Here is a 288358-nt window from a genome sequence, read left to right on the forward strand (position 1 = left end):
CGCTGCAAAAGTGAATGTATGACTATTCAAATGTCTATAATCCAAGACGATATGATAAGAGCTGTCTGGTTTCAAAACTAGAAAAAGTGGAAAATTCATAGAAGCGACACAGGGCTCAAGAACATCCTGGAAATCCAGCTGATTAAGAATGTCTTTAACGGACACCTTCGCGTCACGTTCAATTGGATATTGAGGCAGCAGTTGAGGGATGGAACGCATCAGAATAACATGTTGCAGTTTGTTCTGATCCCAACCAACCTGGTTGTGGTATAGGGTAGGAGCCTGGAACGAGATGTGAAAAGGAAAGGAGGATTATATCTTCCCCACAAGGACAAGCAAGAACAAAGGCAGGTGGCCAATTGACCTCCACCAATAAAATGTCTAGGACACTGCTTCACCTTTAACATTAGAAAGAATCATTTCGGAGACTAGAGGAAAATTGCCCACTAGCTCCATCCTCAATTCTAGGGCAGGACCTGCCCCATGTTCATTTGGTACATGTTTGAGAATGTAAGAAAGAAAGCACATCATGGTGCCATAACAAAGTGTATACACTGTAGCAAACACTGTCCCCTGGGTGTTGCAGTTGGCCAAGTTGGGGACCAAACCAGTAGGCAACCACATAGTAAGGATCCTATGCTTCTCTACAGGACCCGTGGGGGAAAACAGCTTAAAGCTGATCAATTTTTTGAGTAATCCAAAACATAATATCTTCTTGATTAAGAAGTCATTTGACCATAACAGAGTTTATAATAACGGGACCAATTACAAGCCCTCCACCTTCTGGGGCCTGCACAGGAGGTGCAGCCCCAGGTGGAGCTGGCAAAAAGGCATGGTCAACAAACTGAATCAAACGTCTATATAAATGGACTACTTGAGCGTACAACAAACATAAATCCGCCCCATTAGTCATGGCATTAAGTGGATACAGAGTAAAACCTACCAAAACAGGCCATGCGGCCTGTCAAAACTTAAGGGGCCAATGCAAACAGAAGCAAAAGAATGGGGAAGGGCACCATTAAACCAAATCTGTTGCACCCAGGCCATATTAGGAAGCTCAATAATTGCATAGGGGTGATAAACCACAGGATTATTAGCTACTGTATAAGAATCAAAAGTATTATCATTTGCATTAACAGCAGGGAACGTAACCCAGGAGTAAAAACCTGTGAAGCGGTATGCAAGATCCACTTTGACCACAAAAGCAACGGAAGGCCCCATAGGGGACTCCATGCATTAACAAGCGAGTAACCGCCGTGCAGCAATGAACAAGAATCACAACCTGTTGAGCCATATGGAAATCGAAGGGATTCAAACAGCAGCAGAAAAATAGATTTTTACCTTTTAAAATCCAAGCTTGTAGGATCTACAGCAATAGGAAGTAAAGACAAACTGAGGAGGTAAAGCCCCTGCACCACAGATGTCTTGGTGTGATGGTGTGAGGGTATTCTGGATAAGCTCGGGCACTACTCAGGGGTCCCACAAATAAGTACCAGACCAAAAGTTGACAGCAACATTTTGAAGGGATTCTGCAAAATCACAGAAGTATGCTTAAGACCCTAGAACCTTAGAGGGCAGGGACTGAGTTTTCCAACCACCTTAGTACTCCTGAACCTAGGACCGACTAGCTATAGTGTGTCAATGGCCCTCCCACTCATTCACACAGGAGCAAGTTGCTGTAAATTGACCAAGATCACTGTTAGCATGAGCTGAAGCCATATTGTTTCTGGCAGCCATCTTGACTGACCACGTGCTCGCCATGTGCTCCTTCCGTCTTCGCTGTTGCCTATCCTTGTACTTTGCTAAAGAACGAGCTATACTTAGCCCCTGTTACACTGCACATGCTCAGAAGTCTGTAGCTGCCCATGCACCTGCCCTAGTCTGTTATTGTGAGGCTGTTTTAACTGATGTCAGCAACTCATTACCCCTCCTACTTTGTTGACTGAGCATTTTCTGCATGTCTATATATGTAGAAAGCTTTTCCTATATGTACATGTACCGCCTCTTTTGAACCCCCGGTGTGGGTATAAAAGACCCATGGTTCTTCTACTCCTTGTGCTACTACATAGACTGCCGAAGGGAGGTTTAATAAATTGTTCTCTTGATATTTCAGCTTCCGTGACAACTTCTATTTATTGGTCTGAGGACTTGTGTGCAAAGAAGGGTGAACCCCTAGCACCGGTAGGCCTTGGTGAGGTCTTCTTCTAAAAAATGATTAGACACCCCAGAACACAACACTCACTACCCTCTCAGGAATCACAGTGACAGAACATACCCTTTTGCTCGCACACTCGTATTTGTACACAATAAGATCTGAAAGAAACAACGATAAAAGTTTAAAATAGTTATTTTAACTATTATGCTCTAGTATGCAGTATATGTGCCACAATAAGTAAGAAGATGCCTAACACAAATACGGACAGCACAGTAAATAAACCATAAATCATGAAAGGGGCTGTCATTGTATAAGACCATGTAAACTAACCCCCTATCCTTCTACAAAAGCAAAGTGATTACATATCAAGAGATCTCTGGGTGTTTGCTGCAGACCCCATACCTTAGCATTCACAGATGAAGGTTCTACATCTCAGGTGTAGTCCCAATATTGTCTGTGTATTTGCCTCTCTGTGCATACCTGCATATCTGCGTGCCAGTTTAGGAACAGCCTGCCTCACCCTCAAAGCCCTTCACACAGGCAAACCTGAATACCTGGCCTCCAAACTCAAAAAAGCCGGTCAAACCAGAACCCTCCAGAGCTCAAAAACTGTACTACTCATCCCGCTGAAAGCATGCAAACAAAAAACCTCAGCCCGGTCCTTTGCCGGAAACGCGCCCAAAATCCGGAACGCTATCCCCCCCACATCAGACCTATCCCCTCCTTCGCAAAATTCAAAGGACAGCTCAAAAATCTATTCCTAGATCGGTCCCTAGCGAAGGGACATGAGACGCAGAAGAGCCGATGACATTACTACCTGGATGGGTGTGTGACCCTAGACTATGACACCCGGCAAAGGCACTGCTAGTCCTCATTGACCCTGGTTACTTAACCCACTGAAACTCACTGTTCATGCCTGATACAGTCTCGCTATTTTTGACACTTGTATTGATACCTTCACTGTATTTACTGTTCGTGTATGTTTGGTCTCTGCAATTTGACTGTTGTAAAGCGCTCCGATACCCCCGGGTCTGGCCAGCACTATATAAAACTTCATAATAATAATAAAATAATTATAATAATAACCTATATGACAAAGAGCACGTGTTCCCAAACAACAGCTGCATGCGTGTGTTTTGTCTATGTGCTAGAGCATGACCATAACAGAATAACAAGGGGTATTGTTGTTTGACCTTGTCTATGGTGTTCAGACTAAATCCAAGGAAAATACCGAACACAAAAATAACAGTAGGTTCTGTGTAAAAGTACAGAGTGGCACAAAGCAAAATATGTATGTGTAGTAACTTGTGCAAAGCAAAGAAAGACTGCAGAGTGCTCATGCTGACATTGGGAAAACGGCAATGGGCCTGCTCAGTACATATGACAAGCTGTTAGAATTCCAAGCAGATTCAATTGATTTGATTCTGTCTTTAAAGCACACAAAGTCCTCCACTGCTTAACAGTGGAAAAGTGAGTACTTTTGAAGATTGTAAATGTGGCTCATGAGCCTTTTACAAAGAAGGACCCGAGATCCTTCTATCCAAATTCTAAAAATGCACCCGATGCAGATTCACTCACAGCAGAGATCTAAATTGCTGGTGGTCCAAAAAGAAAAAAAATTGGGGAAGACTTAATTGGGTACGATTTCATTCCTCACATCAGCCAATCTCAGAATTAGGATTGAGTGTGCAGATATGCAAGCATTCTAAATGACCATCAATGTACTTAACAATGCAAAGAAAACCATGTATTATTGAGTGTATAGAAAACTGTCAGTCACTACGAATGGATTGATATCTAATGCTACTGTAAGGCCCTATATTTGTTTACCATTTTAATTATTTTACAATGCAAAAAGTCAAAAACAAAACACCAGATAATGAGGTCAACTGTTTCATCATGAAGTTAGAACAGACATATGAAATTTAGCATGGATGGTAACAACTGTATACAAAGGCATGTAAAAACGAAAAGTGAAGGGGAGAAAAACTAATTGAAGATGGATAAAAAGTATATGCCAACACAGATTCTGACAGTAAATGGTAAAGAGTGAAGAGTAACTCCTCTTCCGAACCCTCTCCCAGTCCATTACACTCTTGTAAGTAGTACACAAGTACGCAAGTATAATAGGGCACTCCACTAAACAGCAGGTCTTCCCCAGGTCACGCAAACAACAAAAGAAGAGACTACCGGTCAAAACATACAAAGACAGCAGAGTAAGGGTAGAAGATCTTGAGCTAAGAGCAATACAACTCCAACCTCACTGGATTGAGATAAGTCCCATCAGCCCACCATTCTGGCGAAGCCTCGTCATCTGGGAATAACAGTAAGTATGGGTGCAAAATCCGCTCCGCTCGCGAAATTTCGAATTTTCCGCGAACTCGCGAGCGGGCGGATTTTTTATTTTGTCCCCAGGAAGCACAGTTAAGGCAGGTGCTCGAGTTGCAGCTAACTTTGTAACCATTTGAGAAGGGCGCCGGCAAGCTGCCAGAGTGCTTGCTGGCGCCATTCTAAAATGGTTACAAAGTTATCTTCAAATCGGGCACCTGCCTTAACTCTGTAAGTGCTTCCTTTGGGCCAAAAATTAAACCTCAACAGGAAGCACTTCCTGATATACATAACGCAGTTGCCCGAGTTGAAGTTTAAATTCAGTAACGTTTTAATCAGCCCAAAATATTAGTGACTATGGTCGAGGCAGGGCAAGTGTGCTTTAACCCCATATCTGCATTCGAAAATTATCTGTAATACCCGAGGGAGGTCTTTGCATCCCTGAGTTTCTCTAGCGCAATCCCCGTTCCTGTGACCAGGAGGCTGCTTTCTCCTTACCTGCTGCCCTGCTCGCTCTCTGACCCTTTATACACAAGGCATGTTGACACGCATAGAAGCCCTGCACCACACACTAGCGGTATCAAACGTCTTCCCGCCCTTTCCCAACTATGATGGACAGCTCACTTAAGGGACCTCGGCGCCTTTTGGCGCTGTGGCAAAGTTACAGGCACACATGGTCAGTGGGGACAAATCTTCTGGCCCTACACAGCTGCAGTGTAGGAAAAGCATTATAATTTACCCAACGAGGTAGCCCTTACTGGATCAGCCAGTAGTACTCCAGTTGAGTAGAGGTATTGCACAAAACGGTGGCATCTTCCTGGATAACTATGCAGGGCAGGATTCATTCTGGCACGAGGCTCCTGTCACAAAAATGTATACTCAACAGGAAGCACTTACAGATATAAATAAAGCAGGTGCCCGAGTTGAAGCTCAAATTAAGTAATGTTTTAATCAGCCCAAAAGCATTAGTGAGCACGGTCGAGGCTGGGCAAGTGTGCTTTAACTCCATATCTGCCGTCGAAAATTAGCTGTATTACCAGAGGGAGGTCTTTGCATCCCTGAGTTTCTCAAGCGCAATCCCCGTTCCTGTGACCAGGAGGCTGCTTTCTCCTCACCTGCTGCCCTGCTCGCTCTTTGACCCTTTGTACACAAGAGGCATGTGAACACGCATAGAAGCCCCGCACCCTAGCGGTATCAAACGTCTTCCCTCCCTTTCCCAACTATGATGGACAGCTCACTCAATGGACCTCGGCGCCTTTTGGCGCTGTGGCAAAGTTACAGGCACACATGGTCAGTGGAGACAAGTCTTCTGGGTCTACGCAGCTGCAGTGTAGGAAAAGCACTATCATTTACCCAATGAGGTAGCACTTACTGGAGTAGCCAGTAGTACTCCAGTTGATTAGAGGTATTGCACAAAACCGTGGCATCTTCGTGGATAACTATGCAGGGCAGGATTCATTCTGGCACGAGGCTCCTGTCACAAAAATTAAACCTCAACAGGAAGCACTTACAGATATAAATAAAGCAGGTGCCCGAGTTGAAGCTCAAATTAAGTAACGTTTTAATCAGCCCAAAAGCATTAGTGAGTACGGTCGAGGCTGGGCAAGTGTGCTTTAACTCCATATCTGCCGTCGAAAATTAGCTGTAATACCAGAGGGAGGTCTTTGCATCCCTGAGTTTCTCAAGCGCAATCCCCGTTCCTGTGACCAGGAGGCTGCTTTCTCCTCACCTCCTGCCCTGCTTGCTCTCTGACCCTTTATACACAAGAGGCATGTGAACACGCATAGAAGCCCCGCACCCTAGCGGTATCAAACGTCTTCCCTCCCTTTCCCAACTATGATGAACAGCTCACTCAAGGGACCTCGGCGCCTTTTGGCGCTGTGGCAAAGTAACAGGCACACATGGTCAGTGGAGACAAGTCTTCTGGGTCTACGCAGCTGCAGTGTAGGAAAAGCACTATCATTTACCCAATGAGGTAGCACTTACTGGATTTATTTATTTATTTATTATTTAATATATTTATAGAGCGCTGACCTGTCACCCAAAGGGCATCCTGGCGCTTTAATCCGGACCCATGCACCTTAGCCACTATAACCGCTCAAGCATTTTTTGGGAATAAGTGAGTTTTTAAAGCCTTCCTAAACGGAAAATAGTCCTTGTGACTCCTCAAAGAGAGTGGGAGGGAGTTCCAGAATTTGGCTGCTGCCACGCTAAAAGAGCGGCCACCCATCCTCACTCTTTGAAACCTTGGAACCACCAAAAGGTGAGCGGATGAAGACCGCAGAAGCCGTGGAGCCGCGTACCACGCAAACATGTTTTACAGAGGGACGGGGCCCAAAAGGTGTACAGCCTTAAACACCAAACATGCCGCTTTAAACTGTACCCGCAGACCTACCGGGAGCCAGTGCAAATCTCGTAGAGTGAGAGTGGAAGAACTGGACCTAGGACGAGAGAGGGCCAGCTTAGCGGCCATGTTCTGCACCCGCTGTAACTTCCCTATCAAATTTTTGGGAGCCTCCAGAAGAAGTCCGTTGCAATAGTCAAGACGACTTAGTATGGTCCCACGGACTACTTCTGGTCTGGCTTGGGCGGGAAGAAGAGGCAGAACTTTGCGTAGCATGCGTAACAGCATCATACACGTTGCAGTAGTTTTATTGACGTGTATATCAAGTTGTAAACTAGGGCCAAACATAACCCCCAAGTTACGGGCTGAGTCCGATGCCAGCACTGGTTCGAGGAAAGTGCTGGGCCAAAAGTTCTCAGGAAGTGCCCGCGGAATCTGGTCAGTGGAACAGTGGAGCACCTCCGTCTTCGAGCTATTGAATTGCAGGGAGTTAGCTCGTAGCCAGTCCGCTGTGACTGCCATGCAGCGATGGAAAGTATCCAGCGAGACCGCCTTATGCCCTTCCAGTGAAAATACCAGCTGGGTGTCATCGGCATAATTAAATGCCGAGACGCCAAAAGATTTTATTAGCTGGACTAAAGGGCAGAGGTATAAGTTGAACAATATAGGGCTGATGGCCGAGCCCTGTGGAACCCCCTGTCCTATACTCCTTGGCTCAGAGCTTAATGGCGGAAGTGAGACCAGCTGCTGCCTGCCACCAAGGTAGGATATCAGCCAATCTCTAGCTCCCTCAGTGACCCCGCATTCCTCCAGCCTCCTTACCAGGGTCCGATGGCAGACCGTGTCGAACGCGGCCGACATGTCGAGCAGCACTAAGAAGGCTGCCCGACCACTGTCGACACGCGAACGAAGATTATCCAACACGGTCACCAGCGCGGACTCCGTCCCATGTCCAGGGCGGAAGCCAAACTGGGCCTCATCGAACCACCCGATGTTCTCCAGGAAGCCAGAGAGAGAGCGGGTCACCCACTTTTCCAAGATCTTAATCGGAAAAGGGAGCAAGGAGATCGGCCTATAATTGGAGAGACAGGTCGGATCCAAGGTTGACTTTTTTAGCAGAGGTGACACTGCTGCTAACTTCCAGCAGTCTGGCACCGCCGCCAATTCCAAAGATTGGAGGCAAATCGAGAACAAAGGCCGAAAAAGTTCTGCATGAAAGGCCTTCCAAAACTTGGGGGGCAGCAGATCAAGCGGAGACCCTGAGGACACCGAATGAGCAACCTTACAAAATTCCTCAAAGGAAGGGGAAGGGAAAGAACTTAGCCAGGGCCGACTGGGTGTACTTGTCGGAGCTCCCGGACCAAGGGCGACGATACCCGTCTGGGGTCGGCTGGACAGATCCGCCGGAGCTCCCATACCAATCGGCTGGGGTCGACTGGGTGAGCTGCCCGGAGCTCCCAGATCAAGGACCACACTGCCCGTCTGGGGTCGACTGGGCCGCTCCACCTGAGCTCCCACGCCGGTCGGCTGGGGTCGACTAGGCGATCTACCCGGAGCTCCCAGACCCGGGTCAGCCATAGTTGTCCGAGGTCGACTGATCAAGTCAGCCGGTTCTCCCGGACTAGAAGCCACAGGTAAGGGGTGTGTTAAGCCCTCCAGGATCCTAGCGGTCTTCTCCTCAAAGGCAAGTGCCAACGAGTCGCAGAGATCCTGTGACGCACGAACCGAGTTAGCCGCGCAAGCCGGATGTGACAGGTCCTTGACGATTTTGAACAAGGCTTGGGATTTATTAGGCGCCTGCATCAGGGAAGTTTCTAAAAAGGTCGCCTTGGCCCGCTTGATCTGATCCTTATAACCTCTCAATGCGAATCTAAACAAGGCTTTAGCCGAGGAGGAATACTCCCTTCTCCACACTCTCTCCGCCCGTTTACAGCTCAACTTCAGATGTCGTAGCTCCTCCGTATACCAAGGGAAAGCCCGGTTCACCCTCACTCTTGCCCTACGAAGGGGCACGGTCTTGTCAAGCGAGTCGGTGATGGACTGACACAAGGAGGAGTAACTTTCTTCCACTGAATTCCTCAGGCAGAAGTTGGCAGATATTAAGGAGGGCAAAGGAGATAAGCTGAGCAATCGGGACCAAGGTCGGCCCAGTTTCGAGAGTCCCACCCCGGCGGCCTCAGAGGAGTGGTCTCCTAAACATAAGGAGAAGACCACGAGCGCGTGGTCAGTCCAGCATTGGGCCAAGATGTCATTAATCACTGCCGAATGAGCTCCAGCGAAAATCAAGTCCAAGACATGACCGCCCCTATGAGTCGCAGAACGAACCAGTTGCTGCAGTTGGATGTCAGCAAGGGCTTGACAGAGTGAAGTAAAGGCACAGTCTAAACGACCCCCCTCCCATAGATTAAAGTCACCCAAGACTAACAAATTCGAGTGGGTGTTTGAAAGATCATATACTAAATCCAGGAACTCTGGCAGAGAGGAGGCCGAGCCCGGCGGCCGGTAGCACAGTACCCCCGAAATCAGTGTTCTCTCCAGGTTTCTGAAGGAAAAACCCATTAGTTCGAAGCCCGAGACCTCGCTGATTTTAAGCTGGAAGACATCCAACTGTTCGTGGTAGATGATACCAATACCACCGCCCCGATTCGTCGGCCGAGGGGTGAGGATGATTTTGAAACCCGGGGGACAGGCCAAACCTAGTTCCACTAGCCAATCCTCTCGAGTCCACGTTTCTGTTAAAAACAACACGTCCAGCCCAGATGAGTCAACCAAAAAGGCAATCTCCGTGTGGTGCTTACAAAGCGACCGCACATTAAGCAGACCACACGACAGAGAGTGAGGCCGAAATGGGTCAGAGAGTCTCTTTGTCGGGGGAACATAGGGCGGAGCATGGGAAGGTCTCAAAGCCAGCAATTGCGTCCGAGAATAGAGCAGGCGGGGAGAGTGGGGGTGGCCAGAGGTGGCGGCCCTATGCGCGTCCGTTGCGCGAACGGGCGCAAACGGGCTTACCTCTGGCGCACCTCCGGCGCCCCTACGGCGCACCCGCTGCGCACCGTTGCTGCGCACCTGTCTAGCGGCCATCTTAAATGGCCTGCAGGGATGTCACGTGGGTCCTGGCAGGGCGAGTGTCTCTCCCTCACCTAAGATGGCGCTCAGTGTGGAAGGACCTTCTCCCCACTCCTGGATTAGCCAGTAGTACTCCAGTTAAGTAGAGGTATTGCACAAAACCGTGGCATCTTCATGGATAACTATGCAGGGCAGGATTCATTCTGGCACGAGGCTCCTGTCACAAAAATTAAACCTCAACAGGAAGCACTTACAGATATAAATAAAGCAGGTGCCCAAGTTGAAGCTCAAATTCACTAATGTTTTAATCAGCCCAAAAGCATTAGTGAGCACGGTTGAGGCTGGGTAAGTGTGCTTTAACCCCATATCTGCCGTCAAAAATTAGCTGTAATACCCAAGGGAGGTCTTTGAATCCCTGAGTTTCTCCAGCGCAATCCCCGTTCCTGTGACCAGGAGTCTGCTTTCTCCTCACCTGCTGCCGTGCTCGCTCTCTGACCTTTCATACACAAGAGGCATGTTGACACGCATAGAAGCCCCGCACCACACACTAGCGGTATCAAACGTCTTCCCGCCCTTTCCCAACTATGATGGACAGCTCACTCAAGGTACCTCGGTGCCTTTTGGTGCGGTGGCAAAGTTACAGGCACACATGGTCAGTGGAGACAAATCTTCTGGCCCTTTACGCAGCTGCAGTGTAGGAAAAGCACTATACATTTACCCAACGAGGTAGCACTTACTGTCCTTTTATGTTGCTGTCATAAATATATGCAAAACAGTGGTGAAAACTCAAAAAAGGGCTGCACATATCTTGTGTTACTCAAAGAATCATGAATTTTTGGAGTACATTTTAAAATACATTTTAGAAAATAATTTTAGAAAAGTACTCACCCAACTTTATGTGGGAGAAAGCCTCACCTCACCCAGCAACTGCTCGGTAAATGAGGCCCCGCTCTGTAAATGGGTACAAGAGAACACGCAAGATATAGATCTGTAAGTGTCTCTCTCCCTGCAACATTAACTAAAAACCTTGTTGTTGAAAATACTGAAAACAGACCATGAACCTGTACTGCAGACTCAACCTTCACCTAATTTTGAATAGACATTGCTCTTAGAGATACAGTAAGTGACAATTTCCAGTATTTAGGAATTGTGGGCTGTCTTTATCTCCATCTATGAACGACTCTACATGGTTTTCACCTTTCTTTGAGTCCTCCAATAGTAAGGTTGAGACATGTGCAGCCATTTTTTGAGTTTTCACCACTGTTTTGCATATATTTATGACAGCAACATAACAAGACACAGTTTTGGATAGTTGTAGTGTACCAGAGCATTGCACTAATATATTTTTTGTATAAATATTTGATATTTCAGGAAAGAAATTGCACCCCCACAGAATGGAAACCTTTGCACATTCGTGCTAACCAGGTCCTGATAGGGTGCCGTTGCACTATGATCCTTTATATTTTCGTTCTTCACATTTTTCCATTTTTGCAGTAGCGCATATCAATCTTGATCCTGACGAAAGCCGAGTTATTGTTACCTAGACGGCTGAAACATGTCGACCTTTGTTCCTATTGCTATAAGATACTTATTTTGTCAAACTATCAGCTCATGTTTTTTAATCTTGACACTAGGATAGCCCTTATTAAAGTATGTTTGTGTGTCCTCGTAGTCATTTTTAATCTTCACTTTTCTTTTGCACTGCAAACTATCAGCACCACTGATTGAGATCCTATTTTGGTCGGACCACCTACCAGTTATGAACCAAATGCAGTCGGGTTCCCTCTGGTAAGGGGTGGATTGCACTAAATTCTGGGTTATTATTCCCAGATGACGAGGCTCCGCCAGAATGGTGGGCTGATGGGATTTATCTCAATCCAGTGAGGTTGGAGTTGTATTGCTCTTAGCTCACGATCTTCTACCCTTACTCTGCTGTCTTTGTATGTTTTGACCGGTAGTCTCTTCTTTTGTTGTTTGCATGATAATTGGGGATTGGGGACTACAGGGTCGGTAAAAATTATTTCCCTAGGACCCTCGTTCGTAAGTTTGTGTTTGGCTTCCCCAGGTCACTTCAGTAATCCCAGTGTGAGAAAAGGACCTCTTTAGCAATAGAATAAGTCAGACATTTCCGGTATCTATTGATTATATTGTCAATCCTGACACATTTCCCGCGCTTCCTGTTATATTTTTCCATTCATGGTCGTCCGTAATTCATGGAGACGGCCGTCAGCCCCAAACCTCCCCCCTTCGTTAAGTCCCGGCCTTATGAATAGGGTGTAATGACACACAAAGTTGACTGACGTGGTAAGCACACAAACATCCTCTATCACTAAAAGGACAGAGACAAGGGTCGTTGAGCCTTATGAACGGGTTCCACATGTCCTCAAAATCGGTGAGTGAGTGTGTCCTGAATTTTGTATATGTGCCTCTCGTAGGTGGCTAATCGGCAGACCAATCGACCATTCTTGGCGTGTCGAGAGGGTCTGCTGGCGCCGGTGTCCTTTACGTCCATCAAGCCCGTCGATATTCACCTCCTCCGACGGGCTGATCTGTCATCCACCTGCAAAGCCCTATGTTTAGATTAATTTAATGATTTCTCATTGATCTCTGTCAATAGGCCTTAGAACCATGTTTAGATTCTGTGTCTCAGTGTCGTCAGTTTTTGGCTGGAAGACGACTCCTTTCATTTGCTGTCCATTTTGTGAAAACACGATTTATGTTACCGCTAAACATCCCGTTTGCCCTTTATCTTGCGACTATACAACATCTCTGCTGTTTTATGTACCGCTAATGTATAGGCCTTCACAAACATGTAAAAGCATCACCTTTGATTGATGCTCCTATTTTTATGTGTTTATTAATTAAGGATAATTTATCTGAATGCCAGTTAAATCAGCAATGAAAGTCAAAACTTCCGCTGGCTGAACAGCTGGGAAGCTTGCAACTGAGTGCACGCGCACAGAATGTTCAATTGATCCATCGCCTTCCCCGTACAGTGGATCCATACTCATCCTCCACCCACGCTCACACGTACATCAGGGCTGTTTTTATCTCTAATGAGCCCACCTGCTGCAGAGATATTACATCTGTTTGCAAAACGCAGCCATACCCACATTGTCAGGGTAGGGCATCGATCCTCGCTGTTTCAACAACTAAAAATATAAAAAAAAATCAAAAGCAATTACTCACTGCATTGGTCAATTTAATGAAATAGGAGCTATGACAGCAGTGAAAACAACTCTGCTGTAGATGGGGAATAGAATTAGGGGAAACAAGGATATTCAGTAGAGCTGTGAAGGGACGGGTGTGCAAAGAGAGAGTACAGGGTATGTCATATTCATAAATAGTGAAAGAGTGAATTTAAGAATGAAATAGTTTTTGCCTTCCTGAGTCTTAATCGTTGCAAACATTAAAAGCTGCATTGCAACAACTATCTGTGTTTTGGAAATGCCATAATTCAATGGTTTTAATTAGTGATACTGATAAAGTGCACATTTAGCTAGCGAACAATTGAAGCGTTGAACTGTGGGTGAGATCCATGGTGCGCGATTAACAATCGTTCACAATGAGTCAGGTAAGGAGGCCTCCTATTGAGTGAGGAAAAGGTACCTTTGAAGACATGAATCTTTAGTTTCTGTCTGAACTTTAGAAGGGTCAGAGTGATTCGGGTGTTGCTAGAGATGCTCCTCATGATACTAGATGCACACATGGAGCAGATCTGCATTCTAGTCTGTTCCTTACTGTACCTCTTTGTTTCCAATTTGACAGAACTATGATGTGGATAAAATATTCATAACAACTTGAATTTCATACACCATTTCATACCACAGTTGTTGTTATTCCTAAACACATATAATTAAAGGGCCTAAATTACATAAAGTGCCCTCGTGGTGCAACAGACGTGGACACCCACTTTCTGTGTCCCCACAGAACTTTGGTATTACAGAATGTGCCACAGTCGTGTGTGGCCCCTTCTGTAATACAGATAGCACCGACAAACACATAAGGGCATATTACCAAGAACCTCGTTAAAATTATCGCTGTTTTAGCGGCAGGAAACTGCAGCAAAAATGGCGATAATTTTAACGAAGTTCATGCTAATATGCCCCATAGTGCCTGCACTATCCTAAAATGGCATACAATAATTTCCATATGGGGTAGACTCATGCAAATGAGGGAATCATGCTGCCTGTGCAGTATTATGGACGTACCCCGGGAAGGCACACTAACACTGTCCCACAAAGTTGCGGCGCAGAGTCAGTGCAGCCCCAACGGCCTGCAATGAGTTCATAGTTACCACCACTACAGTATTTGGGCATGCGTGTGTTTGCATGCTTTATGACGTAATAGCCATACCTACTTGTGCGCTGAGTTGTCGAATCATGAATAAATACTCTGAGCAATGCTTTAAATCATCAAAACCTTTTCAGCTGATTCACTACAAATAAAATAGTATTATCTGTAGCTAGCTATGTGGAACAAATAATGTGTTTATAAGATCCAAAGACTTCAAATGTATTTTTTCTGAAATCATATTTACATATTACATATTGCCAAAATATCACGGATTGCATCTTTTAAGCTCCGCACTCCTGAAGAGCTTCCTGAGTTTAGATGGCCTTTCAAAAGAACCACATACAAGGGCAACCTCCCTCAATAAACCATTGTTGATTCTGTTAGCCAAGAAAAAGTCAAACCCTCAACAAGATAAGCAATGCATCACCTTTGCATCACTTAGGAGTGCTTTGTGTGGCAGGAAGTTTATAAACAAACAACACATTTGCAGGGAAAAATGATACATTGGAACACATTACCTTGCTGGATCAATAACAATACATGTAAATGCAGGCTTACAACACCAGCTCCAGCAAAGACGACCTGACCGCAGCCCAGGCGAAGAGGGAGATGAAGACCAAAATCAGTGAGGAGGAGAACCCAGAAGAACTGCAGGGTAAGTGAAAACAAGGGACAATTTAGTTAAAAATGTCATGCAGTGCTGCACAGCAACACACTTGGCTGTGCTGCACTGTGCTGTGTGCAAAGGAAAGGGCAGGAATGTCTCACATGTAAGCTCATCCATCACATAAACGTAAATATTTTTGGCAGTGACTATTCATTCAGACCAATCCAGCCCTGCCAAGTGTCTTAGGTCAATGTGTGATGTGCTGTCCCAGTTTAGGTTGCTCTTTTAATACTAGTACTTGAAGTGGAATTAACAACAGGATTGACCAGGAATACAAGGCCCACACTACCAAGTAAAAAATCTGGCCTGTAGCTGCACCTCATGTATGGATCTTGAAAATTTTACACATCTGTTAGTGACAATGAAGGCCCCCTTGCTCTGTGAAGTAAGTGTGCTTGTGTTGGGTCTAAGCAGCCAAAAGTGGAGTGTAAAGTCATCGAAAGAATTGAGGTTGTCAGAGGATCACCTTTTCACCTGAGAGGATATCCTGGTATTGTGTATATAAAACCTCTCCAAGTTGGTTCATGTGAAGAGCCAGGTGTTCAGTCACTAGCACAAAACCATATTGCATGCAGTTGCCCTGATGTGATGTGCGAGGTTTTAACAGGTGTTGTCGGCCATGTTAGAGACCATCCAACATTCTGTCTTGCTCAAATGAGTATTCGGGTGGGGAACAAATGCAAGTGATACATACCAGAGGTCTGAGAGTGTTTGTTGGAAGCACAGGTGGTGTGTGAGCAAGATTGGTTACTGGTAGTGTAGTGCCTTGTTGGTGTAGGTGTGGCTGAGCACATTGAACTGGCAGTATGTCTACATGGGGAGCCATTGGATTTGGATTTGGATTTGGATTTGGTTTTGTAAAGCGCGTAGTTACCCGAGGGCGTCCCAGCGCTATAGTGTCAGCTAGAAATTAACCTGGGACGGAGTTATCGGGGGAAGAGCCAGGTCTTCAGAAGCCTGCGGAAGGGCAGCAGGTTGGTTTCTTTACGGATGCTGATGGGGAGACTGTTCCAGAGCTTTGGGGCGTTGTAGGCGAAACGGCGCCCACCCGTACGTGCTCTTTTTATTCTGGGTATGCTGGCCAGTGAGAGGGAGTCCGATCTTAGCTGTCTGGTAGAGGTGTGGGGTTTGATAAGGGGTTTGAGAATAGGGGGTCCTTTACCCTGGAGGATTTTATGAGAGATACACAGGGTTTTAAAGGTGATGCAGTCCTGAATGGGGAGCCAGTGCAGAGCTTTTAGAGAAGGTTTGGCAGAACATCTGTATTTCGCCCCCGTGAGGAGTCTTGCTGCCGCATTCTGCACGTGCTGGAGTTTGTTGATCACAGTTGCTGGGGCGCCCAGGTATAGGATGTTCCCGTAATCAAGCCTGGATATAATAAGGCCTTGAATGAGAATTTTTCTGGACTGGGGGGGAATCAGGGGGAGGATATTTTGGGGTGATCGTAGGAGGCCAAAGCATGTACCGGCTGTCTTTCTCGCTTGGGTTTTAAAGCTGAGGTCTTGGTCAAGCCATATGCCTAGGCTCTTGATTTCGTTTTTTGGTGTAGGGGTAATGCCCATGCTGGGCGGCCAAGCGAGTGACTTGGGGAGTTTATCGCGGTTGCCTAGGAGCATAATCTCCGGCTTCTCGCCGTTGAGTTTAAGGCGGAGTCTACCATCCATTTGGAAACGCTCTGCTGGCAGGAGCCCAGATTCTCCATGGACTGGTCAGCCTGATTGATGGAGACGACTAGTTGGGTGTCGTCAGCGTACATGACCACTTTTATGCCAAATGGTGAGACTATGTCATCAAGAGGGGCCATGTATATATTAAAAAGGGTGGGGCTCAGGGAGGATCCCTGTGGAACCCCACACTGAAGGGGAAGGGCGTTGGAGCGACCGTGGGTATCGGTCACTTCGAAGGTCCTGTGCTCTAGGAACGATTTTAGCCAAGCTAGAGCGGTCTCAGTGATTCCGCTATTGTGCAGACGTTGGAGGAGGATGGTGTGGTCCACCGTGTCAAAGGCGGCGCTCAGGTCCAGAAGGATCACTGCCACTGATCCCCCTGCGTCCAAGATGGATCTCGTCTCTTCTGTCACGGCCAGGAGGGCGGTGTCAGTCCCTTGTCCAGGCCTAAACCCTGTCTGGGATTGTCGGAGGAGGTTGTGGGTTTCTAGGAAGGTGGATAGTTGTTCATTCACTATTTTTTCATCCGTTTTACTGAAGCCTGGGAGAAGGGAGATTGGTCTAGAATTGGAGGGATCCGTAGGGTCCAGATGTTTTTTTTTGAGGAGGGCGCGTACCATCGCATTTTTCCAGTTGGTAGGAACTATCCCTTGAGAGAGGGAGGCGTTGATCAGCTTAGTGAGGACAGGGGATATAATGTGAGCGACTAGTTTCAATTTGCTCATGGGTGCTGGGTCTGCTGGTGACCCGCTCTTCACTTGGGTCAGGGTGGCGGTCATCCTCTCAATGGAGATGGGGAGAAAGCGTCCAGGCAGGGGACGTCTGGGACAGTTGACTGGGCTAGTGAATCTAGTAGGGGGGGTAAGGGGGGAAGTTTTTAGTATTTTTAGGATTTTGGAGAAGAAGAACTCCGCGAGTTTGGTGCATCTCGTGCCGGTGGGGTCTGAAATGGGCTGAGGTTCGGGGATTTTCATGAGTGACCGTACGATGCGATAGGTCTCTTTAGAGGAGTTGGCAGCTGCAAGGATTTTGTTTTCGGTGTAAGTGGCTTGTGTGTTTTTAATACAGGTTTTGTACTGTTTCATGGTTGATTTATATTTTTCTCTGCTGCTGGGGGCCCAGTCTTTCCTCCAGAGGCGTTCTTGTTTTTTGCATTGTTTTCGTAGTTTGCGCAGTTCTGGGGTGAACCAGGGTGATTTGAAAGATCCCCTTTTGCTAGGTAGGTATTTGTGTGGGAGGATTGAGTCTAGGGATGTTTCTAACCATGAACGAATTTGGATGTCCAGAGAGGGGTCCGGGTCCAGCATAGGAGTGGAAGCTGTCAGCAGGTTGCTCCAGACAGCCGTGTCTAGCTTGTGCCACGGGCGCGAGGGGGCCTGAGGCGGGGGGCTGTGTGTGGGTTTGGTGATAAACGGATAGTTTAGACGAATCAGGTGGTGATCAGACCAGGGAATGGGTAGGGGAGTCGTTGTGGAGAAGTGTGGCTCAGGCGTTAGAGGCAGCAGACCTGGAAGCTGAGATCGGTCCTGGACCAGGGTTCAATTCCCCACCTCGGCGGGGTCTTGGGCTAAAAATTCCACGGACTCGATAATTCTCGCCCCGGCGCCTCCTCGACTCATGGGTTCACACTCTTCGACTCTGGGCAATAGCTTGCTTAATCTCCACAACGGCCCCTCGCTGTGGGATGCCTGACTTTCACCTTGTGGATACCCTGCTATCTCACAGGGGAATACCAGGAAGGGTTCCCTAAGCAAGCGCCGGGAAACCCACTGCGGGTAGCTGTGCGCTATATAAGCTCAACTACATTTACATTTACATATGTGGAGAGTTCCAGGATATTGGAGAAGATTGGGTCCAGGAGATGGCCCTTGTTATGGGTGGGGTGATGATTTGTCAGGGAGAGACTGAGTGCGGCTAGGTCTTCTCTAAGATCTACCGCTGCCATTGTATCTCAAGGAGGTGGGGTGTGATGTGGGTGCCACAGGGTAGGTAAGTGATAGTCAGGCACTGCTGTGTTTGATAGTTTCCCACTAGTGTAGCAGCTATGAAGCCCCTTGGTGTACTACATTTTACATGGGATGTGGGCCTGGGTGATGGTGTAGCAGTTGTCAGGAGGGACCCATAAGAAGAAACCTCTGACTATGCTACATATCAGAAAGCAGGTAGGAGTTCTGACGAAGGGCAGCCTTTTGGGATGGTTGGAGGGTGAGGTGTTTAGGTTCAGTTGTGGGGGCAACCAGGGTAGGTCCATGTTGCATAATATGGTCACTACTATCTTGTGAGGTTCAGCATCAGCTGCAGCTGTCACATACAGGTAGGTATGTTGGTTAATTACATCATTAATCAAATGTTGGTATTGTTGGAGTATCATGAGAGTTAATGTATGATCTGGGTGTCATTAGAGTGTGAGATGAAATAGAGTACCTGGGTCTGAATGATGATTGCCAGAAGAGTCATGTAAAGCGACAAGAGAGTGGGGCTGAGTGAAGTGGTTTGTGCTACTGTGCAATTGAGCTTCTTGGGAAATGAGGAAATGGAGTGAGAATGATTGGCTGCATATTTCCAAATGTGATGGTGTTTAACGTCTACCCCATCAGAGATGGGTCTCATTTTCTACTGTTCTGGACTCTGGAGATGTCTGTGTGTGCAAGGAAACTACTGGAATCCACACGTATAAGTAAAGTATGGTAAACACATGCCCTTGCCCCTTCCTGCTGTATAGCAAGGTAGCTTACTATGGTTTTGTGATGTATGTCACTTATGACCATTCGCCCACATGATTGTACAAATTGTTTGCAAGACAGCACAGCAAGGCAGATTGTTGTGGTATATAAGCATGGGCGGATTTTGCGAATTGGCAATCCGCGAACTTGCGTATTTACGGATTCGCAATCCGCAAAATCTGTGAACTCTCGCGAATTTGCGGATTTTTAATTTTTTTTTTGTGTTCGCAAGGATTTCTGCCAGTTCGCGAGGGTTCTGTACCAGTTCGCAATTGCGAACTTACTTGTCGGCTCGCAACGGCCGCGACTATGTTGTTTCTACATCTGGTTCATCATCACAGGTTCACAGCACCCTCTTTTTCACAACTGCCACCCTCTGGTACACCCATGCCACCCTCTGGTACATCACTGCCACCCTCTGGTTGGTTTATCACTGTAGATTATGGGGGTGAACAAAAGCAAGCACACCTGCCCTGCTTCAACTGACATGAATTAATTTGGGGTTGATTAATGAGTCACTGAATTTAAACTTCCAGTCTGGCTGGCACCTGCTTCCTTATCTGTAATTTGCTTTCTGTTGCAGTGCACTTTTTTTTCACAGGACCTTTGTGGCCTATAGTTTCAAGTAGGCAACTGAATTCTGAAGGGGCCCCTCAGGAAGCACTACAGGGAATGGTTACTAATGATAAGATTGAACTTTTGCACCTGCTGAGTGCTTTCAGTTTTGTCTGTAATTGCTTTCTGTTGCAGTGTAATTTTTTAACAGGACCTTTGTTGTATACTTGTAGCTATTCTCTGAGCCTGCTGTGAGGGTCAGAGCAGGGTCATAGAATAGTTGCAAGTAGGCAAATGAACTCTGGAGGGGCCCCTCAGGAAGCACTACAGGGAATGGTTACTAATGATAAGATTGAACTTTTGCACCTCCTGAGTGCTTTCAGTTTTGCAAAAATCCAAATATCCAGCAGCATCCACAAAAAGTAATCCTTCCAGGTCAAGATCCAAATCAAAGTGACCAGCACATGAAGAAAGCACTGGGAGGAGCCTGGTGGACAGGAACAGGAAGTTGGAAACTGTGGGGCACTTCCTTCCTCCCACCCCCACCCCCCAAAATGGACTCCTTGCAAAGAAAAAGTGCAGGCAAATGTCAACCTGAGGAGTTATTCTGATAAAAATCATAATTTTCAAGGTTTATGCTGCCTGCTGGTGGATTTCTTGTGCGAAATTGCACATTTTGCAATCTCGCAATTGCGAGATTGTCGCTGCCCGCCGCATCTACGTGTTCGCAAGTGTTTACTCCCGCGAAATTGTATAGTATTCTAGTTGGCAAGTGCGACCAAGCAAAAAATCCGCTTCGCACGGATTTTACGAATTTTCGGCAAGTTCGCGAGAGTTCGCGGATTGCGAATTTACCGAAAATCCGCAAAATCCGCGAGCGGAAAGGATTTTACGCCCATGCTTAGTGGTATACTGTTTGAAAGGCAGAGTGCTGGATATAAAGTCAGAGATGAGAACATCACATTACTATGTCAGTGCTGTGGGCTTAATGATGACCAGAGGGAAGGCTGACATCCTGGTGATACGGGTCAATGTTCTCAGCAGTGCTGTCAAAATGTGAGTGTTTAAATCAATTTTGACATACAATTTTAAAGATAATCAATATGTTCAATGCTACCTTTACCTGCACTCACTCTTTCAGGCAGGCCAGCAAGTTGACTAGCTGCAGTACAACATGTGGTATCCAGGAAGTAGGCCCCCTTGTCACACAGTGGTTGTGTAAAAAACTTAAAGATATTGACATACAAAAGGCAACAACAGTGTAACATGGCCTCAGGGACTTGACGGAAGATGTGTTCTAAACATCTATGTGTAATATAAAGTGTATAAAAGCAAAGTCTGAATGTTCCCAAATTGCCTATCAACATATATCATAGATCATCATTGACATATTTTGATTCAATTGAAGAGGTACAAACAATACTTCCTGTATAGCAGCCTGTCCTTGGGGACCAATCTGTTGGTGATGCCTACCTGCCACCCATGGACGATGACACATTCCAGCAACTTCTAGAGTCCCTTAAATCTTCTCCTCCAGTCCTAGCAAGCCATGACAGCATTGCAGGGTCTCCAGAGAAATACCACCCTCAGGACATGCCCCATCTGCCATTTAAACCCCAGCTGTGGACTCCAGAGAGTGGTAGGAGTCCAGCCACAAATGGCTGATAAATGGTTGGGTGGGCCCAAAGACTTTAGTGGGCACCTTGTGAGGGACTTTGTCGGTATCTCAATCCTAATAAGCATATGACTCAGGAAACTAGAGACACCTACTCTTGGCTCCATAGTATGGATAAGTCCCCAGCTGACATTGCTGGTGTCATGAAGGAGCAGCAAGAACAAAAGCCCTCTCAATCTAACACCAGTGAGGTTACCACCCAGTTGTGGGCCATCTGTACCATCCTAGAATCTCTGGAGTGCAAGTTGGACTCCTTCATAACAACAATCGGTACCCTCCATTGTAAGTTTATTTCCTTTTGAGAAGCCATCATACCCTTCTCAGCAACTTTCTGCCTTCCTTACTGGCACAGACAAATGCTGTTGGGGGGCAGGGAGCGACATCTTCTGTCCCTGATTTGTGTGTGCCTCAGACGCCTCCCATACAAATGCCACAAACTGCAGGGGAGGCACAACACCCATCAGAGAAGGAAGACGTGGACTTCCCCAGTTTCTATAGGTGAAATGTCAGGTAGCATTTGTCTGTGCTTCCTGGCCAGTTCTCTATTTATTCTGTGTTATCATGCTACCTCTTTTGTCAATTAGTACTGTACCTTTTTGTTTGTGCACCTGTTGATCTAATCCACTTGTGGACTTTTGAAGCAGCCTATCTTCCCTACTGGCAATTTCTCCCTATTTTCTGAAAGTCTCCTCACTTCTACATGTTGCATGACATGTCTGCCAAATGGACTCTGTCTGGTCATCCTTTGTTCACAATCTGTGTTGGTTTTGTTGGCCCAACCACTGCCAAAATGCTTGTGTTGACCAACCTACATTTTAAATAAATTCATGCATGCAAACGAAAGTGCTGTATGTTTGTAGCGGAAAAGACTACATATACAATAGTGAAAGTGTGCTTACATATCCCAATCCTTACCAGCACAAGAAAAGAGAGCTAAAGTCACTAGCACCTGCAGCGTTTGGAAATGTAGTAACAACAAGTACATCTACTGCATTGACATAATGAGGAATGTGTTGTCTCCCAATTTTCATGTAGTTCCCACAAATCATTACGAGATCTGCATGCTTAGACAACATAAACAGAGAGATTGGTGTTACAACAGATTCCAGACACCCCCAAAGGATATGTTAGTCTGTAGACCAGCTAGCTCAAAGTGCCATTATAAGCCCCACAACCTTACTAAGAAGCGAATAGTGTCTGGCAACTATCGAACATGACAACCCCGACCCCTCACGGATCGTGGATACAGTGCACTACTTTTTGCTCTGTCACTCATGCTCACTCGTTCTCAGAGAGATATACAGAATAAACAGAGGGAACGTTTTCAATAAGCATTTATTATAAAGTATAAAATACATGTGCTGCAACAACCATTAGACAGAAACTGATGTATACGGTTATAAGCACCAGCAGAGTAAATAAAAGGTAGAATTCTACCATGGTGCTAAAACAGTGAATATATGCAGGCATATAGATACATGGCAATAATCACGAGTTCTCCTAAGATGCAAACCCTAATGAAATGTACCTAGCATGTATGTAGGTGCATAGCCAAGAATTCCCCTAAGAAAAAGCCAACCTCATTACCTTATGGGGGAGAACGAAGGACCCCGTCTTGGTCTTGAGTTGGATAGCCCGCGAGTGATGTTAGACCACTGCGTGCTGGAGTGTCTACGTGCAGGGACTTCAGACGTCTTGTGTCAGCATGGAAGCTTCTCCTCCGGTTTGACCACCGATGTTGTGTTACTTATGTACCCGAAAGGTACCCTCAGGGGTTCTACCTAGATGTGTCATGGTACTGTTGGCCTGTCGGCAAAAATGACGATAGTGGTGACTTTTTTACAGAGTTATTATGCAGAAAATGGTAATCCTGCTGTGATACTAAGAATCATCATGCATAATAAATGAGGCTAGTTTTCAAAGAAAAGCACATGACATTTATTCGGCACCTAACTAGGTAAAAGGTCAACACCAGCGCAGTTATGTAGAGCAAGGTAGGACAAATGTAGGTCAAAGGTCATGCATCTACCTAGGCCTATATTGGGGTACATTGGGGTTCATAACACAATGGACCATCAGAGTGTGATAATAAGCTATTCCTCTCATCCACACAGTGAACATTACAATGTGAATATCCTAATATGATAGCCTCAATGCTCACATTGAAGACATTCAACAGTACATAAATTATCATTGTAACCCCAGCAATAGGCAGATATGTATGCCCATACGTATTCGGATTTAGCCTCATACCTGTACCATACAAGGATGCACAAGGTTAATTTAATACCTTGGATGTCAGTATACAAGAAATGCATTGGCTTACTGTTGGGGCCCAGTGTCGACGGGTGAATAGTGAATAATGCTACATTGGGATAAGTAGGATAAATGTGTCCCTCTGCCCCTGAAAGACTTCATGTTTTGAGTGCGAATGTAACCACGCATTACATCAATGGTACATTGTACAAATATATCATTGAATGGGAGACTGAGCACACGAGCAGGCACAAAGCAAAACCTCCCCACGGAAAGATAACATGGAAGACTTCTGGGCATGAATCATTGAAAGTAGTCACCTAAAGTGAGCTGCATGTAGGGCAACACTTACCAAGTGGTCAATGGCAATGATGATGGTGGTGTGGATATATTCATGCTTTGCAACCAGACAATAGCAATGACTCTCTTGCATAGTGGTGCAATGGTGTGTGCCATACAGGCACTAGTGTATACTACTGCAGGCTGTAATCTGTATTCGGGTGTGCCAAAACTATACTTACTAGACTTGCTCTATCACTTTCACACAGAGTGCAGCAGTAGTGTGTTGTCTGTTTTGTGCTGCAAGTAACATTTCCAAAGGAGGCACACTTACAGCTGCTAAAGTTTGAAAAGGCTCAATGCTTGACTCAAATGTCAGGTAGACTATTAATTTTCCATAAGCCTCTGACAAAGCAACATTTACCTACAAAGACTTCAGGTCAATATTTACATGTAAATGTAAATGTAAATGTATAGTATTTATATAGCGCACTTCTACCCGGAGGCCTCGTAGCGCTGTATTCATACCGCTGTGGAACCCATCCTGGCTTTCCTGTGAAATGTCCACTCCTGGGCACCCCCAAGGTGAAGCCAGGCATCCAAGCTGTTGTGGAAATTAAGCAAGCTATTGCCCAGAGTCACAGAGTGGGACCCATGATTAGACTAGGAACTGAGGCGTGAATTATGAGGTCTGGGGAATTTGAGTCCAAGAGCCACCGAGGCAGGAATTGAACCCTGGTCCCGGGCCAGACCTCTGCATCAGGGTCTGCCACTCTAACCATTGATGCAAAAACCACAGTCTAACCATTGAGCCACGCTTCTCCATCATGTACTTAACTCAACATTCTCCATTCTAGCAACTTATAAATATAAAATAATGATGAAGTAGTGAGAGTAGAAATATTTTAATCTATAAAAACGATCTTATCTGCCTACACCTATCTAGCTTGAATTAACTAACTTGAACACTACCTTACTCTATCCTAACTTATCTTAAATGCCTACACCTACTTAGCTTATCCTAACTATCTTTAACTCTAGCCTACACTATCTTACCTACTAATCACAAATGACAAGTTAAAATCTACCGCTTCCTGTTGATACACATAGATCAGCACAATACAGAAAACAATTACATCCTAAACATACACTACCTATACATATAAATATATATTTATTTGTGTTTTTAATTAGACCCTGGCATAGCTCATAGTGTTTCACTCTGCGGAATTCTGTGGAGTTGCCAAAAAACGAGATTCCACGGAATAGGTTCCACATGCTGGGCAGAGTGAGCCAAGTTGGGTCCAGTCATGTCACGATTGATTACTTGCCAATGGACATGAGGCAAGTAGGGTGATTTACTTTTATCTCTGCTGCCACAATAATAGGACCAATAATGCAGAACAAAGGCATGAAGGAAGAAGGCCACTCGCAGCTCAGTGATACTTACACAGTAGCGTGGTGATGAAAACAAACTGCAATGCCTTGCTAACCTGTGTCACTCCATTGAGCATTCCTCGGGTACACTTGTTTCTGACAGAAAGTTAATTACTCCAAGCTCTGCATGGATGCACATCTGAATTTTGCAGGAGAAATGGGGGGATGCGTTATTGCCCCTGCTCTGAATAGTCTGCACTTCCTGTAGTGCTTCTTCATTGGGCAGCAATGACCCCACTGCATCCACATTCCCGGGATGCCCCGGCTCCCCTCTTACCTGCACGTGCCTGGCGTCTATCCAAAGCGGTCCCATACTAGCAGCTTCTTTTTGCCTGAACTGCAGATGACTACCGGAGACCAGAAGAAATGCTTCCTGGGCTATGAACAGAAACTCTAGTGCCGTGGGCTGATATGTGTGAGCCACAAGTGAATAGTGGTAATGTAGACAGTCTAGTCATGGGGGCGCCCAACAGCTGGAAAAGGGGGGCCTTCTGCATCCCCAACAGCTTGCCGGACCCCTGTGTCTGGGTAGTCATGCCAGGCCGGATGTGGGGATACTCTAGAGCTGCATGATATCAAAGAGGACAGGGGCGCACTGCACTCTTGATCACCAGCTGCACAACTGTAGCTAGCTCGTACTTCTTTCCCAGCGAGTAGCTCAGTGAACAGTCCCAGAGGGGAAACATCCTTTACAACGCAACTTTTACCACGCAGTGCTTTTACATCGCAACTTTTACAACGCAAACCATTACAACGCATTGCGCTGGGGGGCGCTCTAGGATAGGGAATAGATTTAATTTACTATCTAACACATTCCCTACTATCCACGGGGACTGGAGTTGGAATAGTAAATTAAACTATTCACTATCCAGCACCCCAAAGCGCTATGCATTGTAATGGAATGCGTTGTAAAAACTGCGATGTGAAAGCATGCATGGTAAAAGCATGCGTTGTAATGTCATACATCCGTCCCAGAGCACGTCAGTCACAGCAGGGCGAGTGTCCTGGTTGAAGATGATGTTAAAGTGTGAGAGTGCCAACATTGCCAGTTTGTAGGCCCGGAGCAGCAGGCCTCTGTGCTACAGGTAGCGGGTTACTGTGAAGAGGGGGAGTGGCCTATGCTGGCTCTAGAGTCCAGGGTGATCTGGTAAGCTGCCTCAAAAGCAGAGTGGTTCTTCTCCCACAGTGTGAACACTGACAGCAAGCCATTCTGGGGGGCTCTCTTGTCGGACTGTAGGGCCACGGTGTGGGCGCAACTGAACAGCTCCATTTGCTGACTGTAGTCCAGCCTCAGCCCGGTTACCACTGCCCTCCTGACTAGTATGCTGAGATTGCCAAGCCAACCCTGCTCTCACATACACGATGATACCATGTCCAGCAGTCCGGAACATGTCATCTTCCCATGTCTGCTTCCTTTTTAACCACAATTAAAGAGCTTAGGGTGCCAGTAAACTCCGCTACGTGGTAGTTGGTGGACTTTTGCCTAAATCCGCATTTGAAGTGGAGCACGGAGTGGCAAAAACTCTGCAAACTTGGAGCGGAGTTTACTGCCTAGCTCTAATTTTTAACTTGCATTTTTTTTAATAACACACTTTAAACATCAACCACCCACCCACTTAAAAGCCTACCAGTCTAAAAACACACGTTAAAAGAAGCATAAACAGGTATGTGAAATCAGGTAACGTTTACATATACAAGAATGTAAAAATATAAAAATTACCCACAACACCTTGAATAGTCCCCTGAAGCAGGCAATAGCAAATTTAGAGATTTACACTAGATTTTTGTAACCACCACATTAAATGATCTGCCCCTTATAGGTTTAGATTTGTTCAAAATGTGACAGTCACACAAAGACATGCAGATGGTACATTCATACCTACCCACGGGGCTGCCAATCTCCAATTCAAGTAGGTGTAACAGATCTGCCTCTGTGGACACCACATCAACCCATCAAACACCTTAAACATGTGCCATCGTACCCTCTACTAGCACTCCTCCCGTTCCTTTGTGGGGTATCCCGGGCTGTCCCTATCCCTGATGCCATCATGTTAGGAACATAATGGGCTAGAAAGCTCTTGCTCAGTAAAGTGTTTCGCCAACCCTTTTCCGACATGGCCAAACCCACTAAACCCCCAACAAACACCCCTTACCTTACCTCTACCACAAAAATATCAACTTCCTAAATGGAAAATAATATTCCAGCAAAACAATGACCATACAGATACAATTTACAACAACAATACACCAAAACACACAATTTGCACAAGAAAGGGACACAGCAGAACCCAACAGGACCAAATTTCACAGCAATACATCAGCCACTCTCCAAAACAACGACAGCATCCACAAACTAACAGAGTGTCAGAGAAAGTGAAACAAACTAACTTTCACACATCCTAGTATACATCAATTGCGTGATTTCTTGAGTGCATCCTGCCCGTTACCAACATTTGAGTCATATTTTTATGAAGCATCGCTACTCAAACAGCCAATGTGTAATCCTGGCACTGTGCAGCGGCACTTCTGTAGTTAGTTCCATGCATTGGCTTAGTTGCCCAGCTTCTGAACGGTGCAAGTGGGGCAGTGCACCACGCAACATGGACGATGCATGGGTTTTGACACACACAATTGGCCTAATATTTAGGTGCAACTGTGAGGTCTGTGTAAAGCTGGATCACACACTTTGGGTCCACTTACTTTGGCCAAGGACTGGGGTGGCACTACCTGACAGAGGGAAGTGTCCAGGTGGTGTATCTGGGTGGTTGGAAGCCTTTCATGTGCCTGCAACTTCATAACAGATAGGCTGGCAGATTACCTGTGGAGACAGTCTGGGTCCAATATACGCATGTGCAGGCCTTATCACCCAGCCAGGGGAACAGAAGGTAGCATGACAGCACAGCAAGGCAGGAATAATGAGCTGTATGATCACACATCAGTTATCACACCTGGATGTCCCCACATTCATATGTGCTTGTAACCATAGTTCCTGGGGCATATGGCCCACTCTTCAGTATTAGCTATTCTGCCCAGGCTCTCTATTTGTGCAATGTGTGAGGATTCCTTCCTTGTGATGTGTCATGGATGCAACACACAGACTTAAGGAGGGACAGATACACTCTGGCTCACCCATTCTCAAATGTATGTTCCACCCAGCTTTAAGCATGGGCGTAAAATCCGTTCCGCTCGCGGAATTTGCGAATTTTTGACAAATTCGCGTTCCGCGAATCGCGCAAATTTGTCAAAAAATTCGCAATTCGCCAGCTTGCGGATTTTTTTGCTTGGTCAGGAGACTTTTTGTCTGTGAGCACGCAAAAACAGACGCGAACACGCAATTGCACAACACGAGCATGCAACTAGCCCATGTATGACCGCATGGTTAACGTCGCGGTAGCGCGCTGAAAAAATCCTGCGAACACACAAAAAGCCCAGCGAACACGCAAAAAACACCGCGAACACGCAAAAAAATCGCAAATTCGTGGATTTCGCGGACCGCGAATTCACTTTCGCGCGGATTCGCAAATTTCGCCCATACTTACCCAGCTTGTACATTTACTGAACTTTTAAAACCCATTTGATGTAAGTCCAAATATTAACATGTTTTTGTCAGAAAGCTATGTCTTATGCTCAAAACTAGGCAAGGTCCGCCATGTAATGTAGTAGCGCAGACACTTCTGCACTCAGTGGTATATGTATGACCTAAGTTGTGTGGCTCCTGCTGAACGCAACATGGTGCATGTGCTATGCAAGTCACTGCAGTGGTTTACTCTGCATAAGAGAGAGGTTCCATGACCATTGCATGGGTGTAACCATGTAACACCCATGGTTTTAGGCTAATTTCCATACTTATCTAACCAGGCAATCCTGGGAATGAGTGAGAGGGTACACCCTTCCCAAGAGTGGCATTACAAGGAGCTATACCTTTACTTCACCTTGCTCCTTCTTTTATCAGTGTGTGCTGCATTCTACATTACACATAGATGGGGGAATATGTTTCACAGGATATTTTGTTTTGCAGGAAGGCACAACATGGTGTAAGGGTGCCTGCATTGTCTCTAGGCAGCCAAAATGTCACTGGTGCAGGTGAAAATGCAGTAATGCTTTCTATTCTATTAGATACAACGCATTCCCACCCTTTGGCTTTCACGCATACCAGTGCAGTAGGGATGACTTTCTGTGCTGCACTGTGCGGCCATGCTCAAATTATGCCCCTCTGTTTACAGTCACAGGACATTGAGGGAGCAATAGTGTGACCAAATGTACAAGGCTACCACCAGCATTACGACATGCTGCACAGACACTCAGTCACCACACACTGTGTGGTTCTACACTCCCTTTGGACTGTACTAGAGTGTGTGGAGTTGAACACACACTACCAGAACTCACACATTTAACATGTGCTCACAGTTCTATATTTGAGCCTAAGTGTTGTGTATGTCTTTTCACAGGCATATGCATTCTTTACATGCATCATGCATACTTTTTATGATGAGCATGATGTTGGGCAGAGGTGAGGGTAACTCACAGCTCCAGGCCTTTTGAGTAGGTCTGTGTTCCAGTAGGCCTCAGTGCAATGACCTAGGGTTAAATGCTAATTTCCACTGCTACTGTTCACTACACAACATGCTGTAAACCAAGCATTAGCTCTGTCTTAATCCTGGTAAAGGAGTAGCTTACATCTGTTATGAAGGCAGGTCTGTTTGTGACCATCCTGGCCCAATCTAACTACAATCCCCAAAACAGGCCTAGGTAATGTCACACATCCATATACCCAGTTCCCCTTTGGGCATGTACCAGAGTTGGTGGAACAGACAACTATGCATTTCTAACCTCAGGGCAGGTAGGGGCGACGTCAACTCCCCATTTTAGCAGCTACAGCATGGTTGTATGTTTGATGGGCCTTGTATTTTTGGAACTGGTAAAATAAAGAGTCATTATTAACATGAAAGATTGTGTGAGTGAGTGAGTGAGTGAGTGAGTGAGTGAGTGAAAGGATGGAGAGATGGATGAGTGAAAGGGTGAATGGATAGATGGATGGATAGATAGATAGATAGATAGATAGATAGATAGATAGATAGATAGATAGATAGATAGATAGATAGATAGATAGATAGATAGATAGATAGATAGATAGATAGATAGATAGATAGATAGATAGATAGATAGATAGATAGATAGATAGATAGATAGATAGATAGATAGATAGATTAGTTTGGATAAGGATGCATAGGTTCGAGTATGGAAGTGTGGATGGATGGAATGTTGAAATATTCAATGATTAATGACAGTATGAATGAATGACATAATATTGGGAGAAAACAGGTGCGAGGCTTTCACTGATGCTCTCCCTCATCCCGAAGGGAAGGGCCTTGAGGACCTTTGCTGAGTTGAGGAGGTCATGCCCACAAGAGGTGTGACATCCTCAGACCAGGCAGCCAGGAGTCTGTGAATTCCTGGCTGCCTGACATGAAAATAAAGACATACACTCTTTATGTTTGAAAAGTGTGACTGGTCGCTGCTGACACAAATGCTACAGAGCTCTATCTGAAATTTCCACAAGCAAGAGCTTCAAGGGCAAGGACAACCATTACTGGATGTAAAGACTCTGCCTTCAAACTGAACCCAACATTATTTGAATTGATCCTCAATGCCAACAGCACCAAGCAAGCACAATCCCAGAACTAGCTTATATGAAGTTGGATAGATTCACATTACAATTCACCACAAACCTAAAATACTTGGATTTATTATTGAGCTCACATTGTCTCTCGGAACCATTACAAAATATCAAATAGCCATATTTCAACCACTGCCTTTTAAAAGTACACTTGTCTTTCCTTAATCAGACGTTAGAGCCACTGGGCAATCCTTGGGGAGTTCCCACATGGGTGGAAGCATAATCCAACTCATTAATGTGACATAGATGTAGGAGCTACCCTGACTGACCTGCACTGGTAGCCCCTGCAAGCCTTCATAATCTTTACAATTTGAGGCAACAGACACAAGGCAGTGCCAATAAAAACACCATCTTATCTGGCAGAAAAACTTTGGAGGACAACTCAAATATTGCTGATTTGAAACAATGGACTGTACCAAAGGAAAGATAAGTGAGTATGCATTTTCAATCTAAGCATTGTGATCTGGAACAACATCCCATCTCAGATCATAACCATGAGTGCAATCGCCTATGTCCATGAGATTCACAACCAAAATGTTTTTAACCATTCCCATCTCTGCACTGATGAATAACCAATCATGCGCTCGGATTACGGAGCTCAGAATGATGTACTAAAATATTGTAAAATAAATTACAGTTAATTTAATAATTGGATTATTAGTTGAGGGGTGTGAGAAACCACCAAAAATAAAAAGCACTATCCTTGCCAGAGTGAATTAACAAATTCTCTAAATAAACCTGTGCTCTACTTGTGGGAGAGGTGTGGCGCCGCGGCCAGGGCGACTGACGCTGGAATCTGGGGACCACAGTTCGATCCCCGGCTCCGGCGGCAGGTTAGCCCAGCACCATGTGACTCTGGGCAATAGCTCGCTTAATCTTCCCGACGGCCCCCAGCGCCTAGAGACCCTTACAGGTGATTGTGCGCTTTACAAATGTGGACTTTTTTTACTTTTTCTACCTCCTGGTAGCTACTGCATGGTGTAGCCAGGCTCAACTTAGAGGCGCTGTGTAAAATATTTTTGAAGTACTCAAAGAGTAATAAAGTGAAAACACCTCACAAGAAAAATTCCAAATACATTTAGAAAAATAAAGAATTATTTAATAAATAACACAAAAACAACAAAAATCCAATTAGTTGAACTACAGTTATGAGCTTTTATAGTTTTTATAAAATAGCATCAAAAAGTACTAAGTGGCAATCGCAGGCAACCGGTTGCGCTGGACTGGTACAAGGGTGAAATTTAAGGCCAACATTGATGGAGTGTCAGATACAAGGACCAGGTTTGACCCTCTCACAAAGTTACCTTGTCACTTAGAAATGGCTAGGGAGGATGAAAGTCTTTGGCGGTACCAGGTAGCCAACTAGATCTGAGGAAGGGCTCAACGACGATGGGGATCCACTGCTCAAGATCTTGGAGTCGATCTGAAGTAGCTCTGCTTTCGGGCCAGCTCAAGACGGCAACAAAGGTTGTTAGCATTGCTTGGATTCTGTTGTGCATCAAGTGCTCTGAAGTTCTAGATTGGGTGATACTCAGTGTCAAACCCAGGAAAGCTGTTGATAGAGGTTATCAGTGATGATGCTTGGAGCTGAGTTTGGTGAAGCCTTTAGTAAAATAGGGAGGAGCACACTGCCTAGTGTCAAGGACCTTGGGGTCAGGTCTTACTCCCACAGAGACCACCAGAGAGGACCAGGTCAGGTCAGCTAGAAAACAGGAAAAGACCTCTGGAAGTTTATTGTGGCTCAAACAGGTAGTCAACCAACTGACCCTGAGTCGCATCTTGGGTCCTAGGTTCAGGGCAAGCCGGTACAGTCTTCTTTCAGATGCTTCAAACAGCAGGGCAGTCTTGCATCTGATTATTTTCAGCCCGAGGAGTGTTCTGAGGAAGGTGGGATGTCACATGTATGCTGGGAGCCAGCCTGTGGGTGGGTAATACTACTGGTCACTCACTAACCAAAGAGGTACAACCTCCCCAACCTACCTTTTCCCAACTTCACTTGCATTTTACTGTAAGCTATTCCACAGCGGTCCTATCTACCTAAATCCATGATGGAAGGACCTTTCCCATTAGTCAGAGCTCCATAGGCACTGCAAGAGGTGAGGCTATGTGCAAACCTTCCTTTGTGGTCTCTTGAGACCAGTTTGGGGGTAACACCCTCTCCCAATGGGATTGGAGACAAGCTGAATTGAGGGACAAAGAAAGGGTCATGCCCAGTGTCAGGTTTATCTGCTTGTGACAGATTTGGCCTCATTGATGTATAACTAGTACTTGGGCACAGTCCCAGGCTAACGCCTCACCACATTCAAGCCCTGTGTCCTCCATCTGGAAGCAATCCAAATCTCACCACAATGAAGCCATCAGCAGTCAGTTGACATTTGAATGCTGACAGAAAGGCCTCCAGATGTTTAGGCAATGAAAGGTACCTTTCCTAAAAGCACGCTTTCCAACCTAGTTAGACAAATTCGATTTAATCACTACATTGGTTCGTGAATGAGTATTAACATTAGGCCTCAAAATATAATTTTAGCTGCTTCCAAACCAGAATTATTTGTATAGTGTATTTTAAGGTAATCATGGAGGACGATCTGCAAAAATTTCACGAAGTACAGAGCAGTAAAGCAACCTGCTGCACTGTGTTGCATGAAAGGGAGGCAGCAGAAATGCACCATATTTAAAAAGATATAGCTCATTTCTGCTGCCTCCTAGCACCGGTGCCTAGGGCCAATGTACACAGGCAGGATTGTTTTGTGCAGGAAGGGCTACTTTCTTGCACAAAAACAATTCTTAAAGGCATTTTCCTCTTCCTATATCTGCTGCAGAATGAACCATGCCCAGAAAGAGGAAGTAACCAGGAGAAATAAAGGGCATATGTATCATTAAGTAACGCTGCGTGACAGGGAAAGGACAGAAATGTGCCATATTTAACAAAATATGGAGCATTCCTGTCTTTTCCCAGAGCTGGGGCACAATGTGCTGTCTGGTGCCAACATAGGTATTATTGCACTATGCAGCAGTGGCGCCTGCATTGTAAGCAGGAAGGCACAACGTCCTGCACAAAAACAATCCCCAGAGGCATTTTTCTCTCTCTCTCTCTGTGCTGCAGATTGCCTCCATGGTGCAGAGTAACACAATGCAGCAATTTGTGCTGCTTTACTACAGATTCGTCAAGTCACTGAAGGCCATGCACTTAAGGATTGTGTCACTTTAGCATCCCATTGCTTGGCGCAAAAGCGATGCAACCCTATGATAAATATGCCCCTAAATATATTTTTCCTCATTACACCTGAGTCAGTAAGGCTGAGCATGTTGGCACAATCCCAAGTTTACTAATCTTAGTAGATCTGGTACTGCATCAGAATGTATGGATGGATGCATGGGAGCACCCATGCTCCATCCATCAAACACCTACCCCAACGAAATGTTCTGAAAAACAGCACAAGCTACTGCTTTGCCTTACATCTCATGACAAAGCCATGCAAATCAACCCCTGTGTTGCTTTGTAAATCCCAGCTAAGGACTTGAAATGACTTGTGACATACAATGACTACACAAATCCTTAGTAAATCTGGTCCCCAATGTTTTCCTTAGGGGCAGCAAACCTTGCCACAGTGAAAAGGGCTGTTGGGTACTTTAAACTGTCAGGACAAAAGCAATAATAATTTCTAAATGCCCTTTTCACACCATACACTCTGACATACATATTTAAAAGGAAGTTTTAGGACTGTCAAACGGTTGATTTGACAGCACGCCTAGAGACGTGATTCATAGTGCTGCTGTAGAGGGTGGCTAAATGGGTGCTGCAGCCAATGAGGTGCTTGCTAATGTTCAAATTTTTAGGGAGAGCACAGCACGTTACTCCTGTTTAGCGGGAGTGAATTTTGCAGAGCCCTAAAGCAAACAAATACAGTTCAGATACAAATCTGAAGCAATACTACACAATAGATGACCATTTCAAACATTCAGGAACACATTACCTCTGAATATTGTGGAAACCATTCCAAACATTGATTTACAGTCTGTAGTCAATGTCCTTTGGAGTCTTCATCTTTGACAGCAATCACCAAGTTCATATTCTAAATTTGGCAACACTGCCAAGATGGGATCAATAGCATAATATCAGTGTAAACAATATTGAAATACAAAAGTATTAGAAATAAACATTCTGTGCAAAAAAATTTGCTATCCTACACTTAATTAACAATACAAATATCAGTGATCACAATATAGCCATTATAGCCATAAATACCATAAACAAAAATATTGTTACCCAAAAATAAAAATATTAAATTTTAAAAATATTCAAATACAAAATCGAGTACACTAATATTGAAAAAAAAAGCAAAATATTTGCAAACAATGCAACTACTTTTTTAAATAAAATTAAATGAAACTCTACATAAATCAATAGTTTACCTAGACTATTAAACAATAAAAAAGATGCAAAAACATAAAAAATATTTAAAATTAATTTCAAAACATTAAATAATCAACAATAAAAAATACTATCACCAATTCACGTAGTATAAAAAATAACATGAATTTAAACATAATACTTGTAAAATAACACAAAACCAGAAATATATACTTCAGATTAAAACAGAAGCACTAATTAGCATCCTTCATTACAGGTAAAAAAGTAATAACTGGGAAAAAAACTAAATGAACATTGAGCAAACTAACCAATATAAAAGGAAGCCAATTAAACATACAATATAAAACTAAAAGAAGTTGTATACACTTGCCACACCAAAAGGAAAAAAAACTCATACAATCAAAATGACAGTCACAGAAATCCAAAGTCCATATATTGATCCAATATGCCAGATCCTCGTGTTCCAAAACAGGTTTTATTTCTCCAAGTTTACATCCCAAAAAATGCAGCCTTTGTTACCCAAGTTCATATCCATATACAGCAGCCAACACGTGTTTCGTCGTGCTGTGTAAGCACATTGACTTCGTCAGGGTTGTTCTCTAAATTCTCAACAAGTCCACTGTTCCTCCACCGGATATTTCAATACAAATAACCGTATAAATCAAGTAGAACGCCGGCTACCGTGGGGAACTGTCGATACACACGACCCAATGTATACATGGATCGCAAATCGGAGTGAATTTTGACCGATTGCTGGAACGGAGGGAGATTTGGACTCTTTCTACTTGAAGATATGGGGAGTTACCGGTATTAGTGGATACAGGAATATTGACTTTGTGATATTAAGAGTTCGTCGTTGGACTTGATTTATACAGTTATTTGTATTGAAATATCCGGTGGAGGAACAGTGGACTTGTTGTTTAGAATTTAGAGAACTGGAGAAAAAACCTGTGTTGGAACACGAGGATCTGGCATATTGGATCAATATGTGGACTGTGGATTTCTATGACTTTGTCATTTTGATTGTATAATTTTTACAGATATATAAATGAGTGCTCGGGGAGAACTGTGTATGCTTTAGGATTCACTTAGGGTGGATCGAGGTGGGTGTTGTTTGGTAAATACACATTCCCCCCTAGTAGCACCTGAACTATTGAGGTATCTTGACTTTCCCCTATACTTTGCTGAGCGCCCGTTTGCCTGTTGGTTACCAATCAACATTACTTAGAATACACATCCTTGCCAACTTAGTCATTCATGAGTATACTTCGCAGTTCCACTGTTCCCGCAATGCACAATACAGTCTGTTATTCTTATAATTGTATGCAGAAGAATATTACAGAAATCAACATTATACATTAATTGTTACATCTTTAAAGTCAGAGGCAACAAGCCTAATCTGCAGGAGTGCTGTGCCCAGTGCAGCAACCATAGCCTACATGGAACAGACTAGGCAGCCGTTTTGTTAGAATCTGGTGTGGCTATCCCTCCTGTGGGAATTTGTTTCAGGTGGGATACAAAAGCATCCCAGATGTCTTTGGGCCTCGTCTTAGGGCAGGTCCCAATATATTGAGACTTGTTCCTGAAGGTATGTTGAGTCTACCACAGAGGCTGGTTTAGTCGGTGCTGGTCGCCGTCCCCTGTGCATCGCCACCTGTCGTTTTGCCAGCACTAGAAGCAACGCCGCTGGACAGAGATATTTCTTTGGGACAGTCTCCACATAGCCCAATAAGCAGACAACAGGATGTGGCAGGATTGGTGCCCTTATATTATCCCCCAGTGTGACGCATACCTCAGACTAGAAATTTGCTACTTTAAGACAGGTCCGAGCTAGATGTAGGAAAGTGGTGTCTGTGCTGTGGCACTACGCATAATGCGGGTTTTCCGACAACCCGATTTTATGTAGCTATGTTGGTGTTCTATATGTCCTATGTAAATAGTTGAAATGTGTCAGACGTAATCTGTGTTTGGGTAACAGCTGGTCAATTTAGGCTCAACAGTAACTGCATTGTGATTCCATTATCTCAGAGTGCAAGTCCTCCACCTAAGCCATCCTAGCCTTCGTGGTGTCAGTGGTAGAGACGGCCTGTGTTAGCCTGTAGAGACGCGTTGTAAGTTACACGCTGAGGCAGTTGTGTATGTGTATTCTAGTGTCCTAAAAGTGGGGGGAGGGGCTAAGAAGGACTCATGTATTGTGTGGCACTTGGAGCGAATTTGATAATATAATAATATGTCAGAGGGTGACTGCGTTTCTGAGTCGGAACTTTGCAGGCTGGGGATAATTTCGCCATCAGAATAAAAATCGGAGAATACTTTGGCATACACACATCTGGCTACTCCTTTATCTTGCAGGGGAGGGAATATAGGGTTATCTACTAAAGGAGCAGTAGGCGTATATGCCTTGCAAGGCCCGCTACTCTGCCCAGGCAATTCCATGCCCAACGCACACATTCCACTGTGCTAATTTCCGTTTTGGGGAGAGTATACTTCTGGAACACAGCATTTTTTTGTGGCCACGATGCCAACTGATCATGCTCAATCGCCAGATGTGGCTGAAAAGGGGCTGGATGCAGCCAGTGGTGCATAAATTGTGCCTGAGCACACAGCACATACAGTTGCATATCCGGAGCACCCAGATCCCACGCGTGGGTGGTAGTGCGAGCTTTTCATTTGTCCCTCCCATGTGAGTGTGACCAAGTTTGACCTCAAACGTTGAATGAATTGTGTAGTGAGCGGGTTCGTAATATTCACAAAGAGGTCCAAGAACTTTGGAAGCACCACCATTTTTGCAATGGCTGTGCAGCAAGTGAGTGAGAGCGGCAGTTTCATCCAAAGTGGGATCCGGTCTCCAACCACTTTATTGCACGCCCATAATTTACTATCCGTAGTTCGTCTGGGTCGTTACTCAGCCATATGCCTAGATATTTGATCGGCCCATTTCAGCTGGTTTTCGCCTGTATAGGGTGCAGTGGAGTCCGTCAGTGGGAATAAAAATGACCTGGATCAATTTATCTGAATCCCAGAGAGTCTGCAGTATTGGATCACCTCTCATATTACTGGTTCTAAATTTGTGTACAGGTTTTTAATGTAAAGTGGCACATCATCGGCATACATGAAAACAATTAGGCTGTGAGTCGTAAAGCCAAAACCTTGATCTGCATGGTGCTGTCTAAGTCTAGCCGCAAGCTGCTCCATCACTATTGCGAATAGAATTGGTAAGAGGGGGCAGCCCTATCGAGTGCCATGGGTAATGCTTAGGGGTTCTGAGATGCTTCCATTTAGCCTGATGAGCGCCATTGTCAGAGTGTACAGGAGTTGAATTTTCAAGATGAAATGTGGCTCAGATCCAGCCATCGTAGCAGGGGAAAGATAAAATGCCATTCTAATGTGTCACAAGCTTTAGTGGCATCCAGTAGGGCAGCCACCACCGGGAGATCTGGGTGTATGTGGTGCAAGACCAGGATAATAGTACAGATATTGTGAGCAGTCACTTGACCAGGGACGAAGCCTGATTTATCCTGCCGTACAATCAATGGCAGGAGGGGCAGCAAGCGGTTTGCCAAGACTTTCGCCTAGATTTTAATATTTACGTTTATTAAGGAAAGTGGGCAAAATGAGTCGCAAAGGTCTGTGGGTTTGTCTGATTTAAGATTGGTCACTATTACTGGTAAACAGTCATAATATCGATTCCAAAATATAGAATGGACATAATATCGAAGTAAAAATATAGAATGGACAAAATATCGAATGGACACAATATAGTGGTTACAAATATCGAATTTAAGGTAAGTAATATCGATTTTCAAAATATAGAAGTCAAAATATCGAAGTATACAATATAGGCATTAAATATATCGATTTTTTAATAATATAATTTTTTTAAAGTGTTTTGTATGTTAGTATATGTGTGAAAAGTGTATATTAATTTTTGTAATGTATGTTTAATGTATTTTAAGTAATGAATGTTATGTTATTTAATTTTTGCGTAATTTAATTCTGTAGCGGGTTGTGGGTTTATAGGGGAATAGGGTGGGAAGTAATTTAATTGTAATTAATTAAATATTTTTATTTATTAATTGGTATTCATTTTGAATTTATTGTTATTTTTTAATTGGTAATTAATTTTTATTAATTGCCAATTAATTTGTATTAATTGATTAATTGTTAATTATGTTAATTTTCTACATTTATTTTCTGTAGCGGGTTGTGGGTTTATAGGGGAATAGGGTGGGAAGTAATTGTAATTAAGTAAATATTTTTTTTCATTTATTGGTATTGATTTTAAATTTATTGTTAATTACTTTTTAATTGGTAATTAATTTCTATTAATTGGCAATTAATTTTTATCAATTGGTAATTATTTTGTATTCATTAAATATTTGATAATTATGAAGTTGTATTAATGTATTTTCTGTAGTGGAATGTGGGTTTATAGGGGAATAGGGTGGGAAGTAATGTAATTGTAATTAATTACATATTAAAAATACTTTTGTGTATTGATAATTAATTTACTGTTAATTTTTAATTGGTATTATTTTTATTATGAATTAGTTTTTGTTATTGAAAATTAATTAGTTATTAAATAATTATGAATAGGTTATTAATTTTTAATAACTAATATGTAGTTGTATATCTAATTAATTGTTACATAATCTTAAATTGGATATTTATTTCAATTAATGTTTTATTGGTATTGATATTTAATTTATTTTTAATAATATATTAAATCATTACTTTCCCTACTGTTAAACTCACTGGTGTGGGAATAGTAATTTTAACCCTCCCGCTATCCAACGCTTTCCCTACTGTTGCACTCTCTGGAGTGGGAAAAGTATTTTTTACCCCTACGCTATCCAACGCTTTCCCTACTGTTGCACTCTCTGGAGTGGGAATAGTAATTTTTACCCCTACGCTATCCAAAGCTTTCCCTACTGTTGCACTATCTGGAGTGGGAATAGTAATTTTCACACTCCAGCTATACAACGCTTTCCCTACTGTTGCAGTCTCTGGAGTGGGATTAGTATTTTTTACCCCTACGCTATCCAACGCTTTCCCTACTGTTGCACTCTCTGGAGTGGGAATAGTAATTTTTACCCCTACGCTATCCAATGCTTTACCTACTGTTGTACTCTCTGGAGTGGAAATAGTAATTTTTACGCTTCCAATATCCAACGCTTTCCCTACTGTTGCACTCTCTGGAGTGGGAATAGTAATTTTTACCCCTACGCTATCCAACGCTTTCCCTACTGTTGCACGCTCTGGAGTTGGAATAGTAATTTTTACCCTCCCGCTATCCAACACTTTCCCTACTGTTGCACTCTCTGGAGTGGGAATAGTAATTTTTACCCTTATGCTATCCAACGCTTTCCCTACTGTTGCACTCACTGGAGTGGGAATAGTATTTTTTACCCCTACGCTATCCAACGCTTTCCCTACTGTTGCACTCTCTGGAGTGGGAATAGTAATTTTTACCCCTACGCTATCCAACGCTTTCCCTACTGTTGCACTCTCTGGAGTGGGAATAGTATTTTTTACCCCTACGCTATCCAACGCTTTCCCTACTGTTGCACTCACTGGAGTGGGAATAGTATTTTTTACCCCTACGCTATCCAACGCTTTCCCTACTGTTGCACTCACTGGAGTGGGAATAGTATTTTTTACCCCTACGCTATCCACCGCTTTCCCTACTGTTGCACTCACTGGAGTGGTAATATTAAATGTTACCCCTACGCTATCCAACGCTTTCCCTACTGTTGCACTCTCTGGAGTGGGAATAGTATTTTTTACCCCTACGCTATCCAACGCTTTCCCTACTGTTGCACTCACTGGAGTGGGAATAGTATTTTTTACCCCTACGCTATCCACCGCTTTCCCTACTGTTGCACTCACTGGAGTGGTAATATTAAATGTTACCCTCCTGCTATCATACGGTAAATAACTTAAATTAATTATATCTTAATTTTAAGGTTATTTGAGTATTTTTAAGTATGTTTTAGTTAATTATATTTATTATTTCATTAATTTTAAATTACTTTTAAGACATTTAAAAAAATTCGATATTTTGACTGACTATCTTTTTTACAGACTATATTTTGGATTCGATATTTTTATACTTACCTGTTTGTAGATAGGAATTCGATATTTTGGCATTCTATATTTTGGTGACTATATTTTGGTAAGTCTATATTTTGTCATTCTATATTATGTCAGTGATCCCTATTACTGCCTATCATAGCAAGGGGAGGAGTTTCCCCAATGTTAATGATTCATGATACATTTCAATGAGATGTGGGATTAGTATAGGGGCATATTCTTTGTAAAAGGCCGGTGTTAGCCCGTCAAGGTTAGGGGCTTTGTCAGCAAGCATGCTAGTAATTACCTGCGGAATCTCTCCCGGTGTGATCAGCGAATCCAAATACAATTTGTGACTTTGGTCGAGCCATAGGAGCTGACTGGTGCCAAACAGTCACACACTGTCTCTGGTTCTCTATCTAGGCCAGCAGTGTATAACCTGGCACAGAAGGGTGACATTACTTCAGATAGCTGTGATGGCAAAAAGATTAGTTGGGTATCCATATCTATTAATTCTGACACATAAGTGGCGGCATGGGGCTTGCATAGTAAGCCGGCAAATGTTTTACCTGGGCGATCTCACTTCCCATATTTACGCGCCCATGCCTCTTTACCGATTTAGTGAGTTTCTCGCTCTGCTTCTTCTTTAAAGGATACAAGTTTCTCTGTGATGGCCATTCGTATGGTGGGGTCAGGGGCCCTGGAATAGACTCCCTCTAATACAAACAATTCCTCTTCAAATTTACTTATTATGCCAGACGTCTCTGGGGAAATGTGAGAAGAGTCTCTGAGAATAGCACAACTGAACTAATCATATTTGACCGTTAAATAAGTATCCAACCAACTTTGGAGATCAGGACTTCCCTGCCGGCACACTTATGGGAGATGCTGAGGTACATGCATGCAGATACTCTAGTGGGGATACTACTTGCGGGGTGTCCAATGCAGCTGTCGTGTAGTTCCAATAAAACCTATATAGGATCCGCACGTTTAAACAACATATACTGTAAGATTGGTGTCAGACTGATTTCAGACACCCCCAATGGCTATGTTGGCCTGTGTACCAGCTAGCTCACAGCGCCAGAAACCCCTCTTACCAAGGTATCGAACATGACAACCCTGATCCCTCAGGACCGTGGAAACAGTGTACTACTTGTCGCTCAGTCACTCGTGCTCACTTGGTCTCAGAGAGATACACAGAATAAACGGCATGGAAGTTTTTCAATGAATATTTATTGAATAGTCGTTATTCTAGTGTAAAATAGGTGTGCTAAAACAACCATTGGACAGTAACAGATGTTAAGGATTAGAAGCACTAAGAAAGTAAAAGGATGGTAGATTTCTACCATTTTGCTATAATCATGAATGCAAGCAAGTACATAAAATACATGAAAATAAAATGCGTACTCCTATGAGGCTACCCTAACTAGATGTACCTAAATGTACCTAGCATTTATGTAGGTATTAAGCCAAGAATCCCTCTAGGATGAAGTCAACCCCACTACCTGAAATGAGAGACTGTGGGACCCAGTCTTGGTCTCGAGTTGGACACATTGCAAGGGATGTTAGACCACTGCAAGCTGGAGTATCTGCATGCAGGAACCTCATCCTCTTGCTTCAGTGTGTCGACATGGAAGTCCTGATCTTCTCCTTCTGTCTCAGCACAATGTGATGTTTATATATCCAAAGGTCTCCTCAGGGTTTCTACCTTGCCGTGCCTCTTGTCGGACTTAGGATGACGTCGGGAATGAACTCTATAAATAGTTATTATACAGGAGATGGTAGTCCTGCTGAGTTTCCAAGATTCCTCATGCATAATGTATGAGGCGTTTACCAGGGAAAATCCTGTGTTCTGTGTGCCGTGTTGTATCTAGATAAATGATCAGTCCCTAAGAAATGTTATGTGTGTAATGTAGCAAAGAATATAGGTGAAGGGTTAGGATGTTACCTGTGCCTATATTGCAGTACCTATATGGAATATAACACCCACACCTCATCCTACTGGACAACATAATTACATTCTAATATACTACTAGGCTGACTAGGCACTGGTACGCAAACAACTACAGTAAGACAATAGTTTTGTTAAAAAAAAATTCTAAAATATGTTAAAAGGAAAAAAAAAATGTCACTCAAGCAATAGCTCTAAAGCGTCCGTATATATAGTTCGAACTACTACAAGCATCAGAAAGCCATGCCGGTCATAAAAAGTGTCAATTTGTTTTGAGGCTCCAATTTGAGTTTGTTTTTAAAAAGCCACATTTTTCCCAGCACACGACTAGCCACATTTTTATGTGTCCTGGCTTGGAGACGCAACATTGCTGTTGAATGCCTTCAGAAATGACGATCCCTGTAACACCTTGCATATTACGTCAATTGAGCACAGATGATCTTCTGTGCTGCCAGCAGCCATTACTGGCCAGCCTGTGTGACATCCAATGCTTGAGTGTCAGTTGAGGAGCCGGTATCCATTCCAACAGGAGCAGAGACTTCTTGTGATGGCCCTAAGAATGCCGCCATCAACCTAGGAATACGCTGGGGACACTGCAGAACATGGGCTGTTACCGGGTGCCATCATGCATCAACGTCAGGTTGCGCAACTGATGGAAGTGTCAGACATCAAGTAACTCCGATTTGAAGGTAGCCTGAATACTGGATTAATCAAGGCTGCCGGGGTACACTCAAGTGACAGGAAAGGTTCGCAACTGAACCATTGGAGGCACAGTGTGGCATAATATCCTGGCATGAGAGATCCACTTAAAACATTCTCACAGTTTGTACTGATTAGATGCACTTCTAGATCCCCACTCCTGCATCAAAATCTGTACGGTAATTACCAAGATTCCTTGATGAATTGCCTACCCATTTCTTCATATCTGCCTGCCCGTTATTGTTGTGGTCAGTATTGAAACTGGAAAGTTGTGACCGGTAATGTTATATGACCATGGATCAACCACTGTCTGGATGGTGATTCTGTCACAGTAAAAGGTAATCTGTCCAGTTTTTCAATACGCCGTTTGTCAATTTTGCCCCCCTCTGTGCCATTTTCTTCTGTTCTTCTGTTACATTGTATGCAGAAAACAGGGACGTCCTGTTGATAAAACGCCAAGGCACATAACCTGCACGCAACAATTGCAGCATCCAGCTCAATAACATAATAGAACGCAATAGTGATTGCCCGTGCTGTAGTATGGACAAATCTTGTTCTAGCACATCAAAAGCAGAAGATGCAATATTGACGAGTGAATAAATCCTGGAAGTTAACGCAGTCATTGTCAACTATGGATAACGCCTTTTCTAAGGTAATCCTATCTATTTCTCTTAGTCTCTCTGCTGCTTCTTGTTGGGAGATTTTCCAAATTTCATTATAGACAGCATAATGGAAATGTTTTTGATGTTGTTTTCTGGAACCTAATACAAAATCATGTAGGTCCACATCCTCTGTAAGTAAGGATAAGTGTTGTTTCACCTGTGTTACTGTTGAGGTCTTTCGCCAATCAAGGCATAACTTCCCAACACTGTGTGATGTGACCATCCCTGGATGTTCTCTTTGTACATAGCGTGGGTATGGACTATGGATACTAAACCCTTCGGTTGTACACCATAATCTCTCCTGACATCTATTAGTGTCAGTGGGCCAAACAACCTCCCTTCCAATTGGGGTATGACCTATTGCATTGTAAAATGTCATCTAATGAAGCTCCTTTTGGTGATGTAAAATTACCCTCGGCCTGTGATGGTGTTGGATTACGAGGTGTGTTCAACTCCTTGTTCTTGGCTATTCCAAGGCAGGAATTCTGTTGCACAGAATCATTCAGAAATATAATCTGCTGGGGAATGAGGTGTGCTCGAAATAGCCCTTCTGTTCCCTGGACTTGCCAGTCTCTAGAACCCCAGACTGTTTTTAAGTCTATATAGTCTTTCCATAAGTCAAAACCCTGTTCATACAGTTGGGTAATGAAGGAAGCAGAGGAAATCTGTTTGGTGTTAGTCAGCATATTTTTCTGTGCAGATGTCAGTGCAACCTTATAATATTATGAGGTCGGGTCTGAAACATTATACCCTGAAAAATATCAAAATTGTTGTGCAAACGTTTTCAAACTACTTTTCGGTGGTGTAGGGCAATATTCCCATTGGAGATATGTGAACACATTCCTAGTGGTACTGGATTTGTGTAGAAAATGATGACCATAATTTTGATAACAATACATTGTGTTAAAGTCTGATGTGTCTTCTAATATTTCATTTATAGAAAATGCGGCAGATTGTTTTAAATCAGACAAAATATTTTTTACAGTATCAAAATCCCAATCATCGGAAAATGTACTGGAGGTGATATCACTTAAGGACATTTTGAACAAATGTGGTATTTTTAAAAGTTCTGTCAGACCAAATATGTCATAATCAGTGTTGTAACACGGGTATTGATAGGGCAGATGCACAGCTGATTTCAACAGTCTATATTACTGTTTCTCAAATTTGTAGGTGCTCCACAAGTGACGTCGATTGTCCCACGGCGTCTACCTCATATAGTAGTCTTTCATTTATAATGATGAATGAAAGACTACTATATGATGCATATGGAATACTTTTGGAAATCAATTGAAGAATAAAAACAGCAAATACTAACATACAAAACGTTTATTGGATCCTCTTTTCCTAAGGAGGAATGATTGTGTGCACATAAGGATGGAACCAGTGGTTCACTGGCTTCACATTTGAATCATAATCAGTTGTGTCCCTTACTATACCATCAGGTATAGGAACTGCTGTAATGTTCACTGATGACAAGTCTCTTTGTTCATGATGTGATGAAACATCAGGTTTCGGGATCAAGTTCACCTTTGATGCTGCAGAGCTTTGGTGAAGGTAAGTTCCATTAATAAGTAAGCAAAAGACAGTTACTAAGCCTATCCAGAAAAGAAAGAAAAGTATCCTGGTGATTATCCAAAGTTCTAGCCAAGGTGACACCAGGTAAGACTTTTTAAGAAAAATAAAGAAATCTTTGACTTGTTGTTGATGAGATATTTGGGCTGGCATTGTTTCAGGTTCACTAAGAACCAAGGAAAAGGTATCGAATTGAAATTTGTCTCTCATTTTGGTTTGGAATTTCTGTTTCGAGGGCAATGAGTTCCATTGCATTGTTGCATAGCCCATCATTCTGTATAAGTGACTCTTGAAACATGATGAGTCTTTCCGTCTGAACTTCTTGTATGGTAGCTCTTAGAAATGGGGGTCTCTAGTTGGCAGAAGCAGGTACATTCATCCAAATACGGACCCTTGCATCTAGTCAAGGTAAGGGGGATACAAACCTAAAATAACACCTGCTCCCCCCTGGGTAGCTTGGCACGAGCAGACAGGCTTATCCCAGAGGCAATGTGTAAAGCATTTGTGAACACATACAGTAATACAGTGAAAAAACTGCAAATGGACACCAAACCAGTTGAGAAAAATAAGTAATCTTTTTCTAAACCAAAACAAGACCAAACAACAAAAATCCACAATACAGTATTAAAAATATGGCTTTCAAATGGTAGAAATAGTTCCGCTCAATGCAAGTTGTAAATGCAACACTTTTCTCAATCCGTCATGTAAAACAAACAAAATGGCCGCAGGGAAGGTGATGCATTGGTTCCTTACACTCAGGGAAGGTGATGTGTCGATTCCATGCTCCAGGGGAGGTGATGTGTTGGTTCCTTACTGCAGTGCAGGGGAGTTGATGCATCAGTTCCTTACCGGAGAGGAGGTGATGTGTTGTTTTCTTACTACGTGGGGAGTTGATGCGCTTGTTTCTTACAGCGGTCCCCAACAATTTGACAGTCTTGGCGCCTTAACGTGTTGCGTCGATCTGGTACAGTGCATGGTGTCATGCAGCCGCACAGCAGACTTGCGTCAGGATCGGTGCGGTGATCTAGGACTTCGTAGATTATTGCACCCAATGCGTCGTGCAGCAATTTCCTAAGCTGTGGCAGGCGCTGCGATAGTTTCTTCGGTGATGCATCAGAAACTGGTGCGGATGTGACACGCTTTTTCAATGTTACGTCGAATTTCCAGCTCCCAGTGATAAACAGTCTCTAAAGGTCCAAACAGCAGCAGGCACCTCCATGCAGGTTGCAATTCCCAGCAAGTAAAATCAGGGGAGCTGGTGGTGAAGTCTTTGTGTCCCTGAGACTTCAGGACAGGAGCAAAGCTCAGTTTTAAGCCCTTGGAGATCTTTTCTTCAAGCAGGTGACAAAGCAAACAACGAAGTCCTTTTTCTCCTTTCCTTGGCAGCAAGCAGCCACTGTAGGCCAACGCCAGCCAGCAAACAGCACAGGGCCAGTATTCCTCCTCAGCTTATCTGGCTCTTCTCCTTGGCAAAGGTTCCTCTTTGATTTCCTAGAAGAGATCTAAAAGTCTGGGGTCTGGGCCCCTCTTTTTGTATACAAAAACCCTTTGTTCTCCGAAGGCTGAGAGTGTCCGTACCCTGCCATAACCAGTTCTGTGGGGCACTTTGCAATTGCACAACAATCTCCATTTTCAGTGTGAGCCCTGTATCCAGACACACCACAGGTGGGCAGGGCCATCATTGTGGAAGGCAGGCAAAGCCCTATTCAGGTGAAGGTACTAATCCTCCCACCACTCCAAATGCAGACCAGGCCTATTCAGCCCAGCCCTGATTCATCAGACTTCTGGAGCTGCTACCCCTCTCCAGCTCCTGTCATCCAAAAGCCAGACATGCAATACACAAACCTAGCAGAGGCAAACTGGATGGTTAGGTAAAAAAATACATAATTTCTAAGATGTTATAAACCAACTCCCCATTCTTTCCTATGGGAACAGATAGCCTTGTAATAGTGAAAAACAAAATTTGCAGTGTTTCACTATGAGGACATTCCACACACATCAGGGCATGTCCTACCTTTCCCATTCAATGCACCCTGCCCACAGCAGTACCTTGGGCCTACCTTAGGGGTGACTAATATGTAGAAAGTGGAAGATTTAGGGACTGGCAAGTGTGTGTACTTGCCAAGTCGACATGGCAGTCCCGGACACACACAGGCTCTGCAATGGCAGGCCTGAGTCACAGTTTACAAGCTGCTTCTGTGAGTGGCACAATCAGTGCTGCATGCACACCAGCAGCATTTGATTTACAGGCATTGGGCACACATAGTGCACTGTACTAGGGTCTGACAAGTAAATCTAAAATTCCAATCATGGAATCACTAATCCATAACAATAATTTACAAAGGGAGCACTTGTAGATTTGCACTGAACAGTAGTGGCAAAGTGCCCAAAGCATCTAGACCAGCAAAAAGGGAGTCCAACACACAGCAAAACACAGGAGGGGAAGGCAAAAAATGGAAGGGGTAACCTCGCCAATGGTGCCAGGTCTAACACCTGTCTCCTCCAGCTGAAATGTGGGGAGAACTACCCACCCTCTTGAGAGTTCTCTTCACTAAGGCGGAAAAATCTGGTCAGACCATAAGCATTGGCGTGTTCTGTACCAGGGCAGTGTGACACCGTAAAGTCCATCCCTTGTAGGGAAATGGACCACCTCAACAGCTTTGGATTTTCACCCCTTATTTGCATCAACTATCTCAGGAGCCTGTGGTCTTTCTGAACCCAGAAGTGAGTCCCAAGCAAGAATGGTCTCAGCTTCTTCAGCGCCCAGACCACAGCAAATGCCTCACGCTCAATTGCACTCCACCTCTGTTCCTGTGGAAGTAAACTGCTACAAATGAATGCTACAGGTTGGTCCAGGCCATCCTCATTTAGCTGTGAGAGCACAGCGCCCACACCATGTTCTGAAGCATCTGTCTGCACAATGAACTCTTCTGAGAAGTTGGGTGCCATAAACACCGGTGCTGTGCACATGGCAGATGTCGGGGCATCAAAAGCCTTTTGGCAGGCGTCACTCCAATTCACTTTCCTGGGCTGCTTCCTGGAATGCAGCTCTGTCATTGGGGCACGATTGGTGCCATACCCTTCGAGAACCCTCCTGTAATATCCTGTGAATCCCAAAAAGGCTCTCACCTCTGTCTGAGTCTTGGGGGTTCCCAAGCCAGAATGGTGTTAATCTTGGGCTGTAGGGGCATCACCTGAACTCTCTCTACTTGGTATCCCAAGTACTCCCACTGAACCCTGTTCGATCTAGCACTTGCTGGCCTTGATCGTGAGGCCTACCCTCCACAGTGCATTCAACACGTCCCAGAGCTGGTGCAGATGTTCCTCCCAAGTGGCACTGAACACTGCAATGTTGTCCAGGTAGGCAGCACTGAAATCTTCCAGCCCAACCAATCCATGGTTGACCACCTGAACGGTGGCAGGGGCATTCTTCATCCCAAAGGGTATCATGCAGGACTGGTAGTGCCCATCTCGTGTGGAGAATGCTGACCTCTCTCTTGCCCCATCAGTTAAGGAGATCTGCCAGTACCCACATGTTAGGTCATAGTACTGAAGTACCAGGCAGCCCCCAACTGATCAATGAGCTCATCAGCTCTGGGGATGGGGTGCGTTTCACTCTGGTGACTGAATTGAGCCCTCTGTAGTCCACTCAGAATGGGAGTTCTGGTGTGGCACCGGGTGCGGCTGCCTTCAGGACCAAGACCACTGAGCTGGCCTAAGGGCTGTTTGAGGGCTCAATCACCCCTAGTGCTAACATCTTGGAGACCTCCTCCTAATGCAAGTTCTGACCCTGTCAGTCACTCTGTAAATCTTATGTTTTTTTAGAGGATTGTCCCAGTGTCCACATCATGGACGCACCACTGACACTGGGGGTCAGGGAGAATAGATCAGCAAACTGTGCCAACAGTTGGTGACAGTCAATCTGCTATTCAGGGGTCAGGGCAATGGAGAGGTTCACACCGTCCACTGACCCATCTTGCTCCTTTACAGACAGGAGGTCAGGAAGAGGCTCAGTCATCTCTTTCATCCCAGCATCTGTTGCTAGGAGTATGCACGGTTCGGACCTCTGCAATTGGGGCTTCAGGTGATTCACATGTAGGACCCTCAAAGGGTTCCTAGGAGACTGCAAGTCCACCAAGTACGTGACGTCACTACTGTGCTCCACCACCTCAAATAGTCCGGTCCACTTATCCTGTAGTGCACAAGGCTCCACTGGGGACACTTTTTGTCCAGGCTGAAACTCGGTCAGAGTGGCAATCAGATCATACCTCCATTTCATCTCCTCATGGCTGGCTTCCAGATACGCCTGAGCGAGTTGCCTGAATCGCTTAGTCTGGTTTCTGAAGGGCAGCATGTAGATATACATCCTGGGAGGATTACTGGGAGCCTTCTCCCAACCTTCTTTCACCAGACTCAGAGGCCCTCTTACAGAATGCCTATACAGGAGCTCAAAGGGACTGAACCCTAAGGACTTCTGCGGTACCTCTCTGTAAACAAACAGCAGGCATGGTAACAGGACGTCCCACTAACGCCTCATGGGTTCATCAAGACCCATAATCATGCCCTTTCAGGTATGGTTGAATCTTTCAACCAGCCCATTACCTTGGGGTGGTAAGGAGTGGTGGACTTATAGGTTACACCGCACTCCTGCCACAGGGACGTCATGTACTTAGATATGAAGTTGGTATCCCGGTCGGACATCACCTCTCTGGGGAAACTCACATGGGAGAAAATCCCCATCAACGCATGACCCACCACGGGGGCAGTCACAGTCCGGAGAGGGAATTGAGTGGCATGGTCCACCAAGACCAGGATGAACCTGGTGCCCATGGCTGTCTTGGGATCCAGAGGCCCCACCACTATCCACCCTCTCAAAGGGGGTGCTAACTACAGGGAAAGGTTGGAGAGGAGCTTTACACTTCCTCCCACTCTTACCACTTGCCTGGCAAGTCTGGCAAGACCTACAGTGAGCATTAGAGTGCTTGCGCATTTGGGGTCAGTAAAAGTTGGTGATTGAATTATGTGTATATTAGAAATAACAAATTGAAGCAACCACTGGGATTATAAAGACAATAGAAAATGCATTTTACTTAAATATGCCATCAAAAATAGTGCTAGTATACAGTATGCAAATATCACATCAGAGCACATTTTTAATATGACTGTGAGTTAATTAATTGTTTCAGGCAGGAACATTAATTATGCATTCACATTTTTTTAAATGAGCGAATGTATCTGCATATGTGATGAGCTTCCCATTGTTGACAATTATGGGTTTCTGTCAGAGTTTTTGTAGAGCTACAGCCCTGTAATAATTTGGTAGTATCCGGCACCGCCAAACGTGTGCTACCATTCCCCAGCCCATTCTGTGGTGGGGGGAGCTGTTCGTCGGGCAACGGTGGACCTATTAGGAATTTTGCGCTACAAAGGACAGTCCTTGTGATATAGATTTTCCCAGTTTGGTCTGCCATATTAAGCAGGTCCTGATGCAAAGGAAAAATCTTCCATAGTACATTTGTCAATATTTTTCAAAGGTTCACACAATAAACCTCAATGCGGTGGAGCATTACAATATTGCGTCTTCCTTCAAGAAACAACTTGCATGGTCATCTCTACTCAAAGTATTACTTTAGCTGAGGTGGTTATGAAACAATTCAGAGAATAGAAAATGTCCTTTTATAATGTGGGTCTTAGAAAGCACATATTGGATTAAATTCCACAAATTGAAGACCTCTTCGTAGAAAACAGTCATGACTGTTTCTCTGCCTTATGCTTCTATCATGCGTTCCTATGCATTTAAAACACAGCAACCATGTTAACATACATCATGATATGTGTTGAATGTAATATTATGAATAGAGAGAAAAAGCTAGGTTACCAATGTAGTATCAAACAGGACAGACCACTCACAGGTGGCTTGTGAGTTTTTTATCATTAAAAAACGTTTGCAAAAATTGTGGCACCCTTTTCCAAAATATTTATGAAAAAGCTATAGGTATGATAGGCAGCTCACATAGTTTGATCAAATGTTAGGATTGAGAACCTACTTTGAAAGACTATTGTGGACAAATAGTTCAACAGGTCACTCACTCTCAGTCAGTAGACAATGAAGGCAGTTTGCATTTAATCAACTGTGCTACAGCTCAAGTTGCAGGGGCTTTACAGTTTCAGACATCACATGTAACATACTTCAAATAGCAGCAATGCTAATGCCATACAAACATTATCAATTCATGATGGAATGCCTCTAGACAAGTCATTAAATGACACCCATATCAGCAAGTGAGTATTGACACCAAGGATACAGAATCAATATTGAGTCTTAAAAAAGCAGAATAAATTATCACTCAGATACACACTTTAAAGTATTTTTTAAATGCAGTAAGTAATGCACATAGATTAGCCTGTTTGGTTTAAAAAATGCACACTTTTTTCATTTGATTGATGTAAACTAAATTTCCCAATATAAACGCTTGTCATTTCCAAACCAATTACTAGTTTTGCCCCAGAGTGTAAGCTTTTCAGTTTTTAGTAGATATGTATTTACTATGTCATGCATTAAATGCCTGTGCATAACCATTAAGGGTCAGAGATGGCCATAAAATATTAGGGATTTTTATCATTATGTCAAAATGGTCCAACACAGATACCATTGTACAAGGGACAATAATATGCCTGTGATGGTCATGGTCAGGACAAGGCCTCCTGTCAGCAACAAAGAAAGAATTGCAATGATTATGCCAAGGACCATCACTCTCATGTCAAATGCATACACAGTATGGCAAGAATGACCATTATAAAATGGTCAGTATAATACCATGGTCGGGCACTTTTCATAACTATAACTTGCCAGGAACGACCTGCAATGTGTTAAAGTTTTTCACAATCATGACAAATCTGCTTAAAATACTTCAATAACAGTCACCATTACGGCATGTGTGTGAACATTTTTTAATGCATCAATTGGTGACTAACTTTGGTCAAAAGTTGCATAATTTATTTTCCATAAATTATGCAACATTCTCAAAGAAATACACAAAATTGCTTGAAATGCTGGTCTGGCAGTTTGTGCTATTTATTAACATGAAATGTTTCTTTGCATCTATTTGGAACACAAAGACACATTTCACACAAAACCTGATACTCACCACTGATCACCAATGTGAGAAATTGGGTCCCTGGTTGACCGGGGTGGGAACACTGGTCAAGGAAAAAAAATCCTTGTGAGGATAAGGTAAAATCAAACAGCAAATTAACCTGTGCTCAACCCACTAGTATCTTGCCAGAGAGCAATAAGGCTTAACTTAGAATCAATGTATGAAGTTTTTGTCCAACACTTCGAACAGTAATACAGGACAAACACCACACAAAGAGGATCCCACAGCAAGTTAGAAAAATAGAACCTTCTTTAATAAATAAAACAAGACTAAAACAAACAATGATCCAATGAGTAGAACCAGAGTCATTTTAAAGGCTGCCGGCACCCAGTTAAGCCTGCTGAACAAAGTATACTTTAAATCCTGGTTTGCAAAGCATTGCATGGATCCACATCAAACATGCCGTGCAGCTGAAGCAATGCGTTGGTTCTGAGATGCAACAAAGCTGCAATAAGAGAGCCTGCATCAGCGACAAGAATCCCATTGATGGGTTCTTGCAATGCGAAGATCAGCATCAAGGATGTGGCAAAGTTCAAAGAGCTGAAAGGCTGTGATGCAGTATTCTTCATCAAGACTGCCATCAACGAGGGATGCTAGGACCTGTGCTGAGGATCATCCTCAACAGTGAGCTTTCCATGAGACGATAGGTCAACTCGGTTGCCTCTAGCTGCTTCAACACCCTCAGACTGCTCTGTAAAGTCTTAGGATGGATCCCAACTTACACCAGAAGAACTCAAGCCCTCATCACCATGTGACTTGAAAACAGGAACACCCACTGTGCCAGAACCACCACCCACCTCCTCATGCTTCTACAAAAAATCCAGAACCCAGCAACAAGAACCATCTTGGACTTGTCCAGATGATCCCACATCACACCCCACCTCAGTAGCCTGCACTGGCTCCCAGTGAAGAAGTGATGCCACTTTAAGCTGCTCACACATGGCTACAACACCCTCCACAAAACGGGAGCAAAATCCTTGAACAACCACCTAACCTTCCACCAGACACCTGCGGTCTGCCTCCCAGGCACTCGCCACCATCCCTGGCATCCATCTTACCCAAGCTGGAGGACACTTCTTCTCCCTTCTCACAGCCAAAGCCTCAAATGACCTCCCTTTCACCTCCGAACCTCTACCTCCCTCGCCTATTCAAACAGCTCCACCTCACACAGCGCCTAGACACCCCTTGGGGTGATTAGCACACTTTACAAGTACTGATTGATTGACTGATTAAATGATACATAGCTGGCAAGTTCCACATATTCATCTGTGATGTATACCTATAGTGCATGCTTCTTCCTTTCAACCCGGAACCTTGTGTTCCTCTTTCAAATCACTATAAAAAGAATTGCAAGACCCAGAATTCAAAGTTTTTGAACAGCACATCGTATATAGACATGTACATCTTTCCACATCTTGTAACACATTGTTAATTATTAGTTTCTCTGTTTTTCTACAGATTTTTTGTAACAATTTCAGCATGCAGTAAGCAGTAAATGTACAATTCCAGAGCAACACATTGTGAAGCAACTTCTCACACACCTAGGGGCTTATTTACAAAGCCTTTGCCCTGCCAGTGCATCCCATTTAATATGGGAAAATGTGATGAACCAGTGGCGCAAGGGGCTTGTAAATATGTCCCCTAGTCTACACATCAGACAAACCGTCACATTCTGATACAATCATAAAGCATCTTACTCACCTGCTATTAAATGTACATAATCACTCACACAACCACTCATAAATTATCACATATCGTTTCAATATTTTTCAAAGTATTTTATACTCTTTTTTAACATTCTCACATACACATGTATCTTTCATTCTTTTCTTTTGTCCAAATTAAATTCACATACCTGAAAATTTAGTTAGTTGATCACATATTACATAGGTATAATACTCTCAGGGATTATAAAAACTAATTGTAAGAACAGCACACCACTCTCATACAAAATAACCATTAATGGCATCCTTTTCAACTTTGCACCCTCTGATAATACGGAAGGTAGAAATAAAAACATATCTTTCATTTTTTTAGTTTGTAACTCCACTTCTAAATGCTTAGTATATCTTAACCCTTTCATACACTTTTATCAAGAAGCCCAACATGATAGAATATTTGTGCATAATCATGACTTATTTATGATCTTCACAATGAATTCTCAAACAAAATGGGTGCCCTAAAACATATTTGGCTTGGTACTTTTATGACTTTAAGAGTCCAGTATAGTTTATTAGCAAGCCATCACTAATAAATGTAATCCATGTTGCACAAAAATCAGAGGGATGACATCAATTGTTGCCTTTGGTTGAAATCATTGTGGATTCACAAAGCCCTGTCCTCATGTTAGTGAACTGTGGTTCAAATTACCTAGGCACACTGACTTGGGTACGTCTGGAAATCCTAATGAAGGATACCTTTGCACAATTAATGCCACTTTTCCCTCACACTATCTTGGTGTACTCCAACATAGTACTCCAGCGAGCGGCTGAGGGTCGGTGAGAATGCCAGTTACCAGGAGGCCAATGTAACCTTCTGAGATTCTTGTTTCCACTGTTGGGAAATCCCCGGATATTATTTGGGATTGAATCTAAACGTACGAGTGGTTGATATCGATTGGGTTCAGATACACCTAGACCACTTACCTGAATCAGGTTACAATAACAGGGTGTATTGTGTGTTTTTGTCAAACCCTGTTCTGTTTTCTTTTCTAATCTTCTGCTGGTTCAGATGAAATGCCATAGGATCCATTAGGGACCAATCAGGCATGAAACATATCAACCTGATTATTAACTTATATCACTACTCAACCAAATTGCAATAACGAACAAACTCTCCTCACTAAAAGAAGGGTATATGAGTTCCTTGTTTTTCTGTTGTTAATTATATCGAACAGACTCAAGAATAAACACTACTTAGGGTTCCATTACGTTAATTTAAAATCACTTGCTCCCTCCCCACTCACTCTCCACTGCGGCGTTTCTCTAAAAAGATCTCCGCCAAAGAGATCCTATTTTGGGGCCCGTGGCAACTGCAGCGCCACCCCTGTGTGAGGGTTACTCTTCAAATTGGAGGATTTCCCCTACATCCAAACTTTGCTCATTGATGAAGATAGGCATTTTGTTAACTACTGTTGCTCTTCACCTATACACTACGCTGCAGAAAGGGCTAGCACTTACTCATAGGAACAGTTACTCTCTTGTGATTAAGACGTATTACCTTGGGAGCATGGGTACTTGACCTCTTTTTTTAGCTCCCCGTCCCTCTCTTTGTGTATCAGGTACATATACCAAAGACAGAGATGGGAATGTTCAAAACATTTCTGTCCACAGATTGACAAAGCCAGGAAACTTGTTAATAAAACTGTTTCTAAATTCAGCAGAGACCATAACATGACAATAACCTAGTGCCTGCAGTGAGGTTGTGATGCTGCCTTGCTCTTTCCACACACTAATTCCCTAATATTTTGTGGTTCTGGGGCTCATTGTGAATTAGCTACTTGGGGGTGTGTGTTGCCAGCACTACACCTTTATTATATTTCTCTGTTTTACCAGTATTTAACTGACCCTCTTGTTTTTAACCTGCCTCTCTATACCGGCACTCCTCGGTCCACTGCAGCTGTTGTGCTGTTGCGTGGAAGGGGCCAGTCCAGGCTACCAACTGCTCACGCAATTCTCCTCACTTCCTGGTTCAAATTGGGCCATTTGTAAGCGCCATTTTGGGTCTGGTGCCGTTCAAGTTGTGGAAATTGCCCTACAAGCCTGCCTAGTTCTAGGGCTGATGGCGCAGACGCGCGCAGAGGACGCACGAAGCGGACGCACGAAGCGGATGCATGCAGCGGGCGCGCCAACGTCACACAAAAGGCAATCCCGTCTGCGCCCGTCCATGCCTGGACGTCGCCAGATGCCAGAGATGCTGCCGGTGATGCTAGGGGTGTTCACACATATTCTAGGGAACAGCTTTGGGCTGTCAACACTGGGGTAAGAGGTATGAGAAGTGACATTTTTCAAACCTGAACTTACAAACATTCATGTCTCCCCTCACCACTGGCCTCAATATTAGTGGACCAAGAGGCAAATCATTTGTGATGTGCAACCTCTGGGTGGCCTAGGTTGTTATTACACATGAGACAACAATATATTGTATTACATCAAACAGAGATTTTTTGTACAGTGCATATCTTGAACTCACGTATTTCAAGGTGCTCTCATATGTGATAATGAGGATTCCCTACTATAACACAATGTGGTTAAGCAGAGAAGGTAGGATTGATCCCACATTTTCTGGTTTCACATTGTGAGATTCATCCATTGGGTAGATCCATCTCTCATTTTACATCAAAAAATAAGGTTTTGTCTTTAATGCTTAGTGCATGAGGCTAGAGTGTGGGTAGCAGAAACCGCATGACGGCTCAGCTTGATTTGGACTCGAGGTTCCAAGAGAACCTCGAGCTGAGCCACAGCAGGCCTTTGTCTCGAGCTTGGCACAAGCCTTAAGTGGCTCCCTCACCTCTACCATATAATGGAAATTAAGGGGACAAAGGCATAGAAAGGGTTTCATTTGACTAGCATACAATAATTTAGTAAAGCAGGACTCCATGTTTTAAGAGTCATAACTTTCTTACCATACTATATTTTAGTGACTAGACTATGAGAATGGTTGTTCTCACCCCCATGGGCAAAGTAAAATGATTGATGGCTTACAGACCTGTTTTCTGATTAATACTTACTAACAGTGTTTAATCTGTTTCATGTTTTTCCATCTCATTCAACAAACAGGAGCAAAATAAAAAATGATGCATTCTAGTTCCGTAGTTTCGATTGTGCTCCTTACACTACACCTGCCGTGTGACTCAGGGACTACTCTCACCAAAGAAAATGCCAATATTCTGTAGAACATACCCAAGCTTTAAATACAGAAGGCCTCATTTACAGGTTTTTGACACCGCAAGTCACTTTTCTGCACTGCCCTGTGTCATAAAGAAAGGACAGCAATTAGTCATATTTGTGAAATACTGTGCAGTCCTGTCCTTTCCCACTGTATTCGCGATATTTTAGCTGACTTGTGCCAATGCAGGCACCCTTACACTATGGTGGAAGGGTGTCTGTGGTATGATTGTTTTTGTCCATGCAGGGACAACTTCCTGCACAAAAATAATCCATGGATTCGTTTCCCTCTTTTTATGTGTACTGCAGAAATAATCACACAAAGAAAGAGGAAAAAACGAGGGGAAATAAGTAGCTTTGCATGGCCTTGAAGATATGGGTCTGCAATCTGCGTCACCGGAGCATCAAAAAATGATGCACCAGCGGTGCACGGGGCTTGTAAATAAGCCCCAGAGTTCACAGCCAGCTTATTTTGGCAAACCGTTAAAGCCAGGATTGAAAATTAAGGGCCACATTACAATGTCGATCAGAGTTGCATCCGTCCGACACCGTTCCGATGTGGGAACTGCGCAACCATAGGTCGGCGTATCCGCACACCTCTTTACGATGCGACTGCCCATAGTGTGGTCGCAAACTCCCATTTTTCTATAGGAGCTTATGCTGCGGGGAGGAAACTGGCCGCAGCACAAGCTCCCATTGAGAAATTGGAGTTTGTGTAAATCCCTGCACCATAAGGTGCCTGCCATATGGTGCAGGGATTTTCTGGATCACAACCGGAGGGCCAGGGGACCCTGCCATTGGCCACCAACGTTGCTTCCCGACAACTTTCCATGTTGGAAAAGCCAACATGAAAAGGCTGTCAGTGAGCGACATCATGATCCCAATGGCGGAAACGCAGTCCTTAAGGGATAATGAGCGGTTTCCAAATCCCAAAGCAATTGCTTCGGATCCCCAAGCTGCTTTAAACTCTGACTGCCATCATTGTTATACGGCGGTCGGAGTTTAAACCAACAATGCCGGTCAGAAATCCTCAGACCAGCGGTTGGAGTCTTTCGGACTGACATTGAAATAAGTCCCTAAGTTTCCTAGTGCTATGACTAAAACTCCCCACTGTCCCATGCGTAGAGGTGGAGGTTGGGTGTTTGTGTTTGCCCATCTTGGTGAATAGCACAACTTGTTTGGTAGCCTTTGTCAATGATTTTTTTTATCGCACTCAGGGCCAGATGTAGGGTGCCAAATACCAGTCGGTAACGACCGATTTGGGCCGTTACCGACCGGTATTTGGCTTTTGAGATGTAGGTGGGTCTGAATTTACAGAATCGGTATATTTACCGATTCAGTAAATTTACCACTTCGGTATTTTACCGAATCGGTAAATATACCGATTCTGTAAATCCATATGTAGGTGACACTCCTAAGAGTGCCACAGGCCCTTAAGAGTCGGTGTTTTACCACCCAATCCTATTGGGTGGTAAAATACCGAATTCAGGTGTGCATGCACATCTGTGCATGCACACCTGTGCCATGTGACACACAGACATGCCCTTAGGGCATGTCTGTGTGCCACATGGCACACATGCCTGTACTTGGGGTGCTAGAGGGTGTCAAAGTGACACCCCCTGCACCCTTGCAGGATTCGGTATTTACCGAATCTGTAAATACCGAATCGGTATTTCACATTGATTCCTATGGGCTTCAAGGCCCATAGGAATCAATGTGAAATACCGAATCGGTATTTACAGATTCGGTAAATACCGACTCTTACAGAATCGGTAATTTTTTACCTACATCTGCCTCCCTCCTATTTACAGACTCTTAAATACCGATTCGGTATGAGTCGGTATTTAGGAGTCGGTAAATAGGAATGACCTATATCTGGCCCTCAGTACCTAAACAGAGCCTATTTCTAAGCTCTCCAAATGCTTACAGATAAGAGACTGAAAGCATAAAGAGATTGTGAGGCCAAAAATACTATTTCATTCCAAGTCAATCATCACGTTATTTCCTTTCTACACTTGATTAGCCAAAGGTAGCAACAGCAAGCAGAGAAGGCGTACCCTAGAGTGTAATAGAGGGATAGCAACTGAGATACATAACAGAGTATTGTCACATATATGACTCTTCGGTAGACTACAGGCTTCAATTAGAGGGTGGTACGGAATGACCCTCTCAAAATAACTCTATAGTTCTCTGTCCCAACAATATATATGCTTTGCTTTCCAAATGCTCACCCTAAACACTCCCTTCCCAGGCCCCACCCTGTTGGAATGAATGTGGCCTTCGGTCACATCATAGACCATACCTTTTGGTCCACGGAAAACACGTTGTTGCTATCCATTCTTTAGTTGAAGCGATGTTTCATAAAAAATAAAAAATAAATTGCCACGATATTTGATAGAAAATTGTGAGAAAAACCAAAATAAAGAACTGCAACTCAAATGCTTTACACTGTCCATTTGCTTTCATGGACCTCGGTTTTATTTGTTGAAGTAATTAATTAAGTGGTGTGGATCCTTTTTTCACTTTTCTCGGGTTATGTAACTTACATGAAGCAGCTGTTGCAGGGTATGAGTTTAATTTTCTCAATTAGGCCATAGACACTGAAGTGCACTTTAATGATGCCGAGTAGACATCTTAAACGTGCCGAAGAGGTGGTTCATTTCAGCATCAAGCCGACACAAAAATAACAGACAACTGTTATATTATGTCCCTTGTAAAAAGATCTATTCGCCTCAATATTATCTTGTTGGAGGTATATCTCAGAATCTAGACGCATCCCTCCAAACTTTAATTCTCTAAGGAGCAATGCAACTCTAGTAAAGCTAATAATAGTGAGATCTTTAATACTATTCTCTAATAAGTGTATGAAACATATGCATAACTAATTGCTCTCTCATTAGCTACTTTTTTCGCTTTTGCTTTTCTCCTTTCTCATTCTTTCCTAGGGTCTATGCTTATATACTTTTACAAATGTTCTACTTGTTTAGCATCATACTTTGCTCTCATTTTTTCCTTTCAGTTTCAAAATACAGCGCAGTCATCCTCTTTTTTTCCTTCGCTTTCTCTTGTATTTTCTACAATTATTAATTTGCTTACTTTGGGCTGTCAGAATCCTTGAAATATGCCTGATCAGTACAGAACAGTTCAAAATGTAGGTACACAACACAGAACATACACGATAACGGACGGCAATAAATAATACACAAATGCTCACACTACATCTGAGTCAGCAATCAAGTAAAAAACCTTTCAAAAATAAAAAAAACCACGATGGACCACATTATACTGTCTTTTGCTCAAGCCAAAAGCATTGGAGCCTCTTCTGTAAGTGAGTTTGTGAACTTTTAAAACTTAATAAAGTTTATCTTGAAATGAATACATGTACGGTCATTCACAACAATGCCGGGCAAACATAGGTGGCACGAAGAACCACTGCAGCTCCATCGATGACTCCATAAGGCTGACAATTGGCCCCACAATTAGCCAGCAACAGTCAGCTATGTGCTAATGATTTATTAAGGGAAAGCAAAGAAGTGGAAACTATAGATAGGGGACAGGACGTGTGAGGGCTCTGTTTACTCTCTAGTTCAGCTGCATACTATATGATCCCAGAGATGATAGGTAGCAATGACAGATACCTGATGGACAAAAGGCAAGCCAGGGGTAACACCTACATCCCCTGAAAACCCACAAAGGATGTTCATGGTTTCAATCAATTGTGCCATCTCTTTTTCTAAAACGGCAGAATCTGTAGCACTGTAGCAACATCATGTTCCCTGCTTTTCTCCCTCAATCACTCACCTTTCCATCTAGATGACGTGAAATATGTTGGTAGAATGCCTAACCTCCAAAATATTTGAGATGAGTCAACTGAATCAATCAATTAGTCATTCTGTACTTGTATAGCACGCTTGTAAGGGTATCCAGGCGCTGCGCTGTGGGTTTTCAGTGGAAGAGCCAGGTCTTGAGCTTTTTCCTGAAGTCTGTCAGCAAGGTTGGTGTTTGGAGGTGGAGGGTGTTCCAGGACTTGGTAGTGTGGTGGGAGAAGTAGCATCCTCCAGTGCATCAGCAGCGGATGTGCGAAGTGTGTGTGGGAATGCAGGGTGGGAAGAGTGGTGGTTTCTGACTGGTTGGGGATGGTTCAGGTTGATGGTTCATGCATGCAGGTCCTTGGTCGTGGAGGACTTTGGAGGCATGGGTCAGTAGTTTGAAATGGCATCTTTTCTGGATGGTAAGCCAGTGGCGATCACTCTGGTACTGGGGGATGGATGTGAGTCATTTTAGGCAGGTTGAGGATCAGCCTAGCTGATGTGTTCTGTATTGTCTGGAGTTTTCTCATGAATTCGCTGAGGTGCCTGAATAGAGTGCATTGCCATAATCCTGTCGGCTGGTGATGAGGGCCTGAGTACCTGTTTTCTGGTGCAGATGGAGAGCCACTTGGAGATTCTACAGAGCATGCGGAGAGTGTGGAAGAAGGCTTAGGAGATGGTATTGACCTGTTGTTTCATGGAGAGTTTGCTGTCTAGAATGATGTTGAAATTGTGGGCATGGTCTTTTGGTGAGGGAGTGGGTCTGAGTTCCATTGGCCTCAGGTGTCGTTTCTGTGGGAGGTATGGCCGCCGAAAATCAGCACTCTGGTTTTGTCCGTGTTGAGCTTCAGGCAATTGTCCTTCATTCAGGCTGAGATGTTATTCATGAAGTTGTGGAAGTTGGATTTCATAGTGGCGTGGTCAGCTGAGAGCATGAGGACGAGTCGGGTGTCGTCAGCAAAGGAAATGATGTTGATGTCATGGGTTCTGACAATGTCCACTATCAAGGAAATGTAACTGAATTTTGGATACTTTTCACCATGGTCTTATTATCCACATAATATACTGCAGTGGTGTATACCCATGCACAACAACAGCCTGGAAAGGGGGGACTCTTGCTTTATTGCGCACTTCACACAGCTCAGTAATATGCACATTGAAAAACATGTATCTTCATGACTTCATTTTAGTAGTTGCACAGTGAGGTAAATCCCCTTCCAATGCCCAGAAAACCAGGTCTTATTTATGCTTATGAAATTATATCAGGCTCTCCCAAAGCCTTGTGGAATTTCACAGCTTCCCTATTCGTTAAAGAAAAGGCTGAACCATTCTTGCAAGTGTTGTGCTGAAATCGATAAAACTAAAAAAACGGGCAAAAAAAAGATAAATTAGCAGGTTGATGTGGAATGTACCTACCTATGGGCTAATCAATGTATCAAGAGTAAAAATAATTAAAGGAAGTGCCCATTTAACATTCAAGTTATTAGCACAACCACAAAGTATGAAGCACTGGCTTTGAAAAGACAGCCAATATCCCTTGATGAATGACACAAGTGCCATCCAAGGGCACCTTGCCTCCCTTCTAATAGGCTGGGACAGTTTCCAGAAACGTGTTATTGATATAACAACGTACTCTTTAGCTTGCAGAGCACCAACACCCCAGTAATTGTAGCCATATTACAAAAATGGTAACCTACCCTTTAAAATAAAAAAAATATGATGTTGGGTGAATGGCTCTTATACATCATGGACCACTCAATACATCGTTGCCAAATGTATGTCTGTTTTTTTGCTCCTTCCTGTACACGATAGTCTATTATCATCCAGATAAAAAAATTGCATTCTTCCAAAGAATTCTCTTGGTATTGGCAAAATAGATGCTTCCGTAAATCATGTTTCATTCTTGTAGACCTCAATGTCTGGTATGACAATTTTCTGAACTCCCAGGCAAAAGGAGTTATTTACAGCAAGGATAAGGAGGTCTATAATTAACTGAATAATTCTGCACATGGTGTCAGTCTTAGCTTGCATATTTTATTGTCACAGACTCAAATATGACTATTACTAACTGCCACCTATTATCCTGCCGATATTCAATTTTATTTGTAGTTTCTCTCTTTAACAAGCATTGGTAATTCATCGGTTTCACCTATGTTATGAATAAAGAGCTGTTTACATCAATCATCGTCTGGGAGAAGGAAAGAGGTCCCTGACAGATAAGATGGGAGTGGAGAGGATGTGGCACAGTGGCCACAGCTGCTGATTTGAGAGCGGGGATCCCAGTTCAAGTCTCCAGCGGTGCCGGCAACATCCTGTGATTCTCTGCAAATCACTTAATTTCTGCAGGTGATAAATTGTTATATACATATGCTGCAAGAGTAAAGGGCAGAACTTTATGAAAATATAGTTCTACAATAGCGGATGTTAACAGTATTTTGCGGTGGGAAACTGATAAGAGAAGCAGAGGTCAATGCAGGAAAATATTCTACAGCCATTAGAAATGGAAGAAAGGTAAGTGGCATGCAAGGAACCAGTGATAAGCCAGGAAAGAGAGGAGGCAGGATGTAAGTCCCTTTTAGTTTATATTTAAAACAATAGATTTCTCAAGCACAGCACAAGCACTCCGCAGGCGAAACGTAAAAAGGCAACATCATTCTCTCCCTTCTGCCTGACTCTGACTAATAAGTATGTCCTACTTCATTAAACACTTCCACCTTGATCACCTATTACAAATATTCTCTATCTCATGGGGCAGGTTCATCACATGTCATAAAAAAGAAGATTACATTCATTTCCCACTGACCACTGCCTCTTATAACATACAGGCAGACAGTTAGAACTGTTGGAAAAAGTGTTTCCCTTCCACCTGATAGAATTTTCTGATGCATCCACAACCGAGGCTAGAAAGCAACAATAATCAGATCTAGTAACCCAACACTCATAAAAGACCTCTTCCCGTTTTACAAAGAAATGATCACAACCCTCTCACCCACCCATGAAGTGTTAGCATCTTTGTTCCAGCTAATTACAACTTCTGCATAATCCTGTTGCAGAAACCCTCAACAGCCACAATCACGGTGACCACCCATATACCAATGATGCCCAAATACATATCATGCTCCCTAAAAAAACTGAAAGTAGAAAGCGCACAAATGCCCTCAACATATCCACAAAGTAATGACTAAGAATTGAATCTGCTTCAACTGTATTTAATCTGAGATCCACCTCATTGGGCATGACAAATCTGAGTCTCTTGCCACAATTTGGCCTCTTAATCTAGGCATTCCCTGAATTATCCATCTCTACTAAGGTTAACTCTGTACCCAAGAACATGTTTTTTGATCTCTTTCCCTCTGTATACTTCTGGTGCTTCATTTGAAAACTGAATCTTTTTCGTCAGTACTTTGGCACTGTCATGCATCTACTACAATAATGGTATTTATGGAGATCTCCAACATAAAAACTGCAAAGGGCGCATAATATTGCTACCCACCTCATTGATGACTTGAAAATGCTCCAGTGAGATCATCCAACTTTTAAAATCCCTCCATTGGCTGTTCACCTAACAGGATTTTTTTTTGTTTTTTTACGGAATATTATATGGTGCGAACTTGACCCGAAGGTATCGGGTATCAGAGCGCTTTACATAGCACCAGTTGCATTACTTGAGGACACATTCATTTTGTGTTAGGCACGGGGAGATTACGTGATTTGCCCAGAATCGCAGGATGTTCAGCGTCATTGCCAAGACTTGAACTCAGTTCCCCAGATTCGAGGTCGACCGCCCTAGCCGTTAGGCCAGCTCCTCTCCTCAATTCAATTTAAAACCCTCTGCTTGGTACACAAGGGCTTAACTGCACAGCACTGATCTACCGCTTCAAACTTTTTATTCTACATTGCACGACCAAACACCTAAGGTTGTCCTCCTGTACCCTCTTTCTTTAATCCTGTCAAGAATAAAATCGTTAGGGGGGGGGCAAGTCTTTGCACCTAAATGGTCCTCTATCTGAAACTATTGACCAATGCACTTTAGCTATGAAACCAATATGCGATCTTTCACACAAAATTGATGACCCATCTCTTCCACCAAGAGTTTTGCATTAATGACCTAATTAAATTTTCATAAACTCCTTTCCCACACTCTGTGGTGTCTTTTATTAAAAAAGTAAATAAAAGTAAATAACTATTCTATGTCCTGTCTTAAAAAGAGGAGAGGCCCCAAAGCCTAATCTACAAACTAGGCTAGCAGAATTGTTTGTTTTTAGCAATATGTAGTTCAATCAACCTACATTTGCTACGGTATTTATAAGTTATTTAACTATTTTTGTTTCTTCATATTTATTTTGGATATTTGATATGGCACATTGTATGATCAGAGCTCTACACATATTTACAGCATTTTTGCAGTATTTTGATTTACAAACATTTGAGTGTGCTACTTTATTTTTACCAAAGTGAGAAGAGGAAAAGCTATGATGTGAGTGGGGGTGGTTAAACAAAAAAGATCATCAATTTACGATTCCAAATGCTGTCCCACATGTCAGTTTCTCAATGGGATTAGCTGATTTTGCATTTATTTACGTTGATCTCAGTGTCATTTATAACATGTTTTTCAAGTATTATTTGAGTACTAGGATCCATCAGAGTGAAGATATATTTCTAACCATGTGGGTACTCCAATAGGTTGTTAGTTTAGAAACATTTTAATTTGGGGTACTTATTGGTAGTGCCTTGTAATTCATACAGATAACTTTGTAGCTCTATCTCACCTCAATCAGGAGACTCTAAGGGAGAAAATGACAGGTGAGGTAGGGTTACATTTATAGCCATTTGAAACCAATAGAGGCCCATAATGGAAGACAGTATTTAAATGCAGTAGGCTCTTTTCAGGAAGCATGCTGAACAGGACATTGGCCGAGTCCAAGTGTCAGAGTAAATGTGATGATAGTGCAGTTTTAAAGTTGTTTGATTTGATTAGTAGAAAGCATTTTCAGTTTCAGATTTGTTTGATTTGAAAAAAATACCTTCTTTTTTAGTTTTTGAATATGTGTTTTAAGGTTAAGCTTTCGGTCTATACAAAGGTCAGATGACTTGACTGTTTCTCCAATTAAAAACTGATATCCAACTGGCTGGATTTCATGTATTCATTTCTCAGTCACATGGAAGTTCGGATTTTTAAAGAGGAGAAATTCAATTTAATTTTCATTTACTTTCAGAAGCATTAAGACACATTTTAGAGTACAGAGCCTGGAATTACATTGCAGTCGCAAATGAAGTCAGTCAGTCAGTCAAAAAGAATGTTTATTTAGCCATTGGTCCTTAAACACATAAAAACATCTCCCCTTACATAAAATCTATCCTGGTAAATAAACGACATAAATAAAGTAAAACCTTACATAAAATTCCATAAAATGCAAACTTCCTTAACATATCTGTTTTTTTGGTAGACATCCTTTACAACGAAACGTTTTCCAAGCAGTACCTTTACAACGCAGGAATTACAACGCAAGTCGTTACAACGACTTGCGCTGGAGGGCACTGTAGGATAGGGAATAGTTTAATTTACTATCCAAAACCTTCCCTACTATCCACGGGGACTTGAGTTGGAGTAGTAAATTAAACTATTCACTATCCAGCGCCCCCCAACGCAAGTCGTTGTAACGACTTGCGTTGTAAAACCTGCGTTGTAAAGGCATGCGTGGAAAAAGCATGCGTTGTAACGACATACATACGTTTTTTTAAGTTGTGTACAGGTCATCATAAAATATAATATCTAAAAGCTCCAAATTTATACACTTTTTAAAACTTTTTTAGCTTTGAGCATAAATGTCCTGATTGCACATGCTACATCCAGAAAGCGCATTTCAGTTAACAAGTCTACGGCCTTTGCATGATTTTCAATACCATATTTTAAGATTAGGCATAGAAACATTTTCCGTACAGCGAGGACTTTTAAGCAATAGTATGTGCAAAGTATTGTATTCTGTGCCTAAGCTACAGGTGTACTTCTCTCATAGTTGCAAATGGGGTTGTTTGTTTTCATATACTCATAGAATGGAGCCATGATTTGCTTACAAAACAGTCTGGACCATACATAATGTAATCCACGTAACACTCTTGAATGTCTTTCTCACATATTTTATGTGTTTTGGTAAAACTAGATCTCTCCAAAACTGATCCCTAGCGAAGATTGACACACCCAAACATAAAAAGTCGTTCACAATGAAACATTCCTTATCATGTAATGCACTGAGGATTTGTAAGCCTCCACAATGCACATAGACAGGCCCCCACTAATTCATTTTCCATTAACCCTTTTAAACAGCATTTTCTTATAACCCTTCAAATCACTCTTAGATCCCCTCTTATTCCCAGATCTTCACCTGCTGCTCTTTTGTTACATGCACTTATGTTGTGTGTAGCCTATGGCCCAGAATGTTACTTTACCTATGTAATTCTATGTTATTGAATATTCAGACTATGCTCTAATTTATGTACATCCTAGTGGTTAATAATCAAAACATTCACTATGTTCCAGTATGTATCATTTTTTGTGTATAGGATTAAGGCACACCTTGTGATGCAAGGTATATAATCTGCCATGTAAAGCTCAAGGGATATCAAAAACCAAATAAATAAGTAAAAAGTCAAAGTTAGATTTTTACCTCAATGCGATGGCTATTAAAAAAGCTTGCTTTGGCTGAAAGTTTCCTTTATTTTGTTACAATAACAATTCTGTTGTTAATATTGGCCATCTACTAAGTGTCAAATCTCTTCATTTTCTTTCTTTTCAGTTTCAACTGGACCAACTTATTGATGATTTTTAGCAGTCATTGCAATGTTTTGGTAATAGGGAGGTATGGTCACAAAGTAAAACTCTGGCAATGTTTTTATCTTTACCAGGATGGAAAAATGTCTGATGTGCTCTTTGGAGAAATAACAGGATTACAAGCATGTTTTTATTCATTGGGAGAGAATGCTAAGAGAATTGTTAGACATTCCATCAGAGCATGGACCAAGGAAGAACTTCACATCAGAGATTACATGGTCAACTATCCTAACAACCCAGTCAACCAGGAATTTAGGTCCAATTATCATATTTCCTTTCTCTTCCCTAAATCAAACATACAAATTGTGCATACTCTTTATTGAAATTCATCTTGGAACAGTAGTCAGAAAATCACCCGAAGTCTTTCACCTCACCTACTAATTAATATACAAATTTCTCCATTCCTAGGCGTTAACTGCCACCAAACTCCTACTGACCGTTATCTTTAGAGATGTTTAAATATGCTTCCTTCATTCAGAACCCGATCAGAGACAAAGACAGCCTTTAGGTCTGTGAGGTTCCTTCATTTCTTAAAGTGTGATACATGCATCTACTGGTTAAACAGGACCAGATATCCAATCCTGAACCTCCCAGATCATAGGAAATCTCGTTTTGCCATAAATTTGTAGTTGCATCCTTGCCCATGAAAATTGATAGTCTCTTCAATGACTCCCCTACTCTCAGCTGTATAGAGCCATTAAAGTCTTTATTATGCTTACATACCACTCTACTTTCTATTGTGGGACAGGCAGGTTTTCAAAACAGTAGACATATTACAATATCACACAGCTCTGGAAACAAGGTAGCCGGCATGCTCCAAAATGCCAGCGGTGTTGCCACTCGCACTTGCCAGTGCATAACAAATCTCTCTGAAGTCTTTTAACCATACAAAAAGATCACCACTCAAACAGCAGGTTCAGGAGGACTTAATAAAGCAAAAGATGCGATCAACAAGTTTTGGCATGTTGGAACCTTGTTCTGAACTCAATGAATTTCCTGTCTTTAGCCAAGAGGCAACAGTGACTGAAGTGTGTTACGTGACACATAGTACTTACAGTCATGGAACTGTGATCGCAAGTATTTTTACAGACTTCTGAGTTGATATTATTATGATTGATTGCATTATAACTTTTTAATATCCCTTTTTTCCTTTAATTTATATTTCTAAACATCTAACATACCTATGAAAATATGTCCCACAGTTTTTTACCTTAAGTTTGTGTCCTACGTCCATGTTTCGAAATGCAGAGGTAATTGTGTGCTTAAATGCAGAACATTCACAACAACGTTCATATTGAACAAGGCACAGACGATCCGAAACGCGTTGATCACATTCATTGCTTTATTAATTACTCCTGAAACTTCTGTTGGAGTGCTTATCTCTTTTGTATAGTTAAAAGAGTTCTGAGGGCCATTTGAATAATATATGTCTTATTTTATAAATATTTTAAATATTAATTTACCTTTGTTTATATTTTTTACTATTTAAATAATATAATTTAATTTAACAATATTTCCTAAGGGTTTTATTTTAATTAAGTAGGTGTATGTAAAATAAGTGTCATTTACAGCAGCATAACTATATGAAATTGCCGCAAAGTTATGCAGGTTATGCATAATTATTCAAAATGCATCTCACACTCCAAACATTGCCTGAACAGTCCATCCAGATAGAAATTCAACTAAAAAATATAATTTAAAATTGATTTCTGGTTGCTTGCGTGGCGATGCAGTGCGCGCAACGACATTTGTTTTATTTATTTATATGTTTACTTACCGCCCTGCAGGAACTCCTACTGCCGAGCGCAGCTGGTATGTGCACAGTAGCTCATTTATTTAAATGTTTTACTTCTTCTCAAAATTAGCAACAGAAATGAAAGAAAAGAAAAAAACTCAGCCCCCAGGTGGCAACAAAAAGTGTCATTATCAGTTTTGGAAATCTGAGAATGGCATGGCCCACCTGCTGCTGAATAAAAGGTCACTTTGCTCCTCATTCACTGTCCATTCTCCCCAACCCTCCTTTACGGTGTGTTCAAGGAGTAACATGAACAGTTGTGCTGGAGCACCTTAGTGCTGTATGGAAGGCTCACTCGAGCAGGCCGCACTCTGCAGTGATGAGTCCTGACAGATTTGCACTTGGGTGGGGCTGTGAAGAGCCAGGAATGCTCCTGGCTTCCAGAGCGGAAGTGATAAAGGATGCTGCACTCCATGACCAGAAAGAGCTCAGTGGGACAGGACATCACAGGTACTGCACGTTATCACAGCGGGCCTTTCTCTCTCGCACCCTAGCATCCTCGGGAGGGGGCACGCAGGGACACTCCTTCCTAGTTAACGTTCATCAATCCGCAGAATGCCTGTGCGCACAGCTGGGGTCATGGGAAGCCCTTGCTGCTCCATCGGTGAAGTCCAAATTTATCTCTGTGAATTAATAACCGAATGGTTTGCAAATAGAGAAGCTTTGAGAAGCCAGCAGCAGACTTGTGTGAGATGGACGAGGCCGCCATTGTCCAGAGCCTGTTCTGCTACAGACAGTCAGGACACTGCTTTGGGAATTCATACTTCTGCACACCAGTATCAAGGTTTTCAGCTGATGATTGCCAGGCAGCACATTTAAATCCCAAAATATGAGGCCCAAATGACCCCCTTGGAAGACTTCCCTTCAAAGATGAACTGTCCGACGCAGAATTGGCTCAGCAGAAGCAGAAAATGTAAACCAGAGTTGGCATACAGACCGGAGAGTTTAGGCCTGGAGCCCGCAGCCACAGTGAGAAGGGAGGTACTTACATAGAGGCCAGTCTCCACTGCCTCTGTGCCCCAGCAGAGGGGCGGCGAGGCTCCACTCTGCAGTCAGTGTGAAGAGGAGCAAATAAAGAAGGACAAGCTCTGTAGTCATTGAATCGCTGTGGCCATGTTCTGCATGATTGTAACGGGAGAAGAGCACCAAGCCAGCCTGCAGGATGTTAAACAGACAAGAATACATCATCCACAGTCAATGCGACACGGGAGAGGCACTCAGAGGCCGGGGTCTTCACAGGTGCATCAAGGGAAAGCCCAACAGGCATGGCCGCAGCCTCTGGACCCGTGGGGGAAGCACGAGGCCCAGCCAGTGGTGAGGGGAAGGAGAAGCAAGGGCTGCAGAGCCTGGACTAGGAATGTCCGCTCTGATTCTAGGCTGAGAGCTAGCCCCCTCTTTTTCTTTCAAAGCATTAGGGCCCCTTTCGTGCGCACCCTTCTGAAGCTTACATACATGAATACCTATGAAAGATTGAAAGAAAAGGTGGTTGCTGCAACACTTTGCAAAATCAAGTTACACATTTATAGCCACTTCTTGCAGTGAAATGCTGGTTGAGTCACCCCTAATTACTCCCTTAATAGTACTTACTGTGCATAACGTCTCATCATCACCTTTCTTCTTCTGACCTTTGTCTCTAGATATCGCGTTGCTTTTGTCGCTGCTGGTGGAATGTTCCTACAGTTAACCTTGCTCATGTGCTGTGTTGCCCGTTACCAGCGACCCCTGGTGGCCACATGTGCGCACTTCACCTGACAGAAAGACCAAAGTATACAAAAAACAAGCGCGCAGTAGAAAGGGGGGAGGAGGAGGGCTGCGCGATTCACTTGCAGGTGCGATAACTGCTTCCATATGGCGGCGCTCGCTCCCGCAAGTGAATCGCCAGGCGTGCACGCGTTGCCATTGAAGGCAATGGAACACGTGCATGTGTTTGGCTGAAAAGCCGAAGCAACAGCAATAGGTCTCTTTGCCTATGTAGCGCATGTGCGCTGCGTAGGCTAGACTTAAAAAGGAGAGCTGCTCCACTGTTCTTGCTTGGCTTTAGCAGCCATAACATAAGATAACATATTTTGCATCTAAAATCAACAATTCTCTTCTAAAAATATGATAGAGACACTTCAATTTCCCAAAAAAACATATTTATTAACATCCGGAAGCAATTCACTGTAATAGATTGTATCACATCACTGCGTTGAGTGCCATTTATTAAAAGTTATAGTTTCTACACATGACCCTAAAAATGCCTCATTCATTCTGTCTTTTAATAGTTCTGAAAATAATTTTTGCTAATGTTCAGTTCAAAGTACGGCAGTTCAGCAGGGTTACTGGTCCTCTCATTTAAAGCAGTTAATGCTGTAGAGAATTGCTGACGTCTCATATAATATATCACTCCTGTATGTTACAGCCACTGCCTCTTTCCTCTTACACTGTGGCCCTGCAGTGCTGGAAGGTTGCTGTTAACAGTAAAGGGTTGCAGTGAGGCAAAGACACACAAGTGCTATAAAAATCAAGGATTTCTAGTACTGTAGAGAAAAATGGGTAATATAACAATTAAAGGTATTTTAGAAAAGGGAAATGAGATGTAGGAAACAAATCGGAAAAAAATACCAAATCGGTAAAATTCGGAAACCCCGAGTCGGTATTTACCAAATCGGTATTTACCGATTCCGCAAATACCGATTCTGTAAATCCCATTCATTCCTATGGGCCTGGATGCCCATGGTAGGTAAAAGTCAGTCTTGGTCCTGAGCAGGTCCCCATCAGTGTCTGGGAAGTGGATGTAATGCTCCATTCTTTGCATCATGGCATCCAGAAACTTCCTGAAGAAACCGGACAGGCAGCTCTGGGACACCCCACCTACCGCAGCAACAACACTCTGGTAACTCCCAGATGCAAGCAGGTGTATGCTACAGAGCACCTGCACATGGGCTGGGATGGCGTGGGCCCTTGGTTTTGGGTGCTCCAGGAGTGGGTGCAGGTCCCTGATCAGGTCCAGGATGGTTTGGGGGTGCAGTCTGTACGTTTGCAGTATCTCTGGCTCTGTCAGTTGGAAGAGTGTAATCCTCTGCCTGTAGACCTGCTCCTCCCTTCTCCATTCTCTCCTGCTGCCTGTAGCCGTAGCCGCCTTGCTATGACGTAGAATGCCGCCATTCTAGTTACACTGTTGCATTTTGGGGCCCTATTTTATAGCCTGCATCTGGTTACCACCTGCTTTCAATCCATGCTAAATACCTACTCTTAAATACCGAATGTTCAACAAAATCGGTATTTAAGGGGTCACCTACATCTCAAGGGTGTTACTTTTTCCATTTCTTATTTTCCGAATCATTTACCGACGCGGAATATTTTCCGATTCAGTAAATTTACCGATTCGGTACATTTACCGATTCGGAATATTTTCCGATACGGTAAATCTACCGAATCGGAATTTTTACCGAATTGGGAGTTTTTGGACGCCCTACATCTCAATGTCCAAATACCGGTCAGTAAGGGCTGAAATTCGGTAAATTCGGCCGTAACCGACCGGTATTTGGCTACCTACATCTGGCCCTAAACCACTAGAGCTCCTCAGACAGGCGGTGGTACCTTTCATTTAATATTCTGAAGTCCTGCAGAGAAGTACCTTCTGTCTTTGAAAACATAGAAGCATTGGTTCGCAAAGCCTTACACTCCCATCACTCTATTTCCAAAAAGAGGGGGTAAAAAGCCAAGCTCTTCGGTACACGCATATGCATGTGTGTATGTGTTTACTTGCAATTAAAACTTACTTGGAAGGATGAGACTGACATGATGCATCAGTGCTGCTGGACAGTCTCATACTTTGCATAGTTTGAAAATGGATAGGTATACACATTGTTGACTGCCTGCTGCAGCTAATGCTCCCCTACAATCCACCTATACCCTGACACAGGGATCCAAACCCTTCTCCTGACATCCATGCACCACATTCTAAGGGACTTCTTACACCCTACTCTCCTGGCCTCAATTGACCACACTTGGGCTTCTGTCATCACTCTTAAGAGCCACTATGCAGTCCTTAGCAGTGACAGCTGCCTCTGTATGGATGACTCATTGATCCCCCTTGGTCACTTCAGCTCCTCTGTTGATTTTAGCTCCCTAGTCATCAGGGACCACAGTGGGAGGAGAAGATCTTGTAAGCCACTGACCTCCAGGATCTAGGCAAGCAGAAAGGGAACATACTCCAGGATATACTAATTGTTAAATGTGCACGTGGCATATCAGCCTGATAGTAGATATTCTGCTTGATTGCGGCAGTGCAGGTAGTCCAATTCACCTGCTCACCTCCATTCCACCGTAGGGTGCCTGAACTTACACAGAGGACGATATCAGATTGGATGTGTTAATACTTACAAGCGACTTTTTTTACATGACCGTATGATGCCAAATTATCTATTTCCAGCAACACCACAGGCTGTACAAACTTTCCAACTCTGTTTCCCCTTATACTGCTACAGCGACACCCTGCTAGTGCCAGTAATTATTTTTCGTTGTTACTTATTGTGTACTCACTATTCCCAATTGATGATGTTACTACCTTTAATCATCCATTCTATACCAAGGGGCATTATACCTGTCCCTTATTTAGATTTATCTTTAAAACTCTTTACATTATTTATTTAGGATATTTATGTAGCACGCCCTAACCCAAGACATAAAGGACACTCCTATCCTGCACTTTACAGTGTCTTGGACAAGACATGGTTTCTAAGTGCACACGAGGGCATGGTACCTGCGGCTTCGTGTTGCTTCAAGAACCATGATGTATTTTCAGTGACAGAAAGATACCTCTCATAACAAGGTGACGTATTGTGCACTATTGCGCAAGTGGCCTTTCATGTGTTGGTTTAGGTATCAAGGAAGGTGGACTCAGTTGATGATTGAATGACTAACTCAGTTATCTCTTCCCTTTGACCTTATTAAAAACAGGAGTAATCATAGTAACAACCGTTTTTTTCATTATGTAGTGCTTCCCCAAGCATGCACAAGGAGTGTTTGCACGAGTAATTACTACTACCTAAACCAAGTGGCATTCATTTCACCAGTATCAGAATGATGAAAAGCTACATCGATCTAGCAAGGACTTAAACCTCTTACTAGCAGATCCAACACAAACCTCTCAAGAGTCCATTTTACTCACTGAGCGTTGTTACAGATTCACACAATTAAACCAAAAACCAAGAGCAAAGGAGGGCAACTAGGGCTACTTAGGATTCCACAAAAGGTAGGAGACATGCACAATTTCAAATAAAAATGACATCTCTGCTGAGACATATTAGCACATCCTTGAAATATATATGAGCCTGCCAATACATTTTAATACTGTTCATTACAAGTAATACGGCCTATGCATGTCATGTTTCTCTTATTGAATGTTTAGAAATGTTGGCATTGCCTGACACAATCATAACAACCTTTATAAGAAGTGCTGCTGACACTTTTCCAGTACTTGTTTGTCAACCCTGCTTTGAAGTGTTCTTACTGTCTTTGAAATGTATAGCAATCCTGCTGACAAATGATGTTACTGTCCAATTAAAGTATCACAGCATTTTCCGAAAAACATTTTAGGACCATGCAACAAATATGTTGTAGGTCTTCCCAATGTGCCTGCGCTGCCCATGTAAGGAGTAGCAACACATCAGAGAAGTGTTTTGTCAAAGAAATTATCAGCATCCCAATGTTGGATCTGTCCCTTTAAAGGTATAGCAACCATTTTGGAAAAACAATGTATTTGACCATTTATAGCATAAGCAACAGTGCTGAGGAATTATGATACAGTGGTGCCATGTTCAAAACATAGCAATACTTCTAAGGAGCTGCTGGTAGTGTCATGGAAGTTATATCAGATGCACAGAGCTATATTGATAAACTGAAAGGCAGCCTTGCAGAGAATTCTTCATGTAGCGGATACATGAGTAGAAGGCCTGTTGGAAAGTGTTAGTACTATTAATATAGCCTTCTAGCGGGCTATACCGGCTAATAAAGGCCTGCTGCAGCGTTAAAGGCCTGAGCCGAAGGCGAGGCACTTTAACAAGGCAGTGGGACTTTAGTAGCCGGCATAGCCCTGCTATGAAGGGCTATAAGGCTATTAGAACCTGCTGCCACTAGAGAGCAGAATGTTCTAACAAATAAAAAACAAAGCCTTCAGGGAGTGCGAGGGGATTGAAATCCCATCCAGCTCCCTGAAGCCTTTGTTCACAGCCAGAGCTGTGAACAAAGAAACATTGGAATGTTGGAGCTCCGGGCTTATACCGGCCATTATAAGCCCGGAGCTACTCCATTGTTTTCAATGAAGCTACCAACATTCCAGTGGTCTAATATAGCCTTACAGCCTGCTGTAGCGGGACATACCTGCTATTAAAGGCCCGCTGCAGCGTTAAAGGCCCGAGCCGAAGGCAAGGGACTTTAACAAGGTAGTGGGACTTTAGTAGCTGGCATAGCCCTGCTACGAAGGGCTATAAGGCTATTAGAACATGCTGCCACTAGAGGGCGGAATGTTTTAACAAATACAAAACAAAGCCTTCAGGAGTGCCAGGGATTGAAATCCCCTCCAGCTCTCTGAAGCCTTTGTTCACAGCCAGAGCTCCACTGATAGGTGCAAGCATTCCAGACTTAAGAGGCCTGGCTGTGGAGGGGCTTGTCTTCCCATGTATACTCCCACCAATGGTTGCAAGCTTCCCAGACTAAGTAGGCCCTTCTGTTGAGGGGTTGGCGTCCCCCAGACCCATGCCAATGGCTGCAAGCATCCCTGAGTGAAGGGTCCATGGAAACTCTGCCTCCGGAAGCAAACTTTCCAGAATCAAGGAGACTAGCTGCCATGAGGTTGATGCCGCCAACTGCTGCTGCACACAGGTGGAAGCTGTGGGCAGTGCTGGTTGGTTGCACACAGAGGGATTTGCATACAATGGCATAGCAAGTGGGTAGGGGTGCGGTCCATCCCGAGTGGCACTGGTATTGTGCTCTTAACCTGCGGCCATCACAGAGCGGTAATCGACACCCCGACCACCACAGGCATCAAAAGGTCTAGCTGCGTCACTATTTGCCTATGCTCAAGTTAGAATATGATTGGAAAAGCACAGATATTCAGTGAAAAAAACTAACTGTATAGTTTTGGTATAGCTGGGTTTGGTAATGAGATCTTAACACAGATTAAAGAAACCCAGCAATTTGCATTAAAACAATTGTTATAGTCAGGTGCTGAAATACAATAAGAACTTGTGTTTAAAAACTTAAAAAACAATTTAATTGGCCATGTATAGTTTAGTGAACTAACTATAACGTGCGCCCCCATCATGAAAACATAATAACCTCACATAAGACATCACTCTTGACATGTTAAGTGATATCATTGGTAACATCACTGATGGCATCATCCATCCATACTAATATTATAAAGAGATAGCCCAAACCTTTGAGGCGGGTAATCTCAGAAACCACAGCACCAATCACAACACCCAATACAGCGTTGGAAAGGGCAGTTGCAGCAGAAGGACATAGGCTATGCAGACGGCCACCATATATATTTAAAAGGTACAAGAACCGTGCCAGAAAAGTTGTTCCTTGTGGGCTTGTCTGCGTTCTGCTGTGGGCGTGTGCTGGGGCGTGACAAACGCTGGGGGAGTGTGGTACGCTCCACCCTTCATGCCATGTGAGTCGTAATTGCGCCGCATCAAGGGGCACGCTGGGAGCGTGACACGCTGGGGCCGTGCCAAACGCTGTAATTATAGTTGTAATTGTATGTATACTTGTAAAGCGCACTATCGCTGTATAGCGCTGTATTCCGCTGTGGAACCCTTCCTGGCTTTCCCTGTGAGATGCCCCTTACTGGGCACCCCCAAGGTGAGGCCAGGCATCCTAGCGCTTTCGGGGCCATTGTGGAGATTAAGCAAGCTATTGCCCAGAGTTGCAGAGTGAGACCCATGATTAGAGTAGGCAGCTAGGCGAGAATTATCGAGTCTGTGGACATTGAGCCCAAGACCCTGCCGTGTCGGGAATTGAACCCTGGTCCCAGGCCAGACCTCTGCCTTAGGGTCTGCCGCTCTCGTCGGTGAGCCACACTTCTCCGCTGTGGGTGTGTGTCCGCGCTGTGGGGGTGTGTCCCCCTTCATGCCATGTGAAGCGGCAATTACGCAATTGCGCCACATCAAGGGGCACGCTGGGGGCGTGACAAACGCTGGGGGCGTGTGCTACATTCCGCACTTCATGCCATCTGGATCGTACATTAATCAGATCGTCTGCTGTGGCCGTGTGCTGGGGGAGTCACAAAGGCGTTCACCTAGAAGCGTGGTAAGTAACCATTCGCAAGACTCCCTTGGGGGACTGCCCGTTGTCTCACACATACTGGGGGTGCCAAATGCAGTGCGTGCCTTGGCCTGGGTGCATCTGAAAGGGCCGAACGCAGTGTGTGGCTTGGCCTGTGTGCATCTAAAAAGCACTCGGGCCAAAGGGTGCTGGTGTGGGTCATAAAAAAATAAGAACAGCGGGAAACAATCATTAAAGACTCACACAATTCTAATTGTTAAATGGTCGCCGCTGGCCCTCAAGCGGGGGCACACGCGACTGAGCGTGTCTGCGGGGACAATTACTGCAGCCTCTCATGCGCGCTGTTACTGAACTATCACATTAAACCAAATTACACGCGCCTGCTAACATCAGCCAGGGCTGTAGCCGGGCTCAGGCGGCGGATCAGTACACTAATTACATGCGCCTGCTAACATGAACCAGGGCTGCTGCTGGGCCTCAAGCGGGGGACACGCGCCTGCTAACATCAAGAAGGGCTGCAGCTGGGCCTCAAGCGGGGAACACGCGAATGACCATATTCGAATACACACATTACACACATCCTATTTCATACCCGGACAATGTCGGGACGGGCTGCTAGTCAATGATAAAATAATGCACATTCCTCCATAAACCCCTGCATCATTTTCAAAAACACATGTGTTGGTAACTGATGTACAGGTAGCCATAACTGTGTGTACAAGTGTTGATGCATGTAATAGGCATACGTTATGCCCTGAAGCCAAGTATTGCTCTCCATGTTAGAGGTCAAATGAAACATGAAAGTTATTTTCACAAAAGATTATCCATCTGTACATGTCTGGCCACCACAATCTCCCATGAAGTTTTAATTGAAAGCTATATGCAAATTGTATGCTATGCTTGGGTTTATGAGGTGTTCTTGTTTTAATGCCAAACTGCCCTCAGGGTTTTGGGTAATTTCACATTATTCGAGAAGGTACCATCTAGGGGTGACCGTTTTCATATTTTCTAAGTCAGAGTGTGATTTTAAGCATGGCTCTATTGATGTATGATATTATCCTCATCTCATCAAGGTGTGCAGTGTATTATACAAACCAATGGAGGGTTGTCCATTGCTCCTTGGTGAAGGTGACTTAATTCATTCATAAAATCTTTATTAAGTTGTAAATATAATTATAAAAGCACATAAAACCATAAATTCATTCATATTTCAGGATTAAAAAAATGTACAATATAAATACCAGGCAGGTTAACCCTGTTAACCTGCCTGGAACAACTAGACCTACAGCAGCATGCAAAAAACTAGAAACCACGGCAAGAACATATGCATTAGGAAGTAGTTGTAAATACATGAGCACAAGGCGGGCTTAGATAAAATCCATAGCTTTCAGAATTGGTAAAAGAAAACGCTTCCTAGGAATGCTACAATATTTACAAAGCAATACAAAATGAAAGGTATCCTCTGGAGACACATTGTCGTAACCACAGGGTCCCAATGCGCCTGCCTGACCAAGCCATTTGGAGAGTCTAACAGGAAATGTAACACGTTAAACCTAAAACGAAACACCTCAAAACGATCTCTATTGTTGGATAAGTGAGAAAGATAAGGTTCCATGCCCTGCACCGACTTTAATAATAAATGCCTTCGGACCATAGGTTTTCCCAATAACCGCTGTTCACATTGCATGGAGGCACAGACAAAGAATACGTCCATTAGCCTTTTTTTCTCCACGGGGCACAAAAAATAATGATTATAAAGCATGTCTGCCCTCCCTAGGCTAGTTAAGGTCCCCCTTACATGTGCTAGCCAGAGGATTTTATGCATGCAGTCAAGAGGTAAACAATCCAACAAAATCAACCTGTTAAGCTCAAACCCTCACCAGCCAATATCGTAAACCAACAAAGCAGTGGCCTAAGAGCTATAGGATCACTAATGTATCTGAGACCCAGCTCCTCGTGCACCGAGAACAGTGGGGTGCTTTACAGGACTTGCATGATCCACCTCAAAAAGTTGTTTTCCGCTATTTGAATCCTGTCCACCCGCCTGTGGTCCCAAACCTCACTTCCATATAACACTTTGTAGATGCATTTGGACTGATACAATTTAATTAAGGTAACCAGTGGCCATGAGCCCATCCTCTGGGCAAAGTTGGCAACCTCACCAGTGGTCTTTGTCAAATCACAGATCTTGCCCTGCATTAGAGGATTCCAGCTCAACTTGGTATCAAATAATACCCCAGGTAAGAGAAAGCTGGGAACTTAGCTAGAATATTATTCCCAACCTGGAAGGTTTTAGAGCGGGTGGGCAGAGGGCCAGTTACCAAGACATATGACTTGGAAAAATTAACAGCCAGGTTCAAACTATTCATATAGGTGGTGAACTTGTCCGACATGGACTGTAAAGCCACTGCCGTTTTTTGCCACAAGCACCGCATCATTGGAATATAACAATACCGGCAACGGTCTTGTACCTACCCTTGGGCAGTCAACCTGAGCTGACACCAAAGCTTGTACCAACCCATTAATATAAAGGGTGAACAAAAAAGTTGTGATCATGCAGTGCTGGCGAACGCTACTTCTGGTGACAAAAGACTCTGTAAACTCCACCCCCTGAGAGTACCTTACCTCAGTTGAGGTGCTGGCATGGAGATTCAAGAGGAGAGAAGCAATTTCTGGGTCCACCCCCATCGAGAGCAGCAGATCCCAGAGCTTATTACGATGTACCTTGTTGAATGCAGTCTTCAGGTCCATGAATGCTATATGCAATGAACCAGACTGAGCAACAGTGTATTTGTTTATCAGTAGGTATAGGCTGACACCCTGATCAGTGGTCGACCAACCCTGCCGATATGTTGTTCTTGTCTGCCCACAAGAAGAGTATGTTTAATAGGATCCCCCCCAGCACTTTAATACCAGCATCTATGAGGGATAATGGACGGGAGTACTGTGGATTATCCGTGACCCCCTTTTTAAAAATCAGTACAGTGATGGCAGATGACCGTGAAAGAGGAGCAGGTCCCCAGACAACAATATTATCTCAAAATAGATCAGGGGGTATACCATCAGAGCCTGGGGCCAAGATATATTGGGAAACTTCATCCAGGGTAACAAACAGGTTAGCTCTCCTTAACATTAAGGGTGTTTGGTCCGCCATACCATCTTGGAGGCCTACAGTAGTTATGCCCTTAAAGTGGACCACTCACTGCTGTGTCGAAATATGATGGCACAAAGCAGGATTTGATTGCTTAGTAAAACAAGGCTTATTGCTCACCGGCCAAAAGAGAGTGCAGTCTTTCAATTTGCATGCCTGGGCCAAGTCCTCCCAAGCACCTTCACAAAACATCTGTTTACAATTAATAAGAGTGAAGTAACGAGGTATACAGATGATCTTGATGTTTCCAAGTAATTTATTGGAGTTGGTTACAAGTTGGAGATACAATAGTTATAAGCCCCACTAGGAGCACCTAACCAGGCGCTCAGCCCTAATCTGACTGACATTTACTACTCCCAACATTCCATATTGCATCACTGATGAAGGGTTCCACTGACGCAGCATAGCACATGTCAGGCCAGGATACTACAAAGAGCCATCTCATTGTCTCTCTGACAATTGACAACAAGCTTCTTATCTCTAGGAGACTTTCATTTGGCAAAGGCACTTAGGACAGGCTTGGTCAAAACATTTAGGGTGGTCAGAGTTAGACTTAGTTGCTGGAACCGTAAGCAGGACTGAGTCTTTCCGTGCAAAGGTGTCTTATTATTGGCTACTGTATTCATGTCAACCTTTTGATTGTGCATTTTGAGTCTCGTAACTTGTTTTGGTGGGTGTTTCAATTAATACCAATACTACAACCTATATTGTTCCACATTCTAACAAATACATTCAATAACATATGGCATGAAATTTGGATTATACCATGTACATTTTGGTATGCCTATGTAACAAACAATACATTCAGAGTATCATTTGGCCAGACACAAATGGTGTACTGGCACATATACCTGCTAAAGATTTTGATATACCTGTATTAATCACAATAATACCCACTATCTGGTTTCTCATCTCTTCAGTGAAACGCATAACAGTAGAAGTGACCTGTTAAGGTTCTATGCCATTGACAGGGTTCTAGTGGAGAAGCGTCTGCAACTGGGAGTTGGTATCAGATGCATTGAATGAAGGTTTAATATTCAGTTAGAAACCAGGATTCCTAGAGGCCTTAATACGTCAGAGGAGATGAATGTCCTTTAATATAGTCTTGGAGTAATTGCAGCAGTATGCAGTTCTGGGTCTATGAATAATTAAATGTTTTTAACAGTGGTCTTGAATATTTTTTTAACTGTGTTTTCAACTTTATGAGATTGTTCTTATTCAGAGAGGTGTTTTACAAGGGACATGGCATGGGCAAAGAAAATATGTTGTTAGCTTCAAATAACATCATCATCAGATAACAGTTTTGTAAATTGTGTCCAGAAGGACTCTGTGAAGTGTGACATCAGGAAATGTTTCACACTAATGCATTAGGTGCCCAGTTGGTCTTGGATGTCTGTTCAATTGTTTTATTGTGTGCTGTTTTCTGTCCTTTGTTGGCACTGCTATCTGTTGACACTGAGTAAGACTGACACATTATTTTTAAAAAATACCTTTGTTTAATTCTACAGAAAAAGTATTATTTTCTCATGAGGACAGCTAGGCAGTAACTGTTGAGTGGATTCATGAAAGTATATTCAAGGTTCCCTCTTGATTATACATGTTCTCTAATTTTGAAAAAACATACTTGTTTCAGTAGTAGGCATGTAGATCTTCTATGAGATGGTGCCCATCTCAGCTGTTATGTTGACATGTCAGGTATACAACCTGGATATATGTGTTATTATGGGATCATCTAACCACTGGGGTTTTATGCTTCAATATCTACCATCTATGTGGGACAGTACAGCCCGTGTCTATATCTTGTTTATTTTGAGAACCATGCACAGTGACTATTTGTTCACAAGTGTTTCAAGATTTTCCATATGTTCACCTGAGAGAGAGTTCCTTTGTGTGGGTTAATCAACTTTGCACTAATAATTTGCACTTTAAACTCTGTGATGTCACTGGTGGGCAAAACTACATGCCAAAACACTTTGGATGTTCTTGCATGTTTCACTGAGATGATATCTATATGTTTGAGTTTGTGTCTGTGTGTGAGTGTAGTTGTTATATATTATATAATATATAATGAAAACGCAGTGGACATTGCCACTGTGTAGGTATAGCACAGTTCCAGATGAAGAGCATTTTTTGTTTCGTTGATAACTTTGGTGGCATTTGTTGAAATTGCATGTAACTTTCAACATAAACATGTGGATCCACCTTGCACCCTTCAGTAGGGACCATGAAAAAGGGAGGGGTTCCAAAACATTGATTTTCCAAGCTAACTGGCAAAGGAATCTTTGCTCTCCAATACACAAAAATTGGCAGAGTGGAATTACATAAATGTTGCCGATTTTTTTTTACTTTACACAGAAAGCAGGCGTTTTGTGATTTGGTGTAAATCCATTCAGCCGTTTTTGAGAAATTAAAGTTTAAAGAGGGTCTCAGGTTGGTGTTGAAGGGGTTAAAAAGTTGGGTAAATCTGGATGTTTGGTCTATCAAAAAATGTAACAAAAACGACATTCTGATTGGCCAATGGAGCTTTTCCTCCCCTAGGCCATTTGGATACCAAATAAGTAGTCCTGATCCCTCAGTACCTAGTAAGCCAATAAGCTGGCCACAATTAAAAAAAAAGCTGCAGCTGCGATTAGAGGATAGAAAGACTCAGTCCCATGTCCTGAAAACATTTTAAAAAAGGGTATAAGCGGGTATGGTAGGAAAGGGTAGGCACACTCTCACCAATTAAAATTTTGTGGGAGACCCAGAGGAAACCTGAAAGAGGCTATTTCTTTGTATGCCACTCCACTGTACACTGCTCCACAGTACGCTACCATAGTGTATACCGCTTCACTCTATGCCACTCCACTCCATGCCACTACACTCTGCACCACCCGCTCTATGCCACTCCAGTGTACCTCATTCCACTCTACTACACACCACTCTACACCACAGTCCTATACAACAGTACACTACAACACTGTTTAACTGAACTCCCCACGGCAACTGTAAACTGTCATTATGAAAAACATTATTACAGTTTTAAAACCATTGACATTCCATGTAAAAAAACAAATAAGAATAAGTTGTAGTTAGGAAAAAATGTATTTCTTCTGTGTATACAAACCCAACTTAAACTACACAAACATTAGAAATTCTAAAGATAAAGTTATAACGTACATTTATGATATAGGAACCACTTTCAAATTACTACAAGTCATAGTTGTAACTCACATTTGTACTTACACACTACCTACAAATTAAATAGGTTGTGCACCTTCAAACACAGTGTTGTCACCTCAAGCACCACACTACATTAAGGGTAACGTGCCCTTTTTTCATACACTAGTTGCACCCTTGTATATTAAATAAGTTATAGTTTTGATAGCAACATTTATGGTAGAAGTTGATTGTGGAGAAGTGATATGTGAGATGTGGAGAAGTGTGGCTCAATGGTTAGAGCGGCAGACCCTGATGCAGAGGTCTAGCCCGGGACCAGGGTTCAATTCCCCGCCTTGGTGGGTCTTGGGCTCAAAAAAAATTCCACAGACCTGATAAATCTCGCCTCAGTGCCTATTCCAATTATGGAGTCACACTCTGAAACTCTGGGCAATAGCTTGCTTAATCTCCACAACGGCCCCCACAACGCTAAGGATGCCGGGCCTCCACCTTGGGGGTGCCCAGGAGTGGACACCTCACAGGGAAAGCCAGGATGGGTTCCACAGCGGTATTCGTACAAGTGCCTTGAGACCCTTGCGGGTGAGTAGTGCGCTATACAAGTATCAATTTACATTTATGGCATCTGAAATCACGAATTGTCAGTACACAGTGCATGGCAGAGTGAAGAGTTATAGTTCATATATTTCAAGGGTGCAGTCAGATGTACTAGTCTTAATCCACTCTTCCTAACACTGGTGAAAGTTCCTATATTTGTTGGGAAGTAGCTGTACTATTTTAACTGCAACAAAACATAAATTAGAAAAAGTGCTTATACTTTAGGCCTAGACATGAAATTCCATTCCACTTGCAGAGTTTGTGGACATTTCCCCACTTTGCTCACATAGCGGAGCAGAGTTTTTTTCCTCGCTTGCGCTCGCCAAAGTTAAGTTGGCAAGCACAAGCAAGGAAAATCTTACCACAGACCACCTCCTGGAGAGATTTATCAACAGAGGCTGTCGTGGATTGCCGCTACCACTCACATTGAGAAAACTTGCCACCGCTCAAGTAGAACATCTACCCAAGCAGCAGATAGAAGCAGCACCCTCTTGCACTGCACATGGTGCAGTTAGCCCTGATTTTCCTGTGAGGGGCAAACACCCATTGCTATAAATCAGCACAAATGAACGCACTCTGCCATTTGCCGAACTCAGCGTAGCACGTCACAGTTTGTTTGGACACTTTGCGGAGTTGCTGCCCAGGATGGGAGTCAAAAAGGGCTGGAGCCTAGAACAATGGCCCAGCAAGCTCCTAAGAAGAGGAGGGATAGAGAGCATGGGAAACCAGCCCATGAATGTACCTCCAGTGAGATGGATGGGGCACCTGCAGTGCCTACCTCGTAGTCCACAGAATAGGACATTGCTTCCTTGGTGACCTGCCTGAGGTTTCTAAATGGCACGTGGAAGGAGGACCTACCTGGGAGGACTTTTGTAGGGCATAAAAGAAGCGCTCAGCCCAGATTGAAACTCGAGCAGCACTTGATGCCTCTGGTAGTCAACGCATTTACTGGAAGGGCAACCTCCTTTACAGTGAGCCTAGGCTCCTTGGCATGGGACATGAGGGTGCCCTGGTGGTCCCCTAATAATGCAGTACCTTACTACTGGAGCTGGCCCATGAACTTTCCCTGGCAGAACATCGAGGCCAAGAAAAGTCCACTTCAAGTTCTTGTCACCCACGTCTATTGGCCTAGGATCAATAATTCCTAATATGCATTCTGTAGGAGATGTGTGACATGCCAGGCAAACAGGAAGACAGGGCAGAGGCTTAAAGCCCCTTTAATCCTTTGTCTGTCATCAGCACCCCATTTGAGAGGGCCGGCATGGACATTGTAGGGCCTATAGATCGATCCCCAGACTGCATCAGGCAACACGTTTATCCTAGTTCTGGTGGATCATACCACTAGGTACACAGAGGCCATCCTTCTGAGGACCATGACTATACCTGCAGTGGCAAAGGCCCTGCATGGGAATTTTGCTCAAGTGGGGTTCCCCAAGGTAGGTGTGTCTAATAGGAGCATACATTTGATGTCTGTTTATATGCAGTCAATGTGGAACTTACAAGTTCTTCACTCATTACCATTCACAAACCAATGGGTTTGTTGAGAGGTTCAACAAAACCCTGAAGGGTCTCATTAGAGGTCTGCCTGAGGCCCTGAGAAAAAAAGTGGGATATCCTCTTACCATGTATGTTGTTTGCTTACAGGGAGGTGCTACAGAGAGGAGTGGGTGTCAACCCCTTCGAGCTGTTGTATGGGCACCCAGTCAGAGAATCTCTGGGTCTGCTGAAAGAAGGGTGGGAGCAAGATCCCAAGTAGGTACCCGAGGATGTAGTGAGCTACATCCTGGCCTGTAGAAGCCAGCATGCTAATTTATAGATGCAAGCATCCAGTAACCTTTAAGTCAGACAGGAAATCATGAACGATTGGTGTGACAAAAATTATCCAACTTTGGTATTTTAACCTGGTCAAAAAGTATGAGTGATGGAGCCGGTAGAGCCTGAGGCCCTCAAGGACCACTGGAATGGACCATACGATGTGATTGAAAGAAAGGGTGAGGCCACATACCTGGTGGACCTCAAGACCCCTAGGCAACCCCATGTGGTGCTGCATGCAAATCACCTCAAACCACACTTTGAGAAGTCTGAGCTCACCATTCTGTTGGTGACGTATGGAAAAGAGGAGTGAAACTCTCCCTGAACTCTTAGACTCCAAGGAGAGGGATGGGTCTATAGAAGGAGTAATCCTTTATCCCGCTCTAACTCCTGAACAACAGATAGACTGCCACCAAGTGTTGGGATAGTATTCTTCTCTGTGTTCTCCCTTATGCCCGTGACTACTCAACTGTGTACCCTTGATGTGGACACAGGGGACAACCTCCCTGTTAAGAATACGTCTTGCAGGTTGTCAGAAAAGGTGACATCCAGCATTAAGGCTGAAGTGTCCAAAATGCTTGAGTTAGGGGGATAGAACCCTCCAGTAGCCCCAGGTCCGGTCCTGTGGTTCTGGTGTCAAAAGCTGCCCCACCGGGCACCACACCTGTATTGAGGTTCTGTGTGGATTACAGAGTGCTAAATTCAGTAACAAAGACAGATGGTCACCCCGTACCCTCGGTTGATGAGCTGATGGACTGGTCAGGGGCTGCCCAGTATCTCTGTACCTTTGGTTTTACATCAGGGTACTGATAGATCACCCTAACAGAAGGAGCCAAGGAGGTCAGCCTTTTCCACTCCAGAGGGCCACTATCATTTTAGAGTGCTTCCCTTTGGATTAAAGATTGCCCCTGCCACCTTCAAGAGGATGGTGAACCAGGTTCTTGCTGCTACAGTGGACTTCTCTGCTGCCTATCTGGGTGACATAGCTGTCTTTAGTAGGAGCTGGAAGGACTCCGGTTTCACCTTCAAGAACAGCTTAAGGTTCTGCAACAGGCACACCTGACTATCAAGGCAAATAAGTGCCAGATAAGGCAGGGGCCTGTGGTGTACTTGGGATACAGGTTTGGTAGATGGAAGGTGCAACACCTTCAGGCTAAGATAGAAACCATCATGTCTGGCTTCCCCCAAAACCCAGACTGGGCATTCTTGGGCCTCAGTGGTTACTATAGGATGTTTATCAAGGGATTTGGCACCATTGCTGCGCCCCCTTGACTGTGATGACTTTGAAGAAGTAGCTCAGGAATATGATTTAAACAGAGGCAATGCAAACTGAATTTGACTCCCTTAAACAGGCCATGTGCACGGCTCCTGTGCCCAAGACCCCTGACTTCTCCAAGGAGTTTATCATTCAGACAGATGCCCCAGAGCATGCCTTAGCTGCATTACTATCCCAACTTAATGAGCAGATAAACGGGGCCAAGACCAATGTGTCACCTTCATCTCCAGGAGGTTCCTCAACAGGACACAGAGGTGGAGTGCTATTGAGAGAGAGGTTTTAGCTGTGGTGTGCACGCTGAAGAAGTTGAGTCAATACCTATTTGGCACTCACTTCTTGATTCAGACTGGCCACAGTCCCCCTAGATGGTTCATGCAAATGAGGAGTGAGATTCCAAAACTGTTGAGTTGGTCCATTTCCCTAAAGGGTATGGACTTCAGGGTGGAACACAGACCTGAAATAGACCACGCCAATGCTGTTGGCCTATCTAGTTTTCTCATCCTTAGTGATGAGAACTCCCTAGAGGTTGGATACATCCCCTACTTTCAACTGGGGGGTCACATCTCAGACCAGGCATCCCTGGGGGGGTTTCCTCCAGGCTTTTTGCCATTTTACCTCCTGTCTTTGCTGATTCTTTTTGTTGGCCTTAGGCCTCTGGTCACTTTACCAGTGCTAACCAGTGCTAAGTGCATGTGATTCTTCCCTAAACATGATGACATTGGTGCACGCCTGATTGGTACATTTGTTGTGCTGGTAAGTCCCTTGTAAAGTGGTATACCATATACCCGGGACCTTTAGTTCAAACCTTACTTGTGGGTGTGCAGCACTAATTGTGGCACCTGCCTAAGTAGTGTTTCATACCTGCCCCAGGCCTGCCACTGTAGTTGCTGTGTGCTGTTTACTTCCACTTTGACTTGGTATTTAAAACTACTTGCCAAGTTTAAAATCCCCTTTAATTACATATGTCACTCCTAAGGTAAGCCCAAGTAACCCTAAGGGAAGGGTGCTATGTCATAAAAAGGTAGGACATGTACCTTTATGTTTTGCATGTACTGTTAGTGCCGAACAGACTATTTCGTTTTTCAATACTATGAGGCCTACTCCTTTGGAAGGCTAGCATTTTTAATTTCTTAATGCACTATTAAGCTGTAATGCCTGATTTGAGAGGAGTAGCTTTTTCATATTTCCTATGTTTAGAATGGTAATGATAAATCCTCCTTACTGATGAAGCTGGATTTGACATTACTGTTTTAGAAATGCCCCTTTGAGAAAGAGGACATTTCTATGGACTTACTGCTCGGTGTGCCTGGCAGCCTGCCTCCAATACATGACTGGGGTGACTGGCAATTACACTTTGTGCCTTCCCTCTAGACAGCCACAACACAGGAAGGATAGTTGTGTCTGAGTGCCCATCTACATACATCTGCATTCAGATGGTCTTGCCTGGGCAGGATGAAAGGGAGGGGCGAACACTTCACTGAAATAGGCTGTGCCCTGTCCCAATCAAAGGACTGGTCACACCCCACCGATTGCCTGGCAGATAGGACTGGGTTGAAAGGGATACTTCTGCACTTCAGTGAGCTGCTTTGAAGTCACTCCTCACATCAAAGGTATTTTTGGGTATAAGTACTGTGGGCCTCATTTATGAAAAGTGACGCATCGCTGCATGAAAACAGCGATGAGTCACTTTTCACTGCGCTCTCCCGGCGACACTAACGATGCATCATATTTACAGTATGATGTATCATGTCGCAAGGAGTTACAGATACGTCAGTATTTCTGACGTATCTGTAAGCGCAAAGGTGATGCATTGCTGGAGTGTGTCACAAAAGTGACGCAACTCAAGCAATGTGTACTTTCACATGGGCAAGTCCCATGTTGTTAGTGCCTGCATCAGTCTTACACCTGCCATGAGGCAGGCGTAAGATTTTGATGCATTAGCGTCCAAGAAATGGCGCAGTGAAATCTTATAGATCTTATAGATTTCACTGCGTCACTTCTATGACGCTTTCTTGCGTCAAAACGCCCCCCCCTTGCATACATTATACCTTGGACAGGTATAATGTGGTGCAGGGGTTTACAAAGTGACGCATCTACCTAGATGCGTCACTTTGTAAATATGGTGCAACAAGGCACATTTTTTACTCCGCTGGTGCGTCACCAAAAGTGACGCACCAGCGGCGTAAAAGTGACGCAAGTGCTCATAAATGAGCCCCTGAGTCTCTGACCCCTTAAAATCAGACACTTCCGGATTTTTAACTGAACCTCGGCCATGACTACTGTGTGCTGTTTACAGGACTCATATTTGGAGTGCAGATGTGGAAGGCATGCTTTCCTCTTGTGTTTCCCTGTTGCCTGCTGCTCTCTGACACTGCTTAAGGAGAGCTAGACTCTGCCTTTCTTCCAAGTGTTCTTCAAGGGCTTGTTGGTTGCCTCCTGTTGCTTGAGACTTAGGGATATCAAAGCCTCTATCCCTGTTCCTGTGCCTGGTCCACTGGAAGTGGCCAGATACTTGCAACACAAATTTCAACGCATCTCCTGTCTGTGTATAACAGAACTGTTGCATCAACCCGGTTACAGTAGTAAAATCAGAACCTCTGAACCATCCCTTTGTCTCCAGAGATCGATGCATCGGGCAGCGTATCACCACTGCTGGAGCTTGGTGAGATTGATGCATCCCTTCGACTGAGTGGCAGAATCCAGCACATCACTTGATGCATCTTGAATCCGGTGGCTGTCTTCAAAATTGATGCATTGCCTTTACTGCGTGGAGTAGATTGACGCATCTCATTGCTTGCAACCAGGAAAGGTATATTTTTCACCAATGCCCTGCGTGGGTCCTGTACCTGGCATGCATTTTCTCAAGGTTGGCCCAAAGTTTGGCTTTACCCCAATCCAGAGTGACCTAAAGTAACCCCTTTATCCCTATTTGCTTCTATGCACTTTACTGCATTTTTTCCTCTTAAAATTCAATATCTCATATTCTATACATTGGATTTTTGTTGTATTGGTCTTGTTTTGTTCATAATGTAATAATCTATTTTTATAAACCTGCGCGGAGTGTTATTGTGGTGTATTCATTATGTTGCTGTGTGTGTTACACAAATACTTTACACCTTGCCTCTTTAGAAAAGCCTGACTGCTCTGTGCCAAGGTACCAGAGAGTGTCTATCTAGCTAACCCTGACTAGAATGGTGGTTCCTGCCTGGTCTGGGTGCATACCTCAGCCAACCAGGTATTCCATTTTCTAAGAGTAGAGTTTTCCATTTTCTTTAAGATGTGTATGTCTCGTGAAGCGGTGTGTGCCAAGGAATGCCTGGAATTTGCACATATCTTTGTTTTGTATCTTTAGAACAGTTTTTAAGACTCGCCTAGTTTCTAATAATTAATGTTGACTGTGCTGACAAGTGCAGCATTTACGATACATTTCCCTAAAATAATTGGTGAAAAACCACCTGAGCTTGTGTCATTGTATTATGATCACAATTTTCATTTGCCATTTCCAATAGTATTCACTGAAAAAACATACATAATCCATTTTATTTTTTCTGCGTTTTTTATTATTAAATATGGAAAATACGGACTATGGGCCTCATTTATGAAAAGTGACGCATCACTGCGTGAAAACAGCGATGCGTCACTTTTCACTGCGCCCTCCTTGCGAGACCAATGATGCGTCATTTTTACAGTATGACGCATCATGGCGCAAGGAGTTACAGATACGTCAGTATTTCTGACGTATCTGTATGGAGCAAAAGTGGCGCATTGCTGGAGTGTGTCACAAAAGTCCCATGTGAAAGGGCCTGCGTCAGTCTTACGCCTGCTGTGAGGCAGGCGTAAGAAATTGACGCATTTGTGTCCTAGAAGTGGCGCAGTGAAATCTTATAGATTTCACTGCGTCACTTCTATGACCCTGTCTTGCGTCAGAACGCCCCTCCTGCATACATTATACCTGGCGTAGGTATAATGTAGCGCAGGAGTTTACAAAGTGACGCATCTACCTAGATGCGTCACTTTGGAAATATGGTGGAACAATGTAAATTTTTTACGCTGCTGGTGCGTCACAAAAAGTGACGCACCGGCAGCATAAAAGTGACGCACGGCCTCATAAATGAGGCCCTATGTGTTTTCTTTAGAGTGTTTCTCAATGCTATTAATCATGACTACTCAACTGATAGATGTGCGGACTGAGAAGCAAGTGAGCTGAAATGGGACCAGGTGTTAATCAAATTTTAAACATCTACAGATGTGCCAGTGTTTGTAATATAATACAATTATTTTCATGATCATATTTCAAATGAGTGTTGCCTTTTTTATTACAGAGGATTGTGAAAGCCTATTTCATTATGCAACTGTTTGTACTCTAAATATTTTTTCATCAGACTATATTTAAACTACTTTTTTCTGAGCTTTGTGAATGTCCAAGTGCTCTCTCCTTAATTTGATGCATTCCCCTTGCCCCTGCAATTGCTTTTATGTGTCCTCACACCGGGCACGCCTTGGTACTAACAAAGGCAGATTGAACTGGTAAAGCTCTCGAGGGTTTTTGTTCCTTTAAATAATTTGCTCTTCTGTTTTTAAAGCTTTTCCATTAGACTAATATCCATTATTTTTAAGGTATTTGTACTGTAAGTAGTTTTTCTGTCGTTATTGATGATCTGTTTATTTTGTTTTTAATTCCATTGTTCAGTGATATTCATGAAATGCAAAACAATGTTTTCTAGCTTAGAGGTGGTGAACATAATTAGAGGTGGTGAACATAAAATATTTACTGCACGGGCTATGAAATACTGTAGACAGTTTTTTTTCCCATTTATTTAACAACGTTATGTCGTGTACCTTCAACAGTGGTGCTAGCGGAGGCTGTCCATAGAACTCAACATTATACAATAAAAAGTTTATTTAGAAGAAAAATAAACAATGCAGTTTTTAGCACAAGCATAGAGTTCCGAATTAAGGTTGTCATTGTTAAATCAGAAGGAGAAAGAGATGGGCTTCCAGGTCCTTCCTTAGTGTAACGTGCATGGGTTGGCTTCTGTTGACTGGGAAAGGTGTTCCTGGGAGTGGTCCCAACTTTGAGCTTTGCTTTTTATGTGCACTGCATGCATTGGCCAATAGAAGGAACACCAATATTGTAGAAGTGCCTCCCGTCCCGTAAATGAGGACGCTTGAGATGGGCGGGAAGCTCGAGTACTTTATTTGGATGGAGGGAGAGCGCAGGGTCGTTTCTCGCCACAGCGCAATACTCGCGGCTCATAACGCCGCCTTCCCGTCAAGCTCCTAACCCATGACATGGTGGTGGAAGGCTAGAGCGCAACACAACATATCTCCCCCTTCAACAACATCAACAAAATACTAACAATAATTGTTCACATTCCAGACACTGGCGGTACCCAATAGGGCATAAGATAACATAACATGATACATCTAGTTTTGGAGGCAAAGGAAGGGAACGAAGGGCAGGTGGGAAGAACAAGGGATAGTACAATGCAAGGGGAAGGGTTTACATATTGAAATCTCTGTATCTCGTAGATAACACTATCGCTCTGCCTGTGCAAGTGCGTGTGAGAGGTACTTGTGTCCTCTGTGCCTCACACGTGTGTGTTCTGGGTTCCACCGTATTTACATCCCGGGCCCTGTTGTGCGCGCTGGGACTGCCTTGTGTGGTATCTGAGTCACAGGTGTCATGGCTCTCATGGGGCGTGCCGCTTCGTGTGGCTTCTGAATTACTCTGCCCCTTTGCGTGGCCCACCGCACTGTTGCTGTCTCTTATCATGTCATTGCCAAGTGTGCTTGTACTTGGTTCGTCTTCATCATCGTTTAGTTGTTACTCTACTTGTCCAGTGCGCAATGAGTTGGCTTTGTTTCAATTGATCACTTTGTTGCATTTTGCCATCCTGCTGTGTGACCATATCTTTCCATCGCTTAGCAGGCCGGAGCGCGAGTATGTGTCTCTGACTTGCAATGGCTCGCTGAACTTGCTATCTCCTTTCCTACGCAATTGGCTGAGCTTCACCCTGACATATTCCCCTTTTTCCAAGGAGACAGTGCGAACTCCGTGCTTCCTGTTGTAATTTTCCATGTAGACTGTCTGAGCCTTCTCCAAGTCGCTCCTGACCATTGCTGGGGACCATTTGCTTTGCAACGTGAGGTTCATCCACACAGCGCTATCTCGTGTGAACGGTTCTCGGCCTCGGAGCCTGTAGCCGGTAATGCTGGGTGTAATGCGATAGGCCCGCAGAGTGTGCTTGATTTCATTCTCCCAATTTTTTCCCGCACTGATGGCTGCTTGCATGGACCCCATGAGTACACAGATAAATCGTTCCACTAGGCCGTTTCCAGCGGGGTGGTAGACCGCGGTGTGTCTGGTTGTAATTTCTTTTTGTGAAAGCCTTCCACTTATCGGATGTGAATTGCGGCCCATTATCACATGTGACACTTTCTCGGGATCCCTTCTTGTAAGAATGCTTTGGAGAGGAATGCGATGACGGTGTCTGTATGAACTATTTCACATATCTCCACTTCTGGCCACTTGGAGTATCGGTCAATGAGAACGATGGCGTACTTGGGCACCCCCCACAAATCCAGGATGGGGCCCAAAATATCGATGGACAGCTCCTCCAAGGGATTGTGGGGTGTAAGGAATTTTCCCTGGGGTCGTCGGAGCAGAGACTGTGAGTTTCCGCATTCCAGCACTGCTCACATGCCCGCACGTACCTTTCCATGTGGGTGTCGATTGCGGGCTACCTGTATGATTGTTTTACTCGATTCTTTTGATTTTAAAATTCCTAAGTGGCCTTCATGCAGGATATTGAGGAGGCGATCTAGTAACTGTTGGGGAGGGATTACTTTGGTCCCTTGTAGTAAGAAGGTGGCATCATCACTAGGGGAGAGCTCATCTCGCACTTCCCAGTATTTCCTGAGGTTGTTGCAGATGTGTCTTTTCTCTTGCCAACCCTGTGTCACATATGTCTTTACGCTCTTCATGAGAGGATCTGCGTCATATGCCACCTTCCATTCTTGTGCACTGATGACTTCCTCCTGGTCCGTCGTGAACGCTATGGTATATTCGTCCCATTTAGTGGGAGTCAGTGCCTCCGCTTTAGCAGCTGATCAGCTGAGGTAGTCCGCCACTTTGTTTTGCATCCCTGGAAGTAGGTGACATCGTAGGCAAAGTCCAACAACCTGAGAGTCATCTTGGCGATGCGTGGCATGGCACAGGCATGTCCGCTAGATGTGAGGACATTGACCAATGTTTTGTGGTCCGTTCTAATGGTGAAATGGGAGCCCCAGAGATATTGGCAGAACTTTTCCATGGCCCAGACTGCAGCCAGCATCTCCTTCTCTACAACACTGAACTTTTCTTAGTTGGGGGCGAGGGATCGGGAGGCAAAACTGATGGTCATCCATGGACATCTGCGACAGGAGCGCTCCCAAGCCCTTGTCGCTGGCATCCGTGGTCAGGATGGATGCAGCGGCGCCGTCGAATCCGTGTAGTGGAATGGCTTTGCAGATGTATGTCTTGATTCTCTCAAGATCCGCAGTAGTGTCGTCTGACCTGCTGAATGCTATCTTCTCTTTCAAGAGTTGACATAGGTGGTGTGTTTTGGTGGCGAAGTTCTGTACAAACTTGCTGTAGAATTCGGCCAGTCCAAGGAATGAGTGAACTTCCTCTTTGTTTCGTGGAGTGGATGCAGACATGATTGCCTCGACATTCGCCTTCTTCGGGGCAATTCCGCTGTTGCTTATTTCGTGCCCAAAGTATGTGACGGAGCAGAGGCCAAACTTGCATTTATCCCATTCTGCTGTGAGGCAGTTGATGGACAGAGTCTGGAGCACAGCATTCAGTTTAGTGTCATGATCCTGTTTGGTTCTCCCCATTATCAGTGTATAGTCCTGGAAATATAGGACACTACTGATGTCTTTGAGTAGTTTGTGCATAAGTTTCTGGAATACCGCCGCCGCGGATGCCAGGCCAAAGGGCATGTCCCTACATCTGTAACATCTGAAAGGCATGATAAAAGATGTCAATTTCCCACAGGCGGGGTGAAGTGCAATTTGGTGATACGCTGCCTTGAGGTCAATAGTGGAAAACCACTTGATTCCTTTGGCCTGGGCTAACATTTCATTGATTTTTGGTAGCAGAAACTTGTTGACTATGATGTTCTTGTTTAGTTCCCTGAGATCAATGCAAAGGCGCGCCTTCCCATTAGGCTTGCGTGCCACCACCAAAGGCGTTTTCTATGGGTTCAATGATGCCACTGTCTTCCAGGTGCTTTAATTCCATCTGTACCGCATCTCTGCAATTGAACAGGATATTCCTGACTTTGTAGGAGACTGGTGTGGCTCTTTCCTTTAGGACAGATTCTGTGTGTGAATTTTGAGAGTTTGCCTATGGTGCCACCAAAGACTGAAGGAAAGTCGTCTTTAAGTTTCATATTATCTGGTGCTGGTGGAAAGTCTGTCATGAGCACTTGTGTTTCCCCACCAGGGTTGAGTTGAATCCCTAGCGCCCCTTGGTCTGCCCACCATAACACAGAGGGCCCTTTTATTTTGCTACACAGAGCTTTCCCATGGAAGTCCTCCCTTTGAATTCAAAGTTAAGTGGGCGGAACCCTACCTTGGGAATTTTTTCACCAGTAAAGGTGATGGGTGGGGTGGATGTCAGTGGGATGAAGGTGAGCACCTAACGTATGAAGAAAGTCCCTTTCCCAAATGTTATTTTGAATTATGCTGTATGGGGACCCTGAGTCAGCTACCATGGAAACTTGGACTCCCCAATGGTTAACAAACATGATGGTTTCCTGTTGCTGTTACAATCAATACCTAGGATTTGGTCATTGATGCATAAGACACTGTCATCATCGGCAGCTCCTTCCACCCCCTCTGCATCAGAATCATACATGACACATTTAACAGTTGCGTGACCGGGCTTCCTTCTACATACTTGGCCAAAATGACCCATTACCCCCCAAAATGAACATTCTATTTAGAAGGCTGGACAGCGGCTATCATTAGCCATGTGCGAATGGCTCCTGCACCTGTAGCAACTTCCTTTTGGGTCGCTAGGTGACTTGTTGGGAACCATAGATTTCGGGGCAGGCTTCCTATTGGTACGTGTCCCAGCTGTGGATGGGGGTCGGTCGTTAGGTATTCTGGGATCACTCACTCTGCATACGGTGGGTTTGGTCTCACTGCCTCTTTTGGCTGCTGCCACGCACCTTTTGGACAGTTCTGCCTTTTTCACAATGGCTATAATCTAATTGAGGGGGGCGTCCCCACTAACCCACAATTTCTCTTGGATGCTAGTATGTACTGTGTGCATTATAATTTGATCCCGCACCAGTTCATCATGAAGGGTGCCAAACTTGCAAGTCACTGCTAGTCTTTTCAACTCAGCTGCATAGACCTCCACAGATTGAGTGCCAGTTTGCTTCCTCTGGAAGAAATTATAATGGACTATGGCCGTGCATACGACCGGCTGGTAGTGGCTGTCTAAGTCCTCCAATGCATGCTGAAAGACATCGTCGTCATCGGGAACCCTAGTCTTTTTGACCATGTTTTCATACACTCTCAACCCCTCTGGCTCCACGTTGTGCAACAGGATTTGTTTTCTACACTTACTGGAAAACTCTTCTTCTCCATCATCTTCTAAGGTGTAGAGATAATTCAAGAAGTACCCCTTCCAATCAGTCCATTTTATGACCGGTTCACCTGGCTTTGGCAGGAATGGAACAGGGTTGGTGAGGGAGAAAGTCTGTGCACACATTGTGGGGCAGAACTGGCTGGGGGGCCGCAGGGGGCACTGCAGAAAGATGCAGGAGCACCAGGCAGGTGGTATAGGAGTGAAAAAGGGGCACTGCACAATGGGGAAGGGCCTGTGGCAACCATCTGCTGTGCAGTGTAGGGCCGGTTTGCAGAGGGCTGGAGAGCTTCACCAGGCTGCCCTGGATCCTCCACTGGGAAGCTGTGGGGGGGAAAACGTGTGCACCCTTGCGGTGATTGACAGGTACTCCCCTGCGTTGGTATGAGAAAAGGGCTGTTGGTGCTGCGTGTTTACCCCTTGATTGAAGTGCTCCAGGGGGGCAGTATGTTTGAGAAGGACTGCACGTGGCCCCAGGCATGCACTTACTGAGGGGATCCTGTAGGCTGCACTTTCCCAGCATGAAACCCCCATATGGAACTGCCTCTCCAGCTGTAGTTGCTCTGAGCAGGCTGCAAACACCAAGGGCAGGAAGAGCGTCGGGCCGCCAGGCTTCCCGCTGTGGCACTCTCCCTCCGAGAGTGGAATGTGGCGTTGGAGCGTGACTCCTGATGTGCCGTTGCAGGTGGGGATCGAGCACCACATGAGGGTGCGACACTCCCACCTCATCGTCACTTTGTAGAAGTGCCGCCCATCCTGTAAATTAGGAGATTTGAGATGGGCGGGATGCTCAAGTACTTTATTTGTATGGAGGGAGAGCGCAGGGCCGGTTCTCGCCTCAGCGCAGTATTCGCCACTCATAACGCCACCTTACCATCATGCTCCCAACTTGTGACGTGGTGGTGGAAGGCTAGAGCGCAACACTACAAATATTTGTCTGACACAGCATACATTTACTTTTTCTGACCAACGTGGTGTATTTTCATAAATTACTTTTTGTGGATCATTCTTGGCATGTCACTAAAATAAAAAAATTAAAAAGCAATTGTCGAAAAAGGCAGGTAAATTATCTCCAGTGCATGCAGCAGTTTTTGTGAAAAAGTCTCCAGTGAATGTCGTCTGAGGAACATCTGAAGAGAGAGAGATGACGAGGCACCTCTTCGTACGGCAATGCATCACATTGGCGCCTTGAATGTGTACAGAATGTACTCATTATTGCTTTGTTTAAGGCATTTACATACATTTCTTATTCTAAAGAGATAATATGCATCTGCAGGTTGTTTACAGTGTCTGCCACCCCTTGATGTTTTGCAGCTTTAGAGGTGTCAGTAGTTTAAACTTCAAAGGTTTTTTACTACACTGAATTTTTGCAAAAGGCTGACTGTATTTATTTCACAGAGGCCGATTTTTGGGTAAGCATTAGATACAGTGCAATAAAAAGACAACCACATGGTCAAATACTGAGCACTCAGTAAAAAGAAAATCAGTGAGAAAACTGTGCTTTCTCCTTCTAACTTAATGAAAGCAACCGTATACTTGGAATAAGGTCTGTGCTGAGAGACAGAGGGCGTGTGGGGTACGAGATACGCAATCAAGCTTATGGAAACCGCTTGAGATGTTTCACCATAAATAATTGCATGATAGTTTGTTGTATGATGGTGTAAAGGTTGAATGTGTCATGGTATAAAGATAAAGTGACTGAATGTCACACAATCCCTCCATTAGTCACCACACACTCCAATAAAGGGATCTTACATTTTTGGGGATACTGTAACCGCATGATATTTATTTATTCTCTTGACAATTTAAAATACTTTAGGCCAGATTTAAAACGAGCTTGAATTGCACTTGCATAATGCAAGGCAATGCAAGCCTTTACCAGGGATTTACTAAGTCACACAAATGCACCTTGTGTGGCTATGCGTCGGTTAATAAATCCAAGAGTTTTCACTACCTTGAATTAACTTGTGGCAGTGAGGCGTTCCCTGGGTGGAGCATGGGTGTTTCCACACATGGAGTTTGGTGCATTCCATGATTTATAAATAGTTGTAAACCTGGGAATGCATCTAAATGGTACATCTCCTGGACCCAAGGGAAACGAGGAAAAATGTCTTTATTTCTCTTTTTTCCTTCCTTTTTCAATGAGTAGTGCAAAACACATCACACACAGAAATAGGAAAATGCCTTTAAGAATTGTTTTTGGGCAGGAAAGTTTACCTTCCTGCACAAAACAATCCTGCTTGTATCCCAGGGATTCTTGCACCATATTGCAAGGGTGCCTGCATTTGCACTGGGCAGCACACAGTGCTCCAGAGCAAGGAGGCAGCAGAAACCTGCCATATCATTTATTTGTGATGTCTCTCTTTCAAGCATTGCAGTGCAGCAGGTTGCCTTGCTTCACTGTGTTGTGTTAATTGTTAGTAAATCTTCTCGTTTTCAGAGGAGGAACGCCAACCTTGTAGCAAATTTGCACACAAAAAAAAAGAAATGTATACTTTTCTTGTTTTTCAAGTTTAAGTTTATTCAGCAACAATCTACAAAATACAAGGAAAAACAGCATGTACAATAAAGTACATTACATTAAGGTAGTGATTTTATCAAGAAACATTCTACGAAAAAGTGGAGAAAGAGAAGAGGGAGGGGGAAAGGCAGGAAGGGAAGAGGAGCAAGGGAAAAACATACACACTATTATAATCTTAACACTATAATAATCGTAAAAGAAAATAGCACATGGAATTCATTCCTGTATGCATAAAAGAAAATTTAAAAGGTAAAAACAACAAGTTATAATAAGGAAAAACATCGGAGGGAATATTGATGAGAACTTGTTTAAACAGACAAAAGACAACATGTGTATCAAGGAGGTTTCCGAACTTCTTCAGAAGTTTTAACTGATGGATCACTATGTGAAGGAATATAAGTTAAGTATGTGGATATATGGAGCATAAAAGGACTCTTTTAATGGACACAGAAATAGGGGTAATGTAATTGGTATCATGTCTGTGATGAAAACAAACGGCATTCCACCAGGCTCTAAAAGTGACTTTGTTGGCCTGTTTCCAATTTGAAGTTATTAATTGACAAATCTACTAGTTTAAAATTAGATGTAGATTGGAGCCAGGAAGGTGATAGAGAGCCTAGAAAAACGTTAGAAGGGGAGAAGGGAATTTTTGTTTTAAAAATGTTGTTAATTTGAGACCAAAGTAATTGCCAAAAGCAGTGCATGGGGGTACAATCAAAAAGCATGTTTTTTGAATCAGCATTTGTGCAGGGGCAGGACCAACAAGTAGAAGCAGTGTTTGTTGAGAAGGAGGCTAATTTTGCGGGAGTAGATAAAAGGCGCTGATAAACAAATTAAAGGGTTTGAGAAGTGTTAGCAGCTCTGGAGGTTTTATGAACTTTGAGCCACAACTTATCCCACAAAGCGATTGTCCAACATTTTATGAGATCTTTTTCCCAAGCCAATTCAGCCTTTGTCTATCAAAAGAAAGAGATAAGCATGTATATAGAGATGAAGCTGAGGAGGAAATAGATAGTAAGGGAAATAGCTTGGAGCAGCTGGAGGAAGGAAAAGGCGTTGATGGTAAGAATCGAAGGTATTGGGAGAGTGAAGTGTATAAAAGATCATATTGACTTTTACAGGAAGATGGTAAGGAAAATTGTGCTTCAAGATCCGAAAAGGATAAAGGAATATTATTGAGTAATAGTTGTGAAATCCAAAGTAGTCCCGTAGCTCTCCAGGATTTCCAGTAAATGGTGCGATTTTTAATTCATAATAATTTATTATGCCACATGGGCTGCTGATCTACCGAAGAATACGAAGGGTAAGAGGAGGGTAATAGTTGAGCAAGAGTTTTAGGAGTGTGAGAGATGATTGGAGTACGAAGGGAAGTAACATTGTTGGTAAAAGCTAGAGATTCTTTAAATTTGAAAGGTGATATAAAGTCGTTTTCTATAGTCAACCAGATGGGAGGTTGTATATTCTGATCAAGAGAAACCCAACGGGAAGATTGTTTTAAATAGAAGGCATAATGATATTTTTTTAAATCAGGAAATTTAAGACCACCAGAAGTTTTGTCCGCCTTCTAAGTAAACAGAGCTATTCGTGGCGACTTGTTTTACCAAAGGAATTTTGTTAAAAGAGAATCAATTTTTTTAAAGTAAAATCCAGGAATATGTACAGGAATCATGGAAATAATGTATAGAATTAAAGGAGAAAGCATCATCTTAATGGAGTCTAGTCGTCCCCACCAAGAGAGAAAAAGTGGGTGCCAGCGATCAATAGATTCAGATAAAGTTTTAGTTACTTGGTCAAAGTTTAGTTTTAGCGTTTCTTGAATGTTTAAAGAAAACCGCAGGCCTAGATATTTTATCTTGGAAGTTTGCCAAGAAAAATCAGTAGAAATGAAATCTTGTTTAAGACAATGCACATTGAGGGGAAGAACTTCATACTAGTCTGAATTGAGACGATAACCAGATAATTGAGAAAATATATCAAGCTGTTTTATAAAAGAGGGAATGGATGTAGAAGGATTATATAAAAGAATGTCATCTGCATAAACAGACATTTTAACATGGGAAGTACCAAGCTAGAAACCGGTAATCTGAGCATCCTGTCTAATTTTAGTTAAAAAGGGTTCTAATGCTATTATAAATAAAAGAGGCGAGAGGGGGCCTACTTGACGTACTCCCCTAAGAAGAAAAATATTTTCTGAGATTTTCCCATTAACAAAAATAGAAGCTTTAGGACCTGAGTACAATAATGAAATAAGGTATATTCATTTAGGAGGAAACCCTATCCATTTTAGCACTTGAAACATAAAATTCCATCTAATCCTATCAAATGCTTACTCTGCGTCTAACGCTACAGCTGCAATAGTGTAATTAAGAGAGGAAGCTTTACTAAGGATATTAAAAAATACTCTGGAGTTATCAGATGATAAACGACCTTTTATAAAACACGATTGTTCGGGGCCAATGAGATTAGGTAAAATGGGATTGATACAAAGAGCAAAACTTTTTGCAAATATCTTATAATCAAGATTAACTAAAGAGATTGGACGATACGTTTTTGCAAAGAAAGGGGTCTTTGTTATCTTTGGGCATTAAACAAATCATGGCTTCCTGAAATGTTCCAGAAGAAGCGCCTGCTGTAATAAAAGAATTAAAAAGTAATAGAAGACAGGGGAAAAGCAGATTTGCAAATTGTGCATAAAATTCAATAGTAAATCCGTCTGGAACCAGAGCTTTCCCCCTTTTTAGGACTGAAACTGCATGAGTAATTTCAGAGAGAGTAATATCCGTTTCTAAAGATGTAAAGTTAGTATTGTGAGATGACGGGTGATCAATAGATTGAAAATAAGTAGAAAGATTAGTTGAGGTCGGTTGTTGTTCGGGAGTGTATAACATTTCATAAAAAGAAAAAACTTGTTTAAAATGTCATTATCTTTAAATAAGGAAATACCAGCATTATTCCGTATATACTCTATTTTAGTCCGATCACATCGTATTTTCAAGTAATTAACTAATAGTTTCCCCTTTTTATTTTGACCTCCATAGTAATGAGCGCTGCTCTTTAAAAGATATGAAGAAGCAGCTTCAGTAGTTCATTTATTAAACTTAAATTTTGTCGATATATTTTTTTGAGGAAGATTCAGAGTTTGAGTGATAATAAGAATACTCAAGTTGTTTGATCTCAGCAAGCATTTGGGAATGTTTAGTTTCAAATGATTTCTTCTTCTGAGAAACAAACTTCAAAATAAAGCATCTAGCCGCAGCTTTAAAGGAGTCCCATATCACAAAGAGGAAAAGAATTCGGAGTAGAATTAAAGGAAAAGAATTCAGAAGCGAAAGAGGTAAATTGGCTTGTAAAATTAGGATCAGATAATAAAGTATTATTGAAATGCCATCTATGTGCATGAGGAGTAAAGGGTAACAAATCAAAATCATCAGAAACTGGAGCGTGATCAGATATTAAAATGGATCCAATTTTGGAATTGGATACTTGTTGAGATTGGGATTTACTAAAGAAGTGATAAACTATCCGGGATTGTGAGTGATGTGAGGGAGAGTAAAAGCTATATTCTCGAGTATCAGGGTTACAAAGCCTCCAGATGTCGACTAGGGATTCATGTTGTATGGTGGAAATAAATTGGGAATGCATCACAGTGTTAGAGAACCAAACAGAAGAGCGTCTATCCAGTATGGGGTAAAAAACCTGATTACACTCGCCACCAAAAATAATATATTCATTGTCAAATAAAAGGAGTTTCTAAGATACATGAGTCCAAAAAGCATTATCAACAGTGACTGGTGCATAAATGTTAAAAAGGACTAAAGGTATTTGATTTAGGAGGAGTTTGACTACTATCCAACGACCTTCCGAATCACATTCTTGATGAGTGACAGACACCTGGTATTTTTTATGACATAGAATAGAGACTCCATTTTAATTAACTAGAGCTTGGGAAGAAAAAACATTACCTACCCAACATCGTTTCAATTTAGATGCTTCAGCATCAGATAAATGTGCATCCTGAATTAGTGCTATGTCGGCGTTTAATTTAGCTAAATGGGTTAATACCCATTGTATTTTTATAGGATTATTTATTCCCTTAATGTTCCATGTAACAACTCTAAATGTAACCAATCAATTTTAACTTGAACAGTTATTATGCAAACATTAAGAAAATTAAAATCCTTACTGAATTTATGATAGAAAGTAGAACGAAAATATAACCCGTTAAATTTTACTTTAACAGTTATTATGCAAACAATAAGAAAACTAAATTCATTACTGAGAGAATGATAGAAAGTAGAATGACAAGGAATGAAATAGAAAATCCAGATCAGAGAAAGAAAAGAAAGAGGAATGAGGGAACTATCTCCAGAAATAAGAAAGGGAAAAGGAAGAAAGGAAAGAAAAGAAAAGAAAAAAGAGGGAAAGAGAAAAGGACAGGGAAGGAGAAAACACTGAACAGGGATACGAAACAAGTCAGACGACATTTGATGGTCCATAAAAATGTCAAAAAGACATACCACAAAAAGACAAAGAGAATGGGGATGGAGGAACCACATATGGCAGGTAGCACACCAGACAGAAGACTCCAAGAGGGCATAGCAAAGGGAGAACAGCCTCCAGGCAGAAAATGCAGAGGTCATAACTCAAGGGATCACAGAACTGTACCTGATTAAAAAAAAAGAAAAGGAAAACATCGGGAGGGTTTCTCAAAACGTACCAAAATATAGCGGGAAGGGGAAAAATACAAACAACGGCAAGCATTAATGGAACAGTCCAGACAATTATTGGGGAGTGTCCATATAGTCATCTCTGCAGGTATTTAGGAAGTGTTGAAGAAGCCCAGGATCTTCATAATTTGTTGTTTTATTATTGTAAGTCACTTTGAAGAGACAAGGATGAAGCAATCCATAACGTGCATTCAGGGTACGTAGAGCAGGTCGCATGTCTAAAAACTGTTTCCGATGATCCTCAGTAGCTTTAGCGTAGTCTTGAGTAATAAAGAGATTGGAACCGTTCCAAGTAGGTCTCCCCTTCTGGTTGGCAGCCTGGATGACTTTAATCAGATCTGTGCATTCTAGACAGTGCAAGATAGCACCTCTAGGTTTCGTTGAAGAGAATTAAAAGTTGGATGAGCTAGAAAGTTGACCTAAGCAATGAGCTCGCTGAATATTCAATGGAGGAGAGCTTGGCAGACCAAGAATTGTTGGCAGGAAGGATTGAAAGAAGGATATAGGTTTAGGACCTTCAAGTCCTACCGCAAGACCGTAAATGCGTAGGTCATTGCGTCTATTGCGGTTTTCCAAATTTTCAACCTGTTGCTTAAGATATTGTATTTCTCTATGCATATCTGGAACCTTGTCTGAAACTACCTGCACTAAAGTCACTCTTCTCTCAAGGTCCGCAACTTGTTGCTCGGTATGAGACCAATTATCTTCTCTGAAGACGAGCATTTGTTTCAGCCATTTACGGTTTGAGCGAGCGTGTTTCTTCAAGTGAAAGCCTCATGGAAAATGAAAGAGGAAGAGTTGGTGGGGGAAGGAGGGTTTGTTGTTACTCATTTTCCTGATGTGGAGGGTTTTTAGAGTTAGGTTTAGAACTTGGACGAGAAATAAGAGGAGAGAAGTCTTTCATTACAACAGAATCATTAGTTATTTCATCCATATTGTCTTGGAGCACAGTAAATGGTTAGTATTGATTTGCTGTGCATTACTGTGGTTAGAATGAGCCATTATCGCAAAAAATATGGGTGAAGAAAATAACTGGCAGGTGGCCTCAAGATTAAAAAATGGCGTCCAAGAGAATACTGGATAATGCTGAGGAAGTGAAAACTCTACTAATACATGTAAAAAATAAACATATTCTCCATAAAAAATGAGTGGTAAAGAAAAACAAAGAAAATTTACTGTTTGAATACCAGTGAGCATATTAGAAGCGAACTGGCATGTATATTCAAGAAACTAAAATGGCAACTAGGAATACACTGTTCATTGCTGAGGAGACATGAAGATTCGGTTCAGGAGCGCCATGAACAAAACAGACTGTCCATAAGAGTTAAACGGCGATGAAAAATGAGAAAAAACTGCTGGTTATATTCCAGTTAGTATTTTGAACACACCTCATGGTGAAACGTCAGGCATAATATTCAGTGGGATGCACGGGGAGCAGCAGATATGCAAAATCGTGGCCACGACTCAGCAACGAGCCTTGTCGGTATTCAGGAGCCGAGAAAACATACTGTGCGCTTATCACATGCCAGGGCGATGATCCTGGTCTGGGCAGAAGAGGTCCGCTGCATAAAAATGTGGTTCTGGGAACCACATATCCACGTTGGGAGTCTGGACGAGTCCCATCACTCTACGCTCTCCTGGAGCTCCTCAGCCACGCCCCGTGTACTTTTCTGTTAATGAAGATGAAAATGCCTCCTAACTCACAAGTGAACAAACAATCATTCAGGAATTTACATAGCGCTGCTACTCATCCGTAAGGGTCTGAGGGCGCAGGGATGGTATGAATGATGTCTAATTAGATTTCAAGAAAGAATTTCGTACTGTTTAACAGAGAGGTATTACAGTGGCCTAAGAAACCTGTTAGTTACGTGGATCATGTTTTGATCCAAGTAGGGTATATGATTCTATTGTGGCTTGGACAAAAAGCTGACTAAGTTGAGACTGCTACCAAGTGTTAATGCTCCAATCCAATTAAGATGAAGGATGGTCAATTTGCGGAAAAAGGGAGAGTCCACCTTAATCTGGTTCCAATTATAATTATTTACTTTGCCAAAACCATTAATGAAAAATGTGCACAGCTAGGCTTTTCCAGGTCTTAATTTTATAGATCCAAACAAACATCAAAGTTATCATTACAGAAAGCAAAAGTTAGTTAGATTTGCCTAATTTATAAAATGTGCAAAATTACAAGTGGCATTAAGAAATCAGTTAGCCACAGCACATTATCAAATAATCAAATACAAAGAGGTCACATGAGCGAGCAAGAAATAAATCAACAAAACGTCTAATGCCAAAGTACACTCAAAATGACCAATGCCTTTTTAAAGTTCCAGGCAGCACTTTTAAACGTCCAGTGCTGCAATGCAAGAATGTTTAAAGCAAAATGTCTGACTGTCAATAATGGCATTGCGTTTGCTGATATATTTACAAAATATTTTACAAAGACTGCAGACAATTTCATGGTATGTTATGAGGTATAGAGTCTGTATTAAAATGTTACCTGCACAGTAAACAAACAGATTGTTAATTTCCAAAACACCAACTTGTAAATGATATACATTGAACTGAATAACATATAATGTACTGGGGGGTCAAGGGGATTTATTTACCGACCTGTCACCCTACGCCCCTAACAATAAGTTTACACAAACTAAGAAAGGTGACCAGGTCAAGGAAAAGGAAAATGTGCTGTCGTAGTGGAGGCTGAGAAGCTAAGAGTGAACATGTGTGAAAAGAGACACTACTGGCTATAGAGAATCCCATCTGACCACCCTCGTGGCGGAATATCATCATATGGGATTAATAAGGGACTTGTACCCAAACTTGGACAACCTCCAGACCTCACAGTATTGGTGCGGAGGTGAGTGTCACTTGATCTTAGCCAAAGTAGTGCTCAGGAAGATAATGCTCATATGGTGCAGTGCTTAAAATAAAATTGGCTACCTAGATCTATGAGATTGCCTCAATGGGATTGTTGAAGGACGTCTAGGTGTCAAGAGTAAAAACCCGCCAAATCATCTAAATGTGTAATGATGTTAGTGGCGATATAGAAATGGTCAACATGTTTCAGCCAACTAGAATGTTGCTCTGGCTTTCGTCAGGACCCAAAATATTATGCTACTGCAAATTAGAAAGTGTATAAACTACAAGGAAATTAAATAAGAAAAATTGCCATTTGCATACTGTTATATCTACCAGGAACTTGGAGCCCCAATGTCCACTGGAGACAGTAAAAATTCTTCTACCTGTTAACAGACAAAAAGATATACAGTATATATTAACACACATACACACTCCTAATCAACCAGCCACCCACCCGACAGACACATGAGCGGAAATAATTTGCATTCCGCGTATTAGATGAAGCATATTAGCTTAAATCATTTAAAGGCACTTCCAATAAATGATACTCACCCAGCATTATGTGAGTGACGGCCTCTCCTCACCCGGCAACCGCTCGGGAAATCGAGGCCCCGCTCTGTAGTGTAGACAATAAAGGACACAGTCAGTACACAGTTCTGCTGTGTCCAGCCCAATAACTCTACACAGTAACCTAAAAGACGTGTAGAACAGCAAATCTCTGCCTACCAAATAACCGAGCTAGAAAAAGGACCGAAAATAATGTGTAATATATGCAATCTATAGGGCAAAACTTCAGCCCCAATCTACTCCGGTAAGATATTTGCCACTGTGAAGAATTTACAGTAGAACCCTCATGAGAGCCTAGACTAAAGAATCAACCCGGGACTCCAAAGAGGAGCCAAAGGTGTTGAACAAATATAATCGCCCGAGGCTCGAAAACATTAACCTCAACTCTCAGTATCAAGTATAGAGAGGCGACTATCTCAAAGAACAGCAGGGGCTTACCTGTCCGTCGGTACCCCGCGCTCACTTCCAAGCGGAAGAGGAGGTACCGACCGGACCAGCCTCGCTGTCTATTATACCCGCACCTGATTGCATGAGCGGAATAAACAGGAAATGACGGGAAAGGTACATCCGCCCGTAAAGCTAGTGGGAGATATATATCCCCTATGCTTTGAATTCCTGTAACGCTGACAGAGAGAGTAAGTCTCATTTTTCTACCTATTTTCTTTCAGGCAGAAAATGCCCGGCAGTTTAATTAGCATGCAAAGGCTAGCATGTAAAGACTACCGGAAGAAGCAACGCTGCTCATTCTGGGCATGCGCTGTATCAGGAAAGGCGGAACACTACACACTCGCGCCTGCGTATCAGTATTCGATGTTACTGTCGGTCCATAGCTGAGTACTCAGAGTACGCAGAAGATGTGCTCCATAATTCATTTAGGTGAGCTAAACGGGGGTAAACATAAAATTTTTGTTGCATCCCAAATATATAAAGACCCGCAACCACGTGGTTGCTCATAAAACTAAATAACATATAATGTACTGGGGGGTCAAGGGGATTTATTTACCGACCTGTCACCCTACGCCCCTAACAATAAGTTTACACAAACTAAGAAAGGTGACCAGGTCAAGGAAAAGGAAAATGTGCTGTCGTAGTGGAGGCTGAGAAGCTAAGAGTGAACATGTGTGAAAAGAGACACTACTGGCTATAGAGAATCCCATCTGACCACCCTCGTGGCGGAATATCATCATATGGGATTAATAAGGGACTTGTACCCAAACTTGGACAACCTCCAGACCTCACAGTATTGGTGCGGAGGTGAGTGTCACTTGATCTTAGCCAAAGTAGTGCTCAGGAAGATAATGCTCATATGGTGCAGTGCTTAAAATAAAATTGGCTACCTAGATCTATGAGATTGCCTCAATGGGATTGTTGAAGGACGTCTAGGTGTCAAGAGTAAAAACCCGCCAAATCATCTAAATGTGTAATGATGTTAGTGGCGATATAGAAATGGTCAACATGTTTCAGCCAACTAGAATGTTGCTCTGGCTTTCGTCAGGACCCAAAATATTATGCTACTGCAAATTAGAAAGTGTATAAACTACAAGGAAATTAAATAAGAAAAATTGCCATTTGCATACTGTTATATCTACCAGGACCTTGGAGCCCCAATGTCCACTGGAGACAGTAAAAATTCTTCTACCTGTTAACAGACAAAAAGATATACAGTATATATTAACACACATACACACTCCTAATCAACCAGCCACCCACCCGACAGACACATGAGCGGAAATAATTTGCATTCCGCGTATTAGATGAAGCATATTAGCTTAAATCATTTAAAGGCACTTCCAATAAATGATACTCACCCAGCATTATGTGAGTGACGGCCTCTCCTCACCCGGCAACCGCTCGGGAAATCGAGGCCCCGCTCTGTAGTGTAGACAATAAAGGACACAGTCAGTACACAGTTCTGCTGTGTCCAGCCCAATAACTCTACACAGTAACCTAAAAGACGTGTAGAACAGCAAATCTCTGCCTACCAAATAACCGAGCTAGAAAAAGGACCGAAAATAATGTGTAATATATGCAATCTATAGGGCAAAACTTCAGCCCCAATCTACTCCGGTAAGATATTTGCCACTGTGAAGAATTTACAGTAGAACCCTCATGAGAGCCTAGACTAAAGAATCAACCCGGGACTCCAAAGAGGAGCCAAAGGTGTTGAACAAATATAATCGCCCGAGGCTCGAAAACATTAACCTCAACTCTCAGTATCAAGTATAGAGAGGCGACTATCTCAAAGAACAGCAGGGGCTTACCTGTCCGTCGGTACCCCGCGCTCACTTCCAAGCGGAAGAGGAGGTACCGACCGGACCGGCCTCGCTGTCTATTATACCCGCACCTGATTGCATGAGCGGAATAAACAGGAAATGACGGGAAAGGTACATCCGCCCGTAAAGCTAGTGGGAGATATATATCCCCTATGCTTTGAATTCCTGTAACGCTGACAGAGAGAGTAAGTCTCATTTTTCTACCTATTTTCTTTCAGGCAGAAAATGCCCGGCAGTTTAATTAGCATGCAAAGGCTAGCATGTAAAGACTACCGGAAGAAGCAACGCTGCTCATTCTGGGCATGCGCTGTATCAGGAAAGGCGGAACACTACACACTCGCGCCTGCGTATCAGTATTCGATGTTACTGTCGGTCCATAGCTGAGTACTCAGAGTACGCAGAAGATGTGCTCCATAATTCATTTAGGTGAGCTAAACGGGGGTAAACATAAAATTTTTGTTGCATCCCAAATATATAAAGACCCGCAACCACGTGGTTGCTCATAAAACTAAATAACATATAATGTACTGGGGGGTCAAGGGGATTTATTTACCGACCTGTCACCCTACGCCCCTAACAATAAGTTTACACAAACTAAGAAAGGTGACCAGGTCAAGGAAAAGGAAAATGTGCTGTCGTAGTGGAGGCTGAGAAGCTAAGAGTGAACATGTGTGAAAAGAGACACTACTGGCTATAGAGAATCCCATCTGACCACCCTCGTGGCGGAATATCATCATATGGGATTAATAAGGGACTTGTACCCAAACTTGGACAACCTCCAGACCTCACAGTATTGGTGCGGAGGTGAGTGTCACTTGATCTTAGCCAAAGTAGTGCTCAGGAAGATAATGCTCATATGGTGCAGTGCTTAAAATAAAATTGGCTACCTAGATCTATGAGATTGCCTCAATGGGATTGTTGAAGGACGTCTAGGTGTCAAGAGTAAAAACCCGCCAAATCATCTAAATGTGTAATGATGTTAGTGGCGATATAGAAATGGTCAACATGTTTCAGCCAACTAGAATGTTGCTCTGGCTTTCGTCAGGACCCAAAATATTATGCTACTGCAAATTAGAAAGTGTATAAACTACAAGGAAATTAAATAAGAAAAATTGCCATTTGCATACTGTTATATCTACCAGGAACTTGGAGCCCCTAGACGTCCTTCAACAATCCCATTGAGGCAATCTCATAGATCTAGGTAGCCAATTTTATTTTAAGCACTGCACCATATGAGCATTATCTTCCTGAGCACTACTTTGGCTAAGATCAAGTGACACTCACCTCCGCACCAATACTGTGAGGTCTGGAGGTTGTCCAAGTTTGGGTACAAGTCCCTTATTAATCCCATATGATGATATTCCGCCACGAGGGTGGTCAGATGGGATTCTCTATAGCCAGTAGTGTCTCTTTTCACACATGTTCACTCTTAGCTTCTCAGCCTCCACTACGACAGCACATTTTCCTTTTCCTTGACCTGGTCACCTTTCTTAGTTTGTGTAAACTTATTGTTAGGGGCGTAGGGTGACAGGTCGGTAAATAAATCCCCTTGACCCCCCAGTACATTATATGTTATTTAGTTTTATGAGCAACCACGTGGTTGCGGGTCTTTATATATTTGGGATGCAACAAAAATTTTATGTTTACCCCCGTTTAGCTCACCTAAATGAATTATGGAGCACATCTTCTGCGTACTCTGAGTACTCAGCTATGGACCGACAGTAACATCGAATACTGATACGCAGGCGCGAGTGTGTAGTGTTCCGCCTTTCCTGATACAGCGCATGCCCAGAATGAGCAGCGTTGCTTCTTCCGGTAGTCTTTACATGCTAGCCTTTGCATGCTAATTAAACTGCCGGGCATTTTCTGCCTGAAAGAAAATAGGTAGAAAAATGAGACTTACTCTCTCTGTCAGCGTTACAGGAATTCAAAGCATAGGGGATATATATCTCCCACTAGCTTTATGGGCGGATGTACCTTTCCCGTCATTTCCTGTTTATTCCGCTCATGCAATCAGGTGCGGGTATAATAGACAGCGAGGCCGGTCCGGTCGGTACCTCCTCTTCCGCTTGGAAGTGAGCGCGGGGTACCGACGGACAGGTAAGCCCCTGCTGTTCTTTGAGATAGTCGCCTCTCTATACTTGATACTGAGAGTTGAGGTTAATGTTTTCGAGCCTCGGGCGATTATATTTGTTCAACACCTTTGGCTCCTCTTTGGAGTCCCGGGTTGATTCTTTAGTCTAGGCTCTCATGAGGGTTCTACTGTAAATTCTTCACAGTGGCAAATATCTTACCGGAGTAGATTGGGGCTGAAGTTTTGCCCTATAGATTGCATATATTACACATTATTTTCGGTCCTTTTTCTAGCTCGGTTATTTGGTAGGCAGAGATTTGCTGTTCTACACGTCTTTTAGGTTACTGTGTAGAGTTATTGGGCTGGACACAGCAGAACTGTGTACTGACTGTGTCCTTTATTGTCTACACTACAGAGCGGGGCCTCGATTTCCCGAGCGGTTGCCGGGTGAGGAGAGGCCGTCACTCACATAATGCTGGGTGAGTATCATTTATTGGAAGTGCCTTTAAATGATTTAAGCTAATATGCTTCATCTAATACGCGGAATGCAAATTATTTCCGCTCATGTGTCTGTCGGGTGGGTGGCTGGTTGATTAGGAGTGTGTATGTGTGTTAATATATACTGTATATCTTTTTGTCTGTTAACAGGTAGAAGAATTTTTACTGTCTCCAGTGGACATTGGGGCTCCAAGTTCCTGGTAGATATAACAGTATGCAAATGGCAATTTTTCTTATTTAATTTCCTTGTAGTTTATACACTTTCTAATTTGCAGTAGCATAATATTTTGGGTCCTGACGAAAGCCAGAGCAACATTCTAGTTGGCTGAAACATGTTGACCATTTCTATATCGCCACTAACATCATTACACATTTAGATGATTTGGCGGGTTTTTACTCTTGACACCTAGACGTCCTTCAACAATCCCATTGAGGCAATCTCATAGATCTAGGTAGCCAATTTTATTTTAAGCACTGCACCATATGAGCATTATCTTCCTGAGCACTACTTTGGCTAAGATCAAGTGACACTCACCTCCGCACCAATACTGTGAGGTCTGGAGGTTGTCCAAGTTTGGGTACAAGTCCCTTATTAATCCCATATGATGATATTCCGCCACGAGGGTGGTCAGATGGGATTCTCTATAGCCAGTAGTGTCTCTTTTCACACATGTTCACTCTTAGCTTCTCAGCCTCCACTACGACAGCACATTTTCCTTTTCCTTGACCTGGTCACCTTTCTTAGTTTGTGTAAACTTATTGTTAGGGGCGTAGGGTGACAGGTCGGTAAATAAATCCCCTTGACCCCCCAGTACATTATATGTTATTTAGTTTTATGAGCAACCACGTGGTTGCGGGTCTTTATATATTTGGGATGCAACAAAAATTTTATGTTTACCCCCGTTTAGCTCACCTAAATGAATTATGGAGCACATCTTCTGCGTACTCTGAGTACTCAGCTATGGACCGACAGTAACATCGAATACTGATACGCAGGCGCGAGTGTGTAGTGTTCCGCCTTTCCTGATACAGCGCATGCCCAGAATGAGCAGCGTTGCTTCTTCCGGTAGTCTTTACATGCTAGCCTTTGCATGCTAATTAAACTGCCGGGCATTTTCTGCCTGAAAGAAAATAGGTAGAAAAATGAGACTTACTCTCTCTGTCAGCGTTACAGGAATTCAAAGCATAGGGGATATATATCTCCCACTAGCTTTACGGGCGGATGTACCTTTCCCGTCATTTCCTGTTTATTCCGCTCATGCAATCAGGTGCGGGTATAATAGACAGCGAGGCCGGTCCGGTCGGTACCTCCTCTTCCGCTTGGAAGTGAGCGCGGGGTACCGACGGACAGGTAAGCCCCTGCTGTTCTTTGAGATAGTCGCCTCTCTATACTTGATACTGAGAGTTGAGGTTAATGTTTTCGAGCCTCGGGCGATTATATTTGTTCAACACCTTTGGCTCCTCTTTGGAGTCCCGGGTTGATTCTTTAGTCTAGGCTCTCATGAGGGTTCTACTGTAAATTCTTCACAGTGGCAAATATCTTACCGGAGTAGATTGGGGCTGAAGTTTTGCCCTATAGATTGCATATATTACACATTATTTTCGGTCCTTTTTCTAGCTCGGTTATTTGGTAGGCAGAGATTTGCTGTTCTACACGTCTTTTAGGTTACTGTGTAGAGTTATTGGGCTGGACACAGCAGAACTGTGTACTGACTGTGTCCTTTATTGTCTACACTACAGAGCGGGGCCTCGATTTCCCGAGCGGTTGCCGGGTGAGGAGAGGCCGTCACTCACATAATGCTGGGTGAGTATCATTTATTGGAAGTGCCTTTAAATGATTTAAGCTAATATGCTTCATCTAATACGCGGAATGCAAATTATTTCCGCTCATGTGTCTGTCGGGTGGGTGGCTGGTTGATTAGGAGTGTGTATGTGTGTTAATATATACTGTATATCTTTTTGTCTGTTAACAGGTAGAAGAATTTTTACTGTCTCCAGTGGACATTGGGGCTCCAAGTTCCTGGTAGATATAACAGTATGCAAATGGCAATTTTTCTTATTTAATTTCCTTGTAGTTTATACACTTTCTAATTTGCAGTAGCATAATATTTTGGGTCCTGGCGAAAGCCAGAGCAACATTCTAGTTGGCTGAAACATGTTGACCATTTCTATATCGCCACTAACATCATTACACATTTAGATGATTTGGCGGGTTTTTACTCTTGACACCTAGACGTCCTTCAACAATCCCATTGAGGCAATCTCATAGATCTAGGTAGCCAATTTTATTTTAAGCACTGCACCATATGAGCATTATCTTCCTGAGCACTACTTTGGCTAAGATCAAGTGACACTCACCTCCGCACCAATACTGTGAGGTCTGGAGGTTGTCCAAGTTTGGGTACAAGTCCCTTATTAATCCCATATGATGATATTCCGCCACGAGGGTGGTCAGATGGGATTCTCTATAGCCAGTAGTGTCTCTTTTCACACATGTTCACTCTTAGCTTCTCAGCCTCCACTACGACAGCACATTTTCCTTTTCCTTGACCTGGTCACCTTTCTTAGTTTGTGTAAACTTATTGTTAGGGGCGTAGGGTGACAGGTCGGTAAATAAATCCCCTTGACCCCCCAGTACATTATATGTTATTTAGTTTTATGAGCAACCACGTGGTTGCGGGTCTTTATATATTTGGGATGCAACAAAAATTTTATGTTTACCCCCGTTTAGCTCACCTAAATGAATTATGGAGCACATCTTCTGCGTACTCTGAGTACTCAGCTATGGACCGACAGTAACATCGAATACTGATACGCAGGCGCGAGTGTGTAGTGTTCCGCCTTTCCTGATACAGCGCATGCCCAGAATGAGCAGCGTTGCTTCTTCCGGTAGTCTTTACATGCTAGCCTTTGCATGCTAATTAAACTGCCGGGCATTTTCTGCCTGAAAGAAAATAGGTAGAAAAATGAGACTTACTCTCTCTGTCAGCGTTACAGGAATTCAAAGCATAGGGGATATATATCTCCCACTAGCTTTACGGGCGGATGTACCTTTCCCGTCATTTCCTGTTTATTCCGCTCATGCAATCAGGTGCGGGTATAATAGACAGCGAGGCCGGTCCGGTCGGTACCTCCTCTTCCGCTTGGAAGTGAGCGCGGGGTACCGACGGACAGGTAAGCCCCTGCTGTTCTTTGAGATAGTCGCCTCTCTATACTTGATACTGAGAGTTGAGGTTAATGTTTTCGAGCCTCGGGCGATTATATTTGTTCAACACCTTTGGCTCCTCTTTGGAGTCCCGGGTTGATTCTTTAGTCTAGGCTCTCATGAGGGTTCTACTGTCAATTCTTCACAGTGGCAAATATCTTACCGGAGTAGATTGGGGCTGAAGTTTTGCCCTATAGATTGCATATATTACACATTATTTTCGGTCCTTTTTCTAGCTCGGTTATTTGGTAGGCAGAGATTTGCTGTTCTACACGTCTTTTAGGTTACTGTGTAGAGTTATTGGGCTGGACACAGCAGAACTGTGTACTGACTGTGTCCTTTATTGTCTACACTACAGAGCGGGGCCTCGATTTCCCGAGCGGTTGCCGGGTGAGGAGAGGCCGTCACTCACATAATGCTGGGTGAGTATCATTTATTGGAAGTGCCTTTAAATGATTTAAGCTAATATGCTTCATCTAATACGCGGAATGCAAATTATTTCCGCTCATGTGTCTGTCGGGTGGGTGGCTGGTTGATTAGGAGTGTGTATGTGTGTTAATATATACTGTATATCTTTTTGTCTGTTAACAGGTAGAAGAATTTTTACTGTCTCCAGTGGACATTGGGGCTCCAAGTTCCTGGTAGATATAACAGTATGCAAATGGCAATTTTTCTTATTTAATTTCCTTGTAGTTTATACACTTTCTAATTTGCAGTAGCATAATATTTTGGGTCCTGACGAAAGCCAGAGCAACATTCTAGTTGGCTGAAACATGTTGACCATTTCTATATCGCCACTAACATCATTACACATTTAGATGATTTGGCGGGTTTTTACTCTTGACACCTAGACGTCCTTCAACAATTCCATTGAGGCAATCTCATAGATCTAGGTAGCCAATTTTATTTTAAGCACTGCACCATATGAGCATTATCTTCCTGAGCACTACTTTGGCTAAGATCAAGTGACACTCACCTCCGCACCAATACTGTGAGGTCTGGAGGTTGTCCAAGTTTGGGTACAAGTCCCTTATTAATCCCATATGATGATATTCCGCCACGAGGGTGGTCAGATGGGATTCTCTATAGCCAGTAGTGTCTCTTTTCACACATGTTCACTCTTAGCTTCTCAGCCTCCACTACGACAGCACATTTTCCTTTTCCTTGACCTGGTCACCTTTCTTAGTTTGTGTAAACTTATTGTTAGGGGCGTAGGGTGACAGGTCGGTAAATAAATCCCCTTGACCCCCCAGTACATTATATGTTATTTAGTTTTATGAGCAACCACGTGGTTGCGGGTCTTTATATATTTGGGATGCAACAAAAATTTTATGTTTACCCCCGTTTAGCTCACCTAAATGAATTATGGAGCACATCTTCTGCGTACTCTGAGTACTCAGCTATGGACCGACAGTAACATCGAATACTGATACGCAGGCGCGAGTGTGTAGTGTTCCGCCTTTCCTGATACAGCGCATGCCCAGAATGAGCAGCGTTGCTTCTTCCGGTAGTCTTTACATGCTAGCCTTTGCATGCTAATTAAACTGCCGGGCATTTTCTGCCTGAAAGAAAATAGGTAGAAAAATGAGACTTACTCTCTCTGTCAGCGTTACAGGAATTCAAAGCATAGGGGATATATATCTCCCACTAGCTTTACGGGCGGATGTACCTTTCCCGTCATTTCCTGTTTATTCCGCTCATGCAATCAGGTGCGGGTATAATAGACAGCGAGGCCGGTCCGGTCGGTACCTCCTCTTCCGCTTGGAAGTGAGCGCGGGGTACCGACGGACAGGTAAGCCCCTGCTGTTCTTTGAGATAGTCGCCTCTCTATACTTGATACTGAGAGTTGAGGTTAATGTTTTCGAGCCTCGGGCGATTATATTTGTTCAACACCTTTGGCTCCTCTTTGGAGTCCCGGGTTGATTCTTTAGTCTAGGCTCTCATGAGGGTTCTACTGTAAATTCTTCACAGTGGCAAATATCTTACCGGAGTAGATTGGGGCTGAAGTTTTGCCCTATAGATTGCATATATTACACATTATTTTCGGTCCTTTTTCTAGCTCGGTTATTTGGTAGGCAGAGATTTGCTGTTCTACACGTCTTTTAGGTTACTGTGTAGAGTTATTGGGCTGGACACAGCAGAACTGTGTACTGACTGTGTCCTTTATTGTCTACACTACAGAGCGGGGCCTCGATTTCCCGAGCGGTTGCCGGGTGAGGAGAGGCCGTCACTCACATAATGCTGGGTGAGTATCATTTATTGGAAGTGCCTTTAAATGATTTAAGCTAATATGCTTCATCTAATACGCGGAATGCAAATTATTTCCGCTCATGTGTCTGTCGGGTGGGTGGCTGGTTGATTAGGAGTGTGTATGTGTGTTAATATATACTGTATATCTTTTTGTCTGTTAACAGGTAGAAGAATTTTTACTGTCTCCAGTGGACATTGGGGCTCCAAGTTCCTGGTAGATATAACAGTATGCAAATGGCAATTTTTCTTATTTAATTTCCTTGTAGTTTATACACTTTCTAATTTGCAGTAGCATAATATTTTGGGTCCTGACGAAAGCCAGAGCAACATTCTAGTTGGCTGAAACATGTTGACCATTTCTATATCGCCACTAACATCATTACACATTTAGATGATTTGGCGGGTTTTTACTCTTGACACCTAGACGTCCTTCAACAATCCCATTGAGGCAATCTCATAGATCTAGGTAGCCAATTTTATTTTAAGCACTGCACCATATGAGCATTATCTTCCTGAGCACTACTTTGGCTAAGATCAAGTGACACTCACCTCCGCACCAATACTGTGAGGTCTGGAGGTTGTCCAAGTTTGGGTACAAGTCCCTTATTAATCCCATATGATGATATTCCGCCACGAGGGTGGTCAGATGGGATTCTCTATAGCCAGTAGTGTCTCTTTTCACACATGTTCACTCTTAGCTTCTCAGCCTCCACTACGACAGCACATTTTCCTTTTCCTTGACCTGGTCACCTTTCTTAGTTTGTGTATACATTGAACTGATACATGACAAATGCAACTTAATTTAATGGATTATTCAGCAATTTCATAACAACAAACATAGCAATAGAGGTTTACCACTTTAACCTTGAAATTGTTTCAAATACATCCTGTTGGCTATGAACCTAGAGTCACATGTATGAAACCATATTTCCTTTCGCAAATGGTGTGAAACGCTGAATTCGACCGTTTGCGAAAGCAAAATAGCCTTTCGACATGTATGAAAGGCTTTGGAAGTGCATTTTAGTTCATCGCCATTTTTTCAGGATTACCTAAAATTGTGACTACAATTAGAAAATCGCAATTTGCAATTCTTTAAGCACATGTACCAAGCATTTTCTAAATGCAAACTGTGTATTTGGGAAATGCTATTTACCATCAACCTCAAGTCTATGGTAACCATGTGTAATTTTTGAAAATGCACAAAAATGCATTTTTCAAAGTGCCACGTAGCTCTGGTGCACATTTTTTCAAGGGGTCTTAGGCTTACGGGCACCCTTGCTTTTGCATGACCTAATTCCGTAATCACAAAATAGGTAATACAAAACCATTCGCACCTATGCGCCTTTAGGCCCATAGGAATGCTTTGAGTGGTATTACCTAATAGCGATAATCTAATTGTGATTGGGACTGTAGGAATCGTTATTAGGTAATCACTATTTTCGTACATACCATTTTGCATTCTTTATATAGCGATTACCTAAATTTCGCTATTTAGGGAATGCAAAATGGATTTTTGAAACATGTGACTCCTAGAGAAATGATACTTTTGCACATACACAGGCATACCATGGGTGCAGGTGAATTGCAATGATTGCCGGAAAAGCAAAGGAAAAGAAATGCTTGTGTACATCATTCAAACAAACACTTTCATAAATGCAGCCTAGTGCAGTCTGATTTGGCTAACTGAACCAAACCTATGTTAAGCATGATTTTTCTAATAAAAAAATAATTTTCACAGGATCTTTTGGATTATTTAATGCGAAAAAATAATTGTGAAATATCTTTTGAAAGAGAACAAAGGTCAACATTTTCTAAAAATAAGTAAATGTTATAGTTTTTATTAAGGCTTGAACTTAACGTTAGGGATGCTAGAGTTATAAAAAGTAATCTCAAGAACAATAGACACAACCATCCTTCTGGTAAATAAACAGTGACCAAAGATTCAGGTCACTGGATGATTGTTAGTCTAGCAGAAAGACATCATTGCTATTATAAGTTTTTCATCCATTATAAGAGGTAAATATAAAATATAAGATAATGTGATTATTGAAATGTGACCTTAAATTGGCCTTGCAAGACATCATGTTAGGATTGTGCAGCAACATTGTTCTTAACTCCATCTACTCAATGAATGTCGATATCATTGCGCTTAATTTTTGCTTTATCTAGAGGACTTGTCACTGCTAATCCAGTGAATATTACCATAGAAAAATTTGAAGTGCAATGGTGAAACCATTAAGAAAAAATGGTAAGAATAATTAATTTATGGTCTTCTCATTGAATAAATGTACATACAAATGTATCTCTCGGTTATGTTCTAGATATCTGTGCAATATGTATAAATAAATGCACCTTGTGTTTTAATCATTTTCCAGAGCAGTATGCTCTGTGTTTTAAGCTTGTTGTTTAAATATGTTTTTAGCCCTGAAGAGGTCCCAGGAGAAGGTACAAAATGCGTTGTCAATGCTGGTGTGAATATCTTATAAAATACTTTTTCAACACATGACAAACCTGAACAACTTTGAATGGACTCATAAAATACGGTTTAAACTATTACTAAATTCAAGGTTCCAATCAATTAATTTTTTCCCGACTAAAAACACAATACCTGGTTTAATAATACATTGTGAGTGCTGATCTATTTTATTGTACAAGTGTGTTGATTGTATCCACATATGGGGATCCAGGAAGCTGTGGTCCCTTGATCTGAGTGTCACTCATCTGAAATATAACCCAGAGTTTGATAGGTGCGGTATCTAGAGTCTAGGTCTCTTTTTGTAAATCGCTTACAACATCATTCATTTAGGTTTCCAAAAAAAGGATCTTTCCAAATGGCAAAAGGCCCACAACTAGGAGGTAGGACTCATACCCAATCTGATGTGCCAAGATAACATTTAAGCCACTCTCATGGCCCTGCAATGGCTGTCTCTCAAATAAAGAGATCAGTTCTAAACTGTATGCCTTGTTGTATTTCACTGCACACACATGGATATCAATCCAAGATACTATAGCCTCACGATCTCTCCTGGTGCCTGACGTCATTCTACCAGAGGTCTCTCGCAGCTCATCCATATGAATAAAAATGATTTGGGGGCATCTTACTACATTTACCCTAAACTGAAGTTAATGTTTGAACAGATTCTTGGAGCGTCCATAGTCAGTACCTCTTATTAGTAGAATGATGGAAGCGTGACACCTATTAGGCTTTGCATGTTTCTGTTTACAATAGAAGTGGGTATCAATCGATTGACAAAGAGTTGATCTCCATAATCTACGATATGTATGAAAGAGGAATACATTTTAGAGTTGATGACAGAAACAGTGAGGCAATTGTTTTGGTGCAATATAGATTCACTGTGAAAACTAATCAGATTACCTAGAGCGAGTGATTGGAACCATATTTGTAGATGCTATATCTTTTTATTTGGCAAAATATCATCTAGTCCGATTTTGTGTGGCAATAATATAGATGTGTCATGTAGGCAAAGTAAGCAAAATAAACTGTAATCAATCCTGTGATTGGCCACCAAGACCTTGTGCACACTATTGAATCTTTTAAGATCACTGAACAAGTTTCTATATTGAGTGGAAGTGTAGTCGATTTCAATGATAACCTGACCCATCCATGCGAAGGTCCAATAGCTACTATGCACAAATACTGTTTCAGTTTCGTATCTCTTACTTCATTTGCAAAACCGTATTGATGCATTGCATCAGTATTGTGCAATGCGGGCTACGGCAATATTCTCTTGTCAGAAATATTGAGGCAATATAAGATAATGTTAGAATGACGTACTGCAAAACAGTAAGCCTCATCACTGCAGGAGGTACACAGTACCACAATTCAAACAATGTAGTTTTCCAAACTGCTCCATGGAAGCCAACTACCTGCACTGAATGGCATGCAACTTGAAGCAATAGATGCGGGGACCCAGTGCCATTTCATAACCAACCTTGAATGTACTTGCATTATCATCATCTCCAGTAGAGATGGATTATACAGTACGTAGACAGCACACACTGTCAACAGACTATGGGAGAAGAATGGCAGCAACAAGTGTCATCAAGTCACAACCTCTTGAATGTAAACAAAATATAAGATACGGGTCCACACATTCTCAAGATCATCCACCTTTGAATAGACACAGGTAGGAAGTGTGCCAGAGTCTTCTTTCCAACACACACCATGATGGCTGACCCTATATACTTGGTAAATATTTTTCAATGACTTATTATTATTATTAAGGGTAGCTTATAAAGCGCTTGGTTATGCTAAAGCACCTAGCACACAGACTTTCACACAATAATCAAACAGGCCATGTTTAAAAGTGTCTCACGACTCAACAGCACGTACGAGACCCAGGTTTAGGGTCAGATTATGAGATGCATGTGGGAGGGGTCCTAAAATTACTAGCCTGAGATAACTAATGCTGGCCAATAATTACACCAGTGCACTGTGCTTTCATTATATGTTCACCTATGTTCGCAAACCCCTCCCCCCCCATGGGGTGCATATGTGTTTAATTATACCTACCCAGCTTTCTTACCTTTCTAAACCTTCTACCTGCTTAAACATTCTGTCCCTTTAATGAATTTATAAAGTGTATCATATACTTTTAATTGGGTAATAATAATATCAAGTTCTGATATACCTATATTGGGAGACATAAAAGACAGCCAGTCAGACATCACTCTTAATTTGACCATCAAAGACAATAAAACTTGCAATAAACCATAATTCAAACTTTCATTCTACATTATAAATTGTGCTGACATAATCAATGATACATAGCAAAATAGGCATAAAGCAAGTATTGAGTAAAGTGTATAGCATGATGTACAGAAGTTGCAGTTAAAGAACATAGCTCCGGTGTTGGCAAAGATTGTAAGAACACCATAGCTGAACTACATTGTCTAAAGTTGGATGTTTTAAAAATGGTAAAGTGAGCAGGTTACTGATTGTAGAATAAAACTTGCAAAATAGCATAAAGTGCATTGTGCTTTGTGCAGAGCAGCCATCATACAGACCAACAAGTAAATTAATGACATAAGTGCCCGCCGCTGGATAGTCTACAAGAATGTCTAAAGTATTCAGCCATTGCCTTGTTAGCAAAAACATTGATGTATACTGGTGTCCCAAATGAGGTAGGGTTCAGTGCCTGGACTAGTGCAAATTGAGGCATGGGCTAAAGCAGTGGGCTTGCCAGTGTTCTTGTGCAATCTGTAGTCAGTCATTTAGAACAAAAAACACAAAACATTTCCTTCAATGATTTAACAAATCGACTCGTCGACTCGAATATGGGGCCGTGTTCTCAAGCAAATCAGATCATTTTAGGTTAATACACGTGATATATATACATTTGAGTGTTGCTGTATATCTGTATATGTATATATATATATGTATATATATATATATATATATATATATATAGATAGATAGATAGATAGATAGATAGATAGATAGATAGATATATATATATTACCTACTGGTGGTCGCCAGTAGGTATATATAGTTAGGATTTTTTCTCTATGGGATTTTTGAAAATTCTATGTCTAATAACTTTGGCGTTTGTGGACGGAATTGGCTGAAATTTTCAGGAAAATGGCACATTTTGTTTCTGAGCAGCCCTTGAAAATTTGGGGGGGGTTCGTCAAGGGGGGGCCGAGAAAAAAGGGGGGTCCCAAAACGTGTTTTTAACATTGAGTTTTCCATAGGGCGGTTGGCCTCACTTTTAGCCCGAACGGCTGAATGGATTTGCATGAAACTTGGCAAAATTGTAGGGACTGGTAGCCCGATGTGCCTTTTGTAGGTCTCAATATATGTGCTAGAGTGGATTTTGAGAAATTAACGTTTAAAAAAGATATATATCTGTAACAGCGGACCGGGCAGCGCTCCAGGACGCGTACTTTTCGCGCAACGGAGCTTTGTGAAGCGAAGCTGATTGGTTCTCCGGCGTCTGTCAACATTCCAAACAGTCCGTAGCAGCCGCCATCTTGTCTCTCGGTAGGATCGAGAGACAAGAGGAGGCGAAAGCGAAGGGGTAAATGACCATAAGGGGGAATAGTAGATCCTCGCTGACCCCCTAGGTTTGATGTGGAGGTTTTAAAAGGGCCCCGCGGGGCAAAAAAAAAAAAAAATAATAATAATCGAACGGCTGAATGGATTTGCACGAAACTTGGTAAAATATTAGGGACTGGTAGCCCGATGTGCCTTTGCTAGGTCTCAATATATGTGCTCCAGTGGATTTTGAGAAATTAACGTTCAAAAAAAGATATATATCTGTAACAGCGCTCCGCTTCGCGTAACGGAGGTTTGCGACGCTGATTGGTCATTCTGTCACTGGGCTATAGTTGGGCTACATCTGGCTGATATTTGGGCTACATTTGTTTTTTTTCGTCTCTGGCGGCCATCTTTGGGCTACAATGGGCTACATTGGGCTTCATTGGGCTACATTGGGCTACATTTGGGCTCCAACATATATATAGGCCAATGTAGCCCAATATATATTTTTCAAAGTTAATTTTCGTAAAAACCACTGGAGCATATATCTTGAGACATAGCAAAGGCACATCGGGCTACCAGTCCCTACAATTTTGCCAAGTTTCGTGCAAATCCATTCAGCCGTTCGAGCTAAAAGTGAGTCCAACCGCCCTATGGAAATGAAGGAAATGAATGGGTAATTTGTAATTAGCAAATAGCTCATCGCAAACTAGGAATGGTAAAGAATCGCTATTTATTCCTTAAAGTTCGCTATTTAGGAAATGCAAAAAACTTTGATGATACATATGGCGGTTCATCTCTAACAAGATAAGAAGCATAGGGATAGATTTATGATGACTGGCGCATCACCAGGGATGTGTTAGTCATTCTGTGCCGCTGTTCCGTCACCTATGGTGTGCTGCATTTACAATGCGGCGCATCATGGGGCAAAAACAGCACAGATGCGTGATGTATCTGTGCCGTAAAGGTGGCGCATTGCTGGAGTTGTATCGCAAGTGTGATGAAGCTCCAGCAAGGGTCGGGGGTGCCCCTGTCGCAGGGTTTCTGTTCTCACACAGAACTGTGGACAGAGGATTGGAACCTCGGCGAATTAGGGTGTCCCAAAACTCACCTTAGTAATCAAAAACCCCTTAGCAAGCTAGGTACAGTGTCACATTGGATATAACAAACTCTCAATGTTTAGACAATCCAGAATATGAACTTATAGTACCTCAGGATACGTGGAACTCATGAACACTCGGTCGTTATATATTTCTTAGAAACCAGAACATGGAGTTAAGAAGAACACATGTGTATTTGAAATGTTTATTTACTAATGCCGTCTTCTCAGGCGTAGTATCTTAGATAATACAAGTACACATATTATCAGTAGCAAAATTACCAGCATAGTTACTAGTACATAAAAAGCGAATGGTGACAGTATGTTAACATGCTGTAAATGAATAAGAGTTAGCAACACTTATAAGCAGCCGCGGGCCGTGGAGGGAGTTACGGTGGGGCAGGGAGGCGGGGAGGGGGAGGGGCAGGGTGGAGAGGGCTCCACCCTGCTTCTCCCCGCCTCCCTGCCTCACCGTAACTCCCTCCACGGCCCGCGGCTGCTTATATCTCACCCTCCCTAATACACATATTATATTATTTGCTAAGAAGGTCTCTTTGTGTTGGTTTAGGGCGTGCCCATACTTTAGTGTCTTAGATTTGAAGGAATCACATCAGCATACACCAGCTCTCTCTTCATGTGAACCGCATCAAGTGTTGTGTATGTGTGTTCGGCAAAGCAATATAAAACCCGCCTCATGCCCAGAATTGGCAGAAGTTGCACTTATGTTATGAGTATGAAGTCGTGGAGATCAGATCTCATAACAATTCTGTATCGTGTTGTTCTTGAAACTTTAGCACTCGCTGTACAGATATAGTTTAACAAGCAAAGCAGATAGTAGAGCAATAACATATTATTCTCATGTAAACCACGATGAACTACTAGGTTGAAAGCTAAAGCAACAACTAAGTGTCGTGTGCAGAAGTTGCAAAAAAGGAAAAATGGCGTTTAAACCGGTAATGAGCCCATGCTAACTTAACACGGTGTAAAGATATCCAGGACCTAGATGACACCTCCCCATGATCCGGAAACGAACTGAATAAGATAATAGAAGTGCCATCTCATGAGAGCAGATTGCAACTTTATATGTGGACGGTCCGCAAGGTAAAGCATTAAAAACTAGGAAAATTTAATGCTAAAGAAAAATAAAACAGCCAAGTACTTTATCGAGTCTTAAGCCAATAGGCAAGGTAAATAATAAAAACTTGACAAATAAGTCAATGAATTGTCAATGAAATGCTAGTACTCAGCATATCAAACATGAAAAAGGTCTATGACATAACTGTGTATGCAAAATAAGCTGCAACAGCCTCCAATAGGAAGTCACCGTCTTCATCCGAAAACAGTTCAGCCATCCAATTTAAAAGCGGAAAAGAACATACGTGCTCTCCCAGCACCGGATCCTCTATCACCATCAGAGGACAGCTCGGTGGGTTTTCAAGAAAGCTCTGTTCCAAGAAAGACTGTGTTGCCGCCAGTAAATTCCAGGGACCAATTAGTCCATGCATCAATGCCACAGCCATAATCCTTTCGCCAGGACAAACCAACTCGTGAGTAATGATAGGAGTCATCAGCTGATTAAAGTCGACGTCAGGAGAAACCGGTCCGCAGAGACACAAATCAATGGCCCAATCGAAATCACAGGTCAGGCAGTGAAATACAGGCTGGACACAGGTGAAGTAGGAGAATCGAAAAGATAATCCATATGCCGTGCTTAATATCGCCAACGGCATTGTGCCATAATATTCTAGCATGCGATTGCGGAACAGTGTCAGCAGCTGCAGGGCGGGAGGTTGCATAGGAGGGACATCCATATTTAAAAATGTAAAAAAGCACAAGAGCGTCCGCTGGTAATGCAAGTAAAAATGGCAATCCACGAAGCAGAGTGGAAAAAATACAATGAAAGAAAGCAGGGATGACTCCAAAGATTTTCTCAAATGAAGTCACGAGACCACTGGTAACAACTTTAAAAAAGTGCGCCAGGGCCTTTGTGGAGGATGCGTTAGAGATAGTCCGAACCATCTTGCTGAAATGGAAAGGCAAATCTGAATTGAAAAGGGTCTGCACCTCTGTACGGGTGTTCGCTATGTGAAGCACGAAAGTTTCACGGGCCGAACTCAAGGCCACCTCTCTCTGAGACAAAAGAGCTCTTATTCTTGCCATGCCGTTGAAATCTGCTCCCAAGGTTGGTATTTGTGGCGAGATTGAAAACTCCCTATGTTCATGTGTGGGAGGAAATAGAACATTTCTGCAGCAAATAACCCGTTCACTTACTGTTACGATAAAAGGAATACTTTTAATTAACCCAGAACAATCTTCATTATTGAGCATCAAATAACTACCATTTTCCAACAACTTGAACGTGGGGATGATAGCAGGAACTGGCGTGCCTTGCAACACGCAAGCCATATTTGGTCGGTGTTTGTTGCATGAACCGTGTAACTGTATGTGCCTACACATTAGTGAATGATCTGGCGTCTCAGTGCATTCCTCTCCATTCAGATAAACTTCTTGATCATCTTTGAAACATCTGTATGTGTATGGAAGCGACCAGACCTCATGAAGAAAAGCACTACCTAAAGGTTCATAACGACCTATTGGTATATATTTCATACAATTTGAAAACTTATATAAAGCAAAAGGCAGCGTTATTAAACCGTGGATAAGGCACGTTGCCAAAAAACCCGCAATCCTCTGCTGATGATGTCACTGAGCATGTCATGAATGATGTAATATGTGACATCATCAGCAGTGGATTACGGGTAATAGTATCTCTAGTTTACTCCCCTATAGCTGTCTTTCTTTTAACATAAGTGTCTGTTTCCTTCCCTTATACTTACTGTTTTTGGTTCGCTTCCGGTTCGCGTACCGGCGAGCGAACTGGGAAGCGAACTAAGAGAAATAGAGGTTGGCACAGTTCCAAATATTGTACCAATTTTTTAATAACGGGGAGGTAGTTCTGAAAAGAACTTTTTTTTTATTGTTTTTGTTGTTTTATATTTTTTTTATTATTTTTCTGAACATTTTTTTACTTTTTTTGAATTTTTCTGAACAGTTTTATATTTTTTGGGGTTTTTCTTGGAGGGGGCAATGAAAACGATTCATTGTAAAGGGCTCAACAGGAGCAACAAAACAAAAAAAAAGTATTTATTATTTTGGGCGTTTCGTACAAACTTGCATATGATAGTCAATAGCTCTGTTGATCAGAGTGATGCTTCTTTCTCCGTAGCAAATGAATCCATCGCAAAATACGCAGATGTGTTTTACTTCACCAAATTTCATTTGTATATTTGGCACCATCTCCCTGCCCTCTGGTCCCGTTACTTCCGGTACAACAGGTCTTCTGGCCATAATAGGGAGATTATCTAGGTCGTTCCGAAACTGTGCAGCACTGTAGTTGTTAGGATGCCACCTAGTCATATGGCGATGCATTGTGTAGTTTCCGAAACTGTATTTTTTCTCGGTTCCTCTGGACAGTCTATCTTGACATATAAGGCAAGTTACGTATCTTGCATTTACTTTTTTCTGACCTTTGGGAATTTTAAAAAATTGCCAAATGAAGTTTTCTTTCCGGTGAGACGTCCTGGGCTGCTCAGGCAAAAACTGCCTCTCTTCGTGCTCGTCGTCCTGTTCCTCTTCTTCCTCTTCTTGTTGAATTATAACTTGAGCAGGTGGTCCACTCTTCCTTGGATGTGGTGGAGGTGGTGGGGAAGCACCAGCTGAAGCTACTAAAGAAGCCATTGCTCAGTGATCACAAAGGGTCTTTCTCTCACAATGATGAAAGTCAGAGTGAGGAAAGAAGGAGGGATTTTCATCATTTGGGAAAAACAAGAGTTCTCAACCAATGAAAAGTGTTCATTTTAGATTATATGACCTAGTCTTACATCATTAGGAAACCAAAAGTGAAATGAACCAATGAAAAGTGTTATTACCAAGTCACATGACCTGCTGTGTTTACGTTAAGCGCTTTGCAGGGCCTCCCGGTTTGCTTCCAGAAACCTGCGCTTTGCGACTCGCTTCGCGTACCAGTTCGCTAACGTAGCACGTCATATGACGTATCACGCGACAACGCGAAACGTCATGCGGATGGGAGGCGTCACGATGTTGTTTTCTAACGCGGCAGTTGCGGTAAAGAAACGTTTACCGGCTCGCGGTCTATTTCGCGGCATCAAGGTCAGCTAACGGGAAGCTTCCCGATTCGCGAAGCGGGAACAAAGAAAAAAAAATATTTTAAAAAAAAATTATTCATAAACATATAAAATATATTTTTGGATTTAAAGAAAAATACATTTTACAGCTACAGATATTAGCTGTTAAAAAACCAATGAAATTCACTGAAAAAACCATAGGTTATAGACCATATATAGTTAGGAATTAGCATTTACAAAACCTTGAAAATTCACTGAAAAAACCATAGGTTATAGACCATATATAGTTAGGAATTAGCATTTACAAAACCTTATTTTACTCACACAAAACCATTGAAATTCCATATATAGTTAGTTGCACTAACTATATATCGCGCACCCGCAATCCACTGCTGATGATGTCACATATTACATCATTCATGACATGGTCAGTGACATCACTGATGACATCACTGATGACATCTCAAATGACATCACTGATGACATCACTGATGACATCTCAAATGACATCACTGATGACATCATGACACACCAATACCAGTTACTACATACGCACTCACTGATTCCTATGTCTACACACACATTCACTCATTCACCCATACAATCACTCATACATACAGTCACTCATTATTACAACACTATCATATGCACTCATACACCTATGCAGACACTCACACACTGCCACTCATCCATGGAGTTACTCACACACCTAGTCAGTCCTGTAAAGAATCAATCACACTTCCATTTCCTCATCTATACAGTTAAACACAGAACACCATACTTCAGTGACATCACTGATGACATCACTGATGACACCTCAAATGACATCACTGATGACATCTCAAATGACATCACTGATGACATCATGACACACCAATACCAGTTACTACATACGCACTCACTGATTCCTACGTCTACACACACATTCACTCATTCACCCATACAATCACTCATACATACAGTCACTCATTATTACAACACTATCATATGCACTCATACACCTAGTCAGTCCTGTGAAGAATCAATCACACTTCGATTTCCTCATCTATACAGTTAAACACAGAACACCATACTTTTTCACACATATACTAACACATACTTACTCTCTTATACAATCACTGATACAAGTACACATTGATATGCACAGAGTCACACACCTCCCAGCCAGCCACACACACACTCAGTCTTCCATACATCCACTCATTCTTCAATATGTAAAACATATTTAAACTTTACAAAAACACACAGACACTAGATGATGTCATTTGAGATGTCATCAGTGATGTCACTGACCATGTCATGAATGATGTAATATGTGACATCATCAGCAGTGGATTGCGGGTGCGCGATATATAGTTAGTGCAACTAACTATATATGGAATTTCAATGGTTTTGTGTGAGTAAAATAAGGTTTTGTAAATGCTAATTCCTAACTATATATGGTCTATAACCTATGGTTTTTCAGTGAATTTTCAAGGTTTTGTAAATGCTAATTCCTAACTATATATGGTCTATAACCTATGGTTTTTTCAGTGAATATATATATAGATAGATATATAGATATATATATAGATATTAGATACACGCAAAATCCAAAGTATTTTTGGACCACGCTCGAGTTTAAGACAGTCAGCTAGTACTGACCGATTAAGTGGAGTTTCTTCCTTGATCCATATTTTCAACCATAATAAATGCGGTTGCAACCTTGCAAGATCACTTATGTATCCTAATCCCAGTGCCATATTGCACATATGGGTACTAGTGGTTTTCGGTATAGCCAGCAGTCCTTTGCAAAGTCATTTCCAATCCTCTCTAGCTCAGGGAGATCTCTAATGCCCCATAAACCGGACACATTAGAGCAGCAGCTTGCATTGTAGATTGCCACAAGTTTTCTGATGGGTTTGCTTCCCAATCTATATGCAAAGCTAAGGACTGCCTCCATGATTTTTGCTAGAGCAGCTGCTCTTTTTGTTTTCGGAGGACCCCAGGCAGGACCCCAGATGATTTTGTCATCAAATAAGACTCCCAAATACTAGTGGAGGGGACTGTGCTAACTTTTGCATTATTCCCTAAAAAAGCTATATCTTTTTTTTCCAAGAACCATAGACCCTTATGCGTGTTTTTGTTTGATTTACTGAAAGCACTAAGTCCGTTATAAAAGCACAAAACTGATCTGACAATCGCTGCAACCCGGTTCTTGACAATAAAACTGTGTCATTATAGACAGCCAGTCTATTCTCTTGAGGACAGAATAGAAGCATGTATAAATTATGCGAATATTCTCAGATTCCCAGAGAGACCAGTCTGGTCTCACATGTAATGAAAACATATATTTCCATGTAATAATCCATGTAGGGTTATATTTGCATATTCCAATTTTCTTTGCCTGCAGGGTTCTTTGGAACATGTTATTTTGCCCCACAAGTACACCAGCAGCAGCAATGCAGTGTCGAAAATCATGTAGAGAACAAACAGGAAAGCTTGGCGTCCACAACAGAGAATTTTCAATACACAGTTATATTCATGGAATAAAAGACCCACCGGCCCCTGAAAATGTTTTCCGAATAGTGAAGCTGCATGGTCGTCAGGCTATCTTGTTTCTTAGCCAAGACTGAAATAGCACCAGCCAGTGTCTTAACAATCAGGCCTGTTTTGTAAACAGGGGCACGGGACAAACAGGCTCACTGCGTTCTGATCCAGGAAAATGATAGCGTTTTAGAAGATCAGTCTCCTTTAATGAGCTCTTAAGAAAGATGAAACCATGCGCGATGCTTTCTAAACTGCATCCAAGTGGGGCACGTGAAAAGAGCAGTTTCAGATCAGCTGCAGCACGTTTCCGAGGCAATGGAGATGATCGCTCCATTGAAAAGTACCAGCTGCTGTGGATTGAATCAGTCTCCTGACGTAAACGATGTGAATTGAATATAGTTAGCACAGAGTAGCCAGAATGATCTGATGCCTTTCCATTTTTTTTGTTTGAAGAAGTGGAATTGTTTCTCTTCGATTCAAACCCTTCTATTGTAGTTTGCAGCACCACTTGAATTAGTTGTGTTTTGTGTTGTCAACTTTGCTACTTAACAGGTCCGTTTTTCTGTGCAAATATGTAACATAAATATAGAAGAAAACATGGAGCAATAGTACAGTTGTTATTTTGTCCCCAAGGTTCATGCTCATGATACACTATACACTCTAAATAAATCATTGCGCAAATCTCACAAATTACAACATTGTGTGATGAGATTTGTAGTGTTCGATGGGAGAAAATCCTCCATGCTCCTTCCACTTACAACTTAGGGACCGATTCTGATCTCGCTTGTAAAGCCCTCCGTATGACTCGGATCCATAGGGCTGTACGAGCAAATCGTGCACCTGGAGTCTGAGCGAGCGAGTACGACACATTCACATGCTTATAGACTCGGTTCGCTCAGACTCCCATTAACTCTATGGGAGCCTTTATACAGGATGCTTAGACATGCTCCCATAGCAAAAAGGGGTGGGTGGGGAAAAGACTACACCCTCCTGCAGGCACCCCATGGTGCCCGCCACACTGTGCATGCATGGGAAGGGGGGATCCATGGGTACCCCCACGGGACAGAATCAGAGGGCTTCAGGTTATGGGGTCCTGCTACGGTCCCCAACACAATGATTCCAGCAGCTTTTTCGATACAGACATATGGAATCGTAAAGGCTGTCCGAATTGTGCATCGTACTTGCTTGCTTGGAAACAGATTCCATAGAACTATACGAAGTTGGGACACGATACGGTTGGCACTTACGCGATCTTTGCATTGTACTAGGTCTTTCGGAGCTGCCTACGATTTGGTCGGAGAGAAGGGCTACAAATCGGATCCGTAAAAGCCAAATCCGATTCGTAGACCTTCCAAGCGAGATCGGATTCAACCCCTTAGTCGCGTGTAATCTCGCTGGCATGCTATTGTATTCTCAAAACAATCATTTACACTCCATATATGGACACTACTTCACACTCTTTGCAAGGTGTTCAAGTATTAGAGATGGACTACAATCCTACTTACAATTCAAAGGAATTGCTCATGGGCATCTGACATCATTGTGTCAATGTGTGCTGTGATATGTGAGGCTGCGTACATTGCATAAGCCTGGGTGATGACATGGGAGGTCACGTGCGAGCTACTTCTTTATATCTTATCCACATAGTTATCCACAATATGAGCTCTTAAGACCCAAGCTTATAAATGCATATGTTATTCACAAACTAACATTGATGCTTGTCAGGTAACCCAGTCCTGCATAATAGACATTACAGTAAAAAACATACCCATATAAAATGGTGGTGTCCAGATTTCTACATATGATGCCGATGTCAGTTTATTGTTCTTAAGTATTGACACCATTTTATCAATTCAAACATTCGCTATATAAATGCACTAGTTTAAAATGTATAAATGTAGTGATTGTCTACTTGCCAGACTCTGGTATTACTGTAACGCCATATAAGTTGCTAATCTTACATCTATTGAATCTATGTCATAATTGGTGACTCAAAGTAAGCACCCCATTAAGTGGAAAGCTCAGAGCAGGTCATCAGGTTTTATTCATGCATGTTTAGCATGAACATTTTCATGTGCCCAGACTAATGTTCTGTGTGAATTAGCAATTTGTGCTAGTAAATAGGTAACATTCAAATTGCGTTCTCATTTGCAAACATGTTGTCATGCAAATCAGAAATCCCTGATTTGGGAATTTTGACAGTACATTAGGCCAGCGTTTCTCTAATGCTGGATGATATTGCATCAACACATTTGATAGTCAAAAGACTATTGAAAACGTTTGAATACTGTTCTGATTCTACCCAACTCCAAAACAATTGTTTACCTGCCTATTCAAGTGTGAGGGATTCACAGCTTAGGTATTGCCAACAGCTGCCTAGTGGTTTATGTTTTAATAGTGGAAGAGGAATTATTCTAACATTTGCTTATATTACCAACCATTCAATTTCTGCCGCAAAATCAGCCAAAAGAATAAATGACTTTACTTCACTCTTTATGCCACATAGAACTCAATAATTCTGTCTACAAACTGTTGATGTTGCTTGAGCTAACTTCAGGAGCAAATTAAATATGTGTTCTTCCCAAGTATAGTGATAGACCAATTGGTACGACCACTGAGCCCTATAAGTTACCTGATCACCTGAGCTTTGCATGCCTCACACCCTATTAAAATGGTCTGGTGTCCAAAATGGATACTGAACTAAATGAGTGAGCAAGTTCTCTGATTCTTAGCCAGTACATTCATCCCTATGTAATCTTGTGTATGTATTTATCTGAGGCATGCCTATCCAGATAGTTATACATTGTAACTTTTTTCATTTCTTTACCATTTGTAAAAACAATGTGTGAGTTTAGATTGCATTAATGGGAGGTCTCACTCCCTTTTGTCAACATGCTAATCAATAAAGGTCATTCTATAAAATAAAGATAATGCATCATTTGCAAGCTACATGAAGATTCCTCAATGATAATATATTTATGAGGTTATTATAATATGGAGAATGGGAAATGAGACAATACCAGAACATCAGTTCAAAATCTAGCAGCAGCAAATTCAAGTCATTAATGTGTAGGCTGAAAAGCATTCATACACTCGGTGAAGAGAAACACGGCAATGACAGAGCATGCTCCTCACTTGAGCTGTTGCATTACAAGCAATACACCAACTTGTTAGGACTGTGAAGGCCCATGCCTCAAAATTTCCAGCAGTGAATGTTAAATGTGGTGTAGAGATCTCCAATGTCTTCTGGGGTTCTCTTTGCTGAAAGTGCATTCAACAGTATGGCAGCTGTAAGTTTAGTACAGCTGAATGAGGGAGCAGGGTGGCACGCCACCGCCAACATTCCAAACTTGAGCGCCGGCCACCCGCCAGATTACGAGTTTCCTCGTAGTCTGGTGCGCGGCCCTTTGGCATTCCCACAGTAGTGCCTTTTAAAAAAGCACAGCAATGGGAATGCCAAAGCACATTTCCTGCACAGCATGGACTGCTAAGTCCATGCCGTGCAGGAACGGGGCATGCATGCACATAGGGCAGCACACCATGTGCCCCCTTGCATGCATCCCATTGGCAATTAGGCACTGGAGGACCCTGTACGGCCCTGTTTGTTTCCTCACCGCCACCCTAACAAATGAGGTCTCAGCATTTCTCCTTGTTTCGCCAACTTAAGACCAGGTTTTCCCTGGTCTTAATGTTGGCGCTGCCTCCTATTTACACTGCCCTTGTAAATAGTGGGCAGTGTCAAAATCAATGGGTGTTGCAGTGGAACGCCCACTAGCAACACCCACCACTTTCACACATGGAAAAGTGCGGGGAGCGGGAAGCATTGTGAGGGAGGTATTTTAAATATTTTTTTTAAATGTTAACTTACCGGTCCCGCTTTGCGTGTCCTTCTTTCTCTGCTCCTCGCAGGAAGGACGTTACAAAAGGGGGGGTTTGAACCCATGCAGTCGCGGGGACCTGGGCGCTAAATGGTATGTGTAAGAAAGGGGTCCCCGCAAGGGAAACGTGTTATTTACAACACACACTGACACTAGTATTGGACTAGACACACAACAATCAAAAAGACTTCAAAACAGGTATTGTCCTTTATTTTACAATACCAGATGTCAACCATTGTCAGTTTGCAATCACATTTATTAAATAGCCCCAGTTGGGGAAGGGAAGAAAGGGAGGGAAGGGTTGGTGCTCAGGGCGGTGTAAAGTCAAAGAAAGATAGACACAGTCAAAAAAAGAAGGCAATTATAACAGTCTTTAAATTCAGATCGAGACCAATCAAACACAAAAAGCCTAACCAATTAAGGCATCCATTGAAAAACTGTTATACTAGAGACATTCAACGGTCACATACATGAATCAAAACAATTGGGGGCATGTGCCGGAGGTCCAAATCAAAAGAACAAGAGCCGTCGACGTTTCGACCCCTGGCCGTAGGCTAAGTTAGGTGCTTTAACGGGGTCTTCATCAGGACAAGTGCAGGAAAGAAGGGAAGGGCAAGGTTTGAGTGGGGCGGTTCTATATCAGTCAGCCGAACGATGGAGGGTTCTGGATTTTATTCCCAGTAGTCGTTACCCAAGAGAGACAGAGTGCAATAGATGTACACCAGATTTAGACAAGCTGAACTAAAACCCACTGGTAGTCTTTACACATGGAACGTTGTTCCCGGACTGACTTCACAACGCTGTGGATCGCTCCAAAATAAATTTGGTCGCGGGGCCGATCTTCTTTTATTTCGATACCGGTGTATCTCGTGTAACACCAGCACAAAGATAGAAGGGGGCAAGGTTGGACTGCCGTTCCGTCAGTCTCTTTGATGATTAAACAGATATACAGAAGGACTGCTAACGTCAGAGCTCGTCGGCGCGGACTCCACAAGGTTGCTTGGTGGGGTTAAGGGGCAGGAGCCGTCTTTGGCAATCTCCGTGGTGATTAAATCAAGCACACAGAGGGGCCGCTGCAGTGAACGCTTCATCAGTACAAACTCCGCAAGGCTACAGGAAGGAGGCAGCCTCCTCTACTCCCCTTTGCCAATCACAACGCTTCAATGGCAGCGCTGTGATTGGCTGGGATGCCGACCCCACAGGCGTCTATGGGGAGGCTGTTTTCTCCATGCAGGGTGCATGCAGCCTGCATTGAGAAAACGGGAGAGTGTGTATGACTGGTTTAGCCGGTCCTGGGGCAGACAAAACAGTCAACGCCTGCAACAGTGGGCAAGCCACTCCTCCCCTGCCTGGAGCCCGCTCCCAACCAAACCCTTCTGCTTTCTCGCAGAGAGAGAAGCAGAAACATAAAATTATATTATCTTGAAACACAGAACGAGGTGAAAGATGAGTATGACCCAGCACAGGCCAGCAGATCAAATCCCCTACCTTCGAAATTCTACCAAAGAGCCCTCAGTGAATAGAGGACATCCTACTGAAATGCAAGCTGTACAAAACAAAGCAATAATTTTCAGGAAGCGACCCATTATTTGTCCTTTCCTTAAACTCCATTTCTGAGACTAAATAGGAGGTTATGTTTTTAATAAAAATCCATTAAGTCAGTTATATACTTCTTCAGCTCTGTGTTAGGGAATTTGATCCTAGTCATGATTATCTTGAAGACTGGGTGTGCTTGATGCAGGCATTGTATTATGAATTCAAAGTAGATAGTGATCAAAGATGCAGTACTAAGAGAAAAGTAGTAATGGGAGTGAACTTCCAGTTAATGTAGGATAGAGTAAATAGGGTCTCTGGCACACCTTATCGCCCAGAGTTTGCAGCAGAGGAGCATCAGCGCAACATTAAAAAACTCTTCTGCAACCGAGTTTAAAGTGCATACATTTTTCCTATTCTCAAGCACAATTCTTTATTACATTACCAAACTTCATGCCCACAACAAGAAATATTTTTAACAATCTTTTGCAACCTTTAATAAACAAAAAATGCAATCTCACTTGAAAAAGTTGTGGAATTACAATGACTATAAGAAGCCATCTCCATTCATGCAAAGCCTCTCAAATTAGAATTTAAACGTAGAGGCTAAGATGGGGAGACAGACGTCTGAGAACAGCAGTGTCAACACAACTTTCACTAGCCAACTTTGATTTTTTTCAACCAAAGTAAGGGTTACAGGTGGTGGTTTTATTTCTTTTTTTTTAGTTTAAAAAGCTTTATTAAGTGAAAAATAAGCAATGTAAAACATCAATACATTTGCAAACAATTTCAAATAAATAACAATGCAACAATATAATAAGATGGCAAAATGAAAACCTACCCCAGAAAAGGGGAAAACAATATACCAATGAACAATGCTTTTCTAAGTTTTTCTTTTATAAGGGGGAAAAAGAGAACACAGAATGGGGGAAAGGGGGGGGGGGAAGAAAGGAAAAAAAGGGCAACATAAGATATAAGAGCATATTATTACAAAATTAGAAAATATACATTAGAGAAAAGATAATGGTAATTAAATATTCAGGTAACATGTCTGGAGAGATAATTCGTTAAAGGAGACCATAATAAATCTCTTTTGATGAGTAAGAGTACCGATGTGGCATAGGCACGATCAAGTCTATGATGATGGCATAACAAGTTCCACCAGGGATTATAAGCAATTTTAGTAGTATCCTTCCAATTTGAAGTAATAATTTGAAATGAGATTGCAATAAAAAGATCAATAAATTTACAAACATGAGATGGAACATTCCATACAGGAGCCAACCCACCCAAAAACATATGAACAATGTCAAATGGAACATTAGTGGATAAAATACCATTAAGTGTGGACCAAATGCGGGACCAGAGTAATTTAACCTTAGGAGAATAGAAAAACATATGCATTAGATCACTATTATGGCAGGAACAAGACCAACACCTTTTAGAATCTAAAAGTTTAAAGTTACACAAATTGGAGGGGGTAAGATAAAGCCTATTATAAAAAAAATAAAGGGTCTGTGCAGTGCTAGCTGAGCGGGAGGCTGTATGGATTTTAGACCATATGGAGTCCCAGAGTTGTGGGGAAAAGGGTTGGTCGAGATCCAGTTCCCACGCAAGTTCGAATTTGAATTTGGGCCTATTGCTAGGGGAGTGTGATAGTAATTTATAAATAGCTGAGGCTCTAAAGGGAATAGTGAAATCTGGCGGGGATAAGAGGATGGAGGGGTCAGAGGAAGATGGATTGTCTTGTAAAATAATGGAGGACAGGGTGGGAGTAAGCAATTGGAAATGTGAAGAATGTTTATTAGTTATTCCAAAGGAATCACGTAAGTCCTGGAAGGTTCGTAAAGAATAATTGGAGAGAAGATGTTTATAAATAAAAACGCCTTTGTCAATCCATTCCTTCCAGAAAAGCGATCTATTATTAATTTTGAGAGATTTGTTGTCCCAAAGCGGAGTATACAAGTGAATATCGGAAGGAGAGGAAAAGGAACAAAAAAGTAAAAGCGTTAGGGGTTTAGAATGCTTGAAAATGGGGGATATGAGTTTTGCAGGAGGCTGAGAGAGCCGGGTTGCAGTAAGGAAGGAAAAGGGAGAAAGTTGAGCTAATTCTAAAGAGCTCCAAGCCGTAAAAGGAACAGAGGATGAATCTGTAAGAAAGGGCCAAATCTGTTTATGGGTAAAAGCAGAGTGGAAACGTGAGATATTAGGAAAATTGACACCACCTACATTCTTAGGTTGTTGAAGACGTAGAAGCGAGACCCAGGATTTACGATTATTCCATAAAAATTTCACAAGAAGGCGATTAATAGACTTAAAAAAATTAGTGAGGAAGAGAGACTAGAAGCATAGAAAGATAGAAATTAACAATAGGGAGCAACATCATTTTAATGGTTGATAAGCGGCCCCACCATGAGAGAAAAAGGGGGGTCCAGCGTTCTCTGAGAGAAGAACGTTTTTTAAGAATGTCAGAATTATTAATTTTGATGGTCTCTCTAATAGTATTAGCATACAAAATACCTAAACACTTGATAAATCTAGGATTCTATTCGAATCCCGAACACTCGAACATATGAGGAAGGCAGAACTTGTTAAGAGGAAGGACCTCTGATTTATCAATATTTAATTTATAGCCAGAAACTAAAGAAAAGTCATTAAGTAAGGAAAAGAAAGCGGGAAGTGCATCAATGGGATTTGAGATGTAAAGTAAAATATCGTCGGCGTAAGCAGTAAATTTAATGTCAACTTCTTTGTCAATAAAGCCAGAATAAGAGGGAGACTGTCTAATTTTTCCAGAAAAGGTTCTAAAGCCAAAATAAAAAGGAGGGGGGAGAGAGGGCAACCCTGTCTGGTTCCTCTATGGAGAGAGAAGTAATCTGATTGAGTGCCATTAACCCAGATGGAAGTTTTGGGATCAGAATAAAGTAAATTAATGTAACTGAAAATAGTGGGGCTAAAGCCGTGCCAAGGAAGCGCTCCAAACATAAAGTCCCAATTGACTCGATCAAAAGCTTTCTCAGCGTCTAAAGTAATCGCGGCAACAGGGGAGTCCATTTTAGCAGCTAAGTGAATAATATTTAAAAGGGTTCTGGAATTATCAGTTATGGACCTGCCCTTAACAAATCCGGATTGGTAAATATTGACAAGGTCAGGGATTACCGAATTAATGCGAATAGCCAGGATTTTCGCATAAACTTTACAATCAGTATTTATAAGGGAAATAGGTCTATAATTTTTACATAGGGAGAGGTCCTTGTCGTTTTTGGGGAGAAGACAGAGCATTGTTTGTGTAAAAGAACCTCTGGAAGCTCCTGTGACAAGGAAGTGATTAATTAAATAGGGCAAATGGGGAATTAAAACTGTCTTAAAATGGAGGGAAAATCGCACTGTAAATCCATCCGGACCTGGGGTTTTATCCTTGGGAAGAAGAGACAGCGCATTAAGAATATCTTTTTCCGAAATAGGGGCATCAAGGGAAGAAAGATCCACCAGGGAATCCGAAGATTTGGGGATAGAATGAAAGAAGGAGTCTATTTTCTCAGGAGAAGGAATGGATTCTGGTGTATAAAGGGAAGAGTAAAATTGAACAAAGCAATCAAGAATCTTAGCGTCCGAGTTTTGGGGAGACCCATGAGAATCCTTAATATTGACACTCTTAGACTTCTGCTTTTCTGATTTTTAGGTAATTCGCCAACGATTTACCAGCCTTATTACGTCCGTCGTACATTTTGGCATTACATTTGAGAAGCTGGTTAGAGGCGGAGTCCCAAGAGTATCTATTGAATTGCATCTTGGCCTTGATAAGGGAGGATAGAGAATCAGGCGAATTAGTGGTGAAATAGAGATGTTCAAGGTCTTTAATTTGTTTGAGAAAAGAGGAAGTCTGAATAAGGGCCTTTTTCTTCTTACGGGATACAAAATCTATAACACAACCGCGGGCTGCAGCCTTGAATGCATCCCATATAAAGTGGAAATCGGAAGATGTATATAAGTTGTTGTGAAAAAATTCATCCATGAATTGTGTAAAATGGTCAGTGAAATTAGGGTCCAGCAGTAGTGAATTATTGAAACGCAATCGGCGAGATACAGGGATGGGGGAAGGATAATCCATATCTAAGATGACAGGTGCATGATCGGAGATGAGAATGGAGCCTATCTCATAATTAGTCAAAAATTGGAAGGCATGGTGTGAAAGAAAAATATAGTCAATTCGGGAATGAGAAGCATGCACTGGGGAAAAAAAAGAAAATTCTAGCGAGTCAGGGTGGGATATACTCCAGGAATCAATGAGGCCTCTAGAGGAAATGGACTTATGGAATGACTTTTGCATTTTATTAGGGACATATCGTACTTGAGATTTGCAATCCAAACAAGGACCCATTAGTTGGTTACAGTCCCCCCCAACAATGAAATGATAACTCACATTAGAAGAGAGAAGAAAAGAAAACTCATTCCAAAAGGATAGGTCGACACCATTAGGGCCATATACATTGCAAAGAGAAAGATGAACATTATTAACAATACTATCCAAAAACAACTATCTACCATTAGAATCAGAAATTTCATTTTGTATTTGAACAGACAAAGATTTATGGAATAGGATGATGACACCATTTTTGTGATTAACAGCCGGAGAACATAATGCGTCTCCAACCCATTGTTTACGCAATGAATGTAAATCCTGTGTAGAAAGGTGCGTTTCTTGCAGTAAAGCTAATTGGCATTTCAGATGAGCAAGATGAGACAGTATGCGTTGTTTCTTAATAGGGTTTGGGAGAGAAATAATTTGAAAACCTTTCATATTAGGAGACGGAAAGAAGAGAAGAGAAGAAGCGTATAACAGTTAAGAAGGAAGGAAATAAGATAAGAAAAATTGAAGTGGATAGTAGAAAAGGAAAAAAGACAATGTAGCCTGATGAGATGAATGAGAGCTTTAGAAGCCACCAGAAGCCGCTAATGAAAAAACAAAATAAATCCCCGACAGACCTTTCCAACATGCGCCCAATCTCCCTACTCCCGGCACTAGGCAAAATTACTGAGCAAATAGTACAAGAGGAGTTAAAAGCCTTTGTGGAAAATAACCACATCCTCCACCCACAGCAATCTGGTTTCCGCCCCGGCCACTCCACTGAAACTGCCTTGATCGAACTATCCGACACCATCAAGTTCTTGCAGGATGAGGGGAAACACGCTGTACTCATCCTGCTCGACTTAACTGCCGCATTTGATACCATCTCCCATGACATCCTCATTCACAGAATGCGCGAGATCGGTGTGACAGGTACTGCACTAAAATGGATAACGTCATTCCTTTCCCAAAGGTCTCAAACCGTCTCACTTGGTTCCTTTCTCTCCAGTGAAAGAACCATTATATCAGGGGTGCCCCAGGGGTCTATTCTTAGTCCCCTTTTTTTTAATATCTACATGGCCCCACTGCTTGCCCTGATTGAATCCCATGGCATCCTAGTAACATCCTATGCTGACGACACCCAACTTGTCGTCACCTTAGATAAAAAAACACCCGATGCCGCTCTTAGAATCCAGAATTGCCTCTCCCAAGTATTTGCCTGGCTCAACAACAACCATCTTAAATGCAATAGCGCCAAAACCGAAATTATACCCTTAGGCAAAGACACCCGTTTTTCTCCAAAAGATTGGTGGCCTCTACATTCGGAAGCTCCTCCCAGTGCAGTCTCCTCGGCCCGCAATCTGGGCGTCCAATTCGACTCTTCCCTCAGTTTTGACGACCATGTGCGCATCACGGCAGGGTGCTGTTTTAACCTTATTAGACAACTAAAGAAATTCTTCGACTTTCTCCCTATCTCTGCCAGGAAATCAGTTGCCGTTGCCCTGATTCTATCCAGGCTAGACTATTGCAACGGTCTCCTGGCAGGCATAAAGAAGTCTACCCTCAAGAAGCTACAGAGCGTACAGCACGCAGCGGCCAGGCTCGTCCTCAAACTCCCTAGAAGGTCTTCTGCCTCCGCAGCCCTCAACACTCTCCATTGGCTGCCCCTCCCTAAAAGAATCCTTTTTAAACTTCTTGTCACTGTTTTTAAAGCTACCAAGAACACAGGCCCCTCCTATCTCATTAAGCGCTTCCCACACTTTATTCCATCACGTCCCCTCAGGTCATCAGGAGCCAACCTGGTCACCGTACCCAGGTTTAAGCTCAAAACGAAGGGTGGAAAAACATTCTCACTCCTTGCAGCAAAGGCATGGAATGTCCTCCCCTTCAACCTCAGGCACGCCCCCTCAGAAAGCCTTTTCAGGAAACTCCTGAAGACATGGATATTCTCTCAGCCCGACTCTCTGGTCCTCGCAGCCATCTGATTCCTATTTCACGCCAAGTTGGCTTCTTCTGTCTGCTCAGCGCCAAGATGCTCCTTCCGGAGCGATAGACGCGCTTTACAAAAACTAATAAATATCAAATATAAATATCAAATATCAAATATAAGAATAAAAAAAGAATAAAAAAAGGCAAAGAGACAGTACAAAACCATTACAGTGAAGAGTAAGAAAGAAGCCAAAAAGGAAGAAGAGAGAATTAAAAAAGTAAGAACAGAAAAAGGAAGGCGGGAGGAAATAGAAAAAGGGAGAGCGGGATGGGAGATCAAAACTCCCTTGAAATGAAGTCAATAAAAAAATTGTCGAAAAGCCAAATGGCTTTAGCCATGACGGTCAAAAACATGAAGGACAGTAAAGTGAGAGTGGGAGCAGCGAAGGACAAACAACCGCACAGCAAAAAAAATAATGTCAAATGTATGGCCTCAAAAACAATGGGTACAAGAGGGCAAGAAGAAATACAATATAGTCAGGAGACCAAACAGGACAATGTAAAACAAATGAAGGAGACTTACCAAACAATTGGGAGAGGAAGGCAGCATAGTGGGATGTATAAAAAAGACAAAGGAACAGCACAATGGAGGGGAGATATGACCAAGACAGTGACGAGAAGACCTAAAAAACAAGGAGGGAAGAAAGAGAACAACATTATCATGAGGAACAAAATAACGAGAAGCCATAAAACAGCAAGCACAAAAACAGAAACATTAAGAACTGCTGTGATCCATAGAATCTTCCTTATGAGTGTTGATAAACTTCCGAAGGTCCGCCGGATCGTCAAAGCTGAAAATTATTTCTTTATAAGTCACTTTGAAGAAGCAAGGGTGAATGAGGCCGTATCTGGCATTCATGGATAGTAATGTAGGTCGTAAGTCCAGAAATTCTTTGCGACGTGCAGCAGTCAACTTAGAAACATCCTGAGTGAGAAAAATGTCGTGCCCGGACCATAGTAACTGCTTATGCTGTTTGGCAGAATGGAGGATAGACATAAGGTCAGAGTAGAGTAGAAAATAAGCAATTATGCCTCTGGGTTTAGAAGATGTAGAAGAGTTTTTTGGTCCAAGACGATGGGCCCTTTGAATATTCACATCCAGATGCTTAGGAAGGCCAGTAATAGGTAAAACTTGAGTCTTTAAAAATTGGAAGATGTCTGCCCCCTCCGAATTCTCTGGAATACCATAAATATGCAGGTTGTTGCACCTATTACGATTTTCCAAATCCTCAGAGGTTTTCTTGAGCGTATCAACTTATTTTGTAAGACTGGCAACCTTAGCAGCAACATCTTGGACATCGCTGATCTGTTGTTCAACATCAGACACCCTCTTATCTAGGTTGGACCATTTTTCGTCCAGTCTCTGTAGTGTAGTAGTGGTATCAGCCATAAAAGGGCGTATGAGGCGAAACTCCTCCATGACATCTTCCAGAGTGACGGGAAGTGGAGACTTAACAGGAGAAGGAGGGTCCTTTTTAAGGCGTTTACCAGAGCCAGCAGGTTCCTTGCGTGTAGAGGAAGCGGCACTAGGGGCTTTGGAGTTGTGTGCCTGCTCCATTATGACGAACGCTGAGAGGACCACGTAAAGATATGGAGGGTAGGTAAACCACCGGGGCACATATGTGTTGAACTGACATGAAGAGCTGTAATGGTCAAGTGAAAAGCACACTATTCACCCAAAAATGCAGCAGACTGAGAGATAATGATAGCGCTGCTGCTTGAACAGTGGTTATACCTCCTATGCCGTGACGCACATTCAATAATGTAATGCTAATTTTTTCTCCAATTGAATCGTCTTCTTACCGAGATCAATGCTTCCCAATATCTCATCGGAGGGGACTGGAATTTGGTTCAAGATCCTATCCTCGACAAAACGGGTCACTTGGACAGGGTTAATGCAGCAGATAGGGCCATCTTACAAGACATACTTTCTGATAATGGTTTGGTTGACCATTGGCGTCTCAGTCATCCACATGATAAGGAATATACATTCTTTTCTTCCTTGCATGGCACATTTTCCCGTTTGGATTATTTTCTGTTATCTCATAAAGCGGTTCAATTGGTCACAGATCCTAACATTTGGAAGCTGCTTTATCTGATCACTCTCCTGTTCTTATATCTCTTGATTCAGGTTTATCTAAACCAGGACGCAAACCATGGCGAATGAGTTTACAGAAATATAGGACACCTGGGGGTAAGCTTCTTTTGCAATCTTCATTTCCAAGATTATCTCACTATTAATGAGGACTCTGTCTCTTCTAAGAGAACAATTTGGGCAGCAGCAAAAGCCACTATTAGAGGGCCGTTAATGCAGGATGCTGCTCTTATCAACAAGAATAATATTGCAAAAGAAACAGAACTAGAACGAGACATTCAACATTACTCTCAATTATATATTTCAAACCCTACTTTACAGAATCGCAAATTGTTGGAACAAGCACGCATGTCTCTTAATGGTCTCTTTACATCTAAGGCTGAGTATGCATTGCAGAAGATGAAAGGGAGACATTACGAACAAGGAGAAAAGGCTGGCCGATTATTGGCTGCACAATCGCGTCAGAGAGAAGCTGCTATGGCTATTCCAGCTATTAAGTCGACCCCGGGTGAAATACTCACCAGACCTCAGGAAATAGTTAATGAATTCGCCTCCTTTTATAGATCTCTATATACCCCAAGTAATCAGCTTGATAAAATGTCAACTTTTCTAGAGAAGGTGAATCTTCCGCAGTTTTCGGATGATGGCAGAGCTTCACTTGAAGGTAATATCACGAGAGACGAGATTTCTTCGGCTATCACTGCTCTGCCATATCATAAAGCCCCTGGAGAGGACGGTTTCCCCGCCAAAGTTTATAGATGGACTTGTCAGAATATGATAGATACTTTGCATGCTGCGTTACTAGAGGCTGACAAAGAATTCTTCTTGGGCCCCCTTTCTAATAAAGCAATTATAGCTGTTCTACCCAAGCCAGGCATAGACCCTCTTTTATGCGGAAGTTATCGCCCTATATCCCTCTTAAATTCGGATATTAGGATTCTAGCTAGTATTCTTGCGTCCCGTCTTCGCAAAGTCTTACCCTCCTTGATACATAATTCCCAAGTGGGTTTTGTCCCAGGCCGTTCTTCCCGAAATCATCTTCGTACATTGGCTCACACGTTATGGACTGCTAAACATCTTCCAGAAGATGCCTTGGCTCTCTCACTTGATGCTGAGAAAGCATTTGATCGCATTGAATGAGAATATCTCTTTACAATAATGCATAGATTTGGTTTGGGTGACCAATTTATTAATAAAGTACGTTTATTATACGATAGCCCATTAGCTCAAGTCAACTGTGGAGGTTTCTCATCTACCCCATTTCCAATTCGCAGAGGTACACGCCAGGGTTGCCCATTGTCCCCTCTTCTTTTTCTCTTAGCGATGGAACCTCTTGCTGCTGCAATTCGCCAATCTGATGATATTACAGGTATCCAATTGGCCATTCTAAAATTTATTTATATGCAGATGACATTCTTCTTACTCTTACTAACCTCCCCCGATCTCTCCCAGCCCTTCTTCAAATTATTAATAATTTTTCCTCCTTTTCTGGTTAATCAAATAAATTGGGACAAAAGTGAAGCGTCACCTATTTCAGTTGGCACTACGAAATCAGCAATTTCTGGATTCCCTTTTCACTGGCAATCTTCACACCTTAAGTATCTCGGGATTCTGATTAATAGAGGTTTGGAAAATATGGTTGCGGATAATTTAGCTCCTTTATTTTCTGAAATGCAGAGGGATTTTGATAAGTGGAAAGCTTTAGGATTATCTTTATGGGGTAGAGTTCAAGCTATTAAGATGGTTACTTTACCAAGATTCATTTATGTTTTGGGTATGCTTCCCCTCCAAATTCCTTTAGTTACTCTTAGATCAATCGACTCCAAGATAAAGCTCTTTATTTGGGGCACAGCTAAACTGCGCCTTGCTGCTGCTAAATTAAAGGCCCATCAGTTATATGGAGGCATGGGTCTTCCATCCATTGAACATTATTCACTTGCCCTACACATTTCTCAACTCTCATATTTTCTACCCAAATCTAAAGACATTCCACAATGGGTATCAATTGAACGTCATCTTCTATCTCAGGATTCAGGACTATCCCTTTTATACGGTACTGGTACTAGTTCTTTGGATCCTAAAAATCCTATCTTATCAGCCATGCATAGATCTTGGCAGAGGGGTCATCGTATATTAAGTTCGAATCCGCGAATTCACATTAAAGCTCCCTTGTGGAATAATTCAGCTATTCGTATCAATGGTCGTACTTTATCCTGGCCTTTGTGGAGAGAAGCCGGCATTTCTTCTCTGGATCAACTCTTACATGATGGAGATTTTAAAACTTTTCCTCAACTTTGTGAGGAATTTAATCTTCCACTCCTACATTCCTCTAAATATGTTCAACTTCAACAATGTCTTAAAAACCAATTAGGCTCTCCACCTTGGTTGCTTCAGGTTTCTCCAATATTATCTTATCCGCAACTATGGGGGAAGTTTAAGGGGGTGACCTCTGGTCTTTATAAAACCTTTTTGCTCCCTCTTTTTTCACAACCTCTCTCACATACTCTTCGGACTAAATGGCAATCTCGCTTATCTATTATGTACTCCAATGCTCAATGGGATCAAATTCTGGAGGGGTTGCACAAAGGCGTTCGAGAAGTGCGTCTCAAATTCTGTATTTTTAAAATTCTTCATGATTGGCACTGGTCACCGGTTAAATTACATCAAGCTGGGTTATTATCGCATACTTCTTGCTGGAGATGTTCTAATCCTGGTTGTGACATAACACATATCATTTGCGAATGTCCACGCACCAGACCCTTCTGGATCTTTGTTGGCAAAACTTTGAACTCTACAATGACATTAATGTTACCACTTACATCTGCCACCATTATTTTACATGACTTCCGTGGTTTTCCAAAACTTTCTAAGCCACAGACTCGTCTTCTTCACACTGCTTTGGCTACAGCCAAAATGTGCATTTTACGCCATTGGAAGTCTTCATCTGCTCCTTCTCAGGAAGAATGGTTGGTGGCAATGATGCAGACAGCCTTACATGAATGCACAATTTACAATCTTCAGGACCAAGCTGACATTTATCTTCAAACTTGGTCCCCCTTTTTGGAAACCACATTGGATGACGATTCTAACCCAACTCCCTCTTCTAATGTGCATCCTTTACCTACTTAATTTTATTATCTCATATGCTTTTCCTGTACTATTTCATTCTCTTTATCCTTTCTCTTTCCTTCTCTCACCCCCCCCCGTTACTCTGGCACCCTTTTTTGTTTTTCTTCTTTCTTTTAATCTTGATTATATTTATTTAGTCATTCCGTTACATATAAGATACATTCATACCTTTTGTATTGTTATTTTATAACAGATTGTAGAGTATGTACTGTTAAACTTTTTCCTTATCTCTATTACTAGGAGTAAATTTCATAATCTATCAATTCATTATTCTTTTCAAATATTTTGCAAATAAGGTGTTCTTATTTACCTTATTACGTTGATATTTACTATGTATTTTATTGCATAATTCAATAAAAAAATTCAACAAAAAAATAAAAAAAATAATGTAATGCTGAGGCAAAATAAATGAAAAAAGGCAACATTGAAGCAGTCCAATAAAGGAATTAGTCAATATGTGCAAGAATAAGTGTGCACTGAGGGAGAATGGAGGGTCAATACCAATAAAAAAGGAAAAAAAATTGTTTGAAAAAACGAGGAAAAAAAACAAAATGGCGGCTGCTGTCGAGTGGGGAGCATTTTCACAATAAACTAAGTGAAAAAATGCATGTGGATCCCCAAAAAGCATACCATGTTGTGGGGGGACAGCTCCGATTGCATAATCCGCCGATTTTAGGAGGAAACGCTGGCAAGGAACGGGTCCTTCATCACGAAGCGCCGCCAAATATCGCGGAGCTCAAGAGAGAGCGGCCATTTTGCCTCGCCGTGTCGCGCGCTCTCGTGGTGGTTTTATCTCAATACCACATAATGGCTGCATTCATTTTATCAAAATTAATAATAATTAATGTGGCACTCTTTGTATTTTTATGTAACTAGGTTATCCAAAAGAATTTCAACTCTTTGAATTAGGTTGGGCGCAGGCGGGAGTCCACCTCTGACCTTCGGGCATCCAGGTAACAAACTAAAAAGCTATACTGTGCAAAACCACACACAGCATCCCCGCTCAGCACTCCAACGGGTTTAAAGAAAGCCCTTCAAATTCAAATGTTTTAAAAAACAATGCGTATTCTGTTTTTAGAATGTTTCTCCTTCGACATCTTTATTGACAATGTTTCATCACATTGATACATTTTAGTAGATCGCTTCAAGCAAGGAGGACCTTATTTTTTGTTCATTGGTAACAGCATGTAGCATAATCACGATGTATTTACATCCTCCTGGTTCATTTCGGGACAAAACCCTTCCTCAGGGGTATAATTCTGAAAATGAATAAAGAAGGGATGATTCAAGAAATCCTTACCCTCCAAAGTATAATTATAGCATTAATGACTGGTGCCCACGAGTGCTCCTAGTGCAACCGGGTGTCTAGGCAAGTAATGGAGTAAACACGGAGTGAAAACGGAGTGTGCAAAAACATGCAGCGATTATTTTAACCAGTAATCATTCATGGGCATACCTTTAATTGATTTTATACTCATTTAGTTCCCAGCAATTTCATTTATTTTGGTGATGGCACTTATCACTTATTTTGTTTCTTCAAAATCACGCAAAGGTGACGTTTGCGCATCCCGTTTTCACTCTGTGCGGGATATTCTCAAGAACGAACGTGTGTTAATTATCGCAATATTAGCTTCATGCAACTCTTCACATTGCAGTCCATTGCAGGAAAATAATGCTGTGTTAACGTTTTATTCTCAACACGGCCGTACCATGCAATAGTCTCACGATAATACGATAAATGAAAATGACCGCGTTAAAATCAACACGACGCCGCAAAAATGCAAAACGCGAATGTGAAAAAAGTGGTGATGTCCCAAACCGCGATAGGAAAATCAGCGATAACCAGTGGCAGGCCTGCAATTCCCACTCACCATGTGGAAAAATGCACCAGAAAAGCAGAGAAAAAAAACGGTGAGATAACAATGTGCGGGTACAACCCCTCATCCGTGATGTAGAACAAATTTCCATTGTCCCACATCAAATAGGCATCTCGTCACAAACAGTCAAAATTTACATTGACATTCAGTCTGCATGTAGACTGCGCCAATGCGGAAACATACATGGAACACACTGTGAAATCGCATCTCCCCTTCACATTGCAGAGGGACAACCAACACCTCCTGCACACAGACGTGTCATGTCTGTGATCAATCAAGTATGAAAGCATGGCGAATGCAGGGGCAGCGACTCCCCCTTATGTACATGTTGCTCATGTTGTGGGACTTGAGTCACAGGGTGCATCCCTGCATCATGGTGGTACATATTTGACCCCAAAAGAAGCCCTGTTGTCACTTGTAGGTCACAAATGACAACTTATATGTAATGATTTGGGACACGTGAAAGAGTGTGATTCTGTACTATCTGTGAAACACAGAACTGGCATTTTGAATACCTGGCATCCTAAACAGCCTCTCCGTACAGAGGTGACACACCCACCATCTATCATTGAATTATGAAATTGTTAGCACTACATGTCGCACTTACACTTGTCTGAGTGATGTGCTCGTACAGATGAGTGACATGCACTCAGGGAATATGTCTTGGAATGCATTTATTTGCACATGCTGTGCCTGGGTCATTTTGTACTGTCCGATGATTGCAAAGGACTTTCACAATGTGATGTGCTCATGTGAAGAAATGATCAATGATGGAGTTTCTATGGGCTATTCCTTGAACGGGTGCAGTGGGGTGTGGTCCACCTGCCTAATTTTCCTCATCATCGTCCAGTGCATCTGGCACTTGTGCCCATGGGGCATTGGTGTATATACATATGTTGTGCAACACACAACATGCAACAATCATCTTGCACACGATATCTGGGCTGTACAGGAGCCTTCCATCTGTGATGTCCAGGCACCTGAAACGTGACTTCATCACGCCAAATGTGCATTCCACGATGCCCCTGGTGCATTTGTAGGCCGCATTGTACTGCTTCTGGGCCTGTGTGTTCGGGGCTCGGAGAGGTGTCATCATCCAAGCACAGAGTGCATATCCTTGATCACCTGTGATAGTGGAGAGAGACATGAGTCAATGGTTCATTTTGTATGATCTGTTGGCAGGCTCACTGGTATATTGGTATGTGATATGTGTGACTTTGTGATTCTTGTTTGACATGCCCTGCTTGTAGCAAATGTGCAGCATCAATTTGTATTACATAGCCTCATTGCTGCTCCTCCATCCCCCCGAGCCTATTTACAATTGTTGCGTGGCGCAGTAGCATCACTTGCACTCCTACGGTACACCATTGTCATGCCTTTCTGCACATGTCCACAAGCCTGACAACGACACTGTGATGTTGTGCACTGAAGGTGGGCGGCCACATGTGTGTTGGCCTATGGTAAGGATAGAGCGGACACAGATGTAGAGTTCATGGCTGGCTGAACTCCCCATGCGGTTGACGGTAGACCTTTGGCTTATACTGCGATAATAGCAACTCACACAACAATTGGCATGTATGATCCCTGACCCCGAGCGGGCTTGCGCTCCCTCATTTACCCCTTCGGCCAAGCCCGCACGTCCTGGGGGCATGCTACATAGCAACATTGTCCATTGCAGGACGGGTGGGTCCGACACTACAACAGAGACACACGTATTAGTTACTTCCTTGGCAAGGCCTAAACTTAACTATGCCCAAAGCCCCAGGTTTATTAACCACACCCCTACGCTGGACTGTCATATGCAAGTCCACTCTGCTTATGCTCACAAGGGCTACGACACAGCTATATGTCCCAGGTCTACTCCACTGCCTGGGGTGACATGGTTGCGTCCGCTGTACACAGCACAATGTAATGTGGTAGGGCCCTCATGCATACATACTGACCACACAGACACACTTAGTTTGTGGGACTGGCTACGGGCACGTGCGCCCAGGCCCTTTTATTGCCAGGGTCACATGTCCAGTGACGCCTATGCTGGATGGGTGTGGGGTGAGCGTAAGCCACCCCTCAGGGGCTGGTTGGGGCTGGCAACAACTACAACAGTGATCAGACAATCAGAAGTTCAAAGAGCAAGGGTCCATTTGCTGCAGAGTTAGTGGCCCTGGATGCACTGCAGCCGGCACAGGCACACGGCCACAGGACTTGTGGTGCACTGAGGTAGGGACATGCGAACTGAGCAGGTCCTCTTGGATGTCGAAGGTGAATGTCACGTAGAGTTGCGAGGGACAGTGGAAGGTCTCCTCTTGGGCTTGATGCAGAAGCAGAAGCCGGCAGAAACAGGCAAATGGAGGAGTGGAATGCTACAGCCTCGTTTTTACCACCAAGTCAGTATCACCTACATGATGAGAAAGACAACCCCAGGCCATAGACTCAGACGCCACCAAAGTTCAACCAGAACGTGTCCATGAATGTCGGGGCACAGACTTAGTGGCACGGGGATGAAAGGGTATGCAGCCTGCATAGAGGCCTGTAAAATGAAATAAACTCTGCCATAAATGAATCAAGACTCAGTTCCAAATGTGTGACCTACTCGACCGCAGTGTAGGTCGGAGGCAGCGGTCAGCAGGGCCCACAGCCACGTGTCGTTGGCTCGTGATGCACAGTTAGTCACACCAGAGCAGTTGTTGGTAGTGTTCGATCACCTCGGTAGCGATGATCGTTTTTTCCTTCGGACTTAAACACGTCTTCCTCTTACACCTCTCCTTGCGTGCAATGATATGAACTCTGCCATTGAGAAATCAAGACTCAGTTCCAAATGTGTGACCTACTGGACTGCAGTGTGGGCCGAAGGCAGTAGTCAGCAAGGGAACACAGACACGTGTGGTTTGAATGCTATGCACAGAGTTGATGGCACCACATCGAAGGGAGTAGAGTGATATCAAAAGTCCCATGAACATATGAACACGGCCATCAGGATATCAAGACTCAGTTCCAATTGTGTGATCTACTTGACTGTAGTGAAGACCGGAGGCAGCAGTGGAGTACGTCGACAAGAAAGGAGTATTGTGGACCTGTGTTGTGGAGGCCTTGATGGTTTGAGGAGGCTGCCAAGATCATGGGCCACAGGCTTGGAGCTTGAGCCGGCACGTGGTGGGCCCTCTTTAACACACGCCGGTGTCGGCAGGTGAGCAGTGAGGCCTGAGTGCGCAGGGGCGGGCAAGACAGGTTTGAGGACCATCAGCCCGGGGTGCAGCAGGCGCTCAGGATAGAAGGCAACTCCGCTCACGGCGTCGGCCTCGTGGATGGGTGAGACACACAGCCCTGGCAGACAAGTTGAGCATTCCGGAAGAGAACGACGCCCAGAACTATGTGCTTTTAATTCACACCCCTACGCTGGCCTGGCGTACGCTGGGCCAGCCCACTCCGCTCACACTTACAGGGGGGGACGTAACAAGCTACATTTCCGCAAGCTTATCCAATGGCTGGGGTGAAATGGTTGTGTCCACTGTCCAGTACACTAAACTGGTGGTGGTGGGTGTTGTGGCCCTCTTGCAGGGGCGGTGGGTGACATTTCAAAGTGGTGGGGCGCAAAGTGATTTGCATACAGCACCGTAGCGAGCGAGCGCAGCGAGCGAGCCCGAACCCCAAAATGGGGGTTGGTGGGGATTACCCCCCCAAGACATTTTTTTTTAAAAAGAAGAAAAATCGTGCATTTTCAAGCAAATTTGAGAAAGCAGTAAGGTTAATAAAGCAATTGTGAAAGTGCAGTTATTACATTAATAGATGGCATAACATAGGTAGCTGCTCATTCAGTATAACCACAGAGCTTCATACATTTCGTCCTATTACGCTCAGGTGCTGAATTCAGACTATAAGACTTTCATGAAAATCTCAGCTCTAAGAGTAGAAGAAGTTGCACAGCAGTTGGGAAACAGCCTTCACAAAGCATTAGGAAATTGAGAGGCAATTACTTGAAAGCAAACTGAAAGCAATGCATCAAGTAGTAACTTAAAGCAATGCATCCAGCAAAACAGTGCATGCAGTCAACCATACAAAGGTAAACTAAAGCAAGTGTGAACCTGTGAACCTTCACTTTGAAAGCAGGGTGCTAGTCAACAGGCCAGTCACATACATTTAAACTGAAGAAGAGTACACTTCAGCATGCAGGCACCAACATAAAAGCACCAAGCAAGTCAAACAGTTTAATGAAAGAAAAATGAAAGCAATACATCCAGCAACCTAGGCAGTGACTCAAAAAGTAAACTGAAGCAAGTGCACACTGAAAGGAATGCGCAGTCATAAGTCAGACATTCACATAAAAGCAACTTACCAAGACACCCAATCAATTACATGGGAAAAACTTGAGCCAATGCACCCAGAAAACCAGACCAGCACACCAAAGCATCCCACCCCTGATTGGATGGCAGCTGTGCTCTTAGGGTCACCCCTCCGTTTTTTGGCAGGGTTGAGCACCCCCCAGTTTTATGCCCTCTGCGTCTGAAGGGGAGACAGGCAAAAGGGGTCATAATGGGACATCTGGCACAGCCACTTTGTAATCGAGGTCACCCACCCAGCTCAAGACTGAGTTACAGGCTGATCTTAAATCTTTATACAACCACAAGGGTCTCCAGCTAGTTAAAAGGGGAAAAATCGTGCTTGTTCAAGCAAATTTGAGAAAGCAAGAAGGTTAATAAAGCAATTGTGAAAGTCCAGTTATTACATTAATAGATGGCATAACATAGGTAGCTGCTTATTCAGTATAACCACAGAGCTTCATACATTCCGTCCTATTACAGACTCCGATATTGGCATTAAAAGTACCCTCCAGCTTATCAGCTTCAGCAAGGTTTCCAACAGCATAGCACCCCTTTGCTACACACAGATTACAGGTTCAGCCACATGATGAAAATAGCAACTCATTCAGTGTGATAATTAAGGGAGCAGAGCGCATGGAAAACCTATTTAGTGATGGGCCGAGCAAAAGACAACGAACAAATTAACTTCTTTAATCTCCTTTATTTCAAACCATTTACAGGGCACAGGTGTTTTAAACCTTGTGAAAACAACAAGCTAATTTGGTGAAAGCATACTTAGAAATCTGTATTTATGTATTGTAATTGTAGACTGGACCAAAAAACGAGTGAAGGGGCTCCACCAAAGCACCTCTCCCTTAATTATTTACATATAAATTTCATGCGGTCTGACAAGTCTGCCAAAGCTGCAGCAGACGAGCTGGGGCGTTTACTCCTGGCCTGGGTGCTGGGGCATTTACTTCTGGCCTGAGTAATGCTGCAGAGCTGCAAACTAAGGCGTTACCAGGTAACCAAGACTCAAGTGCCACCACAGCATCAATCTGTGCAACCATTCAACAACAACTGGTTCAAATATGTTCTCTCAATGTTTCAAGCTATATTACAAATGTCACCAAAAGATGTTAATATTTCACTTCTGTTCTTGGATTTGTGTCACAATAAAATACACTGAACATAACCTTCACAAAAGTTATTTACAAAAGTTTAAGCTATTACCATTATAAATTACAATAACTTTTATTAACGTATTAATTATAAAAAAAAAAAAAGCCATTGCTATTTGTAATATCAATACATCTAAGTCACGTAAATACAACACATATTGCATTACAAATGCTATAGGTGTCACATTTGCGAAAGTAAAAACTATTGGCATTGTAAATGACAAAGCTATTAATTTCGCTATTTTCTAAAGCAACACATAAATAAAAAATGTGTCATTTACAATACCAATAGCTCAAACTTTCCTAATGCGAGACCTATTGCATTGCAAATGCTTGTTTATCTATATACTCCGTCAGGCGTCTGTCCTCTAATGAGGAGGCCTCTGGGAGAGTCGTATCACGTGGAATGACCGCCACCAGTGCGTGTTTAATCTGTATATAGTGAAACAGTTCAGTGGGCGCCATTTTGTAATGTTCTTGTAAATGGGCAAAAGTGATGATTTTACCCCCTCTCCTGAGGTCACCTAGTCGCAAGATGCAGCTTTAATTGAGATTGATACCGTGGGCCTCAGAGTAGTGATCAGTTGGTAGAATATAGCGTAGGTTGCCTATGTCAGTCACCGAGCAAGAGATCACAAGTTGCACCAAAGTGCTAAGGACAGGGAGGTGTTGCCACACCTAAACCTCCAAATTCCTTCTGTAGGCAGTAAGTGGCCAATGTGAAGTGAGTCATCCGTTAGGGTTACCAACCCCTGGGGCATGTCTTTGGACAGTGTAGGAGCCTAGAGTTGTGGAAGGATTTTCCTTTACCACAGGATGGCACAGGCACTTACCTGTCTGAGCTGTTCACCCTCTCGGGAGGGCAGAGGCCTTAGGAGCAGACGTTCCTGCATCTCGAACCCCAAGTTCAGAATCTCACAAGCTCAGACAGTCACAGTACAGACCAAGCCATCAGTGCGACGGCTAAAACCGTCCAGAACTCCCCAGAATCGGATTGAAAGACCCCCCTCCCTCCCCCAGGAACCCCGGAACCCACCTCTGCGAGTTGTGTCTAGGGCTAGGTGGCACCCGTCCTTCTCCTGCTGGCATGACCCCCCGACCATGCATGCCTGACACATGTATGTTGTAAGCACCATGCCTCGATGCCAGGCAGTGCTGTGACACACATCAGTACTGTAAAGATTTCTTTTAAAGCGCCTCCGGTTGTCCTTGGCGCTATGTTTTATGTGAAGCGCACTGACGCGACCTCTTCAGATTTCTAAAAAAACTTTGAATAAACAAGTTGTTTGTAATTAGACCGAACTAGACCCCAACACCACAAAATTGGGGACAATCGTGCACACATCAAGAGCAGGTAACAACTAGCATATCACTCCAAAGAGGAAAACAGTTAAAACCAAAGATGCAGACCTGGCCATAAACCCGTTTCGAATTCGCTTGTGGTACTACACAATATCGAGGGCCGCAGCCATCCTGAATATTGGATGCATCTATATTGAACACGTGATGATGACTCGTGGCTTGCGATGTGACACCCTTTTACAGCGGTGTTACAGAGGTGTTAACAGACCTATGTGAAAGCCAGCCAGCATTTATACGAAGATCAGCTTTAATTACATAAGCCATTACCCCAACATTACATGGCGATTATTCCCATTCTTGGACACCTATTACTCAGTTCGCAGAGTTGCAAAGAATGGTCCACAACAATCCCTCAATAAACCATTTCATGGACGCATCAGGACAATCGTTGAATTGACACGTAGGTACATGATTTACAACACCTTCCTCTTTCCATGCACAGTCACGCATACTTCGACATGCACAAACTAGAACTGTGTTTTTCAAGAATACACATTCCCGAGCAAATTAACAGATAACACCAATACATGAATAAACAGTAGCCTAAATACCAACTGAAACCTAAACACTGACATCTATACTCTCAAGCATGTATACTATGTGCATGATTCATACGCCCTCCATACATTGATACCCTTTGCGTATACATCTGTGTTCCAACTATATCTGAAAACCCCACACTACACATGGATAGTCCCAATCATATTCTAACAGTGAAAAAGCTATGCACTACCGATCAGTGATGCATGATCTGTGCAAAACTCAAACTGCAGTTTGAACGAGAAGTCCACATGCATTTATACAAACTGTCAGCACCGGTACCTATGCGCATTCACTTTGCATGCATACCTACGCAGATTCATTCATAAACATAAACACACAATCACAGAGACGTACAAGGAATGCATACAAAACACATATGATATACATGTTTCTTCGCAAAAGTTCTGCATTGATAATTATTTGCGCCTAGGTAAGCTGTTCACGAAGAGCAGAGGTCAAAGGGGGCGAGATCTGAGGGGCACGACTTGCTCATACTTTAGTTTGGCAAAAAGGTTTCCCAACTTCACGTGAAAAGGCATACATTCTGAATTTGAAATGCATCAGTTGAAGTGGGGTGGCCTGTGCTGTGAAGCTGAGGAAGGGGCAGACTGCTGACCAAGAAACAAACCTTTGGGCCAGGGTGCCTGCTACCTGAAAGAAAGGTAAACGTGTGCATTTGGTTAATCTGCAAAGGGCGGTTTTGACTCTCTGGAACACTGTCACAGGCAGGCAGTCTGATCGCCGAGACTTCCTTACCGGCCTGTGGTGTGAACGGGCCACAGGTGTTTGTCCTGAAACCCAGTATTTAATTTACACAGTACACAACATTAGCACAACATGGAAAGAGACAAAATGTAAACATTCCTTACCTGTACTGTACTGTGACGCCGGTGACGGTGAGGCGGGGGGAGTCACACACGGTCTGCTGCTGCCTGCGCACGCCAGGCTACACGTCACAGCGGCGGGAGTCAAAGTCAGACAGTGATTGGCCTGCACTGGACCAGCCAATCCTGGCGGCTAGGGGGGACTGTCCTGCACTGGACCAGCCAATCCTGGCGGCTAGGGGGGCACCAGACTGCTTGCCCTTTCTCCCTTTGAAACCCCGGGGCTGCGGCCCGCCCCCTGGTACTCTCTCTAAGGGGAACTTCAGCAGGGGCTGCATCTGCGCATGCTTGCGCTAGGTGCTACCCTGAAATTCGCTTGCGCAGTACTGCTGCAGCTGAGTGCACTGTCACTCACGCTGCAGCAGGACCAGCCCAACCCCCCAACCCCTCCCCCTGCGCACTCTGGAAAAGTCAGGTTCTTGTCTTCTGTAACGCTCGCGATCAATTTTTATTTTACAAAAATTAAAATAATTTTAGTGGGGCTTAGTGGGGCTACGGGCTTAAAGGGGCTACGCCCCTACGCCCCAATGGACGCACCGCGCTGCTATGCACAGAGTTGATGGCACCACATCGAAGGGAGTACAGTGATATCAAAAGTCCCATGAACATATGAACACGGCCATCAGGATATCAAGACTCAGTTCCAATTGTGTGATCTACTTGACTGTAGTGAAGACCGGAGGCAGCAGTTGAGTACGTCGACAAGAAAGGAGTATTGTGGACCTGTGTTGTGGAGGCCTTGATGGTTTGAGGAGGCTGCCAAGATCATGGGCCACAGGCTTGGAGCTTGAGCCGGCACGTGGTGGGCCCTCTTTAACACACGTCGGTGTCGGCAGGTGAGCAGTGAGGCCTGAGTGCGCAGGGGCGGGCAAGACAGGTTTGAGGACCATCAGCCCGGGGTGCAGCAGGCGCTCAGGATCGCAGGCAACTCCGCTCACGGTGTCGGCCTCGTGGCTGGGTGAGACACACAGCCCTGGCAGACAAGTTGAGCATTCCGGAAGAGAACGACGCCCAGAACTATATGCTTTTAATTCACACCCCTACGCTGGCCTGGCGTACGCTGGGCCAGCCCACTCCGCTCACACTTACAGGGGGGGACGTAACAAGCTACATTTCCGCAAGCTTATCCAATGGCTGGGGTGAAATGGTTGTGTCCACTGTCCAGTACACTAAACTGGTGGTGGTGGGTGTTGTGGCCCTCTTGGGGCTCTGAGCTGCATGATCAGTAGCTCCATGGCATCTGTTGTTCTTCTGGTGTGGCTCTGGGCTGGGGTCCCTTTTAAGGTGCAGGTTGTCGTCCGACTTTACACCAGGTAGGAGCAGGTGTTAAACCCTGCTGCTAACGCGCCTTATCGCATGTTTTGGGATCTTATCGCCAATCTGGCTGGTTGTTGAGAATGTTACGAAGAGGTGTTTTCGCAGCTTTTTAAACGGGAACGCCTACTTTGCATTTCATTAGCGTTAGTTGCCGGGGTCATCTATGGCAATGTTTTTTGCGGCTGCTATTGCAGGTAAACTGGTGATATGGGCTGTTAGCACCAGCTTGTTAATGGGGGGAATAAATGTATCGCAACTTTGGCTGTAAAAAAGTGCTGACAACTCAGCGATAACTCCTTGAGAATATGCCCCTTTGTTTACTCCATTACTTGCCTAGACATCTGCTTGCACTTGGAGCACTCGTGGGCAGCAGTCATTAATGCTATAATAATACTTTGGAGGGTAGGGACTTCTTGATTCATCCCTTGTTTATTCATTTTCAGAATTATTGCCCTGAGGAAGGGCTTTGTCTCGAAATGCATCGGGAGGATGTAAATACATCGTGATTGTACTACATGCTGTTACCAATGAACAAAAAATAAGGTTCTGCTTGCTTGAAGCGATCAAGTAAAATTTACCAATGTGATGAAACATGGTCAAAAAAGAAGTCGAAGGAGACACCTTCTAAAAACGGAATACGCATTGTTTTTGAAAGATTTGAATTTGAAAGGCTTTCTTTAACCCCCTGGCCGCGGCCGGAATTCTGCGCCTGTGCGGCACATTCAGATCGCAGGCGTGGTCATGACGGCTCCCGGCCGTCATCAGCACACGCCCACCGTAACTCATGACGACCGGGAGCCGTCATCAGCACCGAAGGGGTTAAACCCTATTGAGTGCTAAGCGGGGACGCTGTGTATGGCTTTGCACAGTATTGTGACCCCCCTTTTCTTTCCACGCAACATCTCTGATTGGACTATTGCTGAGCAGGAAATCCTGTAATAGGAAAATCCGTAGCAACCGTGATTCGAGATCAATAGTAGTGAGCTAGGAACGTCTATATCAATACTAAATATTATGTAATCGTACAGATACTAAAGAGAGGCGATGGAATTGTTCCAGGTAATACATATAATGAAAACGATTCTCTATTTCTGTTTTGCCCCAACTCCTTTCCCCACTGCTGTTTACAGCACCCCAATCCGCCAATAAGACAAAAAAAATTTCTGTAAATACCCACCCCAAGCAAAACTTTAACTCTGCTCACAAAAGATTACCGAACTGCAACTTCCCTTTAGACGCCCATAAGTCATGGTGGTGTTATTGCGCCTGGTCCCTCATCCACTGTTTGGCACTGAGAAAGCTATTGGATACATTAATCTTCCGAGACATAATATCATAGTAGGAAAGTATTTCATTTCAAAGAGACCTCGCTCTGTTTTCAGATATTGCATCCCTTTGAACATGGCGTCTTACTCCGAGCCCAGATCCGCCACTTTGTTATTTTTGAATTAGAACCCTGCCTATGACTGATGCCTTTGACATGGAGAACCACCAGTTCCAGGGCCCTAGTGGTCTGGGCAGCCGCGGACTGAGCCAGTCAAGGGCTGAGGTGATCAAACGTCAGCCGTGGGCAGACGGCGATTTTAGGGATCCGTGGCATTGTTTGTTCAGGAGTGCAGATGACAGCACGCGAGACCTAAGGATTATGGGAAACACAACTGCTCCTTTTAACTTATCAGCAGGGTGCCTGGTTGCGGCTCTGTCTTTCCAACCTGCTGCTAGTGTAGCGACAGGTCAAAACAACATGACAAAAGCCCCCCTGCTGCCTCGAAATAGCGGAATGTACTAATATTTCACTGGCCGTCAAGTGTGAGTAATTAATGGGCAAGAAGATGTGTTTATATTACAAACGCATGCACGTGAAGCGCATCAGCCATTCCCAGCCTTGAAAACAATGAGGCCACACAGTGTGACATTTTTCGCTAAATGTAGTGTTAAAATGAATGCAAAAAAGATATTGTGAGAAGCTCAGAGGAGCTAAGGGAAACATATGTCTCCTCTCAATAAATCCTATGTCTCACATTAACAGCTACACTCTTGCTGTCAATAAATTAAAAGTGATGCAGATCACCTCCGACAAATTAAATTCACTATACCATTCAGAGGCACGGTTTACTTTTTCAAGGCATTGGTGCACCATGTGCAAAGTAGGTGAATGTCACAGTTCGTGGAGTGGGATCAAATATTAATTTGTTTTCTAAAATTAAAAGAACCTGCAATGTCACAATGAGGATACTGAAGCATCTACATAATATACACCTTTCCTGGCTCTCAACAGATGCCCCGAAGAGCTGATAGGTGATTGACAGTTTCCAGGCTTTTGTCAGGCCAGTTCTCCAGGCCTTGGGCGTCTACAAACAGAAAGACACTGACCTTTGAAACACAGGAGGCAGATACTGCAGAAAGATTACAGTATTGCTAAGTCCTTTCATTTTAACAGGTAACTCTCAGGGTTTGCAAGTTGGAACAGTTAAGGCTTACCCTTTAAGTGTGGTGTAAGGCAGAATACATAGTTTAGCCAGTACAGGTATTTGTCAAAGTAACTATTTTGTCCAAGCAGTGTTATTCATTTATAAACATGTATAAGAATCGATTTCAATTAAGCGAATCAGCTTACTAAATTAAGGGAGTCTTATGGCATAAATCTTAACTTTAATGTAAATTGGATCCTATATGGTCACCATGAGTGTGCATGGATACAGTTACAAGTCTTTCCATGCCAAAAGGCTACAGCCAAGCACAGCATATGGGCTTGTTAATCTGATCCACACAGTTCATAACCTACTCAGTTCATAGCTCAAGGTTGGAGCTCACTCATTCTGAGCAGGTGATGTTGGGTGACTATAATACAGTGCACTCTGTCCAAGTAAAGTTTGATACCACAGGTTCTGCAATTATTGGTTAGGAGAAATGGAGGGCAATGTCATATTGGCACATAGTCAATGGTACTTCGTAAATCAGGGTGCCATCTCCTTGGGTCAACTTAGTACCACAACTTCACCTTGCTTGGAGAACAACAGTGCAAAGAGGCATGTGCATGAATATTGACGCTTCACTCCGGGGCAGCACATGCAAATAATCAAAGCATTGAGGGTTGCAGGAGCACCTTTGACTCCATGATGGAATAATAATAGGTGCCGCAGTGGCCACATGGTAAACAGGGCTTATACCGTCTTTGACCACCTTGGCTATTTAGTACAGTGGTATGCAGAAGACTGATGCTTCTCTTGCTTCTTCAGCTTCTTGGGTAATACCGGCAGCTCTAGGCAGATAGACCTCATGCTTTCTTCAGTGCCAAACCAGCGCATGGGGCCTGGGCAGCTCCTCGGTAACTAGTAATGCCAGAGTCTCTACACTTTCTCATGACAGCACATATGGAAGCTGCACTCAGGACTTCCTCTGAATAAGACCCGCTCTTATTATCAGTGGATTCTATCTCCTTTTTTATCTTCATATACAGAAGAAAGTATTTTTCTCAGTCATGTGAAATTATTCCAGATCCTCTAGTGGAGAAAGCTACTGATTTTGCCTCTAGTCCCAGCATTCCTCTACACAGGTGTGCATACCTTTTACATTGAAAGTGGAATGCCTAAAAATACAAATCTATCATCTTATGTCCAGTGCACTGCCAGCTGGACTTTCAGCATCTGACCACTAAGCTGCAACGTAGCCCTCAAACTCGATGGGGGAAGCCATCATGAACACGTGCACTTTGTTTCAGGTGGGGCAGAGTGTCATGGCAACCATTTGTAGAGCAACTGTCATTCTCCACCAGCATTATATTGATAGATTTAACTTAAGACAATCAGGTGCTGTCACAGGGCTCTTGCCACTGTAGCAGAATAGGACACAGGATGTGGAGGATGCATAGGTCATCATCTCTTTCTGTAAGGCGCACAATATTTTGCCCATGCCCTTGTCTGCTGTTATTATTCAAGCGTCGCTTCTATCAGCCCCATGGCCGATGGTTCCGATATAAAGGAAGGAAATTCATACAAAGAAACACGCACTTGACTTGATATTTCATTGCACAAGGAGGGGAACAAGAAGAGCCGTGAAAGGGGGATAGGTCTGGAAAAAGGGAGACACACACCAATATCTTCTGGTGACTTTCGTTATGGTGTAGCTAATATTTCCTTAAGATCAGGCTGTACAGGTGTTGGAATTCGTTTGTAACATGCGCCAGAGACCACAAAAAATAAATTAATTCTTTAAGAAATTGGCTTAGCGTTAGCATAAATGTTTTTCTGCTTATTTTCTGTTTTACTTAGAAGATAGCTGTATATGACACTGCAACACTCCTTTCGGTAACCATCTAAACAGCTGGATCAGATATACCAGTGTGTATTTGACCTGGATAAGAGAGAGACTTCACGCATTTTCTTGAATAGCTAAGCACATTGCGGCCAGACATGGAATTTGCAATGATGTGCTATATTAGTGAAAAAGCATACCTGGATTTTCTACATCCAGGGATCATGTATGACAATCTTTTGTTTGGACAATTCCTACATATGTGCAAGGTCCATTACAAAAAAAGGTTCATTTGACCATTTAAAAACACCAATCAAAATGTAAGTAGAGTGAGGATCTCCTAGGAGATTGGCAACATATAACTAGAAAACATGTATGGTATATTCCTCATGAAATACTGTTTAACAAAAAGTAAGGCCATTGGTATGTCTGTGCTGTTGGACTGTAAAGTAAGTACCAAGTAATAGATTAAACAAAAATGGCATATCTTGAACATACTGAAACAGTTTGTTTGAGAAATTAAAACCTGGAGAAGTGTGGCTCACTGGTTAGAGGAAACAACATACATGGGACAACTTTATGTCCCAAAACTTTGGCACTGCAAAATGCCGAATTGGCAGTCCGTTTTATCACTTTTAGTCCATTTTCTCCATTTGTCAACACTTTCATCACTCTTTATCGTCTCATGAATCCAACTCCACATGTACTCTGTCGCAATCCACACGTGAGAAATTGTGGCAATTTCCCAAATTTCTTATGTTAACGATGGGCCATCCGAACCTCTTTCAAAAACACGTGCTAAAGCCTGGTTCTTTAATAAGCAGTTTATTTGCACCCAATGCATTTCTAGCCAATCTGGCTCTTCGTCAGGGGTCACTGAAAATTACAATATATACATACATTAGTATACCATCATGTTATCATCTAAATCTCTGCTACATTTTTTACTTTCTTTTCATCAGTTAGAAAAAACTTCATTAACATATTTCCATCGGTACACATTTATTGTTACTTTTACCCGCTTGTATTGCACCGTTTCAAAAAGCAACCCTGTTCTAATTTATTCGAAAACCCTCCTTCCATTATTTACACTCTGTTTACGTTAATCTCTTTAAATCAATATGTGCGCTTTGTTCGTACGAGAACCTTCCTGCTATTATGGGCGCTGGGCTTACATAACCCTCTTTCAATCAATGTCTCTAACGTACCTGCTGGCGCTTCTTCATTATACTAAAATACGTCTCTCTCCTCACCAACTTGCCGATACGTGGTGATGAGCTCTACAAACTCCCCGTATTTAAACCTTAATCCCGCCCTTAGTACCCGATCTAGTCCCACATTGATTGCGTAGATGTCACCTGACCTCCCGTTTTTTTCTCACTTTTTCTCGTTTTCAATATTGACACTCATACTCCCATAGTGCATTGTTTCCTTTCTAAACGTGACAAGGTGCCCTTAATTTGTACTGAATATCTACATTCTCATTACTGATGTGCTAGCTTGCTGAAAACCTGTGTTTAAACAGTATAAATGTAAACAGTTCAACATTGTATCCAAATTCAGTGATATGTTGTATCTCTAAAATAAACATGCTTGACGAACTCGGTTATTCCGTCTCACTAGTGGAATGTGATGTCACCAACTTAGTTTTTAGCTACTACTGCCGGTTTTCAGCAAGCTAGCACATCAGTAATGAGAATGTAGATATTCAGTACAAATTAAGGGCACCTTGTCACGTTTAGAAAGGAAACAATGCACTATGGGAGTATGAGTGTCAATATTGAAAACGAGAAAAAGTGAGAAAAAAACGGGAGGTCAGGTGACATCTACGCAATCAATGTGGGACTAGATCGGGTACTAAGGGCGGGATTAAGGTTTAAATACGGGGAGTTTGTAGAGCTCATCACCACGTATCGGCAAGTTGGTGAGGAGAGAGACGTATTTTAGTATAATGAAGAAGCGCCAGCAGGTACGTTAGAGACATTGATTGAAAGAGGGTTATGTAAGCCCAGCGCCCATAATAGCAGGAAGGTTCTCGTACGAACAAAGCGCACATATTGATTTAAAGAGATTAACGTAAACAGAGTGTAAATAATGGAAGGAGGGTTTTCGAATAAATTAGAACAGGGTTGCTTTTTGAAACGGTGCAATACAAGCGGGGAAAAGTAACAATAAATGTGTACCGATGGAAATATGTTAATGAAGTTTTTTCTAACTGATGAAAAGAAAGTAAAAAATGTAGCAGAGATTTAGATGATAACATGATGGTATACTAATGTATGTATATATTGTAATTTTCAGTGACCCCTGACGAAGAGCCAGATTGGCTAGAAATGCATTGGGTGCAAATAAACTGCTTATTAAAGAACCAGGCTTTAGCACGTGTTTTTGAAAGAGGTTCGGATGGCCCATCGTTAACATAAGAAATTTGGGAAATTGCCACAATTTCTCACGTGTGGATTGCGACAGAGTACATGTGGAGTTGGATTCATGAGACGATAAAGAGTGATGAAAGTGTTGACAAATGAAGAAAATGGACTAAAAGTGATAAAACGGACTGCCAATTCGGCATTTTGCAGTGCCAAAGTTTTGGGACATAAAGTTGTCCCATGTATGTTGTTTAGTTTGAACACGTGAAAGGTTGGGCTAAGCACGTTTTTCTTTGAGCACGCACAGTCAAGAGAAAACAAAATGAATTTGATGAACTATTGAGAACTAAAGAAATCGAGCGGAGTGCAAACCCACCCCCATTAAATATATCACTGGTTAGAGGAGGCAGACCTGGAAGCAGAGGTCAGCCCGGGACCAGGGTTCAATTCCCGGCTCGGCGGGGTCTTGAGTCCTAAAATGTCCATGGACTCGACAATTCTCGCTCCGGTGCCTACTCGATTCACGGGTTTACACTCTGCGACTCTGGGCAATAGCTTGCTTAATCTCCACAACGGCCCCTCGCGGCGGGATGCCTGGCTTTCACCTTGCGGATACCCTGCCAGGGTTATCTCACAGGGGAATACCAGGACGGGTTCCCTAAGCAAGCGCTTAGAAACCGCTTGGTGATTTGCGCTATATAAATTCCTGTACATTTACATTTAAGCAAACAAAACTTGCTAGTTAAGGAGTTGCTCTATAAACACGCGGCAGCTACCAGAGATAAAAGGACACTGGGGATATGTCCATGTTTGTGAATTGACTGAAAATTCTATGGAGTTTACCCATGGTGAGATAGTGTGTCCATGCAATTTATGAGGGAAAAACCATTCAATGCCATGCAAGAGATATAAAATATAATCACCGGTCCAGAATTAGGGCCAGATGTACAGAACACTAATCAGGAACAGTGTGGTATTTTGCAGTTTGACATATGTACTCATAGGACAGTTAAATAAAAAGTCTAAATTGCAATTGGTCACAAATTGACCCACCTCATCCAGATTCATGAGGTAGATCGCAAATCGCCACTCATTAAGATTAGTTTGTATCATATGGAAGATGACCTGCTGGTGTCACCAGACCATCATGGCTGTGATTACATTTTCTTTCCAATGCAGACCATTTTCCTTAAAGTAAATGGGGCTGTGGTTGTAAAAGAATGTTTTAAACTTCTTAACAGTTTGTTTGAGAGTAGACAATAGTTTCCTGGACCACTGCCACCTCTCCAAGAAACTTTTTTTTCATTTCGAAAAGGAAAGGAGTGCTCTTGGGCCCCTTACATTTTTTGCGATTGGGTTGCCACCTCCATTGAGGTGTTGGTAAATTTCCAATGTTATCAACCAGATTTTGGTTACAAATCATTGGTGCATACGATAATGACTTGGAATTTGGAAATAAAAAATATAACAAGCCTGTTAGAAATGAGATTCCTGGTTGTCTGAGGTATGCACACAGGCCAGATAGAAACCACCACTTTAGTAGGGGTAAGATAGATACACACCAAAATATAACCTCTGCTCACCCTCTGGTAGCTCAACACAGAGCAGTCAGGGTTATCTAAAGAGGCTATGTATAAAGTATTTGTTCAAAACTACAAACAAGTATCCCAGGTATGATTACAAGGAAGATATCCCTTGTACACTCTATTAGTGTCTTGCTTCATCATCGGGTTCACCCTGACTCCTAAAGGTCAGGGTTGAGCTTAACCATATTTCAGGGAGCACTTAGTGATAAAGGGTGACCAGGGGGCCTAACTGGAGATTACAAATCCCTCACCTTCTCCAAGGTATCCCTTTCGTGGAGATGGTGGGGAAAGCAAAAAAAATAGGAAATGGGTAATATGGACTATTATGGTATTATATAACCATGTTGACTGACATGTTTCAGCCCTACACTACGTTCTAAAAAGGTCCTGGGCTTTCATCATGGTATCAAATAAACACCTCCCAGGATAGCTGAGTGCACACTTATGTCATGCACTACATTAGTTGGGCAAAGATAATACTTGCCCTTCCAGTGTTTCAGTTTTTCTTGTCTCACCTGTAAGAGAAAAAGCGTTGATACATTTTTGTATAGAGAATTATTACAGGAGGGTTACAGGGGAATGTATAAAAATACATTGTAATTAAAGGTATGCATGCATATCCCACTGCATGCGTGTTTACTGTATCAGCCTTGACTGGAGGTCTGTGCTTGAGTTCCTTGTGCACCTTTATTGCTAATACTATGGAGTATCAAGTGGTTCTCCATTATTAAATCCTATATCAGCCCCACTATATGTTGAGATATATCTAGGGTCCGGTCTAATAATGGCCCTTCGATGTGACAGTTCATTCGTACCTATCCGTGTATATCATGCGTGATTTGTGACATACAACATATGACACATACTAAGACCCACATTTAAAGACAGACACCACACTGGTTATAAACAGTTAAAAGTATATAGAAGTGGAACTGACTGCAGTCTACCGCAGTCTGATATGCCACTTTTAAAGGACTTACCAGACTTATGGGGATAAAGCAGCACCGCAGAATCGCTAGCTACAGAAGGAATTGAAGCAATAAAAAATATCTCAAATAGGCTGATTATTTCAGCCAGGGATGGTCTGCTGGAGCATACTTCTCAGTGTGTGGATTATTTCCTACAAGAAAATGTGAAATCCTTGCCATCGTACATAAGAGACACAAGTGATTTCCTGAACAAACTATTGAACTTCCAATGGAAAAGTGATTATCTCCTTATGCACTTGACATGACATCCCTATATACAAGTATTACAAATAAGGATGGGGTCAAAGTACTAGAACAATATCTGAAATGAAGACCAGAACAACAAATAAAGCACAGCAAAATGTTGGCAGAAATGGTTATATTTTGTCTAGAAAACAATATATTCATGTTTAACAATGTACTCTACCAACAAACAAGAGATGTTGCGATGGGAGCCAGCTTCTCCCCCAGCTATGCATGTCTTCACATGGTCTGGTGGGAGGAGTTGGTCTTGGGAGCCACAGACAGCCAGTATGTACCGAGTAACATCAGACTGTGGCTTCGCTTCATTGATGATTTGTTCGTGGTCTGGAAGGGTTCACGCAAACAAGCAACCGAATTTGTGAATGCCATAGACGAGAATGAAAGCAATATACATTTTACTGCCACCATCAGTGAAATCACAGTCAACATTTTAGACACACAAGTGTATATACAAAATAACAAAATTGAGACTTAGCTATATCGTAAAGACACAGCGGCAAAATTGATTTTGCATGAAAACAGTGCCCATCCGAGGCACCTGATCAATAGTATTTCCTATGGGGAAATGTTAAGACACAGACAAGTCAGCAGCAACACTGGGGACCTAAAGGAAGCACAGGCAGCCAGCAAAACTAGATTTTTGAAGTGAGGTTATTCCCACAAATTCATCAATAGGGCAATTTCAAAATCTACGACCCATGAAAGAGAAGAACTTCTGAGCGACACACAATCTACCCTAACAACAGGTCTTAAAGAACCTGTGGTAGAACACGAACAGAAGAAAGATGAGTTTCGATAATTATGGGGTATAGCAGACAAGAGATGAACACAATTGGCCCTTAGTACTAAATTACCCTATAATTGGACACCTGCTGCCTCAGAGGGTGCTGATTACTCACAGCAAAGCACCATCGATGAGGAACAACCAGGTCAAAACTAGTCCAGAAGTCATAGAAGGGAGTAGCTGGCTACAAACACACAAAGGCTTCTGTAATTGCAAAACCTGCAAGGCATGCCAGCAGGGCATTTACAAAATTACCTATCAGACCCCATTCAGTAAGAGGGACACAAGATTACCAAATTACTGATTTAAAAAACCAATCATGCATGCAGTGTACGTCTTACTTTGCCTGTGTGGTTTGCAATATATAGGGAATCAAGACAACACGTACCCAGTGGCACGGCATTTTAGAGAGTTTAAAAAATCCAATAGTCAAGATCTCAGATATTACTTAATTGACGCGGTCCCCTCAGTAGAAGAGGTGGTAAAATAGAGATATGAAACTCAGAAAGTTAGAGACACAATACATTGTTGAAATGAACTCTATGCATCCTGGGGGGTTGAATATATCTGAAGACTTGTACACTTGTTGAGAACAATTTAATAACTTTATAAAAGCAGCCATGTTAGGTTTTGTTCAATATTTAATATGTAATATTTAACATTTTATACGCAGTATTTAATATTTAATGTTTTATATTTTTATATTAATATTGGAAACCTTGCACCTACCTATCTGGGTTGGCTAAGGATTTAGAGCAAATGGGAAGTTGTATGAGCAAATTAAGGTCAAGATCTTTATTGGCAGTCAGTGGAACATGACAGCTGGTTAGTCTGTGCCGCAAGCTCCTCACCACCACCCGACACTAATATAAAAGATTCCTGAGCATTGCGTAACATTCAGCACGTTGTATAACTTCCGGAAGAAGGCGGGTCATTAAGTGTCCCCTGGGTTATTTTCTTATGTGCTTTTTTTTATGATTCTGTCATCTTGTTTCCCCCCGCATCTGTTTGGCAGCTCGTTTGTGGCAGTGCTTCTTGCTACTTTGGGCGTTCTGTGGCTGCTGATTGTTGGCGGTGGCAGTGTTTGTGCAGTCTGCAGTTGCTGGTGGGCTGGCCCTGAACACGGGACTGGAGCCGGCTCGGCTGAGTGAGAGATCCGTGGGTTGTCGTGGCGGAGGGCGGCTGATTCAGGCAGCGTTTGAGATACATATTGATAGGCGTGCAGCTGCTAGGATCTCGCTGCGTGGAATTCCAGTCAGGATTACTACATGCAAAAGGGTATCCACTAGTGAGCACGATAAGCTAGAGCCTGGATTTAATAAGTCAAGTAAGACTTTTTTTTTTAAATGCCCGGTTGATTTACAAAACTTACAAGGGCATAGAATAGTGTTTCACCCGCTCCTGCCTCTCAGTAACTTCCAGCTCCCGAAGATTAAAATTCATAGGTATACCAGTTTAGTTCAGCCTATGACCTCCAGATGAGCTAAAAATTCAAATAAGGGGGACTGTAAAGCAATCTCCCCCTCAAACCAGCCCCCAAAGAGAAAAAGGAAAGTAAAACTAAAGACATCAGTCCTGGAACCTACCCAAGCAGACAAGGCAGATAAACTCTACACCGCCTGAATCCTCGAGCTATTGGAGAGCCGGCACTTACAAGCGGTAGCGGTAACGGTAGCAGAAGAGAAAGCCATAGCATCAGTGCACCATACTAGACATATCTTGCGCAATAACATTTTTAACCCATTGGTGTACTTGGAAGCTCCCTCTACTATCACCTCCTTGGACCCCACCTCAGAGAAACCACCACTTAAGAAACTAGGCAAATCAGGCAAGAACTTAAAGGGGATCCAGCAAGCTATCTTGTCTTCGCGACAACAGAAAGAAACTCCAATACTCAAGATTATGCCGTCTTTAAGATCTTATTTTAAAGTACAGGAAAAAACTAAACAAATCGCTGCCTTGTCATTGATGGGCCTCAGTCTTCTACAAGTAAGGGCAAGGGGCGGTTATCACCAACGAAGATACTAAAGCTTTCAGAGGTGAGAATGGACACAATGAAAACTATTCCGGTTCCTGGCGAGGCAGGATTTGCGAACATTACAATGGCTAATAGGTTTGAGGTTTTAGGTGAAAATAGCCTGGAATCTGTCTCTGACTCTGGTTCTGACACCTCTAGCTCCACGTCAGCCTCTTTAGTATTACCAGCAGTGTCAATTACTCCCAATCAGCTAAATTTGGCACAGATGTTAGATGCCTTATCTTTGGAAATTCGGAGTAAGTTCGCTATCTCAGAGACGAATCAGGCTAAAATACAAGAGTCATGTGAATATTTAGAAGCCAAAATGTCTGCAATTACTGGATGAATATGCATAATGGAAGCCTCAATAGAAGCCTTGAATAAACAAGTGGAGCTCAATTGCACCGAGTTTCTTGCACTAAAAAAGGGAGAAAAGGACATGCTAGATAAACTGGAGTCCCTGGAAAATAATGCTAGGTGTAATAACATTAAAATTCTGAATATCCCAGAGGGTTCAGTGGGGGAGGACATTGAAATCTATGTCATAAATTTGTTAAAAGAATTTATTCCTGCAGTGGATGTCAAGGAACTGGAATCAGACATCCAGAGAATTCACAGAGATCCTTTTTCCAAAAACCCAAATAGAAAAAATCCACGACAAATTCTGGTTAATTTGAAAACCTATGCTCTAAAAGAGTGTGTACTTTGGCAAGCCTTAAAAGCTGGCAGCTTTACGAAAGGGGACTGGGCATTTCGGATAAGGTCTGATCTTTCAAGAATTACGCAGGACAGACAATGGGAACTGGGAAAATTCATGGCAATTTTAAGATCCATGGGCGCTTCTGTACAGTTGAGGTTTCCTGCCCTACTTAGGGTGATGTGGGAAAAGAAATTATCTAATTTCAGGGACCCTAAGGAAGTAGGGATCTTCATTGAGCAAATTAAAGCTCAGGGATAATTTTGTATTGAAGTTTGTTATAAGCACTGGTTGCCGGGTGAGTGGGTAGTGAGCTCACAGGGGTTACTTCCAGTTGCGGCCCGTGGAGGGAGTTCCGTGGTGCAGGCAGGCGGGGTGGGGGAGGGGTAGGGTGGGGGTGTGGAAAACACCAGAATATGGATGATTACAGGTAAGTAAGCAATTAAATTAAAAAATCGAATTTCGTTGCGCACCCTGCATCGCAAAATGCGATGCAGGGTGCTACGAAATTTGTTTTATTCATTTAATTTTTTACTTACCTGCAATCACCCCTATTCTGGTGTTTACCAACCCCCACCCTGCCCCTCCCCGCCCACCTGTCTGCCCCAAAGAACTCCCTCCACGGGCCGTGGCTGGTTACTTCACATTATACCCAAGAAGGGTTCCCGGGGAAGGGGGGTGGGGTCACACGAGAAGAAAGTAATGTTCGTTTTTCACTGGGTGGGGAGCAAATTAGGGGGAAAAAAACAAAAAGCCCTCATATACACATTTTTGTTAAGGAAGTTGCTAACCAGAAAGAAATAGCCTGCAACCAGTCTCAGGAACCATCAGAGAACTTCACTGGCTTTCCATCAGGAACAGAACTAAGTTTAAGGCTCTGTGCATTGTTTATAAGGCGTTGGACAGCCAGGGACCAGTCTTTCTCACTCAACAACTTGTTCCCTACCGGCCCACCAGGTCCCTGCGGTCCTCTGATCGCTTCCAGCTGGAAGTACCCCGTACCAAACTGGTTTCATGGTGTGACAGAAGATTCCTTGTTTCAGCACCCAAGCTCTGGAACACTTTGCCACTGTCCATAAAGAGTAGCCCCTCTCTATTGTCCTTTCGAAAGCACCTCAAAACGTGGCTATTTGACCAATGATCACATCCTCTTGTAGGGCTGAATTCAGCAGATACTTAGCGCCGAGATGCCCTTGGGCCTTCGTTGCGCTTTATAAGTGTTTAAATAATAAATAAAAATAAAAACCAGGGTGCGCTTTACTGGTTTAAAGATAAGGTGCGCTGTATGGCTTAAATGGCTGAAACCAGTATTTGTACATGGAATATAAATGGCTTAAGGAAAGCGAGTAGACCAAGGAGGATTTTTCAATGCCTAAGTCAAGCGGATTTTGATATCATGATTATACAAGAAACTCACCTCACAATTATGTCAGTGCAGTATTTCATATCCCACAACACTTATCGGATCATTCAGTGGTCCAGATAGACTTAAAAATGTAAGTCAACCGGAAACAAAAAGATGGACGTTCGAAAAAGCTATTCTTAAAGACGTTTCAGTAGTTGAACAATTAAAGACGGACATTTTGTTCTTTTTTTAGGTGAACGATCTGTCAGCTCCAATGGAGGTAATATGGGATGCCTATAAGGCATTTATCAGAGGCAGAATCATTAGCATCACAGCTAAAATTAACGAGGAAGCTAAAGAAAGATTTAGGTTATTGGAATCCAAAATCTGCAGAGCCTCGCTTAACCAAGCAGCCAATCAAAATAATGTAGAACGGAGGGAGAAAAGGTCTGAGGTACTTGCTAAGCGGCAAGATATGTCAGACTATTTCAATACTATTGTTAGAAGAAGGTGGGAAGTTAGTAAACTCGCTAATTATGAAATGGAGAAGGGTGCAGCAAGCTCCTGGCCTGGGAATCTTGAGTCAATCTAACCAGAAACTTAAATAAGGAGATCTGTAATATAGAATGGCCTATATGGAAAAAGTGTCTGAACGTTTCTTTCAAGTACTGTGTACTGAAGATCTAGTATTTCCAGAATCCCAAATAAAAAATTATTTGGATAAAGCTTCCTTACAGCCTCTATCTGTAGACCAGGCCCAATAGTTAAATAGGAAGCTCACACTACTTGAAATTAAAACTACAATAAAAAATCTAAAAAGAGGCAGTGCCACAGATTTAAATGCTTTTCCCAACGAGTTCTACATTGCTCTTAATGAGACTCTCTCCCCCTCGTTATGGAGAAATTATTTGACAGCATTTTCTCTAATAATTCTTCAATCCCTAGCCCTTGGAATGAGGCAGTGGTTTCTTTGATTTTAAAGCCCAACAAAGATTTTAAAAAATGTGAGTCCTATAGACTTATCTTCCTGCTGAATAGCAATTATAAAATGTTTGCGCAAATTATAGCAGTGAGACTGAATAATATGATGGGGCACTTAGTTCATTTGGATCAAAATGGGTTTATTAAAGGTCGTCAACTGCATGAATTACTCATGAGTTGATAGGAGCAATCAATATCGCCTCAGCGAACAATCTGCCACTCACGATTTTTGCATTTGATGCTGCTAAAGCATTTGAACGGGTGAGCTGGTCTTGCTCACACCTCATAGTCCAAGCGTTTGGTTTAGGAGAAAACTTCTCAAAGATTATTAGGAACATCTATAAAACTCCCACAGCTAGGATAATATTCAACGGAAATTTAACCAACTTAGTTAGTTTAGAGCGAGGTACTAGGCAGGGTTGCCCCTTTTCCCCGCTCCTCTTTGATCTTTACATAGAACCATTGGCACATAACATCAGGACCAGAGAGCTCTTTGCCCCATTTGAATATAAGGGTTGGGTAAAAAAGTTGCCATTGTATGCCAATGATCTGATGATTTTCACAAAAGAATCAGCAGAGATTTTGCCAAAGTTGGAGCAACTTCTGATAGATTTTGGGAAGATATCCGGGTATTTAATTAACACGCAAAACACTGAAATCATGTCATGGAACTGGCAATCCAGCTCGCCTTTAGTTCATCATCAAATAAGATTCTTAAGCATTCAAATTTCTCAGGACATTGACAAATTGGCCCAGGACAATCTGGAGGTTAAAAGGAAAGAGGCCAGATCTTCATTGAGATCTTGGTGCAACCTTCCATTATCAATTCTTTGGCCAATCCAATCTTGTCAAAATGTCTGTTTTGCCCAAAATTGCATTTATCCTTGATACAATCCCTTTACTATTTAGCTAGGCCGCTTTAAAAAACCTACAGTCAGACATGAATAGTTTCCTATGGGCTGACAAAGGGGTTAGGATTGCATGGAAGAAATTAAGATGTGAAAAAGCAGCCGAGGGAATAGCCAGGTCTGACCTCTGTTTTTAGAGCTGGGCCTTCCATTTTAAGAATATGAGATCCCTACTTCTTGACGCCTCCTGCTTTCCGCCTTACCTCCTAGCCATGTCAAATAGTGTCCCCCAGGGGGAGATGGGTTTCTTTTTAAATTCAGACATCCCAGGTACCTTAAAAAGGTCAAAGTGAAGGTGTTACGGATGGCCTGTGAACTATTGCTCAAGATGAGGGGAGAATGTTTGCATTGTCAGCATTCCGTCCATCATTTGTTAGCTGTCAGACCATCAAGTCCCTATGTACGTAAGTTAAATTTAAAAATATTACAATTAATGCATTATGCATATTAGCAAACAGTAATTTTTTTACAACTATTCATTTTACATCATTTTAACATGACATTTTTGTCGGATAACGTACTAAGTGTCTTGTCTATGTCTATGATTCCATTTTGCACGTTGTATGTTGCACTAGCACTTGTCACTTTAAATAGTATTGGTTGATGCCATTGGACCATGTCATATGATTAAAGGCTCATCTTGAGCCGAAACAAGGAATGACGATGGAGCAATAAACTGATTGTGATGCTCTTACTTGGTGGTCCCTGTCCGTGTGCAGCAACCAGCTGAGATACAAACTGAATCTTTGGGTATATATCTATATATACACATATATTGTCCTCCGGTTTTCCAAAATGTATATCATAGTTCTGTATACTGATACTAACCCAAAACTGATGGGTGCAATACAGCTCAAGAGTGAGGGAGGAGCGGACTTTAGTCACACACTGTATGTGGGAGTGAGTGAAGTAAAAAGAAGAAGAAATGAAGAGAGGTAGCGATCGGGTGAACATATTTAAGAGAAACCCTGTTCGATTCACTGGGAAACTGCCTACTCCCATCGCCAGCCTCACATCTCAACACTTCTATCAAGGGATTACCGCAGCTATTTGCCTGCATTCGTCCTCGTCCTTCCAGCTTTGGTGGAGAAATGCCGTGAGGACACCGCTATTTGAACGCTGCATCCTCATCGGCACAAGTTACCTCCACATCACGTGGTACGCATGCAGGCCGAATGCATGAACGTCGGGTGACATAAACCCCATACTTATTAGGTTTCATGGGGAGAGGGAAAAGCAGCCAGGCTAGTTCACTTTCTTTGGAGTATATGTATTATCAATGGGAACTAGCCTCAAAGGGCATAGGGATATTGTGTTTGTACGGAAAAAGAAATATTATTTCTTTTGAAAGCCTTCACCCACCAACTAGTTGGTGGCATGCTTCATCACCGGGCTCCACCCGGTGATACCAAATGTGTCCTAGGTGTGCTTCAACGCCTGTTTACAGCGGAGCTGGTTTCGTGGTGAGTGAGTGTGCAGTGATAGCGTGTGAGTGTGAATTATAAATTGTCCTCGGTCCCAATTCCTATAATAGGTAATTTTATTAGTGGGCCCTTGGCAGTGTTAAAAACAAGGCAATGGTTGTGTTGTGGAGTTATCTATGGTCTCCCATAGCCTGTGTGGTCAACATGTTTCAGCCAGGCCTTGGTAATGAGCTGGCTTTCTTCAGGACCTTTAGGTGTTTGAAGTGCTCATGAAGTGATTTAAAAAGGCAGGAATTAAGTGCAAGTGACCCGCTGTGTGTTGCACTCGCTAAGGTGCAATATTGGTAAGAGGGTGCTTCCCTCTGTGCGTTGTGCTCTTGAGATTATCAGAGCAAAGCTTCATGAGTATTCGGCATTGGGGTCGGCTTAGAACCGCCTTTTGGGTGAAGCTCGGTCCCCGCGGAGATCCGATGCATACCAAGTGGGTGCTGACTCAGGGACGGGGGAACAATCTTGAACATAGTGCTCTAGATCAGTACCTTCCGATGCAGTCGGTTCCTCCGTATGCGAATATTGTTCATCCTGCACCTGTCTTCAAGGTCATCTGCATGTGCCTGTAGGTTGATCCGCTGCTCTGGAAGGTTAATAATTTGCTGCTGGAGACTCTCAATCTCCTCGTCCCTGGCAGTGGCATTCTCCAGGACAGCCATCCTCTCCACCACCTCATCAGAACCACTGCGCACCTCTTTCAGATCCGAGGAAAGGAATTCACGGGTAATGGGGACCTCAGAGGCCTACCCACGACCCCTGGGACCAGGGTCCGCATCTCGAATTCTCACCAGTGGGCTCTCCAGGAGCTTTAAGGAGCATGTCCCACAGAGTTTGATTCTTCTTGTACTTGTTAGAGGCCCTATCATCAAAATTAACCCTGGGGGCATCGCTCAAAGCCAGGGGGAAGGCGAAGCCAGATGTCGCAGGAACACCACAGGGCCCCAGACACTAGCCCCCAGGAGGAGGTCAATGCAGGTGCCTCCGCTAGCAATCCAATGCCACCCGGGGATCCCTCAGGTCAGCCTGGTCTCTGCCCCAGGTGCAGGGGCCCAGTTCTGCTGGCAGTATGCCAAAACTCCAGGCACCTATATATATAATGAGCGGTACATCAAGATTTATAGCAAACATGTGTATAACCGATAGAAATGTGTAACATACTTATAACTACTAGAGTAATACCATTGAAATTCTGTTGTTACCTTTGTTACAGAAATTGGATGGTAAATGTCCTGATGAAGACATATTTTCATGTTGAAACGCGTCGACCGGATACCACCTAACCTCCTTTGATCTCTAAATTTGATTCTTAAATTGATTTTTTTGTGAATCCTTATATATCAGTCTAGCATTTTTATTAACTTTTACCAGTGTATTGATTGTTATTAATTGTATTTTTATTTGAATTAAAAATGTATATTTTTTGATACTCTAGTAGTTTGTTTGTTCACTCTATTGTGTTACTGTTGTATTTTATGCCTGGGAGTGTTAGTTTACATACATTATTTACCCTGTCCCAGGATACGCATCTGTACCAGGGGGTCCTTGTTACTCACATACTAAAACTCCAGGCACCGCCAAGACACACACCTCTGCAAGCCCCTCCGTGAATTCCAAACGGGCAGCTGATCGCTGATATTTTTCCATACCGCGAGTAGAGTGCAGGACTAGCTGGCTCCTGTCTTCCTTCAGTCCCCGAATCATCACCGGAAGGCCGAGGAGCTCCACCACACCGCACCACCCCCTACTTCACCCGGTGGTGCAAGTCCTCATCGCAACAGGTCCAGCTCCCGGTGAGCAAGCCACCGCTTTGGCAGCATTGCAGGGATATCAGATCCATGTTGGTTCAAGCAGGCCCCACCAGCTGGCTACGTTTTTCGCAATTTGCACCTACTATGTGTTGTTTACCTCCTCTTTTCAACAGCCAGGCAAGGGATGGGTATCTAAGTATAGTCACAAGCTCAGCAGATTCCCACAAGAGAGAAGGGCCCCAGAGCCACCATCAGAAGGTGAAGGGTCCGGGTGTGAATCCCACGTGGAGCAGGGAAGGGGCAATAGAGATCCAGTCCAGGGGAGAGCCTCCTTCACAGCATTCTGGAACCCGGCCCGGGCCCCTGCGTCACAAGCCTCTATAGGTACATTCCTCTATGGAAGGCCCGTAGGCTTATGGACCCAGCTTCTGACCACTGGAGCCCTGTGCAGCCGATCCCAAGATCCTTCTGTTTGCCGCCGCCTGCGGTTGCATTCACCTCCAGTGTCCGGCTCGTACTACAGGTGGGGGCCCAAGTCTTCAGTCAGGCCCCCACTGTGACTCACGGGCGAGCCATCATCAGGATCTGGACTTCCCATATGCAGGACCCCAGACAGCCCCATCTCTCATCCAGGCTGCAATGCAGGGCACTGTGTGCTGTGCAGGCCACAGCCCACCAATCTCATTCTCTGTGGGGACGTCGGCCCGTCTAAACCGGTCTCCGCCAGGGCCCACAGGTCTCCCATGGCAGCTGGGCCGTCCATAGTCCCAGGCGGCTTCCAAGGATACGAGTGCGGTGGACGGGACCAGACACCATGCTACAGAAGCTGTGGGGATGGAGCGACAGGGAAACATGTCCATTCAAGTTGCCATCTTGGGCACACACCCTTATACGTTTAAGAAAACCTGTTTCAGAGGTTTTTAGTGCATAGACTTTATCCATCCATCAGCTGTTTGTCTAATAACTAAACCCAAAGTAAAAACATATATAATTTCCCAGTAATGCCAGATTATTTCCTGTATGCATCTGATGATTTCAGCACCTTGTGAAAACCTTTGCTGCCACCCAATCCTTGAAATACTAACCTGCCTCCTCGATCTGGAGACAGAGGACGCGTGCTCATAAACAGACATGATTGCCAATATTCATGATGCAAAATTAGATTTACAAGTCCAGACCTCTGCAAGGTCGATTCAGGGTTTCCATGGTTCTCAGTTACTGTGTTCTCCAACTCAGTCTGCCACTGAATTATGATAAGTGACTCTGAACCTGACGCACTTGAGTGACAGCCAACAAAGCAGGTGTGATTTACTGTGGAGTGTCGCTGATGAAATTATCAGGCTTTCGAGCAGATGGCCTGTCAGTATCAAATGAAGGGTTCCTCTGAGCTGGTACGTGGCATAATATCCATCACCGAAAATTCAATGAGGTGATAATAAATAGTTGGATAAAGGACACAGTATATTCAAAGAGAGTTTTGAGAAGTGTGCATTTCACCACTGACAAGAGAAGGATCGTTGGCAATTAGTACTTTAGGTATTTTAGTAAGCCCTTAGGTGAGTGCAAACAGTCATGGGCCTAAATAGGCTGCGTACCATTAAACGATATTGTGAGAATTGTGCTCTTGTGCATCTTGCTTGCATTGCCCTTCCATGTAATGGCTGAGTATTTAGTTATGCCAGCAGTAACGATGAGTGGTATTCTACTTGCTCCCTGAAAAAGATATCATCAGGTTACTGAAATGTGTATTGGAAACAAGGGTCTGCTGTGTATAACGTTTTTGCAAGGTTTATGCTTTGGGTATCGGTGACAGCTAATGAGTTTTCATCATAACAAAAGTTGCTGCAAGAGTTGATTTGATGTAATAAAGTTCTCAATCAAATTACATTTTAGAAGTTTTTGCTTTCCAGTAAAAAGCAAATATTATATACATGTTTTATTGGAATTATTACAAAAGACAAATATTTGTTGACCTGTGCATGATTAGCACGTTAATTCTCATAATGCTAACACAAATGACTAGTGTGTACATTAGAAGCTTTTATGAAGCTCTTTAAAGAAAAATAACCTGGCTATTCATTAAGATCTATTGTAAATGGTATGCTGTTTGTTAAGGATTAAGCTGAACTTTAAGCTGAATTACTATTACAGGTGAGCTGTTGTGTTGTGCCTTGGTTCTAGACTGTTGGAGAGGTGCGCTGGAAAGTTGGGATTCCTTGCTGGTCTACTGGTTGTGTTGTATTGCGCTTGAATAAATTGATATGAAGAAACCTAACTGGAGCCCCAAGCACATTCTTTCATTGGCAATGAGCTGGGTCTTTGTACCTGCAAATCATTGATGTTCCCTGGATCTCTTCGGTTGCCGCGACGGGTGGTACCATCAATAGCATAAACTCTGAGCCTATGGATCTACATAATAAGTTTCTGGGCCACTAAAATCCACTGTGTGGAGATTCGGTGCTCTGTGGGCTTCATCTTGTCAACGCAGTATGGCAGCACCTTCCGGTATCCTGTAACTGCATCGCATATGTGGACGCAAACCAGTAGCACTGTTTAGCGGTTTTGTATCTTTACAGGTGCCATCTTGGAAGTAGCTGTGTAGCCTATGTGGCCTCCTGATTTTCAATGATGATGTCACCACGGCTTTGCATCCGCCATCTTGAATGTTCAGTGATCTGCAATTCTTGTGCTCACACAATCTTAGGCTTTCGGTCTTACACATGCATCTATTTAAGAACACTGTTTTGTAATGCGGTGATTTACACACCTGTGCACAAGTCTACACTCTGTTGTGGATGAATTTTCCTCTGCTATTAAAATGCTAGATGCCCTATTTAAAAAAAAAAAATAGTGCCATTATGGAGCACCATGAAGTATGTTGTGTGCCTATATTAATGCATGGGGAGCTGAAAAAAGTATTGGAAAGCTTGTGAGAGCAAGGTGTTAAGGAACCCATTGAGAGTGGTTATCCCTGGAGGTATTGGCCAATAAACCCAATGGGTCTTTGAGCATGTGCATTGAACTGAGGAATCTTAATGTATTTATTTATTTATTTGTAAAGTGCCAGAATCGACCCCCGAAGGGGGTGACGGGCAGCGTGTGGAGAAATGTCTACTGAGAATCAGAAACAAAAGAGAGAGGTCTTGAGCTGTTTCCTAACATGGAGATAATCTGTACAATGTCTTAATTGCAAAGGGAGCTTATTCCAGTAGTGGGGATCCAGATAGGATAGGGACTTCCCGCCCTGTCTGGCCCTTTTAATTCCAGGTACCTCAAGTAGGGATTTGGATCCTGAGCGGAGAGACCTCCAAGCTGTATAAGGGATGAATTTATCAGCAAGGTAGGTGGGGCCAGATTTAGACAAGGCCTTATATATAGTACAACAGACCTTGAACTGCACTCGCTCCCATATAGGGAGCCAGTGGAGCTGATAAAACAAAGGTCGTTAGGCAGTCCTGGGGGGGAATTCAGGATCAGGCGTGCCGTCTTGTCCTGAACAACCTGTAGTCTGTCGAGGGCAGGCTCGTTGGGGGAAACCAACAGACCATTACAATAATCCAGGCGACTTAGGATAAGTGCCTGGGTCAATGTCTTCTGGGTCGAATCATGGAGCAAGGGGAGGATGCGGCACAGCAGACCTAGCACATGAAAACAGAAGCCGGCTGTCTGGGCGGCATACTCCTTCATAGTCAGAGCCTGTTCAAGGCCACCGCCTAGATTTTTGGCACAGGTTTTCGGAACGGGAGGAGTACCCAAATCAGTTGGCCACCAGTTAAGGGTCCATAATAATTGAGCCTCACCGAAAAGCATGATCTCCGCCTTTCCCACATTGCACTGAAGAAAATTACTCCTCATCCATTGTGAGATGCTTCTCCTTCCTAAGGATAAGGTAGCCTGCACTGATGAAGTGAACTTTGCAAAGGGAAAGAGAAACTGGGTATCGTCAGCGTAGGAGATGGGGGTAAACCCAGAACTCCTTAACAGATTGGCCAAGGGAGCCACATAGATATTAAACAAAGTCAGGCTTAAGCAGGAGCCCTGTGGTACTCCCTTGGTCAATTCTGTTGGGGCAGAACAATATTGACCGAGGTTAATCGCCTGCGAATGAGAAGATAGAAAACTCATCAGCCACTGAAGAGCTAAATCTCTAAGTCCAATCTCCTCCAATCTCCTGAGCAGTATCTGATGGGAAACCATGTTGAACGCGAAGGATAGGTCCAACAGCACCAGAATCGTGGAGTAGCCTCTGTCTAGGGTCATCCTCATGTTATCGGTGACCGCTAGCGGGGCTGAGCTTAATGAGAGAATTTGAGTTGACACGTAACCATTGCCAAACATTTCTGAAATGCTTACCTTTCTGCAGGATGCTAATGTTTTTTCCACCTTCGACATGATGTTGGCATACCATCAAATAGTTTTTAATTGTGAATCACATTATTTGATGTTTTTTGTTACTTTAGAAGGAGCGTATATGTTAGGTTTCAACACATGCCTTTTGGATTGGCATCAGCATTTTCTGCATTTCTATGTGTTGTTGAGGAACTATTCAAGGATATTCTGATTGTTAATTGTTTTCTCGATGACATTCTAGTGGAAGATCCTCATGATAGGTCTTTGGTCAGTGTTTTATACATTTTGAAAGCAAGGAGGTGTCGCTGGGTTTCCGTTCTCCCACAGAAATGTGCATAGAGATTTGGAACCTCGGTGAATTAGGGTGACCCAAAACTCACCTTAGTACCCAAAACCCCTTACAGAGCTAGCTATAGTGTCTCATTGGTCATAACAAACTCCCAATGTTTAGACAAACCAGAACATGAACTTACAATACCTCAGGTCGCGTGGAACACATGAGCACTCTTTCGTTATACAATCATTTCAAACCAGAACGTGGAGTAAATGAGGACACGTACACATTTGAAATATTTATTTACTAATGCCGTTTTCTCAAACGCAGTATCTTAGATAATACAAGGAAACATATTATCAGAAGCAAAGTTATCAGCATAGTTACTAGTCCATAAAAAGCAAATGGTGACAGAATACTAAGATGCTGTAATGAATAAGGGTTAACACCACCTATTTCTCACCCTCCCTAACTAGCATATTAAAAATAATATCTAAGAAGGTCTCTTTGGGTTTTAGCAGGGCGGGCCCATACCTCAAGATTCTAGTATGAAGAGATCACATCAGCTTCCACCAGCTCTCTCTGCATGCGAACCGCACCAAGTGTGTGTCTGTGTTCTAAGCAGAGCAATATAAAACCCGCCTAAAGCCTAAATTTGGCGGAAGCTGCACTTATGTTATGTATATGAAGGTGCGGAGATCAGACCTCATAACAATTCTGTATCGTGTTATCCTTGAAGCTTCAGCACTCTCTGTACAGACATAGTTTATTAAGCAAAGCTGATATCAGAGCAATAACATATTATTCTCATGTAAATCATAACGGACTTCTAGGTTGGAAGCTAAATCAACAATTAAGTGTTGTGTGCAGAAACAGCAAAAGGAAAAATGGCGTTTAAACATTTAATAAGCCTATGCTAACTTAACACATTATAAAGATAAACAGTAGCTATATGACACCCCCCCATGATCCGAGCACGGACAAGATAAGATAAGATAAGGGCATCTTCATGAAAGCAGAGTTCAAGAACGATGAGCAATGTCATAATTTTAATAATTGATGGAGAAAATAAATTCTACGAACCAATTAAAAAAATAAAAATGGCAATACTGTGTTCATCAGCACTCAAGTCAATAGGCCAGGGAGGTGAAGAAATGCAAAGAAAAAGGTGTCATGATCAGAAACCAAGAAAGTATTTTAAGGCAAGACCGAATATGCAAAATATGCAGCAACAGCCTCCAACATGAAATCACCGTCTTCATCCGAAAACTGTTCAGCCATCCAATTCAAAAGTGGGAAAGAACATACGTGCTCTTCTAGTACCGGAGCCTCTATCACCATCAGAGGACAACTCGGTGGGTTTTCGAGAAAGCTCTGTGCCAAGAAATCTTGCGCTGCTGCGAGTATGTTCCAAGGACCCATTAGTCCATGCATCAATGCCAAGGCCATAATCCTATCGCCAGAACAAATCAACTCGTGAGCCACGACGGGACACATCAGCTGATTAAAATCGACGTCAGGAGAAACCGTCTTGCAGAGACACAAATCAATGGCCCAGTCAAAATCACAGCTCAGGCAATGAAATACAGGCTGGACACAGGTGAAATAGGAAAATCGAAACGATAATCCAAACGCCGTGGTTAAAGTCGCAAGCGGCAGTGTGCCATAATATTCAAGCATCCTGTTTGAGAAACAGTGCCAGGAGGGGCTGCGCGGCTTCTTGCACATGAAGGGCATCCATATTTAAAGAATCAAAAAATCACCAGAACGCCTGTCGCTAGTGCCAGTAAAACCGGGAATCCATCAAACAGACTTGAAAAAATGGAATGAAAGAAAGCAGGAATGACTCCAAATATTTTCTCAAATGAAGTCACGAGACCGCTGCTAACTATTTTAAAAAAGTGCGCCAGCCCCGTCGTCGAGGAAGCGTTAAAGATAGAATGAACCAGTTCGCCGAAATGCAACGGTAAATCAGTATTTAAAAAGGCCTGAACCTCTGTACGGGTGTTAGCTATGTGAAGCACGAATGTTTCTCGAGCCGAACTCAAGGCCACTTCTTTTTGGGACAATAGAGCTCTTATTCTGCTCATGCCATTGAACTCCGCTTTCAAGGTTGGGATGCGCGGCCAGATGGAAACATCCCCGTTCCCATGCGTGGGTGGGTACAGTACATTTTTGCAGCAAACCACACGTTCAGTTACTGTCACCACATAAGCAACACCTTTAATTAACCCGCAACAATCTTCATTATTTAAAAGTAAATAACTTCCGTTCCCCAGTAAGGTAAAAGTTGGGATGATTGCTGGAACTGGAGTCCCTTTTAAAACACAGGCTAAGTTTGGCCGGTCCTAGTTACAAGAACCGTGCAATTGTATGTGTCTACACATTAACGAGTGATCTGGTGTTTCTGTACACTCCTCCCCATTCAGATAAACCTCCTGTCCGTCTTTCAAACATCTATAAGTGAAAGGAAGGGACCAGACTTCATGGAGAAACGCACTACCTAATGGTTCATATCGACCTATGGCAACATATCACATACAATTTGTAAATTTATACAAAGCAAAAGGTAATGTTATCAAACCGTGGATAAGCCACGTTGCAGCGGTGGCCTCTGCCACAGAAAAAGGCAAGGACTCTAATCTCTCAATATGTAACATTGAAAAGGATGCATCTCGCATGGAAAGCAGACGCTGCTTGTCAGTTAAATTAAAGGGGGCAAAGAGAGAGGAGACATTCATGTACGTCCATGGCACCTTGCCAGACTTAAGTGTCTGTAGGGTCCACGCAAATTGCATAATAGAACGCAATTGATTTTGACCGTGGTACAATACAGACACTTCATCCTGCACAATATCCACTACAGAAGACACAATATTATCCAATGTGTAAATGCGGGAAGAAAGCATGTTAATACTATTATCCACCACAGCAAGCACTTTTTCTAGATTGGCTTGATCTATAGCTCTAAGGCGTGTCGCCGCCTCAATCTGTGATGTCTTCCAGATTTCATTGTAAACAGCATATATCCACCTTTTTGATCTACCACTAGCCGGGCCTTTTATGAAATCATTTAAATCTACATCATCATTTAACTTCGCAAGATGTAATTTAACTGCAGACAATTTAGAATGTGTCAGCCAATTTTGACATAATTTGCCCACTGAGTAAGTCGTGACAGAATGTTCAGTTTCAAAACGTGGATCAGGTCTGACCTGTGTAAAGCCCCCAGACAAACCCAGAAAACGGCGCTGGCATGAATCAGCACTTCTGTGCCACATCAGCCAACCTTTTGGATCCATACTGGATACGTTAAAGGATGAATTCAGCAATAGGGTCTGTAAGTCCCTAATCGAAAACTGAGTATAATTGCTCCAGCCAGAATATTCTTCTAAGTCAGGGATTGTTGGAGCATTTAATTCTTTAGAAGTAGCCAATCCAAAGCATGTTGTCTGTGAAATAGAGGAATTCAAAAACAACATTTGATTCAGGATGAGACAAGCACGGTGCAAAGCCTCAGTGCCTTGTACCTGCCAGCTTTTAGAACCCCAAACAGATTTTAGGTCAATAGTTTCTTTCCATAATTCATAGCCGCCAACAGCCAGCAGATCAAGAAAGGACTTCGAGTACAATAATTTGGTATCGGTAAGTCTAACCTTGGACATAGGCTTCTGTGTCATTTTGAAATAAAAGGACTCGGAATTAGACTGATTGAAGTCAGTAAAATAAGTGTACTTTTTCAAAAAAGTACTTGAACTGCCTTGTTTAGGAGCGGGGCAATGCTCCCATTGCGTATAATTTACAGTATTTCTTCTGGAAGTCGTTTTATGTAAGAAGTGATTGCCAAAATGTTGAAAGCAAAACAAATCACCATAATTAGCAGATTCTAAGTAAAAATCTTCAGCATCAAAGGCAGCATAGTATTTCAAATCAGAAAACAAAGACTCTACGGCCTGAACATCCCAATCATCAGAACGTATGTTTTGTTTCACTACATCCCCCATGTTCACTCTAAGCACATTAGGGACATTAACAACCTCAGTGGGGCCATGAATTTGAAATCTAACGGCATCTTAAACTATCCCATCAAGGACAGGCCAAGCAGTGATGTTAACAAATGTCAAGTCTCTTTTCAGTCTGTGTGCAGAATGCGATGAGGAAAGGGGGCCAAAGTTCCATTGAGGTGTCGAATGCATGTTCTTTCCTCAACATAGTGTCCATTTACCATCCGGAAAAAATAAAACACAAACCCAATTGACATAAAAAGGTAAAATGAAAAAAGCACCAGCCAAATATATGTCCAAGGGGGAATCAAAAAATGTTTTTTAAATATACTGGCATAAACTGCAAAACGTGAGGGTTTCTTCGAGGCAATGGAAACAGTGTCAAATGAAAATCTGGATTCTGTGGCCAAACGTGCTTGTAGGTCAGGCATGGATAAGTCAGTGGGGTAAGTGTAGTCTATTTCATCATGGCCAGTACCAGGCAAAGAACTTAATAAAGGACTGGAAATTGCAGGCAATTCGATGGCCACTTCAGTTTCAGGATTAGAAGCAGTGGCCAAAACTGAATTTCTCACAATGGAAGGACAGGAGACTGCCGGTGTCATACTAAGGAGAATCGGCCACTCTGTGTATCTTGACATTGTCAATTGAGATAAACCTGTTTACCTTACGTCCAGGAAGTGGTGGTAAAATGACTGTTCTTGTGCCCTTCACTCCAAGGACTGGAACCGGAGTTCGATAGGAAGGACCAAATTCTTTCTTGTTATCGATCTTCTCTCGAACCAGTTCTCCAACTTGGGGTAGCCAGCCGACTACCGGGATCTGCAACGCAACATCCGATGTGGAGGGCAAATGTTCCTTTGCAAGACTGTCTCTGGTCTTTTGTACACCCTGTAAAACATTGTAATGTTCATCTACGTCAAAGGTTGCGGCGCGAGCCACGCAGTCTAGACTGTCAAGGTCAGGGACGTACATCTTGATGCCAAAGAGCATTTCGTATGGGATCCGCCCACCCAGAGACCTTCTAGGGAGATTATTAAGAGCACGCTGCATGCCATTGAGGTGGGCCAGCCAGTTTCTGCCAGTGCCTATAACTCGAGCTGTCAAAGATTGCTTTAAATCACGGTTCATTCGCTCCACTACACTATTACCCTCAGGTCTGTAGGGAGACGAAAACTTGACTTGGACCCCCATCGAAGTCATGGCATCCTTATACGCCTTAGAGGCGAAAGCCGGACCCTGATCCGAATGGAAGGTACCACAGGCAAAAATCCCTACAAAGACACGCAAATCTCTAATGACAGTTCGTGTATCAGCGCCGCGATGGGGCCAGACCCATACAAAGCGTGTGCATGAATCCACTGCTACTAAGATGTACTTATACGCAGTATCAGAGGAAAAAGGACCGCAGTGATCTAAATAAACACAACCTAGCGGTTTATTAGAAATGTACAACTGTGTCTGTGGCGGACGCGCAGCAGTCGAAGGTTTAATCTGCTGGCAAATGTCACATTGAAGGACATAATCTCGCGTCTGTTTGTACAGCCCCCGCCACCAGAAACGTTGTTGTAATTGAGCTACAGTGGCCGAGACGCCCGCATGCGCAGACGCCACACCTTCATGCGCCGCTGTAGTCAAGCTAGCCCTGCGATCCGAGTTGGGAATCAAACGTTCTCCAACATCAGGAATTTTCACAAAAGGAACCTTTTCGGGACTTAAGTGGTATGTGTACTTCGAAGGGAATCCCGTAGGATGTTTACCTCCCTTCGCAGTGGCAGCAACAGCTGCCAAGATGTCATCATCAATCTTACTTTTGGACCGAGTAACTGCTGCAACTAAGTATGTAGACACCGCTAATTTCGCTGCTTCATCAGCAAGCGAGTTACCGACAGCGTGGACTCCCACACGCTGATGACCAAGAGTATGAATTACAAAAACGAGTGGCAACGTAGCCTTAAGCTCAACCACTCAAACCCAGATCATCTGGTGTTTTATTGTGCTACCCTTGGAATCACGAAAATCATTCCGAATCCAAAAGAACAAGTTTTCATTGTAAGACTGTACACAGTAGTAGGAATCACTTACAATAAGAGTAGTTACACTAGGATCAGCGTACTCCAACGCTAGTAAGAGAGCACGAAGCTCTGCCAATTGTGCGGTGCAGTCCCCTAGAGGCTGCGTGTGTACTGCCTTGGACTTGAACTCATCGTTCACCATGGCACCGACCACAATGGCGCATGCGGAAACGTAGGCTTGTTTAGAGCCATGCGCAACCTGCGCCGAACCATCAGTGTAAATGATGCAATGGAAGTCCTCCAAAGGTCGCATAGCTAGAGGAGCAGGATGAACGAATTCATACTGCAAGTACTCTTGCGATCGTAATGAGGCGTCAAAAATAAACGTGACATCCGTGGACGTCAAGGACGCAGCCCATTGAATCCACCGATGGTGCAAAGCTTTTGAATTTGGTACACTTGCTTTCGTAACTGCCTCCAAATGAGGACAGGGTGTAACAACCAACATGCGTTTCCCCTGTGACAGAGCGCGTTCCTTAAGAATCGCCATCTGCACAGCTGTTAAAACCTTTTCCACAGTGGGAAACCGCATTTCAGCCGAAGTGTACAAGTGTGACTTGTAAGCAATAAGTACTGTGTCTCCTTCATTAAAAGTGAGGTACGTGAAACCCACTGTCCCAGGAATTATTCTTATCACCAGGTTGGTGTGGTTATCACGAGTCAGTAAGAATTTAGAAGCGAGCAGATCAGACTGCAAGGATTGCAAGATGGCTGAGTGCTCAGGCAGCCAGCATGATTTGGAAAAAGTTGGTTGTATCAAAGCATACAAAGGCTTGATACGCTGGGCATATTCCGGAATGTAAGTTCTCCCAAAATTTAAAAAGCCCAGTAAAGACTGTAATTTTTTCAGTGTTGTAGGAGCGCGCAACTGTGCGCATTTCTCCAAGAAGTGAGGAGCCAAACCTCTACCTTCATTGTTGAGCTCATAGCCCAGGAACAACACTGTGTACTCAGCAATGTGCGATTTTGCAAAGTTAAACTTGTAACCCATGTCTGCAAAGTTACAAATAATCGAATTCACACGACACAGATGCTCCCAAAGTTCGTCGTCTGTGAGATATATGTCATCCACATACGAGCAAGCATCTGGGTCGATCCTCTCCAAAAGAGAGACTATGCGGGCGGTAAATATACCAGGACTATTCTTATAGCCCATTGGGAGACGCCGGAATTGTTTTTGGACCCCAGCGCATGTAAAACTGGTCCATTGGGAGCTAAAGCTATCCAATCTGAGGGCATAGAAACCGTTGGAAATGTCAAGCGTTGTTTTAAAACGCTTACGCACTAGACTATCCACTAGGGCAGAGCCGTGAGTATTCTGTACTGCACAGTTACGGCAATGCGAGTTTAAATGCCGGTAATCCAATACCAAACGATACGATCCGTCAGGCTTGGTCACAGTAAAAAGAGGGTTATTCATCGGTGACACACATGTTTCAATAACTCCCTGATATTTCAATTGTTCAAGGATTGCCGCGACGGAAGCCTTGGCTTCACGTCGAATGGGATATTGAGGTTGAGGCTGCGGCTGAGACCGCGAAGGAATCTCGTGGCATGGGGACAATTTATTCCAACCACACTGGTTGTGGTACAGAGCCGGTGCTAGAGCTCTAGCCCACTCTTCTGCAAAATGCTGCGCATGCTCTTTCGAGACAGTGTTCGCGAAACTCGGGAGGATTACCTCCTCCCCTCGCGGCGCCGCAAGCACAAAGGTGGGGGCCAGTCAGCCTCCGAAAGCAAAATGTCATACGTAGATGAAAGATTTTCCCAAAACACCCCTCTGATGGTGCGTTGTATGTCACCTTCTATTAACAGGACAATTTCATATAGTCTATCAGGGGGAACAACTCTTGTATCGGATGTTTCTATCACAACGTAGACATTAAGCATGGGCGGATTTTGCGAATTGGCAATCCGCAAAATTGCGTATTTACGGATTCGCAATCCGCAAAATCCGCGAACTCTCGCGAATTTGCGGATTTTTTTTTGTGTTCGCAAGGATTTCTGCCAGTTTGCGAGGATTTTGTACCAGTTCGCAAACGCGAACTTACTTTTCGGGTAGCAACGGTCGTGAACATGTTGTTTCTACATCTGGTTCATCACAGCACCCTCTGTTTCACCACTGCCACCCTCTGTTTCACCACTGCCACCCTCTGGCTCACCCATGCCACCCTCTGGCTCACCCATGCCACCCTCTAGTTCATCACTGTAGATTATGGGTGGAAAAGCACACCTGCCCTGCCTCAACAGACATAAATGAATTAGGGGCTGATTAATGTGTTACTGAATTTGAACTTCCTGGCTGGAACCTGCTTCCTTATCTGTAATTGCTTTCTCTGAGCCTGCTGTGAGGGTCAGAGCAGGGTCATAGAATAGTTGCAAGTAGGCAACTGAACTCTGGAGGGGCCCCTCAGGAAGCACTACAGGGAATGGTTACTAATGATGAGTTTGAACTTTTGCACCTGCTGAGTGCTTCCAGGTCAAGATCCAAATCAAAGTGACCAGCACATGAAGAAAGCACAGAGAGGAGCCTGCTGGACAGGAACAGGAAGTTGGAGACTGTGGGGCACTTCCTTCCTCCTCCCACCCCCCCCCCCAAAATGGACTCCTTGCAAAAAAAAACTGCAGGGAAATGTCAACCTGAGGAGTTATTCTAATAAAAATCATAATTTTCAAGGTTTATGCTGCCTGCTGGTGGATTTCTTGTGCGAAATTGCAAATTTTGCAATCTCGCAATTGCGAGATTGTCGCTGCCCGCCGCATCTACGTTTTCGCGAGTGTTTACTCCCGCGAAATGGTATAGTATCCTAGTTGGCAAGTGCGACCAAGCAAAAAAATCCGCTTCGCACGGATTTACGAATTTTCGGTAAGTTCGCGGATTGCGAATTTACCGAAAATCCGCAAAATCCGCGAGCGGAACGGATTTTACGCCCATGCTTAGTAGACATCAGTCGCTGTCACCCTCAGTAGTGGACGCAGGGCCTCTCTCACAATGGTAATCTCTGCCTCGCTGTCCAGCAAGGTCAGAGCCCACGTCAGATTCCGAAGCCGCGTTCTCACTATCTGTGGCATATCGATGCGACTTTCTTTTCGGCAAACTGCGGTCTCTTCGGCGTTGAGCCGTCCTGCTGACCCGTGCCGTCTGTCTTGCGGGGCTGGTCACGTCCTTGCTGACCACCCCATCCCCTTCCGCCTCCTCCACCACCGGTCTTCGGAGCCGATGAGTCCTGAAAGGAACGAGGAGAACGTTGATCAGAAACCTGAAATCGTTCAGGCGATTTAATCGTCGCGCGATCGCGCAAGTCATAAACTCTCTCTGTCGGCGCAGGCTTGAGCCGCAGGATAAGATTCTTGAGTCTGCTGTTTCTGCTTCCCCTGATTCTGTTTCTTAGGCCAATTTTGTTTTTTGGATTTGGGCTGGACATCTGCCTGAGCAGACTGCCCCTGCGGTTGTTTTTTCTCTTTGTAAGAAAAATACTTTAGACCCTTACTTGTGCGACCCACTGTTTTATAAGCAGCCACTACAATCTTCGCTAACGGGCGGGGTTTTTCGGCATCGGGAATAGCTGCCAACGCGTTAAACACCTGAAAGTTCACAGCGTCCCCCTTGACATTAGCAAGTATGAGATCGCAAACTATTTCAAAGGAGCCACACAGGCGCATACCCAATTCAACCGCTGCTTCCGGTCCGTGATCGTCCTGAACACGTTTAATGATCCTAGGCAGTACAGCCATAGACGGGGTGCTGAAACACCTCGCATAAACAGCCGCAAAAGTCCTCCCCCAGCTCTCACAGTCAACGAGTTTGGGAGCTAAATCTTTAGGTAAACTAATCGTCAAGATTCTATGTTTTTCACCAGGAGTCGTGTTAGGAAATACTGCTTCCAGTTGGTCAAATTTCTCGGCAAGCCAAAAAGGAAACTCATCCCTATCATCTGGTCGCTTACCAAACATTGCATTGACCATAACCGGATTGAGCTTCAATCCGCCATGTTCCGCTGGAAGAGCCGGACCCCCCGGGGGTCCACCCGGGAGATGACGACCTATGTATTGCACTAATGCACGAATCACGGCAATGGAGACAACATGTAGCCTACGTACCTCCGCTAGGGTACAATTGCCGTGTTGAGGATGAGGAGTAAATCCAGCCAAAACAGGCCAATTTGCGCCTGTAATGGACAAAGACCTAACCTCGGAGCGGTTAACGAATGGGGTAGGGCGCCACCAAACCAAACGCGATGCTGCCAATGATCAATAGGTATTTCCAGTGCCCTGTACGGAGTATATTCATTCGGTACAGGTGAGGCAGTGTAGTTGTGGAACACACCACAATTAGCGTCCACAGCCGGAAACGTCACCCACGAATAAATCAGTTCGTATGGGTAAGCTGCATCCGCACTCACTACCAAAATTACAGCCAAGCCTTCCAATGGGACTTGGAAAGTCTGTAAATGGTTGCGCACCGCTATGCTGCGGAATGTCCACAGGCTGGGCCATGATAACACAGGAACGTAGATAAACAAAGTAAACTTTGTAGCACAACTGGGTAGTAATTCAAGGAAACCGTTTTAGAAAGATTCAAGCTTGAAAAGACCTATTTGCAAAAACAGGTAGGTTTGTCCGACACCACCGTTGTCCGGAAACGACAGTGAAGGGGTTAAGGTATGGACGATATACTACTCGAGTGTCATGATTTAGGACCACCAACGGTTGGGCGCCATGTCGCAGGGTTTCCGTTCTCCCACAGAACTGTGCATAGAGATTTGGAACCTCGGTGAATTAGGGTGACCCAAAACTCACCTTAGTACCCAAAACCCCTTACCAAGCTAGCTACAGTGTCTCATTGGTCATAACAAACTCCCAATGTTTAGACAAACCAGAACATGAACTTACAATACCTCAGGTCGCGTGGAACACATGAGCACTCTTTCGTTATACAATCATTTCAAACCAGAACGTGGAGTAAATGAGGACACGTGCACATTTGAAATATTTATTTACTAATGCCGTTTTCTCAAACGCAGTATCTTAGATAATACAAGGAAACATATTATCAGAAGCAAAGTTATCAGCATAGTTACTAGTCCATAAAAAGCAAATGGTGACAGCATACTAAGATGCTGTAATGAATAAGGGTTAACACCACCTATTTCTCACCCTCCCTAACTAGCATATTATATTATTATCTAAGAAGGTCTCTTTGGGTTTTAGCAGGGCGGGCCCATACCTCAAGATCCTAGTAAGAAGAGATCACATCAGCTTCCACCAGCTCTCTCTGCATGCGAACCACATCAAGTGTGTGTCTGTGTTCTAAGCAGAGCAATATAAAACCCGCCTAAAGCCTAAATTTGGCAGAAGCAGCACTTATGTTATGTCTATGAAGGTGCGGAGATCAGACCTCATAACAATTCTGTATCATGTTATCCTTGAAGCTTCAGCACTCTCTGTACAGACATAGTTTATTAAGCAAAGCTGATATCAGAGCAATAACATATTCTCATGTAAATCATAACGGACTTCTAGGTTGAAAGCTAAATCAACAATTAAGTGTCGTGTGCAGAAGCAGCAAAAGGAAAAATGGCGTTTAAACATTTAATAAGCCTATGCTAACTTAACACATTATAAAGTTAAACAGTAGCTATATGACAGAGGCTAATATTGAAAGTGAGCAAGTGTAAAATTGTAGTGGACAATGGGAATTATTTGGGATATATAAGTTGTCTGCTAAGGGAGTTGAACTCAAGGAAAGTTTGATGGAAGCTATGGCAGAGTTTCCTACACCTGTGGATACGGATCAGTTAAGATCGTTTTTTTGGGATGCTGGAGTTTTATTCTCGTTTTTTCCAAAGTGTGCAGAGAATACTCCAAATTTCCATGATTTATTCGTGAAGAATGTCAAATTTGCATGGTCCAAGGGAGTTAATGAGGAGTTTGATCTAATCAAGAAGGAGAATGCCAATTCTATTCCGTTTAAACCGTTTGATACGAGTGATCCTTGTGTGGTGGTTACTGATGCCAGCCTGTATGTGTTAGGGGCAGTTTTGCTCCATATATGTGGTGGAAAAGGTGGTTTTATTTGCTTCTAATGTCCTGAGAGGTGCTGAGTGTAGCTATTCCATTATAGAGTGCACGGCTTTAGAACGCTGGTTGGAGGGTAGATCATTTTAGGAACTATTTGTGGGGTATGGAGTTCACCATTTATTTTGATCACAAGCCATTGATCATTTTGTTTACTACTAAGGGGTCTGGAAAAGCCATTCCTAGGATTTCCAAATGGCGGCATAGATTGCATTAATTTCAATATCGACTGGGGTATATTCCTGGTGGAAAGAATATTTTAATGGATTGACTGTCCAGGTTACAGTTGGATAGATCATAACAGGAGCAAAATGTGCAGGATGAGGACTATTACATGATTGGTCTCACGTGTGCCTCATAGGAGAGTGATGTCACAGAAGTAGAATGGAAATGGGCTGTGTCAAGTGATGCATTTTAACAAGAGGTTATGAAGCTTGTTAGCAAAGGATAGTCTAATGGTGGCAAGAATCTTCAGCTGGATGCTTATAAACATATATTTGATGGGCTGAATAGGGGTTATGGCATTGTGAAATCTAATTTTGTGGTGGTTCCTTGTGGCTTGCATGAAAATAATGTGAAGTTGGGACATGACGGGCACATTGGTATGAGAGCAATGCAAAGTAGACTAAGGGAAACGTTTTGGTGGCTGTGTTTGCATAAGGAAGTTGAATATTATATGAGGGACTGTGTAGCTTGCACTATGAGTGGCAAATCTCAAGTTGCGGTTCCTGGTCCTGTGGAAGTTGTTCCAGTCCCAGAGTAACCTTGGATCAAGTTGTTACTGGCCTCATAACTCTATTGAGACAGAGTTTCAGGCTTGGCATAGTGGTGGTGGGTTACTATGCAAGGTGGCCGGAAGTTGATTTTGTGAGAAATGCTGGTGCAACTGAGGTTATTGAATTTCTTTAAAATCTATTTTTTGCAGAAGGATACTCCTTATAAATTGGTGACTGACAATGGAGTAACATTTTCCTCCCATGATTTTGGTAAATTTTTGGCACATTGGGCTATCTAGCATGAGCCCACAAATTGTACCATCCACATAGCAATAGTTTGGTGGAGAGGTGAATCTGTATGATTAAGGATAAAGGTACTGTCCATTGCTAATGGTTTGGATTGGAGGAAGGAATTTAATGGTTTATTGTGGGCAAATGCACAACTTCCAGTGCTGTCACAGATTTGTCTCTGTGTTATCCCCTGAAAGGATGTGTACCTTCCACCAAATTGGTGTGATCATGGATGGGTGGAAAAGGTGGTTTGGAGGATAAACTGTCAGAAGGCAAATGTAAATGGGAAGTTGCAGAAAGTAAATATGTGAGTATAGATGGCAGCTGTGATATTCCTCAGTAGAAAGCTAAAATGGGTGATTGGGTAAAACTCAGAATACCAGGTTTTATTGCCAAGGGGCATGCTGAGTTGTCTGTTCACATGAGAGTGGTGAAAACCACAGACTGTGTAATAAAGTTAGAAGATGGAAAATGGTGGAACAAAGTGAAACTGTCAGTACAAAGCCATATCCTGGTACCATGGTAGGTTTTACAGAGAACATAACAGAGAACACATGGAGAGTAAATGTTCGAAATCCCCATCTGATAGGAAACTTCCTAGGAGGCTAAGGGATTTTGATTGGGAGTGAGCCAAACTTCATTTCTCCTCTATATAATGTGCTTGGAGTTGTTGTCACTTTTAGTATCTATTTTATGATGTGAGTGTCTATGTTATGGGTTGAAGTCTATGTTTGGGGGTTTATGTGAGGCGGAAGATGTGTGGGTTATTGGTTCTTGATTGCTGGTCGATGTCAAGGTTGGAATGTTGTTTTTTAAAAATGAGTTGGCAGTTGACGATTATTTTGCTGTTCTACCCGTCGTGTTGTATTGCTCTTGAATACATTTATGTGTAGAAACCTACCTGGATTCTGTGGTACATCTTTTCATGTTTATTAATGCACTATATGTTACAGCACAGATTTTAAGTTTTGCTTTACAGAGCATTTGTTGTTAGTCTTTAAAAGAAATATACATTCAATGGCTTCAGAGGAGTAAACATCTTTTACATCAGGCTGTCATCTGTAAAGTGTATCAGTCGTCTTCCTGTGGAGTGCTACTATTGCCAAGCATGCAGGACAAATTGTTTATCACACACAAGCATATTTTTCATTGTTGTATGCATCCTTTTAATGCACGTTCCAGGACTGAAGTGCATGCCTGACGCTATATTATCTTCCTAGTGGGAATTGCATTTGCATATTGGGATGGATTGATCCCAAGATTAGTACCTACCAAAGTTTTTCAAGATCAGATTGCTCCACCTTGCAATAGAAAAGACACCTTCAGACCTCCTCTTTCGCCCTTTTAATTGTACCCATCACCCTTGATCCCCCCCCTCCCTTCAAAGTACACATTTCCTTTCCTGCATCACATCCTTCAATCTTCTTCAACCTGCACTTTCTTCGTTTCAACATGTTACACATGCCTTATCTAGTGACACTAATCAGAGCATCTTTCAATGAAACCTAGTTTCATGTATCGCCTGTCCTTGATAATATGCCCCCTTGTGTGTCAACTATCATCTGAATTAGATTCCCTTCATTCTTGCATTCCTCTACATTAAGACTGCTAGGCTGTCACACCATTCGGACCACCTGATGTGTCTGTATTTAGCACGTGCCATTTTCACTTGCTCATTCTGTTTTTGGAGCCTAAATTGGAGTTTTAATCTCTCATTGTTTTTTCCACGAGTAGAGGCTACAATACTGGAAGGCATGTCAAGTGAATTGGTGATTTCGGTTTAGAAGCATAAAATCTCATAAAGAAGCACCTTGGTAAGACTTTTTCACATGTTTCTTTATGTTTTTCACATTTATTTCTGCCTCATGCGTGTAGTTCCACAACACACCCTGACTTTATTGCAGATTTACTAATATTTGACGCAGCACAGCACAACAACCAACGTTACCACACTGTGTTGCATGAGAGGGATAGAGCAGGGCAGCATCATATCTACTAAGATATGGTGCTGCTCCTCTCTTCCCAAGCACTAATACACAGGTTGACTGCCTTGCACCACGCACACACCTTTGTACCACAGTACAAAAAGTGTAAAACCTTTACCACATTCAATAAGTGCGCACATAAAGTGTTGAAAAGGTTTGGAAAAAAACGCTTCTTCTACTGTCTGTTTGCCTCAAGGAAGTATATGTTGTGGTGCAAACTTCTGTGAAAACCATTGCAGCAAAGTAGTGCAAAGTAAGTTTGCACTCGAAAGCAAATACAAAAATCAACACTGTGGATGATTTGTGCCACATTTGGTGACTTTGAGCCAAACCACGCAAAGTGTTGATAGATCTAGTCTCCTGTCATTTGTTCCTTCATTACACTGGAGGTCTTTACAGAGCTTAAATGAAGAACTATTATTAGATGGTGTTGAATTGATAGAGCATACTACGTAAGACAAAGCATATTACAAACACAATGTGATAAACGATGTTAGAAATTGGGATGTCTACTGTGGTTTACTAGGGTATGAGCCTGAGTTAGGCAGCAACCACAATCCTAGTCAGGGTAAGAATCACGCAACCCTAAATTAACCTGTGCCCACCCTTTGGTAGCTTGGCACAGAGCAATCAGGCTTAAATCTGAGGCAATGGGTAAAGTATTTGTGTAACACTTCAAATAGTAAAACAGTGAAAACACCACGCAAAGAGATTTCAAAATAGGTAAAAAAATATATAAACTTAATTTAATAAACAAAACAACACCAACATGACAAATAGTCAGTAAATAGAACTTAAGACATCATTTTTCAAAGATTAAAGAGTATGATGGTGCTTAGACACAATAAGCGCTAACTTGGGATATCTGGTCGTGCCAGATCGAGACAAAGTCAAAAGTTCAGACCGACTGCGTGGGGCGCGGGCCTAATACAGGGACCCAGTAAGGCCCACTGAACAAAAGTACCTTAATCCTGGATGCGTAGGTGTTGAAGATGCAGGCTGCAGCCGAAGCAATGCGTCGGCGTTGATCCATGTAGTGGAGCTGATAGCACTGCTCCTGATTCATGCAGCAGCAATGATTATTCAGTTACGATGAGCGATGATTTGCGATGTTGAGATTCAGTGTTATCGATGTACGGTGGAGATTCTGAAGGTGATACATTGGGGTTAATCCATGCACCAGAGGCAAAGCGCTGGGTCTGACCACTCAACAGGAGCAATGAGCTGGTTCTGATTCATGCAACAGGATCAATGCACCGGCACCAATTCACGAAATAGGGGTTATGCACCAGTTACGAGCCACGCAATGGTGCTGATGCTCTGGTTTGACAGAGGATGTGTGGGCTTTGCTGAAGAAAGCACTTTAGACTACATTTCGAAGGGTCCAAGACTGGGGTGACAACAATGTGGTAGGGCAGACTCATAGATGTCAGAGTCCAGGTGCAGAAGAAGGTAAGTTGAAAGTCTTTTATGTCCCTGAGACTTCAAAACAGGTGGCCAGCCAGCTAGACCTTGGAGTCACTAGGGGTTCAAGTGATGCAGGTCCAGTTCTTCTCACCCAGGCAGGAGAACAGCAGGCATCAGGGTAGCACAGCAAGGCAAGAGTCCAGCAATGTAGCAGTCCAGCAGAGTGGCAGTCCTTTCTTTAGCACACCAGTCCTCCTTCCTGGCAGAGTCTTTACAGGTCCAGAAGTGTACCATAGTGGTAGTGCCAGAGGTTGAGTACTTATACTCAGTTGTGCATTTAACTTGGGTAGACTTTAAAGACAGGTCATTGTAGTGCACTGGGGTTCTTCCTTCCTGCCCTGGCTCCAGACTTACTACAGGGGTACATGCAGCCCTTTGTTTGGGGACAGGACGCAGCCTATTTAGGTGTAAGTGAGGCTGGGTCCAGTTCCTCCCTCCCATCCTGCTGGGATGGCCCATCAAATCACACCTAAGCTCTCATTATGTGTGGTTGTCCAGGGGGAATACATGAAACCCAGTTTTCACCCTTCCCAGCTATGTATCAGAGACAGGCGCCAAATGGCTAAAGTAAGAAAATGCCAACTTTCTATAATTGGCATTTTCAGAATTTCAATTTAATTTCAACTTCACCATTAGTTGTGATTTTAAATTGTGATTCCAGAGACACCAAACTTGAAAAGCCCATCTCTTAACAATTGGCAATTACACTTATGACATTTAATAAGGTAATCCCAAAGTTATCCTGTGAGAGAGATAGGAATTGCAGTAGTGAAAAACTATTTTGTTTTTTTTTTACTACCAGGACATTTACAATTTAAATGTACATGTCCCACCTTTTAAATACATTGCAACCTGCCATCTAGGTTCTCAAGGGCCTACCTTAGGAGTGACATATTTGTAAAATGGAAAGGTTTGGGCCTGGCAAGAGGTTTATTTTGCCAGGTCGAAATAGCAGTGTAAATTGCACACACAAGCGCTGCAATGGCAGGCCTGAGACACAGTTAGCGGGTTAGTTAAGGGAGTGGTACAATTAGTGCTACAGGCCCGCGAGTATCATTTAATCTATAAGCCCTGGGCACATGTAGTGCACTTTAATAGGGACTTATTAGTAAATTAAATTTGCCAATTCAGGATGAACCAATATTACCATGTTTAGAGGAGAGAGCACAAGCACTTTAGATCTGGTTACTAGCGGTAAAGTGCACAGCATTCTAAAGCCAGGAAAAACAAGTTTAGAAAAGTGGAGAAGGTAGGCAAAACGTTTGGGGAAAGACCATCTTAAGGCTGTCAGGTCTTACAAATGAAATCTAAATACTCTTTATTAGTTTATTGCAGCTCTACATACATGGTTATATGATGTTCAAGCAAATGAGGAATCTGCTTTTTGAGGGAAAAAATATATGGGGATATGTACAATGAAGTGGCGGATCGTGTCATTAGCACCCTTGGTTTAACGACAAGCTCCGCCACTTCGGACACGCAAGGGTGCACCATATTTATAAGAATGTGGTGCAGCCTTGTGTTTACCCCTGCGATGGAACTGAGTTTAACAACTTAGCGCCAACGCAGGCACCCTTTCACCAGAGTGCAAGGGTGCATGTGTGCAGGGGAGGATTGGTTATGTGTAAGAAGGTGTCCTTTCCTGCACATAAACAATCCCCAAATGCCATTTTGTAACTTTCATGTGACCTGCTTCATGGGGCACACATGAAAGTTACATTATGGTATTTTTCTAAAAGGTTTGGTCATGTACAGGAAGGGATACCTTCACGTACATAAACAAACCATGGTACTTTGCTTTTTCCACGTGTGCTGCACAAAGGCAGTACACATGGAAAAAGCAAAAACTGGAAGAAATAATGCATTTCTCTTCGTTTTGCCAACTTAAGACCAGGATTTTCCTGATCTTAATTTTGGTGCTGCCTCCTCTGTACACCACCCTTGTACATAGGGGGCAGCATCAAAGACAATGGGTGTTGCGGTGGAACGCCCACCACAACACTCACTGCACGCCCCTTTCACGCCAACCATAGCTTTAAAGGGTGCCTTATGTACAAGTGATCAATCACAAATGGTTTGTCCGCCTAGCAATTAATTATACTAGGTGTGCATTTGTTTGTATTCATTCAGACTGTCCGGCACTTTCTTTTGTTTGGTTTATGTACAAGGCAGCGTTAAGCCACGTTAAGTGGCTTAACGCTGCCTTGTACATAAGGTACAGCCCCTATCGCCACCACAACGTCCATAAAAGTTAACTAGTGGTGGTTACAGGGGCTTGTACATATGCCCAATAGAGGCTTATTTGTCAAGGAGTTGCATCACCCTTGCTCCACGCAATGCCCTGAGTGACTTAATGAATGTAAAATTACATAAATCGCTGTGTTGCATTACTGTGTCCCAAGAAGGCCTTACATGGGCGGCCATTGGGTGTTCCCAGCCATTTACCCATGGATTTTGGTGCATTTCCAGATTTACCATTACTGGAAGATCTGGGAATGTGTCAAAATGCTACGCCTTTTTGAGGCATAACAAGGAGAAATATCATTATTTCTCCTCATGTTTCCCTCTTTCTATGTGTGCTGTGTGTTGCATTCTGCCACACACATAGAAAGAGGAACCTGCCTCTGCGGCTTGTTTTAATGCAGGAAGATGTCCCACCCTGCAGAAAAACAATCCTGCCGGCAATTGCACCAAGACGCCAGGGTGCTTGTTTTGGCATACGCCAGAAAAATGTGCAATATAATGTTAAATACGGCATATTCCAGCCCTTTACCTCTCACGCAGTTCAGAAAGGTGGCTTGCTGGATTGCGCTGCATGAATTCTTGATAAATGTGCCCCATAGTTTTTTCCTGGGGTTCTACTTTGGAGGGCCAAAATTATTTGTGACTCCCTCAACATCAATAATGTAAGGCTTCATAATGGACAATGTGTGACTGACTTCAGTAATGCTCCATCGAAGATGGTCTTGCCTCCTGCAGTTGTTCTGTGCACCGTCTGCAATTCAGCTGGTAACTTTTGACAAACGAAAACATTTGAATAAAGTTTGCCTTTCAAATTTACATTGTTGCAGAGGTGGATGAAACGATAACTAAAACACAGGCTCCCAGGAGTAACAAAATGTAAAGCAAAAGAAGCAACAGAAAACAGCAATCAATAATTTGTCAGATTCTATTACAGCAGATCTCATCTAACAAAAACTATTCTTTCCCACATGGGAATCATTTTACAAGGGCCTGATATGTGTTTGCTTTTTATTGTCAACACAAATATTATGCATTCTTAAGGACTGTGCCTTGGAATCACTGTTTTTGCTGCTGTCATAAACATGCAAAATGAAAACACAATAACCCAGGAGGCAGCAGACATTTAATATTTTGTTTTTTTTAGCATTTTTGCCATTTCTCATTTCCTTTCTTTTTCTTGCCCTCAATACCCCGTTAGCATTAAATCAATCCTGGGGGAACCTTGTGTACCGTCCCCGGGGGTGCGACAAACCCCTGGGGCACTGTTGTATTACAGAAGGGCAGCAGATGTTTGTGCGCTATTTCATTAATACAGATAGCACTGGCACACATTTAGCACTAGGCTATCTCAAGGGGGCATTCCCTCATTTGCATGGAGGTGTGGCAGCATGGAAAGTAAAGAAACACTGTGCCTGCACCATATTATGGATTTAGGTGAAGAGGCAAAAAGACTGTCAGTAGGTGTACCGACTGAGTGCCACAAAACGGTGGCATACAGTCAGCTCGCCTCCTGAGGGCAGCCTTCTGGAAAGAGAAAATGGGTCCTATGAACCTCTGAGACATTCATTTGTAGGTGGAGGCAGCCACCCTCTGTACCCACCTGCAGGGAGACCATTGTTCCCCCACCTGCATAATGATAGATGGAGTGGTTGCTTCAAGCTGTTGCTTAGTCTTGCACGAATGCATTGCCCCCGGTAAGTTTGCTGCTGCCCACGAGGCAGCACACTAATTGTAATAGGCATACTGTCCCAGTTTGCACACCTTTTAAAAGTGTGTCATGATGAAACAGGGACAGTACACCTGTTACATAATACGCGCTCAGCTGTGCATTCAAAACTGGCAGTCTTTTGCAAAGAAGATACTCTTTTTAACGTACGTGAAAAGGGGAGTTTCTTCCATTCCAAAGTTATATGTTTTTCAGATGCAGACCATAATTAGGTGTTGCATCACAAACGTTTCCAACCTCAAGCCACATTTACTTCATATAAAATTAGAACGCTATTACTCAACCAAACTTAAATAATGCCCTACATCAATTGTTCACCTGGCAAAAGCAATGAGAGATATTCCACTGGTAGAAAGTTTCACACACATTGAGTTACTCATACATCGTATTATAAATCTCCACCTAAATATAGTTAGGCAGCATCAGGCAGACTTTTACAACTAGTAGGTTGCACATGTCTTCATCCCTTGCACGAGGGAGTGGAGACAAGTACAAATCAAAATACAATCACACAGCCACTACTGGTAACTTCATGGGGTTATTTTATGCACAAATCTGCCAAATACAGTTCTAAATAGTGTAGGAAGAGATCTACACCCATGCTACGTAGAATGTATTGAGGGGATTCATATACACCTGATAAACATTGCTACAAGTAGCGCATAAATACTGCCCACTCTCTGGTCTCTACCCTCATCCCCTGTGCTGTAATACATTGTGGAGGCTAAGCATCACATACTGTTGTAGTCTGTGTGTTGTTGGGACATGCAAAATGTTCTGATATGTTTTTGAGCGTGTGCAGAGTAGTGTTACATGTTCGATGTATTTTTTTACATTTATCACAAGTTTTCTATCTATGTGCATCAGTTATGTTTGCAGTGTTGTCATGTATTTGTATAGGCACTGGCATAGTTTACAATTATATTAAATGGTTCTATTTATTTTACTTGCTTAGAATGCAGATAACATGAAAAGAAGTAACAAAGAGAAATACAGTTATTTCTCTTTAAACACCACTGGTGGATAGGCACACCATTTTTGTTCACACCCAGGTTTTCATGTCTTTGTTAATCTGTATTTGTGTCAAAATGCAGGGGTGGATGCATAGGAATGCTCATGATTGACCCATGTAACTCCTATCCGATGCAGAGTAACACAAGGCAGCACTATGCACTGCATTGAGTTACTTTGTATTTGCTAAAGTACGTGGAGTTCCACAAAGTGGGGTTTGAGTGACTTAGGAAATGCCAAAAAGACTTTGCATTGGGGTGCGGCCCAAATGTGGCAGAAGACTGATGCAAAATCATAGTACAGCTGTGATATGTCCTTTCTCATGTGACTCTCTCCTTTGTCTCGCCTATCCACTTGATGTGAAATGTATTCTAGGCTAGATTGTCAGTGTCTCAATGTGCTACGTTTAACCCTCAGTTCCATCAACAATCTAAAAGTTGAGAAGACCTTGAAGGCTTTCTGCAAAACCAATGGAATATTAGATCCTGCCCCCTAAGCTTAGTTATCTATCCCTCAGAAAATTCCCAGAATCTGGTCAATTGTAGAATAATAGTAGGCGGTTACAATGCTTAGCAGTCATTGGGATTTTTTAAAAATGTGGTTGAGGAGTTTAAGTGTGTCTCAAGAAGAAAACAATTAAAAACAGAACCTCACAGTTTGCTAGTAGTTAAGTATGGTACTATTTATTTTTCTTGGGCAAAACAGATGAGGGAATGTGCAGGTAACTGAAGATATTCCGTTCTTAAAATCCTCAGGTTTGGGATAATACTGTACATTTGCTTAATTGTCTTACTTGGAACAATGGTATGTTTTGCCATCTTTGGACTTTGTCAATACTGTACCTATGCTTTGCGTTGATAATATAAATATCAAATCGATTTGCCTTGTTTTTCGAACTGAAGCCCAACCTTGTAGTCTATCTACTGTTATGTACCGTGGTCAGATTTTCAAATTGAAATTAGTATGTGGAATAAGATGCTAAAACTGCTTCACACACCGAAGGATACATTCTAATGCATTCTAGATTTACATTAGGGACTATGAGATGGAAAAACAAATTAACAAAGACATAATGGAGGGAAAAAATCTCTCTTACACACATCGATATGCAAAGGAAAATATATGTTCTGAGCAAGAACACGGCCAGCATGACCCCATCTGCAGGCGTTTGTAGTCTGCGCTTCCAGGGTCGCATGAAATGTATTAACAATCAGGGCAAACAAACTGCAGCAGGAAAGCTGGTACTGCGCGCAATCTTTAAATAAAGCCTCCGTCCCTAATGTAATCCTGGAGCCGCTCAGCCATCTATTAACAGGCACTGTTTCATTGCCAGCGGCTTGCTTCAAATGGAGCTTGATAATAGTTATACATACAGTGATGGAGTGAAAAACACAATTATGGGATGAGAAAGGAGACATAAATTGAATTTTACCTTGGGGTTACATCTTGGTTTCCATCAGTAAATTAAAACGCAGGCGGTTTCTTGACTGACGCGCGGATGTCTTTTTGCATACGTTTCCTCTAATGGATATAATCAGATATTGGTTTATCTGTTATGCTGCGGGGTAAGCAGCAGAAGGCGTTTACACAACACTGGTGTACGTGGAGGATACCAATGAAGCGTGCAATCAGAGACAAATATGTATGTTACCTGGTAAGTGGACAGGTTGAGCTTTTGCGAGGATGGTTCAACCCTAAAGCGACAAGAACCCATAGGCCCAATTCACAGAGGTGTACATTTGAGCTTTGCTTAAGATAGGTCTGGAAATTGTTTGTTTTACCTAGCACGAATTGAATGCCTGGTAAATACTGATTGTGCGGCATTTGGCAGTAGCTGGTTGTGTAAATTGTACCAGTTCTGCTTTCTGTACTTCAAAATGGTGACTAATGTGCTCACATGGAATGGTATTTTTTATTACGAGGTGCATAAGTGGAGCATGTGCTCTGCTTGCCCATTCAATGAGTGGCAGCTTTAAAGTTGCAACATTTGGGGTAGGTAGGGATTGCATGATGATTTGTGCACAAATGTGATGAAGCACCTAATTTGGTCATAGCACAGCAGATAGATTCTGAGCTTTATTTGCTATCTTAAAACGCTTGAATAACACTTTGAATTTTTCACATAAATATATTATGGTGGGTATTGAATCATGGATCATAGTTTACACTGGAACTAATGGTCACTAATTGTTTCAATAGCTTCTAATATCCCAGGACCTGATCTATTTTGGACCAAATCTGAATACCAAACACTCCTTTAGTAACTGATTCTGAGAGCAGCGACATAGAGTGATCGAAGAACTACTCAGGAAGGTGGTGTGGAATTAGGAACTCAAAAATCAATGTAATGCTAACAGCAACCAACAAATCAATGTCTAATCAAATGTTTGTCTTAAAAAGAGAAAATACTTTATACTACTAACATCCAATTACTATGCATTCAGTGTCATAGATTTAGGTTTTTTAACCATTTATAAGTAGTCTGTGACTACTGATAGTTGTTGAATCCAAATTTTGTTCTAGGGTACCTTTCTTTGTGTCACACGGGCACTCCTAAGATCTCTGCTGCCTCATACATACAAAGCTATCCCTGAGACTTGTATCCCAATGCTAGCCCCTTGGCAGTCCGAACCCAAGTTTACATTTGGCCTATCTCCAGGGTTAGACTACTCCTGCACCCTCTTAGTTCTCAACTATCAGAGTTCCGATGATCTTTCACACGCTTTTTGCATCCTGTTGTCCTGGGCTCTTTTTGTCATGCTCATGTGGCAGCTGGCTCTGCTCTGTGCTCTCTCTCACTCTCTGTCTAGCACATGCATGCAGACTTTTATCTTTGCGCTAATTGTTTGTTCTGGAGAAAAGAAGCTATTGTAATTTTGGTTGTCCTGGTTATGAATGCATGTTGAAGTTTGAGAAGTCCTTAAATGGTGCTGGCTTAGGTAGAAGTACCTCAGAGTATCACGTAGTGCCAATGTGAAATCCCCCGCCCAAACTGAAACCACAGAGCTCATCTACTGTAACTCAGAAACCGGTTTGCTGATGGGTACATTTAGCAGGAGTCCAAGGGGAACCACTGAAGGTATCTAGTGCAGCACACCAGAATTTCCAAGCAGATACCAAGAGTTTGAGTTTGCAAGACCGTGGTTCAGGCTAAGCACAAGTTCTTAGAGACAATGTTGTTGTTTACTTTCAATCTTCTCCATCACGAATATCAGGACACCCATACAAAGTGAAGTCCACAGTTCCTCCACCTGGTCTCATGCAGAGGGGCTCCCTCTTCCTGGAGTATCACACTCAGATATAGGCCTCAAGTTTATCAAGAGACATAGGGGCATATTGCCAACAATCTGCGAAAAATATGGCAAACTGCGGGTATCGCGTTTTTTCTTATCGCCGCATATCACTGGATTTGCTCAACGTGTTAGCCGCGTATTATCAACGCGTTGCTCAGAGGCGATGTAAAATCCAGCGATAGCATGCAAAATCCTGCAATAAACTTCCTGCGATAATAAAATGCTTGCTGATACACCATTGTGAACTTAGCCTATCAATCCACCTCCCATTGAAGAGATTTTACAGTCAACTTTATAATCCGGTGTTAATTTCCTGCGATAACTGCAGTTAGCAGGACTTTTCTCATCGATCTGCGGGTCTGGGGCAGCGTTGATAATACAGCGAAGTTATGTTTGTGATGTTTTTAATGAAGTTATTGTAAGGAATGCCTACTTTGCATCTGATTAGCGATATATATCGCTGGCATGGGATGCATTAAAAAACCGGCTGCTTTCGCAGGATGACATGTGCTAGCGAGGCCTTGATGATAGTGCGATAAAAAAAATCGCAGCTTTATCGCCGAAAAGTGCAGATAAATTGGCAAAAACTCGCTTGATAATATGCCCCATAGTCTGGCAGCGCATCAGTAGGATGTGACAAAAAAAGCCTAGCTCACTAAAGCACAGCTCCTTTCCCTAATCTCATTCAACAGATTTCATTTATGGTTTCTGTCTTTCTCACACAGCTTCTTGTCTCATTTGGGAAACTGTACTACAGATCACTCTAGTCAACATCTCACTGTTGAGATATCTCATGTCTCTGTGATAGCTTCAGTGGCAGCTCCTCCGCAATGGTGGAGGAGCATCTCCCTATTGCAGAATAAAAAATAAAATGATAATAAAACAATTTCATTATCGTTTTATTTTTCACTGGCAACCAATGCTAAAGCGTCTTGTGCTGGGCCAGGCAATCATGTCTTGACACTAGCCAGGGACTGGGAAGAGGAGTGGAGGGCTCTTGTAAGTGTGCATGTTAGTTTGGCCGGCCGTTTTAGGCCAGCCAAACAGACATGCACGCTTAGAATTTCTCCACCCAGCTGTACTGTACAGCTGAGTGGAGAAATGGCACAGGCTCTCAGTCCCTGCTTGAGTGCATAACCGGGCCGCTCAGATCAATCCAGGCGCTGGTCTCACAGTATTTGGGGGGGGGGGGGGGAGTCTGTGCTGGCCCAGGGACTTACGGAAGAAAACTAAGGCAGCGGGAGAAGCAGGTAAGTGTTTTTTTTATTATTTGGCCCGCGCTGAACCACCACTTTATTTTGGCCGGAGCCGCTGCTGGATAGCTTCCTCCTTCAGGGATCTATCCTTAGCCCTGTGCCCTTAGACACCAGCCCTGGAAGTTATAGAATTTCTTTAGTTCACTGCTTGGACACCAATCAGCGAGCAATACTGGATCATTGATCTGTTTAAGCCATATTTATATCAAAACAACAGACTATTTTGGGGGAGTGGTTTCAGTTCACACCTACTCAGCCACAAGTCATTGTTCTGTTAATGTTTTGAGAAAGCGGTTGAAACCAGGAATGTTCTAACAGGAGCATGCAAGACAAATAGCACAAAAGGAGCACATCATAACACAGGTTTTCAGTGTACCCACGTGATTCTTGTGTGCACTGAAGCTGAAAAAGAGTTCAAAAAGCACAAAGTCTTGCTAAGGGGAAAGAAGTGTAGAGGGCACACTCCTCTGAGACATGCAGGGGGCAATCTATTCTCAAGGACGCGTTGCAGATTTACAAGCCCCTTGCCCCACTTTTGCGTCATTTTTAACATGGGAAAAGTGGCACAAAAGTGGCGCAAGGGGCTTGTAAATCTGCCCCACAGTTTCTATTCGTGGTGCAGTGACTTACTGGTCTGATGCCCTGTGGCACCATTTCTGTGCTTCAGAGCATTTTAAATCAGATAAGTTAGGCAACCTAATCCCATGTAGTGAGGGATTCTGTTTTCAAGACCTGTTTGAATATATAAAACACTACTAGTTTGCGAGTGGTAATAAAATCTGCATTTCGTTTCTTTGATCACTCTTAGGACTCTACCCTGGTGTATATCAACCACTGAAAACAAAGTTCAAAATTTCCTGTTCATAATGTATGCATAACATAAACATATGTAGTTACATTTGGGCTACTTACACTAGTACATTAAACAAAATATAATGCGGTCATGACGTAGGTACTTCTAAAATATTTACTCTGAATCTCTACTGAAGATAAAAATGCATTATAAAAACCTCCTTGTTAGTGAAAGCATACGCTTTGGCATTCCCCTCACATCCCCACAATATAATAAAAACATCCATAACCATGGTGCGAGATAAAACTAACTCAGCTTCACCCAACCCTACTGCAAATTATTAGAGCAGTGAGAGGTGGGAAATGGTCCACTCCTAATGGTCTGTGCTTTTATAGTTAGGATCTTGATTACTGCCTCTTTGCTTAGCAAAAATATGGGGGCATATTTAGAAGCCCCTTGAACCGCCAATATGTCACTTTTTGTGACACACTGGCTACTCAGTGTGCTGCCCCATATTTACAAGGACACGTAAAGCCACCGTGCATGACATTTCTTGTAAATATGACACCTTTTCATGCAGTACTTTGCATGAAAGGGGGATTCCATGGGTGTTGCTGTGGTTATTCCCATGCAACACCCATGGTACCTGGCACATTACCCGATTTGTGAGAAATCTTAAACCTGGACATGCGTCAGAATGCTATGCCTCCCCTGGGGAGGTGTAGGGAGGCACAACAAGGAGAAAGGGTTTAATTTCTCCTAGTTTTTGCTCTTTCTATCTGTGCTGCATTATACAGCACACATAGAAAGCAGAAAATACCTCTTCTGATTGTTTTTTTGCATGAGGGACTCCTTCCTGCACAAAAACAATCTCCCTCCAACGCAGGCCCCTTCCACCAGGGTGCCTGCATTGGCGCATGGCAACCAATTTTGTGCCAGCGCAGGGGGAGAAGAGGGATCCGTCATATTGCTGTAGATATGACATATCCCAGTGCTTTGAAAGTAACTCAGCGCGGCGCAGCTAAATGGCTTGCAGTGGCACACTGAGTCACTTTCTCGGAAATGTTGCCCTTGATATTTAGGGTTAGTTCCTGCAAAAGAAAAAGAAGCAAACTGTAGTACGAAAGAGGATCAAACAGTGGAAATTCAATGAAGAGATATAAAACATTCTATTTTTGAAAGTGTATGAAGAAGTGGCAGGAGAGGGTGAAGGGGTAGAAAAGAAGAAGTAAAGAAACTTGAGAAAAGTCTTTGTCCCGGACGGAATGACAATAGGAGCATATTACGGAGGGAGAGGACTTAGAAGTCATTTTTCGAGAAGGAAAAAACTATCATACAGTAGGACAGAGGAAATTAAGCACATAAGATGAACATTATATTGCAGCAGAAGAGCAATCAGAGGACGCATAGAAAAAAAAACTTGATATTGCAGGCCAAGCACCAAAAGACAGTCTGTTACTATATTATCTGGTGTTTGCATCATATAACTTACATTTCTCTAAAAATAGTACAGAAGGCTTGCTTCTTGAAGTGCATTTGGTGCAGCTGCTGTTGTGAACGTGTCTAGGACCCTATTTAAATATTCCCGATTTATGCCCTCATGTGGTTATAATGATTCATATCCTTATAAAGGCATAAGAATCATATCCATATTTAGTCATAGCCAATGCAGTCCAAATACGGCAAGGCTACTCCCATAGACTCCTAGAAAGTACAACGCGTTCTTTAAACAAACCAAGCCTCCAGCAGCCCGGGAATCCCCCCTGCTTCTGTTTCGATTTGTCCAAGAACTCCTGGAGTCCTGAAAGAACTGCGAGTTCTTAGTGACGTCTTATGTTCAACCTTACGTCAAACTCGGCACCTTCCAGGTATAAATATACTAACAGCTGCCCTAGCAAACACACGGTGGTTTGGAGCAGATCGGCTATCTACTTACCCGACGCCCTGCTGTACCGAGTGCCGAAGGAAGCCGACCCTCCCATTGACGCACTGAGAAAGACGCTGTCTTTTCTCCTGCAGAGAAATCCAGCTCCAGTGTTTCCAGTCACCCTTGCGGGTTGCTAAGAGATCGGGTCCTGAGAACGAGATACAAGACCTCCTTCATTCTATAACCAAGGTATGGAGCTGATTAGACCCTTAGAGAATTCTTGATACAGATTCTTGGCAAAAACTATCTTAACTAAAACTATATCTCACTTACTCCTTCTCACGTACTAGGCTTAGGTTAGGTACACCGGGGTAGGCGAATTTTAGAAACACCAGTTGAGCTCATTTGGTCAACTTTTATCATTTTATGTATTTTATCCGTTTTAAGTATCTTATGGCTTAGAAACCATATAAATGCTTTTACAGTATTATTTCATAATACTCCTTTTACTGTACGCACTTTACTTTATGACAAGTATTGCAATTGTGGCAATTCACTTCTCTTGCATGAGAAAGAAGACTGCTCAATAAATTACCACTTTTATTGAAAACGCCCCTCTCTCTATTTCTCTGCACTTCTGGTGAAACTAAGCATGCACTATTGACTGAGTGAAATAGCTATCTATTGTTTCCGCGACTCTGGAGATATACTCCTTATTCTGGAGGGAGCAAAGTTGTCATGTTTATGCGGTTGTCAGAAACTAATCCCTTCTTGTCTATTCAAGAAAGTTAACACCTTCTTGTTTACTCGAGAAAGTTTCTAGTGACCTCTGAGCTACCTGGCATTCATAATTAAGTCTAACCTATTCAGTAGAGACCTAGTCAACCTCAGTCCTACGTCTAAACTATCGTTTATGTTATTCCAATGCGCAGAGCCTATTGGGAATATAGGAACTACACTACACTGCTTCTTAAGCATAGCCCTATTGGAGTTGCTTCTAGTACAAAAACGTACTAGTCATTTTGTTGTGACTTGACTGTGATCCCACCCTCGTCGCCAAATAATGTTGTAGTGGGTAATCAATGAGCGGAGACACCTTAGAGTTCACTGTAGTTTATTTGACACAACACAACACCAGCGCGCCTGTGCGCCGCCGGTTCTCGGTCAGTGAGGCTTCGCTGGCGGAAGAGAACAGGCGCGCTGGTGTTGTGTTGTGTCAAATAAACTACAGTGAACTCTAAGGTGTCTCCGCTCATTGATTACCCACTACAACACATTTAAATACATAGGAGCAGATCTACTACTTCTGGCGCATCTCTGCTATTCAGCAGGGATGCACCAGAAGAGTTGCGATGCATCTGCCCACCCGTGCGCCACCACAGATGCGCCGCATTTACATGGCAGAAGCGTGTCGCATCCCCCGTCGGAAAGGCAATGCATTGCTGGAGTAGTTTCGCAAGCGCAACGCAGCTCCAGCAGGGCTCGGGGGTGCCCCATCCCTAACATGCTGCATCAATCCTTACGCCTGCTTCAAGCAGGCGCAGTGTTTTGATGCAGCATGGCCTTAAAAGTGACTGAGTGAAATCTTGTAGATTTCACTCAGCCACTTTTAGGAGGCGTTCCTGCGCCAGAACGCACCACCCCTGTGCCAGAACGCCTACATCTGGTGCAGGGCTTTACAGCGCGATGTTGTAAATACCCCGCAGCATGGCGCTGTCTTTGCACCGCTGCTGCGTCACAAAAGTGATGCAACGGCTGCGTAAAAGAAGCGCAAGGGGCTTGTAAATCTGCTCCATAGTGAGCACAATGCTGTTAGATTAGTGAAAAACCCTCCTGGAAAATTCACGGGCTAATCATACAGCAGCTGCCTAAGTGAACATCTCAATGACTGCACACTAGTGACTGTAACCAGTTTCAAGCTATGTTCAACACTTTCAGTCACCGGCAAAAGAGAAAATTTATGAAAATATATATACATACAGTGTGGGAAATTGAGAGTCAATGATGTTGCATCATCGTGGGAGGACGGTTTGAGTTATTTGTAAGTTTAGCTTTGAGGGTGCATTGAACATTTCAAGAGTGATATTGAAGATAATTACTGGTTGGGGAAGTGTGGGGGGAGTCGGATGAGGTTTGTGCGGAAGGATAAGATGGCCGTTTTTAACCTATATGGCCCTTAACTGAACTGCTGTGACTAACAACTTTGAGGGTTCACCCAGCAAGTAGAGAAAGTGATGGGACAGTGTGTGTGTACAAGCCCATGCTTAGCTTGCCTTTAGGTCAAACTGTGCAGCTGCGGTGCCTAGGGATTTTCTGAATCATACGCAGTTTGCCCCTTTTTCGGTTAGCGTTGTTTTTCACTGGGTTGTGCAGTGAGGTGGTGACTAGACATTGGTTGTTTTTCCAGCACGTGATTGGTTTTATGATTGCTTGGGCCCTGCTGCACCACTGGACTGACAAGGTGGAAGCATGTTGTGGAGATTGACCAAGCCACACAAGACCACGCAAGGTGGCCTTGCGTGGCTTGGTAAATCTCATCGTAGGTTTTGTGTCACACTGTGCCCCCTTGCTTGGTGCAAGGATGACACAAAATCCTTGTAAAATATGCCTGAAAATTCGCTTTATATACTTAAACACTGCACTTTACTCTGGAATGTCTTTTGCAACTGCCAGATCATAATGTAGGGCATAAAGGGATGACCTGAAAAGACCATGTAAGAGGGTGGACAAGGGAGAAGATTGGGAAGAAGTGACCACAGCCATCTAGTGAGGTCTGTATGAAAAATCAGTGCCTTTCTCACTGAAAAATCAGTGAGAAAGGCACCATGCTGTGTGCGAGAACTTGCTGCCATTTAAGTTAATTTTGCTGCAGCTCGAACAGAAAAGCTACTTGAGTGGCAGCAAATCTGCTCGAGAAGCAGCCCTTTGACCGTGTCCACTAACGACAGGCTTCGACTGCCCTCTTTAGGAAAAAGCTCTAAGGCACAATACATTTCACTCACATTTGCATTTCTGGTGCCTCGCAGGAAAACACTCCACTATGAGGCAATTGGTGGAATTGGGTCGGAAGTCTGAGTTACAAGAGTTATATGGAGTCACCAAATTCTGGGCAGAATGGGCCACCCCTACATTTAAACCTTTAGTGCTCTCATGCTTTTTGAGATTCTGCCAGGTGTTGTTTTCCTTGAAGCAACCACTGCAGAGCTCAGTGTGCTCAAGATTCTGTGCATCATTCCGCACAAGAGATTTGTGTACCCTATCCTAAATGTGCACAGCAGGCAAGCAGCCAGCAGGCATCAGTGACAACTCCACACTTTCTGTCTTCCTTTCCTTTTCCTTAATACTGTCCAAAGGAGTTAGGAAGCGCTATTTATATTGTAATTTATGGCACGTGAGCCTATTCGTAGAGCTTGTAAAAATACAATAAATCCTGAAAACATCGTAAAAAGAGCTCATAAAAACTTCCGAAGTCAGCCAAAAAATCAAACTCCCAGAGAGAGACATGATGTAGAGGTGAGTGATTCTTTAAGGGGGGGCCTGGGCGAATTCGTCCGAATGACAGAAAACAGCTGTTATTGCTCTCGTTTCTTATCCTCCTTAATTTAAAACTCAGCAAAACAATTAAAAAATTGCCGAAGGAGTTATTCTTTCTGGCACTATTTAATAAAACACTCTCGAGCTCACAGAAAGAGTTAGAAGAGGAAAACTGTACTAAAGGAAAAGTACAATAAAAGTATAGCTTTTGAGGCACACATCGACTTTACTATCAATGTGAATATAAGTTTGCTACGGTCTCCCTGATACACTAACAGTCTCCTTGAACCACATTAGACTCAGGTAACACATTTGGAAAAACTCAGAACGTTTTGATTACTAGGAAAATTCATCATGGTTCCTGAACATTCTATTTTTTTCTAATAATTTACAAGAAATATTTGTGTAAAAGATTGTGCCGGGGATTTCAACAATCAATTCCCAAAAAGGCCTTGGAAGTAGATATCTTTGAATGTGAAGATGGAGCAATGTGTGAATTTAGGTGCCTGGAAGAGCAGGAGGTTGCTCGACCTGTACGTTACTACTGTTTTTGATGACTCTTTTTAGGGCTTGGCTACACCCTTGCCCAATTACTTTACACCCTCTCTTGTTCTTGCCGCTCGGTAGTATTTACTCCCTCCCCATATCCCTTCCCAATGTTTCACGCTTTCTTTCAAATGTGATTATTGTTTTTGAGAGCTCAAAAAATGCAATTTGCTGCTGGGCCAATCCTTCATTAAAATGCTCTTTCCCACAAATGTTCTTTTTAGCTTACTATACAGTTCCAGAATGGGTGTCTGCCATCTTGAAATGTTGTATTGAAAAAAAGCTAAATTTGACACATGTGCCGCACTTGTAATGAAGCATAAATGCATACATCTAAATTTACATTTGGACGGGTCGTAACACACGAGAGAGCATGAATTCCGTTGTGTGTGGGCATCTTGTGGAAACCCATTCCAAGATTTCCAGACATATCCACACATGTTTTGACTGCTGCTGCAAACAAGCATTGGCAAAGCCACTAGCTTGACAATCAAAACTGAGACATAATGACTTTGCCAATCAACGTTGCACTTGGCCATTAGAGCCTTTCTGTTTCAGACAGTAGGGCAGAGTCTAAATGCAACAGTCTAAAAGCAACATTGTGATAACTATTTGGCCTTTGACTCTACCAATGCTTTTCCCTTATCAGAGCACTGCAGAAAACACTCCCAATTGTACCAATGACAGCCAGGGCACTTGTGGTGAGAAGTGTCATTCTGAGTCGACTGAACAATTGTAATTCTCTGACATTGGGCGCCCCAAATTCCCTGATCATGAAACTTCAAAGAATTCAGAAAATAGTGGCAAAGCTAGCTCTAAAGAAATCACACAGATGTTCTGCCTCTCTGTCCCTTAAAGAGCTCCACTGGCTCCCCATACCACAGAGGATACAGTTCAAATCACTCGGTATCGTCTTCAAGGTCCTGCATTGACATGGGCCGGCCTCACTGCCGAAAAACGTTGTCTGGTATGCCCCAACAAGAAGACTCCGATCCTCTGCAGCCCATCGGGTTTGCACACCCAGATTTAGAACCACCAGGTTTGGAGGAAGAGCATTTAGCTCTGCAGCCGCTCGTTTCTGGAATAAACTCCCACCTAATCTTAGGCAAATAGAATATTTCTTACACTTCAGGAAGAAGCTTAAAACTTGGCTCTTCCAAAGGGTGTAATGCAGATCAGTCATCTTCATGGTAGTATGTGCAAATAGGGGAGCTAATGTAACCTCAGCGCCAGGATACCCATGAGGTGACAGTGCGCTTAATAAGACTTTATTACATTACATTACCAGAATATTCAGGCCTCCTTTAGCTCATAAATCCACCACACTAGAGCACAGTGCAATGTCAATCTTCACAACACTTTCAATATAGTTTTTGTAAAAATGAAACAAACCAAAAAGAAATACCTACACTCGCCCTCTAAACTGTTTCTTCGATCGACTGTGTATCACTATTATCTCCTTAATTGCACTACCTGTTTGAGATACTTTTCTGTGAAACTACCTCATGCTAATCATTCATATATGTCACCACTAAATCAAACACAATGGATTCATTAGACTGGTTCACACTAGTCCTTTATACTTCTCAACCTCAGGACTCCACCTGTAGCGGCTCGCACAGGTAAAAGCGGTGAGGTGAGGTGAGGTGGGGTGGGGGTGGTGGAAGTCGACAGATGACAGGTTAGGTAATATTAAATAAATAAAACCACTTACCTTGCACTCGCCGCTTCGCTAACTCTGCGAGTGTAAGGTAAGTGGTTTTATGTATTTAATATTATATAACGTGTTGTCTGTCGATTTCCACCACACCCAACACCGCCCTGACTCGCAGCTCTTACCTGCGTGAGCACTGCACCACATGTGCCATTGCTATTCTACACTGCTGACTCTCGTGATTGTCAGACCTTCTCTTACACACTACTCTATTGCATGTTTTTATTATTGCCAATTACATAGTACACACAACGAAATGAATCCTGACATAGTACATATGTTAAGAGGTGCTATTTGTAACAACTTAAGGGTACTTGTTTTTTCACACACAGTTCACTGGGGAAACACTGCTTATTGAGCGGTAGCTAAGGCTTTTCCCCACAGAAAAATGTGATGATTTTGCGCAATACTGTGAAACTTTAAAGCCTCCAAAATACAAAACAACACATTTTCACACCAACTTAGAAAAACAAACAATATTAATGAGAATGATACTAATAATAATAATAATAATAATAATACCAATAATTACTAATATTATAATTGTATTATTATTATTGTTATTGTTATTATTATCAAAATAGAATAAAAATGGTTAAAATCAGACTTCGGAATCCAGTGAAGTGAATTTTTAAAATTGTAAGATAAAAAGCTTCAAGAAGATATAAGGCACCAAATCTTCGAGGGAGAGGTCTCCACAATGAAATCGCGTCAGTCTGAGTGGCAGATATCTTTTAAGTGCTGATGAATCCTGAGCAGGCGGTTATATTGAAGTAACCTGTTTCACATTTATTTATTTATTTATTTATTTATAACACGTGTAAAGCGCACTATCACCGTACAGTGTCCTGGCGCTATCTTGATAGCTCCTGAAACTAAATCCCTGGGTTAATTTACAAAAAGCCATGTTTTTAGCTTTCTCCGAAAGGTCATCAGCTCAGGGGACAGTCGGAGTGCCGCTGGAAGGGCATTCCAGGCCACCGCCGCCCCTCGGCTAAAGCTCCTGCCTCCCCAACACCCTTTCCTGATACGTGGGGTCTTGATCAATCCCAGAGTAGCTGACCTCAAAAGTCCAACTGGTTTGTACCAGTGAAAGTATTGCCCCAGGAATGCTGGACCTATACCATGGATCGCCTTAAAGACAATACACATGCTTTTAAATAGGATCCGCTTCCTTACTGGCAACCAATGTAATTTCACCAGTTCATGAGAGATGGACGCAAACTTGGGCAAGCCTGTAAGAAGGCGCGCTCCTGCATTCTGCAGTATCTGTAACTTGTCGAGTACTCCCTGCTGGGCTTCAAGGAGCAAACTGTTACAATAGTCCAATCGTGAGAGCACCAAGGCCATCACCACTGTTTTTTTACATTCCCCTGGGAGAAACGGAAGAACCTTCCGAAGGATTTTCAATGTCCAGTGGATGGATGAGGCCACGGCGTTTACCTGAGGTCTATAGGAGAGTCTATCATCTACAATGACCCTCAGGTTCTTAACCTTATTAACCGGAGTAGGAAGAGTCCCCATCTCTTCTGGCCACCAGCTCGGGCCCCAGAAATTGGCCGTAGAGCCAAACAGTATCACTTCGGTTTTAGCCGAATTGAGTTTTAAACAATTTCCGGCCATCCTTTTGCTCACAGCCTTCATGCATTCCAGGAACTTGCTGACCACGTCATTCTCCCTCCCTGGTAGCAGTGACACCACAATCTGTGTGTCATCTGCATAAGATGTAAGTTCAAACCCATGGGAGCGGATGACTGGGGCCAGGGAGGAGACGTAGACATTAAACAAGGTAGGGCTAAGTGAGGAACCCTGAGGAACCCCACAAGGTGGTTGAAAGGGTTTCGACTCAAAGTCCCCCAGCGCGACTACCTGGACCCTATTGGTCAAGAAAGATCTCAAAATGTCTAAGGCCTTCCCCTGAACCCCACATTCCTCCAGCCGGTCCACCAAGATGGTATGGTGGACCGTATTAAAGGCCGCCGACAAATCCAGCATAACCAGGGCCGCACGACCTCCGGAGTCCATCACCTTCCTGACCTCTTCTGTTGACTTGATCAGGGCGGACTCCCCCTGAGCGGTACCTAGGTGTGCACTAAGCTGGATGTTCATAATCCTTTCTATGATCTTGGTCGGCATAGGAAGTCTTGAAATTGGCAGATAATTGTTGGGGTCAGAGATGTCCAAGTTAGGCTTTTTTAATAGCGGCTTGATGGAGGCCCGTTTCCAGCTCGATGGGAAATCCCCCATCTCAAATAACTGATTAGATAATCCTGCTAGGACCTTAGCTATGGGGGTTACTGCCAGCTTTGCGATTGTTACTGGGCAGGGGTCATAGGGTGAGCCAGATTTTAAGCTCAGCAAGTGTCTCTTGATCTCGTCCCCTTCCACTGGGACGAAGCCCAGCAATTTAGTGCCCTGGGTGGCTGCCGTCCAGCTCCTAGATCTGGATGCCTGCAGGCTCTGTGCCACCGGGGCTTCCAGAGAAGCAAACATCTTTTCCACCTTGCTTGAAAAAAACTGAGCTAAATTCTCACAGAGTTCCTGGCTTGGAAGCGTAACTGCTGATTTAGGTGTGGCAAGGCTTGCTACTGTGTGAAATAGTTCTTTGGACGAGTTTTTGGCCCCAAGGATGCGTTCTGTAAAGAAGGATTCCTTAAGTTGTCTTATTCTCTCTTTATATTTTCCCTGACTAGCTCTGTATGTCTTCTTCTCGGCTTCGTTGTAGTTTTTGCTCCAGACTCTTTCTAGCTTTTTGCACTCGCACTTTAGCTCCCTGAGTTCCTCTGTAAACCAGGTGGCTAATGTGACCGTCCGAGTGGGAAGCCAGCTTTTAGGAGGAGCCAGTATAGTGCAGGCCTGGTCGATCCAGTTGGCATAAGTAGTGGCGGCTTCCTCTGTCCCTGCAGGCAGAGGCACCATGGAGGACGCCAGCAGTTCCTCCAAGGCAGTCCCATCTATTTTAGCCCAGGCTCTGCTAACCTTGACTTCCTTCTTATTCCGTCTTGCCCTATGTACTGCCGCACCTTGAATGCTAAACCATACCACGGCATGGTCTGACCAGACTACGGGCTCTGACCGGGAGAATTGCAGGTCTGGGTGACTTGTAAAAATCCCGTCCAAGGTATGGCCTGCTTTATGAGTAGGCCCAGTGACCACCTGTATTAGCCCCAGCCCTTCCATTAGATCTTTTAGTGCCGCTGTGTCACTGTCCTGACTGGAATCCAGATGGAAATTAAGATCCCCAAGGACAGTGTAGGCCTTTGTACACAGTACTTCCTCTAAAAAGTTACCCACTGCCCCCAAAAACCTAGTTTTGGTGCCCGGTGGTCTATATATGAGACAGCCCTTAAAAGATTGATGGTCCGATAGAATAAGGTTAAATGCTAGGGCCTCACAAGAGTCGGACGCTATGGGGAGGAAGCTGCCTTTCATGGAGGGGTGATATATGACCGCAAGGCCTCCTCCTCTTTTCTTCGGCCTGTCCAGTGTATAACTGAGGTAGTCAGCTGGGATCGCCTTTACTAGGTCCGGGCCGGACGTCGCATCCGTCCAGGTTTCAGTAACAAATGCTATTTGAGTTTCGTGCTCTTTAATTAGTTCAGCTAGCTCTAAACTATGCTTGACCAATGATCTGGCATTAATCAACAGGCAGTCAAAATCTCTTCTCCTTGTTTCCCCCCTGTTCCTGTTCCTCCTTATCGGGGTTAGTGCCTTAATTTGATTAATCAGGATGTCCGGGGTACATTCCTGGCAAACATGGCAGAAATAAGGACCTCCTTGCAGGCTCTCATCCAGCCTCACACACTTGCAGCCTGTCATTCTTTTCCCCGCATTAAGGCTCAGAAGAGTATTACGCCCATACACCTTGCGTGGCGAATTGCCTGGGGCCTCACGACCAGGGGTCGTGGCGCTAGGAGCGGGACTGGCGCGGATGGGCGCAGACGGGCTTGCCTTTGGCGCGCCTTCGGTGCTGCGTGCATTTGCTGCGGTGGCGCGCCACCCCTGTTTTTGAGGGTGGTGGTGAAAATACCTAGAGCGCTGACCTTGGCCCAACCTAAGATGGCGGCCGTCTGGGCGAGCGCTATTCAACAATCCCCCCTTCCTATGTTTTCAATGGACTGGAGCACGTCCTTAAGCGAGCGCATGTATCGTCCAAGTGTCAGTGAGTAAAATTCAATTTAATAACAATTCGGTAAACTCTTACAAAGAGGTTAAAATTTCAGCAATTCTGTTCCCCGCCTCCCAGGGTCCCTGTTAAAGTAATTTTCAAATGGCAGTGACAGCGATAGATCAAATCAGCGTGCAAAGCAACCTGCTCCCGGCTCAGGCCTCAGGAGCTATCAGCTGACGCCTCAGGAGCTATACTTTTGCCTTGCTGCAAGGAACCCCCAAAGTGCGAATTTTCTTACTGTGTTATGGACATTTGATAATGAAAAAACACTGACAGTCATACACCGTATATATGGTGGAGCTGCTGACAGTGGGCTGTGGTGCCTCCGTGAAGGGTTTCCAGTGGTGAAGTGTCTGGATGAAACCTAGCAGTTCCTACATTTCTAAATGGAGCATAGATGAATACAATTTTGTTGTAGTGACAGTGTTGAAAAGAACAGTGATGGTGGTTATTTTCAATGTACAGAGATGACAACCGGGCCTCCAGTCAACTTTAAATCTGATGGATGGTAGTTCCTCACGATGGTGGTTGTAATGTCCTCCGCCACACTGGGGGACAGAGTAACATTCATCAAATACTGAATAGGCCCTTATTCTTTTTTCGCTTCTCAGACGTCTCAAGCAGGTTTGAAAGGCAGCAGGCTGAAGTTTATGAGGGCTCTGCAGGCTCAATGTATTTCTTTTCAGTTGCCCCACAGCCGAGAAGTCTCATAGAGTCAAAGTCTCTCCATAGCCAAGGATACCAAAGTGTCTAGTGCAGGTCATCCCCATAATAGCAGCTGGTTCTCCCTCAGGGAATGGAGCCCTTAGTCAGGCTGTTCAGTCCCTTGGGCAATACTGAAGATCGGCCATATGACCCCTGTAGAGCACTTTTCAGACTAGAGGCTCAAGTGGGGAGCAGCGGATACTTCCGGTTTATTCAGTGACATGTCAGGCAGAATTTTCCAATGCTTTATGTTTCTTCAAGGTTCAAGAATATTCAAATTAGCTAGTTGCATGATGCAGTTCTGTCCAGCGCTCAAGCCAGTGATTGGTAACATTCCCTAGTCTAGGCTCTGTAGAAGTCCGATAAACCTCCATCATACCTTTGCAGTACTTCTGGTTTTGTTTGCAGCAAGAGGTCTCAGATGTTTTTGTCCAAGATGGTGGGAATCAGGTTCCAGAGCTCCTAGTCCCCTCTCTTTTCCATCCCTATAAAAAGAGGAATCACCTCATCTTCCTGATCTGTGAGCTCTTTTCCAGCACTGCACTACATTGATTGTCTTCCCCCATGGCTGTAGCAAGGGGGGTAGGAGGTGGGGTGGAGGTTTCTTTCCCACCGCCATATTTTTGAGTGAGGGAGACGTGGGGGACAGGCATGATACTAAGCAGTCAGCAATGTTTCACATGATTTATTTTTGCTGCATCATAAAACTAAGAAAATATAGATTATTGCCTCTGGAAGACTACATTCTATTCAGGAGTATCTTTGGGTAGAAAGAAAAAAAGTGACCTTATGCTTATGCATGAGACCATTGTCAGAGTAGCACATACAGTCGCTTTTGCCTAGTAAAAACATGTCAACATTATTGCCTTCCACATTATATGTAAATTCAAAGATTATTTGAATGATCAAGAAATGATTTACATGAGTTATTTTTCTGTATTTCTTTTCACAGTCCATCCTGTCAGTATAAAGACACTTGCTTTTCTTTTTAAAAAACTGCCGAACATGTCTGTAAAATAAGTAGAAGAGTATAGGTTGTCACTACTAAGCGATGCATAAAAACAAATTGAATTTGATAAATTTGGTGCACGTTTACATTTGTGTGTTTCACCAAATGCATTATGCCTACAATTTGCTACTAGAACATTCAGATATTGTACCCGAAATGTTAAAACTTCCTTCTTTTGTGAATTTTGAGACAACGTTAATATCAAGAGGAAAGCTCATGTAGGAAGCGAGATGCACTCCTTTTAGCTCTTTTAGGCTGCACCATTGCATGCTTCAGAGCCAGATAAAATAGGTTCAAATCCTGACTTTCACACTTGGACAAATATTGTGATCTTTGGCAAATGATCTTCTGACGCTTTCTTTATTGGCTTAGCTACCACACATTGTAGAGTTTCTATAAGACATTCAACGTGTAGTATAGCTTTTTTAAGGAAAACATATTTTTTTACATTTAGGCAATCACAAGCTTTTCCACAGATCTCCAGTGGTCCCACTCCGGTAATTAGTGGATTGTACATAATAAAAAATGAATTATTTTATATAGGACATCACTACACAAGAAAGAATTTCAAAGTACGATAAATAGCAGTTGTTCGTGTTACCCAATTTAATGACACTTAATCTACTGGCCAAGGAACAATGGCAGGCTGACTTAGCTTTGCTTGCATTTGAACTCAAGACCTACAGATAACTGCAGGTTTATGTAGTTTTTTTGTAGATATAATACACTGCAAAGCCTATGCTATCTTATCCAATTTAAGAAAAAAGGCAGGGAGGAACTTTCGAGCCGCCAAAATGGAGCTTGGTTTCTTCGCGTAGTACAAGGTATTGTGGCTCACCACTTTCAATGACCAACTATTAGGCTATGTTTACTGGGGTTGGTGCAAGACTGTATCTCTAGGTTTATGGTCTTTCAGAGTCTGTTGCAATAAACTATGCAAAAGAGCATAATTGGGTAATATACCAAAGGTTCATGGTCTGTCAGCATTTTAAGTCGCATCTTAGGTAAATATTAGTCATGTCATCATCAGCAGTACTGAACAGCTCGTATAACTGTAATTGTTTCATAGAAATGATGCAGCTCATTCCAAATTAGTTTTACAGGTCCTAATACTGATAATTTGTTTCTTAGCAATGGCCAGGAGAGTACTTTTGACAGAGGAGGGTACACTGGTACAATATTAGCGGGAAATGGAGTCTTCGGGGAATAAGCAGTTGAAGAAAGGCCCTATCTGGTTTATCTCAGTATTCACAAAAGGTAAACTCCAGGATACATGGATTTTGGTGTGAAAACACCAAATATACAAGTTATTTCCCATATGGATCAGGAACAATTTAATGGGAGTAAACAGAGATTAAAATTTATCGGTCTCAACAAATACTGATCCAAATGTGTCGGTATTTATCAGGGATGATAAATAACATATCCTCTATTGAACTCCTTATTGTGAGGGCAATAGTCTAGTAACTAAATTCACTTGCACTTCAGAATGTTTTAGTAAAGAATATTTAGGACATGATACTTCTGTGTTTTGGTTATGCTCAGGGTTGGATTGGGATCCAATATGGGCCCGGGCACCCAAACCAAACAGTGGCCCACATTTGTGGAATTCGCAAAAAACTGCTACAGTGTTTTAAGTATTATGAAATATAATAGTGGGGGGTCTCTAATAGAGGCATGTTTTCTTAACTTCAATGAGAAACAAAATACAAATGCTGCCAGGACTCTTTATGAACAGAGTCCACACCTGAATATAAGTGAGGCCACTTCTGCTCAGGCCTCCTGCCCCTGCTCAATCTGCAAAAATTCATGGGTTGTCCCAGGGAGATACACACCTGCCCCATTGGTAAAAGTAAGGTAATAGAAGCCCATCTGCCTCTTGAGAGGCCGCCCATGCCCCCAGTGGGCTGCTGGCTGCATCTGTAACAACATAGACACAGGTCAAGTCAGCCACAACGCTGGCCAAAAAAGCGGCCCACAGCTGCAACCCAGATACCGGTCCATTGCCCAAGTGCCCACTTTACCAATCCGACCGCGGATACTAATCTGCTATCATACAGCTAAGCTTCAGTCTTCAGAATCAGAAAACTGGAAAATAGATGTGCAACATTTACATGGACACTTGCACATAGTAGTGCAATTTTGCTCGTGCAACCTTTAACAATATATGGCAAATCAACACTGCATGTTATGCTCTGCTGCACCATGTGAGCACCTGCACAAAGTTTACTAAATATAAAATATAGACCCCCTAGTGTAATCTCCGACTTCATCACGCAAACAAACAGTGCGATCTTCTGCAAATAGCTTTCCCACTTTGTATGTCGGCTTCCTCACCTTTTGTTCATTCGCCAATTTTTGTCTTCTTGTTCTTGGCTTTTTCTCTGGGAAGACCAGAGAGAAGGCAGACTAGATAGGTATCATTTATCTCTAGACTGACGGTCTACACTACTTCTTTGTCAAAGTAACCGCTCTATGGAAGAGTGAGTCTGGCTTGACAGTACAACTGACATGAGACAATAATGCAAGTACCACTAGAGAGGGCTTTGGCTCTGCCCACATATTGAGAGCCAGGAGTACAGGTTTTGATTGGGAAGTTTTGTGCTCCCACAAAAAAAGTGCTTGCACTCCACTCCTGTGATCATTCTGTTTATTCGTTCTGGAACCTAAACTTCAGATTTCAGGATGAGGTACGAGTCGGAACATATTTGTGTTTGAAGGGCGAAGTGGTTCTTCCAGTCTTATCTTACCAGAAAAAGATGATGCTGCCTTTGTGGGTGAATTTTGCCAACAAATGTCAATGTCAGCAGGACAACTCTATCCATTCCAAGGGGGTCACGCGAGCTCCTTACTCCACAATCTTGTTCCACAGACCCACACACACTTTTAAGGCCACATTAAAAGTGTTTCCCATGAGCAAGTCTAACCTACGCTAGAAATTGTACCTACATTTCTCCTGCACATTGTGTGCCTAGTTCACCAAAAGCGAAACAGATTTAAATGCATGGATACGAGACTTCCAAGGACAATCTCGTCCTAATTTAGCATAACAATATGTTCAAGTAAGTTTCCATCAGTCATCACACCAATTGCGTACACGCCCCTTCATTCATAAAATAGTGTTGATTCATAAACATATGACAATGCAGTGCCCGCCCTTTAAGGACACCTACGTTCTACCAGAACGATTCAGTTGGGAATGCTGCAGAAAATGCTACATTTCCGTTGTCTGCGTTGGAATGACAGCTAAGCAAAGGAAATCTATTTTCAATTGTGTGAAAAAATCAAGAAATACTTGTGAAATTTCAGAAACTGCCACGCACACTCTAAGAATGCGAATACACCAGCAGGAGAACAGGACTTCATGACTATTCTGAGAATCTCATTCACTTACACGCTAATGTATATTCACCATGTGTAAAGTATACAGACAGGAGCCAGACATTTTGGGAATCATTCCAACGGGTTTCGGTAGCAAACTGAAATTTACTGTCATTTACAGCTTTTCATTTTTACTGTAGTCCTTTTGGTAAATTGCATGAAACTATAAACATCATGAAGGTGACATGTTTATACGCTGCAAGGGCCAACTCAATGTTTTATCATTCCGAAGCTGATAACATGAGTACCAGTGGGTCAGACATTAGTACAACACGTTACATACATTTTGCAAACTGAAGGATGTTCACTTAGTGGCAATTAAAAAAAAATCTTAGTATTATTATTGCCCTGCCATTCCGCACACAGTTTCCTCCAATGGCACGCCATTTTTTAACCCCGGACTGAGCGGGACCCCTCCCTTTTCCAAGCTAATTGCAAAGAGTCGTTTAACAAAAACATTGAAAGCTGAGCATACCGAGAAAATGTCATTTGCAGCGCTTTGGACTCCATCCAGACACCGTCGGCAGGATTAGCGCCTTTGTTGTTAAAGCTGAAAGAACAAACATATGTGCATTATGGGGTCTAACTCATTTGTGGCACTTACCTCATTACCTAGCGCGTTGATAATGATCGCGCACGCTGAGAAAGCCTTCCAAGGACCATGCAAATCCGCCCTTTCTCTTGGTGAGGAAGCTGAACGTAAAACGCTCTGTTTCTGAACCGAAAGTGATGTTTCTGCAGAATACGTTTGGTAAACTATTACCGGTTAACAGCCCCGTGAGATGCAGATATCTCCGAGGTGTAAGCCAAAGCTGGATAACCAAGACCCGATGCGCAGTGCAAGTGACGAAAAGCGACACAAAGCAACATGAATAGCAAAGTCAATCAATTTCGGCGCGCAACAGCTTCTTTTTGTATTTCGAAGCATTTTATTACATGTTACAGACAGGTAAGAACACTTTACCATTACAGGGTATCAGCCGAACTTGGCTGTTTTTGCCGTGGTTACAGGTAGGTGGTATACATGTTTGGCTGCACCCCTTACCAATATCATGCCAGATTAAGGGTAGTTGAAAGGGAAGGAAAGAGAATAGAGAAGAAAGAAAGGAGATAGTATACAAGATGATGTTGAAAGTCTCTAAATGGCATCTGACTGCATACAGCAAAAGTATTGTGACACTTGTTTACCTGCCCCCTGCGCCACCAATACGTCACTTTTTCTCATATTAAAAGTAACGCAGAAGGAAGCCCGGACGTACACAAGGTGGGTGTTACACGCAGGAAGTGAACAAACCCCCTTGGGATTCAATGTGAAACCACACCCACTAAAATCTTTCGAAGTAGTGTGATCGAGCACTGCATGGAATATTAAAGCCTCATAAAAAAGGGCGCAGTCAGCAAAAGATGGGTAAGAGATATTCTGGGCCTTATTTATGAAAGCCTGCGTCACATTTATGCCACTGTTGTGTCCTTTTTTGTGATGCTCGGGGACGTAAATAAAGCGCCATGATGTTGCACCATATTTCTGAAGTGTCACATCTAGGCGGATGTGTCACTTTGTAAAGTCCTACTCTACATTATTACTGCGTCAGATATAATGTATGCAGGGTGGGCGTTCCCCCGCAAGAAAGGGTCGTAGGAGTGGCGCAGTGAAATCTTATAGATTAAGCCAATGCGTCAATATCATACGCCTGCCTCATGGCAGGCATAAAGGTGAAACAGGCCCTTTCACATGGGGCTTGCCCCATGTGAAAGGAACATTGCTGGAGTTGCGTCACACTTCCGACTCAACTCCAGCAATGCTGCACTTTAGCGCCGACAGATATTTCAGTAATGCTGACGTATCTGTCATTCCTTGAGACATGATGCGTCATGCAGTAAATATGACGTATCCATCATGTCGCAAGGAAGTGTCATGCCTCAAACCTCGAGCCATTCCCCTCTCGTATATAAGCAGCGATACTGCCTGCGAACGTTGCTTAGCATTCTAGCTCCGAGCCCTGATCCCGTCCTGTTGTGACTTTGCCTGACTTTCGTTTTCGTCATTTCCTGTGTTTTGGGTGTTCTCCGTGTGTGGACATTTATCTCCGTACTCGCGGTCCTGTGCTGAGGTGTGCCGTTTCTTGTACTCTTCTATTTCCCTTCCCTGGTGCTCCGCTGTCGGGTTGGAGTTTCTCCCAACTCCGCAGCCGGGTGCTGCCTTGTTAACTACCATTTCCCTTCCCTGGTGCTCCGCTGTCGGGTTGGAGCTTCGCCCAACTCCGCAGCCGGGCGCTCCCTTGTTAACTTCCACTGCCCTTCCCTGGTGCTCCGCTGCCCGGTTGGAAATCCTTCCGCCACGCAGCCGGGCATTGCTGTTGTATTGCCCTGTCCTCTACTTGGTGCTTTGTTTGGTGGCCGGATTTTGTCCCGTTGCCCAGCGGGGTATTGTCTATCATTTTATTCCTTTTGGTTTCGGTCCCAGTGTTACGTGGGGTAACCAGAATTGTTCCTGCTGCTCGGCTTGGCATTACGAGTTATTCACTTTGGCGGCTGAAGTCGCTCCTCGGCTTCTCTCTGATTCATGAGCATATTTTACCTGGGAGAATTTGAGTGGACCACACCCCAGTGCAGTGTTTATTTACGGCTCATATCTTCTGAATCACGGTAACAGCGTGTTTTCGCTACCTTTTGATTACTTTCCGATGGTGTTGGTTTATTTACAATATTTACAGTCTGACAATATTCCTGACAGAGTGCTACATACACCTCATGAACAAACAAGTATTTAACATGAAGAGATCCTATAGCCTATAACCTATTTGCCCTTCCTGGTTGCTCTTGCTGAACCAATTGGTGAGCCTGTTTTTTCTTCATTTAGCATTGTGAATAATAAGGTTGGGTTAGTATATATATATGCTTTGTTTGTCTGTTATACAGGTGTTACAAGAGACTTCCTTTTTATACTGGCATATAGAAGCCGAGTAGGACTACTCTGCATGCATCCCTCTACGTTAACTACTAGCCAATTATATCAAAGTGGTAGGTTAATTGGTGGTATTGCCATCATATGTCTTATAGTGTTACATTGCTAGCGCAGAAATAATCCTGTCCTTTCCTTACAGCCTGTTCAACTCACAAAGATCCTTGACTGTGGTGCGATCGTCAGAGAGCTGTTTTATCTTACCCCCACCTTTCCTTGTTTTGTTTCCCTGTTTTCCCCTGGCGTGCCACTCGATACTCTAGAGTCTGATAGAGTCGAGAGGCCATAGGGGAAGGCTGAGGACTATTCATCAGTTTCCTGACGCTCCTGTGGAACGATCCAGCAAGCCATTACAGAACGCTAAGCCCTAGAGGTGTGTTCCACCCGAGCGTCATGGAACTAGATTTAGGAGCCATCACGCTAGCAGACGTTGCTGGTATGATCGGTAACCTACATGCTGAGACACAGGCTTTGGCTGATAGGTTAGATACCCTTCAGAATCAACAAAACATAGCCACGGGAGGGAGATCTGTTGCTGCGCAACCAGTGATTCAGGTCACTACGCCACCATCTATTCCCTTGGCTCCCCCTGAAAGGTTTTCTGGAGAAGCTTCTAGATATGCGGCTTTCCTTAGTCAATGCCAGCTGCATTTCTCCTGTAAGGCTAACTGTTTTCCGTCTGACCAATCTTGTGTAGCCTTTATGATCTCCTATCTTAGCGGGTCCGCCGCTGATTGGGCTATTCCCCTAGTGGATAGGGATGATCCGTTGTTACACAGTTTCACCGCATTCAAGAGAGAGTTTCGCAAACTTTTTGACAGACACATGTACACACATTCTTCCGATACTGAGTTATTGGCCCTTAAACAGGGTAACCAAGACCTTGTTGCTTACATCACATCCTTTCGCAGATTAGTAGTAGAGTCTTGTTGGCCTGAGGAGAAGCGCAGAACCCTTTTTTATAGGGGGTTACGTGATGACTTAAAGGACGCACTGTCTCAGATAGTAGACTTACCTGAAGCCTGTACAGATCTCATTGATCTCGTGGTTAAAATCGAACACCGTCTTCAAGAAAGGAAGCAAGAGAAAGGTAAATTCGAACCCAGGTACACCTCTATCAGAGACAAGAAAGGTGATATGGTTAAGGGTGCTGATGAGAGCGAGCCTATGCAAATAGGTAGTGTTAGAGGGCCGTTAACTCCTGAGGAAAGACAAAGAAGACGAACTCATAGGCTATGCCTATATTGTGGTAAGGCAGGTCACTTTTTAAGGACTTGTCTGATTAAACCGTCCCAGACTAAGTTTTCGGGAAACTAGAGAGCCCGGGGTCCTGCGAGACAAGAATCCCGGGTAGTTCCGGACTTACGGTCTCTTCTTCTGATTTTGATATAAGTCCCACGAATCATATGTATGTTTCAGCTTATCTTTCACATGGCTCTTGCGGTTTACATGTCGCAGTAAGGATTGACTCTGGTGCCTCGGGGAACTTCATGGATTCTGAGAGGGCTAGAGGAAACTTAATACACTATATAGAAAAAGAAACACAAACCAACGTTACTACCATAGATGGCAGTCCTATTATTTCCGGTCCATTAAAGCATAAGACGATCATGCTACACATGAGGATAGACCCGAACCATCATGAAGAGATTGAATTTGATCTAATTTGTTCTCCACAATTCCCTGTGCTTTTGGGTATCCCGTGGTTAAAAGCCCATAACCCTAATATAGATTGGCAGAAGTCAACTATGACTTTTCGGTTCTCTAACACCCAGAACCTCCAAACGGCTGTTGTGGAGGTGTCATCTGATGAAAACAAGAAAGAACCTGACTTTAACCTGCCTTCTGTTATCAGGATTTGCAAACAGTGTTTGATTCCAAAGAAGCCGAAGTCCTACCCCCTCATAGAGTTTATGACTGTCGTATCGACCAAGAAACTGGTGCCAGAATCCCATGTAGCAGGGTCTATGCACTCACGGAACAGGAGAACCAATACCTACGAGACTATTTAGACACCATGTTGGAGAAAGGATTTATAAGACCCTCACGCTCTCCTGCCTCTTCTTCTTTGTTTTATATCCCAAAAAAAGAAGGGGGCCTTCGATGTTGCATCGACTATAGAAAACTAAACAATGTCACCATAAAGAACAGATATCCTTTGCCTCTGATCGCTTCCCTCCTTGACAGAGTACGCAATGCCCTGGTGTTCACCAAGCTAGATCTGAGAGGGGCCTACCATCTCGTGCATGTCAAGGAGGGAGACGAGTGGAAAACTGCCTTCTGTACTAAGTTCGGTTTATTTGAATACCTTGTGATGCCCTTTGGGCTTTGTAATGCGCCTGCAGCATTTCAGTTTTTTATTAACAAAGTGCTAAAGGACATGTTGGATACTTATGTAATTGCTTACATTGATGACCTGCTTATCTTCTCTCCCTCCATGTCTGAACATGTGATCCATGTAAGGAACGTGTTGGAACGTCTAGGTGACAACCACCTCTACTGTAAGTTGGAGAAATGTACCTTTCATGCGCAGGAAGTGCCTTTTTTGGGCTTTGTTGTTTCTCCTTGGGGACTTAGTATGGATCCTGTCAAGGTTGAAGCTGTTCTCTCATGGCTGGCACCCCGTACAGTAAAGGAAATCCAGAGATTCCTAGGTTTTGCCAATTTCTATAGGCGGTTTATACAACGTTTTTCGGAGTTGGCATCTCCTTTCACTGCATTATTGAAGAAGGATGTTCCGTTCTCTTGGTCCACGGAGGCGGAGGGTTCTTTTCAGAGTTTGAGGACGGCATTTACACAAGCTCCTGTGTTGCGTCATCCGGATCCCGCCTTGCCTTTTGTGGTAGAGGTGGACGCCTCTCAAGTGGCAGTGGGAGGCGTTCTATCCCAAGCAGATCCTGTTTCAGGGGAATATCATCCAGTAGCCTATTACTCTCACAAGTTCACTCCCGCTGAATACAATTATGCTGTGGGGGATAAGGAGCTCTTTGCCATAAAGAAAGCCTTTGAGGAGTGGAGACAGTATTTGTTAGGCGCACGCTATCCAGTTAAGGTGTACACTGACCACCGCAATCTCCAATTCATCAAATCAGCGAAGGCCTTGTCCATGAGACAACTACGCTGGTCCCAATTTTTTAGTGAGTACAACTTTACCATACAATACCGGCCTGGTAGAAGAAACGGCAAGGCTGATGCGTTGTCGCGACTGGGTTTCGATCAGCCGGAAGAGTTAGTTACTCCTCCTAACATTATTCCCAGAGATAACATCATAGGAGGGGTGCTCTCTGAGACAGGTTTCTTGAAGCAGCTCAGACATGACCAAGCCTCGGCAGATATGCAAGACATAGTGGGTTCCCGAGACTCGACCATCAAAGAAGGTCTAGTTTGTGTTCAAGGAGGTGTAGTGTTGCCTAACCGAGAGTTGCAGGAACAGGTGTTAGAATGGTACCACTCTCATCCTATGGCGGGCCATCCTGGAATCAAAAAGACTGTCAATACTGTGCGTGAACGTTTCTGGTGGCCTACTATGCTGAAAGATATAGAAACGTATGTAAAGACCTGTCATGTGTGTGCCCAGAGCAAAACATCCCACCAAAATCCAGTAGGCTTACTCTTGCCCTTGGCCTCCCCACCTGGTCCTTGGCATACTTTGTCTCTTGATTTTATTGTGGAGTTGCCACTCACTAAGCGTAAAAACAACACATTGCTAGTGGTGGTAGACCTCTTTACGAACACCGCTCACTTCATTCCTATGAGAAGTTTGCCCTCGGCAGTCGAATTAGCTTCGTTTTTTTGCAGCAGGTGGTTCGCCTACATGGTTTGCCTTCTGTTTTGATCTCAGACAGGGGGGCCCAATTTGATTCTCCTTTTTGGGGGAGTTTGTGTTCTTTACTCCAAATAGATGTTAGGCTCTCTTCTAGTCATCATCCCCAGTCAGACGGACAGACCGAACGAGTTAATCAATGTTTCGAACAGTATGTTAGGAATCAGGCTTTACATTCCCTCACGGATTGGGATGAGATGGTATGGGTAGCTGAGATCTCCTATAACAACAGTCCTCATTCCTCCATTCACAACACTCCTTTCTTTTGTTTTTATGGTTTTCACCCGAAGTTGTTACCAGCGGGTGTCTCCACAGACAGTCCAACCCCAGCAGCAAATGATCTAGTACAGAGTCTACAGGAGATACATAGGGAAACCATAGAGAACCTGGAGATGGCCAAAGTGAGGTACACGGAAGGAGCGAATCTACACAGGAGACTGGAACCTATCTATACACCCGGGGATAGCGTGTGGCTTTCCACTAAACACATGTCACTCAGTGGTCCTCGCAAATTCAATCCCAAGTTTATAGGTCCTTACAGGGTGCTAAAGGTTATAAATCCAGTGGCTCTGAAGCTTGAATTGCCTGCTTCGTTTAGGATTCACCCTGTGTTTCACGTGTCATTGGTGAAACCAGTTGAACCTGGTACCAGATTTCCTAAGAGGCCCACTCTGGTAACTGTCCAAGATTCTGTGGAGTACGAAGTGGAAACCATCTTGGATTCCCACAAGGTTGGGGGGTCCTTACAGTATTTTATTCATTGGAAGGGTTACGGGGTGGAGGAACGTACGTGGGACCATCTCGCAATGTTCACGCTCCTCGCCTGATTTGGCACTTTCATCAGAATTATCCGAATAAGCCCAAATTGTAGGGAGAACATTGTGGGGGGAGTGTACTGTCATGCCTCGAACCTCGAGCCATTCCCCTCTCGTATATAAGCAGCGATACTGCCTGCGAACGTTGCTTAGCGTTCTAGCTCCGAGTCCTAATCCCGTCCTGTTGTGACTTTGCCTGACTTCCGTTTTCGTCATTTCCTCTGTTTTGGGTGTTCTCCGTGTGTGGACGTTTGTCTCCGTACTCGCGGTACTGTACTCAGGTGTGCCGTTTCTTGTACTCTTCTATTTCCCTTCCCTGGTGCTCCGCTGTCGGGTTGGAGTTTCTCCCAACTCCGCAGCCGGGTGCTGCCTTGTTAACTTCCACTGCCCTTCCCTTGTGCTCCGCTGCCCGGTTGGAGATCCTCCCGCCACACAGCCGGGCACTGCTGTTGTATTGCCCTGTCCTCTACTTGGTGCTTTGTTGGGTGGCCGGATTTTGTCCCGTTGCCCAGCGGGGTATAGTCTATCATTTTATTCCTTTTGGTTTCGGTCCCAGTGTTACGTGGGGTAACCGGAGTTGTTCCTGCTGCTCGGCTGGGCATTACGAGTTATTCACTTTGGTGGCTGAAGTCGCTCCTCGGCTTCTCTCTGATTCATGAGCATATTTTACCTGGGAGAATTTGAGTGGACCACACCCCAGTGCAGTGTTTATTTACGGCTCATATCTTCTGAATCACGGTAACAGCGTGTTTTCGCTACCTTTTGATTACTTTCCGATGGTGTTGGATTATTTACAATATTTACAGTCTGACAATATTCCTGACAGAGTGCTACATACACCTTATGAACAAACAAGTATTTAACATGAAGAGATCCTATAGCCTATAACCTATTTGCCCTTCCTGGTTGCTCTCGCTGAACCAATTGGTGAGCCTGTTTTTTCTTCATTTAGCATTGTGAATAATAAGGTTGGGTTAGTATATACATATGCTTTGTTTGTCTGTTATACAGGTGTTACAAGAGACTTCCTTTTTATACTGGCATATAGAAGCCTAGTAGGACTACTCTGCATGCATCCCTCTACGTTAACTACTAGCCGATTATGTCAAAGTGGTAGGTTAATTGTTGGTATTGCCATCATATGTCTTATAGTGTGTAACCGGGACGGGTGGCCCCCGCCCCCTGTGCCCCGGTGTGTGCCCGTAACCTTTGCCCCCTCCCTCTTTTTTCCACAGCCGTCAACAACCCCTGCATGGAACTGGCAAGAGGAGCGGTATAGTTGCGATGATAAGGATATGGGTCTCGGGCCCTTTAACAGGTCTGGCGGGAGTTTTGCAGAGGAGGAGTCCGGCTACGCCTTAAAAGAAGACAGCAAGAGAGAACAGATGTGTCTATACACCGGAGGAGTGGTCAGTGAGTGGAGAGGAGCGGCGTGAAGCAAGAGCACAGACAAAGGTGGAACAGAGCAGAAACAGGAGGAGGAGGCGAGAGCGACATTGGAGGAGGAGGCGAGAGCGACAGCAGAGGACGAGGCGAGAGCGACCTCGGAGGAGGAGAAGAGAGCGGCATCGGAGATCGGGACGCGAGGAGCATCGGTAGCGGAGGAGAACCGCGAGTATCGGGAGGCCGGGATCCGAAGAAGAGCAGCGGTGACTCAGGACCCAGGAGACCAACGATTCCACGCATCGCCCAGCCACTCCCCCGGAGGGGCGTGGCTAACTGAGGTGCGTGAGCGGATAGCGGGTGGGGTTGGTAGAAAGGGTAGAGGTACCCCGTGAGCCCTTATTCAATCCCCGGTATCCACATCCCTCACGTCCTCTACCTACCCCGAGCACCAAGGTTGTCTTCACCCCCTCCCCCACGACTGGTGGTTTATCAAGCATGTACCTGATACTCCCTCTCTTGTGTTTTCCCCCGTTGGCGGAGCCTGGGTCACCACGGAGCCCGAAGAAGGAAGAAGGAGGAGGAGCCCGACTCGGCGACGGGAGGAAGGTGTACTGAGAAAGAGCCGCCGTGAGAGGAGCAGATCCCCGAGGAGACTCATGTCCAGGAAAACCTGTACAGACCTATTGTTTCACCAAATAAAGCCTGGTTTAACCATCACCAAGACCCGTCTCCTGCCTTTCCCTACCCCGCATGTTACATAGTGTTACATTGCTAGCGCAGAAATAATCCTGTCCTTTCCTTACAGCCTGTTCAACTCACAAAGATCCTTGACTGTGGTGCCATCGTCAGAGAGCTGTTTTATCTTACCCCCACCTTTGCTTGTTTTGTTTACCTGTTTTCCCCTGGCGTGCCACTCGATACTCTAGAGTCTGATAGAGTCGAGAGGCCGTAGGGGAAGGCTGAGGACTATTCATCAATTTCCTGACGCTCCTGTGGAACGATCCAGCAAGCCATTACAGAAAGGTGCACTGAGTAGTGTTGCATCGCTGGTTTTACGCAGCAAAGCAGCATTCTCATAAATGAGGTCCTATGTGATTTTTCGTGAAACAATGTTGTATAAAGGAAAGCATAGCATACCAGGCAACGGTGCATTGCTAGGTCCTCTTAAAATGTTCAACACAGATGTAACAACGTGTAATATAAAAAAAAAGAAGTCTAGCAAAGTGAACAATGACACTTACTAATATTCTGCCACAGCAGCTCAAGTCCCAGTCCATGAAGACAAACGACTGACTGAAGCACCCCTCTCATCTCTCCAACTCCACCTCCATGACACGCAGAGAGACACGTCTACATAATAAGCATCATCATATAGTCCATATCCCGAAGCATCCATACTGGTATACACCCGTTACAACGGATCTTTTACTCCGCAGACCCATTACAACGCGACCATTACTCCGCATACCATTACAACGCATTGCGCTGGGGGGCGCTCTAGGATAGGGGATAAGTATAATTTACTATCCAACACCTTCCCTAGGGTCCACGGGGACTGGAGTTAGAATAGTAAATTATACTTACCACTATCCAGCGCCCCAAGGCGCTATGCGTTGTAACGGTATGCGGAGTAAAAGTCGCGTTGTAATGGTCTGCGGAGTAAAAGTATGCGTTATAACGTCATACATCCATCCATACTCCACCTCCAAGTATTTGTGGGAAGAAGCCACACTTTCTAATGTAGACCTATTAGATCAGGAGTTTGTTGCTAAATTACCCTTGTAGGCAGCACATGTCCTAATCATGTAGTTCCTAGGGACCCTTTCCAGTGACTACTAGGCACTGTGACATGGTTCTGACCAAAGTACTAAGGCAGTGCAGAACATGACAGCTCCATTTGTTGCTAGTGGGGTATGAGATGAGTGGATTGGAAGTAGTAATTATTCATCTAAATGTTTGAGACGCTACAGAATGGAAATACAACTGACAATTCAACTGGAGATGGAGGTAGAGATCACAAATGCAAGAGTAACCCACGGGGCATAATTTGGATGCTAGAACACAGCCCCAAAATTACTATAACTTTATCATTCAGTCATACCTGTAAAATGTTGTATTATTTGAGGGGAAGGAGAACCCATCTAACAAATACAATCATAATCCTGGTGAACCAAAAAAGTAAAAAAAAAATCTGTGCTTGACCCTCTGGTAGCTTGGCAGAAAAGCAGGCAGGCTTAACGTAATGGCATTGTGTAATGTATTTATGCACCACTCAACCAGGAATACAGAGATACAGTAGGTATGTGTGAGCATGTGTCTATGTGTGAGCACATATGTATGAGTGAACATGAGTGAGAGTTCGTGACAGGTACTGAGTGAGATTGATGGAGATTTAGGCCAAGATTTACTATTCTTTGATTGAAGTTAAGACTGCACCAAAGCTGCTGCACTGCTTCGCATAAAAGAGAGGCAAGGATATGGTGCAATTCTCTCTCCTTGTGTGCGCTTGGTGCACTTGTGGCAGCCATTACCCCAGGCATTTTGATAAATTGACTTCCATGGGTGACCATACCCAAGTCATGTGAAAATGTGTATAATGATTTGGAATTCATACAGGTCCACATAAAAAATACACTAGAATCTACAAAACCAGATCTTACAATTGATAATAAACAAAATAAAATGGAGAACGACCTTTACAGCATGGCCGTTACACAGCGGTATGATCATTACAACGTAAGTCGTTACAACGACTTGCTTGGATGGCGCTCTAAACTAAGGAATAGTATGATTTACTATTCCATTACCTTCCCTACTGGTATGTAGGCTGGAGTTGGAATAGTAAATCATACTATTCCTAAGTCTAGCGCCTTCCAGGGCAAGTCGTTGTAACGACTTGTGTTGTAACTAATGCAATGTAAAATACTGCTTTGTGAATGTATGCGATGCAACGTCATACATTCAAATAAAATACATGCCTGAAACAGCCAGCATACAGATCACACAGATGATTATATACAAAGTAATATACATGACAGAAATAATCAATGTACAAACACACTCCACGCATATAAAAAAGCCTTGGACTAATAAAGTGCAAGTTCACTATTGAATAGCGAGAAATGCGGAACCTGATCAACGTGAAGAATATAGCAGGGACAACAGTGTAACTCTAGTACAGTACTTTAGTATAATTCAGCGCAATCAGCTTTAGGCAATTTAAATACTGAAATCTACTTAGACTGTGCAAATCTTATTACACTAAACACCATATTCAGTAAAGCGAGAGCAATACAATAAATATAATCCTATCTAAAAAATATTATTAACATTGTTTAACAAAGATAAAAATCTTTGAAAAAACTATTTCCAAGGGAGAAGCCAAAAGACAGTTCTTGGCCTCCACTGCAAAGGAAATATTGTACTTTAGGAACACTAATCTTAACAATAGACATCATAATGAATGTACTGGAGTATAAACAAATAACACATGGTTTAAATCTTGAACATGGTTCCTGCAAAGGTCAATAAGCCTCTCTTCCTTAGATAATTCCTCCCATGCTCCTGGTATGATTTGTAAGGGGATCAAGTTCAGCCTTAATAACAAAATGGTTCTACACACACCATAGGGAAGGTGTCATAGAACATACGGTTGATTTTTTTTTGCATGTGTTACTCTCCGCCATTATATCATTCCTGGTGTGCAGGCAACACAGTACAATACTGACTAACTTCATAAATAGTTTTTTTCATTAAATTTTTCAAATCATTTTGGTAGATAAATTGATTCACTTTGCCCAATTCCAAACATATCTAGTGCTTTCACAGAATTTCTGAAAACAGCAATTCTCTCCTTCAAACATACAAATATGTAATCTTTTAATGCAGCATGTGTGGAGCCATTCAATAAGCTTTTGTGGAAAGAAACCCAAATTCAAGCCTGGGTGCTGATGGGGCTGCTGCATGATTCAAGTTATATATTTGGTGGCAAATACACCCTTCCACCTTTTCAAAGAAGGCCCAGTACCTCTCATGCATTGATTAACAAGTGTAACTCATTGAAGACGGAATTTTAAACTTATAAACCACCAAAACATTGTCAACTGTCTTTGCCCGCAACATTTATATAGCCTACTGATTGTGGAAGCCTGGGATATTGCCTTACGTCTGCACTGACTAATGTCAGCAGTTACTGGAAAAAATATGGGTACAACTTCACCACTTCTAGCTTGTCTGGCCATAAAAACCAATGCATGTCCTTCTTAACCCTATATCCCTGGGGCCTAAAAAAACATAACTTTGCTCTTGGGAGTGTTTATTTTTAGGAAATGTTCGTCAGCATAGTTGCATAACTCAAAATAACACCTCTGTAAACTTATCCGGGTTAAATCTAGCAGGGTGGCATCAACCCTGTTGTACTCTGTGGAGAAATCTATAAAAACAGCCTATAAGGCCATACCCTTACCTACTGGATACTTTTCGTTCAAAGTTTGGAGGGCTGTGATATTGTCTAGAGTACCACAATGCTTATGAAAGCCAGCCTGCTCCACAGGAACAAAATTATTATCAAAAGTCCAGTCCCGAAGATGAAGAAGAATACTCTTGGCGGACAGTTTCCCAATCCCATCCAATAATGCAGTCTGCCTAAAGCTGGCAGGAGAGGTTTTAGGATCCTTTTTTGTATAAATGTGGCACTATGCTTCCTTTCCAGGAGGATTGGATAGTCCCATAGACATAACAGTATTACAACACCAGCTGGAGAAAAAGGGCCCATGTGGATGTGTGGAAATATCTTGTTTAATAAGAGATATCGGGAGATCATCGGGGCCCATCGTCTCAGAGTACCTTGCATCCTTAATTAAACTTTCTATGTCGTTACAGGAAGCAGGGCCATAGACATTCAGTAAGGTAGGCTCACCAATCGAATTCCAAATGAAACCTGCCACTTGAAATTGATGCATAGTTCTGTGAAATATATTGGATCCATTCTGCGTCGGATATTAAAATGTCTCCAGCCATAACTCTGCAATCACAGTATTCGGCTATTACAGCCCAAGATTTACGCGAGTCACCAGAAAGTGCAACCTCTCTCAGCTTAATCAATTTTTATTCCTCCTCTCCTCTACGTTTGGGCACCTTCAGTCCCATTCTCACCCACTTCAATCGATGGATTTCCCTTTGCCTCAGTAGTGATGACTGCCTAAATTGTTCCCTAACTATAAAGTTTAGCTCCTGATTTAGCTTTTTTTTACCTTCTGAGAGGTAGCTACCAAGAGTTTAGAGCCTGTGGCTCGTTTCTTACTCCCACATGATCTAAATAAAGTTAAGTGCTTCTCAAACTACGCAATAGGTTTTTTTTGTGTAGGACCAGAACTCGCTGTTTTAACAAGTCCTGCCAAGTTTATAGAATTTTTATTTGACCAATAGGTGCGCCCATTTGTTATATTCTAGATAATAGTGCCATTTCTGGGATTCCAGTACCCGGCCACCCTGAATTCTAAATTGTGCCCACAGAAGGAATACTATGATCACTCAGAATTGTCCTCAATACCGTAAACTGTGTACAAGCACCAAACATTTGGTAGGATACCACAATATAATCAATTAGTGAATTCCCTCCAGAGAAATGAAATTTAAAAGAAACTGGGGAATCCTCTGGGAATCTTGAAGAACCGTGTTTTCTTCGAACCCAGCGGTGCCAGGGACACACCCAAAGTCTTCGGATTCTCCTGTCTTGGAATACAGAGACACGGAATACTTCTGGATGGCGTCAAAGATCAAATTTATTATCTGCAGCTAGTAACAGTAAACCAAGCAATACACCACGGTGTACAACTCAGGAAACTGCTCAAATTCATAGAGCAAGACATCTCTTTTTATGCTGTTTTTGATTAATTACGAATGCACACCCACTGCGGCAAATTCTGACCAATAAAATAAATTTTCACTTACATTATTACATTCCAAAAAGCTCACTTTACATTGTACCAACCCACAAGTTAATTATTAGGACTGTCCCAAATTCAATTTCCACAAGCCGGACAAACCCATAATTGAAAGCACTACCCATGTAATGAAAAGTCGTAAGGAAAGGAACAATTCAGATGTTGAGTAGGATAAGATATGTGCAAGAAACTAAAAGTTAACGATATCCTGAACATTGATTGGCAATCATAGACAACGATCAACTAGGAAAATTGGCTTCGTGAAAGGGTGAGTTTCAGGTGACGGGGTCAGCATCTTGCAGTTTACTCGGAAGTCGAAAAAGGCCTGTTGATGCATACATGAACAACGAAGCCCATGCAACTTTGTTCATTCGTTTACCTCCATAGGCCTATGTGAGGGCAACAAAAATGGCGTCACGAACAACTTAAACAAAATGGAGTCCGGTCCCGAAAACCACGGAACATCAGAGCCTCCTTTTGCCATTACGTAGGCAATGACCTAAACTCACGTCAATCTGAATCCAGGTCTTTATCTATTCTCATCAGGTCATCAAGGTGTTGCTGTAACATCATCTTATTATCCTTTGCTACTCTCGCGACGGGTCTTCTCACACAGATTGTAGCACAAAGGCCACAAATGGTGGGACCACACTGGATGCATAAACAACACGAGAAAAGGATAGCTAAAACCATACCAAGGAACATCAGAATCTTCCATCCCCATTTGGACAGCAGTTCCCAAAACCATTCTATCAACGACCAGTTCCCTTCGTCTACATGTATAGACTCAGCAAACTTATGTAACTTCAAGATGGCTTGGTACACTGTCGGGGCATTATCTGGTATGAAAAGGCAGGAACTAGACCCGATCAATTTACATACCCCACATCTATCTGCAAGTATAATATCTAAAACAAAGCGGTTCTGTAATGTCATAAGGCGATCTGCTTGAAGCTCAGCTGTAATATTGCTAAGGGCACCTGCAGTCTCATTTATAGTGGCCTCGACCACTCTCGTAAGCTGACGAATATTTCTACTATTAGCCATAGGACCCCAAAAGGCCAGAAAACCCTTAAAGAAGTCCCCAACTTCTTGTGCGACAGTATCTTTCGCATCGATAACACCTCTGCCATATCTTGTCTTATGGTAATTGAAAGCAGCTGTATACGTAGTGGGAAAAAAAAATGCCACATAACATGTGCCTGAAAAATCAGAAGGCAACCATGTATATGCTCTGTCGTAACAAACAAAATACATGCCTTTAGCTGGCACGAACGGTGGAGATTTCTGGGACGTATAGACATACGTGTGAACACACACACTCTTACCAAGCTGAGCTCTCGGGTTCTGACCATTACCTTGCAGACAAAAATGACCTCGGTGGGGTACAATCCAAATAGGAGGAGACCTTTTCTGTCTGTCAAGCTAATACTATATCCAGTCTTGTTCCAACCAACAGGAGATGCTTCATTCGCATAGATAAACATTGCTTGGAGTGCCCATACTGACCTATTAGGCGAAAAAGGCAAAACCAAATATGGCATTCCCTTATCTGTCGTATGTGGCATAAGACCACACACCCAACAATTTGTGGTATTTACTACTAGCTGATGCTGATGCAACATCTGTATAAACAAATTGTTCACAAATTCTGATCTTCGTGTCTGTTCATGTTCAGGCAACCTATGAAACTCATGTGGGGAAACAGTAGAAAAAGAAAGAGTAGATTGGGAGGTAGATGCAAGCGTCTGTTGTATAACATAAACAATCCAACCCACGCAAGCCAACGTAATATTCAAAAGCATTAGAAAACACAGTAGTAAAAAACATTTGCTATGGATCAATGTACACATTTTCACTTTAGAATTGATTCTCTTAATACCCTTATCAGACTCAAAAGACTCCATCCTCTAACATGCTGCTCACGGCTAATACCTTCTTCACTTAAGTGTGCGTCAAGATCGTACTAACGACCATGAACCACAGACCTTATGTCAATACGCGGCTCACCCCTTAAGGCTGTACCGTGACCCTGCAGCTGAGTCCGGATGGTGACTTGAAAAAGCAAAAGAAAAAAAGTCTCTTGATCTGACAAGGTGTAATTAACTACATAAAAAAAATCAATCTTTATTTGTCCATAGGTTCAGTCTTTCTCGTCTTAAATTGTAGCGCTCTTTACCAGGCACAGTTTGTTCTCGAAAAAGGACCTCCGGATTCGTTGTGTCGAGTCTTAAAGGCAAAGGCACAGCAGCTTGCAGAATGTCATAATCCTCGCGTTCTGACTGAGTCCATGTCAAATGTGCATCACTAAAAGGTACAAATCTAGGAATTCTTTCACATTCGGAGTCGGCTGTTCCATCCCTCACCCACTTATCATACGGTAGGGGCAAAGGAACCTTTTTACAATGGGTGGCATGCACCCAGTTTTTTTTACCAGCTACCCTAACAGCAGTTCTAGTGGCCAAAAGGACCAAATGTGGTCCAGTCCATCTGGGTTCCAAATTCTTGGTAAGTTGAAAATTCTTCGTCAAGACAAAATCGCCAGGTTGAATCTTATGGCCTGGATCTGCAGTAGCTGTCGGCAAACTGTCATAGACCTGTTGGTGGAGAACACCTAATTTAGCAGTCAAGTCATGTAAGTAATCCACCAACATAGGGTACTCAATCTCACTAAATTTCTTAGGACGAGGCACACCCCAAACATTCGCTGGACGACCAAAAACTATTTCGTATGGGCTAAGTCCCACACGAGAATGCACTGTCGTCCTTGTTGACAAAAGAGCCAACGGCAAGGCATCTGGCCATGTAAGACCAGTGCTTGCTTGTATTTTAGCTAGCTTCAGCTTCAAGGTGCCATTATAGCACTCGACAAGACCAGCTAACTGGGGGTGATTCGCAGCATGGAATTTCTGATTGATACCCAAACCCGCACACACTTTCTTCATAATCTGACCCACAAATTCACTCCCATTGTTGCTCCATACAATTCTCGGCAAACCATACCTAGTGAAATACTCTTTGAGCAAAACCTTGGCTGTAGACAAGGCAGTATTATCCTTTAGGGGGTAAGCCTCTATCCATCTGGAAAAGGCGCAAACAACCACAAGGACATACTTCAAATTATTGCATCTCTCCATGTGAATATAATCTAACTGTATCACTTCAAACGGATACGTCGGAGGAGCAAAATGACCAGCTGGAGTTGGAGTTCCCTTTCCAGGATTGTACACCTGACAAACCATACAATGTTTCACCACATTCTCAGCACACTTAGGAATTCCAGCATTCTGCCATACTGGGGCCAACAACTTGCATATCCCTTTCAAACTAATGTGAGCCAATCCATGAGCCATAGTAACCACTTGGAACACATACGCATCAGGCAACATCCATCGCTGGTGTTCCGACAACTCAACCCAACAACCCGTCAAATCCAACATACCCGTACTATCTCTCCGCATGCTCACTTCCTTTTCCGTAGCTTCAGCCTGAATCAACTTCACACTTTCTATTGTGTCTTCACACATTCCACCAGCCATAACCCAATTAGCAGGGCCTGCAACATACATACGGCTCATCATGTCTTTCGCCGTTTCCTTCGCAACTTCATCCGCAAACGCATTCCCTCGACCTACATCGTCCACAACTTTCTTATGCGCACTACACTTTACAATTGCAATCTGCTTTGGGAGAGTAAGTGATTCCAGAAGTTCATTCAATAACTGCCCATGCTGTATTTTTGTACCATGGGAAGTAAGAAATCCTCTCTCTCGCCACAAGCGTACGAAACATTGGGCAACACCAAATGCATACTGGCTATCAGTATAAACATTCACTCGCTTTCCCTCTGACAATACACACGCTAAAATCAATGCAATCAACTCTGCTGCTTGCGCAGAATTCTGTACCATGCGTGCTGTTTCAACAACTGTATATAAAGTTGTGACAGCATATGCCGCAGTCGTCTCACCATTCGGAAGCTTGAAACACGAACCATCTACCCATAAGGTACCATCAACATTCGTAAGAGGAGTATCTTTTAAATCAACTCTAGCCATCGTTTCCTCCTCTGTCCGGAGAACACAATCATGCTGTTCCTGAACATCTGTCTCTACATAAATCGGCAACAACATAGCTGGATTCAACACATTACATCTCTTAATGTGAACATGGCTAGCCAAAAGTGTCAACTCATAACCTGACAAACGTGCACTAGTAAGGTGCTGAGTCTTAGTCCTATTCAATAAGGTATCCACTGCATGTGGGACCATCACAATCAACGTATTATCCAATACCAAACCAGCAGACTGTCAAATAGAAACTGCCGCTGCCGCTATAGCTCTTAGACAACTCGGCAAAGCTTTAGCTACCGGATCTAACGTCGCTGAAAAATACGCACATGGATGCTGCTTGTCTCCAAACTGTTGCGTCAATACTGACAATACACAACCTTCTCTCTCGTAAACATACAATGTGAAAGGTTTACTGTAGTCCGGAGTACCCAATACCAGAGCCGAACACAATGCATCACGTAATTCAGAAAAACTTTTCTGACATTCATCAGACCAAGGGAGAGGATACGGAGTATCTTTAAGAGTCAGCGCCAGCAGAGGTTTCGCTAGTAGGGAAAAGTTAGGGATCCATTGCCTACAATACAAGGTGATACCTAAGAGGGCACGCACTTCTCTCTGTGTGGATGGTACAGTCATTTGCTCAATCGCTTGAATTTGTTCTGGGGTCAACCTTCTTCCCTCCTTCGACAAGAGATGACCTAAGTAGGTTACTTCTTGTCGGCAATACTGTAACTTGGAAGGTGACACTTTATGATGAAGGTCAGACAAATGTCGCAACAAAGAAAGAGTAGCCTTTTTACAAATCTCTTCATCATCAGCAGTAATCAGCAAATCATCAACATACTGGATAAGAGTAGCACCAGTAGGCAACACAAAACCATCAAGCTGAGTTTTCAACGCCTGACTGTAGATGGAGGGACTTTCACAATAACCTTGAGGAGCTCTCTTAAGCCGGAAGCTTCGGCCTCCTAAAGAAAAGCCGAAAATATCTCTACTTTCCTCAGCAATTGCAATACTGAAGGAAGCATTCTTCAAGTCGATAACTGAAAACCAGACTGCTGACGCAGGAATCAGAGTCAACAAAGCAGTGATATCAGGGACAAAAGGAAACTGTGGCACAACAATTTTATTCACTTCTCGAAGATCGATCACAAACCGATACACAGATGGCTGAGAAGCATCAGTACGCTTAAGGACAGTCAAAACAGGACTGTTACACACATTACCTCTGGTTTCTTCAACTACACTCTTCTCAACCAAATCATAAACAATCGCTAGAAAGCTCTCTCACCATCGCTAGATATATTATATTGCGGAATACGAGGTAGCCTAGCATTCGAATTAAGGGTAACAACATAGGTTGGAATCTGCAAGAAACCAACATATTTCACACCTGTAGCCCAAAGTGTATTAGGAAGAGAACGCAATTCCATTGGAAGGCAATCTTTAGACAAATACATCGGAGAAATCACTTTCTTACCCAAGGTAAGATGTACTCCCGCAGGAGAGCAATGTAATGTTGCATGCAGTCTTTTCAGCAAGTCCAAACCCAACAGATTCTCACCACAACCAGTCATTAGAATAAGTGGAGCTTCCAATTCACAAGGGCCAATACAAAGGGACAAAGGACTAGAAACCGGATTACGAACTGGGGCGCCTGAAAATCCTACGGAAAACTTTGGTCAAGCCAGACAAAGGTGCGCCAGGAAGTTTAGAGTGCATAATAGAACTCTTTGTCGCATCAGTATCCAAAAGAAAAGGTTCTGCCACACCTGATGTAATCACTTCAACATAAGGTCCACTCTGGTCTACTGGAACTGACACTACTCCCTCTCTTTGCCCATGGCTGTCCTAACTATTATTATAACCAGCACTCTAACTCTCGACACAATAGTCCTCAACATAGTACTGTGCAGACTGACCACTCGGAACATTCTGTCAGTCAAAATAATTAGCAGTATTCTGAAGGGAAGAGGAACGCTCATTCTGTGGTAACACACCACATCCCCTACCCCTAGGAGCTTGCTGGAAACCACCACGACCTCTCTGACCAGATATGCCATTCGCACGCTGTAACAGAGCCGGGCAACTATTCTTGAAATGACCTTCCTCTCTGCAATAAGCACACTGATTAGGACCAGGAAAGAATCGCGGAGCATAAGGCCCAGGCTTCTGTAACAATCTCTGAAACTGTAGAGGTTGCTGAAACTGAGGCTGATTCTGACGAGGCGGATAACCTTGCTGCAAAAGAACTTTCGTCTTTAAATCTTTAGTTTTCTTCTCTGCTTTATCCTTCTCATCTGTATCCCTATTCTCATAATATTGTGCAGTAGCCAATATCAGGGCCGACGAAGAAACAGCCCATGAACTCTCAGAGTCCTTTAACTTATTAGAAAGTTCGAGAAGCAAATTAAAGACAAATTTGTCCACGAACAACCTTTGACCACCTTCCGTACTCATGTCCTGACCACTATGATCGATAAACGTTTCTTCATACCTCGTGAAGAAATCAGACACACTCTCATCTTTCTTTTGCTTGCATGCTGCTAACTTGTCCCAATTCACTCGTAAAGGAGGCATCATAGTTTTCATTAAAATAATAATCCTACCAGGTAATTCTGCAACTAAAGGTTCAGGTTTGGCACCTCCTACTTGCCGACCATCTGCAGCAACAATATTAGCCCACGTATCTCCTAATTCTTGCGCATGATTCTCATGACGAATCTTCGCCCACAAAGGTTGAGGAACTACATTGCCCATTAACATATCTATGTCAGCTAAATTCATAATACACGCATCAACTGTCTGAGACAACTCCTTGTAATAACCAGCAGGATTCTTACGGGGGTCGGGCAAGGTCTGCTTAAGAACCAAGACCTCTGCTCTTTTCCAAGGGACATGTACCCATACTCGCTGAAAATGTGCCGGTACACCCTGAATACCCTGATTAGCATTAGCAACAACTTCCTCTCTCCATACTGGAGGAACCTCTCTCATAGGATACTGCTTCACTTTCCTCCTAACAGAGGAATCAGGTTCGTACAATGTCTGAGGCGGTAATCTAGACCTAAAAACTAGTATCGTCTCCACGGCATCTGTAACATCAGATTCCACTATCGTCCCTTTAGCAAATTCGGAATGAACATCAAGCACTTCCTGCGGAATTGGACCCAACTCATTATCTTCCCATTCCTGACGGAGAAAAGTACACATTACATCAAAAACATACCTTTGCTTCGGCGGATCCCACTGAAAGAAAACATCCATAACCGCTTGTAAATTATAACTGGAAACATTTAAAATCCATCTACGAGCCAACAAATCCAACACTGCCCGTTCCTCGGAACTAGGAAGCTGACTACGACTCTGCTTACGTTCCGAAACAGGGGTCATATTCAGTGACCCAAACAATGGAGACAACAGATTAGCAACAGTCTCAGTTATTCGTTTTCGAGCAGAAGGAGAAGAAGCAGACATAAGAACAGGAGAATAAGTATTTTGAGGCAAAAGAGGTGCAGGAACAAGAACAGTAGGAGTCGAAGATACAGAAGTAGAAAGCAAAGGAGTTTGAGGCAAAGCTGGTAGCAAAGCTGGCAACCCTAGAAGGGATTTCACAGTAGGAGGGTGAACATTCTGTAAAGCAATGGGTGGCTGAACAACAGCAGGGGCTGAACAACAAAGGGTGCAACAACTGGGGGTACTGGTGGTGCAGTAGCACCCTGCACATAAGGGGGTGGCAATCTCAGTAAATGAGACATCAAAGGATCTTTTTCAAGATCTTCAATCACTTTTGGAGGAGAAGGTGGCAAGGCCGGATAACATTTATCGATGGCCATGCAACACTGTCTATCTGAGACTTCACTCGCACGCTCTTCTCCATCTTCCCTAAACTGCCTAGCAGCTTGTAGTACTGACATATTCTTATCTTTCCTATCTCTTTTTGCTTGCTTAATTTCTCGTTGTTTGGCTTCCCTACGCCAAAGATGGAAAGAGTCAAACATTGCCGGCCGGGTTTTCTTCCTAAATAACGCAACTTCCAGATTATCTAAAATAATTAATTCGAAACTACCATGTTGGGGCCATCGTAAAACACCATCTTTCTTTGTATAGCGAACCCATACTTCATTATAAGTGATAGGACCCACTCCGTGTTTTGAATAGAGCTCATAAGTCGGAGTTCCAACCGGAGGTATCGGACATGAATCCTCCAATCGGGAATCCTTGTTGCAACCACAACTAAACCATTTCCTAATTTTGCTAAGACCAGGCATCTTATAGCTCACTAATCTAGCTTCAAACTTCAAGGGGTTATCAACTATCGATACACTCGTAAATATACGAGCCCCTCGGCTTCGGCTATTGCAACATCCGAATCAAAACCAAGAGCCAAAACAAAGACGTGGGAGCGACCCACTTATACTTAACCAAAATATCTGTCACGCCACCAGAAGACCGTCTATCGTCTCGGTTTACAAAGGATCAATCAAGGGACCAAGACAGGGCGACAGTCAGGGCAGCAGTCCTTCGTAGCCGTTGGAAAGCGAGAAGCCTGGCAGAAAACACATTCGGTCCACGTCGACATGCAGGGGTCGATGAAGTGGCGGCCTTACTCCAGAATTTCCTCACGTGGCTCCTCACGATCCTCGGGCTTGGACCGGTACCGCTGAAGTCGCCCCATGTTGGGCGCCAACTGAAGAACCAGGTTTTCTTAGAACCCAGCGGTGCCAGGGACACACCCGAAGTCTTCGGATTCTCCTGTCTTGGAATACAGAGACATGGAATACTTCTGGATGGCGTCAAAGATCAAATTCATTAGCTGCAGCTAGTAACAGTAAACCAAGCAATACAACACGGTGTACAACTCAGGAAACTGCTCAAATTCATAGAGCAAGACATCTCTTTTTATGCTGTTTTCAATTAATTACGAATGCACACCAACTGCGGCAAATTCTGACTAATGAAATACATTTTCACATACATTATTACATTCCAAAAAGCTCACTTTACATTGTACCAACCAACAAGTTAATTATTAGGACTGTCCCAAATTCAATTTCCACAAGCCGGACAAACCCATAATTGAAAGCATTACCCATGTAATGAAAAGTCGTAAGGAAAGGAACAATTCAGATGTTGAGCAGGATAAGATAATTGCAAGAAACTGAAAGTTAACGATATCCTGAACATTGATTGGCAATCACAGACACCGATCAACTAGGAAAATTGGCTTCGTGAAAGGGTCAGTTTCAGGTGACGGGGTCAGCATCTTGCAGTTCACTCGCAAGTCGAAAAGGGCCTGTTGATGCATACATGAACAACGAAGCCCATGCAACTTTGTTAATTCGTTTACCACCATAGGACTACGTGAGGGCAACAAAAATGGCGTCACGAACAACTTAAACAAAATGGAGTCTGGTCCCGAAAACCACGGAACCTCAATCTCCAATTTAAAACAACAAGGTCATTTGTTCTCGGACAATCCCAAAAATGTAAACCTTACTTGCCTGATTTATTATAGCCAGGCAAAATCGACTCTGGGATACTCCATACATCATCCAGCTCCGGGTTACCAAAGGTCAAAGAGGAGCAATTTGAGATTTTAGCATTAAAATCTCCCACCACATGTATCAGTCTGCATTCTTCTAATGTACTAATATTATAAACAAAAGAGAACATAGACAAAACTAGGGAGTCAGATGACCACCGTGGGGAATGCAAATATTTGCCCGAAGGAAGGATGAATACAGTCCTCCTATAACATCACCCAGAGCCAACTTTATACATACGCAAAGATTGGAGGGATGGACAAAAAACAGAGGATTCTAGTTTATACTGACGCTAAGTAAAATAGCTAAACCTCCACTGGTGTGACCGTTTACTGTAGGCTTTGCTGCACAAGTGAAAACGAAGTACTTCTCATCTTTAAAGTCGGAACAAATCCAGATTTCCTTTCAGAAAATTATCATTAGATGGAATTGCTTTAAAAAGTTTAGCTTGGAGTTAGGCTTTCCTTAGCCTGCCATATTCCAGGACAGAATTTTGACCCAGGGCCTACTGCTGCAGCATAGGAAGTTTTATGTTTTCTTTGGAGTCGTTCAGTGTACCTGCTCCTCAACTTCAGGGAGGCAACTCTTACAAGCGTGAGATTAGTGAAGCAAAATCGATCTCGGAGGACTTCGAACTGTGGTCGGCTTGTGTGCGTAGGGTTAATCACTCCTTGTGGAACGTCGGATTGCAGTTGGCTGACGTGGAAGCGTATCGGGTGTCTCGGATCCAGAGGTGAGGTGTCTGGGGCTATGGGGAGCGCTGAGCGAACTTTGGGGCATGGTGGGCGGCCAGAGGTGAGTGTTAGAAGGTCCCTTGGCCCCGCTGGACCCTGGTGGCAGTATGGTGTCTCCCTGATGTTAGGTGTGTGCTGGGTAATTCATTGACTCAACGCCTCCCTCTGTGATCCAGGGTTCGTGTGCGGGGTACTGTCTAAGTTTGGGGGTGAATCATTGTGAGCAGCAGAGCAGGGGTGTAGTTTGAGTGCTTTTATCACAGCAGTAGCCTTGTGGGGGCTGTCGTGAGTCGGGCATTCCTTAATTTATATTGCATCGGATACTGGTGAGCTGGGGTTTATCCTTCGCGGGCATGTTATTCCTGGGAGTAGCGTGCTAGCAGCGGGTTTTCGAGTGGTATAGACTCGCAGAGAGAAGGGTTCAGGCCCGGGATGTCCTTCGTATCTATCAGCTGTTCGGGTCCCAGCATTAGCTCGCTGTGGGCTGTCACGGGCATTCCAGCGATTTACAGCGGTTTTGGAACTAGGGTGTCTAGTTGATTTGAAGTTTTGTCTTCGCTAACCAATAGCGGCATCAGGCATCTGTTTTTAGGACAGCAAGGTCTAGCGGTAGCTCTGCCTTACGCGCTGGTAAAGATTCATCGAGTTGCTCAATTAAGGCGGCGTCAGTGTTTGAGCGTGTAAATTATTGTGGCAATTAGGCGCCCATCGCCCGGTGTAGCGGTGTGCGGCGCCGCTATCAAGAAGTTCTTCAGAGCGTTTTTGAGGCACATTTAGGTTGTTCTTGGACATCAACGCTGCGATAAATTTTGCATCTCGTGCTTCATCTGGCCTGTTGGTAGCGCGGTGAAGGGAGCTGGGTAAGCTCGTCAGTTACAGTGTAATTGGTCTTGTTTTCTGTAATACGGGTCTAGTGCGGGGGTAGCTCAGTCAACACGCATGTGACATCAGGATCTAAGGGCAATATTACTTAACATTGTGTCTCGTACTGTTAGTTAACGCAAGGAGTGGGGGGCGGACCTGATTAGACTTCACACACTGTTTGTGAGCTGGTCAATAAGCACAGAATGCCACCCAAGCGCAACTAGAAGAGAAAAGAGGGCGAGTCAGAAATAGCACAGCTATTGAAGATAGTACGAGCCAAATTAGGCAGGGATGATGATAGTGAAGAGGGACACGGTGGGGAGGCTCCGGTGTCAGACAGTGAGGAGGTCCCTGAGACAGTGGCGGGGGTTCTCCCTCATAGAATCATAGTTCAGCCAACGGCTGCTTTTCCTCCACCAGTAAAGAAGCCCAGGGTGAGTAAGAAAGGAAGGGGGGCAGGGAACTGGACGGGCAACCTCCTGCATCTGCTCCCCTGGCAACCCCTCAGCAGCCAGTACTCCTGCTGCCTAGTGGGTCCCCAGCGCCCAACACCCAACTTGCCAGAACCAGTGCTGCCATTGCTTCCAGAGCTCCCATCGCCGGGCCTTATTGTCCCCATTCCCCTTGTACCTTCAGTACCGGTGCCCAAACCGGCTCCTCAGCCTCCTCCTGATGTACCCCCAGCCAATCAGTGTGCTACCAGGACAGGGACGGGAGGATGTGGGCACAATATTGGCCGAGATTAGAGGGGTTTTGAAGGCCTTGACGCCAGCTCCCAATCCCTATAATACCAGAAGTAGTACCAGTGGTAGCGCCAATCCCGCAGGGGGGAGCACCGATTGGAGTAGTTCCCACCACCCAAGGACAGCCGGGAGCAGCAGCGGAGGGAGGGCAAGCAGCCACAGCTAGTATATTGACTACAGTAGCAACTCTTTTGGCACAATTGGGTGCACCCACAGTAGGGAACCTGACCGGCGGCACAACTGTAGCACCATGGGCTTCGCCAACAGGCACAGGGGGGATGCTCGGCAAGTTAAGTAAACAGGTGGCCCTCTTGGGCAAAGTGCAGGAAAAGGATTTGAGCATGCCCCTCCAGGTGGCGGGTCAAGCGGCCCCCGCGCAACCAGTGACGACAGGGTCCACTGCAGGTAAAGCAGTGGAGTGCTCAGGCAAAGAAGTAGAGAAAGGGTGTGCAGCAATTGTTGGTCATGATTCTGTGTTATCCAAGCGTGGTAAGTTGGCAGCACATGTTACACTGGAAACAAAAGAGAAGATTTTGAAGGGTGAATTTGTTGATATAGTCTCCTTAATTAGACCAAAGAGGAGAGAAGTAGAGTCTATAGAAAAGGAAGGCAAAGAAGGTTCCTACAGAGATAGGAAACCAAGGGTAGAAGAATCAATCACTAACTGGTTGTTTGGTTTCAATGTTTTTTCCATTGTAATGTTGGAAAAGAAGCTGGAATTGGCGAGACCCCTGATATGTTATGAGAATATGATTTTAAAGGTGCAGACAATGTATGGGGAGTAGCTTGGTTGGATTATGATAGGGACTTTAGATGGGCCAAGGTAGGTGAACCTGACATGGGCTGGGATCAGACAGAGGTACATGTATGGTTAGAGAGTGTCAATAATAAAGTGTCCATGAAACATCCCTTTTGGACTTATCAAGGGGGCGCAGGGGAGAAAAAAGTAACGTGTTGGGATTTTAACCGCAAGACGTGTGCCTGGCCCACAGGTGCATGTAAGTTCAAACATGCATGTGCATCTTGCGGCCACCCTTCCAATCCCGAGTTTAAATGTATTATGAAGTCCAAAGAAAAAGGGAGGGAGTCTAAGCCACCACCTCAACAGAAAGCTACCGATGCCTGTTGATATAGGGAGGCTGATTTTCTGGCTGAATCAGTACCCTGACAGGAAGGCAGCCAAGACATTGTATGAAGGGTTCTCCACAGTCTACCGCATTCCAGCACAAGGGGTGCCCCCAGTGGATTATTGCAATAATCTATTGTCAGCTCGCATGCACCCTTTGGTGGTGTCACAGAAGGTCGATAAGGGAAAGGTGCTGGGGCGGGTGGCTGGCACGTTCACTGCTCCTCCATTGCCAGCAATGTGTGTTCACCTCTGGGCATGGTTCCTATAAAGGAGCCAAGCCAGTTCAGGATGATTCATAACTTATCAGCGCCAAGGGGGCATCAGTGAATGATGCCTTAGATTCATCCCTGTGCTCAGTGACATATTCTTCCTTTGACACAGCACTTCAGAGGCTGCGCGACTTAGGGCCCAACGCCTTCATGGCAAAGACTGACATTGAGTCAGCTTTCCGGCTCTTGCCGGTGCACTGCAAAGATTATCATTTGCTAGATTTTCAGCTGAATTCTCAATTTTATTATGACAGGTGTATGCCAATGGGTTGTGCGGTGTCATGCAAGTCTTTGAGATGTTCAGCTCTATGCTGCAGTTGGTGTTTGTCTTCAGAACAAGGCACAGGGACATAGTACACTACTATGATGACTTTATGATCATGGGCTCCCCAGCATCAGGAAAGTGTGGCGAGGTCTTGAACGAGCTAGTAGCGATGTTTGAAGAGCTGGGTGTGCCATTGGCCCCCGGTAAGACGGTGGGTCCGGCTAATAGCATGTCTTTCTTTGGCATTGAGATAGACACAGTAGTGGGGGAATGCAGGTTGCCATTGGACAAGGTACAGGCTTTCTCACAAGAAATAGAATCTGCTCTGGCGGGTCCCAAAATCACACTGCATCAGCTTCACGTTTTAGTGGGCCAGTTGAATTTTCCACTGAGGATCATCTGAATGGGACGCCCCTTCTCATGGTCAATTGCACGCGCAATGGCCGGGTTGAAGCAAAAGCATCATCACGTCCGACTGCAGGCTGATGTGAGGGAGGACCTGAGGTTATGGCGTAGTTTCCTGAGTGACTTCAATGGTAAGGTAATTTGGCCAGAGCCGGCAATATCCAGCACAGACTTGGGCTTGCTCACTGACTCAGCAGGTAGCATTGAGTTTGTAGCTGTGTTGGGGTCCCACTGGTGCAGAGGCGATTGGTCGGCATCCTGGCATGAGAGCGGCTTGACCAGGAACATAGCCTTTTTGGAACTATATTTCGATTATAGTAACAGTTGACATTTGGGCTGGATTCTTTAAAAACAAGTCAGTCATTTTTTGTTCAGACAACATGGGGGTGGTAGAAGCTATCAATAGGCAGGGAGCTACTTGTAAACATGTTTTGAGGCTATTAAAACATTTAGTTTTGGCTTGCTTAAAGCTCAATCTGCTTTTTATAGTGGCACATATTCCAGGTGTGGAGAATAAGGCTTCTGATGCTTTGTCTTGCTCTAAGTTGCAGGATTTCCGAAGGTATCACCCTCAGGCAGGGGAGCAGATGACTGTGTTCCCGACATCTCTGTGGAGGATTGGAGCCCCGGTCTAGCTGGGCTGGTGGGAGCTTCATTGAGCGAACTCATTAGAAGAACTTACCAACAAGAGTTTAAAGCATACAGGATATTTACTAGGCACACTGGCCGGGTGGCTCTTTTTTCCACAGGGGCGCTCTGCAAATTTTTGCTAGCTCTAAAAGATCAGGGAAGGCCGGCTTCTTACGTTAGGGTGCACGTGACGGCGATAGGCTTCTTTGCGAAATTAGCGGGACAGCACGACCCTGGCGCAGCTTTTGTAGTGAGGAAAGCACTGTCAGGCTGGGGTCAAAAAAGATAGTAGAAGGCCATTGGTTGTGAAGACCCTAGTGGACATTCTAGGGGTACTAGAGTCGGTATGCTCCTCTTATTATGAGAACATCCTATTTGGGGTTGCATTTACCTTACCCGTTTGTGGTGCGTTTCGACTGGGGGAGTTGGTAGGGACCTCCACATCAGATCACGCGGGGGGCTCCAGTGGCAGGACGCAAACTTAGTCCAAGGGGGCCTAGTGGTGGTTTAGAGGAAATCCGAGACAGACCCGTTGGGGAGGGGGCCACGATTCGCTTGTCCTCTGCACCGGGGGTGGGAATTTGCCCGGTAGCCAGGATGAAAACATACTTGGTAATGGTCCATCAGCAGGTGGACAGGCACTGTTCATACATGAACAGAGCGAATGCTTGTCACAGTACCAATTCAGGGCAGTCTTTAAGCGAGCGCTGGTGTGTCTGGGTCTGGATTCTAGCGGGTATTCGTCACAATCATTCAGAATTGGGGCGGCAACGCTGGCAGCAGGTGCAGCTTACCAGCCAAAACGGTCAAAAAGGTGGGGCACTGGTCATTGGCTTGTTTTAAGCGCTATGTGCGGCCCGAAATACTTTAGAACAACGATCGATATATTGGTATGACCATGCTGACGTTTCCATTTCTCTTCCTACTACTAGTATCTCCTCAAAGGTTATATGGGTGTTGGGACACTCTTCCGTGCAGCGTGCCACAGTTCGGCTATGGCAGAAGTGAGTGTCGAAACCACCGGGTTTAAAAAGAACGGCTTTCCTATGGCGAGGCCGGGACAGCCTGCGAATTCGGCATTTGCGACAGCTGATTGAGGAGACAAGCGAGCATGAGGGACACCAGTCCCCGGATTTGGTTATCCTGCATTTGGGCAGAAACGACATGGTAGAGTTGGGGCGCATGGCAGTCAGGGAAGCCTTATTGACCGAATTTGCCTCGATAGTGAAAGCTTTTCCTAATGCTCGGATTGCATGGTCGTGTATGATACCTCGCCGGACATGGGCCACTAGAGTCAGATCTCGAGCTTTGAACGTGTCGGTGAGGCGCCACAAAGGTGAATTGGCCAAGTTGTGCTCAGACCCGGGCCGCTTGTGTCATATTCCACATAGACTAATCACAGGGGACCTGATGTTTCACCATGCTGGCGTGCATCTGTCGGACATTGGCACAGATGTGTGGATCAAAGGGATTTGGTCTTTTGTTCAGAACTTGTTTGCAGGTGGGGAGGGTGAAGGACCTGTGGGCCTTGGTCACCCTATTGGCAGAGAAGAGGCCACAGAACATTGATTTTCAGAGTTAACGGGATGCCTGCTTACATACTCCCGAGGCCAGCACTGAGGAGAGAGACGGTAAGCTCTCCACAGGGAGAATGGGGACACCACCTGGGGAAGCAAGGATGCCAGGTCACACGATCCTCCTTGGCAGCCTGGTGGTAGAGGGGTGGGCCCCCAGAAATGACAGACAAGGACCGAGTGCTGGGGGCTCACCGCTCAAGGACGCAGGTGGGTTGCGCCTTGCGTGGTTCTCAGATAGGGGATGCAAGCCAGAGGGCCCCTTAGAATAAGTAGCTTTTGCATAACCGGTGGTTATGACCAGTTATAATACTTGTAAATATTAAAAGTGTGAATATTGAATTTTTTAACCTCACAATATTTATCACTCCACTTCCTGTGACACTACCAATAGAGATTATAATTTCCTTCAGATTTACAGTCCCCCTGCTATTAGATACGACTCTAACCTTGATGCCCAACCTACGGTCATCTAAGTGAGCATCAACGATCTCCTCAAATGGGAAGAGATCAATCCCCATTTTTCAGAAATAATCAACATTAGCGAGAATTAGCATTACAATAATCCTAGAACTGAATGTTACTCTGGAACTTGGACGTTTGCTTCGAGGATACAGGAACACGCGATGAATGTCTCTACTTGATACCAGGCTCAAATCCTCAATATCTTACAATAGCTTCAGGATAAAACTTCTATTCAATGGGCCCAGTTCCCTAGCAAAGAGAGAGACAAAGTTCAGGGTATTAGATAAATATCATGGCCCTGGTCCATCGACTAGCTTATTTCTCCGCTTTTGGCCAGCCCAGATTTAAGTATTAGAGCTGGTGGAAAAAAAGGGGCAGCCTCCCCATTAAGAATCCTCCCATGATTTAGATCATTTCGTACAAGGAAAGATTTACACATGAGAGGACTGTAGGAGATCTGTCGAAGATCTGCTCTCCCTCTAGGGGAGCTCCATTAACTTCAACTTCTGTACTCACCTGTTCTAGAAAGCCTATCCCAGCATCATTCTTCACTGTTCCAGTGCTCAACCCACCACAGTTATTATGGTCTGTTACCCGCATAACTGTGATCCCCTTCTCCTGCTTAAGGGTACCTGAAATTGGTACGTTTGATAAAATAGAATAGGGGGGAAGGTTATTTACTTCTAGGGACTCACACTCCTCACAAGTAAGAGGTCCAGCCTTCATCAATTCATTTACTTTTTGAGGATTAATAATGGAATCAAACTCTTCAGGGGCACTGAAAAAACTCAGTTTTTTAGGCGTACACTTAGCTATGCGTTGGATCCTTTTCTTTTGCTCCTTCCAGGATTTAATCCTATTAAAAAACCAAAGGGAGAGAAACCCTTTAGGGGAGAGACATCATCTTGTTTAACCTGACAGTTTAACACCAGGAAGGTTATTTTGTAAGACTGCAGTCTGGGCCAGATGGGAACTACTTTAAAAAAATTCGGGAGAACAGGGGGAGATTTCTTAAGTGTGGATGCATTTACATTCTTCCCTTGAGCAGCCTGACGTTGGACCCCAGGTATCTGGTTATGGAAGTAGACACAGGGCATATTGATGGCGTCAAGGATATCTTTGGATTGCCCAATAGAGGTGGTCTCTGGACCATCAGAGTTACCCACCCGCACACCCATTTCTACCACCGCTTTTAATACCACTATCTTAGTCTAGGAAGCCTGAGATCTCATTTCAAAACCCCTTTATTCCTTCCCTAGACATAAACCAACAGAGGTGAGGTACTGCACCCCTCTAAGAAAGGGGGACAACACATCCAAAACATGATCGGAGTTAGCAATACAAATGCAGCAACACGGGTATGGGTTAAGATTCGCCTGCACACTGTTTGTCCTAAGCGTATGAATTATGTTCACTCTTCAGGGCAAACATAAAGAAACCTGTTTTTCAAGTTAGGATCACCTCAGTATAAAAGAAAACTTTGGTAAGTCCCAATTCTTACGTTTGAGGAGTTATGGAACTCCACTTTGAAACTTGGTGTACATATGAATACATACTAAACAAATGGTTGAGTTTGTTTACTTGTCTACTTGATCATATGAGATACCGGTAGGAGTATACTGCCCTTTATGAACATCGAAAAAGAGACATTACATCAATAGATAGGGGGGACAGGAATGAATTCATATTCTAGGATGGAGTTTAGTATTAAAGAACTTATAGGATTAATATGACAATCTTGAGTCAGTATACTTGAGAATACTGTGATACAAGTATATCATACTTGTATATAAATGGGTACTAGGACAAATGGTCCATTAAAACAAAGAATTACATGAATTTGGCATGTGTACTTTTGAATAAGTGTTCATTGTATAATGTTTGTATATCTTTCAAGATTTTTATTGCTTGTATAAAATTCATTCCTGATTATTTAGATTTTAATATGAACAATGAATAAAATCAATTTATGGTATATATATCATGTAAGAAATAATAACGTTTTCAGGAACGTACATTTGTGTATGTTAAATGTAGTCTGTTTGGTTGGTGTTTTAATGTTTTTTCTTTCTGATAACCCTGAAGAAGTCCCATATGAATAGGGATGAAACACGTAGGATGTTTGTTTGGACATGTCACCGTGTTTTGTCTAATCTCTTGAAGACTTCTTGAATAAAGACAACAAATATCAGGATGTGAAGGTTTTCATTTTAAACAAAAAGTATTGGTTTTGGTGTCTCATGAATATAAACAGTACAAAACATGTTTAGAATATTATATAACTCTCGGAAGTTGAATTCTGTGCTTCTAAACATTAGAATCAGAGTTAGCCACTGATTTATCCAACAGAGCCAAAGTGAGGAAAAAATCCTCTCTAAAGTATATAGAATATCAGAGTGAGCCCTCCCCCCACCATTCCCATCGATTTTCGCGTTTGATGACCGCATGGGTGCTTGTGCTCCTGTGCTTGTAGAGACATCAGTTTTCAAGGATTTCAGTGAGCCTAAAAAAGAAACACTTGAGGAAGGCGTACTGTTATACAAAGTTGGTAATGGAGGACGACTGAAAGGACAGTCAGAAGGACTCAAGGCCATGTCTGAGGCAACTGGTGATTTTTTTCAATTAGCCTCCATCACTCAATTTTTCTCCATGAGAATGGCAATGTCCGGCAAAGAAATGGTCCCCTAATACATCAAGCTCACGGCTACACACAAAGACACATAATTCACTGTGAGTCACTTGAGAGGCTTCTTTAAGTGGGACTTAACATTTCTGGCACCAAATAAGGCCACAGGACTCCTTGGCCCAGGCATAAGCACAGACTCGGAGTCCAACTTTATACCAATGGTATTTGTATCTGAATCTGCCTTTGTATCCTCCATGTCAAATTCTTCCACTGCTTCCTCTGAGTGACATGGCTCAATGAGCTGAGTTTGGGGATTGGGCTGCACTGGGTTATGCATAAGGAGATTCAACTGATCTGAGACTGTGCCCTGAGAGAGGACAGTAACTATACCCAGCTCCCCTTCTTTAATCGTGCCTGTGGACATCCCCAATTCCTTGTTTCCTACCCCTATGTCCCTTAGAAAAGAGACAATACAGAGGGATGAGACTTCAAGAGGGACAGATGGGCTTGAAGCTTCTTTTGATGAATAGTTTTTAATAGTTATGGGGAGCTGCTGTGATTAGCTATAGGACCAGTTGAACTGAAGGGGCAACCTGAACAACGACCAGAACGCAGGCACCTAGAAGGCATCTTCTAGGTGCCTGCGGTGTGGTTGTCTACAGATATCCAAGGGTGGTTACTTGACCACAGATGCCACAAACGCCTCCTGCTAACTTTCCCTTCCTCGTTCACTCTACGACTCTTCTCTTCTCTGCCACTTCACAATAAATGCTACCCTCTTCCTAGAGGGTGTAGCAGGGGATCACGACGGACACACAAGGTTGCAGAGGAGAGTGCAGAAGTGCTTATGTGTGAAGAATAAATGTGTGTACAGGTAGCAGACCACCACCCTAAGGCACAAACCACATCAGTCTAATACAAGCTGCTTCTGCACGATCGGGGGGGCTGCGGCCTTGGCCTCCCTAACACACAATGCACCAAGTCAGCGTCAGGCCCCCCTCTTGTTGCTGGTTGTTTACATAAGCATGTGATCCTTCAATCAATCAATGAGGGATATGTGAAGCGCGACACTCACCCATGAGGGTCTCAAGGGGTTATTTCGGGCAGTTCTGTTTCATCTGAAGAGCCAGGTCTTGAGGCTCTTCAGATGAAACAGAACTGCCCGAATGTTGTGGAGGGATTTATGGGCGTGGGTGAGAAGTTTGAAGGTCACTCTTTTTTTCGGCAGGGAGCCAGCGGAGTTCATGTAGGTGCTGGGTGATGTGGTGTTGTCGTGAGATGCAGAGGACGAGTCCAGCTGCATCATTCTGGATGGTCTGGAGTTTGAGGAGTAGGGATTTGTTTATTCCAGCTTAGAGGGCGTTCCCGTATTCCAGTCTCCTGGTTATGAGTGCGTAGGGGATGATCTTTCTGGATTCGGGGGGATCCATTTGAAGGACTTGTGGAGGATGGACAGGGTTTTGAAGCACGAGGAACACATGGCGTTGATGTGACGGTTAATGGTGAGCGAGGAGTTGAGTATGATGTTGAGGTTCCAAGCGTGGTCCGTGGGTGTGGGCCAACAAGTATTGTCCCGTGCAAAGGGGGTGGATCCGAGGATGAGGACTTCCATTTTCTCTGAGTTGAGCTTTTGGCAGCAGTTGCTCATCCAGGAGGCAATGTCTTTCATTCCTTCCTGGAAGCTGTATCTGGTGATGTCGGGTTCGTTGGTGAGGGAGAGGATGAGCTTGGTGTCGTCGGCGTAGGATACTATGCTGAGTCTGTGTTTTCTGACAATGGTGGCGAGAGGGGCCATGTAGATGTTGAAGAGTATGGGGATCCTTTGGATACTCCACAGCAGATCTTTGTGGGTTCGGAGAGGAAGGGCAGGACTTTGATTCTAAGGATTCAGCTGGCAAGGAAGGAGTGGATCCAGTCAAGGGTAGCTTCTCGTATGCCCGTGTCATGGAGTCTGGCGGTTAGGGTTCGGTGGGAGACGGTGTCAAAAGCTGCTGAGACATCAAGCAGGATGAGGGCAGCCATGTGGCCCTGGTTGAAGAGGGTGCAGATGTAGTTCGTGGCAGCTAGCAGTCTTGGTGCTGTAGTTGCTGTGGAATCTGGATCTGGAGTTGGCTTCTTTGAAGTTGCTGAGCTGGAAGTTGGCGATCTTCTCAGTGACTTTGGCTGTGAAGGGGAGGAGAGTGATGGGACGGCAGTTCTTGAGGTCTGTTGGGTCTGCAGTGGGCTTCTTGAGGAGGGGCTTGATTTCAGCATGTTTCCAGTCATCAGGGAAAGTGCCAGTTTCAAGGGAGCAGTTAATGGTATGTCGTAGTTTGGCTGCTATGGTGGAGACAGCTCTGTGGAAGGTGTGGGGCAGGCAGGTGTCGGTGGGGACTCCTGTGGGGACTCCTGTGTGTATACTACTCATGATCTCAGAGGTGCCTTCGGTGGTGACAGGGGTCCAGGCGGTGATGGTAGGCTGGGTTGAGTTGCTGGTTGTAGGAGTGGAGTAGGTGCCTAGGTTCTGCTTGTCGAAGCTGCTGTAGAGAGTTCTGACATCGGATGATTCGCTGGTGGGGTTTGGTGAATTCTTGTATGATGCTGAACAGTTCCTTAGAATTGCGGGAGTTGGTGAGGATTGCGTTCTGAATGAAATTCTTCTTCTTGGTTCTGATGAGTTGCTGGTGTTCTATCATGATGGTTTTGTAGGCTGAACGTGCTTTGGGGGTTTTGCTGTTCCTCTAGGATTTCTTGAGTGGTCGACACGGTTGCTTGGATTCTCAGAGGTCAGTGGTGAACCAGGTGGCCTTTGTGGTGTGCGTGTATGCTGCTTGACAGCTTCATATGTACTGCTGCTTCTGCTCCTCCTTCTATGCAGCACTCAGTAACCTCTTCTTGTTTTCCTTTCTTGCATAGCCTCCAATAATACCCCAACTACCCAGAGCAGTTAGATCCATGGGATAGCCCAGGAAGGGGGTGCAAACACCACTCAATGGAAAGGCAACAAATGCTGGAGTAGCACTGGAGCACAAGCGTAAAATATTTGCAGCACAAAAAGTGAATAGAAATAAGGTTTTTGGCCAGCAGTACCACAAATCCAGATATCTTTTATTAGCCAAGGTCTTAATAAAGGAGCGCAAAAGATCAGTTCTGAATTTTTTTGTTTTTTGGAAGAAATTTCACAAGAACATTTGAAAAAGGGCTTAAAGATAGGGCTTAAAAAGAATTTAACAAAGCTCAAAACAGAGCTCAGAACAAAATGAAAGCCTAACTGCAGGCTGCCAGGAAGATGAGGCCGAGAGGAATGTGAGGGCACGAGTAGGAGCACACCGGGCCGACTGCAGGCCACCCCCAAGCCTAGATGTGCTACTTTTGTGGAGAACCGGGCTCACACTCTGCGAGCAGTGTCTAATACCACTGCACTCTGGTACACTACCTTGCCTCCTGCTGGCACTGGCTCAGCTCTGATCATCCTGCTGAGTGAGTTTGCCGGGCTCGAAGTCTCCACCTTCTGTGGAACGACGCTTTACCTTGCGATGACAGCAGTTTAATTGTTTGGCACAGCAGGTCGGCTCAGTGGTTCAACGGATCTGACGTCGCTGGAAGAAGACTTTACCCACTTTTGATACACTTCTTCTGTGTTTTACAGTAAACTATGCCACAGTGCCCTTTTCCACCTAATTCCAACATGGTTGATTCCTTCTTACTCAGGTCAGAGCTCCCTGTGCCCTGCCAGAGGTGTGGTTATGATAATGGGAAAGTCCTCCCTTGTGATCATGCCAATAAAGTTTTGAGACAGCTCTCTCAAACTGAGATTGGAGCCACAGTGACTAGTAAGACAAAGAGAGGTAGGCCAAGTGTGAGCTACATCTGACAAAGCACGGATAGGAACTCTTGAAGCTAAGGGAGGGGCTGGCCACAATCCCCAGACCAACATGATCAAGGATGAGATCAAATTTCCAAACCCAAGCCTTTTGTCCACAGTCTGGGAGCAATCGCCAAAGATGAGCCATACATCAGTAAGTTGACAGGAGACAGTAGCAGTAACACACCTTTGGCTTAAGCATGAAAATTACAACTTTCTAAAAGCGGAATTTTCAAAATAGTACAATAAATATAAGATTTTACCATTAAGTTGAATTTTAAATTAGTGTTAAAACAAGTCCTTCAATAATTTTTCAAGCTGCTCCCATCCCAGAACTAAGCATTATAAGTTGTTATAATGTAACCCTGTGTTCCTTATGGGAGAGCTAGCCTTGCTACAATGAAAAACAACTTCAGAGGTTTTTCACTGGCAGGACGTGTAGAACTTTAAATATACATATTCTGCTTTTTAAATACTATGTACCCTGACCTTTCGGGGATTTAGGGCTTACATTAGGGTTGACTTATAAGTATTAAACAGGTAGCTTTAGGTCTGGCAAAAGATTTACTTTGGCAGGTCAAAATGGCAGTTTAAAACTGCCCATCCAGGCTGCAGTGGCAGACCTGTAGATGCTTTACAGTGCTATCTTTGTGGGTGGCACAATAAGTGGGGTAGCTACTAGTAGCATTTAATTGACAGCCCTGTGTAAATGTAAGGGACTTACAAGAAAATTAAATGTGCCAATTAGGTAAATGCCAATTTGATCATGTTTACTAGGGAGAGCACAAACACTTTGCCACTGGTTAGCAGGAGTAAAGAGTGTATAGTCCTATGGCCAACAGAAATGGGTTCAGCTACAGAATGCAAATATCTGGGGGATTTCCGCAGAAAAGATGGTCCTTTCCAATAATATCTATACATATTAAAAGTGTTTTTTCACAAACCCTCAGTGCTGTTGCCTTCTCTATTACAACAAGATGCTTGTAAAGGCTGTTGATAGAGACAAGGAGGACCATATCCTAACAAAGAATTACGGGTTTGGGGAATCAGAAAGGTCATATAGCAAAGGCACTTTAACAAATTTCATTCTCATCTCATTCCAAGCCTTGGTTCAATTACTTGCTAAAGTGGGATATGCCACAAAATATGAACTATGTTGCACCCACGTAGTTTACATCTCCAGCATGCTGAAGTGGGGGACACCTTTGACGTCTGCAACTAAGTTGTGGACGAATGCCGCTGATGGAATTTTTTTTAAATAATCCAATTTTAAGAATGTTCTCGGTCATGATTTGTGAAAATATATTCTTAGTCCTCATCCAAAAGTTGAAATGAGAGGCAGTTTTCCCACCAGACTACAAGCTCCCTTGTGACTGGTTGAAAAAAGTGGCAGGTACAGGCTGGAGGCACGGTCCTGAAAGTGCTTCTTTTCAGTAAGTAGCTGTGAATGGCCAATTGCTGCATATCAACAGAGAATGGTCCTAGCAAACAACTGAGGCAGTGAGACAATGGTAGTGTTTCCAGTTCTGAGTCAGTAGGAGCTGGAATTCTATTTTTAATCTTTTGAACAATTTAGTGGCTCCTTCTAGCAGTAAGTCATCAGTCCTCAAAAGACCTTTATCAATAGTTTCCCGTGTATTTCCCTTTCATCTAAGATAATCACCAGGGAAGGTGTAGGAGGAAGCTCAAGTGGTCACAAGAGAAGAATTATAGAAAACAATTGATACAAAAGGGGTGCACTGTGATTGGTATGACTCCTTCTTCAACCTGTTTGCTAGTAGTTTTCCAGGGATTGTTATGGCTACGTTTATTAACTCCTTCACTGCTGAAGCTCTTCCACCCCCAATGATCAGCGCGTTTCTTTTATATTTGGCGTACTTCGATCTTACACCTTGATAAACTTTTTCTACATGAGGTGTCCACATCAAATTTGCGTCCTTTTTTCCAGGGGTTTCACCTTGGCAAGAGCCAGCTCATCTACAACATGAAACCAGCAATCACATATAAATTTAAGGCCCCACAGTACCTTAGAACAACTGAAGGGGAGGGATGGATTTGCCAATTTCTCACAAACGAGGGTAGCTGTTTTATGGAATAATGCCCAACAACAGTCAATGTGGATTCCTGGGGATTTAGAGCACAAAAATGTTCACTACCTCAGACACACAACATGTATATTTGTAAAGTGCATATTCACCCAAGAGTATATTGGCAATGAAAAACAGATGTTTATTGTAACCCAACCCAATTATACTCATTTTATTGAATGATGAAAGGCTGAGTGGACCCAATAGGATTTGAACCTGTGACCATGAGATCGAACACAGGCACCTTAGTCCACTAAGATACCTTAGTCCACTAAACCACCAGACCTGATGCAAAATATGCAGCAATAAGATAATCTGCCAGAGCTCACAGTTGCAGCTGAGTAGTTAATATTAGGGCATGGTATTACACAATTCAAGAGAAATATTACTTGTAAGAAGGGCTTGAACATTGGGGCAGTGGTTAGTTAGAGCCAGGATATGCTTATGTGATGCATCTGTCCTCCTCTATGGCCACTCAACCCAACATGGGGATCCCTTCAGGTGTGGCCTTTAATGTTTGTAGTGATCTGCCATAGTTGTCTTGCACTCCCCTTGCAGATGAAAATGCTCTGGGACGCTTCTTCCAATTCGACTCTGATCAATAAACCTTAATAGTAGCCTGAGAGGAAGAGAGGTTTACAACAACTTAAATCTCAAAGTACAGTGTGATCATTTGCAGTATTTACTAAACACTGCACAAACCTAAGGCTAGGGAAAAGACTATGGAATAAAGGTAGCAAGAAAGGTTTCAGCATCAGAACCTCTGTAGAAGTTCTATAAGAAAGGAGTCTGTATTACAAGAAGTCACACAATCAGAGATGTCAAGAGAGGTCTGTGCCTCTCCAAATCTAAAGGGAATCTGACTAAACCCAAAGTGGATTCACTGATTATAATGCACAAAGAAAATTTGAGAAAAAACATAACCCCATACATATCATAATATGTTTTTGCAGCTCCTAGAAAATAACTTGGCACCTCGAACACTACTCCCGTATTCCAGTCTACGCTTACAAAGCGTCCTTGGTTCCTCCTTCCGATAGTACTAACTGGTAGCACTCCCTTTGCTCTTCATTACAATCATTTGACCTTGCCAACTCTTCCTTGCCTCACTATCTCTGAAATACAATGTGATTTTTACTAAGTAGTGAATGCCTTTGGTCTGCACCTGTAGAAGAGAGAAACATGCAGAAAAACAACTTTCACAATATTAACTGTCTTGATTGTAAGCTCAAAGCCCACAATCATGCCAACTTAATATTTTCTGTACATCATTTGAATTCTACAACCTACAGATAATCCAATAAATGTAATATTTAATAATGAATCAAGCTATATTTCTCTGAACTCTTATATGTTATATCAATGAAGGGGTTTGACCCAAGGCGGTTAGACAAGGCCCAATTTAAGCAAAAACTACAAATGGTCACAATTTATAAAGAAAGCATTACACACACATATGATTCATTCTCACTAATCCCTAACAAATGCACTACATGAAATGAATTTTAGGTCACCACCTTACAATCTAAACCTATAAAAGGTTATTATCAGCAATCAAAATGTTTCTGAAAAGAAAAAACGTTAATATTCACACAGATATTTTTCTAAACACACAATAGATGCACCTTCTATACCACTGGTGCACCACATCTCATTAGTATTATTGCGACACATAAGTACAGAAGGCCAAATGTAAATATATATGTGGCCTAGTAAAACATAAAAGGATGGCGTCAGTCCATTCCACACATCATACCAGTTAGATCCCGGTAACCACAGGGGCTGAAAGAGCCTTCAAAATTGTAATCCTCATCCCCTTTAGATCTTACAGGCTTTTGCATCTGTGGCCCCTGCCAATCGGTGAGGCATGCCAACAAAGTATCAGGATAAGTAAAGATTTAGAAGTAAGGTACACCTTTCAGGTCTAATAGTGCAACAGTTTTCCCTGTGAGTGAAGTGTGTAGGTGCTAGGGCTGGACTGGGAACTCAAAGCAGCCTGGCAGTTTTATCAGACCACCCCTTTATGCTGCTTAGCGAGCGAGCGCAGCGAGTGCGGGTGACTACTACGAGGAGGGTTTGGGGTTGTTCTACCCCCAAGAAAAGTAGGGGAAAATGGCAAAAATAGTACATTCTACAACACATTTTCATTATATATTCAATAGTATTCGCTTTTAAAGCATAGTAAATGATGGGCTTTCAGTGCAGCAGAATACAACAATCTTTGTTGGGGCTCTTCAATTCCCTCACTAGCACCCTCCAACAGTGCCACTCATCTCTCCATAACCCCTCTCTCACATGTATTTTATTTGGTTTACAGCACCTCTCATTCCAGATTATGGTGTCTGAGCACTTTACATCAAACACACATAGAGAAAATGGATACAACGGGCCCGATGTAGGAGCCCTAATACCGGTCAGAAACGGCCGAATTTGGCCGTTTCCGACCGGTATTAGGGGTTTCTTATGTAGGGGGCTACATAAGTACAGATTTGGTAATTTTACCGATTCTGTACATTTACCGATTCGGTAAATGTACAGAATCGGTAAATAGAGATGTAGGTGGCACTCTGAAGAGTGCCACAGGCCTTCAAGAGTCGGTATTTTACCACCCAATCCAATTGGGTGATAAAATAGCGAATCCAGGTGTGCATGCACATCTGTGCATGCACACCTGTGCCATGTGACACACAGACATGCGCTTAGGGCATGTATGTGTGCCACATGGCACACAAGCCTGTAATTGGGGTGCTAGAGGGTGTCAAAGTGACACCCCCTGCACCCTTGCAAGAATAGGTAATTACCGAATCGGTAAATACCGATTCGGTATTCCACATTGATTCCTATGGGCTTCAAGGCCCATAGGAATCAATGGGGGATACCGATTCTGTATTTACAGAATCGGTAAATACCGAATCTTACAGATTCGGTATTTACCGAATCAGAATTACCTACATTTCCCCCCCTCTAATTTACCACTTCTTAAATACCGAATCGGTATGATTTGGTATTTTAGAAGTGGTAAATTAGATTTACCTACATCGGGCCCTACATGTTTAAGTCAGTGTACAGAAAATTTTATATGAGATAAAAGGCAATACGAGGTGTAGGCATATTTTAAGAGTGTGAGTAGGGTTGGTGGGGTTTGCTGTTCAGAATCAATAGAGTATTGGGTGCAAGGTGTTCTCTTAATGGACTGGTTGTTGTTCTATGTAGTGATGTGTTGGATTATGGTTATGTTGTGTCTATAGGGAATGTACTGTTATGTTGAGTGGTGATTTGTTATAAAAATGTGGGTAGATGAGGACTGATACAGTGTTATGTTTAAGTTCTGGGTGCTGCAATGTGTTCTGAGTTAGAGGGGTCCAATATGCACTATTGTGTTTTATGGTTTGGTATGGTATGGCAAGTGGAGCTGGTTAAAGTGTGTAATATAAATTCACTTGACTGGTATATTGTGAAAATCATGTCACTGTGATTGGTATGAGGTGATATAAGGGGATAAATAATTGGGCAGAGTAAGGGATGTGAAGATGGAGAAAAAGAGGGTTAGGAAAAAAGAGGAGAGGAGTAAGGAGAGAGAGAGAGACAGAGGGAAGATCAGAAGGGAGAACACAGGAAGCAAGGAGTCAGAGTGAAGAAGAAATAAGAGGAGAGAAGTGGGAGAGGAAATTGAAATGGAAAGAAGCGAATGGAGAGGAGAGAGGAGAAGCAGTAGGAGAAAAGAGTTGGAGAAATTAGAGAGGGGATAAGAATAAGAATGTACTAATTTAAGAGAAGGTGAAAAGGAAGAGAAGAGAGGAGAGGAGAGAAAAGGAGAAGAGGGGAGGGGAGGGGGAGGAGGGAAGGAGAGGAGAGGAGAGATTTCGATTTTCACTATCAATTTTCAGTTGCTTATCTCATTAATGCAATCTAACATAGAAACCTATCAACCACATAATTTAACGTAGCATCCATGGTAACTACTCTACAAAGGTACTTTATATATGCGCAGCTCCCTCTTGCACTCTCTGACACTTATAGTAATGTTTCCTGCAACCATTAAAGTTGCCTTTAAATGTGTCACAGAGAGTGCCATCATATGTTTTGAAAAGTAAAGCAAAGGGATACCACTGGTGTAGGAAAGTAGGATCTGCTTCTTATGGTTACCCCACGTTTCTGCTTGATATCTCACTGTTTTTGACTAGTCTGGCTGGGATCCTCCTAATCAGGAACCCAGCCTATCTGCTTTCTCCCTTAAATTGACATACATGTACTTTGGTATCCTCCAGAATGGATTCTGGGGTACCCTTATCAGTCCCTAGTATATGGTACACCATGTACCCAAGGCATAGGAACCCCATAGGCCTCCCATGGGCTGAAGCATGTATTATGCCACCCATGAGAAGCCAGGCAAAATGAACTTTAGGTCTGCTACTGCAGCCTGTTTAAGATGGTGCTTGTACCACTTACTTTAGATATAGGTTAACTATATCTAATGGTCACTACACTTAAAACGTATAAGTCTGCCCGTAGTAGGCCTTATCAATCCTGAGGGCAGGGTGCTGTGTTTTAGGTGAGAGGGTGCCTCTGCATGAGCAGAGGCCCTCTTCAGCCTTTGGAGACCATTCTACCTGGTTGTCTGTGAATCAGCCGGACATATAGGTAGAGGTACATTATAACCTGTGTTTGGTATCAAACACCTTGGAATCATACCTCCACCCAAGTAACTGGTGTGGGAGGCATGAAGCAAGATTCAGAAGGGTGGACCCAGTGCCAGCCTACTCGACCCGGACAGCACAAAATGGATACTGCCAGCCAGAGACACATTTCTGCCCTCCTACTGCTGAGCCAAGCTCGAGCAGAGGAAGGCAGCACAATAGGCATCCTGTCACAGGGAGGTGCGACCACCTTTCCAGACAGTGTTTAGTGTACTGGAGCTGGGTGGGTGCACTCTGAGAGTGCCTGAAAGTCTGCACTGGAGGCACATTTGGTGTACCTGTGCATAGTCCAGCTCAAACCAGTTCTGGGAGCCATTGGCTCCTGCTCTGGTGTGAAACTGGACAAAGGACATGGGTGTAGACACCCCTGTGTCATGCCTCTCCCCTAGGAGTGTCCCCTGAATCTGCCCAACCCTCTCCTGTGGGTATAAAATGGGTTATCTGGCTACAGGATATTAGATTTTACGTGGACAAGATTCTACAAAGAAGAAACACCTGGATACCTGGACTTTGCTGGAACTCGACTGGGCTTGAGTTCATCCCCCTTTCCGTCCGAAGCTTAGTTTGTGCCGTGACTCAATAATGGCTCCGTGCAGGACCTGAGGTGCACTTGAGACAACAGAATAATCTCCCTTGGAGTGAAGGAGTCACTCCCCTGCTTTGTGGACTCCTAAAGTGCAACTGACCGGTAGCTGCTCCAGAGCTCCTGTGGACTTTGAAGATTTTACCAACACAGGAGGTGGATTCCTGAAGGTCCCTGAAGTTGAGTTGCACTCCCACTGAGTTTGAGGCCAGTATCCCTTGTGGGGGCTGCGTAACCCGAACCCCTGTGCACTGTGTCCATTTGCAAGTGCATATGCTTGTTGGCAATTCCTGAGTGTGTGCATTGAACACCATGTGGTCCTAACCCGGTGCAGTATTTGCACCAAAGAACTCTGGCCTCCTCGCACCGTGTGCTCCGTGGGCTGGTGCGTTGCAATCTCGCTTGAGGTCTCCTCTCGACTCGTGCTCCTTTGGCCTGTGGGTTCCCCTGAGGGTCATCCTGATTGTTATTGGGTTTCCCTGGTTGCTCCAGATGTGTCCTAACTCTCCATTGCTTGGAGAGTCCCCTGGACCTTCCTGGTCTACACTGTAACCTGTTTGTCTTTCCTGCATGGGTTGCTGTTGCCAAGGCTTGTTGGTACGCCTGCCGGACACTGACCCCTCAGCACTCAACATTCTTCAAGGGACAGCTGACATCTAGCTCTTGGTTGTCCTCAACACCTCTGGGCCCTCGTGGCTGCAGAGTCAAGCATCCCCTCTTTGCACCTAAAGCACTAGACATTCGTCTACCGAGCCCCAGGTCACTCTGTAGTGACCCAGACACTGTCCCCTATGCTTTCACGTTCCTTCCATCTAGAATACAGGCTTGGAATCCACCGGACCCTTTTCACCTACACGGCAGCAGTGCTGCTTCACTTCCTTCCATAGAGTATGCCGAGAGTTTCCGACGCCAGTTCAGACCTCTGCCCAGAGCTTCCCTGGGATAGGTAAATCCGATACTATTGTATCCATGGGTGGGCTGGCTCTTTAAACTCTTAGATTCCAAAGGGTTTGCTCAAAGTCCTCCTAAAAGGGTCCTTAAACTTTAACTTTGCAACCACGACTTTCCCATAGAGTTGTATGGAGCACGCGGTCGTGGTTCCTCACTGCACCCTATGTCTGTGGGTCTCCTGTGCCCTCACCTTTGGTGGTTCCTTGGGGTCCCAGTGATTCTACGTGCACTAGGCACTGCGCCTAGTCAAGTCGTGATTGTTATACGACTATTTTATTATATGGTTCTGTCTCCCCCTGGAGCCTGCTGTGTATTGCGCTACTTACGACTGTTCTATTGAGCCAGTATTGTGTGCTTTGTGGTCTAACCTCGTGTAGAGGATAGTAGAGAGAGTTATATTAATAAATACATATTTTTACATAACAACTTTGTGGTTCTCATTCATTAATCATTCAGGAGGTGTTATTCTGGTAAAACAAGCTGCTTTACTTTCCGTCAAGATTAAGCCTGAAGGCTGCTCTCCATAGCTACTACTAGGATAGCGTCCATAAAGGTTATCTTTGACCTCATACATCATAAGGGTTGTGTGGATTGGTACAAGGTGCCCACTTTAACTAGTCGACAGGATATACCAAGCCACCTTCTCACAACCAGCATCTCGGTGAGGGCATAATGGACACTGAACACTGTACAGAGTGGAGCCAAAGTCCAGAATGAATACCTTTGAACAACTTCTCTGTATTTCTTTTGGGACAGAGCTTCTCTTTTGTGCACTGTGTGAATTTTGAATGTGACAGTTCTATTTCGAGATGCTGCATTCATTTTAATTGACAAACCAAAATATCCAGAATTCTGGGCAGTCTGATTGGTTACGGGTTAGTCAGTAACATTTTCTGACATGCACAGAACTGCTCTTAAAACGTGGTGAGTAAAAAATGGAATTATCATAATTTCATTCTCAGGGAGGAGCAGTGTGTAATACTTAAGAAGTTCCACAGTTCCGCTATATCAAAATAGAACTTTTTAAAACAGACTTATCAATGATAAATATTACTGTGAAGCAGTAGGTTGCTGATAGGTTGACAAAGGCGAGATGTAATGTTTTCTTACTAGCTTAAAATCAAATTTGTAACTTACAACATGTAATCAATGTGTGCTGCTGCGATTGAGTATGAGGCCTAACGACCAGTGCTATCGACTTTGGAACTGGGGAAAGAGCAGGAGAGGCTCCTCCGCTATGGCGGAGTAGCGTCGCCCCACTGTTCTCTTGCAGTGCTAGAAGTGCAAACATAAAATGGTAATAACTTTTAGTTATTAGCATTTTATATTTGGTTGCGGGTGGGGGGGAGGGCTGCTCTGCAAGCAGCCAGGGCAGGGGAGGAGTTGTGTGTCAACTCTTGAGGGCGCAATGACTGTTTGGTTGGCCCTCTTCGGCCGCCCAAACCAGTCATGTACACTTTGATCTTCTCCATGCAGCAATACAGCCTGCATGGAGAGCATGGCCTCCCTGTAAGGCCCTGGCTTTTCGGTGTCCCCACCATTCACAACGCTGCTTGGCTTAGTGGAGGGTCCGGAGGGAGCCTGGCTGCCTGCTTCCAGTCCCTGACGGAGGCAGGAGAGCAGTAGCCGAGAAGACGTGGGACCTAGGTCAATCTATTTTTTATGTTTAAACGAACCCCCCCTCCCCTGCGCGACCTGCCCCCACCCGCAAGACTTGCCAGCCGCTCCTGGGAAATAGGCTCTTGCCCTAGCGTCTATTCATCATCTTGTTATTGTGAGCAAGTTAAGTCATCTCCACCATGCCTACGGAAGATCCCACAGAGGAGGATACAACAGAAGTCTGGGGCATTGCAAATCCAGAAATCGCAACAGGCAAGCCACAAGAGGTTCAAAAGTAACAACAGGGTTAGGTGGAAAGCCCAAATAGCCACCCACTGGACCCGGAAAGTAGAAAGGGCAAATCCCAGATCAAAACCTTCCTTAAAAAAATCAAGAACACGAGCTGGATTGAACTCCTCAACAGTCCACCCCTGGCACATACACATAGCATATGACTGCAAAATAGAAGGATGACTGGACTGTTGATTGAGACCAGCCACTGCCTGGGTACAACTACTCTGGATCAGAGACCGCAGTTTAAGAGCCAAGCCTGAAGACCCATGGATCAGAACACTGGGAAGGGAACCGGAGGACCCAACAAAGATACAGATGGAACGGTAATGTTCAACCCGGATGCACCACCAATTCCAACAACAGAGAGAACCACAAACGGTGAAGCCAAACTGGCACCACCAGAAGTACCAAAGCCCCTTCCCTCCTGATTTTCTGAAGAACTTCCGGAATCGGGGGAACCGGGGGAAATGCATACAAGAGGCCCGGAGGCCACAGGAAGGACATCACATCCACCCTCCAAGCCTCCAGGCAAGACATAATCATGCAGAAACAACAGACTTTGGCATTGTCCAGGGAAATAAACAAGTCCACTGTCGGAAACCCAAACTTCCTCTGCAACATCCGGAACATTACCTGGGTCAGAGACAATGACCCCATGGAGGGAAAAACCCTGCTCAGACAGTCCGCCACCACATTCTCCTTGCCTGGCAGAAAAATGGCAGAAACAGACATCAACATTTTCTTCGCCTAAGAGCAAATGACCCGGCTGAGACAACTTAGGGTCCGCACCCTGCAACACACCTGGTGATTAAAGTAGGACATGACAACTTGGTTGTCCATTCTGACCTGCACATGGTGACCCTCCAGCGGAGTTGAAAAGACCAAGAGACCTAAGTGAACTGCCTTCAGTTCCCTGTAATTCGAAGAACAAGATATCAGGACCCTGGACCATTTGCCCAGGACCGGAGGCTCTCCCAAGGTAGCACCTCAACCCAGCAGACTGGCATCTGACATCACCACTTGAGAAGAAACCACCAGAAACTGGAGAGATTCACCTTATTCAACCACCACCCCGGATCCTACTGGCCTGGGAAGTCACCGGCACCCCTTGAATGAAATCCTGACCACAAGGGAGCCAGTGGGACAAAATATGGTTCTCAACAGTGTTCATATGCAGGCGGTCCCAGGGAACCACCAACAAGGAAGTGAACATCAGACCCTGCACCCTCAACCAATGACTCACAGGAGTATAGGGCATGGACAACAAAGCATGAATCTCCGACATCATTGTCAATTTCCGGACTTGAGGCAGAAACACTATTCCCAACAGAGTCATGAATCGAGCTCCAATATACGTTAGATCCAGAGTCAGAACAAGGCAAGACTTCCTCAGAATCACCAGAAATCCATGGACACCCAGTACCTGGCAAAACGTCCTGGACATGACACTCCGCCTTAGGAAAAGAAGAGGCAGAATCAAAAGATCATCCAGGTGAGGGAAAACCTTAATCCCCCTCCCGTGCAACAGCCCAATTAGAGGAGCCAGTACTTTACTAAAAACATGAGGAGAGATTCACAGACCAAAAGACAATACCTTGAACTGATAATGAAGGCCCAACACACAGAAGAGTAGAAACCTCTGTGCCTCCCGATGGACTGGAACATGGAGATACGCATCCTGCAGGTGGTAGGAAGCCAGAAAATCCGCTTGAATGATTAAGGAAAGAATCAGTTGCAGGGACATCATTTACAATCGGACGATGGGGATAAAACAATTCAACCATTTCTGATCCAACATGGGCCTGAGGTCTCCGGTATGCTTCTCGACTAGAAAAAGAATCGAAAAAACCCAGTGCCCCACCTGCACTGGGGGCACTGGAGCCACAGCACCCATTTCATGAGACGCAGAACCCCGGCAAGGAGTGCCTCCTTCTCAACCCATCCCAGGGACAAGGCGTGATTCAAAAAAAGTCAGGGGGGTTTTACTGAAAAACCAATGCGAAAACCTTCCAACACCACTTGAAGTACCCACTGATCCAAAATAGAGCACCTCCATTTGTCTACAAAGAGGGAAAGGCGTCCTCCGACCTGTACCCTACCTACAGCCATATAGTCAGGGTTTTGAGGAGGCAGAGGTGACGGAAGAAGTGTCAGGGAACTGGGACTTGTCAGCGGAAGGAGCACCCTTGCCAATCCCCCTTCCATGGAAGGGCTGCTGAGCCCTTCCCTGCTGAGCCAGACCAAAGGCCCTCCATGCACCAAAGAACCAAGAACGGGCAGACCTCTCTAGAGCCAAAAGCTTGTAATCCGCTGGAGACCTTTTCACCATATCCTCCAAAGGAGGCCCAAAGAGCTTCACCCCTGAAAACGTAATCTTCATAAGTAAGCCCTTCTGAGTCGCGATAGAAGACCCAGACGTAAATGCCACTGCCCCTAAGAAATCAAAAGAAATGTCATAAAACAGTCATATTTGTTGCTCCATCAGAGAAATTAGAAGTCTTTAATTAACAACTGACTAGTATAATGGGTTGCAACCCTAATAGAAAAATTGGAAGCAGCAAAGGTATGTTTCACAGCTGCCTCCACTTTATATCCACAGGGACAGTCAGAGAAGCATCCTCTGAAATAATAGCACCCTTAGAAGAGATTCCAGCCATCAAGGAATCCACCTTCACAGAAGCAAAATACATCTGCAAAGTCGTGTAAGGGAGAAGGTTTTGCCAGAAACCAAGGAAACCCATGTCTATCAACATCCTTCCATTCATTTTTCAAAACCTTCAGAAGTGAATGAAGAAATAACAATTCTGGCTCCATCTTCTAATATTGGAAAAAGAAATCTGTGTCCCCCTCAGCAACCCAGGCCTCAGGAAACAACAGATTAGAGTGAATATGCTGGAGGACGTCCTTCAGGTCCGAACCCTGCACATAATGCTCTTTAAGCTCAACATCCTCCTCCCTGCCAGAATCATGAGAGGTACTGTTGTATGTCGATTTAGATTCCGTATGAATTTCCCGATTCATGCCCTTATATGGGTACAATTCACCTTGTCCATATATAGGCGTAGAAATCAGACCCTTTTTTAGGCATAGCCCATGCTGCCCAAATACAGGCATGGCTACTTCCATCCGTTCATCTACGTCACAACGATTTCTTAGAAATGCAGATTCTTAAGCCGTTAGCGACTTCCACTTGCTTGAATATTGGTTTCTCTAAGAACTCAGCTTGAACATCTATTCCTTAGGGGTTGGTTCATGACGTTCGTATGCCCAACTTTACGTCAAAGCTGGGATCCCTAAACACCTTCAAGGTATAAATATACCTTCACTTGCTATAACAAAGCATGGTGTGAGTCGGTGCAGTTCGACTACCTACTTGCACGACGCAGCTCGCTACAGCAAGTGCCGAAGGAAGCCAACCTTGCAGCTGATGCACTGACCAGAAGCTGTCATCCTCTGCCGAGAATGCAGCTCCAGTGTTTCTGACTCCCCTTGTGGAGTGTAGGGAAATCGAGTCCGTGAAAGAGATACCAACCTCTCTCATTCTAAGGTATGGAGCTGATTGGAACCTAGAGAAATTTGGCAATCCTTGGCAAAAACTAAACCTATGCTATTGACAAACACCTACTTCTTCCCGGTACTAGACCCAGGTTAGGTTCATTGGGGTAGGCTTATTTTAGAAGCACCAGTTGAGTATTTTAGCCTGTGTTATTTATGTATGTATTTTTACATGTCATAGCAACAAACAATGCTATTACAGTATTATTTTATATTACTGTTTATGCTGTACTCATTATACTTTGCATTCTGTCTAATGATTGTAGCTGTTCACCTCTCTTGCATGCAAAAGAAGACTGTTCAATAAACCCCTTTTTATTGAAACGCCCGTCTCTCTATTTCTATACAACTCTGAATAAACAAAGCATGCACGTTTGACCGAGTAAAACAGTTATCTATTGTTTCCACAACTCTGAAGATATGTTATGATTCTTGGGGAAACAAAGTTGTCATGTTTATGCGGTTGTCAGAAACTATTCCCTTCTTGTGTATTCGAGAAAGTTTATAGTGACCGCTGAGCTATCTGGCACTCACAATTAAGTTTAGTATACTCGATAGAGACATACTGACCTCAGTCCTATGTCAAATATATAGTGTATATTATTCCAATGCGCAGAACCTATTGGGAATATAGGATCTACACTACAGTACCAGGATCTATCCTCAAATTCTTTGAAGGAAGAATAGCCTCCGTGTCATGAAAGGCAACAGCTACAACAGTCTGGATCAGGGCTTTAAGTGGGGGAAAAAAAGTGGGGGTGCTCTAAAAGGGGCGTGGTAAATTTATTAAAGGGGTGTGGCCTATCCGAGTAGGGGCGTGGTCTAAATCAAGATAACTAACATTGTGTGCTTAGGAAAATCATGAAGTCACATCCAGCAAAGGATAATAAAATAGGCAAAAAAGTATATTTATTAAGTATAAGCCATAAAATACCAAACACTTTAAAAAAACATGTACACATTATTTACATTACTCTATTGCAGGTTTTCCCAAAACCCTTGAAGATATTCACTGTGTCTATTTTGCTGGGGTTTCTCACAACAATTTTCTTCAGCAGACCTTCTATCTTTGCGTCAAATGTTTCAAATGGAGGACCACTGAGTTTTACCCATAAGCATGAAGAAATGGTCTCTACAAGAAGAGAGGCCGTTGTTGGGTTAGCAATTAAGTTCATTGCGCTGAAACCTCTCTCACAATCCACATTACTTGCTGGCAGGGTTTCCATGCAAACTACTACATTTTTTAATGCTTCAGGAGTTTTCTTTCCACCAAAATCTTTGAAAAGTCTAAAAGCTTTGATAGTATCTCTTGCTGGCAGCTGAAACTCTTAACACAGTTTCTGTATCTCTGTTTCAGCATAAAGAATGCATTCATCACCAGAAGGTAAGTTGCCTGCATCTAGCACACTGAAGCTGGCTATAAGTTCTTTCTCAGAATCCGGGGCACATTGTTTATTGATATTTACAGACAGACTTTGGTAAAACTGATTTGGATTAAGGACAACAGAGTTAATTCTCCTATGCAAAAGAGGAACATTCTTGAATTTGCCCTCGTCAACTGCTCTCTGAACGGCAGAAGCAAACTCCCCTGGCGAGTCTTTCATTGCTCTAAATATACGTACTTGACTAACCAAAAGTCTGTGGGCATTAACAATTGTAATGTCCCTCCTCTGTAAGGAGAGTGATAAGTCTTTAAGCTCTTGAAGTGCATCATACATTACCCCCAAATCTCTGATAAAAGAATAGGATGCAAGCTCCACCTGACGAACCTCCCCGTTGTTGGGGGAAATCCTTGTTGCTGTTATCAATCCGAGCATGGCTCGTAAATGACGATCCCAGGCTGGTGGTGGTGAATACTGGCAGGGTGTTTTCAAGGCTCCTTCTCAAAGCCGCGAACCCGGCCTCGGGCACACAACATGGCTCGAGGGGAGGCGGTGGAGTAAATACTCACACAGCGCTCGGCGGCAAAGCAGCACTCCAATGTTTCTCAGCGGTACGTTAATCCGCACACACAGGGCCTCGATCCTGGGGCAGATCACATTTGAGGCAGAGCCGGCCTCACGACCTTATGCCCCAGCTGTGTGCCGATGAGCACACCGAGACAGATTTCACAGGGGGGCAGCTTCACGAAGGCACAGCGCAGAGACCCACACAGCAGCTGTAAGAGTGGGTGCTGGAGAACTTTTGTATCCCTGAGTTCCCAGCTCTTGTTAGGCCATTGGAGACAGGCAGGCTTCAGAGGGGCAAAGCACACAGCACAGCTCCTCTTCAAGTTAGGGGGACACAGCTCACAGCAGACAGTCCCTTCCTTAGCAATCACAGCAACTGTAGGTCAGCTCCCAGACACTCAGCACGGATTCTTTCTTGATCACAAAGTTTCCTAATCATTTTTACCGGGGCTGCAGTCCTACTTTTAAACCCCCAAAGTCTTTGTTCTTCTTGTGTGAGGGGTCCTAGACCCAATCTAAACCAGTTCTGTGTGCACACTGCCAGTTCACCTCTTCTTTGTGAGTGTGGGCCAGGGCCATCAGACACACTGCAGGAGGTGGAGCCAGCATTGTGGCAGGCAGGCACAGCCCTATTGAGGCCAAGGTGCTACTCCTCCCACCACTCTACATGCAGATGGGTCTATTCAGCCTAGTGCTGACTCAGCCAGACTCCTGGAGCCGCCCCCAGCCCCTGTCACTCACAAACCAGACAGTCAATACACAACCAGGCAGAGGCACACAGAAAGGTTAGACAGGAAAATAGCTACTTTCTAAGTGACATTTCCAAACTTAGAATGTAAAAACCATCTTCACTAAAGGATGTGTTATTAAATTCTGACTTCAGGGATACCAGATTCCATATGTTTATCTTGCCGTTATGGGAAGATATGCAGGTAAACATGTCACGCGCATTCCCCATGTTATCCTATGGACAAGATAGCCTTTCAATAGTGAAAAACGAAATTGGCAGTATTTTACTATCAAGACATTTTACCCACACTAGTAACACCAAACAACAAGCATTTGCAGTGCTAAGTTTGAGTTATTTGTCTTGTACATGTCAAATTTGTTATTTATGTGTTATTTTTGAAAATTGTGAAATTAATAGCTTTGTCATTTACAATGCTAATACTTTTCTTTTTTGACAATGTGACACCTATAGCATTTTTAATGCAACATGTTTTGTATTTACGTGACTAAGAAGTATTGATTTTTCAAATAACAATGTTTTTTTAAAAATAATTAATACTTAATTAAAAGTTATTGTAATTTATAATGGCAATAGCTTAAACTTTTGTAATTAACTTTTGTGAAGATTATGTTCAGTGTATTTTATTGAGACTAAAATATAGGAACAGAAGGGAAATATCAACTTTTTTTGTGACATATGTAATAAAGCTTGAAATATTGAGAGAACATATTTGAACCAGTTGTTGTTGAATGTTTGCACAGATTGATGCTGTGGTTGCGCTGAGTGATGTTGTGGTGGCGACAAGTGATGCTGTGGCGTTCAGTGGTGCTATGGTAGCGCATAGTGATGTTATGGTGCCCCTGAGTGATGCTGTTGTTGTGCGATAGATAGATAGAGTGAGGGCGATAGATAGCTAGAGGGAGGGGGAAATATAGATAGAGTGAGGGCGATAGGTAGAGTGAGGGCGATAGATAGAGTGTGGGCGATAGATGGATAGAGTGAAGGCGATAGATAAATAGAGTGAGTGGCGATAGATAGATAGAGTGAGGGCGATAGATCTATAGAGTGAGGGCGATAGATCTATAGAGTGAGGGCGATAGATCTATAGACTAAGGGCGATAGATCTATAGAGTGAGGGCGATAGATCTATAGAGTGAGGGTGATAGATCAATAGAGTGAGGGCGATAGATAGAGTGAGGGCAATAGATAGAGTGAGGGCGATAGATAGAGTGAGGGCGACAGATAGAGTGAGGGCGATACATAGAGTGAGGGCGATAGATAGAGTGAGGGCGATAGATAGAGTGAGGGCGATAGATAGAGTGAGGGCGATAGATAGAGGGAGGGCAATAGATAGATAGAGGGAGGGCGATAGATAGATAGAGTGAGGGCGATAGATAGAGTGAGGGCGATAGATAGAGGGAGGGCAATAGATAGATAGAGGGAGGGCGATAGATAGATAGAGGGAGGGCGATAGATAGATAGATAGAGTGAGGGCTATAGATAGACAGATAGATAGAGTGTATTTATGTTGCACTGAGTAGAGTGTAAGTATGAGGTGTGTAATTATATGGCACTGAGTGGTATTATGTGGAGTGTATTTACGTTGCATTGAGAAGAGTGTAATTATGTGGCGTGTAATTATGTGGCACTGAGTGGTAATCTGTAGAGTGTATGTTGTATTCAGAAGAGTGTAATTATGTGGAGTGTAATTATATGGTACTGAGTGGTATTTGGAGAGTATGTTGCATCGAGTGCAGTGTAATTATGTGACGTGTAATTATGTGGCACTGAGTGGTATTTGGAGTGTATGTTGCGTTGAGCGCAGTGTAATTATGCAGCATATAATTATGTGGCACTGAGTGCTATTGTGTGGAGTGTGTGTTGTATTCAGTAGAGTGTAATTGTGTGGCGTGGCTGGCTGAATGGATGATGGATGGATGGATGGATGGATAGATGGATGGACGGATGGATGATGGATGGATGAATGGGCAGTGTAAGAGAGAGAGTGCAGACAGTGACAAGAACAGTACAGAGGAAGAGAAAAATTGTAATAAAGAGGGAGGGAAAAATAAAAGATGAGTTAGAAACAGAAGAAGCGAGAGAGAACAGGTAGAGAGAGAGAGAAAGAGAGAAAGGGAATGCTGAAGAGGGACAGAGAGGGTGAACATGTAAGATTGATTGGGAGAGAATGAGGAGCAAAGAAAATGAGTGAAAAAGAAAGGATGAATGGACAAAGGGGGAGATGGACAAAGGCAAAGAATGAGAGAGACTTAGAAGGAAAAAGAGTAGGAGTGAGAGAAAGAGGATAATACTAGAGAATGGAAGAAACCCAAGGCAAAGAGATAGTATAATAGATACAAGAGGCAGAGAACATCTTGTTAGGTCATAAAAGAAAGATTGTAAAAGACAATGAAAAAGATTAAAAGAGAGAGAGGGAAAGAGATAGAGGCAGGGAGAGCAAGTAAAAGATTTAATTGAAGAGATTAACATCCAAATATGGTGTCAGTGATGACAGACTCAGATTGAAAGACGACGGAGCAGACCATCTTTGAAGGGGAGATATGAAGGGCATCTGTCAGCCCTGAGTCCCTTGCTTTGAAGAAAACAAGTTACACATCCTCACAACCCCGCACAAACACGGGGCACCAGTTGGAAGAAAGACATGGACACTGCAAGTGCTGAGGGTTGCTACACACCATGTAACAAGGGGATAGACTAGTAAGCTGGACTGTTGCAAAGATCCCGTCACTCCTTCCTGTGGGTGCATGACTGGCCCTTAGCATGGGCTGCAGAACAAGGCAGGCAGTGGGCGTTGCATCCTGCACTTCAGGGGCTTGGAAGTGACGGGTTCCGAAATAGAACCTAAGCCACCTTAAGTACTTCACATTATGGAAGCTTCTTTAGGGTTTAGTACCGGAAGAGCCGCGCTCAGAATGTCAATTCATTACGTAATTTCTCTCGAATTCCACGAACACATTTGCACTCACCTAGCATAATGGGGCTGGTGCCATTTTTAGCAACCCACTTATTATGCACGATAATTGTGCATTGTCTGCTTGTGCAAGATGTGGGGGGTGCATTCTTACGGCCATGAAAGGATGCATTCAAAAGCCAGGCAAAGGCAGCTACCCGACCGCCAGAGGGAGGAGCACTGCAACGCCTGCGCTTGTAAATACAGCCAAACACAAAAGAACCTGACAGAAACATGCCAAACTCTGCCAGTCAATGACCTGTGAGGCAACTGATCACTGAGGTTGGGTTCCTTGCTATCAGCTCGTCTGTCCAGACAAACTCCGAAAATAAAAAGTACAATGGGAGGGGGGAGGAGAAACGCGAGAGACGGAGTGGAGACAGCGTGAGGGATGGGACATTAGAGAGTGTTGACAGTGCTAGAGATAAGTGACAGAGAGAGAAAACAAGTTAAAAAAAATAAAAGTACACTGGGAGGGGGGAGGAGAAACGCGAGAGACGGCCTGGCCGCCGTCAAAGTGAAAGTACGGCCGGCCGGCCGTGGGCAGTGAATAAATTAGGGGAGGAGAAATGCCTGAGGCAGAGCGCACGCTGGGGGATGCCTGTGGGAGGGAGGCAGATGGCTTTGATGTGCACGCACTTTTCACGGGCACTGATTGGAATCGCCCCGATGGTTAAGCTCTGGTTAAGCCCCTATATTCTCGCAAGCTCAATGCGCAAGCGCATTGACAGGCGAGACCTAAAAACCAGGACGTTTGCTCACCCTACCTTTGACCTTTGAGGCCCGAAAATAGAGCCCCCCAGAGCCCCCTGGGAGGGGATCAGCTCCCCACATCCCCCCCACTTAAAGCCCTGGCCTGGATCATCTGATGAATAATAGCCAGTGAAGCCAGAGGTTCTGATGGTACAACCTCCTCCACATTGTGGGATTGT

This window comes from Lissotriton helveticus, chromosome 9, assembly GCF_964261635.1.
Source record: "Lissotriton helveticus chromosome 9, aLisHel1.1, whole genome shotgun sequence".
Lineage (NCBI taxonomy): Eukaryota > Metazoa > Chordata > Amphibia > Caudata > Salamandridae > Lissotriton > Lissotriton helveticus.